Source organism: Homo sapiens, chromosome 15, assembly GCF_000001405.40.
Source record: "Homo sapiens chromosome 15, GRCh38.p14 Primary Assembly".
Taxonomy (NCBI): domain Eukaryota; kingdom Metazoa; phylum Chordata; class Mammalia; order Primates; family Hominidae; genus Homo; species Homo sapiens.
The window spans coordinates 34,746,631-34,972,090 of record NC_000015.10 but is presented as its reverse complement, the minus strand read 5'-3'; the positions used below and the strand labels follow the sequence as shown (position 1 = coordinate 34,972,090).

General features: G+C 39.2%; 3 protein-coding genes, 2 long non-coding RNA genes and 2 pseudogenes across 11 annotated transcripts, besides 6 other annotated features; 4 read left to right on the top strand and 3 right to left on the bottom strand.

Annotated features, from left to right (window-relative positions):
• Positions 2,246-2,355: an enhancer, noted in NCBI's record as "active region_9184". NCBI's record gives its function as "activates an Ori minimal core promoter by ATAC-STARR-seq in GM12878 lymphoblastoid cells {active_cell/tissue: GM12878}" and the evidence as "EXISTENCE:reporter gene assay evidence [ECO:0000049][PMID:35858748]".
• Positions 2,349-120,309, top strand: AQR (aquarius intron-binding spliceosomal factor). The gene is made up of 35 exons (NM_014691.3): positions 2,349-2,552; positions 7,801-7,857; positions 11,277-11,317; positions 19,171-19,206; positions 23,707-23,827; positions 27,663-27,803; positions 30,011-30,079; positions 31,092-31,192; positions 33,278-33,354; positions 37,456-37,520; positions 39,657-39,773; positions 41,720-41,833; positions 44,953-45,056; positions 51,657-51,759; positions 53,713-53,833; positions 56,912-57,053; positions 61,778-61,956; positions 65,379-65,546; positions 67,586-67,755; positions 71,228-71,469; positions 74,386-74,532; positions 75,125-75,194; positions 78,318-78,428; positions 81,767-81,876; positions 85,430-85,565; positions 87,357-87,566; positions 89,452-89,589; positions 96,085-96,156; positions 97,227-97,414; positions 98,092-98,263; positions 101,169-101,339; positions 104,482-104,567; positions 109,050-109,224; positions 111,936-112,049; positions 114,985-120,309. The coding sequence occupies exons 1-35, from the start codon at positions 2,478-2,480 to the stop codon at positions 115,297-115,299; spliced, it is 4,458 nt and encodes a 1,485-aa protein (NP_055506.1). The 5' UTR covers positions 2,349-2,477; the 3' UTR covers positions 115,300-120,309.
• Positions 2,406-2,555: an enhancer, noted in NCBI's record as "active region_9183". NCBI's record gives its function as "activates an Ori minimal core promoter by ATAC-STARR-seq in GM12878 lymphoblastoid cells {active_cell/tissue: GM12878}" and the evidence as "EXISTENCE:reporter gene assay evidence [ECO:0000049][PMID:35858748]".
• Positions 3,724-4,288: an enhancer, noted in NCBI's record as "H3K4me1 hESC enhancer chr15:35260004-35260568 (GRCh37/hg19 assembly coordinates)". NCBI's record gives its function as "activates a minimal SCP1, AML or CMV promoter by ChIP-STARR-seq in naive H9 embryonic stem cells {active_cell/tissue: H9 hESC(naive)}" and the evidence as "EXISTENCE:reporter gene assay evidence [ECO:0000049][PMID:30033119]".
• On the bottom strand, positions 28,647-29,040 carry RPL36AP8 (ribosomal protein L36a pseudogene 8; annotated as a pseudogene).
• Positions 43,989-44,283: a silencer, noted in NCBI's record as "tiled region #15538; HepG2 Repressive non-DNase unmatched - State 15:Elon". NCBI's record gives its function as "represses a minimal TATA promoter and a strong SV40 promoter by Sharpr-MPRA in HepG2 cells {active_cell/tissue: HepG2}" and the evidence as "EXISTENCE:reporter gene assay evidence [ECO:0000049][PMID:27701403]".
• Positions 96,740-97,939: an enhancer, noted in NCBI's record as "MED14-independent group 3 enhancer chr15:35166353-35167552 (GRCh37/hg19 assembly coordinates)". NCBI's record gives its function as "activates an origin of replication core promoter dependent on BRD2, BRD4, P300/CBP and CDK7 cofactors, and independent of MED14, by STARR-seq in HCT116 cells {active_cell/tissue: HCT116}" and the evidence as "EXISTENCE:reporter gene assay evidence [ECO:0000049][PMID:35650434]".
• Positions 121,607-123,108, top strand: TUBAP11 (tubulin alpha pseudogene 11; annotated as a pseudogene).
• On the bottom strand, positions 159,168-217,007 carry GJD2-DT (GJD2 divergent transcript). The gene is made up of 3 exons (NR_120329.1): positions 216,870-217,007; positions 194,660-194,820; positions 159,168-161,595 (listed from the first exon to the last, which is right to left on the bottom strand). It is a non-coding gene; the product is annotated as a GJD2 divergent transcript (long non-coding RNA).
• Positions 165,756-167,014, bottom strand: LOC107984776 (uncharacterized). The gene is made up of 3 exons (XR_001751477.1): positions 166,815-167,014; positions 166,335-166,386; positions 165,756-165,908 (listed from the first exon to the last, which is right to left on the bottom strand). It is a non-coding gene; the product is annotated as an uncharacterized LOC107984776 (long non-coding RNA).
• Positions 174,924-175,395: an enhancer, noted in NCBI's record as "heart enhancer 26". NCBI's record gives its function as "activates a minimal c-fos promoter by transgenic reporter assays in zebrafish embryonic heart {active_cell/tissue: heart(embryonic)}" and the evidence as "EXISTENCE:transgenic organism evidence [ECO:0001131][PMID:20075146]".
• On the top strand, positions 176,542-181,861 carry ACTC1 (actin alpha cardiac muscle 1). Of its 6 annotated transcripts, none has more exons than NM_005159.5 (7): positions 176,542-176,585; positions 177,261-177,411; positions 178,522-178,846; positions 179,522-179,683; positions 179,810-180,001; positions 180,796-180,977; positions 181,536-181,861. In NM_005159.5, the coding sequence occupies exons 2-7, from the start codon at positions 177,283-177,285 to the stop codon at positions 181,677-181,679; spliced, it is 1,134 nt and encodes a 377-aa protein (NP_005150.1). In that variant the 5' UTR covers positions 176,542-176,585; positions 177,261-177,282; the 3' UTR covers positions 181,680-181,861. The 6 variants fall into 6 exon arrangements, with proteins under 6 accessions (NP_005150.1, NP_001393412.1, XP_047288935.1 ...); NM_001406483.1 differs by having other exon boundaries at positions 176,542-176,933; XM_047432979.1 differs by having other exon boundaries at positions 176,542-176,948.
• An 85-nt stretch (positions 217,008-217,092) lies between the features above and the next one.
• On the top strand, positions 217,093-221,059 carry GJD2 (gap junction protein delta 2). 2 transcript variants are annotated; one of them, XM_017022438.2, is made up of 2 exons: positions 217,093-217,355; positions 218,719-221,059. In XM_017022438.2, the coding sequence occupies exon 2, from the start codon at positions 218,801-218,803 to the stop codon at positions 219,611-219,613; it is 813 nt and encodes a 270-aa protein (XP_016877927.1). In that variant the 5' UTR covers positions 217,093-217,355; positions 218,719-218,800; the 3' UTR covers positions 219,614-221,059. The 2 variants fall into 2 exon arrangements, with proteins under 2 accessions (XP_016877927.1, NP_065711.1); NM_020660.3 differs by having other exon boundaries at positions 217,093-217,673.
• Positions 221,060-225,460: the final 4,401 nt, after the last annotated feature.

Sequence of the window (225,460 nt, the reverse complement as noted above, 5' to 3'; positions counted from 1 at the left end):
TGGTGGCGTGTGCCTGTAATCCCAGCTACTCGGGTGGCTGAGACAGGAGAATTGCTTGAACTCGGGAGGTGGAGGTTGCAGTGTGCTGGGATCGGGCCACTGCACTCCAACCTGGGCGACAGAGTGAGACTCCATCTCAAAATGAATATATAAATAAATAAATAAAGACTAAAATTAAAAGATTGTCCATATTCACATAGAGGGGAACAATGCACACTGGGGCCTTCCAGAGGGTTGGGTGGGTGGAGGGAGAGGATCAGAAAAAATAACTAATGTATACTGGGCTTAATACCTGAGTGATGAAATAATTTGTACAATGAACCCCTATGACACACCTTTACCTATGTAACAAACCTGCCCATCCTGCACATGTGCCCTTGAACTTAAAAATTTAAAAAAAATTGTCCATATTAAGTGTTGACGAGGTGGAGAACAAACTAGAATTATATGCTCCTGATGTGAATGTAAAATAGTACTACTTTAGAAAGATGGCAGTTTCTAAAAACTTAAACATATACTTGCCGGGTGCAGTGGCTTATGCCTGTAATCCCAGCACTTTGGGAGGTCAAAGTGGGCAGATCACGAGCTTAGGAGTTCAAGACCAGCCTGACCAACATGGTGAAACCCCGTCTCTACTAAAAATACAAAAACTAGTCAGGTGTGATGGCGCGTTGCCTGTAATCCCAGCTACTCAGGAGCCTGAGGCAGGAGAATCTCTTGATCCCAGGAGGCAGAGGTTGCAGTGATCCGAGATCACGCCATTGCACTCCAGCCCGGGCGACAGAGCAAGACTCCATCTCAAACAAACAACAAACAAACAAACACACCTATCGTATAACCCAAATATTTCACTCCTAAGTATTTAAGAGCAAAGGAAGTATATGTCCACATGAAGACTTATACACAAATGCTCATAGTGGCTTTATTTGTAATAACTGAGAACTTGGAACAACTCAAATGTCTATCAGCAGATGAATAGTTTATCAAACTGTGGTATATCAGTAAAATGGAACGAATGTTAAGCAATAAAAAAGGAATGAACTACTGATACATGCAACAACATGAATCCATCTCAAAATCATTTCGTTGAGTGAAAGAAGGCATGCACTGTATTATTTCATTTATATAAAATTCCATGAAAAGCAAACTATAGTGACAGAAAGCAGATCAGTGGTTGCCTGAAAAGTGGGTGGGAACAGTGAAAGGCACAGATAGCAAAAGTTCACGAGGAAACTTTTAGAGGCTTTGATATGCTCATTATGATTTTGGCAATAGTTTCACAAATGTATGTTCATGTCAAAACGCATCAAATTTTACAACCTAAATATGTGTGGGTTATTGTATGTGAATTATTTTTATTATTATTTTATTTTTATTTTTTGAGGCTAGTCTCGCTCTGTCACCAAGCTGGAGTGCAATGGCGCAATCTCGGCTCACTGCAACCTCCGCCTCCCAGCTTCAAGTGATTATTCTCCTGAATCCGAGTAGCTGGAACTACAGGCGCGCGCCACCACGCCCGGCTAAATTTTGTTTTTTAGTAGAGATGGGTTTTCACCATGTTAGCCAGGCTGGTCTCAAACTCCTGACCTCAGGCAATCGGCCAGCTTCAGCCTCCCAAAACGCTGGGATTACAGGCGTGACTACCGCGCCTGGCTGGGTTATTGTATGTCAATTTTTACCTCCATAAAACTGTTAAGGCCTGTAATCCCTGCACTTTGGGACCCTGAGGCAGGCGGATTACCTAAAGTTGGTGAGTTCGAGACCAGCCTGACCAATACGGAGAAACCCTGTGTCTACTAAAAATACAAAAATTAGCTGTGCATGGTGGCGCATGCCTGTAATCCCAACAACACGGGAGGCTGAGGCAGGAGAATCGCTTGAACCCGGGAGGCAGAGGTTGCTGTGAGCCGAGATTGCACCATTGCATTGCAGCCTGGGCAACAAGAGCGAAACTCCGTCTCAAAAAAAACAAAACTAAACTAAAACACTGTTAAGGGCAGTTAAAACCCAGCCCATATTCCCAGGCTGTTTTTTTTGTTTTGTTTTGTTTTTTCTTTAGGGTTGAAAAAAAACTAAATCCCCATTCACCGCACACGGCACTCTTCACTAACCACGAGAAACCCCACCCAACACCATCCACCGGGTCCCTCCCTTGCCCTCCTAATCCCGCCAGCGAGGTGTCTTCTCTCTGCCGCCCGCTAGAGGGCGTGTACAGAGGAGGTCAAAGCTCTTGGCTCGCTAGCTCAGCCCCAACGCCTGCATGAACTTCCGGCTACACGCCATTCCGCTTCCCGAGGAACGCTTGGGCTGTTGTACGGGTTCCCTACGGGACTCTGAAGGCTGAGGATATCCGGCCCGGAGCGTTTGTGCGGCGCGGAGTTAAGCGCCCCGGCAGTAACTTAAGGGAAGTGGACCAGGGTTGCCGCTGCCCAGAGCGGTCCTTTAGTTTCCACTGGAGTGGAGGGAAGAGTGCTGCCATGGCAGCCCCTGCGCAGCCCAAGAAGATCGTGGCCCCTACGGTGTCCCAAATCAATGCGGAGTTCGTGACCCAGGTGAGCTCGGGCGAGTCTGGTGTGTGTGAGTGGGTATGGACGTCGTGGCCCCGAGGCCTGGTGGTGGGGTTTTTTTTCAGGATTTAGGAGTCCGGAGGAGGCATTCGTTTGTTAATTGATTCACACACGTCTTTTTACTGAGTATCAGCTCCGTGCCGGCCACTATGCTAGGTGCTGGGCATACCGTGGTGAAAGAAGCTGCCCTGCCCTGGGGAGTTCATGGCCCAAGGAAGACAGACGCATGAAAATAAAACTACTGTATGAGTTTTGCTGTGTTGGAGTTTGTCTCAGGAGCAATGGATTCAGAGAGGAGGGAACACCCCAGTCTATCTGAGACTGGCAAGTAGGCTTCGCAGCAGAGTGATGCTGGACTGCCTCTTCAAGTAGGAGTAGGCTTTTTCCTGGTCCTTAGAGTGTCCTGAGTTTTTGAGCAGCGATGAGAAACTGACAAGACACCTCCAAATAGACCTATCTAAAAACAGAGTAATTCTGTAGTTTGAGAGCGTTCATTTAGAATCTGTTTACTATCTTGCATTGTGAGCCACAGTTGGCTTTGGATAGGGAACCACAGTCCTGTGGTTGTCAGCATCATTCCTCATTCTTATTATTTATTTGTGAATTGCATAAGAGTGTAAGTAGTTCAATGTAGAAGTTATCATGCCCACCTGCTTCTTTATTCTTTATTCCTTGTCTCAACAGATTTGCCAGGGCAGAAGCCTAGGGAGTGATTTTGAATCCTCCCTTTCCCTTAGTCCCTACATTTCTACATTCTAAATATCTTTTGAATCTATCTGGTGTTCTACATCTCTGTCACCCTAAGCTTGGTTGCCATTGTTTTCTGCCTGGACCAAGGTATCGTAATCTGTTATATTGTCCTTCCTCTTGCTCTGCTCTAGCCCATTCTTCATGTTGCTTTCCGAGTGATTTCATACAAGTGCAAATCTCATCATATCACTTGCCTTCTTAAAATTTCTGCCTTCCGGCCGGGCGCAGGGGCTCACGCCTGTAATCCCAGCACTTTGGGAGGCCGAGGCGGGCGGATCACGAGGTCAGGAGATCGAGACCATCCTGGCTAACACGGTGAAACCCCGTCTCTACTAAAAATAAAAAGAAAAAAAATTAGCCGGGCATGGTGGCAGGTGCCTTTGGTCCCAGCTACTCGGGAGGCTGAGGCAGGAGAATGGCGTGAACCCGGGAGGCGGAGCTTGCAGTGAGCCGAGATCGCGCCACTGCACTCCAGCCTGGGCAACAGTGCGAGACTCCGTCTCAAAAAAAAAAAAAAATCTCTTCCTTCCTTTCCTTCCTTTTCTTCTTTCAAGATAGGGTCTCACTATGTTGGCTGGGCTCCAGTGAGCCTTCCACCTCAGCCTCCCTTGTAGCTAGGACTACAGGGACTACACTAAGGCTGGCTGTCCTTAAAATCTTCAGCCGGGCGCGATGGCTCATGCCTGTAATCCCAGCACTTTGGGAGGCCGTGGCAGGTCGATCACCTGAGGTCGGGAGTTCGAGACCAGCCTGACCAACATGGAGAAACCCTGTCTCTACTAAAAATACAAAAGTAGGCAGGCTTGGTGGTGCATGCCTGTAATCCCAGCTACTCGGGAGGCTGAGGCAGGAGAATTGCTTGAACCCGGGAGGCGGAGGTTGCAATGAGCCAAGATCGCACCATTGCACTCCAGCCTGGGCAACAAGAGCAAAACTCCGTCTAAAAACGAAGCAAAAAAAAAGAAATCTTTAAAGAATTCTAATTACCCTTAGGTTAACGGCTGAAATCCTTCATAGTGTTGTGTGATTTGACCTGTGCTTATATCTTCAGTTTCCTCTTTTTCCTCTTCCTTTCTAACTCTGTGCCTTAGCTGTACAGAACTTCGTTTATTTGAATGTGCCATGCTATCTTTCATCTCCTGGCTTTTCAACATTGTTCCTCTGCTAGGAATCCTCATTTTTTTTCTCCCCACCTTCCTTTATTCATTCTCAGCCTTCTACACTACTTTAGAGAGGCTTTTCCTGACAACTTAAACGAGATTAGAGGTCTCTTTCCCCATATACCTGCATTTTTGCAGTAGAAGTCATTTATTAGTTTACTTCTGTCATGGAACTCACATTTTAGAGGGAAGAACCAGACAGATGAACGGTATAGTTTCATACACTGATAAATGCTATGAGGAAAATGAAACAGGGCTGTGACAGACTGGTTTGAGGTGTATGAAAGACAGTCAGGAAAGTTCTCTCCGAGGTGACATTTGAGCTAACACCTGAATGCAAAGAAGGAGCCAGTTTTGAGAAGAGCAAGGAAATAGCAAGTACACACACCTTAAGGTGTGAATGTAAAGAAGGCCAGGGTGGGCCGGGTGCGGTGGCTTGTGGCTCGCAGTGGGATTACACCTGTAATCCCAGCACTTTGGGAGGCTGAGGTGGACGGATCACCTGAGGTCGGGAGTTCGAGACCAGCCTGGCCAATATGGAGAAACCCTGTCTCTACTAAAAATACAAAATTAGCCGGACGTGGTGGTGCATGCCTGTAATCCCAGCTACTCAGGAGGCTGAGGCAGGAGAATCACTTGAACCCAGGAGGCAGAGGTTGCAGTGAGCTGAGATCACGCCATTGTACTTCAGCCTGGGCAACAAGAGCGAACTCCATCTCAAAAAAAAAAAAAAAAAAAAAAAAAGGCCAGGGTGGCCTTGAAGGCAAAGATTACCTTTCTTTGCACTCTAGAAGAGCCTAAACAGTATCTGGCAAATATTAGACATTAATGTTTGTTCCCATGGCCCAAGATTGCTGAGAACCTTCCTTTCTCACACTACATCTTAATGATCTGGCATATTTGTTCATTAATTCACTTATGTATCCATTTGACAAATAGTCATCACACAGTGTGTGCCTAGTACAATACCAGGTGCTGGGAGTACATGGGGAATAAAACAGACATGTTCTCACAATCTAACACACAGTCTGTGGAAGGAGACTTTAAGAGACTTAAAGAACTCACTGTAGTTTAATGTGAGAAATGCCAGATTGGGGTATAAGGGAAGTGCTTTGAGAAAAGAGCATGAAATTATTACTTTGTTGAAGGAAAGAATTTCCAAGAAGAATTTTCTCATTGAGAAAGTATCATTTGAGTTGGACTTTGAAATGCAGAGAGGAAAGTGGGGGAATTGGTTTTCTAGGTAGAGGGGACATCTTGGGCTTAGGTGTTTTCTTCTTCTTTCTTTTTAATTTAATTTCTGAGCATCTGGCATACCTAGCCAGAAAAGGTACTTTTAAAATTATTTATTGAATGAATGAGATCAAGAGGTTAAAATTTAGTTTTAAGGAGATTGGAGATCTGAACTTTGTGACCTCACTTTTTTATACCATTATATTTTTATTTCCTTTTTTGTCTTTCAGTAAGGTTTACTTTAAACAGTTTATACTGTCATAGCTGTACTAAGTAGAGAATGGAAAGTTTTTATTTTACATGAGACTAGAGAGTTTGAGGGAGGGCAATGTGTATATACTGTGAGATCGTGATATTTGAGACATTACACGTTAGACCCCAAGGGAAAGGAGAAACTCAGAGAAGAGACATGATAGATGCTTAATAAATGTTTGCTAATCTTTAATCAAGTACAGATGTACAGTAAGCAGTTTAGATCAGAGATAGGATATACATTTTTATTTGTAATTTCCTGAGTCCATCATAACAGGTTAGACTCAATTCTCTTAATGGTATGATGTAAGAAGAAGATGACTGAATTTATGATGCCCATAGGGAGCAGAATGAGGAAATGAGGACACCACAGAATAACTGGGGGTGAGGTGAAGATTTTCTATTGAGTTGGAGAGTGATTGGTAATTTGGGAAGGTGTTATTTATTTATTTATTTTAGAGACGGAGTCTTGCTCTGTCGCCCAGGCTGGAGTGCAGTGGCTTGGTGTTGGCTCACTGCAATCTCCACCTCCCAGGTTCAAGCAATTCTCCTGCCTCAGCCTCCCAAGTAGCTGGAATTATAGGTGCACACCACCAAGCCTGGCTAATTTTTGTGTTTTTGGTAGAGATGGGGTTTCACGATGTTGGCCAGGCTGGTCTTGAACTCCTGACCTCAGGTGATCCGCCTGCCTCGGCCTCCCAAAGTTCTGAGATTACAGGCATGAGCCACCATGCCTGGCCGGAAGGTGTCATTTAAGTAGGAAGTTACTGTAATATTTTTAGAGGCTATTCCTCAGGGCCAGTGTCCTAACTGCCTGGGAGGCTCTTTAAGTGTGTTGTATGTGTTCATCACTGAGCTATAAAAGCAAAGAAAACAAGTCCCATCTCTTAAGTATTCCAATTAAATGAGAAGGAAAGATGGATAAGCAATCAAATATTTATAATATAGAAAGGTAAGATTATAAAGAGTTATATACAAAATGAAGAGAAGGAGAAAGCAATTGTCACCATCAGGTAGTGTTGAGGACAGCCTCACAGAAGTAACATTTCAGATTTTGCTTCATTTGTCCATCCATTCATCCATCAGACTTTATTAGTGCCTCTGATATGCCAGACACTGCAGAGTAGTCACCTTTTTATAAATATATTGAGTCTTTGTGCTTGCCAGTTTTCTATTTTTAAAGAGATTATAATTGGGTTTTAAAACAAAACCCTATGAATAAGACTATGCTGTTTCTTTAAATATGTAGAGAGAGTTATATATTTGTTTAAATTTCACAATTTACAGGTCAAGCCTAATCTGCTGAAATATGCCAGCTCTTATATTCTCTGTAATAAGCAGCCGATAGACTACAATTTTTTTTTTTTTTAGGTTTTGTTATGGGTGTGAACTAATCATTTAAAGGCTCATTATTTTAGGAAAGCATTCATGAAGATTTTGAGTATCATTTGTAATACTTGCTCAACTATTAACTAACTGTAATCTTGGGCAGATCACTTATTTTTTCTAGACCAGGGTTTCCTTATTGCCATGCTGAAGATGTTTGGCTCTGTGGTTATTAACTGAGCTGTATTGTTTCTCTAGGGTGGTTGGAGAGGATTTTGTTTGTTTGTTTATATCACAATGGCATGTTGTAGTGCAAAGCACTACTGGCATTTAGTGGTTTGGGGTCAAGGATGCCAACTGGCCTGCATGCCTGTGTAGTGCCTTCAGATATACTCTGTCCCCCAGTGCCGAGTAGGGCCTTGTTAAGAAACCGCTTATCACTAAATGATCTGTCTTCCAGCTCTACAATGGCAAGAATCTGGGACTTACTGTTTATACTGTTTACTTTGCAGTTAGCATGTAAATACTGGGCTCCCCACATCAAGAAGAAATCACCTTTTGATATAAAGGTAAGTATTTTTGGTTTCAACATAATTCTTGAGAAGTTACACTCCTTTTAAAGGGTTATTTCAACAAAAGCTTTCCATAATTTTTTTAAAATTAAAAACAACCTAACGATCTACAAAAAATACAATTTTTTGCTTATCAAACTTAGCAATGATTTATGTTAGGAAATTTGGAAGACATAGAAACTACACATAAGAAAATAATCACTACACAGAGATAACCTCTCTTACCATTTTGTTGTATTTTCTTTAAGCCTTAACAAAAATGTGTATGTGGCTGGGCACGGTGTCTCACGCCTGTAATCCCAGCACTTTGGGAGGCCAAGGCCAGTGGATCACAAGGTCAGGAGATCGAGACCATCTGACCAACACGGTGAAACCCCATCTCTACTAAAAATACAAAAAATTAGCCGGGCATGGTGGTGGGCGCCTGTAGTCCCAGCTACTCGGGAGGCTGAGGCAGGAGAATGGCGTGAACCTGGGAGGCGGAGCGTGCAGTGAGTCGAGATCGCACCACTGCACTCCAGCCTGGATGACAGAGCGAGACTCCATCTCAAAAAAAAGAAAAAAAAAAAGTGTACGTGTATAATTTACTTAACTGTTTTTCTGTTTATAGATTCTTAGGTTATTTTTAATTTATCATTATTATAAATGATCATGTAATAAATATCTTTGTAAATATACAGAAATTTTTGTACAAGTTTTTGATAGTTCATTTAGGATTAAATCTGTTGGGTTATCTTGTTTTTAGAGTGGTGAATGAGGTAAAGGTCTATAATAAAGATGGAAGGAGCAGCAGTTGTATAGTGTAATAACTTAAGTCCAGTAATATTCAATAAGGGAATTGAACTTATTCAATTGAATAAGTCCAACTGAAGCAATTTAGAACAAATAATATGACAAATTCCCAAATATAGGGTTAATTCTCATTGGATTAGGTTCTTAAAGAGAGGTCTAAGGCCAGGTGTGGTGGCTCATGCGTATAATCCTAGTGCTTTGGGAGATCAAAGAGGGAAGATCACCTGAAGCCAGGAGTTTGAGACTAGACTGGACAGTAGTGAGATCTCGCCTTTACAAAAAAATTAAAAAAATTGGCTTGTGCAGTGGCTCACACATGTAGTATCAATTGCTCTGGAAGCTGAAGCGGGAGGATGACTGACTGAGCCCAGGAGCTTGAGGCTGCAGTGAGCTGTAATCAGGCCACTGCACTCCAGCCTGGGCAACAGAATGAGACCCTGTCCCTTAAAGAGAGTGAGGTCTTTAAATGAAATAGATGTTGACACTGCATACCATTCAACAAGTAATGAAGACTCTTAAGCTTTGCCATTATAAATTTAATGGTGATGCTTTAGGCACTGTTGGTAAAACTGAACTTTTTACCCAAAATTTCTTACTTTATTTGAACTTAAATTCTTACGAATATATATTTGTTTTTGCCAGTAATCTTTTATTTATTTTTTTTTTTTGGAGGTGGAGTCTCGCTCTTGTCACCCAGTTTGGAGTGTAATGGCACGATTCTGGCTCACTGCAGCCTCCACCTCCTGGGTTCAAGCGATTCTTCTGCCTCAGCCTCCTGAGTAGCTGGGATTACAGATGCACGCCACCACGCCCTGCTAATTTTTGTATTTTTAGTAGAGACGGGGTTTTACCATGTTGGCCAGGCTGGTCTCAAACTCCTAACTTCAGGTGATCTGCCCACCTTGGCCTCCCAAAGTGGTGGGATTACAGGCTTGAGCCACCACACCCGGCCAACCAGTAATCTTTATTTTATTATTTAATTTGAAATTTGATGAAAACAATAACAGAGCATTTCATCTAGATTGAACAAGACTTGTTTTCCTTATCGCCTCCCTCCCTTTACCACTCACAAATACTTATTTCACAAATGTACTTGGAGCAATTAAAAGATATTATAGGCTAGGTACCATGGCTCATGACTGTAATCCCAGCACTTTGGGAGGCTGAGGCGGTAGGTCACTTGACTTCAGGAGTTCAAGACCAACCTGGGCAACATGGTGAAACCCCATCTCTACCAAAAATACAAAAAATTAGGTGGGTATGGTGGTGTATGCCTGTGGTCCCAGCTATTTGGGAGGCTGCGGCTGGAGGATAGTTGAGACTGGAAGGCAGACGTTGCAATGAGCTGTGATTGCACTGCTACACTCCACCCTAGGTGACAGAGTGAGACCCCATCTCAAAAAAAAAAAAAAAAGACATTATAGTTACCATACAATAATATTATAGCATGTTAAAGCACTTCATAATTTTACAGTAGTATTTTTTTTTACTATTATTAATGCTAGCACTACTACTGCTGCTATTGATAACTGTTAGTGAAGGCTCACTGTATGCCAGTATTTGTACTAATTGTTTATATGCCCTGTCTTATTTTATTTTCAGTAACCCTGTGTGGTAGTTTGTGTTATTAGATCTGTTTTGTGGGTAAGGAAACTGAGGCTTGGAGAGGTCAGGCACTTGCCTAAGAGTTCCAGCCATCAGTAGTGAAGGCAGATGTTTTGAACCAGTCTTCCAATTCGAGAGTCTGAGTTCTTTTTTTCTTTTTTTTTTTTTTTTGAGATGTACAGTTCCAGAGTCAGAATTCTTTTTTTTTTTTTTTTTTTTTTGAGATGGAGTCTCGCTCTATCACCAGGCTGGATGGAGTGCAGTGGCGCGATCTTGACTCACTGCAACCTCCGCCTCCCGGGTTCAAGTGATTCTCCTGCCTCAGCCTCCGAAGTAGTTGGGACTGCAGGTGTGCGCCACCACGCCCAGCTAATATTTGTATTTTTAGTAGAGACAGGGTTTCACCATGTTGGCCAGGATGGTCTTGATCTCTTGACCTCATGATCCACCCTCTTCGGCCTCCCAAAGTGCTCGGATTACAGTCGTGAGCCACCGTGCCTGGCCAGAGTCTGAATTCTTAAGTAGTACACCATTCTGCCCACCCTCACTCAAATGAATGGAAATTCTGAAGCTCTATCATATTCATTTGGATAAAGAGATGTAACAATTAGAATTTGTGTCTGTTATGTCTTCACACTTTTAAATTATTTTCTCTCTGGGTTTTGCAGGCACACAGTTATGACTCTCAAATGGAGTCTCATAACATTTATACACTTTAAGTTTAAAAAAAATCCTGATCTTGTGAATTTTTATTTTCCCTAAAAATCTTTATAAGCACATCATTTTAATGAATCTAGGGCTCTGTTTTATTATTTGTTTTTTCTACTTTGCTTTCTGTTAATTTCATATTTCGAGGAATATAATGGGATTATTTTAAATATCTCATTATTTCAATAGCAGTAATATTTGATGGCTTTCCTAAACCAACTTATTTTATATAATCTCACTCATTAAAAACTGTCAATTTAGGGTTGAAAAAAGTTGTTGAGATATTAAACATTTTTATATTTTTATAACAGGTTATTGAAGATATATATGAAAAAGAGATTGTCAAATCAAGGTAGGAATGAATTTAAATTTTATACAATGTGATTGGGGTGGACCAAGTTGGATCTTGGCTGAACTTCTAAATGTGATCATAACTTGAACCCTTTTTCTGTTTCAAACTGGTCGTCAGGGCAATGGTGACTAGAAAAACTTTAGGTGCTGAAGAGTCATAAATTATTTTTTGCCTTCTAACTTTTGGCTCAGATTAGAGGTATCAAATCCCATAGGGTTTATTTGGATTTAGATGGAATTTGAGAAAAAGTAAACATGAAGATTTTATTACTAGTATTATTTCTGATTCACCTTTTAAAAATATTCTTAAAAAGTTATGAAAGTAAGACATTATTAAATTTACAATAATATAGTATACATATGTAATGTATAAAATGTATAATAATAAACACAGAAGTGATAAAAATTATTTTTGAGCAATATGCTGTAAGGGGTGAGTTTCAATAAATCATCTTTTCTGCCCCCAATCCCTGGTTCATGTATATGGTTCATATACATCTGTTCTATTCCCCACGCCTTCACATGTTTTTTCAAACACAAAAGGGTTTGTACTCTACATGCTATTTTTCATCATGCTTCTTTTAAAAAATTTAACAGCGTGTCTTAGGCATCTTTTTGTATATACACCTGCAGACATGTATGTCCAGTGAGTATTTTAAAAGGATATTTGACTAAATGGGTCAAAGGCCATCTTCAGGATTTTGTTCTTTATTTGGAAAACAGTAGGAAGTAAGAAGAGTTGTAAGCACAGTGGTATTTGAAAAAGAGAATTTGGGTTTGTTTGTTTTTTTTCTTTTTTTGAGACAGGGTTTCACCATGTTGGCCAGGCTAGTCTCAAACTGCTGGCCCCAAGTGATCCACCTGCCTTGGCCTTCCAAAGTGCTGGGATTACAGGCATTAGCCACTGCACCCAGCAAGAATTTGGATTTGGAGGGAGCAAGAGGCAGGGAATTAATTAGGTGAGCATTGTAGTAGTCAGCTTCAAGATGTCATAGATTTGGCTTGTGTGGAAAGTTGGGAGCGGAATTGTCCATTTGAGAAAGATAGAGGTGGAGAGACTTGATGTTTGGATGTGGCAGATGTAGGAAAAGGAAGAATCAAAGATGATCCTAAAATTTTTTGCTTAAGTTGCTGAGTGATTAGTGATGCCATTACTGACTTTTGCCACGTTGTTGGGGGTAGGATTGGGTGTAGATCTTTATTTCACTTTTGGATATATTGAATTCTAGCTACTTAAGAGCTATGAAGATGGAGATATGGAATAGGCAGTTGGATATCCAGGTGTATAGCTCAAAAGAGATTGGGTTGGCTGGGCATGGTGGCTCATGCCTGTAATCCCAGCACCTTGGGAGGCCGAGGTGGGTGGATTGTTCAAGCCCAGTAAGTAGTTCAGGACCAGCCTGAGCAACATGGCAAAACCCTGTGTCCAGAAAAAACACAAAAAATTAGCTGGACATGGTGGCGTATGGCTGTAGTCCCAGTTACTCAAGAGGATGAAGTGGGAGGATCACCTGAGCCCAGGAGGTTAAGGGTTCAGTGAGCCACAGTTGTGCCACTGCACTCTAGCCTGGGCAACAGAGTGAGACCCTGTCTCAAAACAAACAACAAAAAGAGACTGAGTTGAGCCTACTTTGTATTAGCCACCTTTTCGATGCTAACAGTACAACAGAAAAGAGGGGAGATACGATCCCTGCTCTCCTGGAGCTTACATTCTAGTAGGTCAGACAGACGGACAGACAGATATCTATATATCTATATCTATATCTATATCTATATCTATATCTATATCTATATCTATATATCTATATGTAATGTAATGTCAGGAGACAGTAAATGCTGTGAATTAAAGTGTGGTTAGAGGATAGAGACAAGGGCTGGTATTTCAGAATAATTAGGCAAATTCTCTCTGAAAGTAGGACATTTGAGCAGATTTGTAACATATGGTCTGAAGGTGAGTATGAATGAAATTTCTTGAGAAAACTAAAGATGAGTGGGTGGATTAATTCTGGTATCATTTTTTCTTCTATATTAAGGTTATACTAGTTTGAAAATTATTTTGAATCTTCAGAATAGATTTTCACTCCAGTGGAAAGTGATTGTTTATTTTTTCATTTAAACCCTTGCTATTAATATTTCTTCTTCAGAGGTGATTTTTTATAACAACCAAAAGCTGCTAATGATTTTTAAGCCATATACATTTGGCTGCTTTTTATATGTAGCTCTCTTCTGTGTAGCCGAGATTGCGCCATTGCACAATGTGTGACAGGGTTGCTCTCTTTCACCCAGGTTTGAGTGCAGTGGTGTGATCTCAGCTCATTGCAACCTCTGCCTCCTGGGCTCAAGTGATCCCCCAACCTTAGCCTCCCGAGTAGCTGGCACCACAGGCACAAACCACCATGCCCAGCTAATTCTTTTTGTATTTTTGGTAGAAACAGGGTTTCTCCATGTTGCCCAGGCTGCTCTCACTCCTGAGCTCAAGCAGTCTGCCCACTTTGACCGCCCAAAGTGCTGGGATTATAGGAATTAGCCACCACACCCAGCCCCTACCGTTATTCTTTTTTATTTTTTGAGACGGAGTCTTGCTCTGTCGCCAGGCTGGAGTGCAGTGGCATGATCTCGGCTCACTGCAAGCTCTGCCTCCCGGGTCCACGCCATTCCCCTGCCTCAGCCTCCCTAGTAGCTGGGATTACAGGCGCCCGCCACCACGCCCGGCTAATTTTTTGTATTTTTAGTAGAGACAGGGTTTCACCATGTTAGCCAGGATGGTCTCGATCTCCCGACCTTGTGATCGCCCGCCTCAGCCTCCCAAAGTGCTGGGATTACAGGCGTGAGCCACTGCGCCCGGCCACCGCTATGTTATTCTTAGTTCTGAAAGAAGTAGCTGTCTTTGGCATGGCTAAGATTTATCTTGGCACTTTTAACAGTCGTTTTCTTATCTTGGACACGTTTTTTATTATTATTTTTTAATTTTTTTGTTTTTTATGTTTTTTTATGTTTTATGTTTTTTCATGTTTATGTTTTTTGTTTTATTATTATTATTATTATTATTTTTATGTTTTTTTTATGTTTTTTTGAGACGGAGTTTCGATCTTGTTGCCCAGGCTGGAGTGCAATGGTGCAGTCTCGGCTCACCGCAACCTCCACCTCCCAGGTTCAAGTGATTCTCCTGCCTCAGCCTCCCGAGTAGCAGGGATTACAGGCATGCTCCACCACGCCTGGCTAATTTTATATTTTTAGTAGAGACGGGGTTTCTCCACGTTTGTCAGGCTGTCACTCCCGAACTCAGGTGATCCGCTTGCCTCGGCCTCCCAAAGTGCTGGGATTACAGGTGTGAGCCACCACGCCTGGCCTACATTTTTTATTTCCAAGTACACTTCTGTAACACATAAACTATAGTATGTATTTAAAAATTTAACATGGTGAAACCCCGTCTCTACTAAAAATACAAAAATCAGCTGGGTGTGGTGGCACGCATCTGTAATCCCAGCTACTCGAGAGACTGAGGCAGGAGAATCGCTTGAACCCGGGAGGTGGAGGTTGCAGTGAGCTGAAATTGTGCCACTCTACTCCAGCCTGGGCGACAGAGCAAGACTCCGTCTGAAAAAAGAAAAAAAAAATTTAAATGACCAGTTTTTTAGGCTAGGTCCTGAGGAAATTATTTTGCTGAGCTATGTGCTCACGGCATTTTCAGTATTGGGGGAATGGCTTGATGTAACAGCCATGTTACTGTATGGTACATTACACAATTGATTCATATTTGCTGTTCTTGCCATTATCAGATTTGGCAGGCTTATCTTAATGAATTCTTCATCCAAGTTTGATTTTAAAAATATTTGAAAAATAATAGTTAAGTGCTTACTATGTGCCAGATTCTGCTGTAAGCACCTTGCATTCTGCTCTAAGCATCTAGCTCATTTATTCCCACAACAACCCTGTAACACTATTATTGTCCTCATTTTATGGATGAGGAAACTGAAGTGGATAGGTTAAATAACTTGCCCAAGATGTTTCCCAGTATTTAGAGGCACACCAGGTATTGAATCCTGGTTCCCTGGTTCTTTTTTTTTTTTTTTTTTTTCTGACTTCTTACTGAATATTCTGTTCTGTTCTTTTATTTTTTTGAGATGGAGTTTCACCCTTATTGCCCCAGGCTGGAGTGCAGTGGCGCAATCTCAGCTCACTGCCACCTCCGCCTCCTGGGTTCCAGCGATTCTCCTGCCTCAGCCTCCTGAGTAGCTGGGATTACAAGCATGTGCCACCATGCCTTGCTAATTTTTTGTAGTTTTAGTAGAGAAAGTGTTTCACCATGTTGGCCAGGCTAGTCTCGAACTCCTGACCTCAGGTGATCCGCCCACCTCGGCCTCCCAAAGTGCTGGGATTACAGGTGTGAGCCACCACACCCGGCCTTGAATACTCTGTTCTTAAATAAGAGTCCTTTGCCTTCTAGAAACCTCTTAACTAGTACACTCCGGTATGATGTTTAATCCTGTTATGAACCAACTAAGTGGTTTTTATGCTTTCAAAAAGGGTGATTTACAGAGTAATTTACTTTTCCCAAAGTGCTTATTTTTATTTGAAATGTATGGACTCTTTTATTATGAAATGTAACACAGAAAACAGCATGAAACAAATGTATAGCCTTACGAATTATAGTAATAATTCATAACCACCACCTAGGCTGAAAAACTCCACGAACATTGTCGGTGTTCCAGAAGCTCTCTGCTTGTTTCTTTTTTTTATCATTATAATATGTAAGTATGCAAACAAGAACACTATAATTTTGGTTCTTTTTCAACTTTAAATAAATAAATAGAATCACACACTATGTACTCTTTTGTGGCTGGCTTCATTTTTTTTTTTTTTTTTGAGATGGAGTTTCGCTGTTGTCACCAGGCTGGAGTGCAGTGGCATGATCTCGGCTCACTGCAACCTCCGCCTCCCAGCTTCGAATGATTCTCCTGCCTCAGCCTCCCTAGAAGTTGGGATTACAGGTGCCCGCCACCACGCCTAGCTAATTTTTTGTATTTTTAGTAGAGACGGGGTTTCGCCATGTTGGCCAGGCTGGTCTCTAACTCCTGACCTCAGGTAATCTGTATGCCTCGGCCTCCCAAAGTGCTGGGATTACAGACGTGAGCCACTGTGCCTGGCGTAGCTGGCTTCTTTTGTTCACTGTTATTACTTGTTGTTTTAATCATCTGCTTAACAGATCTGGAAGTAGGTAGCTCAGAAGTTAATAATGTCAAGGCCCTTGTCAATCTTGTCAAAAGGTTTTATTGATTTTTTCCGTATGGTTGTGGTGGGGCTGCCACAGCTCCAGACCTCGTATTTCACATAGTCGTCTGAAAAGAGGAGGTTGTTGGGATAGGGGGGAATGTAATAGAAAAGAACTCTCATTTGTGTGGCCCCTTCTCTTTTTCTTATCATATTTAATGATACAGTAATAGATCCAGTTTATCATACATAAATTATTCAACTTTGGAAGGATTTAATGAAATGCACGTTAAGTCCTTGGCACAGTGTCAGGCATAATGCATGCTCTCAGTAAATATTGGTAACTTAAAAAAATAACCATCCAAATATCCTTCAAATTATTTATATTTGTGATTATTGTTTGTAACTTTTCATACTTATTATTTATTTATTTATTATTTTGAGACGGAGACTCACTCTGTCACCTGGGCTGGAGTGCAGTGGCGCAATCTCAGCCCACTGCAACCTCCGCCTCCTGGGTTCAAGCAATTCTCCTGTCTCAGCCTCCTGAGTACCTGGAACTACAGGCACACACCACCACACCTGGCTAATTTTTTGTATTTTAGTAGAGACGGGATTCCACCGTGTTGTCCATGCTGGTCTCGAACCCCTGAGCTCAGGCAGTCCACCCTCCTTGGCCTCCCAAAGTTTAGGATTACAGGCGTGAGCCACCATGCCCGGCCTTCCATACTTATCTTTAAAATTCTTCTGACATGGTGTCTAGTTCATAGACCTGTTTTTTTTAATCTTACAAGTACACTTTCAGTTAAGCTGTTCACTTTATCTGTCTCAGAGAGTTCATTGGCAAAAGTATAAAACTCCAAATTTAATAAATACCACTGAGATTGCTAGAAGAGGAATTGAATGTTTTTCAGACTGCTTTTGCTTTATTTTGACTTACCAAGAGTTATTTTTCAAGGCCAGGCATGGTGGCTCATGCCTGTAATCCCAGCACTTTGGGAGGCTGAGGTGGGAGGATTACTTGAGCCCAGGAGTTTGAAACCAGTCTGGGCAACATAGTGAGACTTCATCTCTACTAAAAATCAAAAAAATTAGCTGGACGTGGTAGCACATGCCTGTAGTCTCAGCTACTTGAGAGGCTGAAGTGGGAGGATTGCTTGAGCCTGGGAGATTGAGACTACAGTGAGCTATGTTTGTGCCACTGTACTCTAGCCTGGGCAATAGAGCAAGCTCTGCCTCAGAAAAAAAAAAAGACTTATTTTTCACTTGTCTAGTTATCATAAAGGAAAGTTGGCTGCTCTACCATTTTTATACATGAGGAAACTGAATTGCAGAATGTTTAAAAGACGTCAGGTGTGGTAGCTCACGCCTGTAATCCTAGCATTTTTGGAGGCTGAGGTGGGTGGATCACCTGAGCTCAGGAGTTCGAGACCAACCTGGACAACATGGGGAAACCCCTATCTCTACTAAAAATACAAAACATTTGCCAGGTGTGGTGGCACGTGACTGTAATCCCAGCTACTCAAGAGTCTGAGGCACAAGAATTGCTTGAGCCTGGGAGGCGGAGGTTGCAGTGTACCGAGATCGTGCCACTGCACTCTAGTGTGGGCGATGGAGCAAGACTCTGTCTCAGTAAAAAAGAAAAAAATAAACAAAATGTTTAAAAGACATTGTCAAAGTAACACTGAGTCATTACTAGAACACTGGTATTCTATCTTATGAGCCAGGATTTTCTGTCTTTTATCATGAGGTCCTATTTGTGACTGAAGAAATTTAATGTAGAGTTTTGTGTATAGTGGGCAGTGAGTGAATTCTGTTGTCTAACATACAGTTAATTCAAGTGAAATGTCTGCAGTTGGAGATTTAGAGTGTGTCACTCAAGATGGCCTATCCACTTAGCATCTTGGCTGCCTGTAGAAGCCAGTACTTTGGCAATATTCTGTCTTTTGCATAGTAAAAACCTTCATTTCATTCTCACTAAAGTTTTGTGACATTGCATGCTCAGTGAAACTATGTAAGAGATCAGAAATCAGTGGAATAGGATTTTTGACAGGATAGTGGTTTCCTGGGGCATTATAAATTCATAATACATGTATTTTTAATTTTCAAAGCTGGAAACAATTATCTAGTGACAGTGTTCTGATCTATTTCCAATATTATAAAACGATAAAGCTAAATTAGTGGCCATTTGTGTCTGCTTCGGGACAGCGTAAGTATGTTTGGGACAAACATGACTATATCATTGTTTATTCATATAAAACAAAGTAATTCTATTTAAAAAAGACAGTATATTAAAGACAAATATCTGATATTTCCTCCACAATATTTTAGTATTTTAAGCTCACTGTCAACACTAAGAAGCAAGTGAAACGTCTGATTTTCACATTTGCAATATAGATATGTGTCCTGCGTGCTTTTAGGAAGGCATGACTCTAGCAAAGTGTTTCCATTTGAGTATTAAATGAAAACATGTTGGTCAGTGCTTAAGAAGTTGAACTGACATTAGAAGTTGTGATCTGATATTATGAATTTTGATAGATGGGTTAATATGGAAACAAAACATCCCTAAATGCATTTGTGTTAATAACTCTGAAACGTTTGTATTCTCTATTTTAAACATTTTATTTATTTTTATGTTTTCAGGTTTGCTATTAGAAAGATAATGCTCTTGGAATTTAGGTAAGTTATAAGGCATTCCATTGATGAAAGAGATAATGTGATTTCAGTTTTAGCTAAATTTTCTGTGTTATTTCTGTGAGTCACTAAGAAAATCTAAATTTGTGAAGATTTATATTTCTGTGATTGGCTTATTTTGGAATATGTATATGATAGCCTTTGTTTTCAAAGATGATGGCCCATTGCCAGAATAGCTTGTGTTTTGATTTGTTTCTTACTTGTTAAGCTAGCATGTGGTGAATAATTTCTGAACTCAAACTTGGTTTCTGTAGTGATCAGTGGAAATAAATTAGAGTGTGTTCTATAGCCACTTTTTCTCCCTGCCAAGCTAAAATGTTATCATCAAGGTAACATTGTTCCAGTCTAGCTACTAGTAATATAAATATTTCAGACAAAAGATAATGTATGATTTTTAGATTGCAAAGGTAGATTAGATTATGTTGCAACCAGATGTAGCCAGTATGCTGAAAATAAGAGCCAGGATTGTTGTTGATGATAGTTACATTTACCATTTCTCAAACAGAACACCAGTTTTGTGCTCACCACAGTGTTAAGCATTTTACATACAGAGTACTCACAACAATCCTGTGAAGTAAGTACTATCCTCTGTATTTACTGGAAACAGAAGCTGAGATCAGAGAGGTTAAATTCTTTGCTCTAAGTAATTGGCAGAGCTGGGATACCAATGTCTGATGCCAAAGCTCATGGTTTTCCACTTCTCTACACTTCCTTGACATCTGGTTTACATCAGAGGTCAGGGCCTCTGTGTTAATAATTGTTACTCCTACATACACATTTGATCCTTACAAAAAAAATGACATGAAGTAGATGGTCTTATCGTTTTTCTAGAGGGAAATTGAAATTTATTATTATGAATTAACTAGTAAGTTGAGTGCCTCCTGTATCCTAAGGACTGTATTATTATTAAATGATCTTATTTAATCCTGACAACAACACCAGTAAGATCTTCCTTATTTTGTAGGGGAGAAAACTGAGGCTAGAAACTGGACCCATCTCGCCCTGAGATAAATATGCTCTTTCCATCATATCGTGCCTCCTTTCAAGAAGACAGATTAAAATCAAGAGGCTACCAATATGCAGTTAGAATTAACCAGAATTCTAGAGTCCAGAAACCAAGAGAATGGCAGGAACTGAAGGAGAAAGCAACAAAACAGATTGAAAGCATCAATGACAGTGAATTTTTTTTTTTTTTTTTTTTTGAGACAGTCTCGCTCTGTTGCCAGGCTGGAGTGCAGTGGCACGATCTCGGCTCACTGCAACCTCCACTTCCCGGGTAGAAGCGATTCTCCTGCCTCAGCCTCCTGAGTAGCTGGGATTACAGGTGTGCGCCATCACGCCTGGCTAATTTTTGTATTTTTAGTAGAGACGAGGTTTCACCATGTTGGCCAGGATGGTCTCGATTTCTTGAACTTGTGATTGCCTGCCTCGGCTTCCTAAAGTGCTGGGATTACAGGCATGAGCCACCGCACCCAGCTGACAGTGAAAAATTTTTAATAGCTGAAAAAGTCAGTTGTTACCTTTCAGGAACTCTTATTTAATTTTATGTGACAATATCATTTTCCCTGGGCCAACTTCCAAACATAACCAGTCTAAAGTTTGTTGTAGAGAGTAATTGATGGTTTCTTGCTAAACTGGAAAGTAAGATGGCATGGAGAAGGTAGCTGGATATAGGGAAGTGAACTGAGAAAAGGGTTTCCATGGATGAAAATCATTAGAGGAAGGCATTATTTTATATCAGTATTGTATAGAATTTGCTGCAATTGCTGAAATAGGATCAGGAAGTTATTGAACAAATCCTTAAGTCTGAAGAAAAGAGATGTAGTTTGGAGTCAGGACCATACCTGTGTAATCAGGCAAATCATTGACTCTCATTACCTCAGTTTTCTCATCTAAGAGATTTTAAGATAGGTTTGGAATTTGCTGTGTAGTCAGATAACACCCAAGATAAGACTTTACTCTTAAAAACTGTGGCAAGCCAGTGACATCTGTGGGACATCTGGCAGAAACAGTTATAAAGATACTCTGGAAGCATATGTATTCCAACTATACTGCAGAAAACTCTATAAATAAAACCTTGGTAAAGGTGAGTTTATACTCCCAAATTACAGAGCACATTAGGGTAATATTCTCTACTATAAGCAAGAGTGAACAGCAGAGAACAAATATTTCCCCCCTGCCCCCACCACCAAGAACTTCAGATAATTAAATAATTGATACACACTGTCAAGTCATTATGTTTAAAATTATTATTGGCATAAGAGAAGAAATATAATATGTGAGAAAGAAACAAGATACTAAAAATGGATAGACGTGGGGGAGGGAAATGGAGATAAAAAATCACTGAAATTTAAAAACTCAATTAGCAAAATAAATAACATGTTAGACGCAGGTAAAGAAGGAATTAATGAACTAGAAAATAGATCTGAGGGAATGAACTAGAAAATAGATCTGAGAGAATTAACTAGAAAATAGCAAAGAGGGCCGGGAGTGGTGGCTTACACCTGTAATCCCAGCACTTTGGGAGGCCAAGGCGGGTGGATCACAAGGTCAAGAGATCGAGACCATACTGGCCAACATGGTGAAACCCTGTCTCTACTAAAAATACAAAAATTAGCTGGGTGTGGTGGCACATGCCTGTAATCTCAGCTACTCAGGAGGCTGAGGCAGGAGAATTGCTTGAACCCAGGAGGCAGAGGTTGCAGTGAGCCGGGATTATGCCATTGCACTCCAGCCTGGCAACAGAGTGAGACTCCATCTCAAAAAAAAAAAAAAAAAAAAAAAAGGAAAATAGCAAAGAGAAGTAAAAATGAAAAATACGAAAGGAAAATAAGGTATGTGGAGGCTAGAATGAGAAGGCTTAGTAGGAGTTTCAGAAGATTTTTTTTTTTTTTTTTAGTTTTGGAGATGGGGTCTCACTCTGTTGCCCACATTGGAGTACAGTGGCACAGTCATGGCTCACTGCAACCTCAACCCCCTAGGCCCAAGTGATCCTCCTACCTCAGCCTCCTGAGTAGTTGGGACCACAGGTGTGCACCATTACACCTGGCTAGTGGTTTTTTTTTTTTTTTTTTTAATAGAGATAAGGTCTCACTATGTTGCCCAGGCTGGTCTCAAACTCCTGGGCTCAAGCAGTCCACCCACTTTGGCCTCCCAAAGTACTGGGATTACAGGTGTCAGCCACCACACCTGGCCTCATTTTGTTTTAGAACTGATGTTTGTCAGGTATTTTTGGGTTTTCCTTTTTTTTTTTTTTTTTTTTTTGTGACGGAGTCTCACTGTTGCCAGGCTGGAGTGCAGTGGCGCGATGTTGGCTCACTGCAATCTCCGCCTCCCGGGTTCAAGTGATTCTCCTGCCTCAGCCTCCTGAGTAGCTGGGACTATAGGCACACGCCACCATGCCCAGCTAATTTTTGTATTTTTAGTAGAGATGGGGTTTCACCATGTTGGCCAGGATGGTCTCGATCTCTTGACCTCATGATCTGCCTGCCTCGGCCTCCCAAAGTGCTGGGATTGCAGGCGTGAGCCACTGTGCCTGGCCAACTTTTACTTTAAGAAGAGCCTTAAAGTTAAAGGCCCAGTGTAGTGGCTCATGCCTGTAATCCCAGCACTTTGGGAGGCTGAGGTGGGTGGATCGATCCTGAGGTTGGGAGTTCAAGACCAGCCTGACCAACATGGAGAAACCCCGTCTCTACTAAAAATACAAAAAATTAGCCGGGCGTGGTGGCACATTCTTGTAATCCCAGCTACTCAGGAGGCAGAGGCAGGAGAATTGCTTGAATCCGGGAGGTGGAGGTTGCTGTGAGCCAAGATTACGCCATTGTACTCCAGTCTGGGCCACAAGAGCAAAACTCCGTCTCAAAAAAACAAAAAAAAAGCCTTAAGTAAGGGAATATCCGGTGGTTTGGTGGTGATAATTATGTATGTTGGCAACGTTTGATACCTTTTTATTTGAATTTATAGGACTGTCATTCTCCAAAGCTGTATTTTCTATATATAAATTTGTAGCTGGTAGCAGTGACCTAGACTGCAGGTAAATTTGTGGAGGATTCCAAGTTTTTTTTTTTTTTTTTGAGATGGAGTCTAGCTCTGTTGGCCAGGCTGGAGTGTAGTGGCGCAATCTCAGCTCACTGCATCTTCTTCCCGGGTTCAAGTGATTCTCCTGCCTCAGCCCCCTGAGTAGCTGGGATTACAGGCGTGTGCCACCATACCCAGCTAATTTTTGTATTTTTAGTAGAGATGGGGTTTCACCATATCACAACTCCTGACCTCAAGTCAGGAGTTGACCTCCACCCGTCTCGGCCTCCCAAAGTGCTGGGATTACAGGCATGAGCTACCACACCCAGCCAAGGATTCCAAGTTATAAATAGAGATTTCCAAAATATTTTCAGAAAGTTGTAAATAATTATGCTTTTCTGGGTGAGTTATGTATTACAGTGAGTGGTGGTAACTAATGAAGTATTCTATGCTTTTTACTCTTTACAGCCAGTATCTTGAAAATTATCTCTGGATGAATTATTCTCCTGAGGTATCTAGCAAGGCCTATTTAATGTCAATCTGCTGTATGGTGAATGAGAAGTTTAGAGAAAACGTGCCTGCATGGGAGGTAACTGATTTAAAGTACTTCATAGCTTTCATACTGACCCACATAAGCCATTACAAAGTGGCAGAACTTTTACTGATAGTGGTGCTTTTAGAGCAGAACTTTACCCAGTAATAAAGCAAATATTGAGAAAAAGAATGGGTATGTGAAAGATATGTTTTCTTTTGGTTTCAATACTTTCTTCAAACGATTTAATAATTTACTATGAATTGAAAATTTATGAATGTGAGTTATTTTTCTGCTTTGTGTTTGAAACAAAGAATGGTATATGTTATAACAACTTACATCAGGAGCTGGCAAAATGGAAATTATATTAATAAGTACAAATAGGCTGAGTGCTGTCACTCATGCCTATAATCCTGCACTTGGAAAGCTGAGGTGGGAGGATTGCTCGAAGCCAGGAGTTCAAGACCAGCCTGGGCAACAAAGCAAAAACTTGTTTCTTTAAAAAAAGAAAAAATTAGCCAGGCATGGTGGCATGAGTCTGTAGTCCCAGCTACTTGGGAGATTGATGCAAGAGGACCACTTGAGCCCAGGAGTTCGAGGCTGCAATGAACTATGATTGCACCACAACACTCCAGCCTGGGTAACAGAGCGAGGCCTGTCTCTAAGAAGAAGAAAAAAAAGCACAAGTATATAATGTTCAAATGAGATATTTTTCAGTGTCTTTTTTCACAAGAGGGAGTTTATTTTTATTTTTTTTGTCTTATTTTTATTTTTATTTATTTTATTATTATTATTATTATTATTATTTTTTTTATTGATCATTCTTGGGTGTTTCTCGCAGAGGGGGATTTGGCAGGGTCACAGGACAATAGTGGAGGGAAGGTCAGCAGATAAACAAGTGAACAAAGGTCTCTGGTTTTCCTAGGCAGAGGACCCTGTGGCCTTCCGCAGTGTTTGTGTCCCTGGGTACTTGAGATTAGGGAGTGGTGATGACTCTTAACGAGCATGCTGCCTTCAAGCATCTGTTTAACAAAGCACATCTTGCACCGCCCTTAATCCATTCAACCCTGAGTGGATACAGCACATGTTTCACAGAGCACAGGGTTGGGGGTAAGGTCACCGATCAACAGGATCCCAAGGCAGAAGAATTTTTCTTAGTACAGAACAAAATGAAAAGTCTCCCATGTCTACCTCTTTCTACACAGACACGGCAACCATCCGATTTCTCAATCTTTTCCCCACCTTTCCCCTCTTTCTATTCTACAAAACCGCCATTGTCATCATGGCCCGTTCTCAATGAGCTGTTGGGCACACCTCCCAGACGGGGTGGTGGCCGGGCAGAGGGGCTCCTCACTTCCCAGTAGGCGCGGCCGGGCAGAGGCGCCCCTCACCTCCCGGATGGGGCGGCTGGCCGGACGGGGGGCTGACCCCCCCCACCTCCCTCCCGGACGGGGCGGCTGGCTGGGCAGAGGGGCTCCTCACTTCCCAGTAGGGGCGGCCGGGCAGAGACGCCCCTCACTTCCCGGACGGGGCAGCTGGCCGGGCGGGGGGCTGACCCCCCCACCTCCCTCCCTCCCGGACGGGGCGGCTGGCCGGGTGGGGGGCTGACCCCCCCACCTCCCTCCCGGACGGGCGGCTGGCCGGGCAGAGGGGCTCCTCACTTTCCAGTAGGGGCGGCCAGGCAGAGGCGCCCCTCACCTCCCGGATGGGGCGGCTGGCCGGGCTGGGGGCTGACCCCCCCCACCTCCCTCCCGGACGGGGCGGCTGGCCAGGCGGGGGGCTGACCCCCTCACCTCCCTCCCGGACGGGGCGGCTGGCCGGGCGGGGGGCTGACCCCCCCACCTCCCTCCTGGACGGGGCGGCTGGCCGGGCGGGGGGCTGACCCCCCCCACCTCCCTCCCGGACGGGGCGGCTGGCCGGGCGGGGGGCTGACCCCCCCGACCTCAAGAGGGAGTTTATATTTGTAGTTTTACATGAATAAAAAAAGTTACCAAAGTCAAGACAGATGCTTACATTATAATTTCAATGTTCTTTTGGTTTTTTGTTTTGAGACTGAATTTAGCTCTTGTTATCCAGGCTGGAGTGCAAATGGCGTGATCTCAGCTCACTGCAACATCTGCCTCCCAGGTTCCAGCAATTCTCCTGCCTCTGCCTCCCAAGAAGCTGGGATTACAGGTGCCCGCCACCATGCCCAGCTAATTGTTGTATTTTTAGTAGAGATGGGGTTTCACCATATTGGCCAGGCTGGTCTCAAACTCCTGACCTTAGATGATCCACCCGCCTCGGCCTCCCAAAGTGCTGGGATTACAGGCATGAGTCACTGTGCCTGGCCTGTTCTTTTTGTCCTTGATTTGGGATCTATTTTTCCTTTTAGAAATTTCTAATGCACTGATGTTTCCTTTTTGTGCTGGTGCAACAGAAGCTTGATCAGTAGGGATCCAAAATCTTTGTTTTCTTTGCCCGCCATATAATGGTCACTTCATCAAGAGTTTCTTCTCTTCCAGTCAGACTTTTTTAAATGAAAAAAAGGAATGGATGCCTGTCATCTGTTTTGAGTAAATGGTCACCAAAGTGAAAAGGTGATAGAGTCTTTAAGATAAAACCATGGACACTTATCTCAAATATTCATTAAATGACTACCATCTCAGGGCACATTAGAGCTCAGAATAAACTATGGGTTTTATGTCACTATCAAGAGAGCCTAGGGGTTTCTTCAAGTTGCTTCAAGCTATTATAGAAATACAGAAAGGAAGAAGGAAAATTTTTTGAGCCAGGGAATAACCTGGTCAGTTTACCTGTTATAAAGATCACTTTGGTGATTAGGCCTTGAAATAGAGAAATGATAATACAGATTTAGAGGATATACAGAGATGTAGAAGGTAGAATTGATTGAATTTGATAATCAGTTGAAGTAGCATTAGGAAAGGGTGTTATTTTCAATAACCTTCCAGGCTTGGGCAAATGAATATAATATATGATGGTGCCATTTACCAAGATAGGTAATAGAGAGTGAGGAATAATTTGGAGGATACAAAACTGTTGAATTGAATTTGGACATATTCAGTTTAAATTGCCTTTGGAATATCTAGATTAAGTCATCTAGTAGAGGAATCTAAGGTTTGAGAGCTCAGAAGAGAAATCTGGACTGCAGATGTATATTTGGAATCATTGGTATTTAGTGGTTGAAGTAATAGAGGGAGAAGAATGAGGCTAGAACCCTACGAATATTGCGGTTTAGATAACAGGCAAAAGAAGAAGAGCCTTCAATATGGTGAAAAGGAGTTGAGAGTTAATAAGGGTCCATAGGACTTGACAGCCATACAGCTTCAGGAGAGCTTGTCTTAGAGAAGTGAATGAAAACAACTAGTATAGACCACACGCTTGGAGCATTTGTCTGTGGCAGTAACTAGAAACAGAGGTAGGTCAAAGAGGCTTGAATATATTTACATTATTTACAAGTTAAGAGTAAAGAGCTAATATAAAGCAGGAGGGGCTGTTCTTGAGATTAATTACAGTGTGAAAACTACAATTTTTGCTAAAGATGTAGTTTCTTTTGTTTAAATCAGAGAAATTAAAACACTTCAGATCCTTAATAAGAAAACAAAGCCTAAGCTAAATACAGGCATAATCCACAGAGGAAAAACTAAAGAAATGAAAGCCATTATTTTATTAGCTAAAGGGTTCTGCAGCTCTCTCATAGTCCTGTCAGAAACCTGTATTTGACTTGCCATTAATTATAAGTAAGCACGTGATGCTTCTTTTATACATATACAAATAACCCTTTTGTAATTATTTGGTTTTTTTAATAGACTGCTAAAAAGCCTACTAGGGCTTCTTTAAAGCTTAAGTGAGCAAGCCAATACAAAATGAATTTTATTCTGTTTCTTTTCAGATTTTTAAGAAGAAGCCAGACCACTTCCCATTCTTTTTTAAACACATCTTGAAGGCGGCATTAGCTGAAACTGATGGTGAATTTTCACTTCATGAACAGACAGTCTTACTACTTTTTCTTGATCATTGCTTCAATAGTTTGGTACTTTTACTTTATATTTTGGGGTAATTTTCAAGTTTTCTTGTTCTTTTAGGTTGAGTTTAGATGAAATTACCTCTGTAGCCAACTCCATTCATCCATAATAGCAGGCAATAAGGATAATGCTAAAAGCTTGATTTCAGCCACTTATCAGTAAAACCATTTTATAAGTCTTTAAGATATGTTTTTATAAGATATGTTCACTTTTTAATAGATTTGAAATTGATACTTAATTTTTTCTATCTAGACTCTTAAGAAAAATGATTATAAGAACTGAAACTCTAAAGGGAGAGCACAAAAATGAGAAGCAGCAAGGAGACTGGTTATATGGAATTGGAGTAATGAGATCTGTGCCACAAACTGCATATACATACAGGAATGTAGTTTCATTGCTTTTCATCATGCCTTATGCATAGGCTGGTTAGTCAACAGGAGAGTTGTATTTTGAGTTGACTGATAAAGGCCAAGTGTAAATGATCTTTGAAAATGTCTTGTGTGTGATACATTTTCATCCTTCATAAGATTATCTTCTAAAAAATTAAATATTTTCAGTAATATTTTATTTGAGCTTTCCTGTGTGGTTAGCTGATAAATACACATATTTATTTAGTGCCTCTGAATTGATAATTCACTTACACCCATGCAGGAGGAATGCATGGAGTTCTTTCTTATTCTGAAGACTGAGTGTTAATAGATGGATGATTATTACCTGTTTCCATGTACTATCTCACATGGATCTTTTAAAGGCATAAAAAAAGATTTATGATGCCTGCACTGGATACCACTGTTATCTCTTTAACATTTATTTTTATTTATTTATTTATTTATTTATTTATTTATTTATTTTGAACATAAACTCAAGATTTTATTGTCTTCATAATAAAAGATGACACTTAGAACTGAATCACTTGGCCCTTTCTCTTCTTATCTCCTCCCAGTTCAAAATGCTTGCATCTTTTAATAGCCAGCATTCTCTTAGATCTGCAGTTGGGCTCAATGCACTCAAGCCTTAGCACAATCTTTGTAGTTTTAGCCTTTTTCCAGAAAATTGGCTTAGTTTGCCCACCATAGCCACTCTGCTTCCTGTCATAACGCCGCTTTCCCTGGGCATACAGAGAATCCTTGCCCTTCTTGTACTGTGTCACTTTATGGGGTTGGTGCTTGCCACACTTCTTACAGAAAGTCCGGCGGGTTTTAGGGACGTTAACCATGCTTGCGTGAGCGTTATCGGCACAGAAAGCCTCTTTAACATTTATTAAACTAAACAGAACAAATAGAAATATAAATAGATGTGATTTTTTTATCAGAAACTAAACAGAAACAAGATTTTATTAGTATTAGTAATTTGGTGATAGTTTTAGCCAACTTACCAAACTAGTTTATTATTGAAATGCTTTATCTTTTAAAATATGCAGTCAGTTCTTATTTGAGGTAGTTATGTTCATTTTATAAAGTAGCTATGAACATTGAATGAGCTAATGCTGAACCATTACTCCTTGGGGAAATACAGGGTTAGGTTCCTGCAAGCCTTGGTCATGACATTTTACAAACTATCAATACATAGCCTTATTTTATGTGTGTTTCTATTTAAAGACAGCTTATTTATTGTATATTATTGATTCATTAACCATGAACTCACTGCCAACAGCACTGTAATTATGCCTGAACGAAGCTTATCTAACATACGTATTTACTCTGTAAGACATATCACAGCCTTCTTGCACCCATGAACATCAGACAGCACTTCAGCCTTGGGCTTGTTGCCATTTTAAACAGCGAAATCATCAAAAAGCACAAGCGTGCCAAAAAAAATAGTACTCAATAGACCACAAAAAGGATACTTGTTTCTTACAGTATGAGAGCTGAGAATGAAGCAGAGCATCAGCTCAGTCTCACCTGAGAATGTGCACGTCGGACAACTCAGATTTTTGTTTGGGCCATCTGGATGACTGTGAAAGCACATGGAGTGTTGATTTTGGGGTTACAAATACATTTTTATTAGTATATGAATTTGCAAGTACAAAATCTGTAGATAATAAGGATGGAGTCTTTTTTAAAGCATTGAACTTCTTAATATCAAAATATTAACTTGAAAATATTTGTGGCATGTTTTCCCTCCAGGACTTAAAAAGGCAGTATACTTCTTATGTAAAGACTTAGGTAGAAATGCTGGTATGTTTATAAACTTATTTTCTTCATGCCCTAAACAGGAAGTAGACTTGATACGAAGTCAAGTACAGCAGCTTATCTCCCTCCCAATGTGGATGGGCTTACAGCTGGTAAGTCTCTAATTTCAGAGTCTTATGAATGTATGTGTTATAAGTAGAACGTGTGGTTTTAGTCTATAGCCTTAATCTGGATATACAAGTGGTAGCTAAATACCCCTTTTCTTAGAAAAGCCACTTTGCTTAACTTTTCATAGATATAGTTTTTATTTTAAAGTTTTTATATGCATTCGATGTTTAACTTAATTTTAGTAATATAAAATGAATAAGGTAGTATCTATTGAGCTTATAGAGAAAGGGGGTTAATTTAGCAAAGTATAGATGAGACTAAATGTGGACTTGAATTTTTTTTTCCTTGATTAGAGTATATATATAGCTGTAGGAGAAGATCTGGATCATACCTAATATTAATGACTTCCATTTTTCCATAAAGTCTTTATTGGGTAATATGTGCAGGTACCAAAGCCAAATTAATACATCTTAGGTAGTTTAGTTAAAACTATCAGATTTCATTGTAATGCTTTATTCAGAATTTCCCTTCCTGCACATGGGTGTTTCTGCATATACTCAGATATGCAGACTCATTTATAAGCACCAGTTGATGGGGATGAAAACATAAGGCACGTATAAATAATTAATACTAAGTTAAAAAGTGGCAAGTGCTATAAGAGAGAATATGCTGATGTGGACATTTCCTTATTTACTTGTGATCGCTGTTTTTTGTGCATTGTTTCAGACTCATATTTTTCAAACCTTAGTGATTATGCTAAGTGTTGATGCATATATTTTTCAGACTTAGCTCTTTAAGTTTTGAAATAAAAAATTAATTGATTATTGAGCTTACAATCTTGATTTGTATTTTTATTAACAAGAGCTAGAGTTGAATAATTTTTTAAAATATCGTTATTCATTTCTTAATTTTCAGGGTTTGTCATGTTATTTTCAGGTTTTATCAGATTGCTCTATTTTGTACTCATATATTAGAAAACTAGCAAATAGTTGATCTAATCCTTATCCTTGTAAACTTTGAGGCTACTGGTAATTTAATAACACATCTCTTCTTCAGGCACGATTGGAATTAGAATTAAAAAAGACACCTAAGCTAAGAAAATTCTGGAACTTGATTAAAAAGAATGATGAAAAGATGGATCCAGAAGCAAGAGAACAGTATGTTGGCAGAGCTTCATTTCATGTTGGCTTATTATGCTGGATTGTGGACCTTAGATGATGTTGACTGGTTTGTTGTTTCCCTTTATATAGTGCTGAGTGCAAATAAATTATTATAATAAGTGCTTTTACCTAGACTGTCATTAAGAATATTTTCCACAAAGATCTAAAGCAGAAGCCAGAGCATCATGCTTTTCTTCTTTTCCTTCTTTCTGTGCTGCTAAGTATATATAGTTGACCCACTGTTTTTCTCCCTGCCTATTGTCCGTCTCCCTCATGGATGGTTCTCAATTTTCTCCACTATCTTCAGGCTATTAATATAACTTCTCTTTCTTTTTCTTACTCCTTCACTCTTTTTTTATTTTTTTGAGACGGAGTTTCGCTCTTGTTGCCCAGGCTGGAGTGCAATAGTGCGACTGTGGCTCACTGCAACCTCTGCCTCCCAGATTCAAGCGATTTCTCTTGCCCCAGCCTCTGAGTAGAGGGGATTACAGGCATGCGCCACCACGCCTGGCTAATTTTGTATTTTTAATAGAGACAGGGTTTCTCCATGTTGGTCAGGCTGGTCTCAAACTCCCGACCTTAGGTGATCCGCCTGCCTCGGCCTCCTAAAGTGCTGGGGATTACAGGCGTGAGCCACTGCACCCAGCCTAACTCTAAACTTCTTACAAGGTTTTCAGAAGCTTGCAGCTGTTTCTTGTGACTCTTGCAAATCACTGGACTACTCTAGTCATTGCTTCTTTAGCATTTCTTTCCTAAGTCCCTTTCCTCTTCACTCCACTTAATTGAATATTAACCATATAAACACTCTTCCAGACCAACTACTTTAGATCATAGTGCTTTCATCTGAACTCCTAGAACACATGCTCTGTGATTTTTTTTTGAAACACCAGCTGTTTATGTAATGATTGGGATATGTATAGTAGTTGAGGATGTAGGTTCTACAATCAGACTTAGCTAGATTCCACACTCAATTGCTGTATGACTTTGGGCAAGTTACTTCACCTCTAAGCCTCATTGTGAAATCTGGACAGTAGTACCCATTTCCGAGGACTGTTATCAATATTAAATAAGATGTGAAGTGTTTAGCATAGCTCAGATCCTGGCAAAATGCGTGCTTAATTAATGTCAGGCAGTTTTATTAATCACATACTGGCATGTATTACTAATTGTGTTTATAATATATGACTTGTTATTGCAAGTAGATTTTAGCCGTTCCCCTTCTTTGTATTTCCAGCAGGACTGTTACAAGCATTTACAGCTGTACGATACTTGATACATGTCTGTTCATTAATGGATATATCTTAAAGTAGTAATGAATAGAAAATTATTTTTTAAACATTTGATCTTTAGCTATTGTAATACTCTATTATACTTAAACGTTAAAATATAATATTGTTCATCTCATTTTAACTACATTAAATGTGAGATTTTTAATGGTAAGGGCAGACTATAAATGGAATTTTGAAACTTCTTTCTCGGTCTGACTTGTAAATCACAAATGAAAATGTTTGGCTGGGAGCTGTGTCTCAGGCTGGGCGCCATGGCTCATGCCTGTAATCCCAGCACTTTGGGAGGCCGAGGCGGGTGGACCACAAGGTCAGGAGTTCAAGAACACCCTGGCCAAGATGGTGGAACCGCATCTCTACTGAAAATACAAAAATTAGCCAGGCATGGTGGCAGGCGCCTGTCATCCCAGCTACTCGAGAGGCTGAGGCAAGAGAGTTGCTTCAACCTGGGAGGCAGAGGTTGCAGTGAGCTGAAATCGCGCCACTGCACTCCAGCCTGGGCAACAGAGCGAGATTCCACCTCAAAAACAAAAAAAGCAGAAAAAAGAAAACGTTCACGGTGAGAGAAGGAGGTGCTTGCTTAGGTGGCTTATTAGGTCAGTAATGTGACTCTCCTTTTCTTCATATAGCACTGTATTTACATAGAAAGAAGAAGCTGTATATTGAAGTTATAGTCCCAGCTTCACAAAGAAATGAACAGTTGAACAATATTGGAAAGCCGTGGTCAACATTTAAAGTTTACTTTTGAAATGACTATTCTTCAAAAATAATTGGTCAATGTTCTTTCTGATTTTAGGGCATATCAAGAGAGGAGATTTCTTTCACAACTCATCCAGAAGTTTATCTCTGTGCTGAAATCAGTCCCACTTTCTGGTATCTTCTTTTTTACTCAGTGCATTTGTGAAATTATCATATAGCTGCCCCTATGGTATTTACTCATCTCTAATCTAAAAACTGTTCTTGGAATGATTTTAAATTGTATTGGCAAAGTGTATGTCCTCTCCTTTTTAAATACATTACCAGTGTGAGTATTGGGACTGCCTTTAAGGGTTATTTTATTTTATTTATTTATTTTTTGAGACAGAGTGTTGCTCTGTCACCCAGGCTAGAGTGCAGTGGCATGATCTCGGCTCACTGCAACCTCCCCCAGCAGGGTTCCAGTGATTCTCCTGCCTCAGCCTCCCGAGTAGCTGGGATTACAGGGATGCACCACCATGCCCAGTTAGTTTTGTATTTTTGGTAGAGACGGGGTTTCTCCATGTTGGCCAGGCTGGTCTCAAACTCCTGACCTCAAGTGATCCATCCACCTCAGCCTCTCAAAGTGCTGGGATTACAGGCGTGAGCCACTGCACCTGGCCTAAGGGTTATTTTAAAGGCACCAGTGTGGTTATTGAAATATTCCTTTATGTAGCAAATTTTTTATCACCTAATTACTAGATCCAGGTCCTGTCTAAGGTGCTGGGATACAGTTGTGAAGAGGAAAATTACAGACCATATTTGCATGTTATTTATAATATGGTGCTGAATAGTGTTTTTAAGTCCTATTGATACCGTTGGAGGAAAAAAGGAGAAATATTACTGAGATATGAGCTAAAAGACTAAATAGAAGGATTTTCCTCCATCATAGCTCCATTTACTGATTTAAAAAGTAAGTATATATATATACTATATTAAAATTATAAAATATAATTAAAATATAATTGTTTAATTATTATTATTTTTTTTTGAGACAGAGTGTCACTCTGTCAGCCAGGATGGAGTGCAGTGGCACAATCTTGGCTCACTGCAACCTCCGTCTCCTGGGATCAAGCAATTCTCCTGCCTCAGCCTCCTGAGTAGCTGGAGTTACAGGCGTGTGCCACCACGCCCGGCTAATTTTTGTATTTTTAGTAGAGACGAGGTTTTACCATGTTGGCCAGGCTGGTCTCGAACTCCTGACCTCAGGCAGTCTGCCTGCCTCGGCCTCCCAAAGCGCTGGGATCACAGGCGTGAGCCACCACGCTTGGCCAATTGTTTAATATTTTTAAGTGGAATATAATCTAAGAACAGCTCTATAGGTATACCATATTTATATAGGTATACCATATTTATATTTTTGCATCAGAAAGTACAGCTTTTAAAAAAACACAATGGAATGAGTTATAAATGCTGACCCTCCAAGTAATATTTTACAATTGAAAATCTTAGCTACGATTCAGTGAGGAATTGATACCAATGCAGTAAATCAGTTGTATCTGACTTAGGGCACAGTACTACTACTAGCATTAGTATAAAGAAAATGTTTTGGCCGGGCGCAGTGGCTCATGCCTGTAATCCCAGCACTTTGGGAGGCTGAGGTGGGTGGATCACGAGGTCAGGAGATCGAGACCACAGTGAAACCCCGTTTCTACTAAAAAGACAAAAAATTAGCCAGGCGCAGTGGCAGGCACCTGTAGTCCCAGCTACTCAGGAGGCTGAGGCAGGAGAATGGTGTGAACCCAGGAGGTGGAGCTTGCAGTGAGCCGAGATTGTGCCACTGCACTCCAGCCTGGGTGACAGAACAAAACTCAGTCTCAAAAAAGAAAAGAAAGAAAACGTTTTATGCTTATAATCTTAAGTCTCTTAATGTTAGTATATCTAAATCTTTCCACTAAGTGCCTTCAAACCTGGAAAGAGGACTAAGATTGGGTTTTCTTGGCACAAAGAATAACATTGAGCGCTTTGAGCTACTAACGTCTATAGAACTAATGTCTGTAATAAAAATTGATATCTCTAACTATGGAATGTTTATCTAGGGTCGTCTAGGTTTCAAAAGCAAGAACATAGGGCCTGCAGTAATTTAACAGCCTATAAACCACTTGCTGTTGCCGCTATTGTTTATATACTGTCAGAAAACAACTTTTTTTTTTTTTTTAAAGATGGAGTCTCATTCTGTCTCCCAGGCTGGAGTGCAGTGGCACAATCTCAGCTCACTGCAACTTCTGCCTCCTGGGTCCAAGTGATTCTCCTGCCTCAGCCTCCCAAGTAGCTGGTACTACAGGTGCACACCACCATGCCCGGCTAATTTTTGTATTCTTAGTAGAGATGGGGTTTCACCATGTTGGCCAGGCTGGTCTTGAACTCCTGACCTCAAGTGATCCACCCTCCTCGGCCTCCCAAAGTGCTGGGATTTCAGGTGTGAGCCACTGCGCCTGGCCAGAAAACATCATTTCTTAATCTTGAGTTTTTATCAAAATTTGTCAGCTTGCTGGCAAAGGAACTAACAGGATGATGACAGTAATTTGCCAGTTCAGAATGGGTATGAAGATAGATGGTTGTGTAGTTAGGAAACAGAAGGCTAATTTTTTAAATATTTTGAGAAGGATTGTAGTTTCCTTTTTAAAATAGGGTCATTAAAAACAGAATGCCCAGATGAGTTGTTGGAAATCTGTGCAGGATAGTCTGAGATGTTAAGATTGCTGTTAGAAGGGAAAAAAAGTTACAGTATAGCTGAGACAAATGATAAGGATATATTTGTGTCTGAAATTGGGATAGCAAGGTTTCTACCTTAGGCAACATGCCCAGTAGGACCAGCTCTCATAAAAAAACATGCAACTTTAGTCACCAGAGCACCATGCATTGTTTTCTAATTTTAAATAGGCCATTTCCAGTAATTTGTCAAGACGTAAATAAAGATACAGAATTCAGAATTTGCTCACTCTTTTAGTTTGGGAAAAAATGTTTTCCTTTGACAGTTACAAGAACAAAAGATAGCAACAAAAGGTTGGTTCGAATGGATTTAATTTAAAAATTGCTCCTTTAAATTGTTATTTTAAATGACTGTATATGTATGTCTCAGAAAACCAGGGTTCCAGTTCTAACCAACCATTCTAGCTTTACACCTTTATCAGGTCATTTTCTCTGATCATGTTTTTCTACCTAGAAAATGAAGATCTAGAATAGATGCTCTCAAAGGTCTTTTCCAGCTAATAATTTCTATACTTCTGTTATTTCAGGGTTTGGATTATGGGCATATGCTAGCTGAAAAAGTTCCAGTTAACATTTCTGTATATATTAATCACAAAAGTATTCACATTTCTTGCTTTACATTAAGCTTTCCGTTTTCCTGTACACTACAAATAAATAAATGGATTTTTATGTAAGCATTTGTAGGATGCCTTCTATAGATCTGGCACTGGGTGTTAGTCACTGCTGTAAGTTTTTAAACTAAGTAGCAACAGGAAACCTAAAATTATCTTTGTTTTAATTGAAACCAACTTGACAGGATGGTTTTAGTTGGCAAAATGGTAGACCATTTCCTGGCATTAGAAAAAAAGCTTTTACTCTGAAAATATTTCATGCCCCAAGGTTGTAATTATTTAAAAACAAAAATAAATGTTTGTAAAAATAGTATACTATGCTCATAAATAGTATATAATAAGCTAGTGATTTAAAAGGTATTTTTATTGTTCTTTGTGTCATTGGCATTCTAATGTTAAAGTAATACATGTACAGTGGAAAAAAATAATAAAAATTACCTCTCTAATTTTCAGTGCACTTTAAAGGTGTGTGTGTGTACATATACGTATGTGTGTGTTTATACATACGAGAAAACTCTCAGAAGTTTAGAATGTAAAGACAATAAGGAAAGTGAAGCAAAACCTGATATAAAACTGCCTTCTAGTTTTTATATCTCTAAGTTTTTTCAAAATCTAATTTAATACAGATTTTTAAAGGTTAATACTTTTAAAATATCTTTGCAAACCTGATTTTTAAAATGTGCTTTTGACCCAAGCTAGATCTTTTATTTTCTCATATTTGTAGAGCTAAGTATCAGGGTAAGGCCTTCCTTAAAAAAATATATATGTGAGATCCTCATTCTAAATCATAGTCCAATTCTGATGAATAAAAGACAATTGACTTTATTTAAGTTATTAAATAACTGCCAGTTTTCAGAAACAGCATGCAAAATGGCCTAGTAAGGAAATTCTATCATGCGTTCTCTCTTATGTCTAGAACCTGTCACTATGGACAAAGTTCATTACTGTGAAAGATTCATTGAACTTATGATTGATCTAGAGGTAAGAAATCTACCGTGACTTTTTTGTTATATAATCATTAGGGGGTCTAAGATTAAGCATATGACCATATATGAAGTATTTTTTTCTTTCCTTTTCTTTTCAATACATATGTATATATTTATTATATATTTCAATTTCTCACATTAATGAGAGAAAGGAAAGGTATATATTTCCTTTCTCTCATTAATTAAAATATATTAAAGGTAAATATGTATATATTTATTATATACATATGTATTATATAATAATACAATACATATTGGGTGCCCATGGATTGTATAATAATATAGTATTGTATACAATATTTATTAATATAGATTATACATTAATAAAAAATTAATACAATACAATAAAATACAATAAAAATACATTAAGAAAAAAATTCTTTTTCTTTTCCCTTTTCTTTTCTTTTCTTTCCTTTTCTTCTTTTCTTTTCTTTTCTTTGAGATGGGGTCTTTCTCTGTCACCAAGGCTAGAATGCAGTGGCGCTGTCTCGGCTCACTGCAGCCTCCGCCTCCCAGGCCTCAAGTGATCCTCCTGATCCACCTCAGACCCCTGATCAGCTGAGACTACAGTTGGGCACCACCACGCCCAGCTAATTTTTGTGTTTTTTGTAGAGACGGGGTTTCACCATATTTCCCAGGCTGGTCTTGAACTCCTGGGCTCAAGCAATCCTTCCACCTTGGCCTCCCAAGTAGGAGGATTGCTTGGGATTATAGGCGTGAGCCACCGTGCCTGGTCTATATGAAGTATTTATTCATCACCTCAAACTGGTTTTACTTTGTACATGTTTCAAGGTGTCACTTAGAGAAGGAAGTCACAAGTAATTGGCCCTTCAGGTTTTCAAATGACTGACTCATCTATCATGGGCTGTTGTTTGTAGAAAAAACATTACATAGTATAGTTATTAAACATGAGTCCAGCAGTGACAATTTATTTTGTGTCATACTTTAATACCCCTCATACAGAGTTTTCTGTAGTGGGTGAAGTCATGGGTTTATAATTGTCTCTTTAAATAATCTCACTTTTCTAAATGTGCCCAATGTTTGTGAAGAAAAATATAGCTGTTGTGTTCAATTTTTTAAAATAAAGATTCTTAAAAAAAAAAAAAGATTTCATACTCTTAGGTGCAGGATTTGCTGACAAGTTCAGACACAGAATTGATGTAGTTCAGATTGAATTGATTTCCTTTCCTTTCTCTCATTAATGAGAGAAATTGAAAGAAAATCTGTTCCTTGTCTGGAGAAGTAAGGTGGTTTTTTGATATGAGTATTAGCATATTGGACTAGCAGTCATTCATGAGATCTTTCAAATTCTAGCTCTGCCAGTAACTAACTTCTAACTTCTGAGGATCTCAATAACTTCATCTATAAAATGAGGATATTTGATTAGATTAGTAATTTTCAAGCTATAGTGTAGGGGAACATGAGGAGAGGAAACAAAGACAGGAATCTCCACATAGGGATTTGTACTTCCTTTTTTCTCAGAGCAACTCCACTTTTAAACATACACACGGTATATATTGGGATTTTATGTAGGATTTTGTTGGAAAACTACTGGCCAAGATGATCTGTGAGATTCCTTAGTGCTAGATTTTCTTTCTTTCTTTTTTTTTCTGAGACAGTCTTGCTCTGTAATCCAGGCTTGAGTGCAGTGGCACGATCTTGGTTCAAGACAACCTCTGCCTCCTGGGTTCAAGCAATTCTCCCTGCCTCAGCTTCCCGAGTAGCTGGGATTACAGGCGCCCATCACCACACCTAGCTAGTTTTTGTATTCTTAGTAGAGATAGGGTTTTGCCCTGTTGCCCAGGCTAATCTTGAACTCCTGACCTCAGGTGATCCACCCGCCACGCCAAAGCACTGGGATTATAGGCATGAGCCACCGCGCCCGGCCTTTATTTTCAATTTTATCTTAAAAGTTCTTTTATCATCATTATTGTTTTTAAAACCAAAAACATTGCCACTGGGTTTATTTACAGCATGAACGGGACCTCTTGCATTGTATACAGTGTGTCTATTGGAAGGTTGGAGGGTACCTTGTATGTGATTAATACTTGAGAGTTAAATATCACTAGATTTCACTTCTAGCTGTGGAGAATAGATGCAAACTTACTGTTATGATGTTTGTTTTTCCCAGGCCCTGCTACCCACAAGGCGCTGGTTTAATACCATCCTGGATGATTCCCACCTTCTGGTTCACTGTTACCTTTCCAATCTTGTTCGTAGAGAAGAGGATGGCCATCTTTTTTCCCAGGTGAATATTGATGTATCTGAACGTATTTATTGTTTTACTTTCTAAATTGATCTTTTCTTTGCCACACAACTGGGAGTATCAGGGCATAACACAAACTCCTAGTTATTTTAAAGTCATGTCTTAATATATAAAATGAATGTATTCTTATATAGGTTGCCTCTAGTAATTATATAACTTTTTGTTAATTATGTATGATTTTTATTATTGGACTAAATTATGATTTGGGGAATACAGTCACACATGTTCACAAGTTTTGATTTTATGTGAAATATAGTAGCTGATGAGCATTAATTTTAAATGAACTGTGCCCCAATAGTATGACTCTTTCTATAAGATGATGGTGACAGATAGTTGATCATGTAGAAGTATACATGCTGCCTTGAATAAGGAAGCTGCAAATGCACTTAACTTTGTTGTCTTGGCTAGGAAGACACAGTATTTTACATTTCCTGTTATGTCATGCAGAAGAAAGCATTTCTTTTGGTTTTGTTTTGTTTTGTTTATGGAGACACAGTTCGCTCTGTCACCCGGGCTGGAGTGCAGTGGCAGTGGCATGATCTCGGCTCACTGCAACCTCCGCCTCCTGGGTTCAAGTGATTCTCCTGCCTCAGTCTCCCCAGTAGCCGGAATTACAGGCATGCACCGCCACGCCCGGGTAATGTTTTGTATTTTTAGTAGAGACAGGGTCTCACCATGTTGCCCAGGTGGCCTCACACTCCTGAACTAAGGCAATTTGGCCACCTCGGCCTCCCAAAATGCTAGGATTACAGGCGTGAACCACTGCACCCAGCAGGAGAAATCATTTTTAACAAACTTCTAATGCTATCTTTCAATGAGATCATAGTTAGAGATACAATTTTGGTATGTGTTTACATATCCCCTTTGTTCTTTTATATCTGGGAGCATTCCTCTTATTCTCTTTTTAAATTTCTGTCTAGTGATTTGCCACATATATTAAAATATATTAAAATCTTAATATCTGATCTGCCATAGATTAGATCTAAAAATAATAAAGATTTGGGGTGAGTGCAGCCAGTAGGCTCTGTTGATGCTGCTGCTACAGGGGAGACATCAGAGCCTCGTTAGCAAGAGAAACTAAGCCAAAGGACTTTGATGGCCATGGAGAAAAAAGAATAACTTAGCTTTCCCTATCTTAGTGTTTTTCCCTAAAAGAAGCAGCACAGCCGGGCGCGGTGGCTCACTCCTGTAATCCCAGCACTTTGGGAGGCCGAGGCCGGCGGATCATGAGGTCAGGAGATTGAGACCATCCTGGCTAACACGGTGAAACCCCGTCTCTACTAAAAGTGCAAAAAATTAGCCAGGCATGGTGGTGGGCGCCTGTAGTCCCAGCTACTCCGGAGGCTGAGGCAGGAGAATGGCGTGAACCTGGGAGGCGGAGCTTGCAGTGAGCCGAGATCGCACCACTGCACTCCAGCCTGGGTGACAGAGCGAGACTCCGTCTCAGACCAAAAAAAAAAAAAAAAAAAAAAAAAAAAAAAGAAGTGGCGTATAAAAAAGTATCTCCAATTATGAATTGCAAAACCTATAGCGAGAGACCTCAGGAGTTCCCTCTGGTGCTATAGCTTTGTAAGTTTTCAGTGATGTAGATAGATAAGATAGATGTTGTTTGTTTCATTAAAATGCTGGGCTTCTTTAGATTATCTCCTTAACGTGTCTTAGGTATTGGGATTGCAGTATAAGTTTTTCTTTGCAGAAGTAGACCATGTATATGAAATAGATTTAACAATTTATTCACATACTTTATTTTCATGTAACTAAAACGTTTTTAGTTGGATATGTTCTAAAATCTTTTTTGTAATGTTTACATTCCTGAGTTTTTTCAGCACCTCTGAGAAACTGTATGAACCTGTTTATTATTTTAAACAGTATTGTGCTTTCTTGCCCTTATGTTCATATGATTTATACATGTAAATGTGTTTCTTCAGCTTTTGGACATGCTTAAATTCTATACTGGTTTTGAAATTAATGACCAAACTGGAAATGCTCTGACAGAGAATGAGATGACCACAATTCACTATGATAGAATTACTTCTCTACAGGTAATTAAAATACATTATAGACTGTGTATGCTCCATAAGGTTTTATCATACTGCAATTTAGGTTTTGTATAGGTACAGATTGAAAACCATGTTAATTTAATAGTGTTTTTATATTCAACATTTTTAACGTTTCTTTTTCCAATGAATTCTTGAAAAATAAGACTTTCTTTTATAACCTGTCTACATTCTGTGAATCAATATACTGATATTTGCTACTCAGAAATGTTAGTTACTGGGCCAGTTTGGTGGATTTAAATATTAGCTCTGCTGTCAGTTTTATTTTATTAAAGAGTATTTCAACATATGGCAGGGGGTGCGTAACCATTTTGCACATTTTTAAGATGAACACATATGATGGGACTGAAATTTACCAATGTAATTCAGATACGCCCAAAAAAGTATCTTCACTTGTTTTCTTTTGCTGATCTTATCTTGTTCTTGAGCTCCAGTTTCTCTGATGGCAGAAGGAAGTTTTATTTGTCAGTTTAAGGTAATCCAGCTATTTCTGTTTAAAGTAATCCAGCTATTTCTGTTTTAAAGAGTCTTTTGTTGGGGGTAAAGATTCAGTTCAAACTCTTTTGTAATCAAGTTAGCTATCTCTTAAGAGATCTCTCTTCTCCAAAGCTGGAGGCATCATGCTACTTGACTTCAAACTATACTACAAGGCTACAGTAACCAAAACAGCTTGGTACTGGTACCAAAACAGACATATAGACCAATGGAGCAGAACAGAGACGTCAGAAATAACACCACACATCTGCAACCATCTGATCTTTGACAAACCTGACAAAAACAAGCAATGGGGAAAGGATCTCCTATTCAGTAAATGGTGCTGGGAAAACAGGCTAGCCACATGCAGAAAATGAAACTGGACCCCTTCCTTACAGCTTATACAAAAATTAACTCAAGGTGGATTAAAGACTTAAAAGTAAAACCCAAAACATAAAAACCCTAGAAGAAAACCTAGGCGATACCATTCAGGACATAGGCATGGGCAAAAGCTTTATGACAAAAAAGCCAAAAGCAATTGCAACAAAAGCAAAAATTGACAAATGGGATCTAATTAAACTAAAGAGCTTCTGCACAGCAGAAGAAACTATCATCAGAGTAAACAGGCAACCTACAGAATGGGAGAAAATTTTTTCAATCTACCCATCTAACAAAGGTCTAATATCCAGAATTTATAAGGAACTTAAACATATTTACAAGAAAAAAACAACCCCATCAAAAAGTGGGCAACGGATATGAACAGACACTTCTCAAAGGAAGACATTTATGTGGCCAACGAACATATGAAGAAAAACTCAACATCACTCATCATCAGAGAAATGCAAGTCAAAACCACAGTGAGATACCATACCATCTCTCACCAGTCAGAATGGCAATTATTAAAAACTCTGGAAACAATAGATGCTGGCAAGGCTGCAGAGAAATAGGAACGCTTTTACATTGTTGGTGGGAGTGTAAATTAGTTCAACCATTGTGGAAGACAGTATGGCAATCCCTCAAGGATCTAGAACGAGAAATACCATTTGACCCAGCAATCCCATTACTGGGTATATACCCTAAAGAATATAAATCATTCTGCTATACAGGCACATGCACATGTATGTTTATTGCAGCACTATTTATAGTATTAAAGACATGGAACCAACCCATCAACGATAGACTGGATAAAGAAAATGTGGCACATATACACCATGGAATACTATGCAGCCATCAAAAGGAATGAGATCATGTCCTTTGCGGGGACACGGATGAAGCTGGAAGTTATCATCCTCAGCAAACTAACACAGGAACAAAAAACCAAACACCGCATGTTCTCACTCATAAGCAGGAGTTGAACATTGAGAACACATGGACACAGAGAAGGAAACAACACACACCAGTACCTGTCGGGGATGGGAGTTGAGGGGAGGGAATTTAGAGGACAGGTCAATAGGTGCAGCAAACCACCATGGCACATGTATACCTATGTAACAAACCTGCACATTTCCACATGTATCCCATTTTTTTTAGAAGAAAAAATAAATAAATAATGGTGTAAAAAGTGAAAAAAAAAAATCTCTGTTTTTCTTCTTTCCTACTAGGTATGTGGAGACACCAAAATAGCCTTATTGTTTTGGAAGAAGGATTAACGCAGATGTCTTTTCCTGCTTTTTTCAGAGCATTAGTGTTTTTGTCCTGTCTCTGCCCTTGAAATAACCACAGCTGGTGTGGCATGTGGTCTATTGTATTGACACAGGCAAGGCATCATTATTGCTTCCAAGGAACTTGGCTATTTGCCCTGTTGAGGAGGCCCTAACTTTGCTTGATGCTGCTAGCATTCTCCTGAGGACTGACTTGTTTATTTCCTTGTTTACACAGTTCATTCTCATGCTTGGGTTGCAGAGTCATTTTGCCATTGTGTGTAGTAATCTCATAATCCCATGGCAAGCTCACTCATGGCAACCTTGGCAACCTTCTGTGTCATCCACCATGGAACACATGAAAACTTCCGGATCTTTTCTGTGCCATGTGGGCATCAAGGAAGACAGGGATATTATTTCAATCACTCTGTTGTTAAATCCCAAGGAAGACTAGGGATATTATCTCAGTCACTCTGTGCAATACTACTATTTCTGTTTTCTTACAGCTTACCCTATGTTGGTTGAGAGTGCTACCCTGTGAGGTCTTTTCCCAGAGTTCCAAACAAAAGCAAGGCACAAGCATAAGTTTTTTGGTCTCTCCTTCCAAGTTCTCTGCAGCCAGAGTTTCCCTTGGGACTTTCTTTTAGTCTTGTTCGACCAGTTCTTGATAATCAAGTGTGTATTTGTTTTTTGCTCCTCTTCTGTCAATAAAGCTAGCCTTTGTGGCTATTTTGTATATATTGAAAATCCTTTTAGATGTCAAAAGCTGAACGCCAACTTTATGTTTTTTACATTTCTGTTATGACAGTTGTAGTTTTTTCTCTTTTTATTATATGCTTCTGTCTGATTAAGGTAGAGGTCACATAAAAGAAGCATATAAGAGACAGAAATGCGTTAATATTTTTATAAAATATTTTCATTCTTAAATAGTAGATGTTTATATTAATATGTAGACATTAATTATTAATATTTTTTGCCATTATTTTCTAGAGAGCTGCTTTTGCACATTTTCCTGAACTCTATGATTTTGCCCTCTCAAATGTGGCAGAAGTAGATACTCGGGAGTCCTTGGTCAAGTTTTTTGGACCTCTTAGGTAAGACAACATGAAAAACTATATATTCTTTTTTTGTATCATGCTCCCTCAATTTTACTTTTCTTTATTGCTTTTAATCATTTTGCAGTACTTTAGATAATATTACTTGTTATTTCACTCTTCGTTGACGTCTACAACTAGTGCTTCTCTCCAGCAGTTTGGTGTCTTTGTCACTTACCCACGTTTGGTAAAGTTTCTGTTTTTTATGACGTATACAATTTTCTTCGATCTGAAATTTTTCTCAGAGTAGAATATAAAGCTGGTCAATCTCATCAGTCATAAACGACATATGACAAAAACCAATAAAGATTCATTATGTGTGATATTAGAGGTGTGACTTAGGGAAATTTTTGCATGTTTAAAATTTATAAAATTAGTAATATCCTCTGGCAGTTAGCTATCTGCTAATATATCCTTTTGAAAATAGTAATAATAATGGCATACATTTATTTACTATGTGATAGACGTTCTGTTAAGTGTGTAAACAACTCTGAAAACATTCATGCTAGAAGTAGGTACCATTTTACGTATAAGGTATCTGGGGCATAGAATAGTTAAGTAATTTGCCTAGGTTACACAGCAAGTAAGTGGCAGAGATACAATTTAAACCCGGATAGTGTGATTTCCAAGCCCTAACTTTTAACTACTATACTGTATCATCTCCCAGCTCTTGGGATAAATTATGTTTAGTTCCTTGACTATTTAAAATGTAATAAACTGAGGTTGGTTTGGTTGTTCATTCTCATATGAGGATTTAATATAATTAATAACACATAGATTCATTTCATTATTTTAAATAACTACATAGAGTTCCATTAAACAGGACCAGCATACTATTTTTTTATTTTTTTATTTATTTTTATTTTATTTTATTTTTTTGAGACGGAGTCTCGCTCTTTCGCCCAGGCCAGACTGCAGTGGCTCACTGCAAGTTCCGCCTCCCGGGTTCACGCCATTCTCCTGCCTCAGCCTCCTGAGTAGCTGGGACTACAGGCGCCCGCCACCACGCCCGTCTAATTTTTTGTATTTTTAGTAGAGACGGGGTTTCACCGTGTTAGCCAAGATGGTCTCGATCTCTGACCTCGTGATCTGCCCGCCTCAGCCTCTCAAAGTGCCGGGATTACAGGCATGAGCCACCGCGCCCGGCCTTATTTTTTTAAAAGTTAATCTCCTATTGGTGAGTCTTTTTTTTTGTTTTTTTTGAGACGGAGTCTTGCTCTATTGCCCAGGCTGGAGTGCAGTGGTGCGATCTCGGCTCACTGCAACCTCTGCCTCCTGGGTTCAAGTGATTCTCCTGCGTCAGCCTCCCGAATAGCTGGGACTACAGGCACACGCCACCATGCCCAGCTAATTTTTAGTAGCAAAGATGGGGTTTCACCATGTTGGCCAGGCTGGTCTCAAACTCCTGACCTCAGGTGATCCTGCCTCGGCCTCCCAAAGAGCTGGGATTAGAGGCATGAGCCACCGCTCCTGGCCTCCTTTTGGTGAATCTTTAATTTTTAAGTTTTGGCTTTTACAAACAGTTCTGCAATGAGCATCCTTTTCGTACTGATTCCTAGAAGCAGAATGGCTGATTCAAACGGGGCATGCGTTTAAAACTTGTTACATATTGCTAAATTTCCTTCAGAAAAGACTATCAATTTACACTTAAACTAACAGCGTATGAGGATTTATTTTTCTCCCTACTAATGCTGGGTAAATTGGATTTTAATTTTTTCTATTTTTATCTCATTTTACTTTGCATTTCCCTGATCTTATTTGGGAAATTAAGCATTTTTCTGTTTTTTTCTTGGCCATTTACATTTCTTCTGTAACCTTCTTATTTTCCTTTGCTATTTTGCATTTCATTGCTTGTCATCTTACTGATTTTAAAGAACTTTTAATATTTTTGGTCCTAATCCCTTTGTCTAGTTTGTGTTGCATTTATTTTCTTTCAGTTTAACTTTGTTTGTAACATCTTTTGTCATTACAGATATTTTAAATTTTTTAATGACAACTGTCATTCTTTTTAATAACTATATTAGATGCTTTATGTAGAAGTCCTTCTCACCCTAAGGTTATAAAATGTTTTCCTATATTTTAAAAATACTTTTATTGCCTTTTTTTTTTTTTTTTACATTTAGCTTAGCTGCATAGTTCATCTGGGGTATTTATTTTTGTCCATAGACATCCTTTACACTCTTAAAAATTATTGAGGATCCCAAAGAACATTTATGTGTATTATATTCATTATATTCACTATAGTAGAAATAAAAACTGGAAAGATTTTAAACATTTATTAATTCATTTAAAAATATCAATTGAGGCCGGGTGTGGTAGCTCACGCCTATAACCCCAGCACTTTGGGAGGCTGAGGTGGGCGGATCACCTGAGGTCAGGAGTTCGAGACCAGCCTGGCGAACATGGTGAAACCCCATCTTACTAAAAATACAAAAATTAGCCACGTGTGGTGGTGCACGCCTGTAATCCCAGCTACTTGGGAGGCTGGGGCAAGAGAATGGCTTGAACTTGGGAGGTGGAGGTTGCAGTGAGCCAAGATCGTGCCACTGCACTCCAGCCTGGGCAACAGAGTGAGACTCTGTCTCAAAAAAAAAAAAAAGTATATTGATTGAAATCTATTATATGTTAGCCATATGTATTGCTAATGAAAAACATATTCTCCAAAATGAAAAAAATGCACCATTAAAAGAGTGTCATTGTTTTACATTTTTGTGACTGATTTAATTGAAGACAGATTTGCAGATCTCCTTCTGGATTCAGTTTGTTGTGAGATATTGTTTTGGTTGAAGTAAATTAAGAAAATTTGGCCTTACACAGAGGGAAGTGTATTTTGATAAGCTTTATCAAATAATTGGGAATGTTCTTCTTTAATACTCTATGAAAACTTGACAAGTGGTAGTTTCTTTAAAAATTAGTTTCAGAGTAGAATCTGAAACCATGTAAGGAAGTCTGTACAATTAAAATGAATTAATCTGAAAAATTAGAAGCTAGGTCTTGCTTATGGATAAGAGGACCCAAGGTGTGAATCCTTCCCAAATTAATCTATAGATATATTTTAATTCCAATCATAATTCTAGCAGGATATTTTATAGAAATTGACAAACTTATTTTAAAAATAACATGGAAAGGCAAAGGAACTATAATAACCCAAACCATTTTGTAACAGAACAAAGTTGGAAGATTTCTACTAATTTCAAAACTTGCAGTAAAGCTATAGTAATCAAGACATTATGGTATTGATACATGGATAGATGTATAGATCAATGGAATAGATTAGAGTCCAGAAATAGACCATACCTATATGGTTAGTTGAGTTTTGACTAATGTGTCAAGGCAACTCAGTAGAGAAAGGATTTCATCAATGGTGCTGAAACAATTAGATATCTATATGCAAAGTATGAACATTGACCCATACCTTGCATCATATACATAAATTAACTCAAATCGGATTATAGACCTAAATGTCAAAATTAAAACTTCTAGGAAGTATGGGAGAAAATTTTTGTGATCGTGGGTTTGTGCAAAGATTTCTATAGACACCAAAGCACAATCCATAATGGAAAAAAAAATGATGAATTGGACTTGATCAAAACTAAGAGACTTCTGCTCTTTGAAAGACATTGATAAGAGAATTAAAAAACACGCTACAGCCTAGGAGAAAATATTGGCTAAATGGGTATTTGATGAAGGAATAGAATCCAGAAATCTCAGAACTCAATACAGCAGCCCCCTACTTTCCGCAGGGGATGTGTTCCAGAACCCCAGTGGATGCCTGAAACTGTAGATTGTACTGAACCCTATATATACTGTGTTTTTACATGTAATGTAAAAACCTATGATAAAGCTATGAAGTAGGCACAGTAAGAGATTAACAACAATAATAATAAGAGAACAGTTATAACAATATACTATAATAAAAGTTATGCGAATGTGGTCTCTCTCTCAAGATATCTTATTCTACTATACTTAACTATTTCCAGACTCTGGTCAACCATGAGTAACTGATATTAGGGAAAGTGAAACCACAGATAAGGGGGGACTCCTATAATAATAAAACAATTTACAGGTGACAAAAGATTTGAACAGACACTTGACCAAAGTAGGTAGATAGATGTCAATAAGCCCATGGAAAGATGCTTAACATGTTTAGTCATTGGGGAAATGCAAATTTAAACCATAAGAAGATACTACATACCTATTAGAATTTGTTTTTTTTTTAATGGATAAGGCCAGGCACAATGGTTCACGTCTGTGATTCCAGCACTTTGGGAGGCTGAGGTGGAAGGATGACTTGTCTACTAAAAATCAAAACAATTAGCCAGGCGTGGTGGCACATGCTTGTAATCCCAGCTACTCAGGAGGCTGAGATAGGAGGATTGCTTGAGCCCAGGAGATCGAGGCCGCAGTGAGCTATATCTTGCCACTGTACTTCAGCCTGGATGACAGAGTAAGACCCTGTCTCAACAAAACCAAAAAAACAAAAAACAACCCCAAAACGGATAATATTGACTCTTGGCAAGGATGTGGAGCAATTGGAATTCTCATAATTGCTGGTGGGAATTCAAAGTGGGATAGCCACTTTGGAAAAATTTGAGTTTCTTATAAAGGTAAACATGAACTTAACATTATGATCCAGTATTTTCCACTTACAGATATATTCAAGAAAAGTGAAAACTTATGTTCACACAAAAATATGTACAAAAATGAATATAGTTGCTTTATTCAAAATCGTCAAAAACTGGACTACACAAATATCCCACAACTGTTGAATGAATAAACATACTGTGATACAGCCGTATCATGAAATACTGCTCAGCAACGTAAAGGAACCAACTACAGATAAATATACAGTGTGGGTGAATCTCAAATGCTCAAATGCATTATGCTAAGTAAAAGCAGCCATTCAAAAGGCTACCTACCTAAGACCAGGCATGGTGGCTCACACCTGTAATCCCAGCACTTTGGGAGGCCAAGGCAGGCAGATCACTTGAGCTTAGGAGTTTGAGACCAGCCTGGGCAACATGGTGAAACCTCGTCTCTACCAAAAATACAAAAATTTAGCCGAGTGTGGTGGTGGGCACCTGTGGTTCCACCTATTCGGGAGGCTGAGGTGGGAGGATTGCTTAAGCCCGGGAGGTGGAGGTAACAGTGAGCTGAGATCATGCCACTGCACTCCAGTCTGGGCAACAGAGTGAGACTCGTCTCAAAAAACAAGCAAGAAAAAAGACTACCTAATGTGTGATTCCATTTATTTGACCTCCTGGAAAAGATAAAATTACAAATAGAAAACTGATTATGGTTGCTGGGCTGGGATGGAGAGGAGGATTTGCTATAAATTAGCATAAGGGATTTTGGGGAGGTGATGAAACCAGTTAAATAGTGGAAAGCTATGAAGCTCATGGTGGCAAATACCAGTTTTCCAAAATTCTAATTTTTCACGTTCACATGGAAGTTCAAATTTTATCATTGACAGCAAATACTGATAGTTGTTTTCCTTGAAATTATAGTCTTATTTCATTCAAAATTTGAAATTTGAAAAAAAATTGGCCATTTGTCCAAGGCTGGTATAAACAGTTTGTCATTTTTTTTTTTTTTTTTTTTGAGATGGAGTCTCGCTCTTTTGCCCAGGCTGGAGTGCAGTGGTGCAATCTCGGCTCACTGCAACCTCTGCCTCCTGGGTTTAAGCGATTCTCCTGCCTCAGCCTCCTGAGTAGCTGGGACTACAGGCGCTCACCACCACGCCTGGCTAATTTTCGTATTTTTAGTAGAGACGGGGTTTCACCATATTGTCCAGGCTGATCTCAAACTCCTGACCTTGTGATCCGCCCACCTCGGCCTCAAAGTACTGGGATTACAGGTGTGAGACACTGCACCCGGTCCAACAGTTTGTTGTTTTTTAAAGTAAAAGTTGTGTGCAAAATATGTACTTCCCATTTTGTCACAGAATTTAAAATAAAACAGGTACTCGAGTCCAAATTTAATAGTATTAATTTTTTTTTACTGCTTCATCAAGGACATTCTTAAATAAAACTGTGAAACAATGTCTTAGTATTGTTATTATTATTGTTATTATTTTTGAGACGGAGTCTCGCTTTGTCGCCCAGGCTGGAGTACAGTGGCGCGATCTCGGCTCACTGCAAGCTCCGCCTCCCGGGTTCACGCCATTTTCCTGCCTCAGCCTCCCGAGTAGCTGGGACTACAGGCGCCCGCCACCACGCCCGGCTAATTTTTTGTATTTTTAGTAGAGACGGAATTTCACCATGTTAGCCAGCATAGTCTCGATCTCCTGACCCCGGGATCTGCCTGCCTCGGCCTCCCAAAGTGCTGAGATTACAGGCCTGAGCCACCTTGCCCTGCCGGTATTAATATTTAAAAGTGTTCTTGGGGACTGCCCAGAAGGATCTTGGGTACAATGAGAGGTTTGCAGAAAATATTTTGAGAACCCTGCACTAAAGCCTTAATTTTCATTGCTGGTTTTTGATATTTGCTGCCCATGTCATAGTATTATATTTGCTTTTTTAAGCTATTTGTAAAAATACATGTTTCAAAAGTGAAGTGAAGTAAGTTACTATGAATAAAATATTGTTCTCTATTCTGCAGTTCAAACACACTCCACCAGGTGGCATCATACCTCTGCTTGTTGCCAACTCTTCCTAAAAATGAAGACACAACTTTTGATAAAGAATTTCTTCTAGAATTGCTGGTAAATATTAATGTTCTCTGAATTTTGCATGTGGTTTTCCTTGCCTTTTAAAGTCATTCTTAAAGATGTAGGTTCATATAGATTTTTTTGTGGGCCAAAGATTAGGCAGATAATTCCCATTTTGTTTTTGGAATTGTATTATCATTTGATTTTTTGTTTTCTCATCTTTCGAATTTCTTTACTCAAGTATTTTATCTCTTCGAACTACTTTCTGGATGAATCATTCTATTAGCAACTATTTATATGCAAATCACTTTCATTGTCTCTTTCAGTTCCTAAAAATTCCTGTGCTATTTTCTGACAATGTAAAACCTCTCATGAGTAAGGTTTTTGGAATTAATAATAACTCTTTGCAATAGAAAGAAATGAGGATTTTTTTCAGGAATTCTTCTTCTTTTTTTGTTTTTTTGTTTGTTTGTTTGTTTTGTTTTTTTGATACCGAGTCTCTCTCTGTCGCCCAGGCTGGAGTGCAGTGGCGTGATCTCAGCTCACTGCAACCTCTGCCTCCCAGGTTCAAGTGATTCTCGTGCCTCATCTTCCCGAGTAGCTGGTATTACAGATGTGTGCCACCACTCCCAGCTAATTTTTGTATTTTGAGTAGAAGATAGAGTTTCGCCACGTTGGCCAGGCTGGTCTTGAACTCCTGGCCTCAAGTGATTGACCCACCTCAGCCTCCCAAAGTGTTGGGTTACAGGCATGAATCACCGTGCCCAACCTGTTTTCAGGAATTCTTCTAATGGAAAATAAGTTTGAGGATAACGTTGATCCTGTGCCTATTAAGGTCTTGTGGCTAGAATTTTATTCCTAAAATTTAAATAGTTCCAACAAAAGAAAATAATTTTTAAAATGTATAGTGCTACAACATTATGTTTTGTTTCCTCCCTTCCCTAAAGGATTTCCCCAGGCTTTGGATTCTTCTACTATTCAATTTATGATCAAAAAGTTAAAACATACATATTGTTTAGATATCATGATTTTTTCTATAATTATACTATCTTCACTGAAGAGAATGTGATACATTTTAAGAATATGTCATTTTAGCATTATTAGATAAACACTTATTTTTCTTTTTCTTTCTTTTTTTTTTTTTTTTGAGATGGAGTCTCACTCTGTCCCCCAGGCTGGAGTGCAATGGTGCAATCTCGGTTCACTGCAACTTCCGCCTCCCGGGTTCAAGCAATTCTCTTGCCTCAGCCTCCTGAGTAGCTGGGATTACAGGTGTGCACCACCACGCCCAGCTAATTTTTGTATTTTTAGTAGAGATGGGGTTTCACCATGTTGGTCAGGCTAGTCTTGAACTCCTCACCTCAGGTGATCCACCTGCTTCAGCCTCCCAAAGTGCTGGGATTAAAGGCATGAGCCACTGCACCCGGTGTAACACTTATTTTCATATTTGAGATAGATTATTAATATTAAGGGTACACAGAGGTCATCATGGAAAGGAACATAGAGTGAGAAGACTAGGGTGATAGATTAATAAACTTTCCCAGATGGTATAGCTAGTTAGTATAAGAATGAAAACTATAGTCCAAAACCTAGAGCTCCTATTTTTTCCTACATTGATTAATGCTAAGTGTCATGGTTTTTAAACCCTTGGCATGTGCCAGGGACTTTGACACTATTTCATATTTCATTGGAAACTTGAGATGTGTGGCACTTTATCTGTTTTAGTGAAAAGGAAACTAAGGTTAGGAAGGTTAAAGTAACGTGCCCAGCTTTTACAGTACTCATAAGTAGAGGAGCTGGGATTTGAACTCAGGTCTGTCTGATTCCAAAGACCATTACCATTGGTTTGTTTCTCATCTTTGATCTATGGAGAAAATAGGAAAAGAAAAAAAAATCGCTTGTTGAACTGCTACAATAACTGATAGGCATGAAACTTCTTCCATAAATTATTTTGATTGAAAAAAGATGCTTCTAACCTTCTGCATGAACTTGTTTCCTTTATTTTAGGTATCTCGTCATGAACGTCGAATTTCTCAGATTCAGCAGTTGAACCAGATGCCTTTGTATCCAACTGAGAAAATTATATGGGATGAAAATATTGTCCCAACTGAGTACTATTCTGGAGAAGGTATGGTAAAGAAGTATGGATTCAGCTGTACAATGAAACAATTTCAGATTTATCATATATAATTGGCAATTATAGGCAGTGTACTTGAGTCTACTCTGTACATTAGGATAATTTCCTGGTGCCCAGAAGTTAACTTTAGAAGCTAGAAAAGATTTAGTATTTTGAATGCTTTAGCACTAAGGGTTTTTATTAAATTTAACTATACACATATCACCCTGTAAAAAATACGACCATAAAGCCCTAAGACTGTTTTGGTTTTTTTTGTTTGTTAGTGTGAGACAGGGTCTTGCTCTGTCACCCAGGCTGGAGCGCAGTGGTGCAGTCTCAGCTCACTGCAGCCTCAGTCTCTGGGCTCAAGTGATCCTCCCACTTCAGCCTCCCGAGTACCTGGGACCACAGGCGTGCACCACCACACCCAGCTTTTTTTTTTTTTTTTTAGTAGAGACAAGGTCTCGCCATGTTGCTCAGGCTGATCTCGAACTCCTGAGCTCAAGCGATCTGCCCACCTCAGCCTCCCAAAGTGCTGGGATTATAGGTGTGAACCACTGCAGCTGACCATAAGACTGTTTTCAAGGAGACCTTATAATGCATGAAGTATAGCTTTCATTTTGTCACTATGATAGGCTGTGTTTGATAGAGCTTTTGTTTTTCAAAGGCTTTTCTTAGGGGCTCTTTTGAATTCTATGTAAAGCAGGTAATGATCACCAAAAAAAAGACATTATCATTTATTGATAGTAAACCCTTAGTGTTGATCCAAAATGGTATTGCCTAGTTTGTTCACTTATTTCCCCAGATTTGGATCTAAACACTTTTCACGCATCCTCTGAGGATGAGAATTTGCCACAACTGAGTATATGCAAAAGTGCATTCAGATATACTTTGAAGGTATATTTCAAAAGAAATTTCAGGACTTTTTTGAACAATGGCATCATTAGTAGAAGAAATGTGACTGTTTTAAAGACATCACAAGTATAAGTATTGGTATATTTACTTAAAATGGTTAATCTAAGACATATCCTAGAGCCATAACTCCGATAGACCCAGTGCACTAATATTGTGCTAGATTTCAGAACATAGGCAGTCTTCATATCTTTTTATGTTCTTACAGTGGTTAATATGTTGCTTTCTCATGTCTAGGGATGCACACCTGGATGATAAAACTATAAAGAAATTCAAGATAGCGATTGCTATAAAAGTCAGAAAATAGTTACTTTCGGGTAAAGGGAAGAAGCTGTAACCAGGAAAGGGCACATAGGAGTATTCTGGGATAGCTGACAAGGTGGTTACAAGGTTTCATTAAAAAAATGTCTTTTACTTTACTGGTACCTTCTATACATCCCTTTTTTTCTTTCTTTCTTTTTTTTTTTTTTTTTTTGTTCTGCTGAAGAACTTGAGTTGTTTGATCATAGAGTTCCCGTAGTCTATAGATTTTTCTGATTGAATACTCATGGTATATTGCAGCATGTTCCTCTGTTCTTTATTTTTCTTGCAAATTAGTACCACCTTGTGCAGAGGCTTGATCAGGCTAAGGTTATCCTTGGCAAGATTCTTGGTGGTGGTGTGTTCTTTCATCAGGAGGCACATACTATCTACTTGTCTCTTTTTTTGTGCTATTAGTAGCTATAGATATTTAACACCTAGATTTGTTAATTCAGTGAGTGTTGCAAAGTGGTGACATTTTAGTTGTCATTTTTTTAAATAAAAATGTGCTATTGAAAGAAATTGAGTTAGATTACAAGTCAGAGTTTACTAATATAAATAATGTTAAATTTTTGTACATCAATGTTTGTTGTATTTAAGTTTATTTTTTTTTTTGGTAGTATGGACAACAATGATGAGACTATGACTTATCAGTAAAATGTGTTCTGGGATTTTTTAAAACCTTTTTGATATTGCAGCTCAGTGGTCACTTATTGTCTAAGAGAAATAGTGTTAAGTGAGAATAATGAAAAGGGGGAGTCTGGAATAACATACAAACAATGTCTGGTCCTTAAAGTTTAGCCAGAAGGCAAGTTCAGAGCACAATAATAATCATTGGAGATTGATTTATGCAATGTAACATAATAATTCAGTGTTCATGCTAAATTTTGTCATGGGCTAAATTTATGGTAACATTATTCACTTCAGTATTTTGCCAAATATAAATTAGGTGATAAGGGAAGAAGTTTTAAACTACTTGAGACTGTTAGTACAAGTATCTTTAAATACTTTGAAGGAGTACTGTTTACATACAGATCACTCATATGCAGATTACATGTATTAATAAAACTCATCCTTCACCCCAATTCTCTCTCTTTTTTTTTTTTTATTTGAGACGGAGTTTTGCTCTTGTTGCCCAGGCTGGAGTGCAAGGACATGATCTTGGCTTCCTGCAACCTCTGCCTCCCGGGTTCAAGTGATTCTCCTGCCTCAGCCTCCTGAGTAGCTGGGATTACAGGCGCCCGCCATGACACCCAGCTAATATTTTGTATTTTTAGTAGAGATGGGGTTTCACTATGTTGGCTAGGCTGTCTCAAACTCCTGACCTCAGGTGATCCACCGGCCTCGGCTTCCCAAAGTGCTGGGATTACAGGCGTGAGCCACCGTGCCCGGCCTCACCCCTAATTCTTAATAGCCAACATTTATTAATCTGGTTTTAACATCTGTGTGAAAACAAAAATAAGTTGTTATCAGATATGCTGCATTTCAGGCATTCATTAGATTCTTATAGTTTTGAGGTGCCAGTTTTTTAATACAGAGAACAAATATCTGATTAAAAGAATAATTCAGGCCGGGTGCGGTGGCTCACGCCTGTAATCTCAGCACTTTGGGAGGCCAAGGTGGGCAGATCACAAGGTCAGGAGTTCGAGACCAGCCTGGCCAACATAGTGAAACCCTGTCTCTACTAAAAACACAAAAAATTAGCCAGGCATGGTGGCAGGTGCCTGTAATCCCAGCTACTCAGGAGGCTGAGGCAGGAGAATGGCTTGAATCTGGGAGGCGGAGGTTGCAGTGAGACGAGATTGTGCAGGTGACAGAGTGAGACTCCGTCTCAAAAAAAAAAAAAAATTGAAATATGGATGTTTTTTTCCTTTTCAGGTTGTCTTGCTCTTCCCAAATTGAATTTGCAGTTTTTGACTCTTCATGACTACCTGCTAAGGAACTTTAACCTCTTCCGCTTAGAATCAACTTATGAAATTCGTCAGGACATTGAAGATAGTGTCAGCAGAATGAAGCCATGGTTAGTAAATTGGTTCCACCTGTAATGAAGAGATGCAAACAGTGACTGATAAACTTCTGTCAGAAACCTTATAAGTATATTTAGAAATAATATACTGAGACAAAAGTGCCCTCTAAAATAGGAGATATTTACTCTTTGAGACATTTTTAAATGTGAATTAACATACATCAAAAGTGCTAAAATATAAACCACATATCTGGGTACTTGGGAATGGGAGTGGGAGACTGGGGATAAGGGAGAAGAAGTCGTCATGCTCAAGAAGGGAAGGGGGAAATGTAGAGGGAGTAGGTCAGACCTTACTTAAAGGCCGATTGGAAGGCTAGGGGTTGGCCAAGCAGGCCCGTACTAGGTCAGAACAGTTTAAGTCCTGGAGGAAGCTTATGATAAAGGGGTGTACCATTAATCCACCTACTCTTGTCACTGTTGCCACAGTATTCTCAGGCAGCCTCTCTAGGGGAATGGACAGAGGATTAGGGCTGTTGCTGCACATTGCCCGGGGTGGTACATTAGAAAATCTCTGTCTCTCTACCCATAGATTCTGTGGAAGAAAGTAAATCACCAGGATTTACTTTTAGGGCCAGTTGAGTTGGTCTTGTTATTTGAGGAATTCTTCTGCATAAACTCCACTCCCCACCTGCTAGCTCATGTCTGAAATTCCTTTAGCTAAGAAAAGTCTTTCATTCTGGTAATTGTAGCAGCTCTGCATTACAAGAATTTGTAAGGTTAATTTGGTTTTATAGATATGGCTGACTTGAGGCAAATGCTCTTTATTCACTATTTCATTCACAATTTCATCAAGTATGAAATTGATGGATGTAAGTTATACATCACAAGTGATTATAAATGAGTAAAATACTATGAGATGGATTTTTATTACATTATATAATAGGACACCATGTATACATACACGATTATACTGCATTTTATGTGAAAAGCTGAACAGCTTTGGAATGTGAACTGATTCAGGTATCTTCCAGGCTTCTGCTTACTAATTATGGAGAGCTACCACAGACACTGTGATTATGATCTATTTTTTCACTTCCATGTTTTATTTCATAGAGAGTTCTATTTTTTAATTAATTGTTATGTGAAAAGTTATTCTGGGTGAGACTATAAAATACAACACAAAGCATTTTTGACTTAATAATCAGTTGAGTCAGTAGGCAGGCAAACACTGTGAAATTTGTATACCCACTGGCTGATCATTCCTGCCCACAGCTTTGCTGAAATTGTTGCCCATTGTTTGCACCCTAGGGGAGTGCTTGATCAGAAAACTTCTTTACAATTTATGGTTACCTTGAGTTTATATGCTCAGATTCTGGGCCTAATTTTGGCCATTTTGCAGACTAGCGATTTATTAACTGGCAGTTCAACAAATAGAATTCATTTATATTTTACTTAAATGCCAAGTGCAACAAAAATACTTTGAGTTCTTTTGGTCTGTTAATAAAAAAAATTTTTTTTAATTATACCATTTTCTGGCTGGGGAAGAAAATGTCACTTCTTGGAGTTAATTCATTCACACTGGTAATAATAGATTTTTCTAAATTTACATTTTTAATGCCCATCATTGAAAATTATTAAAAATGTCGAAACCTAAAAGGGGGCCAGGCTTCTTTCTGTTTCATGTATCTTGAAGATGAAAACCAGCAGAGGCATTTTTACTCATTACATGGTTCCAATGATTATGTTTTCAGGGTGCTGAAGCCCACTAACCAGCAGTAAGAGAGGATGTGCTTAAGGGCCAGAAATCTATACTTTTTAATGCTTCAAGTAGATTTTATAAGAAGAGAAAGGGGTAAGAGGAGTAGATTAGCGGTTGCTTGGGTTTGGTAACAGGGATTGACTGCAACTGGACAAGAGGGATCTTTTTAAAGATGATGGAAATGTTCCACAACTGGATTTTGTGGTGATGGATGCACAACTCTGTAAATTTACTGAGAACTATGGACTTGTATATTTATAGTGGATAAATGTTATGGTATGTAAACTATACTGCATTAAAGCTGTAAAAAATGGAGGAGGTGATAGGAAGTTGTTTCACAAGGGTTTAGCCACTAAGTAATTCCTTTTAGACATTGTCCCAATACTAACCAAGCCATTGATTGCAGAATTTTGTTTTTAATTAGTTTCTCTTTTTAATGTTATGAAGTGCTACAATTTTTTGTTGTGACATAAAGTCTTTACATAGGAGGCAGTTTATCTTTGTAGGTATGTTGTATTCTGCAGTACTTCATAACTTTGGAGTGTTGCTTCAGTTTTTATGTTACGTATTTCCCAAATACAACTTTTTAATATAAAAACTAAAGACTCGTTAGACTGACATAAGAAGAAAGAATGGGCATTGGGATGTTAGTGGTTCTGTTTATTACAACTAGCTTGTTTTTTTTTTTCCTTCCAATCCATAGCAACATCTTTTAAATGATTTAAATATGCTCTAAAGGAGGTTTTTACATAGATATTCTTTGTTTGCTTGTTTTTAATTTTTTTTGAAATTATAGCTTGTCCTAAAATGTATTTGAAACAGCTTATAGAAATACTTAAAATATAGAAAATAAAATATTAACAATTGAAATGGTCTTTATGAAGAGGATAAAAGGATAACAATATAAAATAAAACTAAGTAAAGAGGTCCTTCAGAAATGAAAGAGAAATAAAGACAGAAAAACAGAAGAGAACAAAAACTGAGAGAGTTTATGACCACTAGACTGCCTTACAATAAATGCTAAGGGAAGTTCTCCAAGCTGAAATAAAAAGCTGCCAATTTGTAACATGAAGAGACCCTGAATAGCTAAAGCAATCTTGATCAAGAAGAACAAAGCTGGAGACATCATACTTCCTGATTTCAAATTATATTACAAAGCTACAGTGGTCAAAACAGTATGTTACTGGCATAAAAACACATAGACCAACAAAAGAGAACAGAAAGCCCAGAAGTAAACCCACACTTGTACAATCATTTAATCTTCGATGCATGTGCCAAGAGTATACAATGGGGAAATGAAAATGGTCTTGGGAAAGCTAGATATCTACTTGTAAAAAAATGAAATAGGATCCCTATATTACATGATACACAAAAGTTAACTGAAGATAGATTGAAGATTTTAACGTAAGACCTGAACCCATGAAACTCCGAGAAGAAAACATAGGGGAAAAGCTCCATAACATTTGTCTTGGCAATGATTTTTGGGTGATACCAAAAGCATGGAGAACAAAAGCAAAAATAAGTAAATGGGGACCACATCAAACTGAAAAGTTTCTATACAGCAAAGGAAACAGTCAACAAAATGAAAAGGCAGCCTTACAGAATGGAAGAAAATATTTGCAAACCATGTGTCTGATTAGAAGTTAATATCCAAAATATGTAAGGAACTCATAATACTCAATAGCAGAAGACCAAATAACCCAATAAAAAATGGGTGAAGGACTTCAATACTATTTTTTGTAGGAAGACATACAAATGACAGATAGATGAAAAGGTGTTCCACATCACAAATCATCAAGGGAATGCATACCAAAACCACAATGAGATATTCAAACCTCACACCTGTTAGAATGGCTGTTATCAAAAGTCAAAAGATAACAAGTGTTTGCAAGGATGTGGAGAAAAGGGAACTCTTATACACTATTGGTGGGAATGTCAATTAGTGCAGCCATTATGGAAAGCAGTATGGAGGTTCCTCAAAAAATTAAAAAACAGAGCTATCATATGATCCAGCAAACCCACTTCTGAATGTTTATCCAAAGGAAATAAAATCACTGTCCCAAAGAGATGTCTGCACTCTTGTGTTCATTGCAGCATTATTCACAATAACCAAGATGTGGAAACAACTTAAGGGCTGAATGGATAAAGAAAATGTGAAAATGTGGTGTGTGTGTACATATATAAAAACACACAATGGGATATGATTCACCTTTTAAAAAGAAGGAAATCCTTTTTTTGACAACATGGATAAACCAGGAGTACATTATGCTAAATGTATTAAGCCAGATACAGATAGACAAAAACTGATTATCTCACTTTACATATGGAATCTAAAAAAGGCAAATTCATAGAAGCAGTAGAAGGGCAGTTATCAGGTTGTAGGTGGGGAAAATGGGGTCATGTTGGTCAAAGGGTCTAAACTTTCAGTTACAAGATACATAAGTTTGGAGATCTAATGTAAAGTATAGTGACTATAATTAATGTTTTATGTACTTGAAACTTGACAGGATAGATCTTAAGTATTCTTACCACACACACAAAAAATGCTAACTGTGTTGGTAATGATATCACAGTGTATACATAGTTTAAAACATCACATTGTATTCCTTAACTATATACAATTTTTATTTGTCAAGTATACGTCAATAAAGCTGAAATAAAACTAAGTGTGCTGGATTATTTATTTCTTTGATAAAATGGCTCAGCCCCAGAATGCTCTTATGTACATAGGGTTAGCTTTTTTCTTAGGTTGGAGAGGAGATATTCCTCTACTTCTCTTTCTTTTCTGGACCATGTTTGCCTGTTTCATGCTATCATATCCCTGTTTCATGCTATCTTATATACTTTGCATACTTTGAGAGTTAAAGGTTTTCTTTTTTTTAAGTTAAGAAATAAGAGTTACTAATATTAGGACTTAAATACTAGCTGAACAGTATTCCTACTTACTAGTTTTAACTTGTCTAAAAGTTGGGGATAAATTATTTTTTGTTTGAGTAATCATCCATTTCTTTGGTTTCAGGCAATCTGAATATGGCGGTGTAGTGTTTGGTGGTTGGGCGCGAATGGCCCAGCCCATTGTGGCTTTCACTGTCGTTGAAGTGGCCAAACCCAACATAGGTGAAAACTGGCCAACCCGAGTTCGTGCAGATGTTACCATAAATCTCAATGTCAGAGATCACATCAAAGATGAATGGGAAGGTAAGTTTGTATTTCAAAAAGTGACATTACCTTTTGCCTTGTTATGAACTTTCACTTAGAGCATTAACAAAGTACTTTTACTAAATGTTATCCTTTAAAGCTTTTATTAAGCGTTATCCTTGAAATTTGATTTAAAGAATAGCAACTTTTTTTCTAATTATTAGTTTTAAAAATACCAGGGATCATACAAGAATATTTAGGTATCTTAATACTTTAATAAAAAGTATAAAATTGCATACATATCAACGTTTTGAAAACTGAAGTTTGCAAAGCCTAGAGGAGAGCATTTTAAGTCTTAAATTTAGCAAAATAATATTTATGGATTTCTGGCATCAATATAAAAGAATAAAAATATTAGTGTTCACCAAAGAGCAGGGAGAAAGCCCACATATAACATACAAACATGCAGAGCAGTAAGGAAAATTGGTATTTTTCAAAAGATAAAAGTAGCCAAGGTGAAAAAAATAGAAATACATACACTTTGTGGAAAATAAAAATTAGGCAAGCTTAAAAAGAATATGTGGGGGTGGGCAGGGCTATAGTGAAACAATTCAGAAATAAATAATAGTTTATTTGCGCCTAAGGCAGAAAGGATAAAGAGTCAGTGAAGTCAAATGTAGTCAAGGATATATAATAATTGCAAAGAAATTAAAGGAGTTATTCCTCCTATTTTTGCTAGGCAAGATTTTAAGGATTAGAGTTCCATGTCAAAATTAATTTGTTTTGGAGGCAGATATGTTCAAAATTACTAAGTCCAATAGAGTTAAAACATCAATAAGACCTCTGCCAGAAGTGACATATGAACTGATTTCTAATAGGCAGTTTTATATTTTTCTCCCAGCTGTCCTGTGAGAGGTCTTACTTAAAGCCCTGTTTTGAGAAACAGTAGTCAGTAGGTTTTACCTCCTTTTACCTTCTTGGCATGCCAGAAGGAAAGGATGTCCCTTAATGGATCTGTTTTCAGAAATTATTACTACCAGTGTAGCTGTTTATAATCATGGGAACTATATCAAAGAATTCTGAAGGAATCCAGCAACAAAGCTAGCCAAATGTTTAACAAATGCCTACTGTAGCGGGTATAGTTTATGACAGATTGTTTTATAACCCTTGTATCCTTCAAAAGAGTTCCATCCTGGTATATTACTCATCTAGACTAATGTGCACCTTTATTATTGCTGAGCCTCGAGAAAGCCATTAAGTTGCTGGAGAAGGTCTCATATTTATTATTCCTTGAAGCTTAAGGAGATATTAAACACTGTGGGTAATAAACTGAGATAACTTACTGGGTACCCCCAGAAGTAGTAGATAGTTGGAATTTTGTTTATTTTAAAGGACTCTATAGGAATTTATAGATGAGAGGTCTGCATTTTGGTGTTAAGGAAAACAAAAGGATGTTTAAAAACAGGCCACTTCCCCCATTACTGACTGCTTTCAGAAGGACATGAGACAGTCTTTTTTTCTTTTAAACATCAGCCTCTGGTAGAATGAGAACTGGACAGGGTACATTTTGATGGGCAAGATAGGGCACAATAGGGTATTGTGGGATGAGTGATAATCTGGGGTATGATGGAGAGAAAAGTGTTTTATGGGAGGCCTGGGCCAAAAACCAGCCCCTATATTGATCACAGATAGGGTAGCCAAATAGAAAATGGAGTAAAAAGGAGAGATTCTGTAAACAATAATACATTTTTTTTTTTTTTAGACGGAGTCTCACTCTGTCGCCCAGTCTGGAGGGCAGTGGCACAATCTCGGCTCACTGCAACCTCCACCTCCTGGGTTCAAACAATTCTCTGCCTCAGCCTCCCGAGTAGCTGGGATTACAGGCACCCGCCACCACGCCCAGCTAATTTTTTGTATTTTTAGTAGAGACGGGGTTTCACCATCTTGGCCAGGCTGGTCTTGTGATCCACCTGCCTCAGCTTCCTAAAGTGCTGGGATTACAGGCGTGAGCCACCGTGCCCAGCTGAATATTGTTTTATAAAAGTAAATTTTAAAGATTATTAAACTAAATACCATAAAACATTCCTTTTGTCCCTTTGAAAAGGTGTGAACCTCAAGCCCTTATCTTCTTCAATATTCTCATTTAAAGTTAAGGAAACAGAATTCATGAAATGGAAATGCCAGATTTGCTCCAGAAAGCACAGCTAGGATAGGGTGGATACAAATGGTTGCAAGGAGAGAGACATATAGGATTTTAAAAAATGTGGATCTAAGATGTCCCAGAGTAAAGTGGTTTGTTTTAGGAAGGAACAAGAGGTCATCCCTCAGTGATGCCAAAAAGTAACTCCTATCTTGGGAGAGGATAAATGACTTCTCAGGACCACTTCTTTGGCTGTAAGACTTAGAAGTTTTAATGAGCTGTGCAGATCAGACATCACACAGGTAGTACAACTCAGAGAGTAGGATGATTCCCATTCATTCTCATTACTTCTCTTGCTGCTTTGCATAGAATTTATTGGGAAATAATTAAGTCAGTATTATGAATAGAGTTATTATTTCTACCTTTACCCATACTCTAACCAGTCCCCCAATTAAAACAAACCAAAATATTTTCAGTACTATTAGCCATATGCCCACATTGTTGATTTGATTTCATTGTGTTTGTTGTTAACAAGGTTGTGAGCAAGCAGACTGTTTACATTTACATTTATGTCATGTAATGGCTAACAAAAACATCAGAAATGGAATGAAGATTAAGTGGTGTAGCATTACATGCTGTGAGGTCTAATTTTATAATCCTTGTCTTCCAGTTTCTCTACTTTTAATAGAGCTGGGAAGCCATTTGAGTTCTTTATTGGGTCTAGTGACCAAGAAGCTGTGGACTCTGGCACAAGTCTCCTTTTTCTTGACATTCACTTATAAAAATGTTCACGATTTGCCAACTGAAACTGTATATATTCAGCCATCTTTCTCAAGATCATACCTGTAAACAATACTTTTTTGCCTTGATTAATTATTCTTGAGTTGACCTGTTTTAGTGAAATACAATTAGGCTGTCTTTGGAATGACACTGATAGATAGTTTAAACTGATATTAAAAACCTGCTAAATATGCTATAGATGGATTATATGCCAGCCATATTTTTGGTTACTTATTAAGATTGTTAAAAATAAGAATGATGACGAACATCCAATTTTGGAGCTGTAGCATGACTTGGAGGGCTTATTCAGTAATATATTCATGGCATGAATGTTTCTAATTTTAATATAAAGAAGTTTTCATTTCAATTAATGCTATGAAATATTGAGTATTAAAGATTATAGAAAAGCCCATAATTGTGTTACAATGCGATAATAATCATTGGTCACTCAACGGTATCTCTCTACCAAAGATAAGAGGTAGAGAGGCAAATAAGAATTTGCCTACAAAAGACTGAAAACAATGAAATTCTAATAAATGAAAATGTCTTTATATCTTACCAGGTCTTCGTAAGCATGATGTATGCTTTTTAATTACCGTACGTCCCACAAAACCTTATGGCACTAAGTTTGACCGGAGGAGACCTTTTATTGAGCAGGTTGGCCTGGTTTATGTCAGAGGCTGTGAAATTCAGGGCATGCTGGATGATAAAGGACGTGTCATTGAAGATGGTATGGTGACCTATATTTTTGAAAGAGTATGTGTATAGAATGATAAATTTCTTTGCCTTTTTCCCTTTTTGCTTCTTAGGTAATATTTTTTAGTTCTTTTACCTACTAAATTGACACAAAGGATTTTGTATCAAATATGTGTAGGGTACCTACCGTGCAGTTTTAGATATAGGTAACATGGTTTCTCACTGTGTCACACAGGCTGGAGTTCAGTGGCACAATCTCGGCTCACTGCAACCTCTGCCTCCTGGGTTCATGCGATTCTCCAGCCTCAGCCCTGCTAGTAGCTGGGACCATAGGCACGTGCGACCATGCCCGGTTAATTTTTGTAGAGATGGGGTTTCCCCATGTTGCCCAGGCTGGTCTCAAACTCCTGAGATCAAGCACTCCACTTGCCTCGGCCTCCCAAAGTGCTGGGATTACAGACATGAGCCGCCACCACACCCAGACAGTTTCAGAACTTCTATGTTAGATATTGGAAAGGACAGGATCTTTTTCTTTTTTTCCCCCCAAGACGGAGTTTTGCTCTGTCAACCAGGCTGGAGTGCAGTGGCGCGATCTTGGCCCACTGCAACCTCTGCCTCCCAAGTTCAAGCAATTCTGCCTCAGCCACCCCAGTAGCTGGGATTACAGGTGCCTGCCACCGCGCCTGGCTAATTTTTGTATTTTTAGTAGAGACAGAGTTTCACCATGTTGGCCAGGCTGGTCTCGAACTCTGGGACAGGATCTTTTGAAATCATCTTTATTCAAAGCTTTTTAAAATATGTAATACTTTACCATATTTTTTTTAAGAAACACTCTAAATATCTCTTACAGTTGTCCAAGCTTTTTTGTGTTCAATGATATATTTTTTCTTCTTAAATTTGACTATTTTAATTCATTGTAGTGGTGGTTCTTAATTGGGAACAATACTGTCCTGCGTTTGAAAATGCATAGTGATATTTAGGTTTTCAAATGACCGGGATAGAGGTGAGGAATGGCAGGCTCTTGGCATTAGGTAACTGTGAGCCAAGGATGCTAAACATCTGAACAGAAATAAAAGAAGGAATTATCCTGCATAAGATGCCAACTTTACCGCATTTAAAAACACTGCTTTACAAAATTAGTCAGTTATTTGATTTCTTATGTGTATCACTTATTATCCCTTTGAAATTCTTTCTTCTGTTGTCCTGACTTCCTTTATAATACTTATTATTAAATTACAACTGCATACATGTCTAGTGCTTATTTTACAATTTGGTTGTTGTACTTCTTTTGAAACTTTAGTCAGTTTATGCTATCTGTGGTTTAGAGATTATATCATTGCTAAACTGCTGATGATTAAGTTATTTATCTCTAGAATGAGAGGAAATAGGAGAAGGGAATGGAAAATGGATGGAATAAGCATAAGGCCACATAATGGAACCAAAGTTCGAGGTCTAAGACCCCCCCTTCCCCCCACCCCCCCCAAAAAAGAGGAGATATGTCAGAGAGGAAAGAAAAGGCTCTGGGCTTTCAACCATTAGTATCCTACATTTCTGTGTATGTGAAATTTCTTTTCATGCTGGTTATACTAGGTATGGAATGTGGAAGGATGAGAAAAGTGATGAACCTCTGTCAAATTAAGGAATTAATGAATAGAAAACTATGCCTTAAATTCTAAAATACATATATTTAATTAGAAAATATTTATTGAATACTTACTATATGTAAGGCAGTAGTGGGAGCTATGAGTGACAAAAGTAAAGATAAGTTCTTTGACTTCTAAGTACTCCTATTTTAGTTGAGTGTGTGTACAAATTATTGCAAGTCATGGTGTTGCATCGTAAACATTACATGACTGCTATGGAAGGAAATAGTAAGAATTTAGAGAAAGAAGAAAATACTTTCAGCATCTTAGAATTTGAAGTGGGTGAGTGGAGGGCATTCTACTTTGGGAAGAATGGTTGGAGTTAAGCCTGAACCATTTACTCACCATTTCTAGAAAAGAAATACTGTTAACTTATTTTGATATTTGAAAAATACATATTTTATTTAACAAACTTTTTCAAATTGTCCAGGACCTGAACCCAGACCCAATCTTAGAGGAGAATCAAGGACATTTAGAGTGTTTTTGGATCCAAACCAGTATCAACAAGATATGACCAATACTATACAAAATGGAGCAGAGGATGTGTATGAAACTTTTAATATAATAATGAGGAGAAAACCAAAGGAAAATAACTTTAAGGTAATTTGGGGGTATGTAACTAAAAGTACTATGTCATAATTTAAGTAACTTTTATGACATAAATACAGAGATATTTGGTTAGAGGAAGATTTGTTAAGAAAAAAATAATGACTGCTTTTATTTTTACTATAAGCAATCCTCTTAAACTTTTAACAAAATGATGAAATATAAAAATTTAAAGAAATTGATTTCTTAAATCTATTTTGTCTTTTGAGGAGTTTAAAAACTTAAAATATAGATGAATCCAAGTGTTATTCTAAAGGTCCACCTCCTTTTTTGCTTTTTGTATATTAGGTATTCAGTTAATGCCCTATTATGAAGTGAAGAAAACTTGCTTACTTGTTTACTGGGGCTTCTTTTTTGAATCAAAAGTAGGTATACTTCCAGGTCACTTTAAGAATACAGATATGGAATCTCAAGGCTCTGAATTACTATACGTTATAATATATTTTTACTCATTAGTAGGAAAGGGAGGTTTGGTGGCTCAAAGTTCTACTTTTAGAATAACTTTGTGGGGAGAAGAGTTTTAGTAAAGGATAGTTTTAAAAACCATTATTTGAAACTATATTATAAAACTTAAACATTGAACAGTTCTAGCATTTGATACATGTAGCTTTTGCAGAAAGAGTGCCTTTCTTTTCTCTTTCTCCCAAAGTGCAGTACTTCTTAGACATTCCTATCATTTTATTACTTTTATGTAACCCTGTTGTTGTGATTTTTTAAGAAAATCTTTTGAACAGCAGAACTTGTTCTTCATCTCTCCCTGTTGTTGAACACAAATGGAGATATCCTTAATTTCTCTTTATCTCATACTCTACCTCTAATCTATCAGTAAGTCTGATTAGCTCATCACCTCTGCTGATGCCATGTCCAGGACACCTTTATCTCTCATATCCCTGCCTCCTTTCTTGTCTATTCCTCCCCTTACACATGTCCACATAATGGCTGAATAATCCTTTTAAAATGTGAAGTATACCTTGATTTGATACCCCCACTTAACATTCTTTAATGGTTTCCCATCACATTAGAAAGTTCCTACCATAATCCAAAAGGCCCTCTCATTATCTGTCTTCTGGTGTCCTCTCCAACATCATTTTCTAACACTTTTTCCTATTCACTCCATGTCAGTCACACTGTCCTTTTTGCTGTTTTTTAAAATAATCCAAGACTTTTCACATGGTGTTCCTTTTACTTAGGTAATTATCCCCAGGTATTTACATAGTTCTTTTCCTCACCTGACATGGGCAACTGTTTTTCAATGTCACCTCCTAAGAGAAGCCTTCCCTGGCAACCTTACCTAAAGTAGCATCTTCCCTTCTCATCATTTTCTACCCTATTACCTTTATTTTTCCTCAGAGCCTGTATCATAACTGATGATTATACATTTGTTATGTATCTGAATTCTTCATTAGAAAGCAATGAAGCAAGCAAGTCTATGAGGGCAGGGTCTTTGTTTTGTCTGCCAGTGTATCCTTAGCACCTAGAACTGTGCCTGTTATATAGTATGTTCTTAATAAACATTTATTGAGTGATCGAAGGATGGAGAAATCTAAGAGTTTCCAAGTTTTATAGTACCTTTGACTGTCACAGTTGGTCAGTTTTCAGTAAATAAATCTCAGTTACTTCACTGAAAACTAAAACATTGTTTTCTTATATTCATTTGTTTGACTATTTAGTGCCTACTGTAAGTCAGATATTGTGCTAAGATGAAGCTTATGAAGATGAATCAGACACAACTTACACCTTTAGAGAAGCTAGAAATATAGACAGATGCCTACCATGAACAGTTAGAAGGTACCAAAAGCCATAAAAAGCCTGTGGATAAAAGTGTCCTGAAAGTTCAAAGGAGGCATTTAGTTTCTGATCCAAGAAAGAGGGGGAATGATTAACTTGCCTATGTTTAGGAAAAAAAGAATGCTCTTTTGGTTTCTTTGGTGTTTCATTATGTATCTGTGTAGCATCTCTCATTTATTGCCTTTTCTCTTTTCCAGTTTGTACAACCTGTCCTAATCTGGATACTTTATTTTTTGCCTAGACAGTTATAGTAGCCTCCTCTTTGTCTACCCTTGAGTCTCCTCATAGCCAGTCACCTGTTTTTCATGTTTCCTCCTACTGTGTGACACTGATCATTTTACTCTCCCTCTCAGAACATTTCTTTGACTTTCTATTCATGATGAAATAAATCAAAGCTCCTTCACAAATCTTTTACTTGAGTTCAATAAAAATGCCACTTTCCTCCATGAAACCTTTCCTAATGTTAAGTGTCCCCTGCATCCATCTCTCTGATTTACTGTGAACTTTGTTCCCACTGTATTTTGTAACATTCTTTACTATTTACCATTCTGCTGCTTTGTGTTACAGTTAAGGACATATTTTATCTTGCTACTAAAACTGTAATTTCCTTAGAGGGCAGAGCCCTGATCTTATTCATCATTGTTAGGTGAATATACTCATTTGGGTATTCATTCATTCACCCATTCCATATTTAAACTGTTCTAGATCCCTACTCTTGTGGGAATTATATTTTAGTAGGGATTAAACAAATGATAGTAGGGATAGTAGGGATAAAACAAATAACCAAGTACCTGAACAAGAGAATGTCAGGTACTGGTAAGTGTAAGAACATAAAGCAAGGCAACATGATTAAGGGTGTGATTAACATATACTATCTTATCGTTTTCAAAAGTTGTATAACAGTTATGATTTAAAAATGGTCGGTTTGGTTATTTTATTCTTTGAAATTAATAGCCTAGCCTCCAAATTTCTATATGTGAGATAGCTCACTTTGTTGAAATGATTTTTGGAAAGTCTAAGAATTTCCCTTGGCTTTTTGTAATTATTTTTGACAGCATATATGCTAACTACTATAATGACCTTTTGTTGTAGTCCTGATTCTTTCCTTCTGAAATTTTATTTGATATTTCCTTTATTTTTATCATTTTGTTCGCTTTTTTATTTCTTCTCACAGTCTTAATTTTAATATTTCTAAGTTGTGACGTTTCATCACAATTGAAGCATACATTAATGTGCTTCTGGTTGTGGGTGACTTTAGCATTAAAGAACTATGGAATATAAAGAGGGAAAAATTCCAGGAGTTACTGAGAGGAAGTATTTTCTTTAAGGGTTTGTTCTATATTGTTTTTTTTACTGCTGTGTCCACCTGAGTCTGGTTTTCATCCTACTCAATAGGAGTCAAATGGTAAATTTATTTATGTCATTCTGTCTAAGCGAACTCTTAACGGATAAACTGTTCTTGCTAAGTTTGGTCTTTTGTTTAACTCAGTGTGTGGTATCAGCTGAAAATATAGCTGTTGATTCAGTCTAGCCAAGCACCTGTCAGCCAGCGGAAAATAGCTTCTTGCTCTGAAACACTCGGGAATTCTGGATTAGTGCAGCCAGCTCTGCATTCCAGTAAGTGCAAATGTTGGAGATGTCATACTGACACAATCTTTTTCTGTCCTTTTACTGACAGGCTGTGCTGGAGACTATTCGGAACCTGATGAATACTGATTGTGTGGTACCTGACTGGCTGCACGATATCATTTTAGGTTATGGGGACCCAAGTAGTGCACATTATTCGAAAATGCCCAATCAGATTGCCACCCTTGATTTCAATGATACATTTCTCTCCATTGAGCATTTAAAAGCCAGCTTCCCTGGTCATAATGTTAAAGTAACTGTAGAAGACCCTGCTCTACAAATACCCCCTTTCAGGTAAAGTCAGAACTGGGTACGCTCCTCTCCAGCATTCTGTAGTCAATGTACGTTATGCCATCAGGATTGTTAGCTAAAGTGAGTTTTGAGTACTATATTTGGATTTTGTTTTAGCAGTCCCTACCTTCACCATACAATCACTGGGATAACTTTATTATATTTGAATCTATTTCTTACTGCAGAAGTTGTTTTAAGACCACAGTAAAAGTAGTCTAATACCTAATAAGGGATCAATAAATACTTATTGTCTGAAGAGAACTATATAAATATATTTATAGCATTTGACTAAAATATGTCTTGGCAGTTATGCATAGTCTGGTATGTTTCTCAACTAATGCAGCTGTGTGATGTTGAACTTTGTTTTTAGGAAAAAAATCTTTTTTTCTTTTAACTTTGCGTGCTTTCACAAATTTGAAATGTTCATAATATAGCTGGGTATGATGGCTCATGCATATAATCCCAGTGACTTCAGAGGCTAAGGCGGGAGGACTGCTTGAGGCCACGAATTCAAAACCAGCCTGGGCAACATAGCGAGACCCCATCTCTAAAAAAATTCAAAAAAGTAGCTGGGCATGGTGGCGCACACCTGTAATTTCAGGAACTCAGGAGGCTGAGGCAGGAGGATTGTGTGAACCCAGGCGTTTAAGTCTGTAGTAAGCTATGGTTGTGCCACTGTACTCCAGCCTGGGTGACAGAGGAAGACCTCATCTCTAAATAAATAAAATAAATACAATAGTCATATTTAATCTTAAATTAGGTCTGGTCTTAAAATTTAAGTGAAAACAGAACAAAGTACCTGAAATAATTGGTTGTTATTCCCTGAATTCCTTCATATGGATTAGTGGTAAGGCACTGAGTATACCTATGGGTGGTAGCCCACAGATTACTTTCTTGCCTAGAAATTAGAAAACACACAGCTTTCAACTGTATATATATATATATATAATAATAGGCCAGGTGTGGTGGCTCATACCTGTAATCCCAACACTTTGGGAGGTGAAGTTGGGAGGATTGCTTGAGGCCAGGAATTCCAGACCACCCTGGGCAACTGAGACCTCATCTCTATTAAAAAAAAAAAAATTAGCAAGATTGGTGTGTGCCTACAGTCCCAGCTATTCGGGAAGCTGAGGTGGGAGGATCACGTGAACCCAGGAGTGTGAGGCTGCAGTGAGCTATGATCACACCACTGCACTCTAGCCTGGGTGAGACAGAGCGAGACTCTATCCCAAAATAATAATTAATTCTACATTTTAAATATACGTATCCTTTATACACCCAAACCTAGTCTCCCTCCATACTTTCCTAATCCTATTTATGGCAAAGACATTTTTCTACTCCTGCATCTTGAAATCTCAGCATTATTTTTGAATCTTTTTACTCCCATAAAACTCCTGCTATATCTCAGAGATTCTGCCTTGAGGATAGTTTTTTGGATTTTTTTTTTGTTTTTGAGATGGAGTCTTGCTCTGTCGCCCAGGCTGGAGTGCAGTGGCGCGCCGTCTCTGCTCACTGCAAGCTCCGACTCCCGGGTTCACGTCAGTCTCCTGCCTCAGCCTCCGGAGTAGCTGGGACTGCAGGCGCCCGCCACCACGCCTGGCAATTTTTTTTTTGTATTTTTGGTAGAGACAGGGTTTCACCGTGTTAGCCAGGATGGTCTCGATCTGCTGACCTCGTGATCCACCCACCTTGGCCTCCCAAAGTGCTGGGATTACAGGCGTGAGCCACCGCGCCCGGCCAAGGATAGTTTTTTCGCTCTGTCACCCGGGCTGGAGTGCAGTGGCTCCATCTTGGCTCACTGCAAGCTCTGCCTCCCGGGTTCACGCCATTCTCCTGCCTCAGCCTCCTGAGTAGCTGGGACTACAGGCGCCCGCCACCACGCCCGGCTAATTTTTTGTATTTTTAGTAGAGATGGGGTTTCGCCGTGTTAGCCAGGATGGTCTCGATCTCCTGACCTCGTGATTCACCCGCCTCGGCCTCCCAAAGTGCTGGATCACAGGTGTGAGCCAACGCGCCTGGCCGAGGATAGTTTTTTCATGTGCCATTTGTACTGCTCCCTCTTTAGGCCCTCAGCAGTCTTTATGATAGCAAAATCTTTCCTCCCTGTCTCACCTCACTAGAATCCATTACATGGTTTACTGCTAGAGCTATTCACTGCCTAGCTAAAAAGCTGATATGCTCCTATTTCTTACCAAAATAAGTGCTGACCACTTAGCCTCATTGGCTCTTAGCATTCTTTGGTGTTATCTATTTTTTTAGAATGTGAAAGACAACTGGAAAAAGTACACATAGAGAATGAATTTTTTAGTTCAATTTTAGGGAGTTCATTGACTTCCCTGAGGTATCTGTGGGGAGTTACCTCCTAACCCCAGGTTATGACCCTCTGCCTTAAAAGCTTCATATTCTAGACATGTCATTATAAGGTTCCTGTCATAACAAGGCTTCTGTCTCTTCAGCCTTATTTTTCTCTACCCTATGCCCAGGCGAAATACGCTGCTTGTACTTGGCCTCTGCTGTTGCTTCTTTCTTCCAGGAATGTCTTCTCTTCCCGTCTTTGAATGTCTAAATTCTTTGAGACTCATCTTAGATGCCATCTGTCCCATGAAATTTTTTTCTGATTAAATGAAGGACAGACAATGAATAAAACACTTTACAATGCACATGAGATAATATTTAATGTTTCTTTAAATTCTCCCGTAATTCTCCGTTAACTGGGTGACTTTTTTAAATTTGAAAACTCCCAACACACGTTAGGGCTTGTAACTCGACCATTTTCAGAGTTTACATACAGATATCGTTCCTTTAAGCCAGAAATGTTTCTTACTCCTCTGATTATCGTGCATACAATGTCATGCACCAGATAGGTACTCAGTAAATCCTTGTTAATTGCAAAAATGAACAGAAGTTTTGGTCTTGTAGGATAACTTTTCCAGTAAGAAGTGGAAAAGGGAAGAAAAGGAAAGATGCGGATGTGGAAGATGAAGACACCGAGGAAGCAAAAACCTTAATTGTTGAGCCCCATGTTATTCCTAATAGGGGTCCTTATCCTTATAATCAACCCAAACGGTAATTTTACTACCTATTATAATTGTAATGATGAACAATAGTTTGCCATTTCAACTGGATTAGGAATGTTTTTAAATTTTCTGTTTCTTTTAAAACTCCACAAAACTCCTGTTTCTGAACCCTCTTTCTTTCTATTCTGTCAGTCAGCTGAATAACTGACATTTTAGGCCATTCTGTAGTCATAATATTTCAAAAAGAAACATTTTCAGGTACTATGAGAAATAAATGTTAGAGGTCTACCTTAATTTGAGCAAAGGGTTCTTACTTCATGAGCCTGTGTTACATATAGCAGTAGCCCTAATGCATGTGTGCCATAACTAGTAAATTGGCATTATATTTAGTATTAGAATGGAAACTAGAACTTTGGCACTCCAAATGAGGTCTGGGATGGGCTAAGTCCCGAAAAATAACTATAATTCCATTTTAATTGTCTGTGTTGAGGGGTAGAGGTGAAGGGAGTCATTCAGAAGAGATTGAGAGAACTGGGGTAAATACAGAGCAGATATTTAGACCACTGGTCATTGTTGTCTAAATTTGTATTATACAAAGCATCATTTATCTGTACCAACTTTTTATTTACTCTTATTTGCAGTAATACGATTCAGTTCACTCATACACAGATAGAAGCCATCCGTGCTGGAATGCAGCCTGGGCTGACTATGGTAAGAGAATTGTTACACCTGTTTGTTTGTTTGTTTGTTTGTTTTCTGAGATGGAGTTTCACTTTTGTTGCCCATGCCGGAGTGCAGTGGCGCGATCTCAGCTCACTGCAGCCTCTGCCTCCCAGGTTCAAGTGATTCTTCTGCCTAAGCCTCCCAAGTAGCTGAGATTACAGGTACCCGCCACCATGCCTGGCTAATTTTTTGTATTTTTAGTAGAGGCAGGGTTTTGCCATGTTGGCCAGTCTGGTCTCGAACTCTTGACCTCAGGTGATCCACCTGCCTCGGCCTCCCAATGTGTTGGGATTACAGGCGTGAGCCACCGCACTCAGCCACACCTTTTTTTTTTTTTTTTTAACATAGATTAAGACTAGAAGTAAGTAACAGATTTTAGAATGCGTTCTATTTCAAGTACAGCAACCCCGCTGAATTTAAGCGTTTACAAGTAAGTGTAGGTTCTTATGCATTTAGAGATCTTGCTGCTCGCTTCAGTGTTCATAAAGTTTTATTAGAACATGACTGCCCATTTTTTAAAAGTTTTGTTTTATTTTTAATTGACATGATTGTACTTATTTATGGGGTATGATGTGATGTTTTGATGACTGTATACATTGTGTAATGATCAAATCAGGGTAATTAGCAAATATATCATCCACTTGTTTTCTGCATTGCTTATGGCCACTTTTGTGCTGCAATGGCAGAGATCAGTACTTGCAACAGAGATTGCTTAGCCTGCAAAGCCGAAAATGCTTCCTCTCTGGCTCTTTACAGAAAGAGTCTGCTGACAACTGATTTAGAAGTGTGTTTAATTTTTAAGTATTTGGAGGTTTCCCTGTAATCTTCCAGTTATTGATTTCTGGTCAAAGTCTATTTTGGTCAGAGAATGTATTGTATGATTTTAATTTTTTGGTTTTTGCTTTTTAAATTTGTTAAAATTTGTTTTATGGCCCAGCATATGATCTCTCTTGGTGACTATTTCATGTGTACTTGAAAAGAATGTGTATTCTGTTGTTCTGGAGTAGGTTGTGCTATAAATGTTGATTAGATCCATTTTGTTGATGTTATTATTTAATTTTTCTCTATTATTGCTGATTTTCTGTCTGTTGTTTTGTTGATTACTGAAAGCAGACTATTGAAGTCTCTCACTGTAATTATGAATTTGTCTATTTCTCCTTTAGTTCTGTCAATTTTTGCTTAATGTATTTTGAAGCTTCATGGATAAGTGCTTCACACCTTTAGGGTTGTTATGTTGTCTTGGTGAATTGGCCCCATTTATTATTATGTAATGTCTGTCTTCATTGATGGAAGTTTTCTTTGCTCTGAAGTCTACTTTGTCTGATATTAATATCGTTACTGCAGCTTTCTTTTAAGTGGTGTTTGCACGATATTTCTTTTTCTGTCATTTTACTTCTACTTGTCGTTATATTTGAGGTGAGTTTCTTATAAACAGCATATACTTTAGGTATGTTGCTTTATCCATTCTGAGACTCTCTGTCTTTCAACTTGCGTGTTTAGACTATTCACATTTAATGCAAATTAAAGGACACATTTGGATTTAGGCCTATCATTTTTATTTATTTTCTATTTGTTCCCTTTATTTTGTATTCTTCTGTTTCCCTTTTCATGCCTTCCGTTGTGTTATTTGAATAGTTTTGAGTATTATGTTTTTATTTGTTTCATATATATATATATATATATATATATATATATATTTTTTTTTTTTTTTTTTTTTTTTTTTTTGAGACAGTCTTACTTTTTAGCCCAGGCTGAAGTGTAGTGGCACCATCTTAGCTCACTGCAACCTCTGCTTTCCAAGTGATTCTTGTGCCTCAGCCACCTGAGTAGCTGGGATTACAGGTGTGCACCACCACGGCCAGCTGATATTTTTGTATTTTTAGTAGAGAATTGGGTTTCACTGTGTTGGCCAGGCTGGTCTTGAACTCCTGGCCTCAAGTGATCTGCCTGCCTCAGCCTCCCAAAGTGCTGAGATTACAGGTGTGAGCCACTGTGCCTGGCCTATCATATTCTTTCATTATATTTTTGGGTGTAGTGTTTTCTTAGTGGCTGCTTTAGGGATTTGCAATATATTTAACTTTTCATAGCCTACTTACAATCAGTATTATGTCACTTCAGGTTGATTGGCAAATACTTACTCCCATAAAGTTTCCTTTACCTTCCTTCCCCTTTTGTATTGTAGTTGTTTTATGTGCTACATCTAAATACTTTAAGATACCATCAGATAGTAGTAGAATTTTTGCTTTCAACTGTACACATATTTTAAAGAACTCTAGAGGAAAAAAATAGCCTCTTATTATATTTGCCATTTATTCTACATTCCAGATATTCCAAGTTTCCTCTGGTAGCATTTTCTGTCTGAAGAACTTTTTAAAAAAACAAAAACAAAAACCACTTTTTATAACATGTCTACTAGATATGAGTTAGTTTTGTTTTTCTTCATGCAAGAATGTCTCTAATTCATCTTCTTAAAAGATATTTTACCTGGAGATAGAATTGTGGGTTGATAGTTCTTCCTTTTAGCACTTTAAATGTTATTACACTTCCTTCTGACTTCCATGTTTTCTGATGACAAATCCAAAGTCATTTTAAACATCTTTTTGTAATATGTAATGCATCATTTTTCTGTGGTTGCTATCAGGACTTTTTTTTTTCTTTGCTTTTTGTTTTTAACCATTTAATTGTGGTATATCTGGGCTTGGATTTCTTTGGGGTTATTCTGTTGGGGTTCACTGAGCTGCTTGAATCTGTAGATTTATGTCTTTTGCCATATTTAGGAAATTTTCAGCCATGATTTTTCTAAAATTTTGTCTATGCCATACTCTTTTTCCTTTCTGTCTTAGAATTTGTTGACATGAGTGTTAGACTTGTTAATGTTCTATAGATTCATGAGTCTCTATTTTTTTAATCTTTTTTTCTGTTATTCAGGTTGTGTAGCTTACTGATCTATCTCAAAGTTCACCAACTCTTCTTCTATCCTGTTCATTCTGTTATTGGGCCCATCTACTGAATTTGTTAATTTTATCTTTCAGGTCTGTACTTCACGTTTTCTAACAATGTGTGATAACTGTGATGACTTAGTAGTTTGCTATGTGTTCATCTTCTTTTTAGGTTGTGGGCCCACCTGGTACAGGCAAAACAGATGTGGCAGTTCAGATCATATCCAACATCTACCACAACTTCCCAGAACAGAGGACTCTAATTGTTACTCATTCCAATCAGGTAAATGACTGTGTGTGTGTGTGTGTGTGTGTGTGTGTGTGTGTGTGTGTGTGTGCACGCATGCGCATGCACATGGGTATGCAGGTTAGGGGTTGAGGGGGAGGTAAGTGTGGGACACAATAAGTTCCTCTTCAAGAAATCTAGTTTCATTATTCTTTGTTCTCCATTTTTCTGAGCCTGGCCTACCTGTTCCCTAATATATTCTGGCATGCCTAAGTCTCAGCTGGTTTGTGGCTCACATTCCTTCCCTTATTTGGGAATGCATTAGCTCCTGGTTTCCCGTGAGGACCCCCTCCTCTCCCTTGCTTCCCCATCACGCAGTGACCATATTTAGAAAAGCTTAAGTTTTAGCCAATCGGGGTAGTTTATATTGTGCGGTCTTACTCCAGCCAATGGGGAAAGGACACAGATACAGGGGCTGCATTAGGGATAGAAACCCTTCTCTCCTTTGTTCGGTGTGCTCTTGGCAAACGTGACTGACGCAGGTAGCACCCACCTGCAGAAGTAAATTGCCTTGCTGAGAAAACTTTTTGTCTGAGTGCTGGTTCTTCCTTGCAGCATTGAGCACTTGTTCCTAACATAAGGAAGGAGCAGAGGATTCATGAAATGAATGTATTAATAGATGATTTATCCTTGTATGAAAATCTGATCATAGGTACCACAAAATACCAGGAAAGGCTAATTAGTATAGATGGTCCCTGACTTTTGGTTTGACTTTTATTCTGACCTGTAATATTTTGACTTTATGATGGTGTGAAAGCAATATGAATTCAGCAGAAATTGTACTTCAAGTACCCATACAACCATTCTGTTTATCACTCTTATTTCGCTATTCAATAAATTATATGAGATAGTCAACATTTCAGTATAAAATAGGCACATTGTGTTAGATGATTTTTCCCAGGTATAAGCTAATATATGTGTTCTGAGCATGTTTTACATAGGCTAGGCTAAGCTATGGTGTTCAGTAGGTTAGGTGTGTTAAATGTGTTTTCAACTTAGGATATTTTCAACTTATGATAGATTTATTGGAATGTAACCCCATTGTAAGTTGAGGAGTATCTGCTATTGAGCTACTCTTGGATTATCACTGCTTATAATGAGATGACATTGAGAGATATATAAAAGCAATCTTTTATTTCTACTGGAGAGGGTCAATGTGAAAAAGCTAAGACTATTTGGATATATGGTTAGATATTTGGATTAAATTAAATTGCTATTTTTTCCTTCTACACTAAACTAGAACTTTTACTTGGAGATTATAAGCATTAACCCTTACTGGGAGCATTTTTCTTCATTTAGTAGAATGAATATTCCTGAAAGACTAAGGTCTAAAGTGCATTGATACTGGATTAAATTTCAAATCCATGTGAAATGTACACCTGTATTACATGAAGGGACTGTATTCTACTTTAGTCATTCTGAAGCTGTCAGAAATGAGGGAAGAACAAGTAACATTTATTAGATCTGGTATAAAATGAGACAGGCAACTCTGAGAACATCCTGAAGCATATTATGAAATTTGCATGGTAGTCAAAACCTCTGAAAGTTTTTTCTCGGAGTTTATGTTAACAGTGGTGACTTCAGTTGACCAGTCTTTGAGTTGGTATATACAGAAGCACTGTGTTTTTGGAATGCCAAATATCAGTTACTCTGGTGATCATTAACTTTTAATTTGTAAAGTTTTAAAAATAATACTCTTCAGTTCATTTGCCTGACATATTTTTATATATTTTGAAGTTTATAAATAGTAAACTTATCCAATATACTGAATATATGTTATACATAATTATATAATAACATATTACATAACATATTGGACATAATGCATCTAATATACTGAATTTGTGGGAGTTGAAGGGGGATCAATTTGGACTTTGTCTTGATAAAAGAAACAAATTATGAAAAGAAGTTTTTTTCTTCTGTTTATAAAATTTGTTCTGTAAAAACCTATTGTAAATTCTTAAAATGAACAGAATAATTCATGTGTTGTTTTAACATATTTTTTACTGTTTTGTCATACCTTGATATGGCTTTCTACAGTTATCCTCTACTTTATGATTGATTTGTATAGCACAATCATTGAAAAGATTAATTTGCAAAAATAGACACATAATTCACTGCTTGCTAAACACCTGCCTTGGTTTTTTGAAATTCAAATCATTTCCCTTGATGCCCATCGAATTGATTGTTTTCCTTCAGTTAACTGTTTTGTTTGCCAGATCTTCATTTGCATGTATAATTCAAGTAGTTCTTCAAAATCACTGTAATTCACAATGAAATCATGTAGTTTTTTCTGGGATTATAGTGTGCAAGTTTGTGGGGGTTTTGTTTTTTGTTTTTACTTTTATTCAATCTATGTGGTTCTTGAGTTTGAATAGTGAAGGTTTGGATAGTGAGTAACACCATGTAATCTGCTCTGTTGGGTACTGAGTTTTGGATGATGAGTATCAAGAGTTTGGATAGTGGGGGATTTTTCTGAAAATTTATGTTAAATCTCTTCAGTTTCAGAGCTCAGATTGCTAGAATTTTGATGGTAAAGGATATCTGTATCTACATTATATAACCTAGGTGTTTATAAGACTGGATGCTGACTTCACAGGCAGGGTTGGACTAGTGAAAGTGAGATGTTTGAATGGCGGCTTATTTTTAAATAGTACCTTAATTAGTGAGTCTTTCCATACTATGAAACTTTTGCCTTTCTGTAAAACCTTGTAACTGCGGAAGTTCAGATAATGAATACTAGGATTCGAGGGAACCCTAATTATGAACATTTCACAGATAGAAAGTAGTGACTTTTAAATGACTTTCATCAGAATAGTTTGCAATAAATGAGTGCTCTGCTCTTTATTATATTGAGAACATTAGACTTTCAGACTAAGATTTGAAAGATGCAATTTATGTTTCCACCTTCTGGTCCTCTTAATGTATTCTACCAACACACTCACTGCCTTCTTATTGTCTTTCTCCAACTGCAAAAACTTTTTCAGTTCTCTGTAACCCAAGGAAATGCTGTTGAATGAAATGAAACTCAGTGTGGTTGTTTATTTTAGGAGTTGTTACAACTCGGAAGAAATAGCATCTGAGCCAATGCCTTTCTCGTTTCATAAATTAAAAGCAGATGTTTAATAGGTGGGTGGTTTTATGGTTTCTAGTTATCCATACAGCCAAATAGACATAGATGGCAATATCAGAAATCAATATAAATACTATTTGATTAAATTATAAATGGCCTAATATAAGGCTGATTTCCTTCTGTGTTTCAACTTTGATTCTTTCTAAATGTTAGTTTTTGCTACGTTTAAAGGTGCCGTCACCCTTCTTGCTTTATTGTCTAGGCCCTAAACCAGTTGTTTGAGAAAATCATGGCATTAGACATTGATGAGCGCCACCTACTGCGTCTTGGTCATGGAGAAGAAGAGCTGGAGACAGAGAAAGATTTCAGCAGGTGAGCAAATGGGAGTGAGTAACAGTGTAAAAAAGGATTTTTTATTTTCTTTTCATTTCTTTTATTAAAGAAGAAGAAAGCAATGAATACTGAAACTTAATTCTGAAAGGTTCTAACTTAACTTACTAAGACTATATGTTGAGCTAGAAATATGGTCATGATGTCCCTCAGTTCCAGTTGTGTATGGTTATGCCATTTTGTCTTCAAATATACAATTATGTTAATGAAGAGAATGATCTTGTTAATCTTTTTAACAGATTGCCTTTTGCTTTCTATTTATTGAGGTAATTTTTCATGCTGCCAGTTCAAAACTGTACAACTTTAAATGATTCCTTTTTCACATCTTATTCAGGAATTTAATTTGCATATATTTTAGGTGCCAATTAGGAGGTTGATTTATTTATTGAAATAGAAATTACGGGAGGCTGACGCAGGAGAATCGCTGTAACCCGGGAGGCAGAGGTTGCAGTGAGCCAAGATTGCGCCATTGCATTCCAGCCTGGCGACAGAGCAAGACTCTGTCTCAAAAAAAAAAGAATGCAAATTAGTGATTAATGATAATATAAGCTTTGGGGTTATAAGTATAACTTCAGATGCTTCTTGCCAGTTTGGCTGGACTTTGTTTGATATCACATACTGTAAATTGACTAAAACTTTACAAGTCGGATTTCTTCTGCCATTAGTATTTTAATTTTTTTCATTCAAAGTTGCTTTATAATGTCTCATTTTATTTATATTTAAATCCATTTTTAAAGCCCAATTTTAGATAATAAGCACAATTAACAGCTGGACATATTTAATGTAGCCTTTGGCTATTAAACATGATATTTGATGAATTGATCATAGACATTAAAAGAGTTTTAAATTATTATGTGCATCTATTTTGAGTTCTTGTATTATAGAGCTTACCAAACACTTAGCTTCTAAAAAGTCACTATGTTGCAGAGGGGCAAAGAACAACATGCCATAAGTTATTTAGGGCTCTATATTCTTAATTTCAGATTAGCCAGTAATACTTTTGAATTCATCCCATAGGTATTTCCTCATTTTAAAGCCAACTTACAAAGGTAGGTTAGACTCTAAAATCTAATAATTCAGAATTCAGTGAACATGAAGGTGCTAATAGAATATTTGACTATAATTACAATTATATTGAAGTCGAATTTATGGTTTTTAAAGAATATTAGAATAGGGGTAGAATTTTTACAATGATTTCAGGTACCACCAAATTTGTTAGAAAAAATGTACTTTTAAATTCTGACACATAACCTAGATATTGTTAGTTTGCATATTTGATTGGACATATTCTTTTTCTCTTACAATTAAAAAGAAAAATTATGACTATTGTTTCACAATAAAAGTAGCATCACTTTCTCTGAAGAAAAAAATTGTAAAATCTGGTGAAGTTGTAGAGAAGGAGTGGTTATCCATAATTACACTATCCTAAAACAACTTTTTGCTAGTCTTTTTCTGTAATGCTGTTATTTGTAATTTTTATGTTGCTTTTTTTGTTTTTTTGAGACAGAGTTTCACTTTGTTGCCCAGGCTGGAGTGCAGTGGCACCGTCTCAGCTCACTGCAACCTCCGCTTCCTGGGTTCAAGCAATTCTCCTGCCTCAGTCTCGTGAGTAGCTGGGATTACAGGTACCCACCACCAAGCCTGGCTGATTTTTTTTGTATTTTAGTAGAGACGGGGTTTCACCATGTTGCCCAGGCTGGTCTTGAACTCCTGAGCTCAGGCAATCCATCTTGGCCTCCCAAAGTGCTAGGATTACAGGCGTGTGCCACCGCGCCCAGCCTTATGTTGCTTTTTAAAAATAATTCTTTATCTTTTAAGTGTAATAATGTACTAATTGAGCAGATAGTAGAGTTTAATTGTACTGTATATTGCTTTTATTTATTTATTTATTTATTTATTGGGACAGAGTCTCACTCTGTCACCCAGGCTGGAGTGTAGTGGTATGATCTCGGTTCACTGTAAACTCTGTCTCCTGGGTTCAAGGGATTCTCATGCCTCAGCCTCCTGAGTAGCTGGGATTACAGGCGCCCACCACCACACCTGGCTAATGTTTGTATTTTTAGTAGAGACGGGGTTTTGCCATGTTGGCCAGGCTAGTCTTGAACTCCTGACCTCAAGTGATCTGCCTGCCTCGGCCTCCCAAAGTGCTGGGATTACAGGCGTGAGCCACCGTGCCCGGCCTGTTGCTTTTTAAGTTTAACATTACTTCACAAAAATTTTGGCATTTTATTAACAGAGTCTGTAAGCATTCCTGATTTTTTTCTCATTAACGAAGTGTTCATTGTAGATAAAAGTTTATAGATAAGCAAGCAGAAAAAAGTTATCTGCCATATGTTTATATCCTTCCAAGTTGAAAAATTCTTCAAGCATAGATCATGTTTTAGATCTCTTTTTTGTTCTTAATCATCCCTTGCTACCTCAAATGTGAATCTCTGAACTACAGACAGCTAGGAACATGACTTCTTCTTTTGTTGAGTCTTTAAACATGGGAACAACAGTGATTGATTAAATTATTTTAGTCTTATTTTAAGCATTAAAGGGTTATGGGAGACCCTTTGTTGTTGTGGTGTTGTGAAAAGAATGTGCATAGAATTTGGGATCTAATTCTGGTTCCACTACTTTCTTCCCTAACTGTGTGTTTTCGGACAAGGTACTCTCCAAACTTCAGTTTTCTTACTGATTCAGCAAACATTAAGAACCTGCTAGGTTTGGGTGCCAAGTTATGTATTGGGATATGTAGATGACAGAGATAATCAAAAACATTTAAAAATTACTTTTCAAAGCCTTTAGATCTAATCTACTTTTATGTAGTGTAAAACAGTGCTGTTTGAAGCAGCCAGTTTGTGAACTTACATGTTCTTGGTCTGTGATGAAATGAACTAGCACCAGAATGCACTGTCCTGCTTTCTTCTTTGTGAAAGTGTCTTGCTGTGAAAAGAAAGATTGAGAGCTGAACTAAATGGTGTATTTGGTGATGTAGTTGACTTTCCCTCCTCCTAGACCAGTAACACCCTTGCAGATCAATACTGTTCCATGGAGTATACTCTAAGTAGCTTTTTCTTTTTTTTTTTTGAGACGGAGTCTTGCTTTGTCGCCCAGGCTGGAGTGCAGTGGCGCCATCTCTGCTCACTGCAAGCTCCGCCTCCCAGGTTCACGCCATTCTCTTGCCTCGGCCTCCCAAGTAGCTGGGACTACAGGTGCCCGCCACCATGCCCGGCTAATTTTTTTGTATTTTTAGTAGAGACAGGGTTTCACCATGTTAGCCATGATGGTCTCGATCTCCTAACCTCATGATCTGTCCGCCTCAGCCTCCCCGAAGTGTTGGGATTACAGGCGTGAACCACCGTGACCCACCTACTTTAAGTAGCTTTTGTGTAAAGTAACCCAAGAACTACCACCAATAGTTAAATAGAAGCCATATCTTCTAGTTTTTTTTCCTCTTCTTTGCTATTATGATTTTCTTGAATTTTGCTGATTGTTTCCTTCAAAGTCTCTTTATTACAGTTTTGTCATTTTGCCTAATTGAAATGTCTAGGTATGGAAGAGTTAATTATGTTCTGGCTCGAAGAATAGAACTTTTAGAAGAAGTCAAACGATTGCAAAAGAGTCTAGGGGTTCCAGGAGATGCCTCATATACCTGTGAAACTGCAGGCTATTTCTTCTTATACCAGGTAAGATATTAAGGGTTTTTGAATCATACTTCATCATAATATGAACCCCAGTTGGAAGCTGGAATGAGTTCTTGTGATCCTTCATGAAAGCTTATTTTTTTGAGTAGATTAGAATGTATGGTATTGCAAGTGCTATATTTATGAATGTTAAGTGTATTTTGTATTATCTTCAGTTTTCTTTTCTAAATAACTTTGCTTGATGACTCATTCTGTGAAAGACCAATGTTGCTACTTTTTACATTTTTTTCTTTCTATTGGCAAAGTTCTAGTCACTCTTTTTTCTTTTTTTACTGTAGAAATACAACTAAATAAATATTCTAGCTAGCCAGTGGCAACAAAGTACAGTTAACTTTTATTGTATACATTAATCAACTAATGAAGGAAAACATTCTTCCTTCAAATTTCCAGAAATAAATTATGTCTTACAACTAATTGCACAGTGGGTCTTGAAGTTAAAGGCTTCTGACTTCAACATAAAGATGTACTTTTACTTTTGTTAGGGTAAATTTTGGAAGTGTGAAAACCAATGAGAAATAGCCAAATAAAGTGAATAAAACTAAACTTTAATAGTCAGTTGGATTATTAATAATTTTAAATGGACTAGGACATAATTGGCTAATGAAGATTTTTGTATAACTTCATTTGTTCTCTTTGTTCTAATGCCAATTGTATATTTTAGATATAAATTATAATATTGTAAGCTCATTGTAAGTGGATATCACAAACCAATTAAGTCCATTCAAAATGAGCAGCTTTCATGGTTTCTTGTGAAGCAGGGAAAATACATAATATAGTCTACATTAGATTCAAGACTGTTTAGGACTTGCATAAAGGAGTAAAGATCAGCTTAAATGCTTTTTTGACACAAAATTACTTGGCTTTCAGTGAAAATAATGTTTAAAAGTGGGAAAAATAACCTATAAATTAAGAAGGTTTATGTAATAAATTTGGGAAGAATGAACTTGAGGCTTCACAGTGTAAATTGGCAGTTTTCAACATTTAAGAATCATATCAGGAAAGTTGTTTACGAGTTAAATTCCCTAGCCCTTGTTCCTATAGCTTCTCATTCAATAGAGGTGGAATCCAGGAATCCACATTTTTATTTAGCTCCTCAGATATTTTGCATAAGGACTACACTTTTGAGAAACACTGAGATAGTAACAGAAAAAGACCTGGGAGAGTTACAGAAATTGAGGTTACATAGTAACTGGCTGGTAGACGCATAGCTAACATTATACAAAGTAATTGAACTATAATCACAAAAGTCATAAGATAAGCTTTCAAATACACACTCAGCTTAACCAGACGTTCTTTATAAATGTTCTAAAAAACTGACAGAGGGTTGACAAGTGCCAAATTGATTAAAAAGCTGCTAAAGCTGAACTTACCATATATGGAGAGAAACAGAGATGAAAAAAATGAGCAATTTCTTTGTCCAGAGAGCTTTCTTTCCTTTACATTTCTTTTAAGCGTTAATAATAAACTCTCTTGAGTTACGTGGAGAATCTGAACTGTCGGAGTTAGAGTTCTATGAGATGATGTTAAGGCTCTTTCCAGTTTGTAGAAATTTGTTATTAAAGAGCCTTTTTTTCTCCAAAGACAAGGTTACTTTTATAACAGAAGAGCAATCTGTCAGTTACAGGAATGAAGAATAGTTATATTGGATCAAAGATTGAATTTCTTTTTTTTTCTTTTTCACCTAGCAGATCTTGTTTTTATAAGATTTATTCATTTTATGCTTTAAAACATCATAATTAGCTGGCAGTTAACTTCAAGTCCTTTTTTCTACAGGTAATGTCTCGCTGGGAAGAGTATATCAGCAAAGTGAAAAATAAAGGTAGTACATTGCCAGATGTTACGGAAGTCTCCACTTTCTTCCCTTTCCATGAATACTTTGCAAATGCTCCTCAACCCATTTTTAAAGGAAGATCTTATGAAGAAGACATGGAAATTGCTGAAGGATGTTTCAGGCATATTAAGAAAATCTTTACGCAGCTTGAGGTAAGGATTCTCAAGTTCTTTGAACTTCCCTTTAGTGGTTTTTAATTTAGTTTAGTTTTTTTTTGAAGTAAATGTGAAATATTCAAATCTTTTGTTTTTTTGTTTTTTTGTTTTTTTTTGAGACGGAGTCTTGCCCTGTTGCCCAGGCTGGAGTGCAGTGGCATGATCTTGGCTCACTGCAACCTCCACCTCCCAGGTTCAGGCGATTCTCCTGCCTCAGCTTCCGAGCAGCTGGGATTACAGGTGCACACCACCATGCCCAGCTAATTTTTGTATTTTTAGTAGAGACAGGGTTTCACCATGTTGGCCAGGCTGGTCTCGAACTCCTGACCTCAAGTTATCTGCTCGCCTCTGCCTCCCAAAGTGCTGAGATTACAGGTGTGAGCCACCACACCCGGCCCAAAATATTCAAATCTTAGAAATTAGATTAATTTTAAGTAAGATATAAATTGGATCCTTATTCTGGCTTTCCTGATGTAAAGGTCTTAGTATTTTTGAGAAAGGAATGCTTCCGTCAAGAAATTCAATAATGGTTCTTTGAACTGGAATTTGAGACTGCCATGTGGCCATTCTAAGTCCTGTATGCCTCTTGATCAGTAAAATAGTGGGGTTGCTGTAGTAGCCAGGATGATTGATTCTGATTATTAAAGTGAAATGAGTCATAGCTACACAATGGGAACAGAGAATATGTCTGGAACCCAGTGCCCCCTGGATATGTCTCCTAGTTTTTGCCACATCATTGCAGAATCATCATTGCAAAAATAGATAGCAAACATCATTGAAAAATTACAGCGGTCCTATAAAGGGATCATATTCAGGCTCAGACTCCTCAGTAAGAAAATTTAGGATTACACTTTCAGGTAGAAAGGTCAGGGACATTGTTTCTTGTCTTTGTATCTTTTAGATGTGATTACATACCTACTTCCTAGAACAGTATCAGATATGTAGTATATGTTCAGTAAATATTGAAATGTATATGGTTGAGTGGATGGATGGTAGGTACAGAATAATAAATGTATTATGTTTATGGTTACATAAACACAAAGTAAAAGGATAAAAACATACTCAATTCATAATAATAGCTGCCTTGGGAGGGAGTAGGCAGAAGGTTATACAGGGTACCTCACCTATATGTGTAATATTTTAATTATTTAAAAAACAAATGTTTTTTGTTTTTCCATACTCTTTTCTGCTCTGTTGGGGATCCTCTGCCATGGTTGATGTTCTGGCTTATCCTTGCAGGTTTAATTTCCCAGCTTCCTATGTCAGCTGACTTCTTGCTTAGTATAGCCGATGAGAGAGTGCCAAGGTATTTCTTCATCAGTTCCCTCTGCCTTGGGTTTCATCTCTTTCATGATTCCAGTTTCTGCTGGAAAAACTTGTGGTTCCAGCTTTTTTGTGTGACTACAGTCCCTGGGCTCTGATAATACCACTTCCTACCTTTATTCTTTCTAGTCTAGGGATGATAGTGACTGCTGCTGTCTCTAATTTCTATGTTACATTACCTTTATAGTTCCTCTATCACTTATATAACCAGTTTCTTGCTAAAATTTCCTTTGATATGAATACCTGAAATCATTTCTATTTTCCTGGAGGGACGTTGAGTAATACAGGTACAATGATCACTGAATTTTATTCAGTATTCTTGTTTATATAGTACATATTTTACGTTACATACAAAAAAGTTTGAATTATAACTTTTATATCAGCTATTATTTAAACTCAATTAGTACCGAAATCATAATGAACAGAATTATAATTCATTAGGCTTAGTTTATAATATATTTATGTTAATTTCTCAGGAATTAAGTCTGACTGGATTGTATGGTTATGTGCAAAACTCCGTTTTCCTAAAATTATCTTTCATTGCTCCTCGTTTCCATAGGAATTCAGAGCCTCTGAATTGCTTCGAAGTGGACTGGACAGATCTAAATACCTTTTAGTGAAAGAAGCCAAAATTATTGCTATGACCTGTACTCATGCTGCCTTAAAACGACATGACTTGGTCAAGCTAGGTTTCAAGGTAAAGACTTATGGTAGTTTTTTTTTTTTTTTTTTTAAGATTATCAGAGATTGGCTCACTTCTTATGAAGTTCGTATTTATAATTACCTTAAAATGTTTCTTTTATAAGTGGATGATAATATCCCTTGTTTACATGATTAGTGAACTCTGAATCTAATTTTTCTAAATCTAGTTGTTAGTAATATGTCCATTAGGTAATGTTATAACCATATGGTTGTCTGACCAAATTCTCATACTTGTTAAAGTTTTATTTTTACTGAGTATCACTTATTTAAAAATCTCCAAATAAAGCTTATGAAAAAAGCCTAAAATTCACCTAATTAAAAAAATAGTAATAATAAAAATATCTCCAAACAGAAGTAAAAGCTATAAAAAGAACATTTCAAAATGGTTTTCAGCCAGGTGTGGTGGCTCATGCCTGTAATCCCAGCACTTTAGGAGGCCAAGGTGGGCAGATCACTTGAGGTCAGGAGTTTGAGACCAGCCTGGCCAGCATGGTGAAACCCCGTCTCTATTAAAAATACAAAAACTAGCTGAGCATGGTGGTATACGCCTGTAATCCCAGCTCCTTGGGAGGCTGAGGCAGGAGAATCACTTGAACTCAGGAGGCAGAGGTTGCAGTGAGCCGAGATTGTGCCCCTGCCCTCCAGCCTGGGCAACAGAGTGAGACTCTATCTCAAAACAAAATCAAACAAAAAAAAACAAAGTGGTTTTCATCTATTAGACATCTGTATGCTTAGATTATTCACATATTAAACATACAACCATTCCAGTTATTTGTGTACTTAGCAAATGAAAAGCCTTTCATATGAGGATATGGAATACTCTTAGACTGCAAAATGAGATATTAAAATGGTTTCATCATATGATAAAAACAGGAGTACAAAATAACCTGTTAATCTGTGACTCACTTGAAGTGGAAAGTAATGATTGAGCAGTAAATTTGAATTTGCAAATTTTTTGTGACTTTGCTAGTGATACTGATCTGAACTTAGATTTTAATACAGTCATTTAACTTTCCTGCAACTGGTTTGTCTGTTGTTTAAAACAGAGTTCTGTATATGGGTTTGAATTAAAAATTAGTAATTCACTTGTTGATTAAAGTAACTGACAATTTTAAAATGTTGTGAGCTCACTGAAAGATAGGCGCTAAATAAATTCAAGGTGATGAAATTGTTATCTTGGATGCAAGGTTCCTCAGCTGCAAGGTAGGACAAATACGACAATTTATTAAAAGGTAGTGTGAATGTACCCCAGTGGTGTGAACTTACCCTTTTGCAAATTATTAGTGAGAATTTTTCACCTAAATGTTTTGTTCTTGGGGCTGACATATAAAATATACTTTGATATTAAATCATAGCTTAATAACAAGGGAAAATAATGCAACCATAATTAACATTTTTTGCTTTCATGGAGCTTTTGCCTGTGTTCTAAAGAATACTACTTATCAAACTTTCAGTAGTCATTTTCTACATTTAAATCATGCTACACGTCAACGGGTAGTTAGCATGAGTGCTAATAGGTTTTCTATATTTTTGATTTTGAAGTTTTATTTTTATCACACTTAAGAGTTTTAAAAACCTTGTAGGTCCACTTAACAAAAAAAGGCAGTCCCCCACTCTGCTCATCCGTCCCATTTATCCAGTCCTTCGACTCTTTTAGATTTTGTCCTTTTCATCTATATCAGTCAAGAATGGTAAATTTCCATTTTAGGCATTGTCTTTTGATTCTGTGCTCACCCAAAGGACAAATAGACACACATTCATGCATGTGTGCGTGCACCTTTCCTTCCTTAATGCTCCCAATATAGTTATGTCGTAACTTTGGTTTGCTCACTTTGGGGTGTTTACATCATTATTAACACATGAACACTTTCACATCCAAGCAGGGGGAATATACCATGATTAGTTGTCCTTTCATGCACAATTTTTTTTTCTTTCTGGAATTAATGATTTTCGCCTTTTTTGTTTGTTTAGTTTTCTGTTTTTACCACCAATTCAACCCAAAACTGTGTTTAGTTTTTAAATATTTTCTTAGTACATTTAGACACATCCCATACATGTTTTTGGAGATCTCTCTCCTAGATACTCCTGACCTATTTCAGTTCACATTGCATCCATTGTAAAGGCCTTTGCCTTTCTCATATGTCAGATTCTGTGTTTTGGGCATTCTGTGTCTTTCTCTTCTGTATTTTAGTAGAATACATCCTCCCGTATCTTTCATGTGAAAGGATGCATAGGAGGTAATATTTTTAAGACTTTCCATGTCCAAAAACTGTTTTTAATCTACTCTCACATTTAGTTATTATGGCTAGGTATAGATTTCTAGATTGGAAATAATTTTTCTTCAGAATTTTGAAGAATTGTTCCGTTTTCTCTGTCTTCCAGTGTAGCTGTTCAGAAGCCCAAAGCCGTGATTTTAAATGTATTTTGTTTTACATTTTTGTTCTGTCAGGAAGCCCTATAATCTTTTCTTTGTCCCTAGAGTTCTGAAATTTCAGTGATAAGTCTTAGGGATACGAAGGGATAAAGAGGACTCTTACTTTCCTGGGTCCCTGGGTTGTGGGAGATGGATGGAGAAAGAGAGCCAGACTTCTCCACATTCAGTTTTGTACACAGACTTTTGACATAATTCCCACTTTCTGTGTGGTGCTCATTTCTGATCCCACCCTCTTAACTCTGCCTGCTTTCTCCAAGTTCCAAGATCCTCTCCAGACACTAAACCTGTTGTCTATTGGGGGTGAGAGAGAAGGGACATTTCGTTTGGTTCCTTGAAGTGGGGAAGTCTAATTGCCTCTTTAAACCATTCCTATTGTTACCAAGCAAAAGGGGCTCGCTGCTCAGTGCACTAGAAGCCAATACTCTAACACCAGGTTTTTGAGGGAAAAAAAAGCTCCTATTACAAGTTGACTCATGAGAAGAACATAGTCAAGCTCAAATCTATGTCCCCATGCTGGCTTTAAGGCAGTAATTTTATTAGAAAATATACAGGGGGTGGATTCTGGGATTAGTAAGCGATTGGTGGAAGGAAAGGGGTCTGGAAAATCTTCAAGCATGCGCAGTTCTCTCTTCATGCTACCTCTTGGATGGCATGTGTAGATTCTAGAGGAGATAACATGAAACATGGTAGAAATTTGGGTTGTGACGTAAGCAAGCTCATTCTGCGCTCACTCTAGTTGGCTATATTGGTTCCAGCCAGTTTCAGCCAGTTTTATTATCTTAGAAGCAAAGGAAGTTTCAGCTTTGCAGCAAGTTGTTTCTTTTCTTATCTATCATCCTGTAAACTCAAGGATTTCTGTTAGTTGCTGGTTTCTTTAACTCTTTGGGATACAATTTCACTATATAATGTCAAGTGTTATTTTAGGGGGTTTCCAGAGATAGTGGTGATCATTATGTGTTCAGTTCATCACCTTTTAACAGAAGTCTACCACTTGTTTCAATTTGTATTTTGTTGAAGCCTATTTTTTTTTTTTTTGAGACAGAGCCTTGCTCTGTTGCCCAGGCTAGAGTGCAGTGGCGCAATCTCAGCTCACTTCAACCTCCACCTCCTGGGTTCAAGTGATTCTCCTGCCTCAGCCTCCCAAGTAGCTGGGATTACAGGCACCCGCCACCAGGCCCAGCTAATTTTTGTATTTTTAGTAGAGACAGTGTTTTACCATGTTGGCCAGGTTGGTCTTAAACTCCTGACCTCAAGTGATCCAGCCTCGGGCTCCCAAAGTGCTGGGATTACAGGCATGAGCAACTGCACCCAGCCCCAATTTTTTACAAACACGAAGTTAAATATTAATTCTAATTTGCTTGTCTGTTTTCAGGGATTATTAATTCAATGTTGATCATCTTAAACCCATTTTGAGTTGTAGAAATTGTAAAAGGAAATATGAATTCAATGTTGATCATCTTAAACCCATTTTGAGTTGTAGAAATTGTAGAAGGAAATGTATCAGAATGATAACAAAAATGAACAATGATAATAATCATCATTTGTTGAGCGTCAGCTATGTACCAAGTTCTGTGTTTACAATGTACAAAATTCTATGTTTACAATGATTTATTTCTCTTCTTCACAACTAGATCTTTTTATGAGCTATCTCCTTTTTTTTTTTTTTTTTTTTTTTTTGAGACAGAGTCTCATTCTTTTTCCCAGGCTGGAGTGCAATGGCGTGATCTCGGCTCACTGCAACCTCTGCCTCTTGGGTTCAAACACTTCTAGTGCCTCAGCCTCCCGAGTAGCTGGGATTACAGGCACGTGCCACCACACCCAACCAACTTACTGTATTTTTAGTAAAGACGGGGTTTCACCATGTTGACCAGGCTGGTCTTGAACTCCTGAGCTCAAGGGATCCACCTGCCTTGGCCTCCCAGAGTTCTGGGATTACAGCTGTGAGCCACTGCACCACAAGATACCTCCATTTTATAGTTGAGAAAGGGTGACTCAAGAGAGATATTACCTTAGAGTCGCAGGTAATCAGTTACAGAGCTAGTATTAAAACATGGTTTTCTAAGAATTTAAAGTCTGTTGTGCCCTTACTCCTACACCACCCTGACCCTATCCTAGCAGCTATAATCCATTAAAGAACCGTGGAACTGGTAACGGTGGCTGTAGAATTTAGGAATCCTTTGAAAGTTCACAAAGACTAGCTCCTAGCCTGGTCCCTGGCCTGCAGCATCAAGTGCCAACCCAACATGTAATATGTTGGTAGAGATTAGTAAGGGTTGAATGAATGATCTGACTAATAAATACATGGAGCAAGTAGCTAAAGTAGTGATAATTTTGCTTTGGAATTAAAATCTGTATTTTAAAAAACAAAATCTGTAAATATGTTTTTATAAGTAAAATTGCATTATATTTTCAGAATTGATTTTCAGAAAGCGGTCTTTTTAAGCTATCTCCTTTTGAGTTGCCCCCACTCTGTTTTGCATATTATACCTGTTATCTTGAGAGTCTACACAGGGACTTCTTAGAAAATGTGAGAGTTTGAATTCCTCCTTCTGTTCAGCTCCCACAAAAATGACCTAATCATTATAATAGGGAAATGCCTACACCTTCAAGTAGTTTCAATAACAGTCCAGGATTGAACCATAACTTTAAAAGAGGAGAGTTAATCAAACATTCAGAGTAAATATGCTCTCCCCATCTCCCACCTCCCTGGAAAATAAAATAATGGGAGAAATCTTTAAAAACAGAAAGCAACAGAACTCTAATGTGTACTTAGATTCAAGAAGAAGGTATTGTACCAAAACAAGATGTCATACTAAGTAGCGATCAGAATTAGATGTGAATAGGAAAGATAAAACATATTGATAATAGATCTAAATGAGAATTGGACAGATAGAACAGTAGTAATTATCGAAGAAGGAATGAAATTTTCTCATGTTTTAGAAAGACTTGATTTTTCATTCTTTTACAAATGTGTAATACCTAACATTACTGGGAACTGGGCTACGGAAAAGATACATTAAACAAGTAAATATACAGATATAATTACAAATTGTGTAGGTCTGGAAGACAAAAGAACAGTACTTCAGTACTTTGAGATCAGTTTTAGATTGGGAAGTCACAGAAGGCCTAGATAAAGTGGCTTTTAAGCTGATATTTTAAGGATGAGAAAGAACCAACTAGACTAAAAGTGAAGAGAATAGCATGTGCAAAGGGCCTGAGGCAGGGAAGGTTTTGCCATTTCCAACAAACTGAAATGGGTCATTGTGGTTGAAGCTTAGTGAGTAAGGAGAAAGATAAAGTACAAGAGGAAGTCAGGGACTAGATTGAATATAGGTTCTTGGTAAATACATCCTTGCTGGCAATATTGAGGGATTTTTTTCACTTAAACAGTGGTGTGAAGGATTTGAAATAAGGAGTTGTATAAGTGCCTTAGAGGAGTCAAGACAGGAAGAGGAGGAACTAGTAAGGAGTTTGCTATCCGTAGTCATAGTGGTGGCTTGGATTTTTAGAGTGGTAGTGCTGGTAGAAATAAAGAAAAATGAATAGACTCAAGAGTTTTGAAGGTAAAATTGACATGCTCTGGTGATGGATTGAATGCCCAGGGGTGAGACTGAAGTGAATTGTTGTGATGGGTAGGATTCATATAGGAAAAAAAATTATCCCAAAATGCTACCAGAGTAAGAGTACCAAAGGGAAAGACTTCATATATAATTATAAATTGATGCTTTCTGATGTAGAAATAAAGAACTAAATTGAAAAGAACCAAACTGGCATTGCAATTCAAGAAATGATATACAAGATCTTTTCAATGTAAAGTTGTATATTTAGGCGGCTTTCCTGAAGTCAAATACTTGAATTGGAAATGCAGAGGCATAATGATAAGTAAGACCATGAAGTTTCTGTTTGAATAATGTGTATGTTGTTATTTTTATCTGTCTGAATAATTTGTATGTCGTTTTTATCAGAAATTATTTGGGGTTTTTTTGATGATTATGTTTATGATGGTAGTTGTTTGACTTTTAAGCTGTCTTTATGACAAGATTTCCTCTTTCTTAGTATGACAACATTTTGATGGAAGAGGCTGCTCAGATTCTGGAGATAGAAACTTTTATCCCTCTTCTTCTACAGGTAAGAAATATAAGATCTGAGGCAAAGAAAATAGAGTTCTAAGAATGCTGAGGACAGCATCAGAAAGTTGTACAGTTTGGGTGTGCTGATTGCCATAGTTATGTATTTTCCTTAACTTCATTATGTTTGGTATTCTATTTTAAGCCTGTAAACTTTCTTGAATCTATTCACTGGCTATTTAGTAGTTGTTTTGCTTCGAGAAGTACTATTTAAAATTTCATAGTCTATTTCTGTAGTTTTGAAAAGATTTAGTAATTTTAATCAAGAAAATTACATTGTTGTGCAGTTTGGTGGGAAGATGAGCTGTTTCTTCATTTCTTTTGTTATAATTGTTTGTAGAATTATTTTTTTCATTTTCACTGAGTGCATTGCTTTTCTTTATGCCTAAGTTTTTGAGCTAAATTGTGCTATTTAAGAATTTTTTTACTGTAAAATATTCTTTACTATTGAAGCATTAAAAACAAAATGTGGAATTCCCAACTTAAGGATAGAGACCACTCTAATATGCAGATAAATTGAGTTCCAGAAGTTGTTTTTATAAGTGAAGCTACTTGGAACTTGGAATGTATTCTATCAGGATATGTTTCAAGGAACTAGGAGACATATAGAGTAGGAAATTGAAGTAGTAGTGTAGATAATTAAAGAAGGTAGTTTTTACTGCTTTGGTGGGTTCAGAATTGGTCCTCAGCTAATTGTGAAACATGTTTATTTCGCATCTTTCCATTTCTCTTCTTGGGCTTCTGTTTCTTTCTGTGTGCTCGTTACCTAATGCCTGACCTAATCCTTCCAGCCTTCTTTGGATTACCCTGCCTATTAAAGTAGGGTAATTCCATGCTTGCCTTCTAAATACCTCCATTCTCCCTCACCCACTGTCACCCAGGAGCAATAACGTCCATAATTGGTTCACAAATTGTTCTGTAAATTTGCTAGACTCCTGTTTGTGGAGCTGGTAAAGTTTGGTAATTTGTAAGATAAGGAAGCTGTTTGATGAAGACTGAGTCTCTCGGGTAATAAATTGGAGACAAGAGGATAATAGAGTATTTTGCCATTTCCTTACTTTTCATTTCTAGAATCCTCAGGATGGATTTAGCCGACTAAAACGATGGATTATGATTGGCGATCATCACCAGTTACCTCCAGTTATTAAGAACATGGCCTTTCAAAAGTACTCAAACATGGAGCAGTCTCTCTTCACTCGCTTTGTTCGCGTTGGAGTTCCGACTGTTGACCTTGATGCTCAAGGGAGAGCCAGAGCAAGGTAAAAGAGACAGGAAAAAAAATCATTCCCATTTAAGGACATTTGTTCCATGATCCAAGTATTTGTGAATAGCTTTTGTGTAGACTATTAGCATTCTTGGCTATCCAGGAACTTGGCTATCCATAAATCCAAAAGCACTTTTGTCGACTTCTGCAAGAGATGTGAATGGACCAAATAATTTATTTCCTTCATTTCATTCATTAATATTAATTTAAGTAACTTATAATCTAAAGGCTTCTTTTCATTGTCCCTTCTCCTTTCTTCATGTCCCCAAAAGATATACAGTTAATATAATTTTAAAATCTAAAAATAAAGTGAACAAGAGGAGAACACACCAATTCTTACTTCATAAAGGATGCAGGCCCCATCTCATAGTTACCCCCAAATGTCCTCAATTTTTAGTCTTCCTTGATTTTTTAATTTAAGGGATAAAGATAGCATTGACCTCAGAGAGCGTAATAGAACTCTCATTTTTGTAGTACCTTCAGTCTTCTGACCCTTGGTTACTTGAAGTAGGGAAGCTAAGGTTGAAAGAGCATTATTGCTTAAAAGATGAGCCAAAATGGCTAACATGAAAATTTAAAAGAAGCACAGAAACAGAAACCTCCTTATGTATATTAAAAGAGATTTTACACTGCTAATATTTTCTGTTTGTGGGGGAATTTGTCTTTGGAAAGCTTGTGCAACCTCTACAACTGGCGATACAAGAATCTAGGAAACTTACCCCATGTGCAGCTCTTGCCAGAGTTTAGTACAGCAAATGCTGGCTTACTGTATGACTTCCAGCTCATTAATGTTGAAGATTTTCAAGGAGTGGGAGAATCTGAACCTAATCCTTACTTCTATCAGGTAAGAAAAAATAGGAAGCTTATAAGTTTATTTTGCATTTGCTGGCTGACATATGCCTAAATCAGTGATACTTAACCATTTGGCCGTTGAGAAAAGGAAAGTTGGAACCCCACCTTACACATAGCATATGAAAAATCGATTTCAGATTGATTAAAAATACATGCACTAAAGAAACTAAACAAACTAGAAACTACTAGAAGAAAATATTAATGAATATACAGTGTTGGAGTGAGAAAGGTCTTCCTAAGCTTGTTACAAAAGCAGAAATCATAAAGAAAAATAGCGATTGGAGAAAAGATTTATTTTCAGTATTTAAAATTTATTTCAATATTTAACAAACAAGTTGAATTCTGAATATATTTATAGAACTCATAAATTGTTTTAAAAAATCAAGACTAACAGGAAAATATGAATATGCAATTCATATTTTATAACAAGTATAAATCACTGAATTACATTTTCACTTCTATAACAATGCTCAGTGTTGGGATAGGTTTGGGGAAACTTTATTCTCATACAATGCTAGTAGGAAAATAATTTGGTGGACAAATTGTCAGCATGTATGAAAAGCAATGTTCTCACATCTAGGAATTTATCCTAAAAAAATAATTGGGCAAGTTTGGAAAGACTTGTATGCTTCATGTTCATCACTGCAAATTATTCTGGAAATGAGAAACAACCCAAATATCTGTCAGTAGGGATTAATTGCATTATTACATATTCCATATAAAAGAAATACTAGATAGCCACTAAGAATGATAACATTGTATTTACTAACAGGAAGAATGTTTATGCTATATTAAGTGGAAAAAAGTTGCAAAGTATATCTACAGTATCTCATTTTAAAAAGGAGCTGCAATACATACATATAGAAATACATACAGATAATCTATACAAAATGACCTGGCAGCATATACATCAAAATATAGTCTTTGGTTGGTAGCATTTGGGGTTATTTTAATTTTTTTCTTTTTTTCTCTCTCTCTTTACAGCAAAATATCCAATATAGGTTGTTATACAAATTAGAGATCTTGAGTTATTCATGAAAAAGCATCATTTATCATCAGCTTAAATGTGTATGCATAGATGTAACTCATGCAGATCTTATTGTCCCTCCAAATATTTGGTTATATTAAATCAAGTTACTCTATTTGTGTACTTAATGCCTGAGAACAGATGTGACCTTTAAATGATAACTTTAAAAATATTAGAACCTAGTTCAAATCAGTGATGTTTCCTAATAGCCACCTTAGAAATTAATTATTCTATCAGTAATCAACTGATGTTTTCATTACATATTGGTTTTTTGGAATTTCTTCTTTGAGTCAGTTTCATTGCCTGAGTCATACTGTAGTATTGATTGAAACATTTTTATCCAGATTGGTTACCTGTTTTTCTTATTCATTAAGCCTAACTCTAGATGAGTTTTTAGCGATTCAAGAAATAAATATATTTTCAGATGATGATTTGCCACTATTAAATATATTTCTGGAGAGTTGAAAACACTGTCCCCCAAAATAAGAATACTATGCATTTAAGTGATAACATTTGAAGAATTAGTGTCGAGAGGGAAAGACTAGGTGGATAAATGAATAAAAGTCACTAATTTGAAGGGGACTTGACTCATTTGGAGCGAGTTCTAAAATGTTTGGTCACAATACAGTTCATGTTGTTTTATTGTTAATGCTTCATGTCTAACCTTTGGGCAAAGTACCAAATTGGGCAGTGTTAAAGAACTAGAAAACTTAAATGAACTTGTAACTCAAGCTGTGCGTCACAAAGAACCAGAATATAAATGATATTTTTAGAAGTCTTCCAGTAATCTTTCGGTTGCCTTTGCATGAAATCCAGCTTCCTTTTTTTTTTTTTTTAAATATTGTGTTTATATTCTTATTTTACTTTCTTCTTTCATCTAGTACTTTGGATTTAGTCTCTACTGAACTGGACCAAAGAGCTTTGTGTGTGGTTCCTCACCTTTAAGTTGAATAAGCCTTAGTTTTAAGCTCCTTTCTAGTCTGTAATTTAACAGTAAACCAGACTGACCAATTTGCGGTCACATCCTCATCCCACCTAAAGTGATCTAGTAGAAGTGACAACCATTACGCAGAGAACAGAAACAAAGCATACAAAAAACATTAAGAAACATGAGGAAGGAGGAAAAGCACTGTGCAAAAATTGAGTCAATTATAATACTGCTAGGTGTATTTGCTATTAAACTGGGTATTGTATTGGCTTCTTAGTTACTTTGTTCCTTTATAGTTTTGTGTCTGTGTAACTACAGTTGTGGCACATTGTATAGAATTTTTTTTTTTTTTTTTTTTGGAGATGAGATCTCACTTTGTCACCAGGCTGGAGTGCAGAGGCACGATTGAAGCTCGCCACAACCTCTGCCTCCCAAGCTTAAGCGATCCCCCCACCTCAGTCTCCAGAGTAGCTGAGACTATAGGCATGCACCACCATGCCCAGCTAATTTTTGTATTTTTAGTAGAGACAGGGTTTCACCATGTTGTCCAGGCTGGTCTCAAACTCCTGGACTCAAGTGATCTGTCTGCCTTGGCCTCCCCAAGTGCTGGGATTACAGATGTGAGCTACCATGCCTGGCCAGAATAGTATTAATCTATATTGTGATTGTTATGGTCTTAGGAATATTAAGCCTTTAAGTTGGTAAGTTTTATTTTAGGATTGTTCCATGTATTGCAAATTAAAAGTTTGTATTTATCACTGTTAATGTAGCATAAAATTATCCCTCAGTTTTATGAAAGGTACTCACTTATCCAAGTTACTAAGTCTTCACTTCTTGCAGTGTGCAAAGTGAACAAGTTTTGCTTATCTAGATGAGATATTTTCTCTATAAAATTGAAACAAAAGCAAATGAATGCACAGTCTGATTATGTTTGCATTACAGAATCTTGGAGAGGCAGAATATGTAGTAGCACTTTTTATGTACATGTGTTTACTTGGTTACCCTGCTGACAAAATCAGTATTCTAACAACATATAATGGCCAAAAGCATCTTATTCGCGACATCATCAATAGACGATGTGGAAACAATCCATTGATTGGAAGACCAAACAAGGTACTTTTATAATTATAATATGTTCTCTTATTCATCATTTTGGCAAGATGGAAAGGTTTATATTGTTCTGCTTTGCCTCTTTGCTATCTCTTTTTAAGATATTTGAGAAAATGAAATAATGGGAACTATAAATAACTCTCTGACAGTCTTGCTGGTTTGATGTGACTTTCTATCTCAGCTACCACATAAAAGATATTTATTGATGGTAAAAGAAATGTTTCTGAAACTTTTTGTTCATAAAATGATATATAACAAAATTACATTATAATATGTGTACTGTTACAAGGAGTATGTTTTGCTTTGCAGGGGTATAATTTAGACTGCTTTTTATTGTGTATAGGGGGAGGTTGTCTTGGGAATAAGGGAAGATTGTAAAATGTATTCAGACCTTGGGATTTTAAAAATATATATATTTTTTATGTAATCAAAAATGCATAATATCAAATAAAATGATGATTCTTTCATTAATGAAGGGTAGAATACATTAGAAAAAACATAAAGATAATACTAATGATAAAATTAGGACTTTGGCTATGAACATGGCTATGTAAAAGCTCACCTTTTTTGGAAATTATGCAAATGTAACAGGAAAATGAGAAAAAGAGGGGACAAACTATTTTTATAGACTATCTGTGCAGTAGCAGAAGAAAAGAGGGCCTTTTGTTATGAAAACCGTCCAGCCTTCAGAAAACAGCCTTGCTCACCCCATCTTCATGTCTCCCACATAGCTAATCTAAGAAACTTACTTATTCAGTGATGAATAGTATAAAGGGAACTAGCACAAGCTCAATTTATAGGAAAAAATGAAGAACAGCAAAACATAGATAGGATACATGCTCCAGAAACCATGTTGGCCTGGAAAAGATGAAATTTTCAAATATACATTTTGCTGTAAATTGGGAAATACTTAATGAAGTAACCATATCTTTGAGGAAAAGCTACAAAGCAGAGAAATGTAAGAACTCAGAAAGAGATGAAATGTAAGCTGGAAGAAAATAAAATCAGAGGAATGAAAACAAAATCAAAAGGAATACAGGGAAGAATAGACACTGCACAGAATACTTCATAAGGAATAGAGTGAAACTGAGAAACTAATAATTTTGCAAGTTTAGAAATAGAAGGACCTCAATATTTGAGTCCTTTTACAGAAAATCTTACTCAAATAATAAGGAAAGTTACTTTCTCTCATAACAAGATGGAAATAGGGTGGTTCCAAGGTTGGGTTACAGGGTAGCTCAACGATGTTATTCTGCCCTGCTAATGTCAGCATGTGAGCCCAGTTCTCCACATGGTCAGAGTGGCAACAGAATTCCCAGGTATAATATCCACACATAACAACAAAGGACGTATATCCAGAATATATGAACTCCTATAAAAGTTATTACTAAATAAGGCAGACCAATACAAAATGGGCAAATGACTTGAACAGACACTTCACATAAGGAAGACCTACAGGTAGCCAATACGTCATGAAAAAGTGCTTACCATCATTAGTTGTCAAGGAAATAGAAATTAAAGCTACAATGATATACCACTACCTACCCAAAAGAATGGGTAAAATGATGAAGATTGACATTATGACAAATGTTGGCAAGGATGTACAACAACTGAAACTCTAGAACTGGGGTTCTAGAGTTTACACATTGCTGGGGAATGTGTAAAGTGGGATAACAATTTTGGAAAAGTTTGACAGTTTCTTATAAAGTATGCACTTACTGTACAGCTCAGCAATTTCACTCCTGCATATTTATTCAAGAGCAATGAAAACATGTCCACAAAAATATTTGTACATGAATATTTATTGCAGCTTTATGCAAGATAGCTTCAAACTAGAAACAGGCCAACTTTTCATGAAAAGGTGAGTGGACAAAACTGTGGTATATTTGTTCAGTGAAAGAATACTCAAAAAGGTATGAATTTCTCATGTACACATACATGAATATATCTCAGAAACATGCTGATTGAAAGAAACAGGACACAAAAGAATATATCCTTTTGATGCTATTTTTATGTAATTCTAGAACTGGCAAAAAATAATCTGTAGTGACAGAAAGTAAATCAGTGGTTGCCTGGGGCTGGGGGATGCAGATTTGACCAAAATGGGGCCTGAGATGATGGACATTTTTATTGTGGTGGTGGTCACATGGGAAAATGTATTGTCAAAATTCATCAAATTGTACACTTGAACACATTTTATTGTGTATAAACTATACCTCCATGTAGTTGACTTAAAAAGTGTTTTGTAAACTTCCTAAAGATAGAGAGACTATAAATTACAGTATCTGCAGGGTAAGCAATAAACTTTTTGTCAAATTGATGAAAAGATAAATGTCTGAGTTGCCAGTATTAGTGACTGAAACCTTTCTGAACTTCCCTATTTGTACATACACTTTTTTTCTTTCTTTCTTCTTCTTTTTTTTTTAAACAGGGCCTTACTCTGTTACCCAGGCCGGAGTGTAGTGTCATGATCTCAACTCACTGCAACCTCCACCTCCTGGGCTCAAGCAATCCTCCCAACATAGCCTTCTGAGTAGCTGGAACTACAGGCACGCGCCACCATGCCCAGCTAATTTTTGTATAATTTGTAGAGATGGGATTTCACCGCATTGCCCAGGCTGGTCTTTAACTCCTGGGCTCAAGCGATCTGCCCATGTTGGCCTCCCATGTACATATATTTTCAAACTGAACAGAAAGTGCAATGAAGATTATTTGTTTTTTTCTTTGATGGAGGAATGCTGTAGACATTTACTAGTGATACGTTAAGTAATAAATAAGCATACTAAGTTATATTGCTGAGCATCAAACTGGGATACCAGTTAATAAGCTAGACATAGTCTCTGCTTTCATGAAGTTTTGCAATCTAATGGGGGAAGACTGTTAATTCCAAAAATAGTTATTTAGTTATCAGCAAAGGTAAAGACAAGTGCTGTAAGTGTTAATAACATAAGGATGTAGTTTGATCTGATTAGTATGGTTTCTTTAATAATGTTCATTAACTTGTTCTTGGAATTCCAAGCCTATGATTATGTTTCTTTTGGGATTGATTAAGGATAAGATGTTTGTTCCTAGCACATTATTTAAATGATCTCTAGTGTCTTTTGGCTTTTGCAAATGCACCATATTTTCCATTTTTTATTTCTAGGTGACAACTGTTGATAGATTTCAAGGTCAACAGAATGACTATATTCTTCTTTCTCTGGTACGAACCAGGGCAGTGGGCCATCTGAGGTACGTAGGAAAAAACTTTCATAATATTTATTGAACTTTACTATCTACTTCAATTTTGAAATTCTGTGGCTAAGTGTTCTAAATATTTTTTAAGTTTAAACTATAATTACTAGGCAACTTTTGCTGCTTTTTGTTGGAATGTAACATCAAATTCCTTGTAACTATTCTCATTGCTGCTGGATTTTTTTACTCTTAAATGTTTTAGTAATTTTAAGTTTTACCCTTTAGTAACCCTCAGAGATAGCGTTTTATCATAAAATCTTAATCTCTCCTGTATCTGTTAGAAACTTAATATCAGAAATTAAAGGAGATTAACTAAAAAGTCTTCAGAATAAATTTTCATTGTATAATATGTTTTCTCATTTTTTCTCATACACAATCTTTCAGCCTCAGTGTTAGAGGATAAAGGAGCCATTTGTTCTCCCTGGATTAAGAATTGTCAAAACAAACAATCTACTTTTATCGTTTATTATGATGTATTTATGTGCTAGAGATTTACGGAAATAATATCTTCTTATTATAAAGCATCCATTTAGTTTTATATAAACCTTCATCTCATATGACATACTAACAAAACTAAGGAGAGTTTATTTTATTACTTTATTGATTAGAAATAAAAAGAAAATTCTCCAAGCTCTCATAATGTTGTCATTAAGATCTGTTTGGAGCTTAACCCAGTGATCAGGTTTCATGAGATTAATAACTTTTATGTAAAGGTAAGTAAAGATGTAATGTTTTAAAAAATTGTTTTGCATACTAGAAGTTTGTTTTTGCATATTAAGTGTCAAGCCAATATTTACAGACTTAACTTTTTACAAAAGCAATTCCTTCTTCTCATTGAGATTTATAACTGCCATCTGAATGGACTGTCACTATGGTTTATATAATTAACATCTCAAAAACTTACAGTATGAATATATGAATACTCCTTCCGCCCCCCTCCTCTCCCTACCTTTTTTCTTAACTCTGTGGTACTTGGTCTTCAAATTCCAGTGACTTTAGTTCTGTGCTGCCCTTTGCCTAATTTTTCTGTAAACTTAGAAAACAAGAAAGATTTTGATGATACAATGCTTATAAATGAAGGGTTAAAAGAAAACCTGATTTCAGTATTGTCTTGAACATCAAAATTTTTTAGCAAAAATACCTTTATCCCAATAACTTAAATTTATTTGTATTTGCCAAAATTTTCCTTTGAAACTCCAACTTCTTCATGGGGGATAGTGTTGGTGGTGGTTGTGCATAGAAGGGATATGTCAGTTCATTATTTATGATTCCAGTTACCCAGGTAGCTTAGCCTAGGTATCTTAGCTAGAATTTTATCAAACTTTTAATAAGAATTTCTGATTTTTAGAAAGCTAATCTTTCATATCCTTCCTTTTATATATAGGCAAGGAACTATTTCTGTTTCAGGATACCAAGGAAACCTACTTCCTGCCATATTTCATTTTTTTGATAACATTATTGAGTTGTAATTTGCGTATACAATTTATCTATTTAAAGTGTACAATTCAATGATTTTTTTGTATATTAACAGCTATGCAGTTATCTCCACAATCAATTTTAGAACATTTTCATCACTGTAGCAGGAAACCCTGTACTTAGCAATCACTTCCCTCCCCACTCCCCCAAACCCTTGGCAACCACTAATTTACTTTTTATCTCTGTAGATTTGCCTATTTTGGACACTTAATATAAATGGAATCATATAATATGTGGTCTTTTGTTACTGGCTTCTCTCACTTAACATATGTTCAAGGTTCATTGTTGTCGAATGTATCAGTACTTCATTCCTTTTCATTGCTGAATAGTATTCCATTGTGTGGCTATGTCACATTTTATTTATCCATTCATCAATTGGACATTGGGTTGTTTCCACTTTGTGGCTATTAGAATGAATAATGCTGCTATGAATATGCATATACAATTTTTATGTGAACACTTGTTTTTCTTTCACTTGGATGTAGACCTAAGAGTAGAATTTCTGGGTCATATGGTAACTCTGTATTTAGCATTTTAGGGAACTGTTAGACTGTTTTCCAAGTGCCTGCCTTATTTCTTTTGCTCACACCTTTTTTTCAGCCAGGGTGGACTAATTGGGTGATTGGGTTGGAGCCAGCTTCAGTTCCAGAGGCCTGTTTTAGGACAATGTGGAGCTGTTTAGTAGCCAGAGTAGTGGGACAGTTCTGGTCCCTTTTCCAGCATTCATTGTTCTTGTACCGAACTGATTTGGACAGCCTAGCTACCAATAGAAATGCACGTAACCTGTTCTGAGCCAAGTAATGAGGCTGCAGCTTTCCTCTGTTGTTTCCTCATAGGGGTTCTATCAGAGTGTTGGCGTTGTTGTTTAACAGTGCTTTTCCTCTCCAGCCATCTTCTGGGGACTAAGAAAGAATGTTGTAGCCCATATTGCCCTGCTTTCAAGACATAACTCCAAGGAACTCTGCCTACTCATGTTACCATCCTTTGTTTTTTTTGCCTGGTAGTTTGTTATGTTCGTAGTATTTGGTCATTCATTTAACAAACATTTTCAGATCCATCCATTGTTTGTCAGTGTGCTAGATTCTTAATATTTAGTAATAGATCTAACATTCATGATCTCTGCCCTTGTGGACTTTAGGGTCTAGTGGCAGATTCATTAATATATCCTTGGAAGATACCTACATTTGAATCTGCAGAAAATTTGTAGTTCAAATCTCCTCATGTACAACGGAGATCATACTGACAAAAGCCACTTTACTGCACTATAGCACTGAAGGCTGGGGAGAAGTTTTCTCCGAGACCATACAGTGGTCATTGCAATAATGCTGTATCTGTGCTGCTCTGTCTAGAGATAGGGCCTTCTGGATGTAAGAGATCACCATGAAAACAACAGTTTATCACCTGCTTCCACCACTAACCCTTTTTCCTCCTAACAACATTAAATTCCACTATAATTTTATTTATAATATTTGTGTGAGGACTTACGCTAGGTATTTCTAGCAGTGTACCTTCAGTTACCAGTGTTGGAACCACCCAACTGTAGCATAACCCCTTGGGGTTTTAAGGAAATGTGGCGAAAATAATAATTTGGCTGACAGTAACTTAGAAAATAATATTTCCTTCATGAATCCAGTATGTCACAAATGTAGAGATTCCTCAAGGTTTCTGTAAAGGAGTATGTCCTTTCCTTCTACCTAAATGAGCATGTCTTAATTTTGTTTGTTGCTGGGGAAAGGGTACCTATCCCTGCTCTGTCCCTTCACACACATACACGTAGCACAAGAATATAAGTGATAGCATATGCTGGTGTCACACTGTACCTCCTTAAGGAAACTAGATGATTTTAAGACCATAGACTAGACCATAAAAAAAACCATAAAAAATGAGGCCGAATTAGAGATACTCCCCAAATACCTTGCATTACACAAAGAAAAGCTATTAGATAAATATTCCAATTCCTGGTTCTCTCTGTCTCTCTGAATGTTACAGAGAACAATCTCTGTAACATTAGATCTCTGTAACACTCTTCACACTTTCTTTCAGAGATTGGAGGTGATTCTCCCAGGCTTTATTATTCTTCATGAAAGTCTTCTCTTTTGCAGAGTACTCAAAAATTTAAATAGCCATCTAAAAACATCTCAGGTAAAAAATCTGTCCTCTGCATTTGAAACCAAAATTATTTTTTCTCACTAAAACACATTTTATTTAATAGTGAGGTGAAATTACATTAGCCCTCTTCACATTTATTTGATTCAAACCTTTTTTAAAAAACTTAGATTCTTTTAAAAAAATAAATTAAAGAAAAATGACATCATTCATCAGATAGCCAGCTACATGTGTAGTTTGATCATTCAGTTTAACCGTTTTATCACTGTTGATATGAACATTGAGTACCTATTATAGGCCAGGCATTGAATCTAAATACTAGAATAAATACATGGATAAAACATGTTATAGGCTGACTGTCCCTTATCTGAAGTTTCAGATTTTGAACTTTCACATTAGGGATGCTCAACTTGTGTTGTTTTATAACATCATACTGTATTTCCATATGTACTTATTATTGTAAATAAGTATAAAACAGTGTGGTAAGAGTTATCTAGGAAGTAAAATTTTACCTTAATGGAGCCTGGGATTTTGGTAGGTGAAGTGGAAGAAGAGCTAGTTCGAATTGACTCAATGACAGTGATACAGTAAGTTAGTAACTGACAATTGAACTCTACTGTAATACTAATATATTACTTAGACCTTTTTAATAAGTGCATTGGTTATTTTGTGATCCTCCCCTTCAAAAAACCAACAAGAGGTTAGTAATAAAGCCTTAACTTTTACTTGGTTTATTAGTCACGTAACATTGATTAACTTCTATTAAGTTTTTAAGAAGCTTAACTTTTTATTGCCAGGGCTTAACAGGACTATCTAATGAAATCTGTGAAAAAAAAAAAAGCTGCTTAAATGTTAATAATCTTGAAGTGTGCTAATTATTTTGTTTATTTCCCAAAGGGATGTCCGTCGCTTGGTAGTGGCCATGTCTAGAGCCAGACTTGGACTTTATATCTTCGCCAGAGTATCCCTCTTCCAAAACTGTTTTGAACTGACTCCAGCTTTCAGTCAGCTCACAGCTCGCCCCCTTCATTTGCATATAATTCCAACAGAACCTTTCCCAACTACTAGAAAGGTAGGACTTCTTTCTTCATTTTATAAAACAGCATTCCTCAGAGTGGAAATTGGGATTTTCTTATAGGTGACCACATTAGCTTGGAACATTATTATAGATAATTTAGTCCCTGTTTTAGAGTGTGCTGCACTGAGGAACTGAGGTAGATTTTCTATATAAAAATGATATCGGTAGGGCGCAGTGGCTTATGCCTGTAATCCCAGCACTTTGGGAGGCTGAGGTAGGAGGATTGCTTGAGCCCAGGAGTTTGAGACCAGCCTGGGCAACATAGTGAGACCTTGTCTCTATAAAAAATAAATAAATAAAAATTAAAAATAATAATGTCAGCCAACATTTAGTGGCTACCATGTATTAGGCAGGCAGTTCTTTACATACATTATCTCATTTTCATCTCAGTAAAAACAGCCTATTAGGTTATTAGATTATTTTATTAACCCCGTTTTACAAATGGAGAAACTTAGGGTCAGAGAAGCTAAGTAGTTTGGCCATGCATCTAGCAGATAGAGGATCCAAGATCTGAAAAGCCAGGAGGTCTTTTCGAATAACATCCCAGAGTTCATGTTATTTATCATTATACTGTACTGTTTGTCTTCAGCTTTGTAAGGAGAACTTAACTACTTACTTGGAAATAGAGCAATAAATAGTTGAGTTCTTAAGAAGCTTACATTCTGGGGAAATGAGGGAGGAGAGAGCACATATATTTAAAGAAAAGATAGAGAAATACTACTCCCTCTTATCTCCCCTTCTTTCTCCCCTTTTCCTAGCACCTTCCCTCCATAGGTAACCAGTTTCTTTAGTTTCACGTTTATCCTTATATTCCTTTTGTATAAAGGAGAAGAGATATGTTACTTTTATATTATTTTCCTTCAGGTTATTATACTATAGACTTTTGGGCTTTGCTTTTTCATTTAATGAATTGTCCTAGGGGGGTCCATTGGATTTTAAATAACATTATTTTAGATGTTCACAGTATACGTCTTCCCTCCACCCCTACTAAAAAAAAACTTAAATCTTGTGTGTTTAATAATAATAAGTACTTTATAAAAAGTGCCTTTTTATTTACTTATTTTTGAAGAAATGCTGCTGTGGAGAAATAGGAAAATGGTGGAGAGAGATCATGGGGTGGTAGGGTCACATAAAGCCTCAAGTGTCAGGCTCAAGTCTAGACACAATCCTATTATATCCGAGTTTCTTGATCTTTTGTGGGCTAGTAAACAGGCACATTCCTGACAAGAGGTCTGGGACAGAGCCTAGGTGTCATCATGTGTAACAAGCTCCCCACGTGCTTTCTATGTAAGGGCTACATGTCACACCTGAAGAAATCTGGAGTGCAGGTCAGACAATATCACTGAACAGAAGGCTTGGAAACCCATGCTTTAGATAACACTCATGAGTTCAAGGCCCTGGGGAGGTTAGGGCTGAGAACATCTCCCCATCTTCTCCTCAAGAGATAGTGAGGGGCGGAGAGTGCTGTGTCTCAAGGAAAGGCAGCTCTTGGCAAGACTCCAGAAAATAAGCTAACAAGCAAAAACTCTTCCATGTTCCTAGTCATAATAGCATGGCCGTATTTGTACATACGAGTTCTGACCATTGCAGAAAATGACCATTAATCAAAAGAATACCTGCTTAGATGGAATGCTGCCATCCTGCTTACTTCTGAGAAATGTTGTTTAATTTACTAAATTATTTCTAACTTCATGCTCTTTAAATAACTTTTCACTTTGAGATTGAATCCTCCTTTTTTGGGGTATGTTTTTTACCTTAATGATTTTCTAAATTGTTCCTATCATAAGAAAGGATAAGACTTTATAAGCATTTTATTAATAACTATAAATAGGAAAGTTGTTAATCTCTATTTTAGGGTGGTTTAAAAAGAAGTGCAAATTCTGTATTTTCTTGATTTGCTTTACTACCTTACCTACACTTATAGAGCAGTGTTTCTTAGATTGTTGTCAGAAGCTACAGAAGAATCAGCTCATTCCACCCAGACCTTCTGAATCTGAATCTATAGGGCTGGAGCCTAGGTACCTGCAATTTAACAGTCTACCCCAGATGATTCTGATAGACACCAAAATCTTAAAAAGAGCATTTGAATATTCACCCTCTTGACTCATAGTATATGTGTTAAATAAAAGTAAATGTTAGCCTCTTACTTTTTAGAAAAATATAAGTAGGACAAAGAGTGTTAATATTTTCTTTCTGAATTATCTTAAGAACTGTCTTTGGAGCATACACAGTCTTAGAAACTGCTGTTTCAGACTGTGTTGACTTTTCTCTCTAGTCAAATAATTACTTATCTTGTACTAATTCTTTTATATTAGATAGTAAACTAAAACCCATACTTAACTTACCAGCCCAAAATTATATTAAAAGCTGGCAACTCTTAGCTCTTCTAGTCTCTAACCTTTCTAAATTTCAATGGAATCACTATTCTTCATGAAGTCTTTTTTTTTTTTTAATGGGAGTCACGTGGCCAGCAGGCAGAGCGTGCTGACCTGGGCCCCCTTTTTATTAATTCTATTTAAGTCTTTTTTTAACATTCATGAAGTCTTCATTGGACTCTTCACACTTGCATTTTATGTCCTCTTACTGTTAGGTCTTCCAGACCCTAATTGTGCTTATTCATAAGATTAAGAAATGGGTTTATGTTGAAGTGTTACCTTCTAGGGTTGTTTTACTAGATACTTAACGTTCTTTTTTCCTTCTTCTAGAATGGAGAGAGACCATCTCATGAAGTACAAATAATAAAAAATATGCCCCAGATGGCAAACTTTGTATACAACATGTACATGCATTTGATACAGACTACACATCATTATCATCAGGTGAGTTTCTCAAAATCGACTTTTATTTTTCTTGCTGTAGAAATAATTTTCTTTTTTTCAGAATAAATCTTTAAAGTACCTAATTCCTTGTGGGAAATCAGCTAAACTAAAGCAGGCTATTATTATTTATGTAACATTCGTATTTTTAAAACTTCTTTATATAGTTAGAATTCCACATACAATAAAGTCCACAAACTTAAAGTGTAAAATTTTATATGTTCTGGCATAGGTATTTACCTGTGAAGCCATCAGCACAGTCAAGATAAAGAGCATATCCATTATCCCAAGAGTTTTCCCTTGTGCCCATTTGTAATCCCTCCTTGCCCTTCACCAGTCCCCTTTTTACCTTCCCAGGCAGCCAAGGATCTGCTTTCTGTCATGATAGGTTTGCTTCTATTTTCTAGATTTTTATATAAATGGAAGCATACAGTATGTATTCTTATTTTTTCTGGCTACTATTGCTTATACAAGTCTTTGTACTTTATCTTGGGTAGATACCTAAGAGTGGAATGGCTGAATTTATGTTAAGGATGTGTTTAACTTTTTAAGAAGCTACCAACCTGTTTTTCAAAGTGGTTGAACCACTTTACACTCTCAGCAGCAGTGTGAGAGTTCTAGTTGCTACACATCCTCACCCTCACTTGATATGGTACGTCTTTTTAAAATTTTGGCAGTTCTAATAGATATACAGTGGTCTCAGTATGGTTTTGGTTTTCATTTCCCTAAGGACTGATGATGAGCATCTTTTCATGTGGTCATTTGCCATCTGTATATCTTTGGGGATGTGTCTGCTCAGGTTTCCTGCTCATTTTTTTATTAGGCTGTATATTTTATTAAGTTTTGAGAGGTTTTTATTTATTCTGGCTACAAGTCCTTTATCTGATATGTATTTTACAAATATTTTCTCCCATTCTGGCTTGTTTATTTATTTTGTAAGTGTCTTTCAAAGAGCAAAAGTTTTAAATTTTGATGAAGTTCAATGTATCAAAGTGTTCTTTTATGATTCATGCTTTTTATGTCCTAAAAATACATAGCCTAACTCAGAGGTATAAAGGTTTTTTCTAGAAGTTGCAGAGTTTTAGGTTGGATACTTAGGTATGATGCATTTTGAGTTAATTTTTATATGATACAGGTAGGACTGAGTTTTATTCATTTGTCTGTGGATATGCAGTTGTTTGAGCACCACTTCCCTAATAGGCGATTTTTTTCTTTGTTGACTTGCTTGTCATCTTAGTCAAAATATCAATTGACTATATATGTGAGAGTCTGGGCTTTCTATTCTGTTCCATTATTCTGTATATCCGTCCCTTTGCCATGACTGTACTACCTTGATTATAGTAGCTTTACAGTCAGTCTGGAAATTAGATAACATAAGTCCTTTAGCTTTGTTCTTCATTTTAGAAATTGTCTTAGCTATCCCAGTTCCTTTGCTTTTCTGTATACATTTTACAATCAGCAGGTCAGTTTCTACCCCCAAAAGCATGCTGCAGTTTTTAAAAGGATATTTTGAAGAGGAGGATTGTTTAGGATCTATTTGGGGAGATTAACATCTTCACATATTAAGTCTTCCTATCCATGAATAAGATCTCTCGTTTATTTAGATCTTCTTTAAATTCTCATCAGGATTTTGTAGTTTTCAACATACAAACCTTACACATATTTTGTTAACATTTTGCTAAGTATTTTTCTTTTTCGTTTTCTTTTTTTTTTTTTTTTTTTTTGCTGCTGTCGTGCACGGTACTTTTTAAAAATCTTAAAGGCCAGGCGCGGTGGCTTATGCCTGTAATCCTAGCACTTTGGGAGGCTGAGGTAGGTGGATCACCTGCGGTCAGGAGTTCGAGACCAGCCTGGCCAACATGGTGAAACCCCGTCTCTACTAAAAATACAAAAATTAGCCAGGCATGGTGGTACATGTCTGTAATCCCAGCTACTTGGGAGGCTGAGGCAGGAGAATCGCTTGAACCTGGGAGACGGAGGTTGCAGTGAGCCAAGATGGCACCACTGCACTCCAGCTTGGGCGACAGAGTGGGACTCTGTCTCAGTCAATCAATCAATCGATCAATCAATTCATTCATTCAATTTCCAGCATTGTAAGCAGAGTCCCTGATGAGAAAGTCACTAGACTGCCATGGGGCAAAGGGCAAGCTAAGCATATAGAGTTGCTCCAGTTTTCTGGTTGAACGGAACAGAAACCTTGTTCCTTGCTGCTCCCTTCTCCCATGGCTTTGCCTTAAGGCCAGGCTCCTCTCTGCCTCTCACAGGGCTCTTTTTCTTTTCTTTTTCTTTTTCTTGAGACAGAATCTCTCTCTGTCACCCAGGCTGGAGTGCAGTGACACAATCTCAACTCACTGCAACCTCCAACTCACAGGGTCAAGTGATTCTCCTGCCTCAGCATCCTGAGTAGATGGGATTACAGGCTCCTGCCACCACGCTCAGCTAATTTTTGTGTTTTTTAGTAGAGATGGGGTTTCACCATGTTGGCCAGGCTAGTCTCGAACTCCTGGCCTCAAGTGATCCGCCTGCCTTGGCCTCCCAAAGTGCCGGGAATGCCACCATGAGCCACCGCACCCAGCTCACAGGGCTCTTTGATTAAAGTTGACCCTTTCTTGAGTTAGTTTTATAATCAGTCCTGATCAGTCACTGTTTTTTGCAGAAATGTTGACAGCAAAGTATGTTGCTTAAAAATCTAATAGCTTTTCATGGTTGTTTTCCTCTCTGAAGATTTTATATGTATTTTGATTATCAGTATATGACATCTGTGTAGGCATATTCCTTGGTGTTAGCAGAACCTAGACCATTGTCATCAGAGGTGTTACATCTGGAGTATAAAATGGTCAGCACTGTTTTGGAGAACTCTAGAATGGTAATGTGAGAGCTTAGCTTTATAAGCTGTTTTTCATATTGGTATTGTCTTTGTTTTTTTTTTTTTAATTAGACTTTATTACAACTACCACCTGCTATGGTAGAAGAGGGTGAGGAAGTTCAAAATCAAGAAACAGAATTGGAAACAGAAGAAGAGGCCATGACTGTTCAAGCTGACATCATACCCAGTCCAACAGACACCAGCTGCCGTCAAGAAACTCCAGCCTTTCAAACTGACACCACCCCCAGTGAGACAGGAGCCACTTCCACTCCAGAAGCCATCCCTGCTTTATCTGAGACCACCCCTACTGTGGTAGGAGCTGTATCTGCACCGGCAGAAGCTAACACACCTCAGGATGCCACATCTGCCCCGGAAGAGACCAAGTAGCCAAACTGTAGTCCTTCTAAAGGAGGACATGGCAGTCAAAAAGTCTGAGTAAAGCTGTTTTTTGTATTTTATATTTGCTTCTGCCATTTTACTGTCACTAATTAATGTTTAGTTCTTATATTTGTTAACTGATTTCGGTGTCTTGAATATATTTTTTTAAATTATGTGTATGAACAATTCTAGTTTCATTTGTTCAATCAGAAGAGCAAATAACCATTCCTTTCATGTTTTGATCACTGAGTGTGTCTGTAATCATACCTACATTAAAATCATTTTCTATGAATATATAATATATACTTCACATTTTTAGTGAACTTCTCTAAAGAAGAGGACAGAATATACTGGACTTAACCACGAATACCCTTGAGTGTCCAAATTGGGAAGGAACTTGTTTCTTCTGTTATACTATCAAATGCTTAAATTCTGTTTCCTTTTTTCTTACCTTTGTTTGCTGTCTTTATGTAAAGATATTATTAGCAGTAAGATACAGGTTTCTTCAATCTATCAAAGTGGTTACATGCATTTCCTTCTCTCAAATCTTAGAATGCCTTAGAATCACCTAAGATGTCTGTTTATTCTTGAGGCACACCTCAGACTGAATGAGTCAGAATCTCAGGATTAGAGCCTAGGAATCTATATTTTAGGAGGTTCTCCACACCACTAATGTTTGGGTTGCTGGCAGAGTGGCATCAGCCAAGGCTGGTTAGGCTGAGCCAGGATTTGTCATCAGCTAAATAGGAGGACTCTGCCAAATCAATCTGGGCAAGAAGCAGGATCCTGAGTCTGGGCAATGAGAGTCAGAGAACTTAACTCCTGTGTGCAGGGTAGAATTTTCCCATGGCAGAAATTCTGAGTTTTCTGCCTTATTTTTCTTGGGATAACCAGCCACAAGGAGACCTTCAGGTAAAATGTGGTTCAAATATGGGAAGGCAGAGGTACCTGGGACCTTGCTACTCAAGTATGATTTGTGAACCAACAGCATCAACATCGTATTGAAGTTTGTTATTTATAGAAATGCAGAAGTTTGGGCTCTGCTCCAAACCTATTAAATCTAAATCTACATTGCAACAAAGTCCCCAGGTGATTCACAGGCACTTTGTAGTTTGAGAAGCACTGTACTAAGATTACTGTGTTGTCTTCACATGAATGAGGCTATAATGTAGAATTACCAGTGAATGTGACTAATGTTTTCTGACAAGGGACCTCTGCTTACAAGGTCCCTGGGCATGGTGCCCAGAACTGGAAAAAAAAAAAAAAAAAAGGAAATGTTTATATGTATGTGTAGAGGGGAAAATTGCCCACTAGTTCTCTATTTCCCATTTTGATCATCTGCTAGAGTATCTAAAGGGGAGGGGAGCATTTACCCCAGAATGTCTCCTCTAGTGCATCCACCTATGGGCCTGGCCATGTCCAAGGAATCTTTGAAGAAACAAGCAAGAACTGCACACTACCATTGAAATCCTTCTGGTCCTGACATTTTGAAGGAATGATTGCTTCATAGGGAAATTAAACCCAGAAAGTCAAGTCAGTTATATTTTTGAGTGACTAGTGTTTGCTCAGCTCTACCAGGCTGTGTTGAATATGGTACAGACTCTCATTTTATGATGTATCCTACTGCATCAGGACATTTGTGTCAATGTCAGGTGATGAGGGGAAATGAAAGTGATGAGACGATGAGAGGAGTGAAATACCAAGGACGCGATACTAGGAAACCCAGGTCTATTTGTTATCAGAGTAAGGATCAAGCCAGATAGCCTGTTATGTAATTTCTCCGATAAAAGATTTTGAAAGCAGGTGCTGTGGGCATCTGTATGGGGAATCGCACTCATAGAATTATTTTCATTTGTAAATATTTGGTATCAGGCCAAGCAAGGGAAAGAAGCTTTACTGTATTACCATCTTTCCTGGAAAAGATTGATTTTTCTCTCTCCCTTAGGGGATATGAGGTATGATACCTGCAACCAAAATAAGCTGGCTGTTAAGTGCTCTCTCCTTAACTATTGTCCAAGCAATGTACATCACTCTTGCCTAGATGAGTGACCATACTTTTTTCTTTGCTGCTTGGTTTTTCTATCACTAAAAAGCAAATTTAGGTGGAAGATGGATGGGTAAGTCCTTTGTCCTTGTCAAAAGAATTTAGAAAGGGTAAAGGTGGTGGGATTTGAATTCTTTTAAACGGTTTATTCATTGGAAAGGCAAGTGAGTGGCAGTTGACTGTAGAATCTTGGGAATTTTTGAAGGAATTTAAGAGCTGTACTTATTTTAAATAATGAGGAAACAATCAGAGAGACTTAACCAGGGTGGCAACTATGGAAGAGTGGGGGTAGAATCCAAGTCTACAGTTCTACGGCACTGCTTTGTTTATTTTTTCAATCAAGCACACATGAGGGATTGCTTAATAAATTCAAGAGTTTTCTATATAGTTTGGGATTACTACAGACACAGGTACTCTAGCCATGTGACTATTTCAGATTAGTGTTCCCATTGCTCTCCATCCTATTTTTCATATCTAAATGTGTCATGATTTTAGAATCTCTTTGTAAAGAAAACCAAAAAGAGCCATGCCCAAAAGAATGAGCATGAAATGAAGCAATTCAAGTATTTAGAATTTCTTCTTCTTTTTTTTTTTTTTTTTTCAAAATTCTGAGTTAAGAAAGTTCATTGCCAACAGTTGAGGATAAATAGCTCTATTGATTTAGGCAAATGAATGAGAAGATTTAAACATCATCAAGACTCCCAAAGTTGGTGTAATAAAAGTTGAGATGTTTTGCTAGATGCTGAGAGAAAAGGCATAAATAGGCCATTTGTGCTCCTGTAAACAAATGAAATTTTGTAATGATCAAGAGACAGCAAGATATTATAAAACACACTTTGGACTCATCGAGACCTGGCTCAGAGTTGTACCTAATTTGCTTATCAGCATTTGGTTAGACCTTAGACAAATTTTATAACCTCTCTAAGCCCATTTTCTTTATCTGTAAATAAAGGAAAAAGATCTGTTTGGATTTGGGACAGGAGAGTTGTCTGTTTTATAGGGTAATGTTTATGAAAATAATTTATCACCTAGGTACTTAGTAAATACCAGTTTCTGTCTCTGTTTTTCTTCAAAGCTTTGTTGACAATGTAGGATATTGCCAACTAATCCTTTGACTTGAGTGCTTAGCCATGCCCCAATCCAGGCAGCATGAAGAATGATCAAGAAGGGGACACCTAGTGGCAGTTGACCTTTGAGGATCTATCTAGGATCAGGTTACTGATTTGGGACCTCTGAATCAGTACATCATAACATCGAGAGTGATCTCTGCCAAAATTAAAATTCTGTCAGAACAGTATAAGCAGAAGGAAGACATTAGGTCTTTCTGAAATATGGAGCTGATAACTTCTATCAGTTCTGAATTCTGTACTGTCCCACCCCCAAATCATCTATATTGTTGCATGTGCTTAGCTTTGTGCCTTGAATTGCTATTTCCTTTTTATCTTGCACTCAGATGGTATTTTTAGAGATGTTTCTTCAATCAAAACAAGATAAAGTTAAAAAAAAAAAAAAAACAGTGACCCTTTTGCATAAGCCAGAAGAGCAGTGCCTTGCTTCCTGTGAAAAATGCTTGGCAGTTAGCCTGTGTAATTATTTAGCAATCATGTTAATAGATGTTTAAGAATAATGGAACTGGAGCTGTACTGAGCCAAGGATGGAAATGAAGACATGTGAGACTATTTTTTCTTCATCCACCGATACTCTTCAGTTACAAGGATTTAATTTAAAAGGGTTTTAATTAAATGGAATCCAGAAGCTTTGGACGCTCCAGTTTTTCTTCTTAGAGACAAACCCTAGCTCAGTTTCCTGGAGCTTGACTCAGAATGCAGCATGGTACTCCGGACTGACAGTGTGCCAGCTTTATTCACTTATCTCTCTACCTTTTGGCTTGCGTTTATTTCAGGGCTGCCTGACATTTTGACCTTATGTACAAAGATGGCCGATACGATTATTTTTCATCATATATTACAGAAAATACTACTCTTGAAAAATACTCTGAGAAATATGTTCTATGGTCAGATAAGTTTGGGAAACAGTGAATTATTGTTCCTCCTTTGCAGAATCACAATGCACTGTTAGCTAATTAAAGACTCTCAGATGTCCCACTGGAAAGAATCATGTTTAGCTTTGTTTAACCTAGCATTTCCCAAACTTATTAGAGCATAAAACTTTGTTTTTGTTTTTTTTTAATAAGATAGGTAGCTATTTCCTTAGAACACAGTTTGGGAAACTTTTTGTTCATTTGTTTTAATAAGATACCTTAGGTAGCTATTTCCTTAGAACACGAGCCGGGTGCAGTGGCTCACGCCTGTAATCCCAGCACTTTGGGAGGCCCAGGCGGGCGGATCACCTGAGGTCAGGAGATCGAGATCATCCGGCCCAACATGGTGAAACCCCGTCTCTACTAAAAAGACAAAAATTAGCCAGCCATGGTGGCAGGCACCTGTAGTCCTAGCTACTGTGGAGGCTGAGGCAGGAGAATCACTTGAACCCGGGATGGGGAGGTTGCAGTGAGCTGAGATGGCGCCACTGTACTCCAGCCTGGGCGACGAGCAAAAACTCCTTCAAAAAAAAAAAAAAAACATAACTTAGGTAGCTATTTCCTTGGGAACCAATATCTTTACATTGGCTAGAACTGTGAATCGCCCTTTAAAGATAAAGCCCCAAAATACATTTTTTTTCCCTACAGGTAACCAGAGGGTGAAGTAACAGCCGAAGAGGAAACCAGAAGTGAAGTGATTTGTACAAAATGTCGTAGTGTAATTTATTGAGTGTCATGTGGTATTAATCGCAACATCCTGAAAATGCAAATGAATAAAAGTTTGGTCAATGTACCATGACATTCCTTCATGTGAGCCTCCTAAGAAAAGGTCACTGAGCATTCTCTGTTTACATTTTAATTTTAGACTCCAGAATTTCACACTAAGTTTTTCTTCTCATTTCTTATGCAGTAAAAGAAGAGTTTGTATTTCCAATGTGTCTGGCTTTCTGTTCTTTAGTTTTTGTTTCCTTAAAAAGTTTAAACTCCAAAAAGAGAAAAGGATTACTTAGCATAACCAATAGAGGTGGTCTGGAAATAATAAAAGAAAATGAAGGCAAATATAAAACATGAAGACAGTTTCCTCGCATAAGAATATTTAACACACAAGGACCCCAGCAGTTACTTTGCATTAAGCATACTGAATTCTTTCTTGATCTCCAGAATAACTGTCCCCACAATCCTCTTCCCCTCTACCTTTGATTTAACATTGTGCACTCTCTCTATTATACTTATCTTTGTGTTGCAACCTAAGTTCAAGAACCTCAAAGGTAGCTGCTTCTCTTTGAAAGATGCCTGGTTTAATATAAAAAGCTCTTTTAAGAGCTGAATTTATTGACATTTTTCGAAAAACAGTTCTGGATGGGAAGTGATCCTTTTCTACTTTAGTTCACTGGTTCATTTGGGCCATTTTTGATTGGTTGGTTGGTTGGTTGCTTAGTTTTTTCCATCTGGTTTCTAGTTCAGTTGTCCACAAAGTGAACTAAAAGTGCTTACTGTGTTACTGTATTTTCATTACCTTTTTGCTTCCAGTGCTAGTTTCTTCTCATCTCAGACTGCCACGAAAATAGCGTGCAATAGGAGTAGACCTTGTTAATTTGCATGCCATTTAGTTGGTTGACTACTTTTCACAGAAGTGAATTGAATTCAATATAATAAAACTTTTGAAGATGTTTATGAAACTAATATTTGTATATCAACAGACTATTGAATGCCAACTCTGTGCCAGGCAGCAATGCCAAAAACAACTCTAGTACTTTATAGATGAGAACACCAAGGCATTGGGTGATTTGCCTGGGACACCACAATTAATTGAACAGGGACTAGAACCATCATGTAACTTTTAGGCAAATTTCTTACCATGCTGCCCTTTAAATTTCTTTGCTTGAGACACATTAAAGAACAGAACAACACCAACTGTGCATGAGTAAGACAAGCCTACTAAATAATTTCTCTTATGGTCAATATACCAAAAAGACTAGGTTGCCAAAATCAGGGTAGAAAATAAAAGGTCTCTAAAAAGAATGTCCCAATGTTTACAATATTTATTCTTACAGGAGAAAGACAAATTAGTATTTGTTTTGGTTTGAAAAAGGAATGAGAAACACATAATAGAAAGGGACTCTGGTAAGTAATACTGTATGCCTAAAAATGCTAATTATCCTAAAGTCATTTTATATTTAAGCAGAAGCAGAACATGTTAAGTAATAATAGTTTTAAAAGTGTGATTTCTGAGTGTGTTACCTTGACTCAGCTTCTCAGGAGAAGTGACCGGGACCTGGTGTCTGCTCCTGTTGCCTTTGTCTCTTAATCCCTAGCCACTATGCGTGAGCACATCTCCATCCACGTTGGCCGGGCTGATGGCCAGATTGATAATCCCTGCTCAGAGCTCTGCGGCCTGGAACACGGCATGCAGCCCGATGGCCAGGTGCCAAGTGACAAGACCACTCGGGGAGATGACTCCTTTAACATCTTCGGTGAGACAGGTGCTGGCAAGCATAAGCCCAGGGCAGTGTTTGTAGACCTGGAGCCCACATTCATTGACAAAATTCACGTTGCCATCTACCACTAGCTCTTCCACCCTGAGCAGCTCATCACAGGCAAGGAAGATGCTGCCAATAACTATGCCCAAGGGCACTATACTATTGGCGAGGAGATCACTGGCCTCATGTTGGACCAAATTCTCAAGCTGGCCAACCAGTGCACAAGTCTTCAGGGCTTCTTGGTTTTCCATAGCTTTGGTTGGGGAACTGGTTCTGGGTTCACCTCCCTGCTGATAGAATGTCTGTCTCTTCATTATGGCAAGAAGTCAAAGTTGGAGTTCATTTACTCAGTGTCCCAGGTTTCCAAAGCTGTAGTTGAGCCCTATAGCTCCATTCTCACCACCCACACTACCCTGGAGCGCTCTGAGTGTTCCTTTGTGGTAGACATCTGTCATAGAAATCTCAATATTGATTGCTCAACCTATCAATAGCTAGTGAAGTCTCTTTAACTTTAACTGCCTTATTCATCAGTTTATGCCCTCTATGCTTCCCTTAGAGTTGATGGCTTCCTGAATGCTGATCCCTGTTATCTCTGCTGAGAAAGCCTATCATGAAGAGCTTTAGAGCAGAGATCATCAATGCTTGATTTGAGCCAGCCAACCAGATGATGAAATGTGACCTTCGCCATGGCAAATGATGGCTTCCTGCCTGTTGCACTGTGGTGACACCATAAAGATGTCAATGCTGCTTTACCACCATAAAGACCAAGCACAATATCCAGTGTGTGGATTGGTGTCCCACTGGTTTCAAGGTTGGCATTAGTTACGAGCTTCCCATGGTGGTACCTGGTGGAGACCTGGCCAAGATACAGAGAGCTGTGTGCATGCTGAGCAATACCACAGCCTTTGCTGAGACCTGGGCTCACCTGGACCACAAGTTTTGACCTGGTGTATGCCAACCATGCCTTTGTTCACTGGTACATTCGTGAGGGGGGCATAGAAGAAGGGTTTTCTGAGGCCCAATGAGGACATGGCTGCCCTTGAGAAGGTTTATGAGGAGGTTGGTATAGATTCTGTTAAAGGAGAGGGAGAGAAAGAGGAGAGAAATATTAATTATCCATTCCTTCCATCCCTGCAACATGTCTTACTCCCAGAATTTAAGCTTCAACATTAATTGACAGGCATCAAAGCTTTCTGGTTAGATTGTTTACACTCAGTGGAGATCAATGTTCCATCTGTACCTGTAAGATTATTGGCCTTTTGAAGGCCTCCAGTACAATGCTGAAAAGAGGTAGTCAGAACAAGTATCTTTGTTTCTTCCCAGTTTTAGGAGCAAACTTTCAATATTTCACCACTAAGTATAGTGTTTGCTATAGGTTTTTGCATACACTCTGTATCAGGTTTTAAGAACTTCTTTCTATTCCTAGCTTGCTAGGTGTTTCTTTTTTAATCATTAACGTATGCTGAATTCTAACAAATGCTTTTTCTATATCTATCAAAATGATCGTATGCTTTCCTTTATTTATTTATTTTTATTTTACTTTAAGTTCTGGGATACCTGTGCTGAACGTGCAGGTTTGTACATGTGCCATAGTGGTTTGCTGCACCCATCAACCCGTCATCTAGGTTTTAAGCTCCCCATGCATTAGGTATTTGTCCCAATTCTCTCTCTCCCCAATCATATGCTTTTCTTTATTTTGTTAATGTGGTGGATTACATTGATTTATTTTTTCTATCGATTGAATTTTTTCTAATTAGGGCCATAAGTTGCTACTCTTCACATGCCTGGTAATTTTTCACTGGATGCTGGACATTACAAGTGCTGTGTTGTTGGATGTTTGGATTTTGTTGTCTTCCTTTAAAGAGTGTTGAGGTTTGTTTTGGCAGGCAGTTACATGTGGATTAGATCTACCTTTTTGATGTTTGTTTTTAAGCTTTGTTACACAGGTGTAGAGTACCTTTACTCTAGGGCTAACTTAGCTCTATTACCAAGCTATGACCCTTCTCTGGCCCCTTTTGGATGCCCCAGGTTTTCAATGAAGTATTTCTACTTGGGTTGATATAAATTAAAACCTTTTCTATTGTATGAGCTCTAGGAATTGTTTAGTAGAGCTCCCAGGCAGTTGTCCTTTGACCTCATGAAGTTTCACCCCATGCATGTACAGATTAGTATTCAGCCAAGACTCAAGGGGACCCCTCTTTAGATTTCTGGAGACCTTTCTTTGTGTAACTTCCTCCTTTTAGTTACTATCCCTTACAAATTCTAGCCAGCACAGTCTTCCCAAGTTTCTGTCTCTTAAATTCAGTGAGACTGCTGGGCTTCTACTTAGGTTCCCCCTAGGTAAAGGCAAACTGTGCTGCTCTTCAAAAATTGCCTGTAGGCAAAAGCCAGGGCAATCACAGGGCTAACCTTTTTCCTTTTCTTCCTCTCCAGGATGACGAAACTATGCTGCCTGTTGGTCAATGTCTGAAAATAGTTGCTTCATATATTTTGTCCACTTTTACTTGATTATAGTGGGATGTACTGGGATGAGCAGAAGTAGAAGTTGACTTTTTTTTTTTCAATTAATATAAAATTAACCTTACAATCCTAATCTTTTTTTATAAGTGCTATATTACATTTGCTAGTATTTTATTTGGCATTCTTGCATTTATGTTTATGAGAAAGATTGGTCTATCAGAATAATAATTATTATTATTGTACCATACTTGTCAGGTTAAATATCAAGATTAGAGTGACTTCATAAACTGAATTGAGAAATTGAGAAGTCCTTTTTTTTTTTTTTTTTTTTTTTTTGAGACGAGGTCTCATTCTGTGGCCCAGGCTGGAGAGCAATGGTGCAATTTTGGCTCACTGCAACCTCCACCTCCTGGGCTCAAGTGATCCTCCCACATCAGCCTCCCAAGTAGCTGGGACTACAGGTGCACACCACCATGCCTGGCTAATTTTTGTATTTTTTGTAGAGACAGAGTTTCACCATGTTGCCCAGGCTGGTCTCAAACTCCTGGACTCAAGAAATCTGCCTACCTTGGCCTCCCAAAGTGCTGGGATTACAGGCAGCAGGGGGTTTGTTGTTGTTGTTGTTGTTGTTTTTTGAGTACTCTATTTTTATTCACTGGAAGTGTTTTTTGTAACATTGATATTATTTCTTCTTTAAACACTTGGAAGAATTCAACAGTGAAACAATCTAAGGCTAGATTTCTTTGTGGGAAGATTTTAAATTTCAGATTCAATGTATTTATCAATGTAAGACTACACTATTTCTTCTTGTGTTGGATTTGATAAGTTGTGTTATCTTAGGAATTTGTCCATTATAAAGCTGAATTTTCCGATTTATATTGGGAAAAGTAATATATAATATGTTCATAGCACAGCTTTAGCTATATCCCACATGCTGTATCACATTTTCATTAACATTCTGCTCAAAATGTTTTCTAATTTCCATTGTGATTTCATTTTTAACCCATGTTTTTTCATTTTCACTGAAAATGTTTTAGAACTTTAATGGAGATGATGGTTGCACAACATCGGGAATGCACTAAATGCCACTAAATTGTTCACTTAAAATTAAAAATTTTAAATTTCATGTTATTATTCACTTTAAATTGGTTAGTTTTATGTGAGTTTCACCTCAACAAAAAATACTTTTTAAGAAGTGGGCTGGGTGCAGTGGCTCATGCCTGTAATCCCAGCACTTTGGGAGGCCGAGGTGGGTGGATCACCTGAGGTCAGGAGTTCGAGACCACCCCGGACAACATGGTGAAACCCTGTCTCTACTAAAAATACAAAAATTTGTTGGGCGTGGTGGCACATGCCTGTAATCCCAGCTAGTTGGGGGGCCGAGGCAGGAGAATCGCTTGAACCCGGGAGGCGGAGGTTGCAGTGAGCCGAGATCGCACCATTGCACTCCAGCCTAGGTGACAGAGCAAGGCTCTGTCTCAAAAAAAAAAAAAAAAAAAAAAAAAAAAGTGGATTACTTAATTTCTAAGCATTTGGGCATTTTTCTTCTTTTTGTTATTAATTTCTAGCTTCAGCTGCATGCAGTGGCTCATGCTTATAATCCTAGCACTTTGGGAGGCTGAAGTGGGCAGACTGAGCCCAGGAGTTTGAAACCAGCCTGGGCAACATGGCAAAACTTTGTCTCTGCAAAATATGAAAGAAATTAGCCAGGCATGGTGGCACATACCTGTAGTCCCAGCTACTTGGGAGGCTGAGGTAGGAGGATCACCTGAATCCAGGAAGGTCGAGGCTGCTGTGAGCCATGGTGGTGCCACTGCACTCTAGCCTAGGCGACAGATTCTAGCTTCTCTACTGCCGTCAGAAAACCTAGCCTGTATTATGATAATCCTTTTAAATTTTTCATGACTTTTCCTGTACGTGTTCCACGTACAGTTGAAAAGATTGTGCTGTATGTTCTATAGTACTTAGGTATATATAAATATTTGGCAGAGTTTGTTAATCATTTTGTTCAAATCCCTTATACCTCCTCATGTTTCGTGGGTTTTTTTTCTGTCTGCTTGTTCTATCAGTTATTGTTTCGTGGGGTTTTTTTCTGTCTGCTTGTTCTATCAGTTACTGTGAAATGTGTGTTTTTAAAAAAATCTCAGTGTAATTACAGGTTTATTTCTATTTTTAGTTCCATCAAATTTGCCTTGTGTATTTTGAGGCTGTGTTATTAAAAGCGTACAAACAAAATTATACCTTCCTGATGGATAGTCTTTATTATTATTATTATTTACAACTGTCTGTCTTTAACTCTCAATATGCTTCTCATTTTAAAATCTACTTTGTCTTATGTTAGTATAGCTTCACCAGCCTTCTTTTGGTTGCTTTTTGAATGGCATTTTTTTTTCCACTCTTACATCACCTTTCTGTGTCTTTGTATTTAGAATTTTTCTGTTGTAAGCAACATATTCTTGGGCTTGGGATTTGATCGTACCTACTTACAAGCTAATAAGTTATGCATTGCTGGCAGAAGGCATAAGACTCCTGGGTGATAAGCAGAAGACTCACTCAGCACAGTAAGTAGCATGAGTGTCAGCATGTTTGCCTCTGTCAGTTCCTCCTTCTCCCCAAGCCCTACGGAGGTAATGTGGAGGGTCCAGCTGAAGGCCTGAGTGCTCAGTGGATTGTGTTATAGGAGACAAATAATGGGCAATGCACCACTTTTACAGCAAGCATCAAACAAGCCTGCTCTTTGTCCCAGAAGGAGACATAACCTCATCCCTCAAGGTTACTTGCTGCAAACTCAACCCTATGGAGAAATGGCCTGAGAAAAGAGCAGCCTTGTATTGGCACACCCTACAGGAGCATGGAGGGTTACTCTATGATGATGAGCTGATTTATTCCACTTTGACATTCTGTCATATTTTGCTTGATGTATTTCAAGACTATGTTATTCGATATATACAAATTTAGAATTATATTCCTGGTAGATAGGCCTTTTCATCAATAGCAAATGTCCTTAACTGTAGTAATGCTTTTTGACTTAAAGTGTACCTTGTCTTATATGACAATATAACTACCCCACTTGTCTTTTGGTTAGATTTTTCATGGCGTAGGTGTTCTCATCCTCTTGCTTAATCTTTCTGTTTCTTTATATTTAAGGATTTTTTGTAAGCAACATATATAATTAGTCAAGCTATCTTTGTCTTTTAATTAGAGTATGTTTGAATTTTATGTAATTACTGGCGTATTTTGATTTACTTTAACTTTTATTTCATGTTTTATGTTCCTTTTTCTCATCTTTCTTGCCTTCTTTTGGATATATAAAGGAATTTTAATTATTCCTTTTTCTCCATTCTATTAGTTTGTTAGTAACTCATTCTTTCACCAGTGAGCCTGAAGATTACAGCAGGCATTGTGGCTTATTACAGTTTACTAAGAATGGATACTTATTTCACTTCCCAGATGATGCTGCCGATGCTAAGACCTTATAAAACAACTACCTTGGCCACTGCTTTGTGCAATTATTCTTGTATAGAGATTTTTCTACCTTTTTTTTTTTTTAGACAGTTTCGCTCTTGTTGCCCAGGCTGGAGTGCAGTGGCGCGATCTCGGCTGGCTGCAACCTCCGCCTCTCCGGTTCAAGCGATTCTCCTGCCTTAGCCTCCCAAGTAGCTGGGATTACAGGCACTCGCCACCAAGCCCAGCTAATTTTTTGTATTTAGTAGAGACAGAGTTTCACCACGTTGGTCAGGCTGGTCTGGAACTCCTGACCTCAGGTGATCCACCCACCTCAGCCTCCCAAAGTGCTGGTATTACAGGCATGAGCCACCGCACCTGGCTCATAGCCGTAATTTTTCTACCTTGTAATCAAAATATTGTTATTGTTTTATAAGCTAATATTCATTTAGATTCACCCTTTCCATTGCTCTTCATTCCTTCCTAACATTTTGTGCTTCCTTCTGGATAATTTTCTTTCTTTATGAAGAATTAAAGCTTTTAAATGTTTTCTTTCGTGCAAATGTGCTGCTGACAAATTCTCTGTCTGGAGATGTCTTTTTTTCACCTTTAATTTTGAAGGGTATATTCACTATGTATAGAAGTCTAGATTGTCAATTATTTAAGCACTTTAAAAACTGTCAGTTTATTGTCTTATGCCTCTGTCTCTCATTGGAAAAGTCAGCTCTCAGTCTTTTTCTGCTCCTTTGAAGATAATGTCTCTTTTCTCTTGCAGCTCTTTAAAATGTTTGTGTTTAATTTTTTTTTTTTTTTTTTTTTTTGACAGAGTCTTGCTCTGTCATGCAGGCTGGAGTGCGGTGGCACAATCTCAGCTCACTGCAACCTCTGCTTCCCCAGTTCAAGCGGTTCTCCTGCCTCGGCCTCCCACCAAATAGCTGGGATTACAGGCCTGTGCCACCACATCTGGCTAACTTTTGTATTTTTAGTAGAGATGGGATTCCGCCATGTTGCCAGGCTGATCTCAAACTCCTGGCCTCAAGTGATCTGCCTGCCTCGGCCTCCTAAAGTGCTGGGATTACAGGTGTGAGCCACTATGCCCGGCCTGTCTTTGATTTTCCTCAGTTTGCCTAGAAGGTGCCTAGATGCAGTCTGCGTATTTTCGACTCACTTTTCTTCCAGCACACCAATCCCCTCTTCAGCTCTGCTCTGCTTGCTATTAAACCCATCTACTGAGTTCTAATTTTAGTTGTACTTTTCATCTTTATAATTTTCATTCTATTCTCTTTTAACAAATTCCAATTCTTTGAGCAAACTCTTGTCACCAATTTTCTTGAGCATATTGATTACAGTTATTTTAGTGTGCCCAATTACTCCAGTACCTGGAGTTGTCTGTTGTCAGATTTTTCTTTCAGTCCTATATCTTGCTATGTCTGTCAATTCTTTAATGAATGCCTGACATTGTATCTGAATCATTGCACAGGCTCTGGATGATGTTTTCTGCCTCCAGACAGGATTTACCTTCTTCCTTTGCAAGGAGCCAGAGGCAGATCACGCCAATCCAGCTGGGACCATGCTGCCTCCGTGGCTGGTTTGCTGTCTTTGAGAAGGTCCATCTAGTTCTGGCTCACCCTCTTCCTAAGATGCAGCCCTGTAAAGATCCCAGCTAGGGGCCTGGGATATTTTTCAGGTCCTCCTTTACAAGTTCTGAACTCAGGTTTTCTCTCCATAACATTATGAGACTGCCTGAAACCCTACTTTGCCTTGCACCCACTTTCTGTTTGACTTTTGAGCCTCTTGTACAATTTAATCAGAAAATAACTTGAAAACTGATGCTGATGTTGGCCTCACATTTTTGCACCCCTCTTCTCTCTGGCTTCTTGATTCTCTACGAGTCCTAATTGCCTTGGCAACTTCCAACTTTAATTTTTATCTTCTCAGACACATCAAATTGTCTAAAACTGCTCTTTAAAATCACCATTATACTTATGAGAAAACTTCCCTAAGCCACATTTGTCCAAAGCCACAAAATTAATCAGTGAGAGAACTGGGATTAGAGCTTTGACTCCAAAGTCTGTCATTATCTAAGCTACTTCAAAATGTAGCCATTTTGTTGTGTTTACCTAGAAGGGTCTGGCTCAGAGTTGGGTTTTATTGTCTATGATGATATTACAAAAGTTGCTTTATGATATTGAGAGTACAGTAAGATCATAACCTGCTTTCCTCTCTATTAAATGGACATGATAAACTCTTTAGTCAGTGTTTTGCTGATAAAGCCATAAGTTGTTTCATGCAGTTCCTCTTTGGTTTAGTCACCATGATTATTAATTTATTTACATCATTATTATTTAAATATATTTAAGAATGATGTAATATTTAGTTACATCACTTTTATTTAAACATTTTTTAGTTCCTTGGGAATCCAAGGTGAGAGAAACCTTCATTTGCATGTATTCCTAATTTGTACCTAATTTGTGTATTTAATTTAGAACATAATAAGGATATATGCTCATGATCATGTTATTATTTATTGCAAGAAGAGTCAGTACTCCTCTCGCACCAGAAGAAAAACCAAACAGACACTATTTCAACTTAGCAGGATGTGGAGTTGTACCATTGCCTCTTGTCAGCCCTGCTTATATAATTCAGAAGAAGAGCACTTGCCACTGTTGAACAGACTTCTTCACAGAGGGCCTGGGTGTGCAGCACCCTGCCAAGTTTCCTATTAGTTATGGAGAAAAGCCATTTGTATTCTGAAATTGCAAATCAGCCAGGCAATCACCACACAGAAATAGCCCCCATGAAAATAAAGCAGTGCTATATTTGAAGGCTTAATCATGTGTATTTATAGACCTGAGTTTAGTTCTATTTGGAAAATTTCACATTATACAGTAACATTGTGATTACCAACATACTCAAAGGGTGAGGGGATGGGATGTTTGATCCACTTAAATTTTCTGAGTAATGAGGAGTTAGTCACAAAGAATTTTTTTGTCCACTCACTAGTGAATGCCTTTCAAAAATTGCTTTAGTCAGCTCAGAGGAGATCAGAAAGCCAGCTATGAGGTATTCTGGGTGGGAGAAGTAGGGAAGTGTGTTCTCGACAGATTCGTCATTGATACTTAAAAACCCACCATGAGAGATTCAGTCTTATAACTTAGGACCCTGTTCCAAATTAAAATGAAAATTACTTGGGTTGGCTAACATTGCCCATATTAGTGTTTTAGGACTTAGTATTAATAAGTGTATCAGGACATTTCCTGGGAGAAGATTTGAAAAGATAGAGGGTACTAGAAGGCCTTGGGTACCTGGGGTGAGACAGCAGCGTTGCCTGTTTCCCAAGTCTGCTCCGGGCCAGGCCTGTCAGCACACAGTCTGCCCTTCTTCGATGAACACGTGTCACTGATACTGATCAGCTGACCTACAACCAGCATTTTATTGGACCCCCTCAAACTCAGCACACTCAGAAGGACTCATCGTCTTCCTCACCCACCCCTCACATCTGCTTCGCAATGCTCACTGTCTCCTCAGCACCTAGTACTCACGCTTACGAGGAAAGGCACCAATGAATGAACACTTGCAGGAGGTGAGGGAGGGAGACATCTGGAGACCTAGAGTAAGAGTATTCCAGGCAGAGGGAATGGCACCTTGAGGGCCCTGACACAGGACCTGGCCCAGGGTGTTCAAGGTGAATGAAGGGAGCAGTGGCAAGAGAGGAGGCCAGACAGGAGCTCTGTAGAAAGCATTTTCTACTGTTCAAATAAGAAAGCTTCGAGTTGTCTTTGTCTTCTTTTTCTGCCTCTATCCCCTGACTCAGTCTTTCCTCAAGTGCTCTGAAACATTCCTCAAAATTGTGACCTCCTCTCCATTCCCACTGCTACCACAATCAATTCCTCCCAGTTGCCTTCCCTGACTATGGCTTTTCCCTCCCAAATCTGCCCTCCATTTTGCTGCTACAGTTGGCCTCTCCAATTACGTAGCTCATCATGTTATTCCCCTCTTCAGCATCCTTGACGGCTCCCCGTTATCTACGCTAGCACTTTCCAATCGGACTTTCTGCAAAGACGGAAATGTTCTGGAATCTGTGCTGTTCAGTGTCCACATGTGCATTTGAAATGTGGCTAGTGAGACTGAGAAATTGAATTTTAAATTTTATTTAATTTTAGATAATTTAAATGGTTGCACGTAGCTAGTGGCTACATATGATATTGAACAGCCCAGCACTGATATCATTTTTAATCTTTTGGAAAAGCCAGGTTTCCTTTCCTTTTGAGACTCTAATGAGAGCTTCATTTTCCCTTAAAACTTCAGCTACAATACTTTTGCGTGTATTCTAATGGTTTGTGAATCTATGGAGCCCCTCTCTGTATCTGCAGTTAGGAACCTCTGGCCTAGAAGGTAATGTCTAAGCCCATTTTGGGGGCTCAAGACAGCACTTGGAAAATGTCCTCTGTCTTAAGCTAGATTCTATGAGCTGATTGTTCTGAGTGACAGGAAGTAGACTATTTGGAGGAATTAATGATGATGGGGAAAGGAAGCCAGGGACCAGTCCCAACAGGGCAGTATTACATGTTGGGTGTCACAGCATCTGGAGTCAAGGAGAACAAGAAGAGATTGGAAAATGTAATGGGTCAAGGCAACATCGTATGCCCTACCAGCTGCAAAAGAAATGAGGAGGTTGTGCCGGTGCTGGGACACAATAGTCAACCCAGAGGGATCAGGCTGTAAGATGTTGGCCTCATTTCATGTGCTCTGTGCTCCTATCACGCTGTGTGCATCCCTCCCTGGTCCCCAAATCCAGGATGTTTCCGTATGGTTGTTCACATGGCTTCCTTTGCTAAAAAGCCCTTTCTTGCTGGCCTAGCAAACTCCTTCTACAAGGTCAAATTCATCCCCTCTGTGAAGATTTTCCCACCTCCCTTTCTTATGAAATCAGTCACTCCTCAGCTGTGCTCTCCCATGACTGCCTCTCTCAGCCTTCCAGCCACCCAGTGTGGATTAGTAGTTTTGGAGTTAGATGGATGTAACTCAAAAATAACTGAAGTAGCTTTGCCACTTGCTAACTGGGTGATCTTTGACCACATTGCTATAGTTCCCTCATCTGCATGATTGGGGTCATGATAGCATCTGTGAAGAGTTGTTATAAAGACTAAATATGTTGAGATATGGGAATTGACCAGTATAATGCAAGACATATAGTTGGACTCAATAAATAGTAGCTATCATTACCATTTTTATTACTGTTATCATCTGGCTGGTAGCATTACCCCGTGATAGTACAGTTAGTTGCTTGTGGATGTTCTTGTCTCCCACACAAGACTGGATTCAAGAGTAGATTTCCTGTTTGAAGCAGCTTAGAAACCACTTGATATGAACAAGAGGCATATGCCTTGGTTTGCTTGTCCAAAAAGTTTCAGATATTATTTATTTGGCCAAAAATTTTTAGGATGCCCTTGCCAGGCATTGCACCCTTCCATTTGGATAGAACCATAGTATAATAAATAGGGACCAGCCTTTCACCTGCTTTGTGTGGTTTGAAATGTTCTAAAAGATCTGGTCAAACATGTTCCTTCTCAGTCCTGGCATTGTCCAAATCCTCTGCTTTTGGCACACATTGGTTTAGCAGACCAGTGCTGGAGAACAGCGCGCTGAGGGAGGAAGACACAGAACAGGCATAGCCTGAGTGGGGAAAAGACCTGAGATGCCACTGTTGCTATTGCTGCCGATAATGATGCTGAAGGTAATCATGATGGTGATCATGATGGTGATGACGATGGTGAAGGTGAGGGTGAGGGTGGTGATAATGATGAGGATGGTGGTGGCGGTGAGGGTGATTGTGATGATGATGATGATGATGGTGATGGAGATGGTAATGATGGAGATGGTGATGATGGTGAGGGTGGTGATGATGACAGTGATGGTGTTGGTAGTTGTGATTATGATGGTGATTGTGGTAGTGATGATGATGGTGGTGGTGACAATAATGTAATGATGGTGATGGTGATGGTGATGATTATGGTGATGGTGGTGGTGGTGATGTTGATGATAGTGATAGTGATGATATTTACTGAGCACTTATGCATCAGATACTGTGATATGTGTTTTATACAAATGATTACATTTGATGCAAACCCCACGGTACTATAATATTTTCTGTTATACAAATGAGGAAATTGAAGCTTAAATTTCTTAAGGAAATTAAGAAACATGCCAAAGTTTTACATGGCTGGTAAGTGGTGGAAGCAGGATTTGAATTGGGATATTTGAGTACAGGGTCTATACTGTGACTGGCTCATGCATGGAAGTGCTGCCCAGAAGGGTGGACTCTGGGTTTAGTGGAACGGGAGAGGCTGGTATGTGCTACTAGGAAATAAGACAGAGGCTCTGGGGATGTGGAGAAGGACCTGCTGAAACAATTGGTTGCACAGAATTTATTTTTGTCTATTACTGAAATACATGTGATGGTGAGCTGGCTCACTCTGGCCTCTTAAATGAGTGAAAGTCCTCACTTGGCTTTTGGAAATGTTTTTCTGGTGGACAGTGTTACATTGACAGATCCTCAAATGTCACTGCTGGGCAAACAACATCTATCCTTTGGCACCACTGGCAGCATCAATGATGGACGAAATTTATTAATGTAGCATCCATGGTGCTCTTAAGACGTGGCTGCTTTTATTAGTAAAACATATAATGGGTCCACTTACATTTGTTATGAAGGAAAAATAAAAACAGTTTCTCCTTGATCCTTTTGTATTTATTATTTTTTCAGAAATGACTAGAGTCTTGGCTTCAAAAAAGGATGAATGACTGCTTGGTGCTGACTCACCACTCAGCTGTGACTGCCTCTGGCCAAGAGGGAGGCTCAGGCAGGCATCTGCACAGTAGCTGCCTACCGTTAAGGTGGTGCTTGCTGGACTGTGACTGCTCAAAAGCCTCTCCTGCTTCTGACTCATGGCCTGGACTCTTCCATGGGTTCCTGTCTGCTTCTTATCAACGTTCACTGCAACCTTCCCTAGTCATAGGTTTTAAGCTTTTCCCTGCGCTCCCCAAATCCATTCCAGTCCCCTTGTCTTCACTGGCCTGTTTTCTCCTCCACTTACCATTACTCAATGGGGCAGAGAGTCAATTCTCACCTCTCTTTTCCTTGTCACTTTCACCGAGGCCCAAATGAAATGTTTTCCTCCTTCTTCTTGAATAGAGAAGGTGTTCAATAGCATTGTAGACTGAGAAGCCAGGAGGCACAAAGTCTGAATCCCAGCAGCCTTGATTTGATCAGATTTTTAAGGGCCATTCCAGCTCCAAGATGCTGTGATTAAATCTTGCCTGGATCATTGAACAAAGAAAAACTTTGCCATTGTGGGGTCACTAAGACATCTAAAATCTGACCACTTGGAGGAAGGAGGTGTGGATATTGACAGAGATGTTTACGTGTGGAGGGGAACCATAAGAAAGCTTATGAGCTAAGGCCACCTTCTTGGTGTGGTGGCCTAACTGTCCTAGGAGGTTGTCCTTTTCATTTCTTTTCAAGTCTGGGAAGCTAGCATGGCCCCACTTAACAACTCAGCAGGGGAAGTTTACCAATCATGTATCCATTTGTGTGGAGCTTCTGAAGGATGCTGGCCGTCCTGCAGCTGTATATGTTGCTTGGGGTCGGCATTAATCATTACCTAGTGAGCTCCAAACTCTCACTTACCTGAATGTGGCAATGTGCACAGACAAATCCATTTTTTTTCTTTTTCTTTTTTTTTTTTTGAGTCTCGCTCTGTCACCCAGGCTGGAGTGCATTAGAGTGATATTGGCTCACTGCAACCTCTGCCTCCCAGGTTCAAGTGATTCTCCTGCCTCAGCTTCCCGAGTAGCTGGGACTACAGGCACATGCCACCATGCCAAACTAATTTTTGTACTTTTAGTAGAGACGGGGTTTCGCCATGTTAGCCAGGCTGGTCTCAAACTCCTGACTTCAGGTAATCCGCCCACCTCGGCCTCCCACAGTGCTGGGATTACAGGCGTGAGCCACTATGCCTGGCCCAAAATCTTAAAGATAGGAAATTTATGCTAGGGTATCTTTGCTTTTCCCAGGCATTTAAAATTATTTATTTATTCATTCATTCATTACCATATCTGGAGAGCCAGAGAAATGCAAAAACATTGGTAGACTGCTGTCATCACCATCATCTCTAGAAAAGGTAAGAGGAAACCAATTTAGGGGTTGCCTGTGCTTGGGGGGTATTACTCAAGATATTTTTGCCCAGACTAATGTCTTGGAGAGTTTCCCCAGTGTTTTCTTGTAGTAGTTTCATAGTTTGAGGTCTTAGATTTAAGTCTTTAATCCAAATTTATTTGATTTTTATATAAGGTGAGAGATAGGGATCCAGCTTCATTCTTCTGAATATCGATATCCAGTTTTCCCAGCATCAATTATTAAAGAGACTGTCTTTTCCCCAATGTACATTCTTGGCAACTTTGTCAAAAATGAGTTCACTGTAGGTATGTGGATTTGTTTCTGGGTTTTCTATTCTGTTCTATTGGTCTATGTGTCTGTTTTTATGTCAGTACCATGCTGTTTTGGTTACCATAGTCTGCAGTATACTTTGAAGTCAGGTAACATGATTCCTCCAGTTTTCTTCCTTTTACTCAGGATAGCTTTGGCTATTCTAGTTGCTTTTTTTTTTTTATTCCATATATGTTTTAGGACATTTTTTCTATTTCTATGCAGAATCTCATTGGTATTTTGATAGAGATTACATTGAGACTGTATATTGCTTTAGGTAGTATGGATATCTAAACAATAGTGATTCTTCCTATCCATGAACATGGAATATCTTTCCATTTCTTTGTGCCCTCTTCAATTTCTTTCATCAGTGTTTTATAGTTTTAATTGTAGAGATCTTTCACTTCTTTGGTTAATTCCTAGGTATTTAATTTTGTTTGTAGCAATTGTAAATGGGATAGCTTTTTAAATTTCTTTTTCAGATTGTTCTCTGTTGGCATATAGAAATGCTACTGATTTTTGTATGTTGATTGTTAGGTTTTTCCAAATGTAAGATCATGTCATCTGCAAAAAAGGATAATTTGAGTTCTTTCTAATTTGGATGCCCTTTATCTCTTCTCTTGTCTGATTGCTCTAGCTAAGACTTCCAGTAGTATGTTGAATAACAACGGTGAAAGAGGGCTTCCTTATCATGTTGCAGATCTAAGAGGCTTTCCATTTTTCCCTATTCAGTATGATACTAACTGTGAGTCTGTCATATATGGCCTTAATTATGTTGAGGTATGCTCCTTCTATACCTTTTTTGAGGGTTTTTATCATGAAGGGATGTTGAACTTTATCAAATGCTTTTTCAGCATCAATTGAAATTATCATCTGGTTTTTGCCCTCCATTCTGTTGATAATGATGTATCACATTGATTGATTTGCATTTGTTGAACTATTCTTGCATCCCTGGGATAAATCTCACTTGGTCATGATGAATTATCTTTTTAATGTATTGTTGAATTTGGTTTGCTAGTATTTTGTTGAGAATTTTTGCATTACTATTCACTGGGGAGACCGGTCTGTAGTTTTCTTTTTTGATCTCTGTCTGGTTGTGGCATCAGGATAATACTAGCCTCTGAGAATGAGTTTGGAAGTATCCCCTCTTCCTCCATTTTTTGGGAAAATTTGAGTATTGGTATTAGTTCTTTAAATGTTTGATAGGATTTAGCGGTAAAGTCATTGGGTCCCAGGCTTTTCTTTACTGGGAGACTTTTTGTTACAGCTTCAATCTCATTGCTTTTTATTGGTCTGTTCAGGTTTTGGATTTTTTCGTGGTTCAATCTTGGTAGGTTGTGCATGTCTAGAAACTTACCCATTTTTTCTAGATTTTCCAGTTTATTGGCATATAATTGCTCATAGTAGCCACTAATCATCCTTTGAGTTTCTGTGGTAGCCGTTGTGATGTCTCATTTTCCATCTCTGATTTTATTTATTTGGGTCTTCTATCTGTTCTTCTTGGTTAGTCTAGCTAAAGTTTTGTCGATTTTGTTTATATTTTTCAAAAAAACAGCTTTTTTTATTGATCTTTTGTATTATTTTCTGTTTCAAATTCATTCAGTTCTGCTCTGATCTTTATTTCTTTTCTTCTACTAATTTTGGGTTTGGCTTGCTCTTGCTTTTCTAATTTAATTTGTTTATTTGAAGTTTTTCTTCTTTTTGATGTAGGTTGTTATAGCTATAAATTTCTCTCTTAGCACTGCTGTTGCTGTATCCCATAGGTTTTGTATGTAGTGTTTACATTATCCTTTGTTTCAAGAAATATTTCAATTTTCTTCTTAATTTCTTCATTGACCCACTGGTCATTCAGGAGCATATCATTTCATTTCCATGTGTTTGTGTAGTTTCCAAAAGTTCCTTTTGTTACTAATTTGTAGTTTTATTCCATTGTGGTCAGATAAGATGATATTTTTTAATTTTTTGAATGTTTTAAGTCTTGCTTTGTGACCTAACATATGGCCTATTCTTGAGAATAGTCCATATACTGAGGAGAAAAGTATGTACTCTGCAGCCATTAGATAAAATGTTCTGTAAATATCTATTAGGTTCATTTGTTCTATAGTGAAGATTAAGTCCAATGTTTCTTTGTTGATTTTCTGTCTGGGACATCTGTCCAATGCTGAGAAGTGGGGTGCTGAAATCTCCAACTCTTATTGTATTTGGATCTATCTCTCTCTTTAGCTCTAATAATATTTGCTTTTTATATCTGGGTGCTCCAGTGTTGAGTGCATACCAATAGCTTTTTAAAGAGGCAGAAGATGGGACTAATATCAGAAACCTCTCTATTCCCTTTAAAGTACAGTATAATGGGAGTTGCCATGCGCAGAAAAATCTTTTTCTCATTATCTTTAAATTTTATCAGAATTGAACAACCATTTCAGGCTTATTTATATATAGATATCTAAATCTTTCCACCCCACTATGGTCAGAATATTGGTGTTCCCGCCACCAAATTCATATATTGAAACTTAATCCTCAATGCAGTAATATTAAGACATGGGGCCTTAGATAGGTGATTAGGTCATGAGGGCTCTGCTGTCATGAATGGGACTAGTGCCCTTATAAATTAGGTTGAAGAGAGCACCCTAGCCCCTTCAGCCAAGAATGCAGCAAGGGGCACCATCTATGAATCTATGAGTGAGTCTTCTATAGACACTGAATCAGCTGGTGTCTTCATCTTGGACTTCCCAACCTCCAGAATTGTGAGAAATATATTTCTATCATTTATAAATTATTCAGTGTACAGCACTTTGTTATAGCAGCCCGAATGGGCTGAAACATACCCTATTGTTGTAAAATCTGCTGCCCAGAGTCAACAAAACACAGAAAACAGCCATCCCCTTCTCCTCCCTTATCCTCTTACAGAATTCTGCCTTAACAAGACCCACTTTTATCAGTATCTGTTGTTCCCATATAATTTTCCTGCACAGCAATGTTCTCCACTCCGTAATAGGTGAAGCTTTTTTTTTTTTTTTTTTTTTTGAGACAGAGTCTTGCTCTGTTGCCCAGGCTGGAGTGCAGTGGCACAATCTCGGCTCACTGCAAGCTCTGCCTCCCAGGTTCACGCCATTCTCCTGCCTCAGCCTCCTGAGTAGCTGGGACTACAGGCGCCCGCCACCACAGCCAGCTAATTTTTTGTATTTTTTAGTAGAGATGGGGTTTCACCATGTTAGCCTGGATGGTCTCCATCTCCTGACCTCGTGATCCTCCTGCCTCGGCCTCCCAAAGTGCTGGGATTACAGGCATGAGCCACCGCGCCTGGCCTTCGGTGAATCTTTTTTTAAGGACACAAAAATTCTCTTGTGCCCTGTGATATTAGTGAACTGGATTTTTTAAGCCCATTGATAGTGTTTCCCATACTGAAACTCTAGGTTAGGCCATTACTAAATGGGGTTTAAACCAATTCAAGTTGGTTTAACATTCAAAAATGAAACAATTATCATCAACATAGTTCCCCACATTAACAGAAAAAAGGAGAAAAAATATATGATCATCTCGACAAAAGCAGAAAAATGTTTATCAGATTTCAATGCCCATTTTTGGTTAAAAACTCTCAGCAGTCTAGGAATAAAAGAAAACTTCCTCAATCTAATAAAAAGCAGCTACAAAAAAAATTACAGGTAACATCATGCTTAATTGTAAAATAATGAATTCTTTCCCCATAAGATGAGAGAAAAGACAGAATGTCTGTGCTCACAATTTCTATTCAACATTGTCATGACAGTCATAGCCAGTGCAATGGGAGAGGAGGAAATAAAAGGCATATTTATCAGAAAAACGTAAGTAAAACTGTCTTTATTTGTAGATGACATGATCATCTACATAGAAAATAATGAAGAATCTACAAAAAGTCTATGCAATCAAATTAATTTAGCACATTTTTAGGATAAAAGCTCAATATACAAAATTAAAATTTATTTCCATATACTAGCAGTCAAAAATTATGTTAAATTTTACATTTACAACAGCATCAAAATTATAAGAAAAGAAGAATAAGTGTAATAAAAGGTAAGCAAGATCTCTACTAACCTAACACTTTGAAACATTGCTGAGAAAAATGAACAAATACCTAAATAAATTGAATGACATACCGTGTTCATGGATTGAAAGACTTGATAATTGTTGAGATGTCAGTTCACCCCAAGTCTATTCATATATTCAGTGCAAATCCAAATAAAATCCAATCACACTTTAAAAAAATTTTTCTTAAAACATATTTTAATAGAGACAGGACCTCCCTATGTTGCCCAGGTGAGTCTCAAACTCATGGGCTCAAGGAATCCTCCTACCTCAGCCTCCCGAAGTGCTGGGATTACAGGCATGAGCCACTGCACCCATCCCAGACTGTTTCTTTGTGAGAAATTGGAAAACTGGTCCAAAAGCTATTAGAGATCCAAAGAATCTAAAATAGCCAAAAAATTTTGAAATAAACAAGGTTGGATGACATATTACTCGATTTCAATACTTTCTGCAAAGCTACACTAATCAGGACTAGAATATTGGCAAAATTACAGCAAAATATGTTAATATAACAGAGTAGAGTCCAGAATAGACCCAGATATATATAGCCAAGTGATTTTTGGCAATAGGACCAAGGCAATTCAATGGCAATTCAATTCAGTTAAAAGAATAAGTCTTTTTAGCCAACAGAATAACAGGATAAATCTACAAACCTTGATTCTTCACCTTATACCTAACAGAAAAATTAGTTTGAGATTGATCATAGACCTAAACATAAAATCTAAAGCTATAAAGCTTTTAGAAGAAAACGAAAGAATATTTTCATGTCCTTGAGGTAATCACAGATGTCTTAGACAAGACATAAAAAGCATGAAGTAGAGAAAAATGATACATTGTCTTTCATCAAATTAAAAACTACTTACTAAAAGACACCATTAAGAAAATAAAAAGCCAAGCCAAGAATAGGAGAAAACATTTGAAATATTTATATTTGCTAAAGGGCTTACAGTTGAAATATACAAAGAATTCTTACAAATCAGGCTGGGCAAGGTGGTTTACTCCTGTTATCTCAGCAATTTGGAAGGCCATGACAGGACGACAGCTTGAGGCTGGGAGTTCAAGACAAGCCTGGGCAACATAGCGAGACCCCATCTCTTAAATAAAAAATTAGCCAGGCATGGTGGATCATGCCTGTAGTCCCAGTTATCAGGAGGCTGAGGCAGGAGGATCACTTGAGCCCAGGAGTTGGAGGCTGCACTGAGCTTTGACTGTGCCACTGCACTCCAGCCTGGGCAATGGAGTGAGACCCTGTCTCTTAAAAAAATTCTTACAAATCAATAACAAAAAGACAATCCAATTTTTTAAATGGATGAAAGACTTGAATAGACACCTCACAAAGGAAGACATACAGTAGTCACTTGAGCATATTCTGAGAACAGAAAAAAATTCTCAGAATTATTAGTCATTAAGGAAATGCAATTAAAAATGAGAAAATTTTATACCCCATAGAACAGCTAAAATTATATATTTATGATAAGATAACATCAAATATTGGTGAAGTTGTGGATCAACTAGAACTATCACACATTGCTGATGAGACTGTAGATTGCTTCGATAACTTTGGAAAACATTTTGGTAGTTTCTTAAAAAGTTAAACATTAAAAAATATGTAATTTTTTAAAAAAGTTAAACATATACCTACTCTGTTACCCAACAATTCTACTTTTAGGTGTTTACCCAAGAGAAATGAAAACAAAAAAGACTTGTGCAAGAATGTGTATAGCATTTTTATTCGTAATAGTAAAAAATAAGAAATAACCAAATGTCTATCCACTGGACCAAGTATTCCATTTATATACAAGGCATCATTACTCAGCAGTAAATAAGAATGAATTACCAAAGCACAACCCCGTGCTTGAATTTCCAAAAAAACATTATGTTGAGTGAAAGAAGTCATACACTAAAGAATACAAAAATCTATTTAAGAAAATTTTTTAGAAATGGGAATCTTGGTATGTTGCCCAGGCAGGTCTTGAACTCCTGGCCTCAAGTGATCCTCTCACCTCAACCTCACCAAGTAGCTGGGATTATAGGTGTGAACCTCCGTGCCTGACAGAATACATACATTGTGATTCTATTTACATAAAATTGGGGAAGACAATGATAAGAATATATAGTGGTAGGAATCAGAACAATAATTGCCCTGGGTGTAGAAATTGACTGGAAGGAGATCTGAGGGAGCTTTCTGGGGGTGATGGAGATGTTCCATATCATAATTGGGGGTATGAGTTACATGGGTGTGTACATTTTTCAAAAATCATCAATTTACATAAAATCTGTGCATATCAGATTTGTAATTCTAAGGTAAAATTTACAGAATTTTAAGCCAACACAAAGGGAAAAAAATTACTCAATCCCTTAGGTTATTATATAAGTATTTTCTAGAATAGCTGCTCCATCAGAACACATTCTTACCTCTCAGATTTTCAGTTCCCTCTTTCTTCCTAGCATCTGCAAATTTCTTTTTCTTACAGAGACTTCCATAAACTTATAAAAAACATGTACTGCTTTATTTGATCTGGCCTTTTTAGTTGTTTATCATGAGATAGTTTAAGATTATTCTAGTAAACCAGAAGTCTTTACCTTCTCTAATGATTTTGTCTATCTCTTGCCTTGTACTTGAAAAGTATACACACACATACATGTAAAAAAGTCTGTTTTTCTTCAGTAGCTTTAAGATTTCTGTCTTGGGTTAAAACCTGTGCTTTAAAACCATCATCCAAAATCTGTTAGTGGACAAGCCGGGCTGTATATCAGGAATACCTAAAGATAGTTAACTATTATCAGTTGAGTCTCTCTCAGTCCTATACCTGAATGTTGCTAACATGCTGCCCAGTATAGAATTGAAAAAGAAAGCAGGAAACACTGTCATGAAAAACAACATATCCTTTGGGAGGCTGACAGATGGCTATGTCATCTTCTATTCTTGTTTATCTTCTATCTTCTGCCTTATATTTTTCTCCTGTGGTTAGAAGCCATGTTTAACTTTCCTCAAAATGTCACATCTAACCTGTTTACTTTATTGAGTTCTGGAAAGTGACTGATCCTAAATAATTAAAATTAGATGAATCGACATAAAAAGAATCCAGTTTCATTTGTAATGTGATTCGAAAGCCTCTAACCACAATCAAAATCAAAGTTAGGATTGCCACTGCTATTTAAATGTAGCTATCTTGTGCAAATGTGACGTTTAGAAGTTCTTTATCTACTATGGGAATTTCCTAAAGTAAATTTAAACTTCCCATGATATTGTCACGCTGAAATTCTCATTGGCACTGAAATATTTAAAGAAGGGAAAATGGCACCCAAACTGTGAGAATTATTATATCACTTATGTGAGAAGTGTGCTTCTACTAATGGCATGTGCTAATCAGGATGTGAGATCGAAATATATTTACTGTGTTTTCCCACATTGATGATGATGATGATGATGATGATGATGATGATGATGTGTGTTGGTTGGAGGAAGAGAATGAGAGAGAGAGTCAAAGAGAGAGAAAGAGAAAGGAAGGGAGGGAGAGAGGGACATACATTGAAATATATATAGGTACACTTATGAGAAAAAAATGGTGTATATGTATATGTATTTTATGAGAAAGTTTTATTTCCTATATTCTAAGATGTACCTTTCCTCTCTGTTTTAACATTTACAACTATATATGTGCTTTATAGAATGGCTTATTTTTCCCCAAATATCTGTTATTGAATCAACAATATGTTTCACAAATGATAACCTCCAAATCATGGAAGTACTGTGTTGTCACATAGATAATTGGGACTTTTGGAGGATGGGTGGCATACTGGTGTGCATTTCATCAGTGACCCATATGTTTTTACCTAGGAAACAAGTGGGGAATTATACACAGAATTAACATTTTCTGTTTATCAGGTTGTATTTTCTGGGGACAACTTTAAACATGCTTAGATAATCCAACACCAGAAAAAACAAATACGATAAATATTTATTTTAATTAAAACATACCTTAAATACAGCTGAAATGGTTTGGCCAAAGTGTCAAAAAAAAAAAAAAAGATGTGCTAAATAAACCAAAATGTGACCTTTTTTATGGCATTCCGAGATACATAAATTGAATGTCTCTAAGAGAAACATTGAAGGGTAGAAACAAGGAAACACATTTTAAAACCTGGGAAACCTGAAGAATAAATCTTCCATCTTTTATTCAGTCTGTCAAAGTATCATACACAGTGTCTTGCACATAGCTGATGTCCAAATGCTTTATGATTGCAAATATTTATTTTATTTTTTATTTTATTTTAAGTTCTGGGATACCTGTGCTGAACGTGCAGGTTTGTTACATAGGTATACATGTGCCATGGTGGTTTGCTGCACCTATCAACCCGTCATCTAGGTTTTAAGCTCTGCATGCATTAGGTATCTGTCCTAATGTTCTCCCTCCCCTTTCCCCCTACCCCCTGCAAATATTTACTTAGTGAAGTGTATTTACCTGTCAACAGACGAGAATAATTTCAGTTTTTCCATGAAAAAAAATCAATGTGCAATGCTAATGACTTGTCTGATGCAGGTATGATGAGATGTGCTTCCTAAAATGTTCCCTTCATGCTATTGGCCACTACACTAAAGTAGAGATATAGCCAAAAATTTGGAAATATATGCATGTGGAGAGATATATTTGAGAAACCTGACTTGATCCATTATCTCAAGATTGATTTCTCTCTAGTTAGAAAAGGCTAATAACTAAGCTGCTGAAATCATGCACCATGCCACACATTATTTTTGTTTTAGAGACAGGATCTCATTCTGCAGCCCAGATTGGAGAGTAGTGGTGCAATTCTAGCTCACTGCAGACTTGAACTTCTGGGCTCAAGTGATCCTCCTGCCTCGGCCTCCTAGAGCATTGGGATTATAGGCATGAACCACCGCACCCGGCCACATATTGTTTTTACGCTTGATCTTAGCCAAAAGGCCAAGAAGCGATCACACATTGTTTTTTAATACCAACTTCATAAGTTGATTCAGTAAAGTGACAATAGGACAATAGAACATAAAAACTGATTAAAACGAAGTATAGACAATTTGAAAACATTAACTCCAAATTGAAAATATAACTAGTAGAATGTAGGTGGTGGCTTTTCTTATCTCAATTTTTAGCACTAACTGCCCAAAATGTCTACCAAAATTAGCATATCAGAAATAAGACCATATGTTAAAATGACATAACTTGAGACCTCACTGCTTTATATATAAATGTGGGAGCTTTTTTACCGTAATGACAAATAGAAGAAAAAATGGGATGTTAAATTTCCAAAAGTGAGCTAACTGACTAGATCCAGCCATTTTAACTAGTCTGTGGGTTGCAAAGTTGTGAATTCTCCAGTTCTGTTCAGTTCAATTCAATTCACTCAGCTCCTCCCACATATTCAAACTTTCTAATAGGAGGTAACTACTAGCCTTTGATTTATTCCCTACTTCCCCATAATTTTTTTGGTTTTGTGGTTTTGTTTTATACCTCAAATATTTAAAAAAGTCAGAAATACATCTGATTATTTTGGAAAAAATAGATTTCTAATAGATAATTCACAGTCACATGTTTTATCAAAATTTGTCTTTTTGCCAGCACTATAATCTATATTATGAATATATTTCCTTTATCTTTAACCTGGCTTGGTGGCTTACAGCATATTCTCTAGAAACAGTGTGTGTCTTTCTCTTTCCTTTTATCCCTAACCAAACGTTCTTTGTTGTGTGGGAATCCACCTGACCACGGGTTTCCATATCAACTTAAGTATCTTTTTAAAATGCACTTCTGTTCACCTCAGACTACTTTCAGCATGTTTCCTCCTACCACGTCCATGATGTCTAGGAGATCATTCCAAATTCATTTAATTTATTGTCCATGAATTTGGATGTAAATGAATACCACTTGAGAACAAACAGAGGCTATTCAGAGCTGGCTATAACAAGGGAGCCAGCCACCATCACTGGCGTTTGGCAGAGACTCAGAGGCAGGCAGGGGAGTAGGAAAGTTTTATAGTGAAAGAAAGAAATTTCAGGTATGCTCTGCTTGGAGGTTGTTGGCATGAGGAAGCTAGAGGTAGGCTGACTAGAAGCAGAGCATCTTATGTGATTGGTTCGGAAAGCATATTTGGCTTTCTCTGGCTGGTCCTGAGTTGGAAGCAGGGATAAAAAAGGAGGGAATCTGACAGTCATTGACCAAGTTCTGACCTTTCTGGAAGGATTGCTAGAGGTTGAGGTTTTGCTTGCTGCAGAGCTTGAGCATCAGAGTTCTATTGACATATGTGGTCTGACCATTTTTTATTTGTATATTCAATCTCTCAAGTGTCAAAAATGTGATGTAATAGCTGTTTGGACCAGTCCCAGGGATGGCTGGGAACTGGGTAAATTCACTGGCACACAGCATAAGAGTTGGGCCAGCTAACTGAGCATCCTGATGTCTGGCAGCCAAATCTAAATAGACAGTGGACAAAATGACACGGATAGGAAAGTAGATGGAATGACCCTAAAGACTTCCTTCAACTGTAAGCCCTGCAAGATTCTGTGAGATAATTGTTGGGAAAGGCCGTCACGTGCAAGCGGTCCTGAGACATCTGCCTGGACACATAAGCATGAGCTTTGGGCCTGGAGCACTTCTTTACTGAGAGTTTAAAGAGCCCTCACAGCTGTGCTGGGCTTATCACCTTGTGTGGGAATACCTCCCTTTTCACTCAATATGGACTCCTGTGTTTGCCTAAGCTGGTGTATCATTTGGTACCTGGCCGACCACACTACGATATCTATTCCCAACATGGAGAGAGCTGAGTCCTTTGCTTGCAGCATGAGGGGAGTGTGTGCAGATACTCACCCCGCATCAGCTGCTGGCCATGGGGGAGTAATGCCCACTGTTGAAACTGATCTTGCTCTGTCTCTTCTCTGTGTGAGCAAAGCATTGTTCTATCCAGTGCCTGCATGAGGCTGGTGTTTTTGGTGACCTCAAACCATGGAATGGGCTGACATCCTGGGACCATTGCTCCTGGTGGAGTGCACTTCTCCCCTGAAGGTCTGGAAATGATAACAGGTGTCATTTGCTTGACAGTTGTCATCAAAGAAATCTGGCTTCAGAAAGAGGGGACCCAGGCATGAGAATATGATTCAAGAGGAGGATTTAAACCCCAGTTTTCAGAATACTAGCAGTATTCTGAACTAAGTATCCAGTAACTTAGGAGGATAAGAACCCGTATTGGATCTGGGGTATAAGGTTCTAAGAATCAAGGCAGAATCCAAGTACTATTAATAGAACAAGGACCCGCTTAATGCTGAGCCACTCTAAACTCCTCCTGATTAGAAATTAAGCAAGCCGTAAGCCAATTTATGTGAGATCGTGCTGCCTGGCAGATACCATCACAAGCCTTGACCTCTGCCCTTAGACCCAGTGCCCACCTTCCTGCAAGAGACCGTTGGGATTGCATTGTTCATGCCGTTCTTCCTCCTGGAACTCCACCATTTGTCCCTGCAGACACACTCTTACCTCTTTCCAGAGTGTTCCTGCAGCTCCAGGGGCATCCTCCAGCTCCCCAGTTCCCTCTGCCCTCTTCTTCAATGTCTTCTCCCTCCTCTTGCCCTTGGCCTTAGCTCAGTCAGGTGCCTCCCCAAGGTCTTTTCTCACCAGCCCTTCTGAGGGGCACATACTCCTTCTCTCACACTCCCCAGAGTCCTTTGTCTTCACTTGTCACCATTGCTGCCCCTTCCTTTCAGAACAAAGCTCCTCCTGTGAAGCTTAGACCTCTTAGCTGTAGCACCTTCTATGCTGCCTTTAAAACCGCCTTCCACTGTTTAAATCTTTTGATATCTTTAAATTTCTCTTAAGATAAAGATTAACATCCTTAATGAGGTCTTGTGAGGCCCTAAGTGAGCTGGTCCTGGCCAACAGCATTGACTGAGGATAAATAAATTCCCAGAATTCGTATGCCTTTATGTCACAGAGAGTTTATTTTTAACCTAAATGAACATGCACCCTACCTCTAAGTGCAGAGAGCTCCGCCTCAGGTTCATGGGCCATGTACTCATTTATCCAACAAATACTTATCAGGTGCATATCTCTCATAGGATGCTGAGGTAGACAATGAGGATGTGGCAATACAACAAGCAGATGTGCTCCTTGCCTCTCAAGGAGTTAAGACTCTGTCTGAGTGGTGCTCAAATTTCAGGATGCAGCAGAATGACATGAAGCCTGCTTAAAACCCTCCATGCTGGGCCCCACATCCAGAGTGTGGGATTCAGTAAGTCTGGAGGAGTTACATCCCCGACAATTTCCCAGGAGATTCTGATGCTCTTGGTCCAGGTACCATGTACTTTGAGAACCCTTGCTCTAGCAGAGCACACAAGTAAAACATAACTCATTGCATATTATATTATTATTAAAAATTACATTTAGATGCTGAGAAGCACGGGGTACAACCACCTAAGTCAGCAAAGGCTGTCTTTGAGCTCAGCCTTAGAAATGGGGTAGAATAGAATGGAATAAACAGAAGAGAGAAGAATATCATTCCAGGCAGAGGATCTTTGTGAAGGGTGGGAGAGTTTGATGCATTTTGGGAATTGAAAGGAGGCCTTGGCTGGAGGACAGAAAAAGAGTGAGAACTTGGTCTCAGATAAAGTTGGACTCTTTTATCTTTCTTTACCAGTCTATTTAAATCACAAGGGGAAGGGAGAAAAGGAAGGAAGCCCAAGAGAATGGGAGCAGTGGGCCATGGAGGAGAGAAAATGCATCCAGAGCAAGAAATTTGCAGCAACCTCAGGAATTCCACGCACATGGCGGAGGGGACTGGGCAGAGGGGATAATCAAGAGGAGATAGTGTGGGTTGAGTCTTGAGGCAACCCCCACATGCAGTGTTTCATTTCATCCTCACAAATGCCCTGTAAGATGGGTACTATTATTCCTATTTTGCCCACGAGGGAATCAAGACGCAGAGGGTTTACATAATTTTTTTTTTTTTTTTTGAGACAGAGTCTGGCTCTGTTGCCCAGGCTGGAATGCAGTGGCATGATCTTGGCTCGCTGCAACTTCTGCCTCCTGGGTTCAAGTGATTCTCCTGCCTCAGCCTCCCAAGTCGCTGGGATTACAGGCTCCCGCTAATTTATTTTTTATTTATTTTTTATTTTTAGTAGAGACGGGGTTTCGCCATGTTGGCAAGGCTGGTCTCAACCTCCTGGCGTCAGGTGATCTGCCCGCCTTGGCCTCCCTAAGTGCTGGGATTACAGGTGTGAGCCACTGCGCCCTGCCCTACATAATTTTCTTAAAGCTACGCAGTTTTACTCTGTGCTAGGCACTGTATTAAGTGCTTTCCATGAGCTATTTTTTCAAACCCTATAACTGCTTGAGTTTGACACCATTATCCCCTTTTTACGAGGAAAGAGTCTTAGAGAGGCAAAATAACTGATTCAAACAGAAGAGGTGAAAGTGGGATTTGAACTCATTCAGGACTTTCTCAAAGGACCCAAATTCTGGGCTCTTAACACTCTTCTGCCTCACATGCTGAAGCGGGATGGATTGGGTTTACCCACAGTTGCTGGCTTTTTCAATGACACACACTGGAGAGGAAGAAAGAGAAGTACATAGCACAGAGAAAAGAGGGTCAAGACAGGGAAGGACTTAGAAAGCAACAGGGACAATGAGACACCAGATGGCACTGATTGACATTTATGAATGCTGTTCCCCTGAGGTGACCTATGTAGAGCTCCGTACCCGGCTCAAAGCAGAGAGGAAAAGGGAAAAAAAAGTCATAGCCTCTGTTCTTGAAGATTCAAGGGAAGATGTAAATAGCTATTATGTGCATGCGAACACAAATGGAAAAGTGACACTATATAAATAGACCAAATTAAAAATGCATAAGGGCTAAGGGCATTGCTAAAACTGGATTGAGGACCTGGAGACAGGGGTGTTAGCCAGGGAATTGAGTATGAGCTTGAAATTGCGGTTGGTTATTGGGAAAGAAGGTGCAGGTGGGAGGAATGTTTTAAAGATACTGCTAGTGTAGACCTTGGACCAGCAGCACACATATCATCTCAGAGCTTGTTAAAAATGCCTAACTCTCAGCATCCTGACCTCCCTCCTAAATTAGGATCTACATTTTATCAAGGGCCCCAGGTAATTGTACATACCTTGAAGTTTATCAAGCACTGATGGAGCATGCAAAAGAGATGAGTTCTTGCCTCTTGTCAAGCAAGCACAAGAAATATCCCAGAATGCTAAGGAGCCAGACATTTGCTGAGGAGGGAAGAAGCTCTTTAATGCTTCTTTTTGTGCTTCCCTAACATTACCTGGTCCTGCTCGAATATTGAACTTCGTAAGCGATAAAAGGTGAGCCCCAACATGTGGAACCATAGAACATGTAGTTAGCATCCTACAGGTCTAATGTGAGTGATTTAAGGATACTTCAGCTGGCTGATCCTGACTGTCTTGACCCTGTTTTGAAGCTCAAAATCCCTATAAAGGCCAGGGAATGGAGGCCTGTAGGAACAGTTGTCTGAGAAATGAGAAGATTGCACAATGCAGCACAGGTAACCCAGAGAGCCTGCTCCTGTGGATCGGTTGTTTCATATTTCAAGATGATAGTAGCTTGAAATTGGCCATGGTGGAAGTACGTCCACAACAGAAATCAGCCAACAATACAAATGAAGGCTTTATTTTTTTCAGAGAGCCAGCTTACCAGCATGCAACTGTGGAAAACTAGACAAGTCAGAGGAAAGCCTTGGAGTTAGTGTGTATACAGTATGGAAGCAGAAATTCAGGAAAGGAAGGAAGGGATAAGAGAAGTCTTAGAAAAGATGCTATTAGACAACTTGGGCAATATAGTGAAACCTTGTCTCTACAAAAAAAAAAAAATCAAAAATAAAATTAGCCAAGTGTGATGGCACACACCTGTGGCCCCAGCCACTTGGGAGGCTAAGATGGGAGGATTGCTTAAGCCTGGGAAGTGGAGGCTGCAGTGAGCCAAGATTGTGCCACTGCGCTCCAGCCTGTGTGACACTGGGTGACACCTTGTCTCCAAAAAAAAAAAAAAACGCTGCTAGAGATAACATGTTCCAAGCTCTCGGGAGTGACTTGGATTAATCCATTAACCTCATTTCTAAAACTCCTTTTCACAGGCCTGTCTCAGGAGTGGAAGTTCATTGAATCGTTGAAGGTTTGAAGAGAATGGAAAAGATGTGGAATAATACAGAAATTTAATCATTGGCTGACTAGAGAAACATAGAAAGATGAGTGGGCAGCTGTTGTTCTATGGGGTAAAATGTCCTCCTCAGTCCTCATCTGCTCAGCTATCCGCCTGGAGAAGGTGGATGATGGCTTGAGCTAGGGTTGGAGCTTTTTGTCAGTCACATGGATATTGTCTTTATTATTAGGTTTGTACTCAAACCAGCCTTTTCTGGTGTCTTAGATTTACCCTTGTGCTTCTGATATTATCATTACTTCCGGTTAAAAAGCACGTTTTTGATTAAGAAGTGAGTCATTGGAAAGCATCTCTGTCTCAATTACTGTTAAGTGCATTTAATAAGCCGTATTCCTGAAGTTCTCCCCTTCAGCCTGGCCACTTTTCTTAGTTTTTGTTGAAAAAATCTTGAACTTTTCCATCTCCGTGGCTTTGCTTTTTCTCTGCCTCTTATTTGGGATGCCATTCCCTTTTCTAGCCTATTGGTCAACTCTACCCAGACCTCAAGGCCAAATACTACCTTTTCCCGGAAGCCTTCCCTGATTACTCCAGCCTTGTAGTAACTAACCCCTTTCTCCATTCAAAACTTTGCCTGGACAAAATTTTGGGGGGATTGTGCCCTATACTTTTTTCAAATGAATATTAGGGAGTGGACCATCCATTGCAGAATTCCAGCTATCAAGAATTACAACACCCAACAACTGCCTGCAGGAGGGCACTTGAGAAAAATAATACACACTTCCTCTTCACAAACCTTCTCTCCACTTTCAGGTTCCCTGGCAGTCTTCTAACTATGCCCCCTCTGTACCAGTTAGCATTCTGCTCTTTGTTGTCCCAAAACTAGACATTGTGACAATTGCAATGGCACCTGTGGCCCTCCTTTCATCGTGGCAGCTAGCTCAAGCCAGCAACTTACTTTGGTTCCAATCAGAATCTTTGCCTTTAGATAATCAAATTGCACAAAACCTAATGGAAATAACCAATGGTAATCTGCATACACAATACAATAGGAACAGGCTTACCCTTACTGGGGTAAGGGGAAAAGTAAATGTCCTGATAATTTTTAATAAGTCTCTAATTAGTTGAACAGAAAGAGATATAGTTTCAAGAACTGGAGAGAAGGCAGTAGGACAAATATTCCCAGAGAGGCTTCCTGCCATTCTATGCTACCCACAGCAGCACAGCTGGGTGGAAAGGTGGCCAGGTAATGTGGACATTTTTCTTATGTGTGGGGGGCTTTTTCCTTGCAGGGAGGACTTTTTGTCACCAGGTGCATCAGGCAGTGTTCAGACTATATTTGATCACACAGGGACATGAACAGATCACTGGAAGAACTTCTAATTATAAACATAGTGTTTACTTTCCTGGCCTTGTGTCATCAGATTTTCTTTTCATTTATATGAAACAGGAGACATCAGCTTTGAAGACCTGCTGACCCTTTAATGAAAAGAAATGTGGTCGTGAGTTGGTTGCTTTTTATTTCTGTTTCCATGAATTCCCTAAATCAAACATCTCAAACTCACATTGGAGGTGAGATTCACATCCTACTTTCTACCAGAGAAGATCCATAAATTAGCACAGGATAGGAATCTGGCCCTGACTATGCAGGCAGGGCAGAGCGACAAGTTCAGCATAGGTCTCACACTCTCACGATTGTTCCCTGCTTTGTTTGGCCAAAGTTAGGTTGTTTTCCATTGTATTGGCATAATGTGATACATAGTCAGTCCACTGATGCCCAGGGTAGAAGCTGCTTAGCTGCGTATCCTCCCTCTTCTTCTGCCAACTCACACATATCCTAATTTATTTTTTTCAGTGTAACTCAGCAGAATGTGGAGATGATTTGTCACATGCTAAGAATTTTTTCTCAGTTTATTGCTCAGAAGATGTATTATACAATCCTTTGGTGGTTTTTTAAGACTGTGAAAGCAGTAAGTTGAAAATAAGCAATAGCAAAGATGACTAAACTCTTTGTTTCTTCTCCCCCCTCATCCAAACACTCTCAGTAATCAAAATATGGAATAAACCTTCCTTTGGAACAGATAAAAACAAAATTCTTTAAAACCATTTTATTTTTCTTAGAATCAATCCATTAAAATTATAATTCATTTGTGGGCTGTAGATAAACGTTATGGTTCTTGGCCTTTGGAAGTCTGAATTTCAAAAGGAGAGAGAAGATAAGCATGAAGAAGATATTAAAGACACCTGGCTGAAGCTCCTGTGTTTATGAGCTCCAATATATACAGAATGGGCAACCTGCGTATGCTTAGAAGATGGGAGCTGGGGAAAGCAGTGACTGGCTAGGGGGTGTTGGCCCAGGAAGGAGTTTATTCTTGTGCTGGGAGTCAGGTGGTGGTGTGCTGGAAAGATTTTTTTTTTTTTTTTTTTTTTTTCTGAAAGGGAATGCCTAAAGAGATTAGAAGAAAAGGAGAAACATGATTTGGCAAGAAAGATTAGAGATTATATTCCTGGAAGAGCCCTAAACTGTATGACTGGGGAGGGAGAAAGAGAAAGAGAGAAAAGAAACTATAACAATTTTAGCCATTCTACTGGCTCTCGTAATTTTATTTGCATTTTTCTCTTACTCTCTTCATACATTTATTGGCTGCATAGATAGCCTCTTTTGTGTAGTGCCTATTTGCATCTTTCATCCATTTTTATATTGGCTTGTCTGCCTTTTTCTCATTGATTTATAGGAATTCCTATTTAACCTGGATCTAAGCCCCTTATTGCATAAATGTATTGTAAATATTTTCTTCCATAAGTTTGCTTATCTTTTCAACCTCTTAATATAACCTTTGTTGAGGCAAAGATGTTGTTGTCCAATTTATCGTTATCCTGTGGTTAGTGTTTTTTGTTTAAGAAATCTTTGCTTATCTCAAAGTAATCAATGTATTATTCAATGTTATATTCTAGGAATTTGATTTTTAAACTTGCCCATTTAGATCTATGATTCACTTAGAATTGATTTTTGTAGATGGTGTGAGATGGAGTCTTTATTCATTTTTCTTATATGGTTATCCAATTGATTCAGCACAATTTATTGAAAAGGCCATGATTTCTTCAATATTATTTGGGGTGACATTTGGTAAAATCAAGTATACATATACGTGTGGGTCATTTTCTGGACTCTATTTGTCTTACCTTGCACCAATACAACACTGTCTAATTATTATAGCTTCCTAATAAATCTTGATATTCAGTAGTTTAAGTCTTTCAGCTTTGTTGCTCTTTAAGGTTACTGTAGTTATTCATGGCCTTTTGTATTTCTATGTAATTTTAAAATCAGCATTTTGATTTACAAACACACACAGCTGGCAATTTGATGGCATCGCATTGCATTTAAAAATTAATTTAGGTTGAATTGACCTCTTTATAATGTTAAATCTTTTGACTCAATAGAGTTAAAAGAGATGTGTTCATGAAGTGGAGAGAAATGACATATCTTTCCATTTATGAGCTCAACTGGTCACGTTATATTATCCTCTACATATTGCTGTATTCTACTCTCTAACATTTTGTTTAGGATTATTGCATCTATGTTCAAGAGAGATTAGCTTACATTTTTCTGTCTTTTAATAGTCTTGTTAGGTTTTGATATAAATGTTATGCTGTCCTCCCGAAAAGAGTTGGGAAATTTCCCCCCTTTTTTCTCTTCTCCAGAAGAGTTTGTGTAATGTCGATATTATTTACTTCTTAAATGTTTTGTTAGATTTACTAAGGAAGCTAATGGATCTAGAGACTTCTTTTTGTGGGAAATATTTGTATTATACATTCAGTTTATATAATAGATATGAAATTATTCAGCTTCTATTTATTGTTGTGTTGGTTTTGGTAAATTGGGTTTTTGTAGAATTTTTCCCTTTCATCAGCATCTTTACAGATCTTGATATAAAATTGTTTATAATATCTTATTTGTTAAATATCTGAAGGAAATGATGTCCCTTTTTCATATCTGATATTGGTAATATATGCTTTCTCTCTCTTTTTAAATCAATCAGTTTTACTATAAGTTTATAAACTTTATTAGCTTTTTTTTTTCAATAACCTCTACTCCAACAGAGATCATTATTAGCTTTTGTTGAAAGAACAACCTTTAGGCTTTGTTGCTTTTATTTATTTATTTATTTTCTATTTTACTAATTTCTGCCCTTATTTTTATAGTTTCTTTTCTTTGGTTTTCTTAGCTCTTAATTTTTTTTTCCCCTAATTTACTGAGAAAGATTTTCTGTTTATTCATTTGCAATCTTTACTTTTTTTTTCTAATATATGTGTTTAAGGCTTAGTGACATCCTGTAAGTTTTGAGATGTTATATTTTCTCAATTTGGTTTGAAACATTTTCTTATTTCCACTGTAATGTCACCCATATGCCATGGATTATATTGCAAACATCTGGGAGTGTTCTAACTATCTCTTTGTTATTGTTAGAAAAAAATACTCCATATAATTTCTGTTTTTTGACATTTGTTGATACTTGCTTTATAGTCCACTATATCATTATGCTTTGCTAGTATTCGCTGGATATTTGAAATGCATGTGTATTTTGTTGGATACAGAGTATTCTGTGTGTCATTTAGGTGGAATCTTGTGAATATTTGACCCTGTCTTGTGATTCAACTCCTCTATAGTCTGTTTTTTTTTTAATCTTCTGGTTTTGCTTGTAGATTTTTAGATTGCTTCTTTAATTTCTGTCAGATTTTCTCTACACTTTTGAGGCATTTTATTAGATGCATCCAAATTTACTACTTTTATATCTTCCTGTTAGATTGGCACTTTTATCATTACAAAATGTTCTTCTTACTTTCCAGTAATGCTTCCTGTCTTTAAGTTTACTTTGTCTGATATTATTATAATCACACCAGCTTTCTTTGGTTCACATTTGCAGAATATGCCTCTATCTCTCACTGTTTCAACTTTTTTGTACCTTTATATTTTAGGTGTGCATTATATAATTGAACTTTTAACTCCAGTCTAACAATCTCTCTCTTTTAATTAGAATATTAGTTCATTCATATTTATGTAGTTATTATTATATTAGGTTTATATCTACTACCTTGTGTTTATCTATCCAACCTGTTTTAAATTAATTTTTCATTTCTTTGTGATTAAGTAGTTTTACTACTTCACTTTTCCTCATGTTAGTTGTTAGATACACATTACTTTGCTAAGCTTTTGATGTTATCTTAGATAACACAGTTTGTATTCTTGCTTTATTATAGTCTAATATCAATTGGTCCTTTTACTACTTCCCAGAGAATGCCAGCACCTTTGAACACTTTAGCTCCTCTTATCACTGTGCCTGACTTTTGCGCTAGAAGATGTTACTATGTTGCCGTTGGCTTCCACCTTGTTGAGAAGCCATTCTCATTGCTATTACCACTTATTTGATAAAAATGTATCTTTTTCTTTGGCTGCTTACAAGATTTTCTTTTTTTCTCTCATTTTCAGCACTTTCATACGATGTGCCTAGTCCAATTTTCTTTGTGTTTACTCAGTTTAAGGTTTGTAGAAATTTGGACTTGTGAATTAATGTCTTCCTTCATTTTAGAAGAATACTTTTTTTTTGAGATGGAGTCTTGCTGTGTTGCCCAGGCTGGAGTGCAGTGGCATGATCTCAGCTCACTGCAATCTCTGCCTCCCAAGTTCAAGTGATTCTCCTGCCTCAGCCTCCTGGGTAGCTGGGACTACAGGTGTATGCCACCACACCTGGCTAATTTTTGTATTTTTGTAGCGAGGGGGTTTCACCGTGTTGGCTAGGCTGGTCTCAAACTCCTGACCTCAGTAATCCACCCATCTCAGCCACCCAAAGTGCTACGATTATAGGCATGAGCCATGGCGCCCAGCCACTTTAGTAGAATTCTTGATCATTATCTATTCAAATATTGCTTTTGTCATATTCTCTTCTCCCTTTCCTTTTTGAGCTCCAAATGCATGTGTACTAAACTTTTCACCATATTCCATTTGCCTTTTAGCTCTTTACTGTATTTCTTTTGCTCTCTAAGCTTTAGTCTGGATATAGTCTAGTACCTTAAAGCTCACTAATCCTCTTTTCAACTGTGTCAACATGCTTTTAAATTCATCTACTAAGTTATTCATTTGCATAATATTTTCAGTTTAAGAATTTCATGTGAGTCTCCTTAATGGATTATAATTCTTTGATGAAATTACCTATTTGCCATTTATTATCTTGAACATAGTAATCATTAAAAAACCCATAAGCTGTGTATCCGGATCTCCTGCTGGTCACTTTCCATTGTCTTTTTTTTTTTTCCTTGTGATTTTTCAGTGATTTGATCTGGCCAAGTACTTTCTTTGTTACTTGCCAGATATTATGTATGAAAAACTATAGCAATGATTTGAGGCTCTGTACAAGGTTATCCTCCTCCAGGGGATATTTACTTTTGATTTTGACAGACAGGGTACTGCCAATCACTTCCAACTAGCCTGGGATTGAGCTGACTCAAAGTCTGTTTGCTGTCAGTCTGTCTTTACTCCTAAGATGTAGCCCTTTGTGGATCACAGCTGAAGGACTGGTCTTTTACCACGGACACTCTTCTTCAGCAGGCCCTATACTCCAATTCTTTCTCTCCCACCCCAGCCCCATGAGACTGCTTACACTGCTGCTCAATTCCTGAGCCTTTGCTGCCAGTTTTTTCTCAGCTTCTGCTCTACTTGGGTCTCTCTCTCTCTCTCTCTGTATCTCTCTCTCTCTCTCTCTCCCCTACAAATTGGCAAATACCACAAGGGAAAAAGCAGCAACAGATACTGGGCTCAACTCTTTGCTTCCCCTCTCTCAGCCACGTTAGCCCCTAAAGTTCTCCCTCCTTTGATAATGTGCCTGTGTTTTCAAAGAACTTGTTTAAAAAAAGTTTATGCAACTTTTCCAGTTGTACTGGGTGGTAACATGCCAGTCCATCATAGCCAGAGTGGAAACTTTTGTCATTGACGTTTAAGTGCTCATTGACAACATTGAATCAGAGGAATTCCTCAAATAGGAATGGTTTCCTGTAAAACTTCACAGTGTCCTATCTCTGTTGAGTCTGAAAATAAATAAATAAATAAATAAATAAATATATAACTGACTTTACTGTGTCAGTAAATTCTACATTTAAAAAGTCTTAATTACTCAGCTGTTTAAACTGAGGAAGTACAACAGGAAGGTCAGAGATACAGCTATAATTTAATTTTATCTCTAAAATGAAATTGTTTGCTTATTTTATTTGTCCAGTTGGGTTCTTGAGCCACTGTAGCAGTACAAGCCACAGACAAAACCCCTCAGACACCGAGATAGGGAAGGGAGTGGCTTTAATCAGCTGGGAGCATCGGCAGGCTAGTGTCTTAAAATCCGAGCTCGTCAGATGCTGAACTTCTGTCCCTTTTAAGGGCTCACAACTCTAAGGGGGTCCGCATGAGACAGTCGTGATCGATTGAGCAAGCCAGGGGGTATGTGACAGGGGCTGCAAGCACCAGTGGTCCGAGTGAAACAGAACAGAACAGGAGGTTTCACAGTGTCCTTCCATACAATGTCTGGAATCTATAGATAACATCAGTTGCTAGATCAGGGGTCTAATTTTAACTACCAGGCTTAGGTCAGGCAGGCCCAGGCCTGGTTTCGGGTCTGGTTCCTAGGCACCAGGCTACCTGCCTTTAGTTTTGCTTTTCTTTCCTTTTCTGAGTATAAAACAATATAAAACAATATGAGAGGGTCTCTCTCTTCCCTCACCACCACATATCATAATGATTTTGATTTTAAGCCAGATTATTATTTTATTTGCCTACTTACGAAAGCTTAAAGGATAGGTTTTATTTTCTCAAACTGTAGACAATTCTACTTGAGCTACTCAAAATAGTGTATTCTAAATTCATAAAAAATAACATTGAGAAAAACACTAGATCAGTCTGAGAAATACGAAAAGAATGATTACTAAATATGTTTAATTTATAGGCATGTGACTCAGACTACAGCTGGGAAACCAGCTCTCCTTGGGAACTTATTTAAAATCTCAGATTCTGTAGCTCTGCCCCCAAGAGATTGTGGTTCCAAAGATTTGAGGTAGGGAGTTTCCAAATGATTTCTTTGTAGGTAATCTCAAGACACACTTGGAGAAACACTGGTTTAGAGAACTGAGTTTAGATTTAATTATAGCAATTCCTCATATCTACTGTGTTCTATTTGTGTTTCATGAAAACAATGAACTGGAGTTTTAAGAATTTCATTACATTTAATTCTTAATATAATCACTATCCATAGTAGCTCATATTTGTTGCACTAGTATAGTATAATAGTGAAGTATATGGGCTTTGGATTCAGATTGCCTGGGTTCAGATTCTAAGCCAATCCTAACTACCTGTGTGACTAAGGCAAGTTACTTAACCCAACTTCCCAGCTTCCTCATCTGTGAAACAGGAGAAATAATACTTCACAGGGTTAGCTGGGGATTAAATTATTATAATGTATGTAGTGTGTTTATCAGTGATAAAAGCACTTTTAAAATATTAAGTATTTGCTAGGCATGGTGGCTCACGCCTGTAATCCCAGCACTTTGGGAGGCTGAGGTGGGTGGATCACTTGAGGCCAGGAGTTGGAGACCAGCCTGGCCAACATAGTGAAAACCCATCTCTACTAAAAGTACAAAAATTAGCTGGGCATGGTGGTGCACACCTGTAATCCCATCTACTCAGGAGTCTGAGGCACAAGAATCGCTTGAACCTGGAAGGTGGAGGTTGCAGTGAGTGGAGATTGCATCACTGCACTCCAGCCTCAAAACAAAACAAAAAAAATATTGCGACCAACTTGTGAGTAGCTGCCATAATGTTCTTGTTTTACTCATGGGGAAATTAGGTCTAGAAAGTTTGAGTAAATTATTCAAGTTCATGTAGCTGGAATGCAGCAGAGGCAGCATGAGGCTCAGGCTGTTAATAAGCCTATGTGTTGGGTCCTGCTCTATACTGTTTCCATGATCCAAATGTCCCCAGCACCCACCCCACATGGTGGGTACAAATGTCATCTCAATAAATACTTAACCCAAGTCAGTACCATTCAGAATGTGTTCCACAGACCTTCAGCATCAGCATCATCTGGGAGCTTCACAGAAATACAGATTCTCATGCCTCACTCCAGACCTACAGAATCAGAAACTCTAGGGATGGAATCAGTAATTTACTGCTTACCAAGCCCTCCAAGTGACTCCGATGTAAGTTTAAGTTGGAGAGCCCTAGGCTTAGATCAATGGTTCTCAACGTTGACTGAACATTAGAATTTCCTGGGAAACTAAAAACTTCCCAAAATGCTCAAATGCACCCAGACCAATTAAATCAGAATTGTTAGAGCTAAGATCCAGGAATCAGTTCCCAAGTGATTCCAATGTGTGCGAGATTCAGAAGAACTACCCTATATTCTTTTGCCTGATAACCCCTCTCTGTGAAACTGAGTGGCATTGGTCCCCTCCCCATCTCTCACATAATTTCCTCCTTGTTCCACAGCTCCGGGATTCCCTAGGGGTATCTCTCAGATGCTGAGGGTAAATTGTGGACTATGACTCCAGCCTCCACTGCCATGTCCCGTCCACTCTGGCCATCACTGGCACAGCCTTTGCACTTATTCCTGGCTGCCAGCATTCAGGCCCACAGATGCCTTCTCCTGGTGCTGAGTCATTCACTGCTCAGTTGCAGATCTGAACCAGGGCAGGAAGTTTAACTCCCTATCCTCTAAGTCCTGCTTTCTCTGAATGCTCCCAGAAGAGGCCCTAGGCCAGGAGAGTTTAGTGGGACAGCTCTGTTTGTTTACAAGATAGGCCTTTGTTTCAAGATGTTCACAAACACTCTTGAAGTAGCTCATCTGGGATGTTTTAGATGCTATTAGTTAGAAGTGTCACTCTCCTCCAGTCTTCAGCTCCTGTGGCCAGTCTGTTCATTGTGCCAGATTCCACTTGAAGTAGCTGTAAATTCTCCTTCTGGGGATCTTCCATTACGCCACAGTTTTCCGATAGTCATCAGCCCCTGATTCATCAAACATGCTTGCATACATTGGAATCTCCTCAGCTTCAATGGCACCTGGCACCACATGCCAGACGTATTACTGGACCAGCCAATGTGCTTTCTCTAAATATAGAGAATAGGATACATTTAGCACTGCTATTTAAATTTCATAAACTATGATCACCTAAGTATAAAAAATTCATTCAGAATCGACTTGATTGAGAAACTGAAATTACTAGATTTTTCACACACTTTATATTTAATCGCCAAAACTTTTATATTTTGAGATAATTGCAGGTTCACATGCAGTTATAATAAAACAATCCAGAGAGCCCATATACCCTTCATCTTGTTTTCTCCAGTGGTAACATCTGGTCTGACTAGAGTACCATATTACAACTAGGAAATTGACATTGATACAACGCGTCAAGTGTATTCAGATAGCACCAGTTTTATATGGACTCAGTTGTGTGTCTGTGTGTGTTTGTGTGCGTATTTAGTAATAAGCAATTTCATCACACACATAGATGCATATGGTCACTACAATTCAGTACAGTTCCGACACAAGGATCCCTCACACCACCCATTTACAGCCACAACTACTTCCTTTCCTTTCCATTTCCTGAAGCCCTGGCTATCATTAATCTGTAATTTTGTCATCTTGAGCATACGATACAAATGAAGTCATACAGTGTGTTGTTTGTACGCTTTTCTTAGTGCTTGCTCTAGGTATTACAATATACAAAGATATCATCATTGTCGAGTCTACTGGTAACGGCATTTTGCCACATCCGGTAGAGTACAGAGACCTTCTTCCATTTAGATCTCTTTACCCTCCCAGGTTCTTAAAGATGATTGTTGTAAGTATTGGCTCTACCAAGATTAGGACCATGTCAGATGCATGTTATAATTTTTGCCTTAACCATCAAATGTGATTTAAGAAACTCATGAGAAAGACAATTTATTATATTTACCCCTATTTCTTTTACCAATTCCAATATTCTTTCCTTTTTGAAGTGTTAAGCCTTCTGCTATTTCCTTTAGCCATTTTTCTAAATAATAGATTTGCTACCAACGAGTTTTCTTACCTTTTGTTCATCTAAGAATGTCTTTATTTCCCCTTCATTCCTGTCAGACATTTTTGCCAGAAACAGAATTTGAGGTTTACAGTTCTGTTCTTTCAGTGCTTGAAAAATGTGCCACTTTATTCTGGCCTCTATGGTTTCAGAAGAGAAATCTGTCCTCATTTGCATTGGTGTTTTCCTATAAGTAACGTATTGTTTCTCTCTGGCTGCTTTCAAGATTTTTCTTTGCCTTTCGTTTTCAGACTTTTAAGGATGATAAGTTTTAATGTGGATTTCTTTGGAATTATTCTATTTGAGATTCTTTAAGCTTCTTAAATCTCTATATTTCTGTCTTTCACCAAATGCAGGAATTTTTCAACCATTATTCCTTTGAATACCTTTTTCAGTCCCACTTTCTCTCTCCTGAGGATCCGATGGTACAAATGTTAGCTCTTTTGTTATTGTCTCACAGGTCCCTGAGACTCTGTTTATGGTTTTTGTTCGTTTGTTTGTTTTTGTTTTTTGAGACAGGGTCTTGCTCTGTCACTCAGACTGTAGTGCAGTGGTATGATCTTGGCTCACTGCAACCTCTGCCTCCCAGGCTCAAGCAATCCTCCCACCTCAGCCTCCCAAATAGCTGGGACTACAGGCATGTGTGACCACACCTGGCTAATTTCTTGTATTTTTTATAGAGATGGGTTTCCACATGTTTCCCAGGCTGGTCTTAAACTCCTGAGCTCAAGCAATCCACCCACCTCTACCTCCCAAAATGTTGGAACTGCAGGCGTGAGCCACCTCACCTGGCCTCTGAGACTGTTTTTATTTTTTTCAGTCTACACTTTTCTCTGTTAATCTGGAGTAAAATCTGTTGACCTGTCCTCAAGTTCACTGATTCTATCCTCTGTCATCTCCACTGTATTATTGAGCCCATCCATTAAGTATTTTATTTAGCTTATTGTATTTTTCACTTCTATAATTTCCATTTGGTTCTTTTTTATAACTTCTATTTCTTTGCTGAGATTTTCTCAGTATTTTTCGCATTTGTTTCAAGAGAATTTGTGATTGCTTATTGAAGTATTTTTATGATGGTTGCTTTAAAATTCTTGTCAGATAATTCCAGCATCTAATTCATCTTGTTGTTGGTATCTGTCAATTGTCTTTTCTCATTCATGTTGCGATTTTCAATTGTATCCTGACAGTTTTTATATTATATTCTGGATCATATTTAATCTTCTTTTATTAGCAGGCAGCCCCCTGTTGAGATATTGAAGACTAGGTAGATGTGTATGTTTAGCTTCCTGACACCATCCTGGCAAAAAGGGAGTGCTGACTCATACTGCCTCACTGCAGTGGGGTGGGTGGGAGGAAGCTCAGCTCCCCATTTGGCCCCACTGACACCTTCCCAGTGAAAGAGAGGCACTGACTCCTACCATCTCCTGGCCTCCAAATGGGAATGAAAACTCAGCTGTTGCAGGAAGTAAGGGACCCCGAATGGAGGGACCGGCTGGAGCCATGGCAGAGGAACATAAATTGTGAAGATTTCATTTTAATATGGACATTTATCAGTTCCCAAGTAATACTTTTATAATTTCTTATGCCTGTCTTTAATCTCTTAATCCTGTTATTTTCGTAAGCTGAGGATGTACGTCACCTCAGAACCACTGTGACAATTGTGTTAACTGTACAAATTGATTGTAAAACATGTGTGTTTGAACAATATGAAATCAGTGCACCTTGAAAAAGAACAGAATAACAGTGATTTTTAGGGAAGAAGGGAAGACAACCATAAGGTCTGACTGCCTGCCGGGTCAGGCAAAAACAGCCACATTTTTCTTCTTGCAGAGAGCCTATAAATGGACGTGCAAGTAGGGAAGATATCACTAAATCCTTTTTCTAGCAAGGAATATTAATATTAATACCCTGGGGAAGGAATGCATTACTGGGGGGAGATCTATAAATGGCCGCTCTGGGAATGTCTGTCCTATGCGGTTGAGATAAGGACTGAGATATGCCCTGGTCTCCTGCAGTACCCTCAGGCTTACTAGGGTGGGGAAAAACCCGGCCCCAGTAAATCTGTGGTCAGACCGGTTCTCTACTCTCGATCCCTGTTTTCTGTTGTTTAAGATGTTTATCAAGACAATACATGCACCGCTGAACATAGACCCTTATCAGTGGTTCTGCTTTGCCTTTGTCCTCTTCCCTCGGAAGCATGTGATCTTTGTTCTGCTTTTTGCCCTTTGAAGCATGTGATCTTTGTACCTACTCCCTGTTTTACACCCCCTCCCCTTTTGAAACCCGTAATAAAAAACTTGCTGGTTTGAGCCTCAGGTGGGCATCACGGTCCTACCGATATGTGATGTCACGCTCGGTGGCCCAGCTGTAAAATTCCTCTCTTCGTACTCTTTCTCTTTATTTCTCAGCTGGCCAACACTTACGGAAAATAGAAAACCTATGTTGAAATATTGGGGGCAGGTTCCTCTGATACTCAGCTTTCTGCTGGGCTCCATTGTTACCAGGGAGTGGGAAAGGAGGGGGCTAACACACACAGCTTTGTGGCTTCAGGGTAGCTGCAGGAGGTCAGCTTCTCACTGGTGCTGCTGAAACCTGGGTGGTGGTGGGGGGCATGGAGGGAAGTAGATGGGCAATGAGAATCCATATCCCACCCCCTCATTTTGCCTGGTTGTTTCTGGGTGAGGGCGGGAGTGGGGACCAGAGTGCCCATTAGCTCTATTTTGCACATCGTTGTACAGTCTCATTGCTGCTGGGTGGGGGTTAGAGGTTCAGTTTGCTGCTGCTCCTTGTTGACTCTACCCTGGTGGGAGAATAGGAGCACTGGCCGCTTCTGCTGGCAGGAAAGGGAAGACTAGCTCCCTGATCAGTCCTACCAATACCACGGGGCAAGTGAGTCAGAGCACCACCATCTGATGCCACAGAGACTGGGGATGGGGAGGAAGATCAGCTCTCAACTCCATCTCACTGAAACTGTGGAGAAGGGAATATAATTTTCCCATTAGTACTTGGCAAGAGTAGGGCAGGTATTACCAAAAAGGCTTCCTATTGCAAGGGCACCAGCTTCTTGGTCCTTTGACTAGGAGGAACAGACTTTTCTTAGAGCTTATTTTGTCTGTACCTGTTGGCAGCTCTAGGTTGGAGGCATCTGCAACACCCTGTCTGGGATATATGAGAGGCAATAACGAAACTTACAGAACTTACCAGCAGTTTGTTTCTCAAGTCCCCAAATCCCTAGGCAGTCCACCTTCTTTCCTCTTTTTAGTTTCCCTAGGTCTGTTTGTTGTGTTATGGCCACAGTTGTAAGAGGGAGCATCTGCAAGAAATGGAGTGCTCCATCTTGACTGGAAGCAGAAGCATGATCTATATTTGATTTTTAAAAGAAATAAATAGATAACAGGTATGTTGATACTAACAGTGAATTCATTTAAGCAGCTTTCCAGGATATTATAATTTTGTTTGGCCCAACAGTCTACATCTGTCACATGTGTTATGCTATAGTGTGTGACAAAAATTAGTTTTCCAAAGGAGAATATTCTGGAAATAACTTCACAGTATCAAAGAAAATTAAATGATCTTCTCTGTAGTTTTGTGTGGGCATATCAAGATGAACTTAATTCTCTGAACAATGGTAGTTTTCAACTTAACTAGAAACCAAATTCCTAACCAATTTGGCTAAAAGAAATTTTATTACATCTAAAAAAATTTGGAACAGAGTTAGATTATAGACCAAATATGAAGACAGTTTTAAAAATAACAGTGCTGGTGAAAAAGAGCCTTAATACTCACAGATGCAATGTCTTTCTTAAAGTATATGGACGTTATTACGTAGACATCTCCCCTGGGCAAATGAGACAAAAGTATGCTTGACTTTCAGCAAGAGGATGTTACATTAGATTGTTTTCTTTCTTTCTTTAATAGATAAAATTAATATATGCTTCTGGAAAAATATTCAAATAATACCTAAGTAAAAAATGGAAACTGTAATAATTCCTTCCTCCCTTAATCTTCAGTACTCTTCCCATGGTTAAGAGTTTTGGTTTGTTTGGTTAGATTTTTTTTGAAATAGGCTTCAGTAGTCAAAGATTTATGTAAACAGTAGAACTTGAAATCATTCACTCCCTAAAGACTTTGAAAACCAATCATGGCAAATGACTTAGGAAAAGTGGGGAAGAGCTTTCTCTTGGGTCTGTTCCAGCTTTCAATTCGTAAAGAATAAGATGTGGCTACACTTTAAAATATACACAGAAACACACACATTTCACATACTTTTCATCTGAAAGGACCAGTTCAGTGCACCTTCAGCAGTGTGCTTATTTCTGACTTTACTTGGAACCCGGAAGTTGTCTTCTTGGAAGTACAGCATGTGGTACACAGTGAGCATTCAGTGAGTATCTGTTGAACGAACTGTAATTATTTTAAGAGGGAACAACATATTTTTGTCTTCCTCATAAACATGATTCAGGCAGAAAATAATGCAAAAGCTTACAAACATAATCTATTCATCAACTAGCCCTCATAGACTCAGCTCAAAATCCATAAACTATGAAGTCTTGCCCAAGGACCCTCATGAGAAGGGCTCGCTCCCTTTTTCCAGCCCCTCAGGCTTTGTTTAATACCCTTTCGTGCTGCTTAGCACAGATCTTTGTGGTGGCTTGCTGGGTTTAGGTACTATCTAATAGAATGAAAACATTCTCTTGGTGTGCATACACCATCTCATGCACTCTAATATTTCCCACTGTTCCTGCCACAATGTCTTGCATAGAGAAGGCATTCAATAAATATTGATTGAATGAAGAAATTGAATAAACCACATCTTGATTTCAAGGGAACACCAATTTAGCCACCGAATTGGCTTTTTCCTTTTGTTCATATCTACATTTGTATGATAAGCATCACTATTTTGATTATATTTAGTTAGAAAGTATGATGTTTCAAATCAAAGAGTTTATTCATCTGTAATATTTTGCTAAGTTGTTTGCAAAATGAGACACTTGGGACACATTTGAATTTCTACGGTGACAGCAAGCCTTGAATCTCCCAAAGAAATTATTTGAAACCCTTTGTTCAAAATCAGTCGCTGAGATCTGAATGTCTTCTTGGTTAATGCTGAGAATTTAAATAGCGTTCAGGGAGACCAGGAGGGTAAAAGATACTTCATTGGAAATGACACATGCTCTAAGAATAGAGCATTATATTTTCCTATCATGCCACATTTCTTTGTAAAGGTATATTCATTTCACACTTTCAGTGTGGTGATTATGAGATGTTATCTGGACCATTTACATTCACAAATATTTGAGAAAACAAAGAACATCTGTTCATTCTTGGCTGCTGCCTGATACCAGCCTTAAGGTTTTTAAACCCTGTTTATGTGATTGTGACTGAATCAGATGATTTGGAAAGATGTACTCAATCTATCCTTTTGACATTGCAATGAAATAAATGTAGGAAACAGAAACAATAAACCTTTCATTCATGACTGATTCTCTCAGATACACACAAACATATTCCAGGTGAGAAAGTAGGCAAATTTAACATTTAACCTTTCACATTTAGTCAAAATAAGAGTTAGTTTCCAGATAGATCAAGGAAAACTCTGACTACATAAAGATGTAAATTATGGAATAATATTTTAGGGTTTGATATTTAGGCCTGAGGTGTGCACACTTTTAGAAGGACCCAGAACACTGGAGCTGTTCTAATACATAAGGCTTTCTGCCTCATGGGATCACTTTTGCCTTTTCTCTTATCATTTTTGGGGCCCACATCCCTGAGTTGGACAAAATAAACTCAGTATAAAGTTTTGCACTGCCAGGTATGAAAGCAAAGCCTGAGCCCCTTGTAACTGCATTTGTCTGTGATTCTGATTTAGCATTTTCAGTTTTCTATTCAGAAAGAAATGAGAGGGAAGAGGTGTTGTAGGCCACTCCCCCATCACCCTCTTTCTACCCTCATCCCTCTCTCCTCCGCCTCGCCCACTACCTTGAGTCAGCAGCTTAGTGATGCGATCCTTGGGTGGACACCAGAAATGGTCAATTATGCCAATCTAAGAGATCAGCTCAAATTAAAGCTTCAGGGCTCTCCCTCTGAAACTTCAAGAGAGGGGCTCCGGACTCCTTATCATCACTGAACAGGGAACACAGAAAGTAGATGGCTACATACATTGGTGAAGGAATGAGCCCAGTGTGAATCTTTTGTGAAAAATATAAGTAGTGTGCTGTAATATTAAATTCACTAGAATCTCTCACTGGAAAATTGCATGTTTAAAGAGAGTTTGCAAAAACATTAACTGAATAGAGAGCACTTTGCTTGTTCATCCTTAAAGAATGTTCTCACCTTAGGGTTACCCAACCATTGCAGGTATTTCTTTGATGATGTAGTATTTTACTCTGTTCTGTCCTTTGGGTCATGCTCAAGGTTGTTCTGATCACTTTTCAAGGCCCATATCATAGTTTAATGGCTGATTATTTTCTCTTCTCAGTCCTCAAAGGCTGGCTCTTCTCTCTGGAATATCATAAGCCATAGGCCTACTTATTTGGATGGGTGCCAGCATTCACGCACAAGTAACGGCTTAAGAAGGCTTTTCAGTTGTTTTTATTTTGTACGTACAAGTTCTGTAGGTACACAGTGCTAGCTTTAGATAAAGCCTTTGTTATTATTTTTAATTTATGAAATTAAATAAGAGGTGGTTAAGATGAACTGGTTATCTGTAGTCTAAATTAAGAACAATTTTGATAATAAAATAGCTGTAAAGATGTTTTTCTAAAAGAAGTGCTTTCAGACCCTCCACATGAAGACAATGCCTTCAGCAGTATATTCATATGGTTTAGTTTTATGTTTGTGGTAGACCAGTTTTTAAACTACAAGTTTGAAACAGTTCAACAGCTGACTTGGAAACCAGAACCCACCCTCTGAAATACATAAGTGGGATATATAAAGATGGTATAATCCCAAGGGCAGAGCCTGCTCTGAGTTTGACATTCTTTAGTTCCAGCTGTTGACTAGAGATAATTTACTTTATAATAGTAGGACCAAGAAATGCTTTTAATGCAAATTCTTTGCATTGCATGTCTCTCTTTGAAGAACAAGTGGACATTCTTGCAGACTACCAGAATAGGAGGCTGTTTGTCTTTTCTCAGCCCAGCGGCTATAAGTAGATATGGAAGCCAAGGCCTTATGAATTTTATGCCACATTTAGTTTTATTTTAGGGAGGTTACAATATAGAGCTTTACTGTTTTTTCCTAGTTTATCACAATAAACACATACTATATTAATAATGAGGGAAATATTGTTTTAAATTGCCAGTTGTACTTACCATGTTAAGAGGAAAATCAAAATGACATTATAGTTTACAGGTAATGGGTTTTTTTCATTAAGCAATATATGCTATTTATTTATTTATTTATGTTTGAGTCAAGGTCTTGCTTTGCCGCTCAGGCTGCAGTGCAGTGGTGTGATCACAGCTCACTGCAGCCTGGACATCCCAGGCTCAAGCAATCCTTCCACCTTAGCCTCTGGAGTAGCTAGGACCACAGGTGTGCACCACCATGCCCAGCTAATTATGTATTTTTGTAGAGATGGGGGTTTCGTCATGTTGCCCAGACTGGTCTTGAACTCCTGGATTCAAGCAATCCACTTGCCTCGGCCTCCAAAAGTGCTGGGATTACATGCATGAGCCACCACACCTGGCCTATGCTTTCACTGGGATGGAAAAAACTACAGATATATACGCAAGTCATGGCAGACTCTTAGCTACTTGTAAAATGGCCATCCCAATTGTAATTTCAAATGTTCTCCATTGTTCCTACAAATTCATTCTTATCTATCTATTCATTCATTCTTTGTTTTGTCCCACACAAGATTTATGCCAGCTTACAAAGATAGAGAGAAAAATGAAAACTAAATTAGAAGAAAAATAAAAATAAAAAATAGAGATGGGTGTGTAAAACAGATCAAAATGACCTATAATCGCTGTAACAATTGGGCCACATATGTGGTTCTCTAAAATTTTTCTTAGCCAACACCAAAAGTGAAACCTTAGCTGGTCACTAGATTCAGGGAACACAAATCAAAACAAACTAGTTCGTTGGTAGATGTGCTTCTGCCCTTGGTACCAGAGTCAGACAGGGAATTCTCCCAAGGAGGCTTATAAAGAAGATTGTGTCCTATGATGAACATCCATGAAAACATCCTTACAATGTCCTTACAATAGAGATGGTGACCTACTCTTACACAGCCCCTCAACATAGGCTGGTGACATCATATCAAAGAACAGTTGGGGCTGGGCACGGTGGCTCACACCTATAATCCCGCACTTTGGGAGGCCAAGGCAACTGGATCACCTGAGCTCAGGGGTTAGAGACCAGCCTGGGCAACATGGGGAAACCATGTCTCTATGTACAAAAAAATTAAAAACAAAACAAAACAAAGAGAACAGTTGGGTAAAAATGGATTCTACAGCTGGAAGTCTGCCCAGCTTCATCTAGAAACTGACCATGTTGACCATATACACATAGAAAGTGGCAGGATAGTGCCAGCCTCTAGGAAATTCTCAGGAAATGTCAACAATTAGTGTTACCATCACCAATATTGTGTGTCAGATGAGTGCTTGATCTTTGCTGGGGAAGAGATGGGCTCTACATGATGCAGGTGAGTGAAAGCAGCCTGCAGGAGGTTTTCTGAGCTCACAGTTCTTACTACTGATGCACGTCTCCCAGCCCTTCTGCTTGCAGGTCAGGCTTAGATCAGACATTGTCATGGTTGGGCTCTCCAGGAAAGATGGATTTGCTCCAGGTAATACTTGAAACACTGAAACTCCATAAATAAAGTCACTGCCAGTGTGCAGAGCAAGTCAAATCTGAGCTAAGAGTAGTAACTTCCAAGCAGAAACTCATGGGCGTGAGCATTTCATTCTTGACAGACAAACTCCTTTTAAGGAATTTAAAAGGCTATCTAGAAATCCTTTCTGATTCTTTCCCGCTGACGTCACCAGGATAGAGGAGACTGAAAATGTGGTCTTTAGTCTGAGTGCGGTGGCTCACGCCTTTAATCTCAACACTTTGGGAGGCCGAGGCGGGCAGATCACTTGAGGCCAGGAGCTCGAGACCAGCCTGGCCAACATGGTGAAACCCTGTCTCTACTAAAAATACAAAAATTAGCCAGGAATGGTGATGTGTGCCTGTATTCCCAGCTACTCAAGAGGCTGAGGCAGGAGAATAACTTGAAACTTGCAGTGAGCTGAGATTGCCCCACTGCACTCCAGCCTGGGGGACAGAGCAACGCTCTGTCTCAAAAAAAAAAAAAAAAAAAAATGTAGTCACCAGGATCCAGAGAAGCATCTTCCTTCTATGTTCCCTTCTATGTTCTCCCTCCTCCGTGCCCCTTCCTCCTTCCCCTGCCCTCCTTTTCTGAGTCTTATTAAATGGTTCATTACAGTTGGTCCTATCATGTTAGAAGACAGTGACGGCTGGGACCTGCCAAGAACAGAATCCATCTGGGGCCAAATACCCTCTGCCTGGGTTAATCCCCTTGGTGGTTGCATATAAAACACGGGGAAGTATGCTGTGAAGATTAGCCATGCCTCATATATTGGACTCTGAACACCAGGATGTGTGGGGGCCTGCAGCCCTCACCATCATGTCACTTTCTCCTTTCAATGAAAACTGAAACCCAGATCCAGCCAGAGGGCAGTGGGGGTGAACAAATGTGTAGGCAAAGAAAATAGGAATGTTTAGGAAGGCTAGATCCTCCCCCCGGTCTGATCTAAACCGAGGCTCTCCCTCCCCCGGCACACAGAATGCAGGAGGGACAGGAGGTGATGGGGAGGGCTCATGGGGAGGAATTAAGTGTGGCTCTGTCTGTTTCTGGCTTCTCTGTAAATACTGTGACACCTCCGAACGGAGGAACAGCTGAGATAAGTGACTGCTAATCCCCCAGTGCCGGGGAGGAGGCTGGGCCGCTCCCTTCCAGATCCCAGCAGATGGTGGATGAAACAGACTTCCCCCGAGGCAAGGGCAGTGGGAACTGTCCCACCTTCTGTTCCTTCAGTTTGCCCTGCACGTCTCCCTCATGGCCAGTCCACGCCGAAAAGGGCTTCACTGGCCCTCAAGAGCCCTGGGGACCCGCCCCAGCTCTGCCATCCCACTGGGATCTACAAGGTCAGCCAACCTGGACTCCAGCCAGCACTGGCAGCTTGGGCAGCATCCAGCAAAGCTCTGTGGGCTTCAGAGAGAACAGCCAAGCAGTGCGGCTAAGTTTTTCACTCTGCAGAGAAACATACCTAGGGGAGAACAGTGAGGGCTCATTTAAAATGCAGATTCAATCTTCCAGGGTGGAACCCAGGAATCTGAATTTCTATGAGGCAGTCTAGGTAATTTGGCTGGAGGCGGTTCTAGCATCACATTCTGAGAAATAGCAGACCAAGTATATGTGAAGGTATTTTTGGTGGTGGTTGGGAATAGGGCTTAAAATCAGGTGCCTGAGTTTGAATTGTCACTCCACCATTTGCTCACCTGTGTGACCTCAGACAAAAAAGGCTCAGTGGTTCCCTACCTCATAGGATATAAACTGGTCTTTCTCAAACTGCAGGAAGCACAATTTAGTCACAATTAGCAATAAAAAAAATAACACTCGGAGACTGCACAACAATGTGAATGCACTGAACACTTTTGAACTCTGTATTCCTAAATGGTTAAGATAGTAAATTTGATATATGCATATTTTACCATAATTAAAAAAAAATCTAGAATGTACCAAAGAGGAGATGTCATTTTTTTCTTCTTTGTTTTGTAATTTTTTTTGAGATGTCATTTTTATATGCTTAAAAAGCCAATCTCAATTTTCAAATTAAGTGGATCTGTAAAAAGTAGTTTAAATAAAACTCAGTCATGAAATCTTACTTTCCTGTTGGTTTACATTTTAAAATATATAAAATAGGGTTCAAAGTTTTTAAAATGTGGAAATCAAGGCCAGGCTTGGTGGCTCATGCCTGTAATCCCAGCACTTTGGGAAGCTGAGGCTGGCAGATCAGTTGAGCCCAGGAGCTTGAGACCAGCTTAGGCAACATAGTGAAACCCCGTCTCTTCAAAAAATACAAAAATTAGCGGGGTGTGTTGGCATGTGCCTGCAGTCCCAGCTGTTTGGGAGGCTGAGATGGGAGGATCAGCTAAGGTGGGAGAATCGGCTAAGGTGGGAGGATCACCTGAGCCTGGGAGGTTGAGGCTGCAGTGAGCCCTGATTATACCACCGCACCTGATTATACCTGGGTAACAGAGGGAGACCCTGTCTGAAGCAAACAAACAAATACATAAAAATAAAATAAATAAAATGTGGAAATTGAGTGGTAATACAAATAGTAAATATCAAACAATCATAAATTTTTAAGAAATAAGCATTCGTTCTTGCTACACACATAACACATATGAAAATACACTGTTTTGAGTGTTAGGCAATGAAATTGAGCGGAATAGGAAACACATTTTTCAAACATTTTAAGGGTGAATATTGTTTCACAAAACTGCTGTTGTGTCCTGCACTGTTCTACTGGCCTCCCACTAGAGCCAATGGTCCTGAGATGAGGGGGCTGGAAGTGGCCTCCTAGATCCCCGAAGCCTGTGCGAAGGACAAAGGTCAATAATCATGGTTTTCCATTCCTGAGAGTCTTTGCACCTATAGCAGTCATAGTGGGAGTCTCTCACCAGCCACTCCCATGCAGAAACTCTTTCTCTCACACAAATGTTCATAAACTTCAGTTCTGCTCTACTTTTAAAAACGAACAACACATCCTGGGGAAGGCTTTCTCGGCAACTCTTTCAGACCTCCATTCCCTTTTTGTGACTATCCTGCTGATACCTCTTCTTCCCTCCCAGTTTGTGCCATAGCTGTCTGACTTTTCTGTAATTGCCACGGAGGATGAGTCCTGCTCTGTTTTATTTATCACTGAATCCTTAACTAGCACAGTTCTTGTCCTGCAAAGATTTGCTGAATCAATGAAGAATGAAATCAACCTGATTCTTTAAAAGGCAGAGCTACTACTGCCTCCAAAAGTATCATTATTACACATACAATTTGCTTTGTATCTTCCATATTACTTACAGCATTTGTTTCTAACTATTACAATACACAATAACTTCTGCAACAAGTGTTATGGTATCACTTTTGAGAGGGAAAACTTGGGGCTTGGGAAGGTTAAGTGTCTTGCTCAAGACCAAACAGATAGTTAGTAAGTGATAAAGGCAGCATTTGAGCCCAGTTCTGTCTGGCTCTGACACCAGTCCCATTTCTCCTTTTCCTTGGTTTTTCTATATTTTCACGAGACAAGGCAGTTCTACTCTTGGCATCCTGTCAATAAACATTTTCACTGTAAAATGCCTGCTGTGCTGCACAGAGTAATCTCAGCCAGGTCTCTTACCCGACCCCACCACACAGCTGCCCATCGCGTTTCTTCTCCAGACCAACCCAAACATGGTTGGGGAGTTCAGAGGGGAGGGCCCAGCATTCCCCAGTCGGGACAAGTATCTAATCAGCAGGCCTCCTCAGCATATCAGCCCAAGACCACTCTAGAGAGAGATGCCAGTGCCCAGTTTTCTATTTTTAACTGGTGTGAACTGGAGGAAAAACACAAGCATTAAAAATCAAAGCTCCAGTCAAGAACTGAGAATGCAGGGCACCCCAGGGCAAACTAGTGATCTGTGTCCTTCTTACATCTCCCTCTTCCTTCTCCCTCTCCTCATTTCATGTCATTTTTCTTTTTCCTTCTCAAAAGTTCAAGATCCTGCAAAATCTGTTTTCCACAGAGGAGATGATATCTGTCATTTATGCCAATGCTTCTCACACTTTAATGTACATACCAAGCAAATGAGGATCTTGCTGAAAAGCGGATTGGGATGGCTCTTGAGATTGCATTTCTAGCTCATTTCCAGGTTATGACAATACTGCTTGTCCATGGGCTGCACTTTGAGTAGCAAGGATTGGTGTAGTCCTATAGTTTAAGTTGTTGCTATGTTCTCCATCAAAGTATTTGCCTTTGCAGTCTTGTCTCCACCTGGAGTGAGGGCCTCTGCCCCCAGTTTAAAGATGCTCATCTCCCCACCATCAAGTGGGCAAGCTACTTTTGGCATTTGTTCCTTTATTCACTTTGGCAGCAGGGGATCCTTTTCTGGCCTGAAGACCAGAGTCTGAATTTGAGCAAAACCCTGCAGCATGGATGAGGGCTACCCAATAACTGGGCTGGGGTAAACCTGGTCCCTTCTCCAGCAAGACTTGGCCAAGCTCTCACAGAAACCCTTTTCTGACTCTTCCCTGGCCAGACCCTGATCCATGCATGGGTTGGAACTCGGGTGGCCTTGGTTAATCTCAGCTTTCTGACCTAGATGAGCCCAGCACCAGCTCTCTGAGTAAAGCCATTCAGGCTGGCGGGGACTAGACCAGAAGGGTGCCCTGTCCTGGGTGCCCCTTTTGCAGCCACTCAGATGTGCTGCTGCGGTGTCCTTTGTGCTGGTGGCAGCCCTGGAAGATGAGAAGCCGCTGTTGCTCCCCTGCTGCCCTGGCCCAGCTGTCAGGACCCCTCAGCAGAGGGCAGGGCGCCAAGCCTTCCCACTGCATGTGGCTTATTGTCCCCAAGGCTGGCAGGGCTGCGGAGGACCGAATCCACAGACCATCCAGGGAGCACCCACACCCCAGAAAGGGGGAGGGGTGGGCTGGCGTCACTTAGTCTTCCCCTGCCCCCTACCCTTCAGCGCCTGCCCCTCCCCAGCTCCCTATTTGGCCATCCCCCTGACTGCCCCCTCCCCTTCCTTACATGGTCTGGGGGCTCCCTGGCTGATCCTCTCCCCTGCCCTTGGCTCCATGAATGGCCTCGGCAGTCCTAGCGGGTGCGAAGGGGACCAAATAAGGCAAGGTGGCAGACCGGGCCCCCCACCCCTGCCCCCGGCTGCTCCAACTGACCCTGTCCATCAGCGTTCTATAAAGCGGCCCTCCTGGAGCCAGCCACCCAGAGCCCGCTGCCGCCGGAGCCGAGCCGACCCGCCCCGCCGACGGTGAGTCAGCGCCCGGCCCTCCGCGTTCACTCCTCGCCTGGTCCGCGGGCCGCGCCGGACGCCAGCCCCGCGCCGCCACCTGGCCAGCCCGGCCCGCATTCAGCCAAGGCCCCAGCTCCTGCCGCTCTGCGACTGCCTTTTTTTTTTTTTTTTTAAAGCCCACACTTTTTGATTTGGTTCTAACTTGTTTTGTCCTGGGCGTTGGTCCTCGCAGGACCTCGCAGGGGCTCTAAGAAGGGGAATTTTGTGGCTCCCCAAGGGGCTTTTGGGTCCCTACTCTCGTGCGCTTTCCCCTCCATCTGGGGCACAGGCATGGCGATATGGACAGGGCTGGAGATCGAGTTCCCAGTTCGTGAAAAGGAAGAAAGTTAAAGGGCTGGGGAGGACTAAGGGGCTGGGTTTCTTGGGTCCCTCCTTGCACCTGGCACCCTAGCTGGAACTCCTGGCCAGGGAGCCTGGGTGGATTCCTCTGCCCTTCTCTGTCCCCAGTCTCCTCCGCGGCTTCTTCCCTCCCTTTTATGATTCGAGGGGAAGGGAGGTGGCAGGAGTGTTCCCCGCCCAACCCCCTGTCCAGTCCCCACAACCCCCTTCTGCTCTGTCCTGTCCTCTGGGTGCGGAGAAGGCCAGCTGCACAGGCAGCTAAGCGTGGTCCGCCCTCCCCTCCTCAACCTGCAGAACCCCCTGAAGCTGTGCCAAGATGTGTGACGACGAGGAGACCACCGCCCTGGTGTGCGACAACGGCTCTGGGCTGGTGAAGGCCGGCTTTGCGGGCGATGACGCGCCCCGCGCTGTCTTCCCGTCCATCGTGGGCCGCCCGCGGCACCAGGTAAACTTCCCGCCGAGCCCCCCGTCCCACTCGGGACCCCTTCAGTCCAGCGATCTAGGAAATGGCTCTCACCTGACCCTCTTGTTCGATGAACTCTTTAGGCCAAATTAAGAGAAGGCTGATTGACTTCAAATCCAAGCCAAGGCAAGCAATACTCCACAAAACCCCAACATACTGAGGAATGTACACCTGAGTGGCACGCCTCTAAAAGGGTCCCACTCCCTGGTGTGAAAGCCACCTGCTTCTCTCCACTAATGGCCTTTTGGACTTTTAGTCTTTAGTGTCTTCTCTGCCTTATACACTTCATTTTCTTCCTTGTCCTCTCTTTTCAGTCCTGTTTAAAACTTCTAACAATATCACCTCTCCCAACCAACCAGGACCAAATCCACATTCCTCTCTCATGTTCACAGCCAGTTTACAGGGTTCCCCAAAGGTGTAATCAATCTATCTCCTTCCTGGCTGTTGCATTTTTAGAAGCCAGGCGTGACAGAGGCAGCAAGTGCCATGGTGATAGTGACATACCACCTCGTTTGTTAAAAGACATGCCATGCTCTCTGGGTTTGTCACATGCCTGGCCAGACAGGCTGCCAAGCAGGAGAGCTTAGTCCTCAGAGCTGGTGAATGACTCCAGAACAGCTCTGGACAGGCTGAATTTCACTGTTGGAGTGAGGATGGCATATCAGCCCATCATTATGTGTTCACTTGAATGTCAAAATCTTTTTCTTAGGAGAAATACAATGTGTCATTAATTCAGTCATTCCAAAATGCAGTCATCTATATTCCAGTTGACATGGGTGATGAGCTTAATAACTTAATGAAGGCATATGATATTTTTAAGGTGAGGTGAGGCTCTGCTTCTTCAGTGGAATAGCTTCATTCTCTCCTGAGTTATATTCTCAACAATAGAATTATACATCTTTGGGGGAGTGGGGAGAAGGTAGAAGATTGATTTTTAAATAATTCTTCTAAATTGGGGTAAAATCGTATTGCTTGTTATTTCTGGTATTTAAATATGTTCCTTGACTTGGGCAGTTAGATATAAATGGACAAGACACTGATTATATTCCTGACATGGTGAGAGCATGATTTTCTCATTTTTTCTTCTCATAGGGAGTTATGGTGGGTATGGGTCAGAAGGACTCCTACGTAGGTGATGAAGCCCAGAGCAAGAGAGGCATCCTGACCCTGAAGTATCCCATCGAGCATGGTATCATCACCAACTGGGACGACATGGAGAAGATCTGGCACCACACCTTCTACAATGAGCTCCGTGTGGCTCCCGAGGAGCACCCCACCCTGCTCACAGAGGCCCCGCTGAACCCCAAGGCCAACCGGGAGAAGATGACTCAGATCATGTTTGAGACCTTCAATGTCCCTGCCATGTACGTGGCCATCCAGGCAGTGCTATCCCTGTATGCTTCTGGCCGTACCACAGGTATGCTGGGCTCTGGGGACAGTTACTGATGAATCACATTCCCAAGTCACCGACCTTGCTGTGAATCAGATCCCCCAGTTGAAAAAGGGATAATCCCTTTCCTCCCATTCCCTAGCAAGGTCTGTGCTAAGAGAAAGAGTTAACAGTAGTGCCCTGAGGTTAGTTTCGGAGCACAATTATTGTTGGAGCTGATAGCTTGTGGAGATAGGTCCTTCCCTCATTTAAAGCTCAGCGCAGTGTAGCAGCTTGGAGTGCAGCAGTCATTGTTATGTGTTTAAACCATCACATCACCTGGGCAAGCATCCCCAAGGAGAATACATTCCATACAGGGTCTGAGTCAAAAGAGAGAGAAACGTGTAAGTTCAATAGGAGCAAAGAAAAACACCCTTGGGTGCTTACATAATGTGCTCGTGGCTGACAAGAAAGATGGTCATTTGAAAGTGTCCTCGGGAATTTTTTCTACTATAATAGTTAAAAAGATGAGCTGCAGTTTGCTTCAGATTTAGTATTCCTGATGCGCATTTTTATTCTTTGTGTGTAAGGAATCTAATTTTATCTGGATCAATGCCCATTGCTAGCATCTCTTAGCCAAGATTGGAAGCGGGCTTTGCCGTGGCTAGAGCAGTGGTGTTGTCCTCAGGAATTTACCTTGTTCTTGTCTACTTCCCCGGGCAGGCATTGTTCTGGACTCTGGGGATGGTGTAACTCACAATGTCCCCATCTATGAGGGCTACGCTTTGCCCCATGCCATCATGCGTCTGGATCTGGCTGGTCGGGACCTCACTGACTACCTCATGAAGATCCTCACTGAGCGTGGCTACTCCTTTGTCACCACTGGTGAGTGTGTGTGTCTCATCTGCCACAGTGTGGGTCTGCTTTCCTCCTCTCTCACTGAATCCGCCTACCTCCCTATAATTGACTTCTTGCTTCAGAGCATGACTGTGATACTCTTTATTTCTGTAGCTGAACGTGAAATTGTCCGTGACATTAAAGAGAAGCTGTGCTATGTCGCCCTGGATTTTGAGAATGAGATGGCCACAGCTGCCTCTTCCTCCTCCCTGGAGAAGAGCTATGAACTGCCTGATGGCCAAGTCATCACTATTGGCAATGAGCGCTTCCGCTGTCCTGAGACACTCTTCCAGCCCTCCTTCATTGGTGAGTTGTAGGGTCTGGTGCAGAGGCACGATTTTCCCTGGAAATCTTAGGGTCTCCCAGAGTAAAATCTAGAAGGCTCAAGAAGCCCTTGAGTTAAAAGAAGTCATAGTTTGGATTCCCACACAGCTCAACCTCAAGTCCTGATGGCTCATTAAAGGGGAAGTCTATGTTCTGCTCTAGTGATATAATAAAGGATGACACACTGAGTTCATCTCAAAATAAAGGATGACACAGAGTAGTAACTGAATAGCACGTATCTGCAGGAAAAGGGCTAGTTCACAAGAGCTGACTTATTCCCGTAAGTTTCACTACCAAGTAGCTGGACTTTCCAAGTTCCTCATCATTAAATGCAATAACATTCCTACTCATATTAATAACTGGGCACTTATATGTCAACAAATATCCTTCCTAAGCAATGCTTTCCATAAGGAACTTTGTCAGGATCTGATTTAAGTCCATAAACAAAAATTACATTCATTTTAGTTTAAACGTGTATCTTTTCCTTTTCCAATACATCTTCATACATCTGAGAGTTTCAGGAGGTGTTTACTTGAAACAGGTGCTAAGCACAGTTGCTCCTTTCTTGGCATTGTATTGTGGATTAACTGTGAGGCACCCATTCCACCCTGCAGTGTGTCTTATAGGGGAACATATGTTTCAGAGACAAATGGTGACAGCTCCCCCACACAAAGAAGTTCTGTTCTCTTCCCTCTACCTTGACCTGAATGCACTGTGATGTGTGTGTGTGTGTGTGTGTGTGTGTGTGTGTGTGTGTGTGTGTGACTCGTTCCCAGGTATGGAATCTGCTGGCATCCATGAAACAACTTACAATAGCATCATGAAGTGTGACATTGATATCCGCAAGGACCTGTATGCCAACAATGTCTTATCTGGAGGCACCACTATGTACCCTGGTATTGCTGATCGTATGCAGAAGGAAATCACTGCTCTGGCTCCTAGCACCATGAAGATTAAGGTAAAGAACTTTTGTGAGTGGGAGATCCGAGGCAAGTCTTGGTATTCTAAGCAGAACTACGTTCCAAATTCCTTTTCCCTCATACTCAGTTTCTTGTCTCCTACAAACTTTACCTGTTAGCTTTTCTACCACTTTTTCTGATTTTCTTAGCACTTTTCCCAAGATAGGTAACTTCCAAAATGCTTTTAAGCAGTGAATAAAAATAAATCTTTGACAAAAAAAAGACACACACACACGCAACAAAATCTTTGAATACATTTTTAAAGCTCCCAACTTTTGGGCTAGGCTCCACTACACATTTAGCTTGTTGCCAAATTACACTCTAGGTAAGTGGAGAAATTCCATTTTAATAATAGAATATATCTTTAATAATATAAATGATGAAATAGAGGTGAGTTCATATAACTTGATTGGCCACATTATTTCGTGGTATGACATATCCCACATTATAGCGAATTAATATCTAATGGTTTTTTTCTGTGAATCCTCCCAATGTGTTATTTGCTCCCTTGCTTGGAACTTCAGAGTTCACTGGAAGTTTTTGTTTTCTTTCTGCAGATTATTGCTCCCCCTGAGCGTAAATACTCTGTCTGGATTGGGGGCTCCATCCTGGCCTCTCTGTCCACCTTCCAGCAAATGTGGATTAGCAAGCAAGAGTACGATGAGGCAGGCCCATCCATTGTCCACCGCAAATGCTTCTAAGATGCCTTCTCTCTCCATCTACCTTCCAGTCAGGATGACGGTATTATGCTTCTTGGAGTCTTCCAAACCACCTTCCCTCATCTTTCATCAATCATTGTACAGTTTGTTTACACACGTGCAATTTGTTTGTGCTTCTAATATTTATTGCTTTATAAATAAACCAGACCAGGACTTGCAACCTATAAAAGCCTCTCGTTTGTTTTTGGGGTAGGCGTGGGGTGGGGCAGGTGTTTGCTTTGACACCCTGAGCATTGTCAAAGTTCAGTACCACAAGGTTCATCCAGATGAATTAATATGACAGTTAGCTGGGAGTTATAATGCTAACTTTTGATTTCATATTTTGAGACAGAATCATGAATATATTTCATACCTGAAAAGCAGATTAAGGTTTAGTTCCATATAAGTAAGAAATGAAATTGAATAAGATAGTTCTCTAGAATTAGTTGCTGCAGATGACACTGAAGATTATTTTAACATATGTTCCAGTTGTTTTTGTAACCTTGCAGAAAATACACATATATTGATAATGAGAAAGTCAAAGATTATTTTAAATGAATTGGCTTAACTTTTCAATTCTTTGAACTCTTCAATTTTCTTCCTGGGGGCTATGAAAGAAACATGAAGGTTAGCTGACAGTTGGGCCAGCCACATCCCATTGCAAATACCCTCTAAACATATCAAGACCATTGTGTGTGTGCAAAACAAATGTGAGGAAGCAGGAGCCAAACACTTCTGCCTGATCAGTGACTAACTTGCGAGACAGAAGCCTTCAATCTCTTCGTTTCTTTGAAATCTTGAGATCTTGGGTTGAGTGAACTGAAGGCTGCGAGGTCCTGAGGGAGCAAGGGGAGGCGAGAGCCACAGTGTTTGCTTTGCTCTGTGCAGAGCTCTCTGCAAAGTATGGTGGGAAGGCTGCTAGGGGCAGCGTTGAAAAGAATTGAATGTGTTCCATCCTCGAGGAGTTCACACACCTACACATAATCCCCCAGTGCGTGTGGCCTGGAGGCTTTAAGGAGATGTATGTGGGTCTGGGTCTTAGAGAATGGTCAGGAATTAGGGAGGTGAGAAGAGCAGAGAGGACATCTCAGCAGAAGGAAGTGTGGCAGAAGCCAGGATACAAGACATGGGGCAGGCTGGTAGGTGCTGATGAATTTTAGAAAATCCACTGGGAAAGGTAGATTTCAACTAGATTGCAGAAGCCTTACAGATTTTTGTTTTCAAATTAATTGCCAGTGAACTGTTAGCATTCACAGAAGTGTTTGAATAGACTTAATTGAATTTTATTGATGAGGATTCAAGACACAGAGATTAAGCAACTGGTGCAATGTTATAAACTTTATTTGTGGAATGTGCTAGACAGGAACTCAGATTTTCTGACACCTACTCTGATGGTGTCTCTAAAATAATCTTTCTAACTTTATAGTTTATCAAGGGTAACCCCATTCTATCACATGCCTTTTGAGAATTTGGGTTCAATATTTGGAGTACTCTGGACTCATCAGACATCTTTAATAAATTGTAATACATTGCCACTGTCATTCAAGGTCCTATGTGTGTCTTTTTGCCTATTCATACCAAAAATATCTTTTGATCCCTGACTCTGGGTCGGGCATAGTATTAAGGGCAGGGGACACAAAGATGTATGAGAGCACATTTTCTGTGAATAAAAAGCTCAGAGTTTAGAGTTCTGTATGTAGCATATTCAAATGGAAGGCCTTCTATGCAATAAAGGCTAAATAATACATCAACTTGGTGGCATTTTATTTAGATAAGGTGCAAACATTATTGTACATATGCCCCCCGCCCCCACCACCCCATTGTATCCTATAGCACAGTTGAACTGGTTTAAAAGCCATGCATGGGGAGGTATGATTTCACTAGTTTTTGTGTCTCTTTCTTTTCCTCTGTACAATTGAGTGCATAAATATTATGAATTGTATCCTCTGAACACAGTATTAATGCTTTAACTGTAGATGATTGGCTGGGGTATCACCTCTGGTTCTTTCCATCTGTGATTAGAAATGGAGAGGACATTTTTATTTCTATGTAAAAGTAGAAGCTTTAAGAATCAGCTTCTGATATTTATATCAGAAGAGGTAAGCACCCAGATTCTTGTTGAATTCTGAGGTCTTCTCATCTTTGCTTGATTATAGGGTATAAAGTATTAGAACAATTGAATCTTAAAAATTGTGCTTAAGGAAGGTACTAAGACAAAAATGTTTGCTTAAGGTAATCTTCATATGTATACAATAACTGAGACATGGATAGTGCCTACGTCTTTGGTTAAAGTGCAATAAACAAAGAACTATATAAATTATATTTCTTCTTAATTTATAATAAAGTATTGTTTGTAGTTTCTAATACCTCCAAACACCACTTCTTCATTTATTTTGACCAAACAATGGCCATTATGTAGATGTGTTTAAATATTTAGGAGAGTACAGTGGAGAGAAAAGAAATATTACTGAAGAAAATAAAATATTTAGAGGGGTAGGGCTGACTTATTGTATCCAGAGATACAATGTGAACAATGTGACTGGGTCTCCACCTTTCCTTCCAGTTCTCCCATAGAATTTATTACAGTCTGAATTGTGTTTCCTCAAAACTCATATGAAGCCCTATCTCCCAATATGACTGTATTTGCAGACAAGACCTTTAAGGAAGTAATGAAGGTTAAATGAAGTCATAAGTGTGAGGCCCTAATCCAATAAGACTGGTGTTCTTCTAAGAGGGAGAAGAGACACCAGGAGTACAAGCACAGAGGAAAAGCCATGTGAGGGCAGAGCCAGAAGGCGACCCATCTGTAAGCTGAGGAAAGAAGCCTGCTGACACCTTGATCTTAGACATCCAGCCTCCAGAACTGTGAGAAGTAAATGTCTGTTGTTTAAGCCACTGATATGGTTTGGCTGTGTCCTCACCCAAATCTCATCTTGAATTGTAGTTCCCATAATCCCCACATGTCGTGGAGGGACCCAGTGAGAGGTAATTGAATCATGGGGGCGGTTACCCTCATGCTGTTCTCATGATTGATAATGAGTGAGTGCTCATGAGATCTGATAGCTTCATAAGGGGCTTTTCCCCGCTTTTCTTGGCACTTCTCCTTCCGGCCACCATGTGGAGAAGGACATGTTTGCTTCCACTTCCACCACGATTGTAAGTTTCCTGAGGCCTCCCCAGCCGTGCTGAACTGTGAGTCAATTAAACCTCTTTCCTTTATAAATTGCCCAGTCTCAGGTATGTCTTTATTAGCAGCATGAAAACAGACTAATACAGCCACCCAAGTCTATGGTATTCTGTTATGGCAGCCTTGGCAGACTAATATAGGATTTCTCCACCATCCTATAGGTAATATAGGATTTACCAACTTAGCAGCCTCTGAGACAAAAGAATACCTTCCCATATAGTACTGGCAGAAGTCCCAGGAAAGTGTCTGAGCCTGGTCAGGCTTAGGAACCAAGTCATACCATTCTTACTGCAGGGGCTGAGCAATACTATTTAGCAGGGGAGAGGTGATTCTCCAAAGGAAGAGGACAAAATAGTGCAAACACCATACCCAGTGAGCTAGAGGAGGAAAAAATTCTGGTGGCTTGTAGGGGAAGAATTGATTGTTGGATGGCTCCCACCTTCCAGCTCAGGAGTTTTGATTTGACAGGTCCTGAGAAGGACTTGAGAAGAGCAATGACTTCATGCAAACAAATCTAGGCAGCAAGACAGAGAGCCTTTGGATAATATATTCCAGTATGGCCTCAGGACCCAGGGACCCAGTGATCTCTATATGATCAGACTATCTGGATTTTTAAAAGGAAATAATAAGTCAGATTCATTTTATGGTTAATATGATATAAATGCTATAAATATATACCAGGAACTAATAGGGAGGGAAAAAATATAGGTCTTTTAGGCCTAAAACAGCAAAAGTTGTCTATTCACCTTAAGGTCTTCCAGGCTCATTATACAAGAAATCTCTCTTCCAGGCAGAGCTTCTCTGGCTGTTGCTATGGTAACTAAACTCATGGTAGGAAGACATCCAAAACAAAGCTCCTGGAGAGGTTGCAAAAGTACACCTCTGGTCACTGATGAACTTGATGTTTGAAGACGTTCTTTGAAGTTCATTCATTAGCCCTGGGTGCAGCAGATGCAAGAAAGGTTGACTCGGAGGATAAAGAGCTTCAGTTCAACTATAGTTCTCTGAGTTCTTGTGGTTCTGGGCCCCCTCCCCTCCCTGGTTGAGGCTGGAAGTGAAGGGGAGCTGGGTCAGCTGAGAGTTAAGTAGGGGTGGCCTGCATGTCCTTCAGCATCATTGTCTGCTTATTTTCCTGCATTGTTTTACTGTAACTTCCATGGAAGTCATGACTAAAGAGGGGAGACAGAAAGAAAACTACCCCAAGGGAAGGCTGAAGTAAAGCAGAATTAAAACAGGGCTTAAATAGTAGATAAGAAGCAAACTCTAGAGTCAATTGTAAGCAAGGAATTGGGTCAACAGGGTAAGCGTTTAACACAGGAAGATGACTTGGGGAACTTTGGAACTATTACTGCAAGTGGCCTGGAGGCATCATGGAGGTCAGGATATGAAAAAACAGGCATCATGTAGGAAGTTTAAGAGCAGCTCTGCCTTAGGCGAAATAGTGAAATTTTCCTAAAGCCTCTTGAACTCTAGGATGTACACTTTAGTCGTCTTTTCCAGTGTCTTCCACAAAATGCTGGCCATCTCGGACATTCTCCCTGTCACTCCAGTCACAGATTGAAACTTACCTGTTGTATTAGTCCATTCTCACATTGTTAAAAAGAAATACCTGAGACTGGGTATTTTATAAAGAAAAGATACTTGATTGGCTCATGGTTCTGCAGGCTGTAAAAGAAGCATAGTAGCTTCTGCTTCTGAGGAGGCCTCAGGAAGCTTCCAATCATGACAGAAGGCAAAGGGGGAGTGAGGCATCTCACATGGTGGGAGCAGGAGCTAGGGGCAGGGAGATGCCACACACTTTTAAATGACTAGATCTCATGAGAACTCAGTCACTAACGTGAGGACAGTACCAAGGGGATGGTGCCAAACCATTCATGAGAAATTCACCTCCATGATCAAATCACCTCCCACCAGGCCCTCCAACATTAGGGATTACAATTCAACATAAGATTTGGTGGGGACACAGATTCAAACCTTATCATCCATCTTTTACCTGCATCCTTCAAAGAGCAGACTGTGCCAATTAAGCAATCTCTTACCTAAACTATGTTCCCAAGGGAACGCTCGAACAGATCTCCCTGCCAGAGAACACAAGCATAATTTAACCAAAGTTTTCTACATATAGTTTCTTATTAGACTAGCCCAAAGGATTGATGTTGCATGGGCTTCGGGTCAAAAAGATTTGAGTTTAAATCCTAGCTCTGCCACTGATGAGTTGAGTGGTCTTTAAGTAAATCACCTAGCTTCTTCAGGAAAGAAGGGCTAACTAAAATCGTGTTCTCAGAGTTGTCATGAGAATGGAACAAAATGTGCTTAAGATACTCAGCACCATGCCCAGTATGAGCTGAATTATTCAATTAAGTTTACTTTCCTTCCGTCCCCATTTCTTTCTTTTTAGCATGAACTTTGGAGGCTGGGTTGGGAGGTGTTGGAGAGGGGCAGAGGTGGGCTACGGAAGTCTCTTCAAATCACATTGTTATGGTTTCTCTACATTGAGTTTCTCTTGAGAATAGGAAAAATGAATAGGAAAAATGAAGGAATAGAAAGCTCAGTGGGAAGAAAAAAATTAAAGGGCATTTATAACAGGATGTAAAGGAAGGCAAAGAGGAACACAAAGTCTCTTTCTTGGAGACCTGGAAGACAAATTACAGAGAGTCGTGGTGTGGGCAGGAGGAGCAGCAGCTATGTGTGTGCATGTGAGTGTGTGCTCCCACACATAATACAGGTGAGAACAATCAACAGAGGGTTGGACTGATGGCCATGTGAAAAGGATCTGCCTGCTGTTTTTCTGTGCTCTTCAACTCCCACTATTCTCCCCATGCCCTTCTCACCCACATTTGAGAGCCTGGCCTTTCCTCTCTTCCCTTTGTATATATGGAATCAGCATAGATGGACAAATATTCCATCTATTGTCTAAATAAGTTGACATGAGAGAATTTGACTCCACAAGCCAAGACTTCCAACTAACTCCTTTTCCTGCCAGCTGGATCTGTACAGGAGCAGGCACTTAGGGAGAAACACTGTCCCTACTCCTACTCCCACTCAACTTCCTGGCTTTGTGCCATGCCTCTGCCTCATGGAATTTCTTTTGTGTTTTTAGGGATTTGGGCTTCATGTTCTTTGGCTCTAGATCCTGGTCAATGCTCTTAGTCTCAAGGAACAGAACTCTCCTCAAACTAGGGAGTTAAGTTAGGAAGGGAGTTTATTAAAGAGATATAGAGGAACTCCTAAAATCTGAAGATATAAAGTAGACTTAGACTTCATAGCAAATGGGAATTTAGAACTGCAAAACCATCAGGAACAGCAGGCATTCTGCATTCTCTATCTCTTCAGTTCCCCCTTATAAATGAACTGTACCCATCTCTCCTACACAGATTTACTCATGTAACTCCTCCTGAAGGAATGGCCCTAGGCAGACAAGTTTGTTTCATGCATGGCCCCAGGTCTAATGGAACCAGAGGGGAATATGTCTGGCATGAGGACTTGTATATCTAAGGACCAGCAACCAATCAGACATTTTTTCCTCTCTTTAGCTGGAACTAAGAAGCACAGGTGGTGCTGTTAGTTGTTTGTGGTCTCTGGAACTGACACATAGCAGATGGTGGCCAAGATGGGTTGAGAAAGCAAAGAAGGCAAAAAGTTGCCAAGAGAAATAAGAATATGGAGCTGCTACAGCTCAGGGAAAAAAAACATGAGTGCCTGAACACACCTCTTGGGTAAGGGTTGTGTGTGCGTGTGATGTTTTTCTTGTATTATGCAAGCGTTTTGGTGGAACACCACCCACTATATATTATATCTGTTTTCCTTTAACTCTGGGAAGTATTAGAAACATATTTAAACTAAAATTTGAATTGAGAACAGCCTATGTGATCACACCTACTGGAGGATCTGCATTACTCTTCAAATGAATGAAATGACTAGGTAGAATTTTAGACATCTTCAAACAAGTGGGAAGGATTAGGGTACAGTGGGTAAGGGCTGTCATCTAAAAGACCACCAGGAATGGCTACATAGTAGAAAGGAGAGCTTTATTGTAGATGTCAGTTTGCAAACCAGGAAGAAATAGTCTCCAGTCTGGACCAAAGGTACTCTGTCTTCGAGGAAGGAAAGGGCAGGTTGGGTTTTATGACTCACACAGTCCATATTACACAACCATGTCATACATATTTAGCAGGTGTGCGGGGAAGCTGTCCATATTTATGAAGGATCCAAGATATGCACAATAGGTAAACATATATGTAATGTACATCCCATGTTCACTTTGGGGCAGGGGTTTAGCATTAAAATGAAGTGAAATTTGGCGATTTACACCAAAAGTGAACTATAGGACACAAAGAGAGTTTGCACATAACCTTTATATATTGGCCGAAACTGGCTTATGGTCTTCAGTTGAAGAGAATGTTTATAAGGCTGGTCCTCTGCCCAGTCAGAGTTGTAGTGATCTGGGTTGTAAATCAGAGTTAGGAGGGGGTCTGATAGCTCTTATTATCAGGGAGTTTAGCAAGTTGTGGCCAAATTCTACCAGATCAGACTGAAACTATTCCCAAAAATGGAGGAAGAGGGACTCCTCCCTAACTCATTCTATGAAGTCAGCACCACCCTGATACCAAAATCTGGCAAAGACACATGAAATAATCAAACTACATGTCAGTATCCCCACTAAACATACATGCAAAAATCCTCAGCAAAATACTACCAAATCCAATAGCACATCAAAAAGTTAATTCACCATGATCAAGTAGGCTTCATTCTTGGGATGCCAAGTTGGTTCAACATAGACAAATCAATAAATGTGATTCACTACATACACAGAATTAAAATAAAAAATCATATGATCATCTCAATAGATGCAAAAAAAGCTTTCAGTAAAATATAACATCCCTTCCTGACTAAAAACCCTCCAGAAACTAGGCACTGAAGGAACACATCTCAAAATACTAAGAGCCATCAAGGACAAACCCACAGCCAATGTCATACTGAATGGGCAAAAACTGAAAGCATTCCCCTTGAGAACTAGAACAAGACAAGGATGCCTACTTTCACAACTCCTATTATTCAACATAGTACTGGAAGTCCTAGCCAGAGCAATCAGGCAACAGAAAGAAATAAAAGACATCCAAATAGGAAAAGAAGAAGCTAAAAGATCTCTCTTCATAGCTGATATGATTCTATACCTCAAAAACCCTGAAGACTCCACCAAAAGGCTCCTGGAACTGATAAACAACTTCAGTAAAGTTTCAGGATATAAACTCAATGTACAAAAATCAGTATCATTTCTACACACCAATAACAGCCAGGCCAAGAGCCAAATCAAGAATACAATCCCATGTACAATGGTCACAAAAATTTAAAATACCTAGAAATTCATTTAACCAAGGAGAAGAAAGTTTTCTAAAAGGAGAACTACAAAACACTACTGAAAGAAATCACAGATTACACAAACAAATGGAAAACATTCCATGCTCATGGATTGGAAGAATCAATGTTGTTATCATACTACCCAAAGCAATCTACAGATTCAATGCTATTCCTATCAAATCACCGATGTCATTTTTTCACAGAAAGAGAAAACACTATTCTAAAATTCATGTGGAACCAAAAAAGATCCTGAACAGCCAAAGCAATCCTAAGCAAAAAGAACAAAGCTGGAGGCATCACATTACTGGACTTCAAATTATAGTATAAGGCCACAGTAACCAAAACAGCATGGTACTGGTATAAAAAAAAAAAAAAAACAGACACATAGGGCAATGGAACACAATGGAGAACCCATAAATAAAGCTGTACACTTACAGCCACCTGATCTTTGACAAAGTTGACTAAACTAAGCAATAGGAAAAGGACTCCCCATTCAATAAATGGTGCTGGGATAGCTGGCTAGTCATGTGCAGAAGAATAAAATCGGACCCATACCTTTCACCATATATAAAAACTAACTCAAGATAGATTAAAGATTTAAGGGTTTAAATGCAGGACCTCAAAATATAAATATCCTAGAGGAAAACCTAGGAAACATCATTCTGGACATTAGCCTTGGGAAATAATTTATGACTAAGTCCTCAAAAGCAATAGCAACAAAAACAAAAATGATGAGTAGGACCTAATTACATTAAAGAGTTTCTGCACAGCAAAAGAAACGATCAACAGAGTAAACAGACAACCTACCAGATAGGAGAAAATATTCTCAAACTATGCATCCAACATCTATATGCTAATATCTAGAATATAGAAGGAACTTAGACAATTGAAGAAGTAAAAAACAAATAACCCTATTAAAAATGGGCAAAAGACATGAACAGACGCTTCTCAAAAGAAGGCACACAAGCAGCCAACAAACATATGAAAAGATGCTCAACATCACCAATCATCAGAGAAATACAAATCAAAACCATAATGAGATACCATTTCACAGCAGTCAGAATGGCTATTAGTAAAAAGTCAAAAGTTACACATGCTGGTGGGGCTTCAGAGAAAAGGGAGCACCTGTACACTGCTGGTGGGAATGTATATTAGTTCAGTCACTGCAGAAAGAACTTAAAACAGAACTACCATTTGATCTACCAATCTTATTACTGGGTATATATCCAAAAGAAAATAAATCACTCTACCAAAAGGACACATGCATGCATATGTTCATCACAGAACTATTCACAATAGCAAAGACATGGAATCAAACCAGATGTCCATCAATGACAGATTTGATAAAGAAAATGTGGCACATATAAATCATGGAATACTACTCATCCATAAAAAAGCATGAGATAATGTCCTTTGCAGCAACATAGATGCAGCTGGAGACCAATATCCTAAGTGAATTAACGCAGGAACAGAAAATCAAATACTGCATGTTCTCAACCACATTGTGTACTCATAGACATAGGATGGCAACAAAAGACACTGGGAACTACTAGAAGGGAGAGGGAGGGAGAGAGGAGGGATCATTTGAAAAACAATCAGGTACTATGTTCACAACCTGAGTGACAGGATTAATTGTACCCCAAATCTCAGCACCACACAATATACCAAAGTAGCAAACCTGCATATGTATCCCCTGAATCTAAAATAAAAGTTGACATTATATTTTTAAAAAGTAATATAGGTTGTTAGAATTCAGAAATGAAATTTCATTTAGAAAGTAGAGAACAGATAAAAATAATGTTTAAAAATATAGTAAAATTTTTATATACATAAAATTATATAAATAATTTATATGTTTATATTTACATGTAAAATGTATATACTTATAAATTTATATAAATAAAACAATACTTTATAATCATATTAATATGACTATATTTAAATATATTGATATACTGTATATATATTATATATTACACATTGTACCTACACGTGTGTATGTGTGTGTGTGTGTGATGTGCAAGAATTTGAAAGACAAGTGTGGAAATTTGGATTTGATATGAGAGAATACGTGCTTTTACTCAGGAATTGATGACATTTCCTGAGAAGAGAAGTGGCCCACTGGAATGATGTTTAAAGAAGGCGAATTCCAGCATTTATGTCCAGAATGGTTTAGTTAGTGGAGATCCTTACGGAACAATGTAGTCCAAGAGCAAATAGACAATTTAGGTAGCACAAACTCTAAAGGCCAAGAATGTAGAGCCAGATTCTTCTTTGTCTTCCAAAGGAGAGATTGATCTAAATCGTTTTATGAAGCAAGAAAATGTGACTATATGATACAGGGTTTAAAGAGTTCCATTAATAATTACCATGGCCTTACACCACAGAGCCTATCCAGGAAATCTAAACTGGCTTTCTGAATTCTCAGTTTAGAAAGCACTTTTCACACCATTTGAGTCTCCTTTGAAATTGAAGGAACTTATTTTAAAACTGTGTAACTCTTACAATAAAGAGTAGCCAGATTCCTTTTTATATCCATTACCCTAGAGTGTCAATTCCATTGTGTTATAATAACTGGTTTGATTTTAATATATAAAAGGGAGCTCCATCATTGAAATATAGTATAAGGATCCTAGTTTTTAAAAAGAAAACTGTAGCTTGGTAGGGATGGAGTATTCATCAGAAGGAACTTGATGAGTATTTGCTCTAAGTATACATCTTAATAGGAAGATATAAAAAATAAAAAAATATATATATCCAAACTGGAAGAGAGTGAAGCATGATACAAAGACTTTAAAAATCAATTGCAGGGCCAGGCATGGTGGCTCATGGTGGCTCATGCCTGTAATCCCAGTACTTTGGGAGGCCAAGCTGAGAAGATCACTTGAGTCCAGAAGTTCAAGACCAGCCTGGGCAACATAGTGAGACCTTGCCTCACCTCTACAAAAATAAAAAATAAAAAAATTGGCCAGGCATGGTGGGGCACTCCTGTGGTCTCAGCTACAAGGAGGCTGAGGTGGGAGGATCCCTTGAGCCTGTGTGGTGGAGGTTGCAGTTAGCCAAGATTACACCACTGCACTCCATCCTGGACTACAGAGTGAGACCTTGCCTAAAAAAAAAAAACTAATAAATAAATAAAATAAAAAATAAAAAAATTCACTTCAATCGTCAAAGGTTGGATTGAAGTTTCCATCAACCAGGGTCCACACAGAATTAGAGTAACCAGAGGCCCCTGCAGAGATGAAGCATGAATGAAAAATAAATTGCTGTTACATTAATCACTGAGATTGTGTTTGTTACCACTGTGTGACCTAACGTATTCTCACTATTATCCTCAGCTTTAGATATTCACCTCCCCAAGATTTCACTTTTTGTTAGGGCCCTTTAGGTTATTTTATGCCAGCTGTATAATACATTTAAAATAATAAACGTGACCGGGTGCGGTGGCTCACGCCTGTAATCCCAGCACTTTGGGGGGCAGGCAGATCACTTGAGGTCAGGAGTTCGAGACCAGCCTGGCCAATATGGCGAAACTCCATTTCCACTAAAAATATAAAAATTAGCCAGACGTGGTGGCACGTGCCTATAATCCCAGCTACGCTCGAGGGAGGCTGAGGCAGGAGAATCACTTGAACCTGGGAGGCGGAGGTTGCAGTGATCCAAGATCGCACCACTGCACTCCAGCCTGGCGAGAGAGCAAGACTCCGTCTCAAAACCGAAACCAAAAACAAAACCCAAAAATTAGCCAGGCATGGTGAGCGTGCCTGTAATCCCAACTACTTGGGAAGCTGAGGCAGGTGAACGCTTGAACCCAGGAGGTGGAAGTTGCAGTGAGCCAAGATCGCGCCATTGCACTCCAACCTGGGCAACAGAATGAGACTCTGTCTCAAATAATAATAATAATAATAATAATAATAATAATAATAATAATAATAATAATAAACAGTTACCCAGAATTTTTATTTCACTTGAGAGGGCTCTTCAATGTATCCAAAGTGCCATGCTATCAAAAATAGAAGTCTCTTACTGGGTACGGTTATTCCATTTTTTGGAGGAAGGGGAGTTTAATTTTCCTTTGGCATATGAATGAAATAGAAAATATATTTAAATTTTCTCTAGTTACATTTTGTTGTTTCAACATATATGATGCTAAGTCAAAATGAAGGATTTTTTTTCCCGTGTACTTTGCTTTAGTCCATGGCTAAAGTTCACATCCTAACCTGGCTCATCAGAGAATTATATTACCTTTAAAACTTTAAAAAATTAAGATATAATTTACACCTATACAATTCACTCATTTAGAGCATACAATTCAATTGTTTTTGGTATATTCACAGATAAATGTAACCAACCATTAGCACAGTCAATTTTAGAACATTTTTATCAACCCCCCCAAAAAACTTTGTATTCTTTAGCTAATACTCTCCTATCCCCCTACCTAGAAGGACTTTGGTGGGATGGTCTGGTTGCACATACTTCTTTCCAGGGAAGAGTAAAAATACGACTTTCATTTTAATAAACATGGCGGCTTTTGTCTTCGATTGCAAGGAAAATAATCAGAGCCTTTGCCTATGTGATTCCGCATTGAGCTCTTTCCTCCTGTCAAAAGACAAAATTTTAACAAATTGAGTTTAGTGATAGAATTGGCTTTTATTAGTAATTCATGAATCAGGCAGCACCCTATCTATGAAATTTAAAGGTGCTTTGATGAGCTGAGCAGAGGAGGTGAGCTTTATAGGCAGAAAAGGCTGAAGAAAGCAGAAACAAGGAATAAAACACAGATCAGTCATTTCAAAGCTACTTTCTTTATGGGGTTAAAGCAGAGGAGACTTTCTTATCATGCCAGCTGAGGTTGACTGGACCCCTTTGGACTGCTTGCTGTGAATCTCCTGTTTTCTTGAAAAACAGGCCTGTTTGTAAGTTCAGTGCTTACGTAGCACCCAGCACAAGTGACTCACTCCATTTTGGTTTGGGCTGGTATCTTGGGGCCTAGTGCAGAAGTTCAGTCCAAAACAACAGTGTCCCATAAATTTTATTTAATACTCCTTCCAACAGAGAATCTTATTTGCCAGAAAAGACTTCTTGAGACACCTCATCTAAGTTGACCTCAACTCCACCCCACTATGTTATCTGGGTTTGTCTCCTTCATAGCATGTGTCACATAATTTTCTGTGAGTGTTTACACTTTATCGAGGTGTAATTTATACACAATAAAATGTGTTCATTATAAGTATGCAATTCAATTAGTTTTGACAAATATATATAACTTTCATCCTAATCAAAATATAGTACATTTTAAATCACCCCCATATTTCCTCCTGATCCTCCAAATTCAATCTTCTGTACCTTAACCCCAGACAATCCTCTATCACTGTAGATGAGTCCCGTCTGCTCTGGCATTTCATATTAACCATAATTCAAGCTATTTGATTGCTTATCTAGTTTGTTTTTGTCTCTACTACTGGCCTTTTTCTTCACACCATGGTTTTCTAGCACAAAGTGTCTAGCGCGGAGCCAGGCAGTGCCAGAGTGAATGAATCCAAAATCATTCTGTTTATCAGCTTTGATTTTAACAATGAAGGCACCTATATATTTGAAGGGAACAGTGAAGACTTTATTGTGAGGGTTAACACACAGGAACCTCTTATGTCTGCCTTCTTTGCCCTCACCTTTGTCGTCACAACAGTGTCAAAAACAGCCTTGAATGAGAAAGGATGTCATGACAGGGGTCCCACTCTTTTACCTTTGGGCACAATGTGTCGTCGTTTTAAACAAACATGTTGAAATAGTCTCATTTAATTGTAACGTTTCAAAACGTTGATCTTTCAACTTAGTAGGATAAAGATGTTTCTAACGGCATCTTGCAAGTCACACTCTTGATAACGGGGCAGGAGATCAATTCAAAGCACATCCCACTTCTGAAAACACACTCAAGATGCTTGTGTTCTTCCAGCCAATGTCATGGCAGCTCTGTTAATTTTGATACAATATTTCTCTTACTATAATATCATCAAATCTTGAATGATATCTATAACTGCTTTTCTCCAAAAGTGTTTGAAGCCTGTGAACTGGCATGTCTCTTTCATGCCTTGGGGAGGGAGGGCTCAGTTGGGCATGCCCCCTTCACAGGTGGAGAAGCTGAGGTGGAGTGACCCCTGTACGGAGTGATTTTCCTCGCTTCCTTTGCACGCCTTCATTTCCGGCATGGCGGTCTGTGCATTCCCCTTCAGCTGAAGTTCTAAATCTCTTTTTCTCTCAACTATCTAGGACACATGAGAATTAACCTACTCATGTAGATTACAGGGCCCAGCCCTCATTAACCTTAATATTGAAAGAAATACAGCTTTTGCAGTTGGAGAAGTGGAAATGCCCTTTCACTCAGCACAAACAGCAACATTCCCATGAGCTGAGGAGATGGGCTTTTTAGGGAGTAGTTCATCCAACACAAACTTTTGTTTCTAGTCAGTGAAAATTTCACATATATAATACCTCTGGATTTGTGGATCCCTTTTTAAAGCATTTAAAAATGACATCCCTGAGGTTCTTTTACAGTAGATCTAAGTGCTGTCTATTCTGTATTTTCTTTACGTCTTTTGAATGAATAATTTGGTCCTGAAATTCTCATCTTCCTCCCTAGCAGGTACTGGATTGCTATTTGTTGAAGGACTGAACCGCTGACCCTTCATTCTTAAACACTGAAGTCGAATGAACTGTAGACCTCTTCTTTTCCAAGGATCAGGCTCTCTGTCTGTGCCCTGCTTTTCTAGTCTGATCTTTGCTTTAATGGGATTTAAGTACTGAGTGAATCTCAGCCACGTCCTTATCCCTCCTCTTTGGTAGGTGTTGCTTTTGTCAATGACATTGGGTTTAGGGGGAGAGTCACCTTATGGGTGGTGAGAAATAAATGTCTGTTGCAGAAGCCACCAGTCATGGTATTTTATTATGGCAGCTCAAGAAGACTGATGTTCTCACTTCCACTGAATTGTTTTCTTTATTCTTCTCATCCCCCATTTTCATTCTCAACTAGCACGGAAGTTGTACATTCTATTTCTATTCTTCTAGTGCTTGCTCTTAAGCACTTAATATATGTTTAACTCAACACAATCTAAAGTTAACTTCTCTGCTCTTTCTGTTATGATAGTCTTGTATTTATTCTCACTTCACTCACGTTAGATACGTACAATAGATTCTTTTTGAAAGAAGTTTACCTTTCTTTCCTCATAATTTTTTCCCTCACATCCCACTCTGGCTTTAATTATTTTCTTGACTGACAGCTCTGTGTAATTATTTCAGTGAAGGTCTATGAGTAGAAAACCCTTTCCTTCTTTGTCTCAAAAAAGAATCTTTATTTTACCCTCCCTCTTGCATATAGTTGGGTATATAGGCATAGGAAAATAACTGCAAGGCAGTGCTTATATCTGAGTTGAGAGACTACTGGTAGTTTTCCTTATTTATGTGCATATTCTAATTTTTCTATGCTGAATATTATTTGGATAATTTCTTAGAAGTTAAAAGCTGCACAACAAAATGTGATAAGAAATGAATACTTTGATCACTGGCTCATCAAATCAGTGCCAAATACTCATATATTCTGATTATGTTTCTGCAAAATTTTCTTCAAGAGAACCATGGAAGGTGATGCTGTTGCCATGGCACCATAAAAGTAGTCCCCTTAGAAGTTCAAATGGAGGAGTCACATCGTTCTGGGCTCAGGTTTCAGCTGCTCTGGGTTGCATTTATTTGCACTACTTCAATGCAAATGTGCCTTTAATCCTGCTTTCTCTCCTTCCCAGTGGTGGAATGTAGTATCTGCCTTCATGTAAGACTTGAAGCTGGAGTGCGAAAGAATCTTAGCTGGCACCCACTGTACCTGGGAAGCATGGCTACATCCCCTCTCTGCTTTCAAAGCAGATTTTTTTTTTTAACATGAATTGATGCTTCAGTTGGCATTGCAAGCAGCATCTGCTCATGGGATGGAAATCCAGAGTGTAATCCAGGTCTCCTCCAAAATCACCAGATTTCAAAGGACCATAGTGAAAATCAAATTTCTAAGGAGAGATCACAGCCAGTGACATTGAGCTAAAGTCATTTTTCCAGCTGCTCAGGGAGCTGGTCAGCTGGAGAAATCTGAATTCTCTTCACACAGAACTCTATGAGTCAATTAGTCCACACTGCTATTTTATTTTTAGCAGATTGTGTTTGGATTCTTATTTTCTCTTGGGTTTTGGTTAAAACAGTTTTTTCTCTGCTCCTATTACACTGAATCCTGCAGCTGATAGGAGCTCCAAATTAACCTCTGATATTTGTAATCAGTAGATTTCTTTAAGAGAAAAAAAGCAACCAAATCACTCCTGACATCAAAATCCATCTGGTAACATGCACCTCCAAACTGGCCACGAGAGATTCAACAGAATGCAGACATTTCACCCTGTATGTGGCAGGTGTTCAGTATAGATGCATTGTTTTCATTTGATGATGGGCTTATTGTATTTAGGATTGCCTTTTTGGAAAACACCAGTAAATGCTCAACATGAAAAATAAAATTGTGGGACCTCCATATAACAGATGGAGAAGAGAGCACATGCATTTGCTCTCATTCCCTTCAGAAACCTCACTATTATGGTAGCAAATATATTTTTTTAAGAAGCCATAAATCTATAAGAGCAAACAAAATAGAAAGCTGGAAGGCAGATAGATGAGTGATAATGACTTAGCAGGCAGCTGTAGAAAAAGCTGAGCTACAGTCTGTTTTACACAACAGAAATCTGCCAGTCCCAAAGGTTCAGGAACTGGGGCTGAAGAGGAGGTAAGGATGTAACTAAAAACAGGAGGGTTGTTTGAAAGTCTGTTGAGGAAGAAATTCAAGTTCTATATCCCCTTCACCACTCCATGTAGACAATTAATTGCCGTTCCTCCACCACAATAGAGAACTAGATGTTTAGCCTCTGGAGAGGGCTTCTGGACTGGGAAAACACTGGCCAGAGTTGATGGTGAGGAGACAGTATTGTAACAGAGTGTTTAAGTGACTTTTATATACGGACTATTGAAACCACCAGCCCATTTCTCCCTCCGGGCTTCTAGAATGGTGGGATCCAAGGCTGTAGCCTCTAGGCAGGAGACTGGTAGGTTCTTGCCTGCAAAATCTAATCAGCCCAGGAGAAAGATAAAAAATATTAGTATCAGGGGTGACTTAACTCAATGACCCATTGTGATATTCTACAAAATCTAGTGACCTTTTGGGCAGCATCACTCTTTGTTATGAGGGCTGTCCTGTGTTTTGTAAAATATTTAGCAGCATGCCTGGCCTCTACCCACCAGATGCCAGTACTATCTCCCAGAGTTGTGACAATCACCAGTGTCTTGCCTGCTGTCGAGAACCATAGCTCTATATTGCCCATAGTTGGTAGGTCCGTCTTGTGCTCTCAGATTTCCTATCAGGTTCTTAGTGCTTTATTCATTCCTAAACATGAGTTGACAACCAAAAGTCAGCAGATATCTGAAGAGAAGAGCCTCTAATGTGAAATACAGAGATCAAAATAAACATTTTAAAAAGTTTAGAGGAAAGACAGACTATAAAAGGAGATGAGAACATCAAATATTATAATTATTATCCTGAGAACGAGCAAAGACAATGCAAACAAACTCTCAGAAATTAAAAATGTGACCATAGATATTTTAAAAATGCAACAAATGAAACGCAAGAAAAAGCTGAGGAAATCTCTCAGAAAGCAGAGAGATGGAGGATTAAAGGAAGATAAAAATTAGAGGATGAGACCAGGAGGACCAAGATTCAAGTGATACCTTCTAGAAGGAAAGAACAGAGTAAATGGAGGTGTTGGTTTGAAGTAAATCAGCAACAAACAATTCAACAACTTTTCCTGGAACTGACGGGCATCAGTTTTGTTGTGGTGGTGGGGGTGGTGGTGATTGTTTAAAGGGCCCCCTTCGTATCTAGCACAGTAGATGAAGCAAAGATTCACACCAAGCAAAGCATACTATCGTGAGATTTTTAGAATACTGAGGTCAAAGAAAAGATCTCAAAAGCTTTAAAAGAAAAAGTTGCATACGCTACTTCAAAAATCAGAAAGACTTTGTTTTCAGATGTAACATTGGAAGTTAGAAGACAGTGGAGGAATGACTTTAAAATTCTGACGGAAATGATTATGTAACAGTAGATTGAATTCACTTGCAGATGTGAGAGGTCTTTAAAATGTTCCTCCCATGGACTCTTTCTCAAAAAGCTACCAGAGGAAGGGCTTCACCGAAACAAGAGAGAATATCAAGAAAAAATAAATTACACAGAAACTCAATCAGGCCAGTTTGAAGAAGTCGGAATGTTGCAAAAGATATTTCTCCATGAACATGTAACTTGTAGAACATGATGTATTCAAATATTTTGAGAGATGATTGAGGCAACAGAGGAAAATTTGGGGTTTGAAGTAGTGATAAGTCCTTAGAAAACCAAGCATACACACAAACAGAAATTTTCATACCAGGGAGAACAGAATTTTGCACAGGAAAGAAAAGAATTATGGAATATAACACTGCTAAGTTGTGAACACTGTTTATGTAGCTACCATAATATAAACTCTATCTGTTCAACAAATTATATTGTACTGTAGTTATTTTAGGAAGATGGTAGAACCAGAAAGCTGAGGTATGTGGTGGGGCATGTGCTGATAGAGATAAACACTGAATCCAATTCTTCCATGTGGGCAAGTGAGACTGTGTCTAGTACTTGATATATCTTGTGGGGCCATACCTGTGTACACGTGCACAGATCCTATCACATGGATATAGGTTTACACTATACATTCATCTCATGGTTTAATACCGTATGAAACAAGTATTGGCTGAAGCATTAGATTTGTGTCATGGTTCTTGGTTTAACCGTTTCCTTGCTGCATGATTTGAGCAGGTCATTTAATCTCTCTAAGCCTCAGGTTGATCACAAGTAAAATGGGAAATTTTATTCAGTCCACAAACAGTCATTGAGCATTTCCCATGGGTCCTGTGGAACGAGAGCTAGAACATACACTTCTAGACTTCAAGTTCAAGGAGGGAGGCAGACCAGGGAGCTGATGGGATATGACCAGGGTGCTGAGGGAGCACAAAGGAGAAACGGAGACCAACGTTTATTGAGCACTTACAATGTGCCGGGAAATATGTCATGTGATGCTCCCAGAAACCCAGTGATACTACTGGCCTTTTAGTGGAGGATGCCGATGCCCAGAAAAGTTAAGTAATTTAACTTGAGTTGTACAGCTAGAAACAAGTGGCAGAGCAGAATTTAGGCCCAAATCTTTCATGATCCCATTAAATTACCTCTTCAAAAACAAGTGCCCTCCCATGGACATACAGAGTAGAAGAGCAGACATTGTAGACTCCAAAAAATGGGAGAGTAGTAGCGGGGTGAAGGTGAATGATGAAATACTACCCATTGGGTACAGTGTTTACTGTTTGGGTGCTGGTTACACTGAAAACCCACACTTCACTATGCAATATATCCATGTAACACAACTGCACTTGCACCTAAGTCTATACAAATAAAAAATTCAAAACAATAACATGTGCCCCCATAAGGGGCACCAAGCCTAAAGAAGAAGAGGAAGGGTCAGAAAGGATTTCTGCAGAAGGCTGTGCCTGAGGGGAGGGTTAATGAATGGATTCTGCTGGTCATGGAAAAACCGGGACATGAAATCTCTCACTCCTGGACTGGCAATCTACCGCTGCTTTATTCATAAAGCTTCACTTAGCAAATATTTGAGTGCCTATTACATGCAGGGCCCATGCTAGGTACTGAAGGGGATAAAAGTAAAACCAAAGCAGAACGGAACAAAACAAAAGCAATTCCTGCTCTGGATAAGCTTATAGTCTATTGGTGACTATTTTTATTTTATTACATGGCATGGAAAATTACATGCTGGAAGGAGCACCTGACACAAATACGCAGGGATGTGGTGGGGTGGGAGCAAGGGGAGTCTCCCTAGATAGCTAGCTGGCCTGAGTCTGGAGGAAGAAGTAGGGGTTAGGAGAAGGCTAAAGAATAGGCTTCCTAGGCAGAGGGCACAGCACATGTGGTGCCCTGAGGCATACTACAAGTGTGAATTTGGGAGACTGTGGCTAGTTCAGTATGACTGAAACTTAGGTGCTCAAGGAGGAGCTGTAAAAGATGAAACTGAAGAGAGAAACAAGAGCCAGTTTATGTAAGGCCAAACTGCTAAAGACATGGAAAGTTTTATATTAATGGTGAACCATAAATAGGAGAGGAAGGACTGGACTTTCAATGCAGGTCAATCACTCTGCAGCACAAAGGGTGCACAGGAGTGTCAATGGGAGCAGGGAGGCCTCTGGGGAGGCAAATGAATTATTCAGGGAAGAAAGGAGAAGTGACCTGAATGAGGGCAGTGACAGAGATGAAGACAGGCAGTTGGATTTGAGAGTGCCACAGAGGTGCTTAGTTCCTGCTAAGATTTCTGCCCAAATTCCCCTGACAAGAACTGGTCTGGAGCTTGTGAGAGCAGGGACAGCCTATCTGCAGCACCATTTTGTCCAAAGTTGCCCTAATTCATGCCATAGCTCCCTTCTGAGGCTACAGCAGGAGAGGAAGCTTGAGGTCAATGAACTGGAGCCAGCCCGTGGGAAAGGTGAGGAAGGGGCATTCCTTGCAGAGGGAATAGCATGTTTTTGGGGGAACTGCAAAAAGACCCCTACGGCTGGAATGTAAGGAGTATGTGGCAAGAGGACAGGTAATCAGGCTGGAAAGATAGGTACAGGCCAGATCTTCAGCAACTTTCTTTATTGGCTTGCTAATGAGTCTGACCTTTCCAGAAGGCTGTAGGAACCACTGATGAAATGCAAATAAGTTGGCCAGATTTCATTATAGAAAGAACATTCCATTAGCAGTATGAAGGATGTTTAGAAGATAAATAGGGAGGCTATTTTGAAAGGCTTGGGCCAAATAAGTTATAAGAGAAGAGAGCAATGAGAATGCTTTTAGAGATATTTAGGGGATAAACAGGTCATAAAGACTTCATATATGGGTGAGGAAGTAGGAGTGGACCTCCAGATTTCTAGCTTGAGCAATTAGGTTATATTTTGTGCAATCAGGCTGGCATAAAAATAAACTAAATAAGGATGGGTGTATATCAGTTAGAGTTCCAGCAGGGAACATATGACTCACTCAGCTGTGATTTTTGAAGAAACTTTTCAATCAAGGAACTTTCTATAGATGTGTGGGCAGGTTTAAGGGAACCAACAAAGAATACTGAGATACCCAAGGTCTAGCAACAGTAGGAAGTTTTACTACCCAAAGGTTCACAGGGACAAGGGAAAGAAATAGAATTACCTGAATGCTGTGAGACCTGGGGCCCATGGAAGAAACTGAAACTAATCACAAAGAGATGGAGCCAGAACTTCAAGAAACAGGGAGGAGTAAATGCCTGACCTTGCACCTCTTTCACCTGTCAATCTTCTGCCAGGACTTCCACTTAGCCAAATTCAAACGCAAACCCAAAGTTGCAGTCTGTAAAGGTCAGCCTCCCAGGACACAGAGCAGGGCTGAGAATGGCAGAAAACGGATCTGGGGGATGACAGAATAGGAGAGAATTGTGGAAGAAAATATTGAGTCCTGTTATCAATATTTTGGCTTCTAGGCATCTGTGGGGCAATCGTGTGGAGCTCGGCAGAGTTCTGGGCTGCAGATAGATAACTGGGCACCAGTGTCCAGTTTGTTGATGACCTATGTTTCATACTCAAGGATTGTTAGGGAGATTAGACATGATATTAGTGCTTTAAAAAGTGCTCTGGATTAATAGGCATTGAATGACCCTCAGAGAGATTGCAGTAGTTCTTGCAGTTTATGCATTTAACTAGTAGTAGCTTGAGTATTTATTTCTCCAGTAGTTGTCAAGATGTATAAAATTATATGGAAGAGAGGGACAAACAAACAAACAAAACCTGTCTTCTTCGCATAGATTAAACCTATTAAATATCTGTTACATTTAGCACACAGGTATCTAAACTTTTTGCTTTAGGTAATTTATTTTTCTCATACAGGTTTCTTGAAGTTTTAAAGACTGTACTAAATGATAAATATCAATTATGTATCATACTTTAGAACATAGTTCCAAGATCTTCTAAATAAAATAAGATATTCTTATAGAAATAACACATCAAGGCCAGGCGCGGTGGCTCACGCCTGTAATCCCAGCACTTTGGGAGGCCGAGGCGGGTGGATCATGAGGTCAGGAGATCGAGACCATCCTGGCTAACAAGGTGAAACCCCGTCTCTACTAAAAATACAAAAAATTAGCCGGGCGCGGTGGCGGGCGCCTGTAGTCCCAGCTACTGGGGAGGCTGAGGCAGGAGAATGGCGTGAACCCGGGAAGCAGAGCTTGCAGTGAGCTGAGATTGCGCCACTGCAGTCCGCAGTCCGGCCTGGGCGACAGAGCGAGACTCCGTCTCAAAAAAAAAAAAAAGAAATAACACATCAATAATTAAATAAGTTTTTCCAGGGGAAAAAAGTGCTCTGGAAATGCTAAGATACTAAGGTATGAAGCAAACATAAGGTGGTGATATTGTTAGTAATACTATTCTTAGGAAACACACTTTGAATGAAAGGTAAACCTATCCTGTATGATCTGTCCATTCATCAAAAAAGCCTGCATGGACTCCCGCCCCATCTCATCAACATGTATAAAGCTTGATGGTGTGCATAACCACACACTTCAAAGCAGCCCCTCTTGAGTACCATTTGGAAGGTCATGTACATATTACAGCATGCTGCCTCTGCATAGAACATTTTAGGAACTCATCCGCTGTTCTTTCTGGAGCTGGCAAACATGTTTATAAATATCCTCAGTAAAGGCAAACTCATTATTTGAAGGGGAATTTGATTTTGTAAATAACCGAAAGTCACTGGCTATTTAGTGGTCAACACAAGAAAACCTCTCAACTTGTAAGTTGGAGAACCTGAATCCCAGCTCAGAGTTGGCGAGAAATTCTACATGATACAGGGGCAAAACATTTTGTCTCCTTCTTTCAAATCAGACTCATTAAAATATATATTTTCAGAATCCAATAATAAAAAGTAATTGGATAACGAAGCTGGCACAACTTACAGTAAAAAAATTAGGTGTGATTTTTCAAGTAATTAGGATTTTCTTACGTACTAACAAGGGGCCCTGAAGACAGTTTCAAGTCTCAGAAATTGTTTGAGTTATCGCACCAAATCTGGAGAAAATCTATATATTCTTAAGAAGACGGCTTTTATTTTGTTCTGTTCACGATTTGTTTATAAATAGCAGTATTGATCTCCTTAGTCTTATTTGATGATTGTGTCATCTATAAGTAATTTTACTCAAAAGGAATGACCAAAATCTCTGGAAATTCTCAGACATTAATGTCTCAAAATGATCTTTATCCTCCAACAAACCCCACCTTCTACCTAGACTTGGCCCTGGCCATGACTGAACTGTAGAGCTCAGGCAAAACCTGGGTTTCTAAGGAAAAAAAAAAGGGTGCACAGAAGTCCTGGCCTCCCTAACTGGGGAGCCCACTCTTACTGCCTCGTTAAAATTGCTAGATACCAGGGGACTGCCTTCCACAATGTATTTACTGCACCCAGAGAAAAACATGTTTGAAAAAGGCATTGCAATTAGTAATTGCCATTTAAGATTCAACTAATCATAAAGGTCTTTATGTTGACCATTATAATCAGGGCCTATTTATTTCCTACATAATGACAATGCTTGACGATGGCTCTGAGGAGTCATCTCTCATTTACCTGGCAGCAGACAAGGCTAAATCCTCGAGGTGTTTCTAGTCCTCAAGGGAAGGAAGCTAAGTGCATATGGGTGTTACATGCATACCTTATTTTATTGCACATTGCAAACACTGTGCTTAATACACTGTGCTTGAAGGTTTGCGGCAACCCTGCATCAAGCAAGTCTAGTGGTGTCATATTTCCAACAGCATGTGCACACTTCGTGTCTCTATATTACATTTTGGTAATTTGCATAATTATTTCAAATGTTTTCATTATTAGCATATGTTATGGTGATCCACGATCCATCATCTTTGATGTTACTATTACAATTGTTTTGGGGCACCATGAACTATGCCCACACATGCCCACATGTGAACGTAATCTATAAACATGTGTGTTCTGACTGCTCCACTAACTGACCCTTCCCTCATCTCTCTCCTTCTCTTTGGGCCTTCTATTCCCTGAGATACAAGAATATTGAAATTCGGTCAGTTAATAATCCTACAGTGGCCTTTAAGTGTTCAAGTGAAAGGACGAGTCATACATCTCTCACTTTAAATCAAAAGCTAGAAATAATTAAGCTTAGTGAGGAAGGCACGTTGAAAGCTGAGACAGGCCAAAAGTTAGGCCTCTTGCTCCAAACAACCAGGTTGTGAATGCAAGGAAAAAGTTCTTGGGGCCGGGCGCGGTGGCTCACGTCTGTAATCCTAGCACTTTGGGAGGCCGAGGCGGGCGGATCATGAGGTCAGGAGATCGAGACCATCCTGGCTAAAATGGTGAAACCCCGTTTCTAATAAAAATACAAAAAATTAGCCAGGTGTGGTGGCACACGCCTGTAGTCCCAACTACTCGGGAGGTGGAGGCAGGAGAATCGCTTGAACCCAGGAGGCGGAGGTTGCAGTGAGCCGAGATCGCACCACTGCACTCCAGCCTGGGCGACAGACCGAGATTCTGTCCCCTCCACAAAAAAAAAAAAGTTCTTGAGGGAAATTATAAGTGCTATTCCAGGGAACATAAGAACGATAAGAAAGTAAAATGGCCTTATAGCTAATATGAAGCAACTTTTAGTGGTCTTTATAGAATATCAAACCACAACATTCTTTTAAGCCAAAACCTAATCTAGAGCAAGGCCCTAACTCTTTTCAATTCTATGAAGGCTAAGAGAGGTGAGAAAGCTGCAGAAGAAAAGTTAGAAGCCAGCAGAGGGTTGGTTCATTACATTTAAGAAAAGAAACGATTTCCATAACATAAAAGTGCAAGGTGAAGCAGAAAGTGTTGATGTAGAAGCTGCAGCACATTATCCAGAAGATCTAGTTAAGATCTTTGATGAAGGTAGCTACACTAAACCACAGATTTTAAATGCAGACAAAACAGCCTTCTATTGGAAGAAGATGCCATGTAGGACTTTTATAGCTAGAGAGAAGTCAGTGCCTAGCTTCAAGGCTTCAAAGGACAGACTATCTTGTTAAGGCCTAATGTAGCTGGTGACTTTAAATTGAAACCAATGCTTATTTATCATTCCAACAATTCTAGGCCCACTAAGAATTACGATAAATTTACTCTGCTTATGCTCTGTAAATGGAACAACAAAGCCTGGATGACCAAACATCAGTTTATAGCATGGTTTGCTGAAAATTTCAAGCCCACTGTTGAGATCAGTAGATCTAACAAAAACAACAACAACAAATAAAACTAATACCTCTCAAAATATTACTGCTCATTGACATGTGTGTAGTCACCCAAGACCTCTGATAGAGATGTACAAGGAGACTAATGTTTTCATGTCTGCTAACACAACATCCATTCTGTACCCCGTGAATCAAAGAATAATTTTGACTTTGAAGTCATACTATGTAAGAAATACATTTCATAGGACAATAGCTGTCTTAGACAGTGATTCCTCTGATGGATCTGGACAAAGTAAATTGAAAACCTTTCTGCAATGGATTCATCATTCTAGATGCCATTGAGAACATTTGTGATTCATGGGAGGTGGTCAAAATTTTAACATGAACAGGAGTTTAGGAAAAGTTGACCTCAACCCTCATAAATGACTTCAAGGAGTTCAATACTTCAGTGGAGAAATTAACTGCAGATGTGGTAGAAATAGAAGAGAACTAGAATTAGAAGTGGAGCCTAAAGATGCAACTGAATTGAAGCAATTACATGATACAATTTGAAAAGATGTGGAGTTGCTTCTTAAGAATGAACAAAGAAAGCAGTTTCTTGAGATGGAATCTACTCCTGGTAAAGATGCTGTGAACATTGTTGAAATGACAACAAAGAATTTAGACTACGACGTAAGCTTAGTTGATAAAGTAGTGGCAGGGTTTGAGAGGGTTGACTTCAATTTTGAAAGATGTTCTATTGTGGGTAAAATGCTATCAGTATTGCACGTCATAGATAAATCTTTTGTGAAATGAAAAGTTAATAGATGCAGCAAACATCGCTTTTTGTTTGTTTGTTTGTTTGTTTTTTGTTTTTGAGATGGAGTCTCACTCTGTCACCCAGGCTGGAGTGCGGTGGTGTGATCTCGGCTCACTGCAACCTCTGCCTCCCAGGTTCAAGTGATTCTCCTGCCTCAGCCTCCCCAGCAGATGGGATTACAGGTGTGAGCCACCATACCTGGCTAATTTTTATATTTTTAGTAGAGACATGGTTTTTCCATATTGGCCAGGCTGGTGTCAAACTCCTGACCTCAGGTGATCCTCCCACCTCGGTCTCCCAAAGTGCTGGGATTACAGATGTGAGCCACCCCAAGCCTGGCCTTTTGTCTTATTTAAAAAAATTACCACAGCCTTCCCAACCTTTGGCAACCACCACCTTGATCAGTAAGTAGCCATCAACATCGAGGCAAGATCCTCTACCAGCAGAAAAATTATGACTGGCCGAAAGCTTGGATGATCATTAGCATTTTTAGCAATAAAGAATTTTTGAATTAAGAAATATCCATTATTTTTTAGACACAATGTTATTGCACACTTAAGAGACTACAATATAGTGTAAACATAACGTTATTTTTTGTTTGTCTTGTTTTATTTTGTTTTGTTTTTGAGACAGGGTGTCACTCTGTTGTCCAGGATGGAGTCCAGTGATATGATCATGGCACACTGCAGCCTCAAACTCTGGGTCTCAAGTGATGCTCCCACCTCAGCCTCCTGAGTAGCTGGGAATATAGGCAAGCGCCACCATGCCCAGGTATTTTTAAATTTTTTGTAGCGACAGGGTCTCCCAGTGTTGCCCAAGCTGGTCTCAAATTCCTGGGCTCAAGCAATTCTCCGGTCTCGCCCCCTAAAGCACTAGGATTACAGGAGTGAGCCACCGTGTCCAGCCTAAACATAACGTTTATATGCATCGGAAAACCAAAAATTTATGTGACTCACTTTATTGTGCTATTTGCTTTATTGCAGTGCTCTGGACACAAACTATCTCTGAGGTGTGCTTGAACTTGAGTATAACCAATCAGCAATGTTAGTATTGTCACTAGTTTTCTTGCATGCACTCTTGCCAACCTCCTCCAATCTATTCTAACTGTAATGCAAATAGATTGAACTTTAAGAAACAAATATCATGTCACTTTCCTCTTACATGCCTTCAAATACTGCACATTACTCTTAGGGAAAATGCTAACAACTCTATCCTAGCCTATATGGCCCTGCCTGTCTCTCCAGCCTTGTCTCAAACTTCTTTCTCCTTTGGTGTGGACCAGTCAGAGAGACCTTGCAGTTCTTTGAATGTGCGACTCTTTCCTACCACAGGGCCTGTTTACTGCTGTTCCTCCCGCTCAGAAAGCTCTTCTTCCACCTCTTTCATCTGGCTTCCTCTTCCTTTAGAGCTCAGCTGAAGATTCCCTTTCAGTCCCTAACCCTTCCCCAGAAAGTAGGTCAGCCCCTCCCTGCCCCATTCTGTACTCAGGGCTGCACATCTCAGAGCTATCTACAGTAGTTACTTACCACAGTTTTAAAATTACACTTTAGTACTTTAGATTACTTGGTTAATTAATGTTTGATTAAATAGTCTATGCCTCTCTTGCTAGATTTTAAACTCCATGAGGTCAGGGACCATGTTGTTTCGTTTACTGCTATATCTCCCTGGCACATAGTAAGCAAAGAATAAATCTTCATTCAACAAATGAATGAATGAGAGGGCTAAGATTCTGTATCTGTAAAGATTAAATATTAATGGGCTGGAAGAATTTGGTTGCAGCGGTGCATGTGCACACACAGTAGATATCCATGCACATCTATCGGTTTTTAGATGTGTACTCCAGAAAGGTAGAGGTGTAAGAGATAATGTGACCAGTAGATAAAGAGAGAATACCATGCTATTAACTCATTCATCCATTTTTTATTCATATTTGTTCATTCAAGTGTCACAAGAAGGAAAATTTGTTTTTATTTGAACAGCTGGCACTATAATTTTCCTTAGGAAGAGAATTGCCTTGGTTGCAACAATAACACAAAAGGCTGTGGAAAGTATTTGGGTTAAGAAGTTAGTCCTTCCCCCACACCATTCGCTCTACCACCAAGCAATGACAGATTAATACCAGTCTAGACATGTAGCTTTCTGATCATCTGACCTGTTGTAGAGACAAAGTTTAGCAAAATTAGAGAAAAAAGTGACCAGCTCAACTCTTAGTGGATTCCTCCTCTGTATCAGTTGTCACAACTTGGTCATTATCATGAACTATACAACAGACATTTTAAAATGGAGGCCACTAACAAGTATCTGGCTCAGGAAATTCTATGCTTTTGATTGAAATATCTGTTCTATAGACCCCAGACAGCAGTACTGAAATTGTATTGTAAGCAATAACACATTTGATCTATACTCTTACCTTAATGGAAGACCATCCCACTTCTGCATAAAATAGAAAAATGTAATTATTGACATCATGAGAGAAACAGTGATGCTGAAGCACAAAATCCATGGACCGTTCTTCTTGTGTTCTGAATAAAAGATGTAATCGGATGCAATCATTTCATTAATACACACATGGCCCTATAATGGGAATACAGAGGACCAGATGGCCAGGAGTAGACTGAGATGAAACGAGATGGGTGTTTGCAGTTTAGCAACTAACTACTTAGCCTGTATGGATTATATTAAGTACATACAGAACCACATGAACACATTTTCAGAATGAAATTTTGACTTTGTGTCCAGAAGCACCATCCCCAGCATGAGGAAAAAGCCCTGCAAGGCTGTTATGCCTGAGTAGTTGGTAGCATATATTATTGTATTAGTGCTCAAACGTGACTGCCTATTGAAATCACCTGGAGAGTTTTAAAAATATATATTAAAGCATAGATCTCACCTCCAGAAATGCTGAGTTAATTGGTCGGGGTACAGCTTAGGCACTGGGATTTTTCAAAGCTCCCCATGTGATTCTATGGTGTAGTAAAGTTTAAGAATCATTACATTTGTGTAATTTCTGTATTTCCACAAGTAGGAGCACTTTGTCGATCAATAAAAGAAGCAAGTGCTTGTGTGGTGTCATTTGGGAGGGCTCATAACACTACACCCTTGCCCCCAAACAGCTATTCTCTCCTTATGCATAGTGTTTGGAAAACTACCTAGGAAATTTCATTTCTTTGGATGAAGGCTTTGCAACTTAAATGAGGATAATTCTTCTGAGAAGGATAATACATTAAGTGGTTATCGGTTATTAACACTCTGGTGTGCGCTCGTTTATCGGATTACTTTCCTTTATGGTGGTGGAGTGACATGCAGGGACTGCATGAAGCACAATGGTGGGAGGCTCTAAGGTCAATAGGATATGAATTCAAGGTAAGTTCCAGGAAAGAGTTGACCAAGGCAGTCTATAGTCAAGGTGGAATGATGAGTATATACCAAAAAGAGACAGTGTGAGAATCTGAAGGTCAGAGATGACTGAGCCAGACCACATGGGCAAGTTGGAGTCCATGCTCGTGACAAACCCTTGGCTGAGCATGAGATGAGCAATAAGTGAGTGGTAGCTCCTTTCCAGCCTCACCTCAGCTGCAGAAACAAGAGGCTCTTCACGCTAGATTTGAATGTTGGTGCCTAAGAGTTGATCAGAAGGCAAGTAGTTGACAAGAACTAGAAAAATACAAAAGCCTCTGTGCTGAGTAATGCCTGAGCCCCCAGAGTCCCAGCAAAAACAGAAATTAGCTGAATTTCAGGAAGTCAAGATATCAGGCAACCAGGGGAGTCCACGTACAATTATGAGCGCAAGAAGGAACCTTGAATGTAAGCTTCAGATCTTAGAGAAGGTTCTTTTGGGATGAATACCAATTCCTCTTAATAATCTTGGCACCGGGATGGAACCAACTTTTAGCTCTTGTAGCAGTACACTCTGATGTGGAAGAAGAGCAGAAGGGCACATGTGGGAAAAGAAATATATTCTCCCAGCTTAACAATTCTGTCAAGGGCAGGTCCTACCGATGTGCATTTCCCCTGCAATTTCCTCATCTCTTTCATACAGACTAGAAAGGCACTCAGCAGGAAGCCCTGCTATAGCCTGCCTTGCTGGGCCTCTGGCTGGACAGCAACAATGAGAGTGAAGGGAAGGGTGCCTAGACACCAGGCGGGCAGGCTCTTCTGCACTGTAGCTGAATGCTATTCATGGGAATAGCACTGACTTCAAAGAAATCTCTTTGTGCAGGTTTAATGAGCCCCCCTGGGAAGCTCCTGATGTGAATGGGAATCACGACTTGATATAAAAGTGAAAGATTATGTGTCAGCAGGAATGATTTGATTCTTAATGCAGTGTTAATTTATTTGCTGTGATTTCACACATCTGCTTTGGCCACAATACCATATTACATTAATCCCTGAGATATTATTACACATAGGTATATTCTCTATATACGAGGTAGTCGGGGAATGGGGGAATTTGTATATGTAATTTTTTTAAAGGCTATATACTCTTTTATTCAAAGAACTAGCAGGCAGAAGACTTTAGATTTCCTTACCATTTGGATACATAATCTCTTGGGCCTAAGACATGATTTGGCATTTGGGTCCATGAGATGGCAAAATAATTTTGAAGATAGCAGATTCTGGAGAATCTTAGACCACAAAGCAAGCCACTATATTTAGGGCTACTTAAGATTGGTACATCGGACAGCTTTACTCTCTTTGGAAACATTACTTCATAAATTTTGTCTGAACAGCAAAATCAAGTGTTTTCCTAAACATTTGAACTGAGGCTTATACATAGGGAAGGACACATGAAAGAAAAAAAGAGAAAAACCACTTTGCAGCAAATAAAAATAGATTCCATCTGCCACTTAGGTTCTTTTGAGTCTCCCAAGACAGGTTGGGGTTGCCCCTTAAGAAGACAAGTTGATGGTTTCATTAGGAAACAGATGCACGTAGGCCACTGGGAGAGATAAAGCTCAGTTAATCCTAGCTATTTGTGAATGAAATGTAGGAGAGTTCAACACAGAGATCAATTCCAAATCGAATGCAGTCCCTCCCATGCCACACAAATTTCAGGAGGCTACAGATGCTGGTCCTTCCCAATCCAGGACTGAGCTCAGCTAGCTGGGGTTGCCTCTCTGATGCTGCAGCCCAAGCCTTACCTGCTCAGCTGCATTCCCCCGGTCAGTTCAGCGGGTGTCTGGACTGCAGTATTGAGAGAATAATGGAAGTGAGGGCAGGGGGCTGGTGGTTAGTAAGAAGGCTTTCTACTGAGGGGTCCAGGCTATCCTAAGTGTGTAGGAACTTTCACTTCGCAAAGGGAGCCCCTTTCTCCTTTCTGACTTGAATATTACTTGTGATTGTGGAGGACACCCAGGACCCACTTCTCCTCAGGAAAAGTGCAGTTCTGCTAGGCTGAGGGGAATAGAGAGCCAGAATAGCTGACCTTCACTTTCAACAAATGCTTGAGTTTAAAGACGCTATGAAAAGAACCATGACATATGAGCATGCTCTCTGATCTCTAGGAATTTACAGTCCAGTAGAATAGAGGTCAGTAGATTAATGTTCATTCTTACAACATATACAAAGCTCCTATGAGGTTTCATTTACAAAACATTTGAAGCTGCAAGGCTGAAAGGTTCACCTGGGAGTCTGTGGTTGAGAAGAGAATGAAATTTTGAGCACATATAAGGATAAGAACAAATTCAGACACCCCTATGTAGTAAATGGAATCATTGTTAGTAGCTCTACATTCTCTCCTGTATTATAACATTCAACAACACCCTTTGCTCCATGCCTTTGCAGTTTTTCCCACTAGATGTGGATAATATTTCCCTGCTCTGTTAATGGAAAATACTATTTGGTAAGACATAGATTTGCAGATCAACAATCTAGGTATTTTTTTCCTCTAAATGTCTGGAGGTGAGCATGTTCCCACTTTAATTCCCCTTTTCTTCTTCAAATATCACATTTTTTTCATACTTTTAAATAATTTTGATCTTCTCTAGGATTCTGAATACCACATTCTTCATAGCTTTTCCTTTGCTACCCATATGATTTTAGGCAAGCTAGCTAAGCTTTGGGTCAGTTTTAACACTATGAAACAAATGGATGATAGATTTCCTCATCCCTAGGATTCACTCCTGCCCTAATAGTCATGGAACTAAAAGTTCTCAGGTTTTTATTGTTATTGGAGCTGTGGATGAGAACCCGTTAATAACACAGCTACCTCAATCTTGTTTCCATAGATTTCAATTTAGCAGAATTGGGATGGGATCGCAGCATCTGTCTTTTTAATGAAGATCCCCAGACAGTCTGTTGTGCAGCAAAGGTTATTCTATGAGCATTCTACGAATTTCATTGTTTCTCATCCAAAACTATTATTTTAATAAACAGAATGGCTTTTAAATAAGATGTAATGGAAAGAACTTCCCAGCTGCCTTAAACGGGGGTTTTCAATCAGAGGAGAGTTGAGATAATCAGAATCTATCAAGAAGATACAATGCCCTGAGGAAACTGAGAGATGCCCGGATCCACAGAGAACCATTTCACATTTAATGCACATTTGTTTATCGGAACAAATTATTAATTGAAAATGGAGTTGACTGGACTTGAAGGAGGAAGTACAATGTAGTAAGTGTGAAATTTATGAGTGGTTATTAAAAATAAAAATGGTTATTTCTGAAGTGTGGTGGTGAGACTAAGATTTTTATTTAAAAGTAGCCTACACAGTCCAACTGATGAGTTTTAAAATATAGGTTCTATATATATGCGTCTTTGTGCACTTATACACCTATGTTGTTTGCACATGTTTATATGTGGAATCTATATGGCATATTAAAGTATATTTCAAAATAATACACAAATGATCAACAATTCAGTCATAGCGTAGTGTCTGATAATTGCATTTCCTGCAGTCTATGTTCTTAGGATCATAATCTTTAACGGTTTGGGAAAGCCAACACATAAAATGACAATTTTGAGTTGTGCAGCCTATTTTGGGACATTTAAAGATGTTAAACAGATTTCCCTTTGGACTTACTCATTCACTTCTTGGCTAAGATCATTTACTATAAGAGAGTCTGCCAGACAAGGAGGGAATACAGGGACCTAGGGCCAAGGGGAGTAGAAGGGAAACCTGGGAAAACACACCAAGTTTGGGTTAGGGGATCACCATTCCATCTGGAAGCTAACTGGATAATAGGGTATCCATTCGTCCTCACCCTTGAACCTCCTCCGTGTTCAGAAGGAAACTAATAAATCACTTTATCCCTCTCTCCATTGTTAGTGGACTCTTTTACTCCTTTGCAGTGAAAGGCTGCTTTCTTGGGGTAAAGATGTCAACCCTAGCAGAGGATTTCAGTGATCTTTCTGGCGGCGAAGCTTAGACCGTGTGTTTAAACATCATTTTATGAAGAAGTACACTGTGAGTGGACTGAGGGCCATGCCCTGCACCTTTCTTCCCAGTCCCTGGGCCACCAACTACCCAACCACCTCGGTTGTTCCAGAAGTGAAGGCTCACCATGGTGTGGCTTATGTAATATACATATGTGCTATGATCCCTGTGGATAATTAAGGCTAGGTCCCTTTATATGCCTAGGACAAGTTAGCAACCCTTTCAAGGTCGTGTTTTCGAAAGGATGACAATTACTTTCCCATTGGACTTTTGGTACATTTACATCAAACACTGCCAGCTACAGTGTCTCCTAATACTGACCCCTGGGCTAATTAGCAGCTTAGTGAGGTTGTTTCAATTTTTCAGCAACCAATTAAGTAGTTGCTCTAGACAGAACTGACAACACAATGTGAATTTTAAAAACCGGGATCTGCTGGTTGAGGGGAGAAAGCCAAACCCAGTAAGGCAAGTGGGGGCAGGGCGAGGCTGTGAGTGGCTCTGTTTCTGCTAGCAGAATACTGGGTCTTAAATTCAGATTAAATCACAGTTTACCTGACGAGTACCCCGCCCCCCCTTCCCATTAGTAAAATAATAGCAATAATTTAAAAAGAGCCGAGCATCTGGGTTAGTGCAAGGGGAAGCGAGACCTTTAACCATGGCCACCCCACTTGCTCTTTGCGAGGCACCTGTTAGATGCGCTCGTGTGCCCTGACCCCTATACCGAGAGACAGCTCCACACCTGCATTTACCCTTCAGCCTAAATGGATTCCCATCAAGCCTTTCTCACTTCACTGTCGGATCCACAGAGGCACCGAACCGCAGCCACTCTGCAGAAGCACTCTCAGCCACTCTGTCCCCTAAGGGAGATTTAAAAGTGGTCGCCCCCACTCGCCCTCCCTCAGCCAGCATCTCCATCTAGGGAAGGAATTTCAGTTGTCTCCAGGAGGCAAAAAGCGAAAAGGTGAGGGATGCACCGAGAGAAGAGAAGATACCTACTCACTCCCCTCCCCACTCACCCACGCGTCCGCTCCCGGCTCCCCCTCCGCCTGCTTGGGTCTGGCGGTCAGGTGAGGTTACCTGGGCTCCCCGAGAAGCCCCGAGGGGCGCTGCAGTCCTTCCTTTCGAAATCGCCCCGCTCCCCGCCGGGCCTCCAGGACTCTTGCCCCTCTCCCCCCGCGCGCGTCCCCGGCCCCTCGGGCTCCGACGCGCAGCGACAGCCGCACGGCGCGCTCTGCTCCCCTCCGCCGACCTGGCGTGACGCAGGCGGAGACTACTTAAGGGCGGATTAGAGGCGGCGGCCGCGGATCCCCGAGCCCAGCATTCGGCTCCGCGCGCTCGGCCCTGGCCTCGCAGGCTGCCGCGCCGGAGCGCCAGGTGCCCGCTGAAGTAGCAGGAACAGAGCCGGTGTTCGGACCCTCCCCTGGCCCCCAACCTGCGGCGGAGAGCGGCGCTGAGACTTCTCCTGGGCGGGCGAGCGCTGGAGGACCTGCAGGCTGCCACCCCGCCCCGCCCCTCGTCCCGGCGTCCGCGGGATCCAGACCCGAACCCCGGACGGCGCCCGAGGTTCGTGCCCTCTCTCTAGACCGCGCCAACTGCCCCATCGGTCGGGACGCGCTTGGATTTCTTTCCCCATTTCTTCTCTTTTAAGTACAATAAAAGGAAAGGGGGATTCGAGGATTTTTTAAAAAATTGCTTCTTTAATTGGGAGGCAATTCACTCCCATTCTGGAAGTGCGGCCCGGGGAGGGGCCAGGAGCGGGAACGTGCCCGGTGCTGCCCAGTCTTTGTCTGCTGCCTCCGGATGCACAGCGATGGGGGAATGGACCATCTTGGAGAGGCTGCTAGAAGCCGCGGTGCAGCAGCACTCCACTATGATCGGGAGGTAAGGGCGCCAAGCCGGCGGTCAGGGGGCCCCGTCGGGCGGCCCCCGGGAGTCCCTTCTCACACCTGGACTGAGTCTCCCGCTCCAATCCCCAGTCCGTCCTCTGCCTCCTCCCCATCGTCCTAGGTCAAGGCTCCGGTGTTCCCGGCGATGAGGGATTACCCGACGCCCCGCGATGCCCCCCTCCTCTAGCTACTCCTAACCAGCTGCCCATCCCTTCCCCATCAAGCACCACTGGGGCTTCACTCTTCCCACATCAGAAAAGGAGCCGCTGGCTCAGTCTTGGTCCCTCCACTCTCCAGAGTCAGAGCCAATCTCCATTTGGTTCCCTAAATAGAATCTACAAAGAAGGCAGGATTGCATTTGGACAGAAAAGGGCAAATGGGGAGATGGATTTGCTCTTCAGAGCAGATGCCTCTTTTCTCAACAAATAATTACTAAACCAAACTTATTTGGCGGTGTAAACTTACCGAGCCTACACACCCAATTGCCATTTTTGGGTCTGTATCTATATCTATGTCTCTATCTACCTAGCTTTATATATATATGAGTTCAATATATATGAATATATATTCATAGCCATCTGCTTATATAAAGCATTAAATTTAATATTCATGTTGAGAATAAACTAAATATACACATGGAGTAGTTATTTACACACCCTGTGTGTAGACCTCGAAGCATGCACCATCTGTAAAGGTATTCTGTGTGCATTTGCCATATCCAGAGTGAAGGTGTGTTTTGTGTTTCTATACATTCTATATAGAGAGATGAAATCTATCTGTTGCAAGTAGACTATGTCCAGTGTATGGAGATGTGTGTACCTGGGATCTCTATAATATGAAATATTCCCAGCCTACCAGCACTCAGCAGAAAAGGAAGAGACAAAAAGCTTTCCCAGATTCCTAGTTCAGTACCAGCCCGGGATGGACAGCTCCCCAGTCAAAAGACTGGTAAACACCAGCAAAGGGAAGGGAGGAGCAGGGGTTTCCTGTCAGTGACGCAGCCCGTGAGAACCTCTCTCCCTCCCTCTTCCTCCGTTCAGGATCCTGTTGACTGTGGTGGTGATCTTCCGGATCCTCATTGTGGCCATTGTGGGGGAGACGGTGTACGATGATGAGCAGACCATGTTTGTGTGCAACACCCTGCAGCCCGGCTGTAACCAGGCCTGCTATGACCGCGCCTTCCCCATCTCCCACATACGTTACTGGGTCTTCCAGATCATAATGGTGTGTACCCCCAGTCTTTGCTTCATCACCTACTCTGTGCACCAGTCCGCCAAGCAGCGAGAACGCCGCTACTCTACAGTCTTCCTAGCCCTGGACAGAGACCCCCCTGAGTCCATAGGAGGTCCTGGAGGAACTGGGGGTGGGGGCAGTGGTGGGGGCAAACGAGAAGATAAGAAGTTGCAAAATGCTATTGTGAATGGGGTGCTGCAGAACACAGAGAACACCAGTAAGGAGACAGAGCCAGATTGTTTAGAGGTTAAGGAGCTGACTCCACACCCATCAGGTCTACGCACTGCATCAAAATCCAAGCTCAGAAGGCAGGAAGGCATCTCCCGCTTCTACATTATCCAAGTGGTGTTCCGAAATGCCCTGGAAATTGGGTTCCTGGTTGGCCAATATTTTCTCTATGGCTTTAGTGTCCCAGGGTTGTATGAGTGTAACCGCTACCCCTGCATCAAGGAGGTGGAATGTTATGTGTCCCGGCCAACTGAGAAGACTGTCTTTCTAGTGTTCATGTTTGCTGTAAGTGGCATCTGTGTTGTGCTCAACCTGGCTGAACTCAACCACCTGGGATGGCGCAAGATCAAGCTGGCTGTGCGAGGGGCTCAGGCCAAGAGAAAGTCAATCTATGAGATTCGTAACAAGGACCTGCCAAGGGTCAGTGTTCCCAATTTTGGCAGGACTCAGTCCAGTGACTCTGCCTATGTGTGAGAGGGCAGGTTTCATGAAGGTCTGGGGGATGGCAAGGAGCCCCAAGGCAGATGACTGCTCAGACGTGGCTGTATCCACCCTCATTTATGTGACCCTCACCATTAAGATGTAGGATAAGACTGGATAAAAGAAGATTTTGCACCAATGGGAAAGGAGGAAAAGTGGACCCATTTTCACATATCACCTAATTGGTTCTACAGAGACGATTGGGTAGAGTGATGAAATGGATCAATTAGACTTCTTTGGTCCCTTTCTGTTTATGGCCTAGCCTGATCCTGATAACACTGAACTTGCACAGCTACCAAGTAGGACTTAGCCCTGCTGAGCTCTTTATTCTGGTGAATGGTGTGAGTTGAGTACTTCATTGATATAAAATTTGTGACCTATCTCAACCCATCCCTTTATCCTGAGCCATGGGACAAACATCCTTGAGGCACTCTTCATGTATCTCCCCCACCAGCATGCCCCTTTCCCTCAATCCAAAATAGCATGCCAGCTTTTTTTTTTTTTTTTTTTTTTTTTCCAGAATCTGGCCTTACATTAGACCTAATATGTTTTATTTGCAAACTTAGAGGGAATTACATGGGGTGCTTATTGGAGAACGGCCATGGCAGAGGTTTTCATTAGAGCCCCATCTGACTGGCCCTTAGTCGTGATGAAAACCTTAGGAATGTCTCAATATTTCCAGTTTTCTAACTCAAACTGCACTGGTGCTGTTTACTAGGGATGGGGGATGGGTGGGAGGGAGGGAATTGCAATATGCAACTACAACACTTTTGTGAGATTGTTGTTGCACAGTTAGGCACACGGTTACGAGCTTCAGGATATTTCTGCCTTCCAGCTTGTGGACTTTGGTTAACATTAAAAAGATTTTTTTTGGCTAATATCAAGAGTGTCTAGCTGAGCCACAGCATTTGTAACTGGTGTATCTCACTCATTTTCTTACATAGTTTTGTTGTGCAACACAGCTGCACGGTCATTTTGCCATGATTTGAATTTACCTGTGTGCTTACACCAGAGACCTTAATCATCCCATGTCAATCCTGATTTATTATTTTTTCAGTTACTCTTTGAAACACACACACATATACAGACACACATACAAAATTACTGGCTTAAAAGACCTGCAACTAAACACTATTGGCTAACGTGTGTTTACGGTGACTTATTTGAGACATATACCAAAGGTTCAAAAACCTATTGCATTGGACTGTCAATATGTTTTCTTCTTTTTGCTCTTATTTATTTAAGTGCCATACTGTACCTTTCATATCCACTGTGTATTTAGTTAAAATATTGGCCAAGAGAAACATCTGGGTAATGTGCTTTTATGAAGCCCTTTGTTCCCTTTGAATTATCATTATCATTTTTGATTTAGATATGGACATGGTGTAACACACAACTAAGGATTTGTTTAAAATAAAGTTCTTGCCTTTTTTTGTAAAATGGGAAGAGTCTGCACTTTTTGATGGGGGGTATATTTATTTAAATGCATGATCAAAAATGTTATAACAGAAAAACATTGGGGGTAGGAAGTAAGTCATGGTTGAATAGTATTTGAGGAATGACCAATAAAATACAATCAGCCACTAACAGATGAAGAGAGACTTTTCATGGATATTTTCTTCCAAATCAATGCTTTATGAATGTTCATAAGGGAGTGGTGAGATATTCAAATCGTATGATTTATTAGCTCCTTTCCATTTCAGCTCAAAACTTTCCTTACTTGTCTATTTCTTATAACACAAATGTCAATACTACATCATATTAGCCCATTCCAGGAGTGGAATTTTTTTTTCTTTCCACCACATTTTTTTTTCCTGCCATGGATTAATCATTACACTTGGCGAGCATGCTGTTCTTTCCATGATCTCTTCGGGGTCTGATGCTTAACACAATGCTAACCCGGTAGTCAAGCAGATCTCTCTAGACCAGCGCTGCCAGTAGAACTTTCTGTAATGATGAGGATTTCTTCTATTCATGCTGCCCAATGTGGCAACAACTAGCCACATGTGACTACTGAGCTCTTAAAACATGGCTAGTGCAAATCAAGAACAGAATTTCTAATTTTATTTAATTAATTTAAATAGCCAAGTACGGTTAGTTGCTACTCTATTACACAGCACAATTCTAGACTTTTAATCAATCATTTCTTAGTGGGTTCTTCAAAGGAGATTGATCCTTTACTTACATGTCATAAGACATTACTTTTTAGCCACAACATTTTACTCTCATTTTTGGTATTTTCTGCCTACATATGGTCCCATTATTTCAGCAGACTAGTGTTCTTTCTCATTTCTTTAGTGCTACTCACCTTCTAATTCCAATGAGCACTTGGCTTGAACATTGCGAAGCAACGTGGGGTTTCCTGGACGATTGATTTTCAAACACGATTGTTGCATCTCAACTATGGCAGCACAGATGCCAACTTTAGAATGAAAATATGCTCATTTCAATCTATAGGTTTCTATCTGCAGTATAAATAAGCAGTTGAAGATGATTATCCTTGAGTAAAGAAACAGATCCTCCTCCGTTTTGTGTTTGGTAAGCTAAAAATGTTTTAAGACGTCTCCCAGAGATGGAGGAAGAGTGTTGCTTGAGAGCTCTTAGCATATGCTTGGGTGTGAAAGAAATAGGAATCTGTGTGGAAAACAAGGTCTGTTGTATTTATGACTTGATGTAGGATTAAAAGAACCGTAGTGTTTCCTGGTAGAAATGCATCCCATATGAGTGGGGTTGATCTATTTCAGTTCTGTGATGTTTCCCAACACCTACACATGGCAAAATTATTAACTCAGTTGTCAGCAATGGAGAAGAAAACACTTTCTTTCAGAGTATAGAGTCTTCCCTCAGAATGACCATTGGTGTCGGTCTTTTGCTTTCTATGTAGTAAAGGAAATACACTGATGATTTTACGGTTCACATAGCTATGTGATAGATGTCACCTTAATTTGTATTTTGTGAGAGAACATCACTGATATAGCCTCTTAAATTTAAGAGACATTTGGTGAATTGCAGGCCCTCTTGGCCTGTGCACAGCTATATGTGAGCGCATGTGTGTGCATGTGTGCATGTATGTGTGTACACTGGTTAAGTAGTGGGTGGCAGTGCCTCAAATTGGTTTAAAAGTTTGGAGAATAGCCTGGAGAAACTGAAGTTGCTTAACCTGAAGAAAGAAAAGCTGAAAGGGCAGAATTTGTAACTGTAAGTGCTTAAATATTTAAAGGGTAAAAAATATGAAGGATAGTAGTTATGCTATCTGTGACCTCTGTGGACAGAGAAAAATGATTGAACTTAAAATCCAGGTGGGAGTGGTTTTAAAAGCACTAGAAAGAACATTGTTACCTTTTCACCTCTCTCTCTTTTTTTTTTTTTTTAAGTCTTTTTCTCTGCAAGGAATACCTGTCCGTCTACCTCCTTTCACTAGATGTATTCCTCTGCACCCATTAAAAATCAGTTTGGCTGTCCCCTCACCAAGGAACCTATTCTAAACCCTCCTCCAGTCTGGCTTAGTGCTCCTGCTCTGAGTCCTCATAAAAGTCACTTTGCTGGTAACTTGCTGTGTGGAGATGAGACACACACACACCATGCTAGATCACGGCATGGTTCCTTAAGGACAGAAACTATGCTTTACCCATTGTAACCACATACAACATTTATTGTCACCGTCTCAGTGTTTCATCTGGGAATGGTCTTATAGACTCAGAATGTATGAAAGCTAAACACATCCTGTGAAGACATTAAGGAAAACCTTTTACAGTACAGTTGAAGAAATCAAAAGATCTAAACTCAAGACAGCGGGTTTCTAAAAAAGTGGTGTAAGCATTCATCTTGGAAGGCTGGAAAACTTTATTTAGATGGAACTTAGAAAATGTTATTTACATTGGTTTTGTTTTCTTTACATTTTATTACGTGTATTAGTTCGCTAAAGCTGGTGCCATAACAGAATACCACAGATTGGCTGGCTTAAACAACAGAAATTTATTTTCTCACTGCTCTGGAGGTTGGAAGTCCAAAATCAAGGTGCTGACAAGTTTCGTTTCTTCTGAGGCCTCTCTCATTGGCTTGCAGGTGATCGTCTTCTCAAGATGTCTTCACATGGTTTTTCCTTTATGCATCTGTAGCCGTGGTGTCACTTTGTGTGTCCAAATTTCCTCTTCCTATGAGGACACCAGTCAGATTGAATTAGAGCTTCATTTTAACTTAATCACCTCTTTAGAGGCCCTGTCTCCAAATAAAGTCAGGTACTGGGCGTTAGGGCTATCAATATATGAATTTTCGGTGTGTGTGTTGGTGGTGGGGGGGCACCATTCAGCCCATAACACCAATTTTCACATCTTTAGGTACCATTATGGTTAAGGGGATTACATGATTTCTTGTACAAAATGGGACATCTTTGAGAATGAAAGGGTCAGGGTAGCTAACTGGATGGAACACAGACCCAAATTGGGTCTGTCCTGGGCAAACCCAGTTGTATGGATACCTTACTTAAGACAATGAACAAATATTGAGCTCCTGCTGCAGGGCCTGGAACCCTGGAAACACAGGGATAATAACACCTAAGTCTCAGCTTTTGAGAAGGTCTATGAAAAAGCAACTTCTCAGACAAAAGAGCAACATTTATGTCAATAATAGTGGAAAAATAGTACAGTAAAAACACTGATGCCCTTGCTCCACTCGGGACCGCCTAACTTAGAATCTCTGATGCTGTAGGCTAGGCGTCAGTATTTTAAATTTTCACACTCATAAGGTTGAGATCAACTGAGTCAGAGCATTAGCATTAGATTATGAGAACCCGGTATCTGGAGGATAAATTATGAAAGAAGGAAAAGGGAAGTGGGAGGCTGTCATGGCGGAGCTGCCCTTGTTTAAATCATTAGTGATGAGAATATTAGTAATGAGAAGCTGTGGATGGAAGACTGCCCACAATTTTCAGGGCTTGAGCAGTGAGAGCAGTGGCCATGGATGAGACTTTCATGGTGGCAAGACGGGCTGACCACAGGTAGAACCTGGAGTGGATAGAGGAGGAGGCACCTAAGACAGAGGTTGAAAAGAGCCAGTTAGCAAACTGATGGGTGTCATAAAGGTAAGGGAGGTGGAATCTCCAGGAAGAAGATGTGGTATTAGTATTCAACTTTACCACGTCTTTAACCAGATAAAAGAGCAAAATAGGGTCTAGGTAAAGGACTCAAACACATCCACTAGATTTGTGAGTGGGCTGTGAGAAAGTGGAGAGTGAGCACAGGCTATCCTTCGCCTTAGATACTTCCAGACCTCCTGCAGGTTGGGTGGAAAAAATAAGGGCAGGCAAAGGGTAAATTATCAATCCCATTGCAGCCAATGCTCTGACAGCCCACCAGGCACGGCGAGTCAGATGAGGGGAGTCAGCTTTGTGACTGCCCAAAGTTTAAGTTCATTTAGTGGTTACCCTACAGATGGAGTGTGTGTTAACTAAGACAGACCTGGCTGAACTGAACCTAAATGAGTAGTTAAGGCTAAAATGTACACAGTGGCTCTTGTCAGCTTTGGGTAACAATGGCTGTAGGTAAGGACAGTGAATAAATGCAGAGGCCTCTGAGAGGACAGTGGAGCTGATTGTCAACACATGAGTTACTGATGTGACTCAGATCCACTGTTCACCCCGGACAGTGTTCTGAGTGTCTGTTGGCTGTGGCCAATGAGGTTGTGAGAAATGGACCAGTTCTTCCTGACTCCAAAGAGGAGGGATGTTTTCTAAAACATGTTTATCTAACTTAATACATAAAGGATCTATCATCTGTAAATATATCTCCATTTCCCCAACTTTCAACTCCTTTTCTTAAAAGGCCTAAATCTCCAAAAATACCA

Coding starts and splice junctions, on each gene's coding strand:
- AQR (NM_014691.3), top strand. CDS start 2,478: ATGGCAGCCCCTGCGCAGCCCAAGAAGATCGTGGCCCCTACGGTGTCC. Junction 104,568..109,049: donor AGGGCAGTGGGCCATCTGAG/GTACGTAGGAAA, acceptor TATTTCCCAAAG/GGATGTCCGTCGCTTGGTAG. Junction 109,225..111,935: donor CTTTCCCAACTACTAGAAAG/GTAGGACTTCTT, acceptor TCCTTCTTCTAG/AATGGAGAGAGACCATCTCA.
- ACTC1 (NM_005159.5), top strand. CDS start 177,283: ATGTGTGACGACGAGGAGACCACCGCCCTGGTGTGCGACAACGGCTCT. Junction 177,412..178,521: donor TGGGCCGCCCGCGGCACCAG/GTAAACTTCCCG, acceptor TTCTTCTCATAG/GGAGTTATGGTGGGTATGGG. Junction 180,978..181,535: donor CTAGCACCATGAAGATTAAG/GTAAAGAACTTT, acceptor TTCTTTCTGCAG/ATTATTGCTCCCCCTGAGCG.
- GJD2 (NM_020660.3), top strand. CDS start 217,603: ATGGGGGAATGGACCATCTTGGAGAGGCTGCTAGAAGCCGCGGTGCAG. Junction 217,674..218,718: donor CACTCCACTATGATCGGGAG/GTAAGGGCGCCA, acceptor TCCTCCGTTCAG/GATCCTGTTGACTGTGGTGG.